This window comes from Mobula hypostoma, chromosome 8 (genome assembly GCF_963921235.1).
Source record: "Mobula hypostoma chromosome 8, sMobHyp1.1, whole genome shotgun sequence".
Lineage (NCBI taxonomy): Eukaryota > Metazoa > Chordata > Chondrichthyes > Myliobatiformes > Myliobatidae > Mobula > Mobula hypostoma.
In genome coordinates this window covers 38144505-38387650 of record NC_086104.1, presented here as the reverse complement: position 1 = coordinate 38387650, position 243146 = coordinate 38144505, and the positions used below count along the sequence as shown (strand labels likewise).

The 243146-nt window shown below is 40.2% G+C and overlaps 1 protein-coding gene across 5 annotated transcripts; it reads left to right on the top strand.

The window, feature by feature from the left end:
* Positions 1-10127: 10127 nt before the first annotated feature.
* Positions 10128-226697, top strand: LOC134350477 (metastasis-associated protein MTA3-like). 5 transcript variants are annotated; one of them, XM_063055688.1, is made up of 22 exons: positions 10128-10380; positions 12665-12732; positions 26315-26408; positions 60098-60224; positions 88794-88857; positions 96573-96690; positions 121738-121840; positions 134680-134779; positions 147554-147742; positions 149189-149263; positions 150476-150534; positions 152017-152144; positions 158611-158762; positions 159490-159712; positions 166251-166340; positions 173199-173357; positions 177951-177986; positions 181476-181507; positions 185958-186112; positions 197614-197649; positions 203342-203369; positions 216377-216476. In XM_063055688.1, exons 1-22 carry the CDS (start codon positions 10353-10355, stop codon positions 216386-216388), a joined length of 2076 nt encoding a protein of 691 aa, XP_062911758.1. In that variant the 5' UTR covers positions 10128-10352; the 3' UTR covers positions 216389-216476. The 5 variants fall into 5 exon arrangements, with proteins under 5 accessions (XP_062911758.1, XP_062911759.1, XP_062911757.1 ...); XM_063055689.1 differs by lacking the exons at positions 203342-203369; positions 216377-216476 and adding an exon at positions 199220-199271; XM_063055687.1 differs by lacking the exons at positions 197614-197649; positions 203342-203369 and having other exon boundaries at positions 173199-173348; positions 216377-226697.
* Positions 226698-243146: the final 16449 nt, after the last annotated feature.

Genomic DNA, 243146 nt, shown 5'->3' with positions numbered 1-243146 from the left:
TGTTTGCATGATTTTTTTCTCTCTCTGCACATTGGGTGTTTGTAGGTCTTCTGTTTTTAATGGGTTGTTTTAAGTTTCTTGTTTTGTGATTGCCTGTAAGGAGACAAATCTCAAGGTTGTATAACGTATACATACTTTGATAATAAATGTACTTTGAACTTGCCACAGTCTTACACACTCACTTAAAATGTCTCTTCACTGCCCATGCTGTCATATAACTTGGATACGTTGCATCTGATCCCTTCATTGATATAAATTGTGAACAATTGGACCTCACTTCCAATCCCTGCAGTACTCTCTAATGACAGCCATCCTGCCCCAAAATTGATCTGTTTATTTATACTCTTTATTTCAGAATCAGAATCGGACTTATTACCACTGATTTATATGATGTGCAGTTCGTTGTTTTCCAGCAGCAGGACAATGGAAAGACTTAACGTTAATATAAATTACAAAAGTTAATAAAGAGTAAAAAAAAAGATAGCATTCATGGGTTCATGAATCATTGAAAGAGGCAATTTTGGCGGAGGGAAAGTAGCTGCTCCTGAATCATAGGGCATGGGTCTTCGGGCTCCTTTACCTCCTCTTCAATGGCAGTAATGAAAAGAGGGCATGTCCCAGACAGTGAGAGTCCTTACTCATGGATGTCGGCTTCTTGAAGGTGGTGGGAAGTGTTGTACCTGTGATGCACCTGGCTGTGCCTACAACCCTCTGCAGCCCCTTGTGATTCTGCATACCAGACTGTGATGCAACCAGTCAAAATGCTTTCATTTCGCTATCTATAGAAATTTGCCCGTCTTTGCTGGCATACTGAATCTCCTCAAGCATCAAATAAGGTAGAGCCCTGCTGTCCATGATTGCACTAAAGTGTTGGGCCCAAGATACAGAAAGATCCTCTGAGACATTGATGCCCATGATCTTGAAGTTGCTCATCCTTTCCACTGTTGACCTCTCAATGAGGACTAGTATGTGTTCTCCCGACTTCCCCTTCCTAACATCCACATTCAATTCCTTGGTCTGGCTGATTATTCATTTACCAGTCCTCGATCCATGCCAGTATATTAGTGGTCTCTTCACTATGTGTGTCATATTTTAAATAATCTCCTGCATGACACCTCATCAAAGGCAATTTGCAAGACCTCCTAGGCAAACTGTAATTAGCATGTTACAGTAGCATTTCAGCATAATGCCCAGTCAGGATCTCAAATATGCTTGATTATAGTAGTTATTAACTTTGAACAGTTAAATAAAAAATAAAGTTCAAAATACAAAATAATTATTTATTATAGCATTAATGTACCATAATTTTCGATAGTCTTGCAAATGTCACTCCATGCATTAAGAAGGGAGGAAGGCAAAAGAAAGGAAATTATAGGTCAGTTAGCCTGACTTCAGTGGTTGGGAAGATGTTGGAATCTATTATTTAGGATGAGGTTTCAAGGTATTTTGAGGCACAGGATAAAATAGGCCAAAGTCAGCATGATTTCCTTATGGGGAAATCTTACCTAACAAATCTGTTGGAATTTTTTGAGGAAATAACAGTTAGGATGGACAAAGGAGAGTCAGTGACCTTTTTTCTTGGATTTTCAGAACACCTTTGACAAGGTGCCACACGTGACGCTGCTAAGCAAGATAAGATCCCGCGGTATTATAGGAAAGATCCTAGCATGGATAGAAGATTGGCTGACTGGCGGGAGGCAAGAAGTGGGAATAAAGAGAACACTTCTAGTTGTCGTCCAGTGACTAGCGGTGTTCCACGGGGTCTGTGTTGGAAATGCTTCTTTTCACATTATATGGCAATGATTTAGATAACAGAATTGATAGCTTTGTAGCCAAGTTTGCAGATGATATGAAAACAGGTGGAGGGGCAAGTAGAGTTGAGGAAGCAGGGAGTCTGCTAAAGGACCTAGACAGATTACGGGAAGGGGAAAATAAATAGTAGGTGGAAGTGTACAGTCATGCACTTTGGTGGAAGGAGTAAAGGCATGGACTATTTTCTAAATGGGGAGAAAATTCAGATGTCAGAAGTGCAAATGGAGCTGGGAGTCCTCATGCAGGATTCCCTCAAGGTTAACTTGCAGGATGAGTCAGTGCAATGTCCATTGCAGGAAAGCAAATACAATGTTAACATTCATTTTGAGATGACAAAAATATGAAAGCAAAGATGTAGCACTGAGGCTTTCAGATTGCACTTGGAGTGTTGTAAGCAGTTCTGGGCCTTTATCTAAGAAAAGGCATGGTAGCATTGGAGAGGCTCCAGAAGAAATTCATGAGAATGCTTTCAGGAATGAGAAGATTAACGTATGAGGCGTGTTTGATGGCTCTGGGCCTGTATTCACTGGAGTCCGGAAGAATGAAGGGGGATCTCATAGAGACCTACAGAATATTGAAAGGCCGAGACAGAGTGGGTGTGTAGAGGATGTTTCCTATAGTGGGGAAGTCTAGGATCAGAGGATACAGCTTCAGAATAGAGTGGTGCCCCTTTTAAACAGAGATGAGGAGGAATTTCTTTACTAAGATTGTAGGTTCTTGATTAGTAAGGACATCAAAGGTTACAGGGAGAAGTCAGGAGAATCAGGTTGAGAGAGAATGTAAATCAGCAATGGTGGAATGGCAGAGCATAATTGATGGGCTGAATGGCCTTATTCTGCTCCAATGTCTTATGGTCATTTCTGTCGCAAACCTAATTTTAACATAGAGTCTTTCCTGATTTTGAGCAACGCATACAATATGCTGGAACTCAGCAACTCAGGCAGCATGGATGGAGAAGAATAAATAGTCCATGTTTTAGGCATCAGGAAAGGAATGGGGCATAAACCAGAATAAAGAAGGTGGGGGGGAGGGGAAAGAGTACAAACTGGCAGATGATAGGTGAGACCAAGTGAGAAGGAAGATGAGGGAGTGTGAGGAGGAAGTCAGAAGCCTGGAGATGATAGGTATTGGAGGTAAAGGGCTGAAGAAGTAGGAATCTGATAGAGGAGGACAGTGAACCTTGGAAGAAAGGGAAAGGAGGAGGAAGACGATGAGCGAGTGAGAAGATGTGGTGGGGGGGGGGGACCAGAATGGGAAATGCAAAAAGAGAGGAGGGGAGGGGAGGGGAGGACTCGATAGGAATCTGAGTTTGGATGTCAGCCAAATCTAAGATGGGGTGCTGCTCCTTCAACTAGAAAGTGGCCTCATCATGGCAGTACCGGAGGCCATGGACCGACATTAGCAAAATGTTTTGTGTTTATGCTTTCCTGATAGTGGTCAGTTAGTGTTTTTGCAGAACCATTAGAATCCTGCTGGCTTTGATCAAAGGATAAGGTGGGGGCATTTTGTTTTTTAAAAAAAAAATGCTTTTTGAGTTTTCAATTGCGTTATTTGCAGCTGATTGTTTCTATATATAGATCGCTTCTCCATCTGTGGATTGTCTTATTATCTTGGTGACTAATGTGGAGTTGGAGGGTTTGTATCCCATTGCTCGTTATTTAATGGTTATTGCACATCGTTCAGCAAATAAAAATTATTTATTTTCTATCGATAAAACAAAACTGGTTGTTTATACTCATGCGCACGAAACAGGCAGAAAGTAACTGCTGCCGTCTTTTAACTTGTATTTATTGGTTTCGTTGTCCATTAATAGCCTGTTTTGAGGAAAGCGTCTTTGCTTCTGTAAACCGAGCACGGTATCAGCACTCAATAGCGCACCTCATGATTTCTGGGTCAAAGTTCACCCATCGTTCGGGTATTTCCTGCCACATAACGACGTCAAATTAACCCCTTAATTGTTTTTCTGCAACATGTATTTGTGCCCGTACAGCAACATCCTGCGTGCAAGGAAGGGCGAATATACAGTTAAATGATGCCACAATTCCAAAATGATACAGCAAACATTCTAGAGAGGCAAAAATGTGAAATCATTTGTTAGATTGCATGTTATTATCTTAGTAGAAACGTGTGAACTAACCTCTGAGCAATGTGTGGATATAAAATATACCTTACGGGAAGATATATCTGTAATGTGTAGTTCCCAATTTATTGAAAAATTGACAATATTAAGTGCCAGGTATACGAGGAGCCCGTCATAAATAATATTCCTAATGAATGGTTTAAAATAGCAATGTGTATAATTTTTCAACAAACCTACAAAGTTTATCTCACATCCTATGGCAAAAAAAATCAAAAGCATTATTAACGTAAACTGGCTGATCCATAACCAATTCAAGGCTGTTGGATTAATTTGAAGACGATTTGATTTTATAAAGAGGAAGTTAGTTTACTGCCCGTTACGCTGCTGGTGTTTAGAACAGCATTTTGCTGTTCCCGTAACTTTTTTTTGACCAACCAGTGTTGTTAGCCCTGAGGTGAACCCCCGAACCTGGAAGACTGGTGGACCACTCTTAGACTAGCCTCTCCCCTTTGACTTGATTGGCTTGACTGACCCTACCTAGAGACAAAACACAAGGCCCTGACTCTAGCCAACACAGTGCTCCGGGTCAATGAGGCATGCAAACTTTCAAACCCTACGACAAAGTTGTGGTCCTCTGGGAGGATAAAGAGGAAGGTTACGTTTATATCATACTTTCTTTGGAGAAAGCACACCAAAAGAAATTTGCAAAGTTAACACCGGAGCAGAGAAACCGACAAGAAATGTGGAGCAAATGGGGACTTATTATTTGCTATCGGAAGACTGAGTGGTGTCTTACTGTTCTGCAAGTGTTCAAAAGGATGAATGTGAAGAAGCTTTTCTAACACGTGGTCACGTCGGGAGTGGATGGGGGGGGAAGTAACATAAATATAAGTTTGCTTCTATCAGATTGCATTAAGAATTTCTGAGGCGTTTCCTTACACTTTGGTCAGACAAATATAAAACCTCCTGCCATATTGTTGGCGTTAATACATTTAGATGGGAGGCTAAGTGAGAGGGAAAGGGTAAAGTACGTGTGCGCTGTAAAGAGAGGCAAGCGCCAGCCAACCTAAGTAACTAGTTTCTCTTCTGGTGTTTCTCTGCGATAATTGATTGATTTCAGTACTAGAATTAACCGAAACATTTTAACGTATTTGAACACGAGAACTTACTCAAGATAATATATTTGATACCACTTTGGGCGCAGGGCCGCATTCCAATGCTCAGTGCGAATGTTTTCAGTATTGGAATTAAAGCAATTTGAATAATTAAAAAAACGTCTTTTGTTGTTCTAAACGTTATAATTAGCCACGTGATTTGACAAAAATACTTGAAACAAACAAACAAGGGAAAGTAACTACAACTCTTCCAAGGCCGTGACTTTTGTGTAAGGTTTTGTGCTAATTCTAGGGGTAAATAGTCACCGTTAGAAATAGTTATGAATTAGGTAAGAATCTTCCTGTAATGACACATTAAACAATAGATCAACTGGCCCAGAATTATTGTGAAAATGACACTTTCCCTATGGAAAAAAATTATAATTTGTTTATAAAACAATATTGAACGAATACATCCGTAAGGAATATAAATTACTTTTTGGAAATAGACTCATAGGACTGTACAAGGGTAAGTCTCGAATTTCTCCGGTAGTTGGTAGTTTAAAGACACATATAGTGGTCTATTTCATTGTCCGTATTTGACGCATGAACGATGTGTTTTAAGAGAAATCGCGATTATTTAGAACGCGTTTGTCTGACAATGTTGTACAGAATGGGACTGCTTTCAAAATTCATGAGAATACTGAAAAATCACATCATAGAAAGGTCGTCACTACAAACAGATGCCTTTATATTTACAACTGAAATCAAGAATTGCTTCAACTACCCAAATTTTCTTCAAAACTTTAAGAAAATATACCTTTTCAGCATTTCCAATTTTCTTCGTTTCACAACGTGTATGCAAACCATTTTTTGTCAATAAAATGAACATATAATCATCTTTTTTTAAACTCTAAGTTTACGTTCTCTTTATACCACAATCTGATCTACTGATATGCTGTGCACGTTGAACATAAAACTCCTTTTTTACTGCTGTGGTGCCGCCTATAACTTGGCAGGGTCAAAGAAAGGCCCGAAAATTATTTCCACCGAGTTAACAGAATTAACACGTCAATCCTCATATCTTTGAAATCAATTTCTGGTGAAACAAAGTTTATAAACCGAGAATGTTCAAGTTAGTGGGCTTTGCAAATATTATTCAGATCTTGTACATCGGAGTCTCTAGTTAAGAGTGTTCACGATTATCAACCAACCAATTTGACAACCCAGTCCAGGACTCCCGATTTACGTTGCAAGAACCGGTGAGTGAGACAATTTTTCATTGCACTGTACACCTGGCAATTCATTGTTAATGAATTTCCAATAACAGACGACAGGGATTTTCATTAACTACTGAATCAACAGTCAGTCCCGATACTATTTGCGAATTTCCCATTTTTCTTCTAACCCGGGTCCAGAAATGCGATCCTATTCCGGTATGAGTTAATTTACTGAAGACTTGACCGAGATATAAAACCTACAGTAATTACCAAAGGGCGACCCCCAAAGTCACACTAACCCCCAGCCTTCCGCCTCATATTAAAGCAAATTGACTGCATTGCCGCTATATCATTCAAGTGAAACAGCCCGTCTATAATTGGAAGGATTCTCTATATTTCCACGATTTCAGTAGGTATTCATCAACAAGTGAAATAGCATAATTCATTCAGAACTAGGGCAGATTTAATCATACATACACACACACACACAGCTCTCTGCAATCAGAGCCCGTTGAATAATTATCAATGCTGATTATTCTTTCCATCCTTTCCTACTTCAGTATCTTGATGATTTAGACCTCGTGAAATTGGTGCCCTATCTTGTTGGATTATGGCCTAATCCAAATGTGTATTCTTAAAACAACACTGCTGCACATCTGCTTCTTCAATATATCATAAATTTCCAGTGAAAACGGAATGTGATCGTGCTACTTTAATTTGGTGGCAGGGACAGGTACCAACTAGTATAAGGAAACCGCTGACCATTCTCTTGGATATGCTGTTGTTTTAAAACATTTTCTCATACTTTGTTGGTTTATTAGATGGAAAGCCATGAATTTATCATCAATTAAGTAACTTTGTATCTTACCAGTGGCATTCTAATTCGATAAATTAGGTTTTGATGCGAATTTTATCTCGCCAGATGTCAAATTCAACATTCTTAAGACATTTGGCCATATTTTCAGATAGCACCAACTAAAGTGATGGAAAATACTGGAAATTCTGTGTCAGTTTGGCAAGATCCGTGGAAGAAGAAACAGGAATGAGAATACATTTCTATGGCCTTTCTTCAGATTATAGATCAGAGTTCTGATACTGAATTTAGATTTTCAGCCAGATTAAAGTGTGATTAAAATAAGATTTTAGGCTTTTAGTAATAAATTAAATCCTGTTCAAATGTTTTATTATATAAATAATCCTAAAATTTCTAGACATTGTGAAACCCAACTTCAGTATCTACTCACATTGTAAATATATGCAAAATATTGAAACTGGATGCCAGTCCACATACAATGATCTTAATGATAACTTGCAAGATATCATTCATTATTATTTTTATTAATAATGTATCATTCTCTTTGTTTTCTAAAAGTACATTTTGCATCTAATTACAACATGGGCATTCTCTGGAAAATGAGGAATCGTGTCAGAAGTCTACTTTCAAGGAAACTATTAAAATAATTTATTGGATCATTAGAACTTCCAATTCTTGCATTTCAGTTTACTTGTGTGTCATATCTTTTGTGACAGATTACAGAAATATTTTTAATGTAATATTTAAACACTATGCACAATATGCCAAAATGTAATCTGTATTTTAAACAAATCCCGATGGTGAAACTTGGGTGTAATGGAATGGTGTTTTTGTTTCGCCAGATGTTCTTTTTTTATGTCCTGAAGAAAAGTTTCAGCCCAAAACATCAACTGTTTATTCTTTTCCATTGATGCTGCCTGGCCTGTCGACCTCCCCCAGCATTTTGTGCATTTTGCTTTGGATTCCCAGCATCTGCAGATTTTCTCATGTTGGTTCTTTTTTTTAATGTGGGGAAATTGAATGTCAGTTTTTTCTGCAATTCACATGGTTTTGTTGGTCTGTATCCACCCAATGCTAATTTCCAGATAAGCAGTGAATCTAATAGTAGATTTATCAATAGTTTCCCAGTAAAGTTTTTAAGACTTTAGAATGGAGCTGTTGTTTGTGTTCTATGCATTGACAATACAGTATTAAGCAAATCAAGTTCTTGCACTCTGCTGAAGGATCCAATGCAATGCTTTCACAAAACTGTCAGCATGGACCTGCATCCTATTTGCACTGGCCATTGCCAGTGACAGGAAGTTCCAGAGCATTAGGCCGACTCTGGAAGGGGGTGCGAGGAAGGGACTGTGGAGAAGGCAGGGCTGGACTGACATTAAAGATAAGGGCAAGAAAGAGGAAGGGAAAGTGAATGAAGAAGGCAGCAGTGGGAAACAGACAGTGGGTAGGAGGAAGGAGCAAGAGAAAGGGAGCAGAAGTAGAAGAGGATCAAGAGGACAAGAGGGATTTGGAAAGGAAGGAGGAATGAGAGAAATAGATTGAGAGGGAGGAGAATAGAAATAGATGGTGATAAAGGGGAACAGAGTCAGACAAGTGGTAGAAAAAGGGTATAAATATACAGAGCATTTCAGACTTATTAGTAGTCATTGAAGAATATCAAGAAGAATGACATGGGGAGAATAGAATCCATTCCTCTGGCTTTAGTTTCTGCAATGCACGACTCGCACATCTGCATCATGGTATGTATTTCAGTTTATAGGAATTGTATGTGTTTTAAGAACGTGTGGATTCAAACGTGCACTGCTGTAAATAAATGAACTGTGTTTTAAACTACTTTATTAGCTGGAAGTATATTCCCCTCCTTAGGGAGGGGGGGTGCGGGTACGGGGACCCACTGCTCATATAGTTGGTATTGGCAGCTAAAATCCTCCGCAGAGAATAAACAGGGAAGTAAACCAGTCTTTGAAGATTGGGTAGTTACAGTATAATCTCCCTTTAGTGAGAGTATTTGTGGCTATTTATATGTGATACAGCTTAAGATCTTTGTTTGAATTTATAACATTTGTGGTCAGTGGACCCAATACCATCACAAAGGGAGAAAGGAATAGGAGAAAGGAGGAGGAAAGAAGCATATTAAAAAATAAGTCAGTAAAGGGAAAGGCAAGGGAGGGAAGGGAAGGAGCAGAAGAGGGAGGCAGATGCTTACGACAGAAGGGAAGAGAAGTGAAAATAGAAAGGCAAGGATAAAAAGAAGGGATAAAGAAAAAGAGTGGAGAGGAATGCAGGCATGAGAAGCTAAATGTAGCAACGAAGTGGGATTGAGGGAATGAAGGAAAACGCTGCAGTTAGGAAGAAATGGACGAGCAATGTGCAGGAAAAAAAGGTTGGAAAAGGAAAGATGATATGGGGGGAGTTGGAAGGAAGGAATGCAGGGAAGCAATGGGGATAGAAGTAGAGAGGGATTGCTGGAGAGTAGGGATGTGTGGGAGAGCCAAGGGAGGGAAAGATGTTATAGTGGAAATGACAGAAGGGTAGAAGGGTAAGAGATGAGATAAAATCAGTGAAGAGGCGAAGAAATGGGTATTGGGAATAGAGGGGTGAAGTTGAGTGGGAACCAGAGAGTTGGGAATTTGGGTTAAAGATTGTGAGATGATAGATTGGAGATGGGGAAAAGATGATGGAGTGAAAGGATTGGTGATCTGTAGAGTAGATGGAAAATTGTGGTGTGAATGAAGTCTGGGGCTAGGATCAGGGTGGTTTGTTGGGGTAAGGGCTTAAGGAGCCTGGGAGTGCATGGGGTTTTAAGGTGGAGTGGCAGTTGAATTAGGTGCAAATGCAGGTGATGAATTAAGGTTTAAGGTTGGGAGTGAGTGGATGCGAATTGCTGTTGATGGGGCAAGGGTTTGTGCCTGTTAGTTGTTGGGTTTGGCTGTGGAGGGGGATTGGGTGGTACAGAATTGAGTCTGCTGGTAGGGGAAAGTGGGCTTGGGTCACTGTTTTGAGGGCGCTGAGTTGCTGAGGGTTGCACGGGTGAACGACATTTTGGGATAAGTATGGGGTAAGGGTGAGGCGGAGGAGGAGGAGGAGGGGCGAGTGCAGCCAGGAAGCGAGGGGGAGGGAAGCGAGGCCGGTTTGGCCGCGGCGCCGCCACAACATCAGCAGGAGGCGACGGCAGGCGCGGAGCGGCGAGCTCCCCGGGCGGGCACTCGGGTAGCCCTGTGTCCATCGGCAGCACCCAGGAGCAGGGGAGAGCAGGAGTCACCGCCCCCTTGACCTCCCCTCGCTCCGACACCAGCCTCTCAACCGGCATAAAACATAATAAAAGGGGCGGAATGGCGGCAAATATGTACAGGGTCGGAGGTAGGTGGCTGCCTGGCTGTGCTTGTTTATTGATGGAACGGGGTCGAGTCGATCAGTTGGGGAACTGATCAAAGAGTCGGAGGCTGCCCGCCCGGGCCTCACCGGCCTTATTGTTTATTAATCTGCTTCTCGAGGCGAAACTGCAGCTTTAAATAATAACCAGGAGGCGTTTAAACAACAAAACACCCACAAAAAAAACTGGGAAAGTTCACGGGGCTGGGCAGGACTCAGTTGGTGAAAATATCAATTATTGGCTCCTCCCCTTCCAAATGATATATATATGAGGAGAAACTCCTGTTTAATATTTTTTCAAAGTTATTTGAAGTGTTGGAGTTTTTAGTTGGAGTGTGAGGTGGTGGGGTTGGTGATTGAACACAGTTATCAGTGGAGTCAGTGGAAAAATGGCGAAGTGACACTCAGTTCAGTGGCTCCCTCCCTCCCCCTCGGAGCGAGGCCTGTACCTTCAAACCCGGGGTGCGCTGCCACTGTTTCTCTCCCTCTCCAGGTAGAACAAAAGATATTCACTGTTGAATAACCTCCCTCTGCAATCTCCGGTCTGAAAAGATGTATACCCTAATAAAAGGCACGTGTATGTTTGTTGGACCAGTTCACCTTTTTAAATGTACAATTTATTTTTTTTCATTACAAGAAGGAACCGGCATGGCTGCAGCATCACTGGACAGATAATCTGCGTTAGCTGCCACCAGTTTTTGTTAACCTATAAAATGCCGGCCATTTATTAACAGCTCCAATTTTGGAGAGGGAGAGTTGCAGGAAATTAGAAAACAAGCGGGCGCCCGAGTGTGTGTGGAGTGCTAGCTGTCAAATTAATTTTCAGCCATCTTTTAAATGTTTTACAGTTAATAATAAAATGCTAAATATTTAGTATCAAAAGGCAGAAAACCCCACAGATGACGGAAATCTGAAATAAAACAGAATGCTGGAACTGCTCAGGAGGTCAGCTTGCATTTTGGAGCTAGAAACAGTGTTAATATTTTAGGTTCATTTGGAACTTTTGAAATATTTTGACAAATGTTGTCTTGGCTTCTCTCTCTGATACTGCCTGACTGTTAATTATTTCCAGTATTTTTGGCTTGCAAATGATTAATAATTTGTTGATTGGCTTGATTCTAAATTGGGGTGGTTAGTTTGGCGTCTTTGATAAGTGAATGCTCTGTGTGTGAGCATCATTAAGGAGTATAAGACACAGGAGCATGCTGTTCAATTAGATCATGGTTGGTCTGTAACCAACTCCTCTAATCTGCCTTTACTCCAGATCTCTTGTGGTTTTTGTACTGAGTATTGTCGGTCCTTAAATATAGAAGTTTTGGCGATAATTCCAAAGATGCATAACTTACTGAACAAAGAAATTTCTCTCCAGCTTAGATCTAAACTTTTTTGACACTTGGTCTTGAAATTGCCCTCTTGATCTACTTGTGTTGGAGAAAGTAACCTTACAGCATATATTGTGTCAAACCCTGCAGAATGTTGTAATCTTTCACTGAGACAGCCTTTTAATCTCTGAGGAGTACTGTATGTGGATATTCTACTCAATCTTTGCTTATGGTTTTGTGAATTCCTTTATAAATTCAACAAGTTCTCTTGTAGTCAGAACTCCTGTAGTAAATGTTAATGCAACACTTGTCTTAACTGCTTGCAATATTTGTGTTATTTATGTTTTGCCCAAAGGTTTCTATTTAAATCAGATAGGTTGCACTTTGACCCTTTGTTTATTTATAAATATAGCTTCTAAATTACCGAGAACCTGAGTACAAATTATGGTGGCACTGAATTCAGCCTGGTAACTGGAAAATGATCTGTATTTTATGTACTGTAACAAATAACTATACCTTCTAACATACCATTTCCCATATTTGAGCACTTAAGTGCCTTTTGGAAGATCTTCTTACACTACCTCCAGTGGTTCAGCCTTATCAACCTTGGTTGTACATTCTTGGAAAAAACCTAGATACTATCTTCCCACCATAAAACTAAGTTGACTGTACTTAGTCTTATTATGACTCTCTGTCTTTGCTATTAGCAAAGACATTTCATGGTGGACTGCAGCATTGATTTCAGATCAAGTAATCTGCGGTTCCTTTATTTTTCTCTTACCTTTGTTATTGCATGTTAGATTTGTTACCTTTCAATCCATTGTAACCGTTTCAGAATCAAGGCAAGTTTGGAAGATCATGTTTGTATCTTTGAGCCATAAGAATGTATGAATAAGAAATGTTGGAAACGTTTATGTAACTTGATTGCATTTTTCTTTCTTTTATTTCAGACTATGTTTACTTTGAAAATTCTTCCAGTAATCCTTACTTAATAAGAAGAATAGAAGAACTCAATAAGGTATTTTAAATGTGTATGTACACTTAGTTACTTTTCTGTGTTATTTCCAGCTCCAGACTTAACTGTTCTAATGCTGTTCGGCCAGTTGCCAACTTTCTTGAAATTTTACTTAATCCAAACTCTGCTTCATTATTAAATTCTGAAGCATTCTTTATAGTCACCTCATCTGTTTTTGATAGATTGCTTTGCCAATTTCCCAATGCTTCAAATTAAATTATTCTTCCTTGTTTCTGTTTCAGCATATTGTTTTACATTTTCATACTCTATGATTATCTTTCCACATTTTTCTGGTCATGACATGGTGCATTGAACACTCTGTATCCCACTGTTGGGATATGTGCCTTCAGCCACATTGGGACATGCACTAGACTCAAATAAAACTCAGCAATTTTTTTTAAATTTACCTCATTTGTTTATCTCAGTAAAAAAAACCATAGCTTACTATTTCCCATATTTGATACTAGACTATTTTTCTCATGCCTCAGTGATGTTCTATACAATGTTTTTTTTCCGCAGAGGTTATATGTAATTGCAAATTACATCAGGATTCTAAATATATGGTAATATGTGATTTAGACTGAAGACCTAACCTTTATAGATTCTGGTGCCCCAACTGTATACATCAAATCCTTGAAGGTTTTATCCCATACTTGCTGATCCTCATAGATGGATCAGAAGTGGAGAGAGTGAGCAGCTTCAAGTTCCTGGGTGTCAAGGTCTCTGAGGAGCTAACCTGGTCCCAACATATCTATGTAGTTATAAAGAAGGCAAGACGGCGGCTATACTTTTATTAGGATATTGAAGAGATTTGGCATGTCGACAAATACACTCAAAAACTTTTATAGTTGTACTGTGGAGAGCATTCTGACAGGCTGCATCACTGTCTGGTATGGAGGGGCAATTGCACAGGACCAAAAGAAGCTGCAGAAGGTTGTAAATCTAATCAGCTCCAACTTGGGTACTAGCCTACAAAGTAGCCAGGACAGCTTTAGGGAACGGTGTCTCAGAAAGGCAGCATCCATTATTAAAGACCCCCAGCACCCATGGCATGCCCCTTTCGCACTGTTACCATCAGGTAGGAGATACAGAAGCCTGAAGGCACACACTCAGCGATTCAGGAACTGCTTCTTCCCCTCTGCCATCCGATTCCTAAATGGACATTGAACCTTTGGACACTACCTCACTTTTTTTTAATATACAGTATTTCTGTCTTTGCATGTTTTTAAAAATCTATTCAATATACATAATTTACTTGTTTATTATTATTATTTTTTTCTCTGCTAGATTATATATTGCATTGAACTGTTGTTGCTAAGTTAACAAATTTCCCGTCACATGCTAGTGATAATAAGCCTGATTCTGATTTGTTGATTAAGAGTATGGGTATTCAAAGCTGTTAGTAATTGATTGAGTCTTGTTTGAGTTTATGTGGCACGGAGGCAGAGGGATTTGTCATCCCTGATAAGAATACTTTTCAGTAGTAAATATGAGCATATGGTGGGGGAGAAGGAAGTGGCATTTTTGGTTTTAATAGCAGAAGATTCTGGAAATGTTCAGCGTATTAGAAAATATTAAAATGAGGAATAGATTAACAAATCAACTGAACTTTCTTTTAGGCAGTCCTTTGGGTCTGGGAATGATTTTTGTCTCACAGATTTTGAGGCAGTTGGCAAGGACAATAGGTGACCTGCAGACTTTACCTTTTGTTGAGGGTAGGAGCAGCTTCACAGGGCAAATGGATGGTTAGTCTGCCTCCCGCCATTCTCGCCGGGCTTCTGCGTGCTATTGATGGAGGGAGTTGAGCTTGTCAATGCCATCTCGGATGCTCTTTCCTCATTTTCCATGGTTATTGGTCAGGGTTTCTCATGAGGGTGAAAAAGCCTTTGCTTTTTCATGGAGGCTTTGAAAGCATTCTTGAATTGTTTCCTCACCATAGTGTCTATGAACTTGGAACAGAGAATCTATTGTTAGATATGTGAATAATGTAACCCACTGATTGGAGCTGATTAAATATAACTTAGTGCTGAGGACGTTGCTCAGAGAGGATGCTGATACTGGTTTGTTTATTCTGGTTGAAGATCTGGAGGATTTTTTCAGAATCAAAGTTGAGTTTATTGTCACTGACAAGTTGTTATGTAGCAACAGTACAGTGCCCTTGACACAACCCTCGGAAGCCCCTTGCGATTGTGTGCATTAGCACCTCCATACCCAGTGATGATGCAACCAGTCAGAATGCTCTCCAGTGTACATAATGTAGAACGTACTTGAGACTTTGGTGACACACTAAATGTCCTCAAACTTTGAATGAAATATAGCTGCTCGTGTGTCTCTGCTGTGAGAGTGGAAGTCACTGCTGCCCAATTAGTTCATGGGCTTTGAGCCAGATTTGAGGTCTTGTATTTCAGTCATTTCCCTGGATATTCAAAGATTCTGCTGATTAGCAAAGGCTTTGAAGGAGTTTGCCTTCAGTATCTACCTTTGCAGAAAGGTTATTCTTTGGGTACATGAAGTGGTCCATGTTTTCCAGGGTTTCATTGATAAATGTTTTTGTACAGTGGAGATAAGTTGCTAGTTGAAATCAGATCTTTGTTTTGTTTGGTGTAAGATTCATGCTTTACTGATTTAATGATTGGACACAGAAGTTCAGCATCCACAACTATAAACACGCATGAGTTGACCGTGTATTACCACTTGAACTTGGTTTTGAAATGTAATTGTCAAAGGTTGAGCAGTTGTCCAATTTAGTTGCAGGTTAACTCCACTCCAGTGGGAAGTTTGTTGGAGGTGAAGCTCCATTGCGACAGGAAACATTCAGAAATGCTTTGAGCAATTATCTAATAAATATAGCTTACCAAGAATACATTTTTTTAGATATCTCCAAGTTAGAATTTTCCTAAGTACTATACTTTCTTCCTTTCCAATGCTCCCTCCTACATATATTTTAGATAGTGTAATTAACCTTAATCCATGTCAGAAAGTTACAACGGCTGTTATTTATAATATTATTATGAAACTTAGGAAAGCTCCATTTGATAAGATTAGGTCAGATTGGGAACAGGAATTGGGTTTTATTATTTCGGCAGATGACTGGGTGCAGATTTTACAACTAGTCAATACTTCCTCTATCTGTGCTAAACATTCCCTAATTCAATTTAAAGTTGTCCATAGAGCACATATGTCCAAAGATAAATTAGCTCGTTTCTATTCTCATATTAATCCTTTTTGTGATAGATGTCAGGGGCAGATAGCCTCTTTAACTCATATGTTTTGGTCCTGTCCTACTCTGGAAACTTTTTGGACGGACATTGTTAATATTATCTCAAAGGTATTGAATATAGATATCTCTCCCCATCCTATTACTGCTATCTTTGGATTACCTAAAATTTCCAGTAACTTTCTCCTTCAGCCTGTAGAATGATTGCATTTCTTACTTTAATGGTGAAAAGATGTATTTTACTACATTGGAAAGAGACTAAAGCTCCAACTACGTTTTTTTGGTTTTCCCAGACGATATTATGCTTAAATTTGGAGAAAATTAGAAGTAATCTTTATGATTCTTCAGTTAAATTCGAACAGACCTGGAGAGCTTTTATTCAACATTTTCATTTAATGTAATTTTTTTTTCTCTCAGTCCATATTTATATTCCCTTCTTGTTTTTTTTAAAACTTTTTAATGGAGGTCAGGTTTGAGGACGTGATTTTAAGTTCTTTAACTCTACTTGTTTCCTAGTTAGCCCACTGCTTTGCTTTTTAGTTTAGTTGCACGGTGGGGTTTTTTTGGGGTTTTTTTTTGGGGTTTTTTATTTCTTTCTTTATTGATATATATAAAAATTAGTATACTATTATATTACCTTGTTATTTTATGTTTAAATTGCACTGTTTGTATTAATTTTTTTCTGTATTAATATTTCCTGTAATATATTATATTCTAACAGTGTATTAGTGCCTATATGGTTTACCTTCTGTGTACTTATTCAATAAAAAGATTTAAAAAGAAAAGGAAACATTCAGAAATGGTTTTGGGTGATGGGGCAGCCTTGCTTACCGGTCTACACTCAGACTGAGACTGTTGTGGACCCATTGGTTAAGATCACGTTTGTGTACCATCGTGTAAGTAACCAGACAGTGAAGAAAGAGGCTGATTTTGATAAGGGTGCTTCACAGTCCCTCTCAATTGGCAAGTTTATTTTTTTCCCTGGATTTCTCTTGAAGTTATCAAGCAGTAAAGATCACGTTCACTTGGCTTCTAAGCCACCGGTAGAGGTATTTGGGTAGGACCCCTTTGATAACTTTACCGATAGTAGCCAGCTGGAAGACCCATCTGTAATTACTGCAATTAGATTTGTCTCCTTCCTTGAAGATGATCATGATTCTAGTGTCTCTAGTGCTTCCTTTGCTTCCAATATGGGAGATATGAGACTTGAATTTGTGACTGATATTCATCACTTGAGCAGGGATGCCGACACCTTTTGAGGTCATATTATTTTACAGTTGACGTTTGGAAATGGACTGAAATATGCTTATGAGTTGTTTGATGTCTTTTCATTATGGGTTTTAGTGAGACTGGATCTAGTGACTTGCTATGAGATTGAATCACAGATACACTTGTGCCATATCCATAGCAATTGTTGAGTTCTTAGCACTTTTTCTTCCAGTGGGTTGACGGCCTCTTTGATGCACTGTCCTTTGTGTTGCCTCATAATGGAGGATGCATGGGCCCTTGGCTGTGTGGGTGTGGCTGGTGTTGACAGCAGGATATAGTCAGCAGTGGTTTCTGGATTTCCTACAGTCTCTTCACCCAGCATTTGTCTGTGAGTTAATTAATCGTTCCTTAGAATTGGAAATGTCGGCAGTTAAGCAAATTTTAAAATGAGAGAAATGGGAGAGGCAGAAGGAATGAACAAAAGGAAGTTCTCTGAAAAGATGAACTTGCCTGAGGCTAAGTGTCAAAGAAGGAAGGTAATAGCTCAGGCATTGAAACAAGAGAAGTTTCTAGAAAATGAAAATAAATTGTTTTATTATTGCCACGTGTACTGAAGTGCAGAGAAAAACCTTGTTTTACAGGTATCGAAACAGACCATTTACTCACATCAGTCCTTTCAGTATATTGAGGTAGTACAAGAGAGAAGCAATACTACAAAGCAGGGCATTGGAGGAGCAGACGTCAGAGTAGAGGGAGACAGAGTAGGAGGGCTTTGATTCAGTGGGGCTTTGGTGATAACAGGTCGAGGCGAGGTAGGTTGCCTGTGTAGAATACAGACAGGAAGTATGTGTGTGAGGCCGGTGTTCTGTGCTCGGTGTCAGATGTGGGAAGTCCAGGAGACTCCCGGCCTCTCTGATGGAAATGTCTGCGCTAGGTGCGTCGAGCTGCAGCTCCTTCGGGGCCGTGTTAGGGAACTGGAGATGCAGCTTGATGACCTTCGTCTGGTCAGGGAAAGTGAGAACATAGAACATAGAATAGTACAGCACAGTACAGGCCCTTCGGCCTACAATGTTGTGCCGACCCTTACACCCTGCCTCCCATATAAGCCCCCACCTTAAATTCCTCCATATACCTGTCTCGTAGTCTCTTAAACTTCACTAGAGTATCTTCCTCCACCACTGACTTAGGCAGTGCATTCCATGCACCAACCACTCTCTGAGTAAAAAAACCTTCCTCAAGTATCCCCCTTGAACTTCCCACCCCATACTTTAAAGCCATGTCCTCTTGTACTGAGCAGTGGTGCCCTGGGGAAGAGGCGCTGGCTATCCACTCTATCTATTCCTCTTATTATCTTGTACACCTCTATCATGTCTCCTCTCATCCTCTTTCTCTCCAAAGAGTAAAGCCCTAGCTCCCTTAATCTCTGATCATAATGCATACTCTCTGAACCAGGCAGCATCCTGGTAAATCTCCTCTGTACCCTTTCCAATGCTTCCACATCCTTCCTATAGTGAGGCGACCAGAACTGGACACAGTACTCCAAGTGTGGCCTAACCAGAGTTTTATAGAGCTGCATCATTACATCAGGACTCTTAAACTCTATCCCTTGACTTATGAAAGCTAACACCCCATAAGCTTTCTTAACTACCCTATCCACCTGTGAGGCAACTTTCAGGGATCTGTGGACATGTACCCCCAGATCCCTCTGCTCCTCCACACTACCAAGTATCCTGTCATTTATTTTGTACTCTGCCTTGGAGTTTGTCCTCCCAAAGTGTACCACCTCACACTTCTCGGGGTTGAACTCCATCTGCCACTTCTCAGCCCACTTCTGCATCCTATCAATGTCTCTCTGCAATCTTTGTCAATCCTCTCTACACTATCTACAACGCCACCAACCTTTGTGTCGTCTGCAAACTTGCCAACCCACCCTTCTACTCCCACATCCTGGTTGTTAATAAAAATCATGAAAAGTAGAGGTCCCAGAACAGATCCTTGTGGGACACCACTAGTCACAATCCTCCAATCTGAATGTACTCCCTCCACCACGACCCTCTGCCTTCTGCAAGCAAGCCAGTTCTGAATCCACCTGGCCAAACTTCCCTGGATCCCATGCCTTCTGACTTTCTGAATAAGCCTACCGTGTGGAACCTTGTCAAATGCCTTACTAAAATCCATATAGATCACATTCACTGCACTACCCTCATCTATATGCGTGGTCACCTCCTCAAAGAACTCTATCAGGCTTGTTAGACATGATCTGCCCTTCATAAAGCCACGCTGACTGTCCCTGATGAGACCATGATTCTCTAAATGCCTATAGATCCTATCTCTAAGAATCTTTTCCAACAGTTTTCCCACCACAGACGTAAGGCTCACGGGTCTATAATTACCCGGACTATCCCTACTACCTTTTTTGAACAAGGGGACAACATTCGCCTCCCTCCAATCCTCCGGTACCAGTTCCGTGGACAACGAGGACATAAAGATCCTAGCCAGGTGCTCAGCAATCTCTTCCCTCGCCTCGTGGAGCAACCTGGGGAATATTCCATCAGGCCCCGGGGACTTCTACGTCCTAATGTATTTTAACAACTCCAACACCTCCTCTCCCTTAATATCAACATGCTCCAGAACATCAACCTCACTCATATTGTCTTCACCATCATCAAGTTCCCTCTCATTTGTGAATACCGGAGAGAAGTATTCATTGAGGACCTCGCTCACTTCCACAGCCTCCAGGCACATCTTCCCACCTTTATCTCTAATCAGTCCTACCTTCACTCTTGTCATCCTTTTTTTCTTCACATAATTGAAGAATGCCTTGGGGTTTTCCTTTACCCTACACGCCAAGGCCTTCTCATGCCCCGTTCTTGCTCTTCTCAGCCCCTTCTTAACCTCCTTTCTTGCTTCCCTATATTCCTCAATAGACCCATCTGATCCCTGCTTCCTCAACCTCATGTATGCTGCCTTCTTCCACCTGACTAGATTTTCCACCTCACTTGTCACCCATGGTTCCTTCACCCTACCATTCTTTATCTTCCTCACCGGGACAAATTTATCCCTAACATCCTGCAAGAGATCTCTAAACATCGACTACATGTCCATAGTACATTTCAAAACATCATCCCAATTCACACCCGCAAGTTCTAACCTTATATTGTCCTCTCTGATTCTGTCCTTTTCCATGGTAATGCTAAAGGCCAGGGAGCTATAGGCAGGTAGTCACACCAGAGCCTTGGGAGATAGATAAGTGGGTAACAGTCAGGAGAGGGAAAGGCAGGAGTCAGATGCTTGAGAGTACCCCTGCAGCTTTCTCCCTTAACAATAAGTACTCCTGCTTGAGTACTGCTGTCAGGGGGGGGGGGCGGTTTGGCCTACCTGGGGGAAGCAACAGTGAAGGAATGTGGCTCAGAAGGGTAGGGAAAGGAAGAGGATGGCAGCAGTGATAGGGGTCAGACAGGCGATTCTGTGGACGCAGGAAAGAAACGCAGATGGTAGTTTGCCTCGGGATGTTTCTGATCGTGTCCACGATATCCTGAAGTGGGAAGGAGAACAGCCAGAGGTTGTGGTACATATTGGTACCAACGACAGGTAGGAAAAGGGAGGGGGTCCTGAAAGCAGACTGCAGGGAGTTAGGAAGGAAGTTGAGAAGCAGGACCACAAAGGTAGTAATCTTGGGATTACTGCCTGTGCCATGTGACAGTAAGTATAGGAATGGATTGAGGTGGAGGATATATGTGTGGCTGAGGGATTAGAGCAGGTGGCAGGGATTCAGATTTCTGGATCATTGGGACCTCTTTTAGGGCAGGTGTGACCTGCACAAAAAGACTGGATTGCACTTGAATCCCAGGGGGCCCAGTATCCTGGCGGGGAGGTTTGCAAAGGTTATTGGAGAGGGTTTAAACTAAGATTGCTGGGGGGTGGGAACCGAACTGAAGAGACGGAGGAAGAGGTGGTTGGGTCACAAATAGAGAAAGCTTGGAGACTGTGCAAGAGGGAGGATAGGCAGGTGATAGAGAAGGGACGTGCTCAGACCGATGGTTTGAGATGTGTCTATTTTAATACAAGGAATATTATAAAGTGGATGAGCTCAGCGTGGATCAGTACTTGGAGCTATGATGTTGTGGCCATTACAGAGACTTGGATGGCTCAGGGGTAGAAATGGTTACTTAGAGTGCCAGGCTTTAGATGTTTCAGAAAGGACAGGGAGGGGGGCAAAAGAGGTGGGGGGGTGGCACTGCTGATCTGAGATAGTGTCATAGCTGCAGCAATGGAGGAGGTCATGGAGGGATTGTCTATGGAGTCTCTGTGGGTGAGAGTTAGGAAAAGAAAGGGGTCAATAACTCTACTGGGTGTTTTTTATAGACCACTCAATAGTAACAGGGAAGAGCAGACAGGGAGACAGATTCTGGAAAGGTGTAATAATAACACGGTTGTCGTGGTGGGATATTGATTGGCATCTCCCTTGAGTGAGGGGTTTAGATGGGGCGGAGTTTGTTAGGTGTGTTCAGAAAGGTTTCTTGACACAATATGTAGATAAACCTACAAGAGGAGAGGCTGTAGTTGATTTAGTATTGGAAAATGAATCTGGTCAGGTGTCAGATCTGTCAGTTGGAGAAAATTTTGGAGATAGTGATCACAATTCTATCTCTTTTACCATAGCATTGGAGAGGGATAGGAACAGACAAGATGGGAAACTGTTTAATTGGAGTAAGGGATAATATGAAGCTATCAGGCAGGAACTTGGAAGCATTAATTGGGAACAGATGTACTCAGGGAAATGTATGTATGGCAGAAATGTGGCAAATCTTCAGGGGATATTTGTGTGGCGTTCTGCATAGGTATGATGGTAGGGTACAGGAACCGTGGTGTACAAAGGCTGTTGTAAATCTAGTCAAGGAGAAAAGAAAAGCTTATGAAAGGTTCAAAAAACTAGGTATTGATGGGGATCTAGAAGATTATAAGCCTAGCAGGAAGAAGCTTAAGAATGAAATTAGGAGAGCCAGAAGGGGCCGTGAGAAGGCCTTGGCGGACAGGATTGGGGAGCGTGCCTTATGAGAATAGGTTGAGTGAACTTGGCCTTATCTCCTTGGAGAGATGGAGTATGAGAGGTGACCAGATAGGGGTGTATAAGATGATGAGAGGCAATGAGTGTGGATAGTCAGAGGCTTTTTCCCAGGGCTGAAATGACTAGCATGAGAGGGCACAGTTTTAAGGTGCTTGGAAGTAGATACGGAGGAGATGTCAGGGGTAAGTTTTTTACACAGCGAGTGATGAGGGCATGCAATGGGCTGCCAGCGTCAGTGGTGGAGGCAGATACGATAGAGTCTTTTAAGGGACTACTGGACAGTAGTAGTCCATATGGAGCTCATATGGTATATGGAGCTCAGCAAAATAGAGGGCTATGGGTAACCCTAGGTAATTTCTCAGTTAAGGACATGTTTCGTACAGCTTTGTGGGCCGAAGGGCCTGTATTGTGCTGTACGTTTTCTATGTTTCTAATAAAGTATTACGGTTATAGAGAAAGTGAAGTGCAGGCAGGCAAGATGCAAAGCCACGAGAAGGTAGATTGTGAAGTCAGGGGTCCATCTTATTGTACGAGAGATCCATTCAATAGTCTTATAACAGAGGGATAGAAGTTGTTCTTACTTTTAGTTTTTGATCTCTACTGCCCAATGGAGAAAGAAGAGGAGAGAATGTTTAGGCTGGGTGGGTTGGGGTCTTTGGCTGGGCTTGGCTGCAGCAAGGTCAGCAAGTGTTTGAGTACTCTGCCTCCTGCAAGTTCCACTCAGACTGGAACATCTTGATTTGGATTTATTTTGTTATTCCTTCATTGTTGTCGGGTGAAAATCTTAATCAGGAAAACGGATTATTGGTCTGACTGCTCTGTCCTGATAATATCTTTGTGGTGGGTGCAGTTCCGGTGTTTACAATGGAGGGGAAAAGTGATGAACACTGAGTTAAATATGGACTAACAGGTAGAGTCAGCACAGAATTCTGAAAATAGATCAGACTTTACTAATTGGTTATGGCTCTTATAAAATAATTCACTATATAGATGATAGAGGATGCAGTGAGTATTGTATATACTGTCTTATAATTGATAAAGAAGCCAGGAAGATATTGTAAACATGAGAAAATTAGCAGATGCCGGAAACCCAGAGCAACACACACGAAATGCTGGAAGAACTCAGCAGCTCGGGCAGCATCTATTGTTCCTTTTTGCACCTCGTGGCGCATCAGGCACCATTTTTGCCATTTCTGTAGCATGTGACTTTCGTAAAAAAGTTGCTAGTTTGACTTTCAACCCAGCATGGGTAGTGTACAAGGAGCTGGCTGGATTTGATTTCAGAACTACAGCCCTAGGTAAATTGCCCTGATGAAGGGTCTTGGATTGAAATATCGACTGTTTACTCTTTTCTATAAATGCTGTCTGACCTGCTGAGTTCCTCCAACATTTTGTGTGTGGTTTTGGAAGAAATTGCAGAAGCTTTCCTTACGTGCTTTCAGTTCTCCCTGCTTACATATGATAGGAAGGAAGACCGTATTGTACTGTTGTTTAAACATGTTTGAAAAGGGAGGGAGGTACAACTAAGTAATTTAAACCAAGTTGCTTATTATGGTAGTGGGGAAATTGTTGGAATCATTCAAAGGGAGATAAGATTACTTAGTCCCAGTCAGCATGAATTTATTAAGCCAAGGTCATGTCTGACAAATTTGAATGTATTTTTGCGGAGGTAATAAGGATGTATAATGGCAATAAAGTAGTCAGCATAGATTTCAGCAAGGCCTTTGAAAAGGTTCAATATGACAGGCTGATCAAACCAGTAAAAGCAAATGCCATCACCACTTGGTCTTTCCTGCAAATATTTAATGATTTAGAGTTGAACGTAGAAAACATAACAACAGCATTTGCAGATGATACAGAAATTGGCTGTGGAGTTGACAGTGAGGAGGAAGCCGAAGTTTGCTAGATGTAGATAGTCTGATTAATTGGGTAGGAATGTGGCAAGTGGACAGAGAAGAACACTGATGTGAGTTTGGGGAAATCAAACAAGACAAGGAAATATACAGTAAACGGGAGGATATTGAGCGGTGTGGAGCAACGGAAGGACCTTGTGTACATTTAGTGATCCTGAAAGTTGTTTAAAAAGTTGTATGAGATGTTTTCCTTTGCAGCTTAGGCATGAAATGAATACATGAGCGGGGATGCTATCTTTGAACTGTATGCAATGCTAGTTCGATCTTGCCCTGAGTATTACACTACAAGTTCTGGTCACTTTACAGGAAATCTGTGGTTGCACGTGAGTTAGCACAGAGAGAAATTTATGAGGATGTTGCTTTGGAGAACAATTGCAGCTGATTGTTTTTTTTTGAAACAAAGGAAGATGAGGGGAAACTTAATTGACCTGTATCTAATTATGAGAAGCCTAGACGGTATGGAAAATGTAGAATCTATTTCCCTTTGCATAGGGGTTAAACGCAAAAGGCATGGATTTCAAGAAATTTGTAGAATAATGAGAAGAGGGATAAGGAACCATTTTTATTTCACCTTGAGGTGATGTCTGGAACTGGCTGCCAGGAAAAATGAAAGAGGTAGAAACCATCATTAGAATTTGAAAGAAATAGCCAAATGTGAGTTCATGGCACTAGCTTGGCAAAGATCATCATTGGTATGGGCAGGTTGGGCTGGATAGCTTTTTTTGATGCAGAAGTCGTCCATGGCCCGAAACAATATCAGGATAGGTGCTTGAATCCCATGACCTGCAGAGCAGTGAGAAGCTGGGATTAGATTGGGTTACTTCTCTTAAATGAACACTACATTAAAGGGTCAAATATCTTTCTGCATCATAAAATCTCATTGATTCTATGTAGCATATGGGTGGATGATGTTGTGATGGAATTTGTGGTGAAAAGCAAGGTTGGGCTGATTGTTAACTTTTAAAATTGTGAACAAAGGCTGGGTAATGTTGCCTGAGAAGGAGTTGGGGTCAACTTGCTAAAGTTCTCTGAAATCCAAGAGCAAATGAAACAAAAACAAAGGAATCTGACATTGTGTTAAATTTGGAACAAAGAAAACATAAGGCTGAAAATATCGAGTTACTGTTGATTTTTGTTTTGCATGTACCATGTGCTTTTTGAAGAGCTAAGAGTAGAATAATTGCAGATAGCATTGGACTCCTGTGTGTAATAAGATTAATCAATTAGGATCATTATTTGGAAATAACAATTATGAGGTAATTCTTCAACCCAAGAAAAACTTGAACCTGATAAATTTATTGTGCAGGTGGATTGCTACTCTCATTCTTGCTTTGATAGGACAGATCTCCATTGAATCACAGAGCAATTGTTTCAGGGAGTTATACCAGAAATTAAGTTAACTTACTACAGTAAAACATATTGTATGTTGTTAGGAATGTGTGCCCTGATGTTGATGTATGAATATTTAGTAATAATCAGAGTATGTCTAAGTCTGGATTTTTGCCTCTTGATTCTACACCAACTTTCCTTGTTCTGGTTATCTTCTATTAATGTGAGCAGAAACCAGCTTTGACTGAGGAACATAGAACAGTGCAGCACAGGAACAAGCCATTCGGCCCACAAGCTGAAAAGCAAATCAAGAACACCCAAACATTAATCCCTCCTATTTACACCATGTCCATATCCCTCCATCTTTGACACATACATGTGCCTATCCAATGTCTCTTCAAAGTCATTATGAAGAAAGCACGGCAGTGCCTCTACTTTCTTAGAACAGATAGAAAATGAAATACATATTGTCAGCTCCAAAAACAAGGCCTGAATTATCTTAATTTTGTCCCAGTTTCATCCCTTTAGTTGCATTTATGCTCATAAATAGAAGAGTAGGAACGGTAGAAAATAATATAACCTGAGAATGCTGGTTGATTGTTAACTTTTCACTGTTAAGTACCTATGTGTAATGAACAAGTGTAAGACAAAGACTCCTTACCGGTAGCAAATAAATTCAAAGTCGGGAATGATGGCGATCCCAAGCTATCTCTTTATATATACGAAAACCTGTCGGCCCCAAACATTTCTGATTAGGGTTACTCAACCTGTATTAATAAAATTAGTACATCCTACAGTGGTCTATTTCCTAAAAGAACCCTGATTTGATATTTTGAATATTTTTTCCAGACTGCAAGTGGTAACGTGGAAGCAAAGGTGGTCTGCTTTTATCGGCGCAGGGATATATCAAACAGTCTAATAGTACTCGCAGATAAACATGCAAGTAAGTACAGATTAAATTATTTTCAGATTTAAAATACTAAATTCGAAGCTGTTGATTAACTTTCTGATTTATGGGAGTACTTTTATATCATGATAAGACAAAGTAGCTGTTTAAAATTTGTTTATTCAGCAGAGGAAATGGACAGTTCTTCCATGGTTCTATAAACATCTGTGTAACAATAAAAATTGGTTTGTTTTTCCTTGTACACAAGTATTGCCTTTTCAAATCTTTTATTTTTTTAATATTGTGCTTTTGTGAGATAAATTTAAATGTATATTAATGTACATATAGTGCATTAAAAATGTACTTAGCACTCAACCTTTTATTCACTTAAATGAACATTACAACCAGGGATTTTGATCAATTTAACTGAGAATTTTTATTTGTGAATCACATGCTCCTTTCATCATATTGGATCCTAAAAAAACAGGGAAAATTGTAAAGCATGAAAAATTAAAAATTCATGAATTAAAATGTTAGCATTCAAAAGTAAACAAGAGAAAATCTGCAGATACTGGAAATCCGAGCAACACACACAAAATGCCGGAGGAACTCAGCAGGCCAGGCAGCATCTATGGAAAAGATTTTGGGCCAAGACCTTTTATCAGGACTGGAAAAAAAAGATGAGTTGAGTAAGAAGGTGGGGGGTGGGGAGGAAGAACCAAAAGGTGATGGGTGAAACTGGGGGTGGGTGAAGTAAAGAGCTGGGAAGCTGATTGATGAAAGAGGTACAGGGCTGGAATAGGGGAAATCTGACAGAAAGCCATGGAAGAAAGTAAAGGGGGCGGAGCACCAGAGGGAGGTTATAGATAGGTAAGGTGATAAGGTGAGAGATGGAAATGGGGAATGGTAAGAGTGGGGGGGGGGCAGGGTTTATTACTGGAAGTTTGAGAAATCGATGTTCATGCCATCAGGTTGGAGGCTACCCAGACAGAATATAAATGTTGCTCCTCCATTCTGAATGTGGCCTCATTGCGACAGTAGAGGGGACCATGGACTGACATGTCGGAATGGGATGTAGAATCAAAATGGGTTGCCGCTGGAAAACCCCGCTCTTTCTGGCAGACTGAGCGTAGGTGCTCTGCAAAGCAGTCTCCCAATCTACGTCAGGTCTCACCAACATAAGCAGGCCTCACCGGAGTACCGGATACAGTAGATGACCCCAGCAGGCTCACAGGTGAAGTGTTGCCTCACCTGGAAGGACTGAATGGTAGAGATGGCGAAGGTGTAGAGACAGGCATAGCATTTGTTCTGCTTACAAAGGTAAGTGCCAGGAGGGAGATCAGTGGGGAGGGATGAATGGACAAGGGAGTCGTATAGGGAGCGATCCATGCAGAAACGGGAGGGGGAGGGAAAGATGCGTTTGGTGGTGGGATCTTGTTGGAGGTGGTGGAAGTTTTGGAGAATTATGTGCTGGATGTGGGGGCTGGTTGGGTGGTAGGCGAGGACAAGAGGAACCCTATCCCTGGAGGGGTGGCGGGAGGATGGAGTGAGGGCAGATGTGCACGAAATAGAAGAGATGTGGTTGAGAGCAACGTTGATTGTGGAGGGAGGGAAACCCCTTTCTTTGAAGAAGGACATTTCCATAGTTCTGGAAAGAAAAGCCTCAACCTGAGAGCAGATGCGGCAGAAACAGAAGAATTGAGCGAAGGGGATGTCATTTTTACAAGTGGCAGGGTGGGAGGAGATATAGTCCAGGTAGCTGTGAGAGTCAGTGGGTTTATAATAGACTTCAGTAGATAAACTGTCTCCAGAAATGGAGACAGAGGGATCGAGAAAGGGGAGGGAGATGTCAGAAATGGATCAAGTAAATTTGAGGGTTGGGTAGAAGTATTCATCCCCCATTGTTCAGTACTTAGTTGAGCTGCCTCTCGCAGCTATTATAGCCAGTAGTCTTTTAGGATAAGACTCTTATTAGCTTTGCACAACATGATGGAACAAGACTTGACCATTCCCCTTGCAAAATTGCTCGAGCTGTGCCAGGTTAGTTGGGGAGAGGCAGATCTTGAGGCCTAGCCGGGGATGTCCGATCTCCTGAGATGGTGTTACCTGGCTGATGCACGGTATTAGGTTTACGTCAACTAACCTGGCACAGCTTGAGCAATTTTACCTGGAGGAATGGGCAAATCTTGCTCCATCACATTGTGCAAAGTTAATAGAGACCTATCTAAAAAGACTTCTGGCTGTAATAGTTGGAAGATGTGGTTCAACGAAGTTCTGAGCAAAGTAGGTTTGAATACTTCTTAACTGCTAACATTCCATTTTTGAATTTTTAGTTTTTCTGCTTTACAATTTTCTGTTTTTTGGGCTCTACTGTGAGAAAAGGATTCACAGATAAAAGTTCTCAGTTAAATTGATCAAAATCCCTTATTGTAATGCTCATTTAAATGTAATGCTCATTTATCTGCACAGAATACTTCTTGAAGGCAATGTATGTACATATGGAAAATGTTGAAAAATATATCTCAGGTTGCCTGAGATATTATTCTTATTGTACACTCCTTCATGAAGAAAAAAGAGAGCCAATACTGTGTTCCACTTTTTGTTTTTAAATATTGAATTCTTAGGTGGTTTGAGGAATGCAAATTCTCTTTGTGCTTACAATAGAAACATGGTGGTTCTGACTATGTTTTCCTTCCCAGTGGCTCAATTTTCTACATCATACAGTCTAATTGTTAAGGAATTTCAGTAATCTGAGTTGACTGCATGAAATATTATTTTGAATTTATTAGCTCATCTGTTATGTAAGCATAATCTTTTGTGTTTCCCTTTGTCTGTGTCATGGTAGAATCTGTTGAGGAAGAATTTGAGAAAACCTGGAAACTTTATTTATTCATGATTATTTGGGTATTGTTGACCCTATCTTTTAAGTGTTTCACCATTTGAAGTTATTACACTAAGAATTGTTACTAAGTTATTAATGTTAGGTGTAGCCACTTATTAGTCTAAGTGTCTTTGTTTATCAATTAAACTTAATTTCTTCTTTTTGCCATTGAATTCTAGAAATTTTTTTCTAATGACTCTTTTAATTGAAGAAAATCTGATTTGTTAGATGGGTCAGAAGGAAAATCTGATTTGTATTTTGTTAGATGTTGCATAATTTCAAGTGCTGAGAGAAAAGTTGTTTCTCCTTTTGAGAATTTCATATGTACCATTTCATAGAAAAAATCCATGTGTAAGCTTATTAAGTGTTATTTGAAGACAGTAAAATATAAACAGAAAATGCCAAAAATATTCAGCAGGACAGACAATTTTTTTTCAGTTATATAAAGAGTAAAAGGAGGTGAGAGTTGATATTGGACCACTGGAAAATGATGCTGGTGCGGTAGTAATGGGGGAGAAAGAAATGGCAGATGAATTTAATGGGTACTTTGCATCAATCTTCAATGTGGAAGATGTCACTCGCAACATGCCAGAGGTCCGTGAGTGCCAGCAGGAGTGAGTGCCATTACTATTACAAACGAAAAAGTGCTAAGCAAAATCAAAGGTCCTCGGGTGGATAAGTCAACTGGACTAGATGGACTGCATCCCAGAGTCCTGAGAGAAGTTGCTGAAGAGATAGTGGTTGTATTGGTTATGATCTTTCAAGAGCCACCTGATTCTGACATGGTCCGGGGAGTAACATGCAAATGTTACTTCACTCTTTAAGAAGGCAGCAAGGCAAAAGAAAGGCAATTAGCCTAACTTCAGTGGTTGGGTAAGTGTTGGAGTCTTATTTATAAGGATGAGGTTTCAGGGTACTTGGAGACTAATGGTAAAATAAGTCACAGTCAGTGTGGTTTCTGTGAGGGACAAACTTGCCTGACAAATCTGTTAAAGTTCATCGAGAAATTAACAAGCAGGGTGGACAAAGGAGAGGCAGTGGATGTCAGTTACTTGAATTTTCAGAAGGCATTTGATAAGATGCACACACGAGGCTGTTTAACTAGATTAAACCTTTGTATGGCATTACAGGAAAGATACTAATATGGATAGCAGAATGGCTGACAGGCAGGAGGCAGTGAGTGGGAATAAAAGGAGCCTTTTCTGGTTGGCTGCCAGTGACTATTGCTGTTCCCGAGGGGTCAGTATTGGGACTGCTACTTGCCAATGATTTGTATAGTGGAATTGATGGCTTTATGGCAAAGTTTGTGGATGATACAAAGATAGGTGGAGGGTTAGATAGTGTTGAGGATGCCATGAGATTGCAGCAGGACTAAGACAAATTGGAAGAATGGGCAAAAATGTGGCAGATGGAATACAGTGTTGGGAAATGTATGATAATGCATTTTGGTTAAAGGAACAATAGTATGGACTATTATCTAATTGGGGAGAAGGTTCAAACATCAGAGGTGCGGAGAGACATGAGGGTCCTCGTACAAGGCTCCCAGAAGGTTAATTTACAGGTCAAGTCTATGGTAAAGAAGGCAAATGCAATGTTGGCATTTATTTCAGGGGGAATAGAATATAAAGCCAAGGAGATGATGCTGAGCCTTTATAACACTAGTCAGGCCGCACTTGGAGTATTACTAACAGTTTTGGGACCCGTCACTCAGAAAAGATGTATTATCTGTGGAGAGAGATCAGAAGAAGTTCCGGAGGATGGTTCTGGGAATGTACGGGTTAATATATGAGGTGTGTTTGGCAGCTTTGGGCCTGTACTCACTGGGATTTAGAAGAATGTGAGGGGATCTCAATGAAAACTACCATATGTTGAAAGGACTAGATAGAGTGGATGTGGAGAGGATGTTTCCTATGTTGGGGGTATGCAGAACCAGAGAGCACAGCCTTAAAATTGAGAGCGACCTTTTAGAAAAGAGGTAAGGAGGAATTTTTTAGTCAGAGAGTAGTGAATCTGTGGAATGCTTTGCCAAAGACTGCAGTGGGAGCCAAGTCAGTGGGTATATTTAAGGCAGAAGTTGATGGTTTCCTGATTGGTCAGGCCATCAAAGGATATGGCAAGAAGGCAGGTATATTGGGTTGAATGGGATTCAGGATCAGCCTTGATGGAATGGCAGAACAGACTCAATGGGCTGAATAGCCTAATCTTGCTCCCATGTGTTGTGGTGTTATATGAAATCCTTCGATCTGAAAAGTTGTTTTTTATTTGTTCATATAATTTCTTTTTTTTTAATTTTATTTTTATTTGGGTAAGGAATTCACAAATATCATGTACTTTTTTCACACATATAACCTTTTCCATTTTTTTATATGTATAAAACTATAATTATTTATACATTCTTAAGTACACATTGAGATGATATAAAAGGACATTAGACACTTAAATAGATAATTATGTACTGTGGTAATTCTAATCTATTAGGCTAAGTAATGGTATTAGTTGTTAAGAAAAATGGTAATAATAATTTCCATATAACTCTTCTGGACCATTTCCACTGGTCCAAAATGTTGTATATAAGCCTATGTAACAACCATTGTAGGTGTTTATATCCTAATTTGTTCATGCTTGCTCCTGCCCACAGACATAATTATCCAATCCCTATGTACTTATTTACTTAATTTTTTCATTTTTTATCCCTTTCCCAAATCTTTCGATCTGAAAAGTTAACCGTTTCTTTACCCACACAGCTGCAGTATTTTCTGTTTTTATTTTAGATTTCCAGAATCATCAAGTTTTTTATTTATTTTAGAGGAAGTTGATGTATTCTGATTTTTGAAGTCTGATCAAATTTGCTGTCTCATGTTCTTAAAATAACAGAACTTTGTTTAAGTAGTTAATGGCCTTCACTTTTATTGATTCTAATTTCTATTGCACCCATTCCTTGGATTAATAATTCTGAGCCAGCAAATGTACAACAATGCCTTAATCGTGAAATGAACTTTTTAGATAGTTAATATGTACTTTGGTATTATGATTATATTAGGGTGATGTACAAATTCAATACCTGCTCTATCTTTAATGCTTGTTCTTGTATGCAGTTTGGAATTACTTAATTCTGCACAAAATAACACTTTTGTTTTTGCACTGTTACACATTTGAGCACTGCTTGCAGAATGCTCGTGCAAATTAATATTAAATAACATGAAATTGCTGAACCTGTCTAAGCGTTTATAGACATTAATTTTGCTTTATTTTGTGATTAGATGTATGTTCCTTGACTTTTAGGATAGTCTTACATCAGTTAAAACAATGCACAAAATCTGGAAGACCAGGGCCTTTACAGGAGCAATTGGGGATTTAATGTAGTAGAACAGTTGTATCTCTAATTTCAGAAATAGCTCAATAATTTAATCAGTTGATATGTCATCATTATTTTGGGTTCATCTGCACTCTTAATGATGATAAGACAAAGCTGGGACTCTTTTGCTTTACCATATAGTAATCATAAGCATTCCTCCTTGAACTTTCATTATAGTGGAAACGTCAGGAGTAAAATGTCAGGTAAAGTGGAATATTACTAAAGTGAATGAGTGTTGTTATGCTTATTTTTAGCCATGCTATGTATGAAATAATGATACTTTACAACCAAGGCATAATGCTTTGCCCTAGTTGGTTCTCACCTGGCTTTTTAGGTATAATTTCATCTCTCCAAGTACAGTTGTAATAATTGCTGTTAGGTATTTCTACCTGGTTCTAGACTGTGAGGCTATTAACTATGCAAAAGTGAATTTCTACTTTGTGGCTGGAGTTATTAGATTCAAAGTATCAAAAACTACTTCTGATGTCCAAACCTGCCTTCAATAGGATCAGCTGAAATTGCAGTTTCAAAACTGGTTCGGCCATATAGTGAAGTCACTGTCAATAAAGTTATAAAGTTTTAATAAAACAGTCACCAGGTTTGAGCATTGGTCAAGTGACCCGTTTGGGATTGACTGACTGCACACTGGCTGTCATTCGGCATTGGACCACCTGGCCAACAGCAGTTCCTACGTCAGGCTGCTGTTTATTGACTACAGCTCAACTTTCAACACTATCATCCCCTCAGTACTATACAGTAAGCTTCAAAACCTGGGCCTCTGTACCTCACTCTGCAATCTGATCCTTGACTTCCTCATCTGGAGACCATAGTCAGTGTGAATAGAAAATAATATTTCCTTCTCTAGGTCAGTCAGCACCAGCTCACCTTATTGGTGCATGCATTGCCTGCTACTCTACTTTCTACACCCATGACAGTGTAGCTAGGCACAGCTCAGACATCAGCAATGAATTTGCCGATGAAACAATTGTTGGCAGAATTTCAGACGATTGGAAGGAGGCATGTAGAAATGAAATAGACTGGCTGGTTAAGTGGTATCACAACAGCAACCTTGAACCTTGCACTCAATGTCAGTAAGACCAAGGGATTGATTGTGTTTTCAGGAAGGGGAAATTTAGGGAACACACTGACAGCTCAGTAGTGGAAAGCATGAGGAGTTTCAAGATCCTGGGTGTCAACATCTCTGAAGATCCAGCCTGGGCCCGACATATTGATGCAATTATGAAGAAGGCATGCCAGTAGCTATATATCATTAAGAGTTTGAGGAGAGTTTGTATGTCATCAAGGATTTCAAGTTTCTACAGAAGTAGCATGGAGAGCAGTCTAACGTTGCATCACCATCTGGTATGGAGGGGCAACTACACAGGACTGGAAAAACCTGCAGAGGGTTGTAAACTCAGTCAGCTCCATCATGGACACCAGCCTCCCACTATTGAGGACATGGTCGTAAAGCGATGCCTCAAAAAGATGTCATGCATTATTAATTACCTCCACCAGGACAAGCCCTCTTCTTATTACTGTCATCAGAGAGGAGATACAGGAGCCTGAAGACACACACACAACACTTTAGGATCAGCTTCTACCCCTCCACCATCAGATTTATGAATGGACAGTGAATCCAACTCACCAACTTTGCTTTCTTTTTGCTCTACTTATTTAATTTTTATATATGTATTTCTTGTCATTTATAATCTATTTTATGCATTGCAGTATATTGTTGCTGCAAAAACAGTAAGTTTCATGACATAGTTGTGTCATAAATCTGATTCTGATTATAAAGTGATAGTAAATCTGATTCTGATTATAACAGCAGGGTAGAAGCTGTCCTTGAACCTGGTGGTACATGCTTTCAGGCTTTCGTATGTTTTGCCTGATTGGAGAGGGGCGAAGAGGGAATGTCTGGTGGGGTGGTGTCTTTGATTGTGCTGATTGCTTTACTGAGATAGCAAGAAGTATAGACAGTCTCCATGGAGAGGAGGCATTGTCGAGCTTTCTTGGCTGTGGTTGGACCAGGGCAGCCTGTTGCTGATTCGCTCAGAAGACTGGGGCTTTTGGATGGTGGGGAGGGATAAATAAAGATTGCAAGTGTTCCACCTTCAGATTTTGCATTATGAGAAGGGGAAGGGATATTGCTGGGGATGGAAGAGTGAACTGGAATGTCAAGGAAGAATGCTGTGGGAGGAAAAACTGTGACTGATTCTGACATTATGTGTTTGTCTAATGTAGAGGATATGGAGTTGTGACTGAAACAAAGACCATTCTAGGTTGGAAGAAATGCTGTTTGAGTTTTGATTTGAATGTAATGCATGATTAACAGATTTCCAACTAAACAAAAGATTCCTCTCGAAAAAGTAATGCTGTTACAAAAATAGGCTGATAATCAGTTGCAAAGTCGTTATTTATTATTGCCCCATTTGCAAAATGGAAGAAAGCCAAAGAAATAAGCAGGTGTAAAGATTCAGCAGAGTTTAATTACAGAGTAAAACAAAAGCATGTTTGCAATTCTGTGATACAGTAGGACTGTAACTAAATAGATTCCTATTTTCCGTTGTATATTTTACCTTTTCTATTCTGGCTTGGTAGGGGTCACTGAAGTCACTTTAATGGTGCATTGCAAACTAACCAAATTTAACTTCAACTTGTATTCAGTATTGTTAACAGCCCAATTGTGTTAAACATAAAGTATTTTTAAAATTAGCTACTCTATTGATTTGTCGACAAACATTTGAAAATAGCACAATTTCTAAGCACTTTTTAACCCAGTGTAGATAAGGAGATCCTTAAATCATGTGACCAATAAATCTACATAACAGTGAGATGACGGTATCAAATTGTGCTTCCTGTGCCCTTCCCTTCTCTCCCACCACCCCTCCTTCAACATCACCAGCCAGTTTGATCTAGGCGAGCAGCCATTTTGGGATTAAAACAACAGCTTGAAAGTACTTAACCCATTCATTGCCTGCTGGTGTATCTTGATCACCGCTAAAATCAAAAAAGAAATTGTCAAATACTTTATAAAAACTATAATATGAGCAAGATAATTGGACTAATATTAAACTGTTAGAAAAGTAGTTCTGCACAATACAAGGTACTTTAATAATAGTACTACTACTATGACGTCGACTCAGACCTAGGGGGCCGGCGTCGGGCAATAATAGTACTGCTTGAATTCTATTGAGTCATGTATTTAAACTTTTAAAACCATGATGAAAGGGTTATCATGGCTCCTCCCACTTCCTTCAAACAAAAGGTGAAGCCATGGGTTCTCACATTGGTCCCAGCTATGCTTGACTTTTTGTTGGCTACGTGGAACAGTCTATGTTCCAAGCCTACACTGGTGTCACTCCCCAACTTTTCCTACGCTGCATGAACAACTGCATTGGTGCTGATTCCTGCACCCATGCAGAGCTCGTCGACTTCCCAACTTTGCCTTCATCTTCACCCTGTCATCAAATTTACCTGGTCCGTTTCTGACACCATCCCTTCCCCCACCCCTTTCTTAATCTCTCTTTCTCTATCTCTCTTTCTCTGTCTCTGGAGACAGCTTATCTACAGATGTCTATTATAAACCCAATGACTCTCACAACTACCTAGACTATACCTCTTCCTACCCTGTTACTTGTAGAAATGCCACCCCCCCTTTGCTCAATTCCTCTGTCTCTGCTGCATCTGCGCTCAGGATAAAGCTTTTCATTCTAGAATGAAGGAGATGTCCCCTTTCTTCAAAGAAATGGGTTTCCCTTCCTCCACCATCAGCGTTGCTCTCAACCACATCTCTTCCATTTCGTGCATATCTGCCCTCACTCCATCCTCCCACGACCCCTCCAGGGATAGGGTTCCTCTTGTCCTCAGCTACCACCCCAGTAACCCCTGTGTGCAGCACATAATTGCAGACATCCCACCCTGCAAAAACTCATTTCAGGGAGGTAGCACCGTCAATTTGCGGGAGACTTCCGGGAGAGGTGGGATATCTGCAATAGAGTAGCTCCTTAGCAGCTGGCCAGCTAGTTTAAATAACATTAGCTATGCTAATGAACGAATGACACCTGTTAAACTCACCTCAACATGTCTTTTACAGTCTTAACCCACCATAGGCAATAGAAAAGTCACTGTTGGAAACAGTGCAGCGAGCAACACTGTCATTATTTAGGCAGGGGTACACTTTAGTGTGGTCTGGGGTGACGTACGTTTTATTTTTTTTGGAACACTGCAATGGTGTGCGCGCTCTCTCTCTCTCTCTCTCTCTCTCTCACTTTTGCTCGCACTCTCTCTTGCTGTTCTCTCACTTGCTCTCAAAAAAAATTGATTTCTGTGATATGGTGTATAATTTGCGGGCATCAGGGAGCCACTATTAATAGGCGGAAGACTCCCGGAAGTTCCGGGAGAGGTGGGATGTCTGTAATTGTCTGTAACTTCCGCTATTTCCAACAGGACCCCACCACCACGCCACCTTTCCCTCCCCCTCACTTCCTGCTTTCCGCAGGGATCATTCCCTATGCAACTCCCTTGTCCATTCATCACTCCACTGATCTCCCTCCTGGCACTTATCCTTGCAAGCGGAACCTGCCCCTACACCTCCTCCCTCGCTACCATTCAGGACCTTAAACAGTCCTTCCAGGGCACACTTCATCCGTGAGTCTGTTGGGGTCATCTACTGTATCCGGTGTTCTCTGTGTGATCTCAGTGAGTCCAAACATAGATTGGGAGACCGCTTTGCCGAACACCTATGTTCCCTCCGCCAGCAAAAGCGGGATCTTCCAGTGGCCACCCATTTTAATTCTACTTCCCATTCTCATTCCAACATACCAGTTCATGGCCTCCTCTACTGCCATGATGAGGCCACACTCAGGTTGGAGGAGCAACACCTCATATTCTGTCTGGGTAGCTTGCAACCTGATGGTATGAACATCGATTTCTCGAATTTCCGGTAATGCCCTCCACCCCGTCCTTCACCCCATTCCCTTTTCCCTTCTCCCACCTTATCTCCTAACCTTCCCATCACCTCCCTCTGGTGCTCCTCCTCCTTTTCTTTCTTCCATAACCTTTCCCCTCCCATCAGACCTCCTCCTTCTCTAGCCCTGTATATTTTTCAACAATCAACTTCCCAGCTCTTTGCTTCAGACTTTCTCTCCTCCCAGTTTCACCTATCATCTTGTGTTTCTTTCTCCCCTCCTCCCACCTTCTAACTCTGAGTCCTTATCTCTTTTTTTCCTCCAGTCCTGATGAAGGGTCTTGGCCCATAACATCGACTGTACTCTTTTCCATGGATGATACCTGGCTTGCTGAGTTCCTTCAGCATTTTAAAAGGGACAAAATGTAGTTCACACAAATGCAAACATCGCGTGTGGATTTGATTAGTGGTTGGATAGAGATAGCGCTTGTGACAGATTTGAGGAGGGTAAATCGAGAGAAGTTGTTCTGATCATTGGATGCTTCAAGGGCTAGAGGAAACAGATTTGAAGTGATGTGCCCAAAATCAACGTTAGTCAATAAGGATTTTCACAAAAGAATTCATAGGAAATTGAGGAAAAATTATTGGCAGGACTCGAGAGAGATCAGTAGAATAGGACTGCCTTGCTCTACAAATAATTGGCATGGATTCAGACGACCAAATGGCCTCCTGTGTCCTTGCATTTCAAGATTGTTTAATGTTATCAGTACACACATGTAAAGGAGAACAAAATATTTGTTACTTTAGATCCCAGGCAGCACAAAAAAACACAACAAGATCAGCAACACAATAAATGTAAATTTGTCAGATAGCATAAATAGTCCATAAAGTGATGCTCGGCACAAAACTATCTGTTCATACAGTGACAGTATTGTTTCAGTAAGGCTGATAGGCATCCATGTAAATTAAATCTGTCTGCTTTGCATATATTAATGTAAATGTGACAAGATAGTACCTGCCTATATGAAACAAAAGTCAGTGTCACTGTTTACTAACTTAGGCAGCAAGTGGATATAATAGAACTAGTAATTTTATGAGCTGCTCTAGAACAAAAGATGGGCTTTTTAAACAGTATTGTGTTATTGATTAACCCAATAATTAATTAGCAGTCTCCTTAGAAGTTTCAGGATTGAAACTAGAAAAAGTTAATTAACAGTAAAATGCTGAGACAGCTTCTTAATCATATAATTTGTGTAACAGATAAAATGTAGATTTATCTTAAGAAAGTACAGGTATAACCTTTCTCAATTAAAATCTTTAAAATTCAGCAACAACTAGCGGCATTAATTTGTGTCAGTAATTACAATGTTTTGAGTAAAGGTAAAACTATCACACATTTCATTAAATGATTAGCTAATTAATCCTCTCCCTGCTTACTTCCAGGCTTTTAGGCACAGTGTTTGGGTAGCTGCAGTATAAGATCCTACTCTCAGAAACTACTGTAAATGCCTTGGTATGAACCAGCAATAAGGTGCACTTACCTAGCATATATCCAGTTTTCAAATTAATGAACTATGTGACCTTGACTTGGCTTTATACGCAACACCTTTAAATGACATTGAGAGCATATCAAGTATTTCTGAAGTGCACCTTTATAACTGCTTTCATGGGAATAGCATTTCAGCAGTCCAGCCTGCGATGCCCTGAACTACATACCAGTTTTAAATAGATCTAAGAATGCAATGTCAAATTCTTGCGGGTGAGGGCAGGAAAGTTTTAAAGGATTGAAAAGCTACAGAAGGTTGTAGATGAGACCATCTCCATCATGGGTACTTGTCTTCCTATCATCCTGACTCTTCAAAACAGAGGTGATGCTCTCTTTTTACACTTTATTTATTTTTATATAATCTTGCAATTTGAGTGAGGACATTGTGGAAATAGTGAGAGAGATTTAACCATAAAGCAGTATGAATGCAAGGATGAGAATTTCTAAATTGAGGTAATGTCTAACTGAGAGCCAATAAAAGTGAGTTGTGGTGAATCCAGCAAAATTGGATATCCTCCATTTTATGAAGAATGAGAGAAAGAATACATTGGAATAATCAAGTCTCAAATTGTCAGGAATGGATGAAGCTTTTAGCAGCAGAGTTGGACAGTTTTAAAGGAATAGAAATAGTGATGGTATAGTTATATGTCAGAAGCTTATCTCAGGCATGGTATTTTCTGATAATGTTGCAAAAGGTTATATGTTCATGAGAAATAAAGGTGTTAAAGATAGATCCTTACACTGAGGGTGATTCTCTGACATTGAAAATATATTCCAGAATAGAACGAGGCAAGGCAATTGAGGGCCCACTCAGCTGGACAGTGCAAGAGAAGCACTGGAGGAGGATAGCATTGTCAATGATATCAAAGCTTTCAGAATAATGCAGAAAGACAGGGAAAGACATAGTACTTATCAAAATGTAGTATATTGATACTCCAACAAGGCCAAACCCTAACTTGAAGGATTGGGTCCAATTGAAATTTGACTTTAAATTCATTTATTAAATTGTCCTTACATAAAATAAAGGCTAAAGGGGGAATTTGTTTCTTCATTATTGACACTGATGTAAAAGTGATACTGTGTTCATTAAGATTGTGTAATAGATGAAAATGAAATTGGGCAATAAAGGGTGAAGTATAATATGTATAAAGTCTCATTAAGCTTAAAATATTGGCAGAACAAATTAAAGGCAAGGGATTAAGTATGAAAAATCATAAATTATCAGTTTCATTATTACATAGGTGGGTGTTTGAACACAAATTGCAAATTTTGTTTGCTGATATTAACCTTTCAATGCTGATGGCAAAAGTACACTGCTTTTTGAATACAGATTTCATAGTCTGAATATCAGAAGTGTTTACGTAGTCCAGTTGCTTTAATATTTCTATTCAGCTTTGTGCATTATTTGCTTAATTATATTCAAATTTATTTAAAGAAATGCCTGAAGCCAAAATTCAAAAGCTGTAGTCAGGCAATGTTTATATTTGTTTTATTCTAAACTCTTCGGAGGAAAATAATAAGAAATTAACCTTTCTCAATAATACAGCTATTGCTTTTGTTGCATTGCTTTAGGTTCACATTTGAATTCTAGTTTTAAAATAAATGGTGGAAGTTATCAGTTTGAATTAAAAAATCACAAACAAGAGCTGCAGATGCTGGAAATCAAAGTAATATGCACAAAATGCTGGAGGAACTCAGCAGGCCAGGCAGTATTTATGGAAAAGAGTTAACAGTCGACGTATTGGGCTGAGATCTTTCAGGATGTCCCAATGAAGGGTCTCGACCTGAAATGTAGACTGTTTACTCTTTTCCATAGATACTGCCTGGCCTGCTGTGTTCCTCCAGCACTTTGTGAGAATTGAAAAAGTTCTTTGAATAGGTAAATATAAGTTTATGAGTTTCAACAGAATTTTTATATAAAGGTGATTATATTTCCTATTTAGATATTCTAAACGCAGAGGACAAAATGCGAACTCACCTCCTTAATTGTTAATGAAATCAACTTTTGTGTAGTTGTTTGAAATCTCTTCAAACAGTACATTCCCAGGGGAGTAAGTTGGACAAGATGTAACACTAGTATTGTACTCTGCGTGTCAGTTACCTTACTGATGGTTTAGGTTTAAATTGTCAGCATCAGGCTGATATTCTAATTTGTGTTTTTCTGTTCTCACAGGCAAGGACCAATTAGAATGAATATGAAAACCTCTTGGGTAAACAAAAATAGTCTAGTCATCCTCACATCTCCTGTACTATTGACTAAGAAATGTAATTTCAAGGAAAGTTAGGCAGATATTCACATCAACAGACTAAATCAATTTTACTCTCGCTATCTTTGAATTCGGTTCTTACAGTTTCCACAAACAGTGTAAAAATTGGACCCTTATTACCCATTGTTATTAGGACTGAATTCTTGCGTGACTAATCATTCCCTGACAAGGCTCCAGAAATTAATCAGTAACTTACCATACGTGCCCTATCCTATTTCTAAAAAATCTCTGCTAATTTACTTACGGTTTTACACATCTTGAGTTTCAATTCTTTAACTCATTTATTTGAAAGCATTGAATAGATTAAAGGATTGAACCTTGACATTATGCAAAACCATAAAGAAATTAGCAGAGATTATTGAATGCTACATACATCAAAGTCACTTGACGCTATAATATTAAAAAAAACAATATTGTGGAAATAATTATATTAATTAACTATTGAACCATTTTTGTAGAATGTCAAGAATTTATTTTATATATAAAAGACACATCTAATTTTTTTTCTCATTTCCAGAAATTCTCCATGGGATCTGGATCCTACTTTGTCCCTTTTACTACCTTCCTAAAGCAGATCATTGTTACCATTATTTTAGTAATGTTTGTGGACTTTTGCTATATGTAGAAATCTGACTTGCAACAGTGATTCGACATAAAGCATCCAAATGATTAAGTGACAGCTGAAGTCATGACAGGACATCAAGGAAGTTGAGGATTTCCTAGACTGGCCACATTACAAGAGGTGATTACTGCACAGGTTCAGGGAACTCAGGACAGTGTTTGGCAGTAGAAAGAAAAAAATTTCAGGAAGCTTCTGCGACTCTAAAACCACTCAGTAATAGCGGGTGTGGTGGCACCTTGAAGGAATGCAGTCCAAAGCATGGACTAGCAGCAGGAGTGTACCATCTGCTTCATCATTTCAGCTCCACTATTAACAAGATCATGGCTCATCAGATTTTTGTTTTGTTGTTGTTGTGGCTGCTTGGTGTGTTGTTCTGTTGAACATGTTAGGCATGCTACATTGACACCTGATTATGTGTCAACACTTGCAGGTTTCCCCAGCTCTTCCTTGGGGTTGAGCTGTCAATGTAAAAAATGCTTTTCACTGTATTTTTCAATGCATATGTGATAAGTAAATGAATGTGAATCAGATCCATGGCAACTTCTTGTCGATGAATAGTTTGTGAGGGATGAATTATACTACAATTGCAAGGTTTTGAATTTTCTGCAGCTTTTGTTGCCAGGTATCAACTGGCTGGAGTGTTTACTGAGATCTTTAACCACTTGCTTTGGTTGTCTGAAGTATTCATCCGCTTCAAGCAGGTTTCAATTATACCGGTGCCCAAGAAGACCATGGGAACCTGTTTTAATGGGTATCGTCCAGTAGCTCTCACGGTGATGAATTATTTTGTGAGGTTGGTAATTAAACATATCAACTCCTGCCTGAGAAGTGACTTGGATCTGCTCCAGTTTACCAACTAGCACACCAGGTCCGCAGAAGCTGCCATTTCATGGAATCTTCACTCAACGCTGGAACATCTGGACAGCAAAGATGGATACATCAGGATGCCCTTTATCAACTACAGCTCAGCATTTAATATTATCATCCCCTCAAAACTAATCAATAAGCCTTAAGACCTTGTCCTCAGTACCTCATTGTGCAATCGGATCTTCTTATTTCCTCATTTACAGACTCCAGTCAGTTCAGATTGGCAACATCTCCACAATTTCCATCAGCAGGGGCGCACCCAAGGCTGGGCACTCAGCCCCCAGCTCTTCATGCTTTACATTTATGACTGCATGGCCATGCAGTGCCATATTCAAGTTTGCCAACGACACCACTGTTGTCAGCCGAATCAAAAGTGGTGATGAATCAGCATATAGGAGGAAGATTGAAAATCTACACACAACAACAACCTCTTGCTCAATGTCAGCAAGACCAAGGAGCTGATTATTGACTTCAGGAGGAGGAAACCAGAGAAGATCAGCAACCTTGAATTCCTTGGTGTTATCATTCCAGAGGACCTGTTCTGACCCCAGCACATAAGAGCAATTACAAAGAAAGCACAACAATGCTTCTACTTAGAAGTTTGTTAAGATTCGGCATGACATCTAAAACTTTGACAAACTGCTATAGATGTTTGGACTCACTTTGAATGACTCTTTATCTCATGTTCTTGATATGTATTGCTTGCTTGCTTACTTATTATTATCATTTTTTTTCTTGCTTATTTGCATTTGCACAGTTTGTTCTCTTTTGCACACTGGTTGCCCACCCCGTTGGTGTGGTTGTTCATTGATTTTATTATGGCTATTGAATTTAAGCATGCCTGCAAAAAGATGAGTGTGTGTTGCATATAGTGACACGTTCACTAACCATAGATAGGCATAACAGTGTTGGTAATACAGTTGCAAATACATAAACTGAGTTCAAGATTGTTTAATGTCATTTCCTATACACCAGTGTAAAGGAGAATGCTGCACAAAAAATCTCAATAAGATGAACACCATAATAATAAAAAATACAATCAATACAAGTACATAAGGTAACTTGTATGCAAAGATTGATTGTACGTCCATAAAGTAACGTTTGGCACAGAAGTGTCTGTACATAAGGTGACTGACAGAAAATGATAAAGTATCGGTGGTTGGGGGTGTGGAGGGATGGGATAGTTGGTGCAGGTGTTGGTCAGCCATGCTGCTTAAGGAAAGTAACTGTTTTTGAGTCTGGTGGTCCTGATCTGGAGCCTCCTCCCTGATGGAAGTGAGATAAACACTCCATGAGCAGCTTTGGTGAGGCCCTTCATGATGTTACTGACTCTTTTCTGGCACCTTTCTATGTGTGTATTCCAGGGTTGAATTAAGCTAGCGCGGGGCCTGTAGCATATGCTATAAAGGGGCCCTAAATTTTAAAAATGCACATAAGTATTAGAACATACTTTACTATGCAAGTAGATAATTTATTTCAATTTTTTCATTCGCTGTACAGCCAGATAATACGACAAATGTCTGACACTTCAGTAATAGTATTACCTACATATAGGTATCAATTTCAAATGTCAAAAGTAACAAAACTACAATTTGAAAGTTACATTTTCCAGATTCAGCATGAGCAAATTTGTTGATGATACTGGAAATGTCTATTTCATACAGAAGTTCATGTTCAATGCTCATTAGAAAGAGATTGTTCAATCTGTTTTGACCCATGGTGCTCCTTAGTTCATTTTTAATCCTTTTCAGTTTTGAAAATGAGCGTTCTCCACTGCATTTGGAACCATGAGTGACAAATGGATGCACAAGGCATTTTCTACATTTGGAAAACATGACTCCAAAGAATCCTCAGTTATCAAACAATACAACTGTAACTCTACAAGGTCTTGTTTGGTGCCAATATGAGGAGCAAGATCAGTTTTCAACAGTTCAGTAAACTGCACAAATTCTTCATTAAGACTTTCTTCCAGATCTTCCATCCCTTCTGGATCACCGAATTATAGGAAAGATGTCAATAAATTTGAGGGAGTACAGAGGAGATTTACTAGAATGTTGCCTGGTTTCATCTCCTAAGTTACAGAGTAAGGTTGAACAAGTTGGGTCTTTATTCTTTGTATGGTGGAAGGTTGAGGGGGGAACTTGATAGAGGTATTTAAAATTATGGGGATAGATAGAGTTGACGTGGATAGGCTTTTTCCATTGAGAGTGAGGGAGATTCGAACAAGAGGACATGAGTTGAGAGTTAAAGGGCAAAAGTTTAGGGGTAACATGAGGGGGAACTTCTTTACTCAGAGAGTGGTAGCTGTGTGGAACGAGCTTCCAGCTGAAGTGATTGAGGCAGGTTCGATGTTGTCATTTAAGGTTAAATTGGATAGATATATGGACAGGAAAGGAATGGAGGGTTATGGGCTGAGTGCAGGTCGGTGGGACTAGGTGAGAGTAAGAGTTCAGCATGGACTAGAAGGGCTGAGATGGCCTGTTTCCGTTTTGTAATTGTTATATGGTTGTATGATTTACTAAGATTTGATGACCTCTTTACGATCTCTTCAGGTGTAAACGACTGTAACTGATGAAGGAATCCAAAAACACCATTCACCTTTAGAGCAACACACATAGAAGTTGCTGGTGAACGCAGCAGACCAAGCAGCATCTCTAGGAAGAGGTACAGTCGACGTTTCGGGCCGAGACCCTTCGTCAGGACTAGTAATCCTGACGAAGGGTCTTGGCCGGAAACATCGACTGTACCTCTTCCTAGCAATGCTGCCTGGCCTGCTGTGTTCACCAGCAACTTCTATGTGTGTTGCTTGAAATTCCAGTATCTGCAGATTTCTTCGTATTCACTCTTAGATAAGCTTTCTGCCTTTTTGACAGGGTAGAAAGCAAGCTGTCAAAAATGGCAAGAAATGTTTGGCTTTTAAACTCCTGAGAAGGCATTTGAGATTCAACAAGTGGATCAAGAGTGCTGGAACCACTGAAATCATCATACGTGCGATTTTGCTTGTGTTTTCTTTGAGTTTGCTGTTGATAATTTTCACACTTAGTCAAATCCTTGGCTTTTTGCTCAATGCCTGAAAAAGTAGACTGCATAGCTTGAATAGATCCATGCAAGAATTCATAGAGTGCACAAGCTGTGTTCAAGTCTTGTCCAGAAGATTGCAAAGAAGCACTGGTCATTTGAAAAGGCTGTAATACTTGATCCCACAATATGACCATTGTTCCTGTTTCCAACTTCATGGTCGAAAGTAGTCCATGAGCCTGTTGTCGACACTCTGCCTTCTGATCATTGTTATTTGAAATGTCATCCAAGACTTGTTTTATTGCAGAAAAGCTGTGTAAAAGTGCTTTTGTAGCATCTGCACGAGCTGACCACCTGGTATCTGACGTTCTTTTCACAATGGACAAATGAGCACCACCATCAGATAATGCAGCAGAAAGGAGATCCCACCGATAAGCAGAAGCAGAAAAAAATGTGTACAGACTTTCTACAAATTGAAAGAAAATTAATGCTTCTTGACAACATTAAGCTGCACATTTTCCAACCAAATTTAGTGAATGTGCAAAACATGGAATGTAATCCACAAATTCATTCAGCTCTTTAATTCGTGCTTGTAAGCCACTATACTTGCCACTCATGTTGCTGGCATTGTCATAACTTTGACCACGACAGTCTTTTATATTAGTGTCATTTTCCTTCAAAAAAAGACAAGTAAACTTTGAACGAGCTGTTCAGCACTATGACCTTCCATATCCAAAAACTTCACAAATCTTTCAACTGGTCCAGACAGCAAAACATTGCGCACAAAGTCAGCTGGTCCACTTTAGATATATCTGGAGTAGAATCCAATGATGCAGAATAATACTTGTATTTCTTCACTTCACTGATAATGTGATCCAGTATTCTGGATCCAATCAGATTGATGAATTCCTCACATGTTGTTTTAGATAGGTAGATTTATGTCCCCTTCCTTGGTTTGCATGAGCATTAATACTATGACACAGCAAGGAGCCAACACACGCCTGCACACACATACTGTACCATGCAGCATGCAGCTTTCACCGACATGAAAACAACAGCGTTGCTAGATCGTCATTTTGTGGCATGGATGAAATCACAGAGCGTTGCGTTACCGGTAGGTACAAGGCAGTTTCTTTTTTCGACAAAACAAGGTACAGCAGGCAGAGACCCCTGGCAGAACAGGTATAACCGCCTTGTGCTTGAGGCTCTATTTATTTGCTAAACACAAAGGACAGTTCATAGTTACAAGTACAGACAATTCTTTGAAGTTTTCCTATCTTTTGATTAAATTCATTCTACCAGTGCCAGTATGCCTAAATTGGCATTCATGGCCTTTAGGAATGCAAGTTAAAATCCATAATACATTATTTGGTATGTTATGTGCTAACATAGAGGACAATTCATATTCAAAAAGCATAGATATGGTGTCTTCGTAACTACCTGTAAACTTAGCATTCTTGTCTCAGAGGCGCCAGAGATGCATTGTTACAAATGAAACTGAGTTCACAGCTTTTAGGAAATGCATTGTTATGAACTCAATCCACAGTACTTTGTCAAAGAACAGAAGCCTGATGGCTGAAGTCATTTATTTAAGTGTAAATGAATCATCTACCCAAAACTCACTGTAATAGTCGTGAGAATACGGTGAGATGCCGATTTCACCAGACTGCAGCTTGCAAGCATTTAGTGCGGGCGGGGCCCTTGAAAATGCGGGGCCAGTAGCATATGCTACTTTTGCTACTAGGTTAATCCATCCCTGATGTATGCCTGTGATGGCGGGTAGGCTGATGTCGGTGATGCGTTAGGCAGTTTTGGCTGCCATCGTAGAGCTTTCCTGTCTGCCGCAGTACAGCTTCCATACCATACAGTGTATACAACTTGTTTGGATGCTCTCCACTACACATCTGTAGAATGACATGACTATAAATGTGCATAGTCCAGCTTTCTTCAGCCTCCTCATAATGTAGAATTGTTAGTGAGCTTTCCTAATTGTGTAGAATGTGTTCTGGGATCATGAGTGGTTGTGCAAGATATGCATTCCCAGGAGTTTGAAGCTGTTTTGGGCTAAACTGGAAATGAAATTGCAGATTTTCAATAATTCATTTTGTTAAAATTTTGTTTCCTCAATATGATGCAGAACTGATATCAGTGAAAATCTTTTCTGATGCTTTAATTTCCATGGTTCCTAACTTTGGCCTATTTTGTCATTTGCCTCTAAGTACCCCAAAACCTCATAATTAATAACAGACTCCAATATCTTTCCAACCACTGAAGTCAGTCAGAATTATAATTTCCTTTCTTCTGCCTCTCTCCTTTCTTAAAGAGTGGAATGACATTTGCAATTTTCCAGTCCTTGGGAACCATTCCCGAATCTAGTGAATCTTGAAAGATCATTACTAATGCCTCCACCATTTATTCAGTTACCTCTTTCAGAACCCTGCTGTGTAGTCCATCTGGTTCACTTGACATAACTATATTCATACTTTCCAGCTTCCAAGCACCTTTTCCTTAGTAATATCAATGACACTCACTCCTGCTTCTGACGCTCCTTACTTCTGGCATTCTGCTAGTGACCTCTGCAGTGAAGACTAACATAAATACTTACTCTTTATCTCCCATTATGATCTCTGCATTGTTATTTTTCAGCAGTACAATATCCACTCTTGTCTCTTTTACTGTATATATCTGAAAAAAAATTTTGCATCCTTTTTTATATTAATGGCTAGCTTGCTTTCATATTTCAATTTTTTTCTTTTGATGGCGTTTTCATTTGACTTCTGTTGGTTTTTAAAAGCTTCCCAATTCTCTCTCTTCCCACTAATTTTTGCTACATTATATGCCTTTTGTTTTGCTTTTATGCTGTCTTTGACTTCTCTTGTCAGCCACAGTTGCTTAGTCCACTCTTTAGAATACTACTTCATATTTGGGATGTACCTTTCCTGCACCTGCTGAATTGCTCCCAGAAACTCCAGCCATTGCTGTTCTGACATCATCTTTGTTAATGTTCCCTTCTGATCAATGTTGGCCAGCTCCTCTCTTATGCCTCTGTAATTCCCTTTGCTTCATTGTAATACTGATGCATCTGACTTTGTCTTTTCCTCAAACTGCAGGGGTGAATTCTATCAAATTATGATCACCAGCTCCTAAGGGTTCCTTTGCCTTAAGCTTCCTAATCAAATCTGGTTTATTACTCAACACCCAATCCAGAATTGCTATTCTGATATGTCTATCCACGGCCTCCTCTACTGTCAAGATGAAGCCACACTCAGGTTGGAGGAACAACACCTTATATTCCATCTGGGTAGCCTCCAACCTGGTGGCATGAACATCGACTTCTCTAACTTCAGTTAATGCCCCACCTCCCCTTCGTACCGCATCCATAATTTTTTTTAATCTTTATCCCCCTCTCCCCTCTCCCCTCTCCCCTCTCCCCTCTCCCCTCTCCCCAGGCCTCCTTTTCTATGATCCTCACATATCCCTTTTGCCAATCCTTTCCGGCTCTTAGCTACATCCCTTCCCCCCCGTCTTCTCCTATCATTTTGGATCTCCCCCTTCCCCTCCCACTTTCAAATCTCTCACTATCTCTTCCTTCAGTTAGTCCTGACGAAGGGTCTCGGCCGGAAACGTCGACTGTACCTCTTCCTAGAGATGCTGCCTGGCCTGCTGCGTTCACCAGCAATTTTTATGTATATTGCTGTTCCCCTAGTGGTCTCAACCACTGGCTGCTCTAAAAACCAATCTCGTAGGCATTCTATAAATTCCCTCTCTTGGGTTCCAGCTCCAATCAGATTTTCCCAATCTACCTGCATATTGATAATCCCCCATAATTATTGCAACATTGTTCTTTTTACATGCATTTTCTATCTCCCATTGTAATTTGTAGCCCACAACCTGGCTACTGTTTGGAGGCCTGTTTATAACTCTCTCCAGGGTTGTGTTTTTTTTTGCCCTTGCAGTTTCTCAACTCTACCCACAAGGATTCTACATCTTCAGGCCCTATGTTACTCCTTTCTAAAGGTTTGATTTCATTTTTTAAACCACCAGAGCCACCCCAGCCCCCCCTGCTTACCTGCCTGTCCTTTTGATACAATGTGTATACTTGGATGTTAAACTCCCAAATATGATCTTACTTCTGCCATAACTTAGTAAAGCCTGCAGCATCATACCTGTCCATCTCTGTGCTACAAGATCATTTCTCTTATTCTGTATACAGTATGCATTCAATTATAACACCTTCAGTCCTGTGTTCATCACCCTTTTTGGATTTGGCCTTCTGTTACATTTTAATATTCCCCTGACTGCAGCTTTGCCCTATATTTACATGTCCTTCCTCAGTCTCACCACACACTACATCAGGTTGTATCCCAACTGCCCCATCTTCAACCCTATCACTCTGTTTCTCAACCCATTGCCAAATTTGTTTAAACTTTCCCAATGGCTCTAGCAAACCTGCCCACGAGGATATTGGTCCTCTCAGGTTCAGGTTTGTACTGGTCATACCTTCCCTTTCATTTCAAACATCATATCACCTCCAGAAGAGACGGTAGATCCCACATCTTACACAAGGAACATACCACTAGCTATGTATTAACAGAGAAAAAAACTTAAGAGAAATTTACTTAGAACCTGCACCTACACATGCCCAAGTCTGTTCTTTCTAAACCTGTTGAGCCAAAGCCTGACCTCCCTAACACTGTCCCCTCACACAGTGGCTGCTTCACTTACACCTCAGTTCTTTTTATTGACCCCTGCCGTGCCTAATAGATTGTTATGATTGCAGCACACTAACGTCCCAAATGCACCTAAGCTCATTTTAAACCTTACGCTGTTTAATCAACAAATGACCTCTCACAATGATTGCAGCCCACCAAAAAGCCCGAATATATACCTGACGCTTCCTTACCAACGAGCACCAGCTCTCGTGCTGATAGCAGCCCACTGCAGATGGTTTATACCTTGACAGCATTGCCTGTTTAGAGGCACGAGAGGAAGTGTGAAGGATTCCAACTACATTCCCCTGTGGGTGGTTTTGCTGATCCGGGAGGCCACAGCCGCTACGCTAGAGGTCACGTATTTCTGTATAAGAGCTTTGTGTCAGTCTTGTCGTAGTCTGTGGTTTCTAGTGAAGGGAGCTGTAGAGGTACAACTGGAGCCATCCAGTGACTCTTTTGGTTCTATTCGTTTTCAGAGGTCTGGTTACAGTGAGCAGCTAGCTGTTTTTCTTGAGCTGAGTGATTCTGCACATGACCAGGCTGCATGAGCTGAAGAATTCCATGAGTCAATCGATTGCTTTTCTGCTTGAGCAGGGATGTGGTGTGAGTGAACTTGCCTTTGCTCTTGCAGATGGAAGGTATGCCTCTGCACCAATCAGTATCACCTCGTCACGAGTGGACATCTACTGAGCTTTCAGAGAGAGAAGTCAAGACGGCAAGGGTCAGACAGCTGTGGCTTGGAGTGTGTCAGCTGCCTCTGCTTTGGGCCTGTAGGTTAAGATGATGGATGGTAGTGCATTTAGGATATCAGCAAATCACTGCTCCTGTAATGATCTCTTCGGGCTTGTGCGGGGAGCCGGAGAGTGTTGGGCTCACAGGTTTTTAAGAGAACTGGATGAATTGTTTAATGAGAATCGTTAATTGTTGATAGTTCCTTGTGTTTTTCTCGAGCGACTTACTCTTTGTAATGTAATTTCCTGAAGCTTTCTGTTTGAACTTGTTAAGTTTACTTTGAGAGGCTTGGGGTTTCTGTGTTACTTGTATTTAAGCAGATGCTCGATTAGCTTTAATTGTGGGGATCCTAGTTTTTAGAATGTTACTTTTACCGGTGTTGCTCTGCTGAGCTACTGATGTTCTGTTGGCATTCTTATGAATAAACTCTGGTAGCCATCTCTATAGTAGAGTTTGTCTTTCCTCCGCACTTTGGTTCCAACATTGCCAGCATACATCGCGACAGCTCTGTGGTCTGCCAAGTCTCCTAAGAGGATTTGGGTGTGCAGGTTCAGAACGATCACTTCCCCTCTACTATGACCACCAATGATCTCCCACCATGTCCTATCCACCAGCTGCCATTTCTATGACCAACAAAAAACTCCCAGACACGTGCTTCATTTGACCAGGGATAATAGTCTAGAGCCACCCCTTCAAGAGCGAGAACAACTTGCAGGTGCCACAGACACAGAGTCAAATGTCAAAGAGTGCAACCTTGTAGTAGCCAGAACCCAGGATACTGCAACATTAGTGCTAGGATGTCAGAACCCAACAAGATTATCAAAGGGGAAAGGCACCAATTGTCCATTTTTGTGAAGTGATTGAAATGTGGTTTTCTGCTACTGAGACTTGGTTCTTACCCATTGAGTATCGTGAAAAATAGCTTACACTGGAGCACCTCAAGGGATTCCTCTTTTTTGAATGAGTATGCACTTCATTGCCATAAAATCTGTGTTCATTAATACATCTCCGTACCCATGCCCTACTATTCTGATCACAATATTGAGAAATATCTTACACTGAACTTGCATTGTCCTCAATGTTGTATAGCCCTCTTTACTGTTATTTAGCTTTTGAAATGCCTAGCCACCATTAGTGAAGAGCTAGAGATCCCACAAGTAAAGAGTATTTTATGTAGTAGTGATTTCTTTAAGTGAGGGCTAGAAACAGTGATTTTGTAGCAAGCCATTTAGTTATTTAGTTGAAAGATTTATTTATTCATTCATAGTTAGATTTGGTTGGTCATGCAAAGCAGGAAGAGAGGGAACATTTAGGCTCAACTAGCTGATTGGTGGTGTACTATGGTAATAATTGAAGTGTGGAGAAGATCAGTTAGTTTTCAATGGGGAATACATTATTGCCCAACTGAAAAAGGCCTTGTTACTCTGGTTATCTGGGAGTGAGTCTGGTGATGCTGGCAGGCATATCCTTTCCTGATGTTCTTTCATTGTCCTCTTGCTCCTCTGGCTCCCCTTGCTCTATTGGTCTTCAGTGAGTACCTTATGACCCGCAAGATCTATCTTCCAGGTGTAGCAGCAGTGTGAAATAGCTTAGGATGAAGGAGTCATGGGAGCTTCATCATTAAGAATGTCTGCTCAAGATCCAGAAATTGGGAACCCTTTCTTTTGATGAAATACAAAATATTCTCATTTTTAAATAAAACTGTTATGGACACATGAGTGCAGTGAACACTTTCTGCACCAATGGAAGCCAACTATGCTAGCAAATTCCAAGCCTCCGCATGCTACTTTTTCATTAAAATCAAAAACGTGCTTTTGTGGATAGAGAGCCTTGTTGATCTCTCAAAGATCTGTCCAAGATAGCAGTGTAGATCAACTGCATTTGTCTGGAAGCTTGAACTGTAGAAGTCAGATTCTTTTTCTTTTTAAATCTTTTTATTAAGTAAGTATACAAAAAAGGTAAGCCATATAAACATTAATACAATGTTAAAGTATAATAAAATTCCAAAAGATATCAATACCAAAAAAAATACTACAAACAATGTAATTTAAACATAAGAAACCAAGATAACATAATAGTATACTAAATTTTATATATATCAATGGAAAAAAAAAGAAAAAAAAACCCCAAAAAAAAACCCACCGTGCAGCTAACTAAAAGCAAGGCAAAGCAATGGGCTAACTTGAAACCAAACAGAGTTAAACTTAAAATCACGTCCTCAATCCCGACCTCCATTAAAAACAGTGAAAAAAAAACAAGAAGGGTAAATATTACATTAAATGAAAATATCGAATAAAAGGTCCCCAAATCTGTTCAAATTTAAATGAAGAATCATAAAGGTTACTTCTAATTTTCTCCAAATTCAAACATAAAATCGTCTGAGAAAACCAAAAAAAGGTAGTTGGAGCATTAAGCTCTTTCCAATGTTGTAAAATACATCTTTTCGCCATTAAAGTAAGAAATGCAATCATTCTACGGGCTGAAGGGGAAAGATTACTAGAAATTTTAGGTAGTCCAAAGATAGCAGTAATAGGGTGAGGAGAGATATCTATATTTAATACCTTAGAAATAATATTGAAAATATCTCTCCAAAAAGTTTCCAAAGTAGGGCAAGACCAAAACATATGAGTTAAAGAGGCTATCTGCCCCGAACATCTATCACAGAAAGGATTAATATGCGAGTAAAAACGCGCTAACTTATCTTTGGACATATGTGCTCTATGAACCACTTTAAATTGAATTAGGGAATGTTTAGCACAAATAGAGGAAGTATTAACTAATTGTAAAATCTGCCCCCAATCATCCACAGAAATGGTAAGCCACAATTCCTGTTCCCAATCTACCCTAATCTTATCAAATGGAGCTTTCCTAAGTTTCATAATAATATTATAAATCATAGCCGATGCACCTTTCTGACATGGATTAAGGTTAATTATCGAATCTAAAATATATGTAGGAGGAAGCATTGGAAAGGAAGAAAGTATAGTACTTAGGAAATTTCTAACTTGTAAATATCTAAAAAAATGTATTCTTGATAAGTTATATTTATTAGATAATTGTTCAAAAGACATAAGGGAACCATCTAAAAATAAATCCAAAAACCGTAAAATACCCTTAGTCTTCCAAGTTTGAAAAGCGCGGTCCGTAAAAGAGGGAGGAAAAAATATGTTACCTAAAATAGGAATCGCTAACCTGAATTGATTAAGATCAAAAAATTTTCTGAATTGAAACCAAATGCGCAAAGCATATTTAACTATCGGGTTAGAGACCTGCTTAAGACGTTTCGAATCAAAAGGGAGAGAGGAGCCTAAAATAGAACCAAGTGTATAACCCTGAACAGATTGTAATTCCAATGCTACCCATTTAGGAATAGATAGTATGTCCTGGTCAAGTAACCAAAATTTCATATGTCGAATATTAATAGCCCAATAATAGAATCTAAAGTTAGGTAATGCTAAACCTCCATCTCTCTTAGCTTTCTGTAAATGTATTTTACCCAGTCTCGGATTCTTATTCTGCCAAATAAATGAAGAAATTTTAGAGTCAACTTTATCAAAAAAAGATTTTGGAACGAAAATTGGTAATGCCTGAAACACATATAAAAATTTTGGCAAAAAAAACATCTTAACTGCATTAATACGACCAATCAAAGTTAAATATAAGGGAAACCATTTAGATGAAAGTTGAGTAATATGGTCTATTAATGGTAAAAAGTTAGTCTTAAATAAATCTTTGTATTTACAAGTAATTTTAATCCCAAGATATGAAAAGTAATTATTAATCAATTTAAATGGAAATTTATAATATAAGGGAAGATGTTTATTAATCGGAAAAAGTTCACTCTTACTAAGATTTAATTTATAACCTGAGAAAAGACCAAATTGTGCTAATAACTCTAAAACAGCAGGAATGGATTTCTCAGGATTAGAAATATATAAAAGTAAATCATCAGCATAGAGTGATAATTTATGGGACTTTAATCCCCGAGTTATCCCAGTAATATTTGAAGATTCTCGAATAGCAATTGCAAGAGGTTCTAATGCAATATCAAATAATAGGGGACTAAGAGGACAGCCTTGTCGAGTACCACGAAAGAGAGGAAAAAAAGGTGAGTTTAAAGAGTTAGTACGAACCGAGGCTACAGGGGAATGATATAACAGTTTAATCCAGGATATAAATTTCAAGCTAAAATTAAACATTTCAAGCACCTTAAATAAATAAGGCCATTCTACTCTATCAAAAGCTTTCTCGGCATCTAAAGAAATAACACACTCAGGAACATTTTGTGAGGGAGTATAAACGATATTTAACAATGTACGAATATTATAAAAAGAGTAACGACCTTTAATAAAACCCGTTTGGTCTTCCGAAATAATAGAAGGAAGTACTTTTTCTAGTCTATTTGCTAATAACTTAGAAAAAACTTTAGAATCAACATTTAATAAAGATATTGGTCTATAAGATGCACATTGAGCAGGGTCTTTATCCTTCTTTAGTATTAGAGAAATTGATGCTCTATTAAAAGATTCAGGAAGTTTACCAAGTTTCAAAGAAGCCTCAAAAACCCTACAGAGCCAAGGAATCAATAAAGAAGCAAAACATTTATAAAATTCAACGGTAAACCCATCAGGGCCAGGAGCTTTCCCCAGATTCATAGAAAAAATAACATTCTTAATCTCATCCATTGTAATGGAAGTATCTAATAAAGAAGACATATCCTGTGAAATCTGAGGGAAGTCTAACTTATCTAAAAAATCATTCATATATTTAGAATCTCGAGGAGACTCTGATTGATATAAAGAAGAATAAAAATCACAAAAGGTTTGATTAATCCCCACATGATCCAGTATCAATCGATCATTTTGGTTATAAATCTGATTGATTTGAGATTTAACATAATTAGATTTCAATTGATTAGCCAGCAGCTTGCCAATTTTGTCACTGTGAACATAAAAGTCACTTCTTGTTTTCTTTAATTGGTTTACAATCGAGGACGAGAGTAGTAAACTGTGTTCCATTTGAAGTTCAGTTCTTTGTTTGTATAACTCCTCAGAAGGAGCCATAACATATTTCTTATCAATTTCTTTAATCTTGTCCACAATTGCCATCTCCTCCTGCTTCTGTTTCTTCCTCAAAGCAACAGAATACGAAATAATCTGACCCCGAATATAGGCTTTAAAAGTGTCCCAAAGAGTGTTAACCGAAATATCTTCTGTATGGTTAATTGTAAAAAAAAGCTCAATCTGTTCATTCATAAAATTAACAAAGTCCGAGTCCTGAAGCAACAGCGAATTAAAACGCCATTGTCTATTATTTGGTATATTGGCCATAATTTTAATAGAAAGCTTAAGTGGAGCATGATCCGAAATGGTTATAGAATCATAATCACATTTAATCACTGAAGGAATAAGACGAGAATCAATGAAAAAATAATCAATTCTTGAATAGGAATGATGAACATGTGAAAAGAAGGAAAAATCTTTTTCCTGAGGATGCAGAAAACGCCAAATGTCCGTCGACCCAGAATCAGAAAGGAAAAAATTAATCAGATTTGCAGATTTATTAGGTAAAGTCCGTAAAGGAGCCGAACGGTCCAAAGCTGGAGACAAACAGGTATTAAGATCTCCGCCCCAGATCAATGAAAACTCGTTCAAATTCGGAAACTGATCAAACAATGATTTATAAAATTCCGGACAATCCATATTAGGAGCATAAACATTAACCAAAACTACTTTTTTATTAAATAGTAAACCACTAACCAATAAAAATCTACCATTCGGATCAGAGATAATATCCTGTTGTATAAAAGTAACTAAGGAATCTATAAAAATAGAGACGCCTCGAATCTTAGCATTGGAGTTCGAATGAAATTGTTATTTGAAAAAACGTAGTCTGTCCCCCCTCCGTACATGGGTCTCTTGTAAAAATAAAATTTCTGCTTTAAGTCTCCGGAACACTTTAAAAACTTTTTTCCTTTTAATAGGATAGAAACATAGAAACATAGAAAATAGGTGCAGGAGTAGGCCATTCGGCCCTTCGAGCCTGCACCGTCATTTATTATGATCATGGCTGATCGTCCAACTCAGAACCCAGCCTTCCCTCCATACCCCCTGACCCCTGTAGCCACAAGGGCCATATCTAACTTCCTTTTAAACATAGCTAATGAACTGGCCTCAACAGTTTGCTGTGGCAGAGAATTCCACAGATTCACCACTCTCTGTGTGAAGAAGTTTTTCCTAACCTCGGTCCTAAAAGGCTTCCCCTCTATCCTCAAACTGTGACCCCTCGTTCTAGACCTCCCCAACATCGGGAACAATCTTCCCGCATCTAGCCTGTCCAATCCCTTTAGGATCTTATACGTTTCAATCAGATCCCCCCTCAATCTTCTAAATTCCAACGAGTACAAGCCCAGTTCATCCAGTCTTTCTTCATATGAAAGACCTGCCATCCCAGGAATCAATCTGGTGAACCTTCTTTGTACTCCCTCTATGGCAAAGATGTCTTTCCTCAGATTAGGGGACCAAAACTGCACACAATACTCCAGGTGTGGTCTCACCAAGGCCTTGTACAACTGCAGTAGTACCTCCTTGCTCCTGTACTCGAATCCTCTCGCTATAAATGCCAGCATACCGTTCGCCTTTTTCACCGCCTGCTGTACCTGCATGCCCACTTTCAATGACTGGTGTATAATGACACCCAGGTCTCGTTGCACCTCCCCTTTTCCTAATCGGCCACCATTCAGATAATAATCTGTTTTCCTATTTTTGCCACCAAAGTGGATAACTTCACATTTATCCACATTAAATTGCATCTGCCATGAGTTTGCCCACTCACCCAACCTATCCAAGTCACCCTGCATCCTCTTAGCATCCTCCTCACTGCTAACACTGCCACCCAGCTTTGTGTCATCCGCAAACTTGGAGATGCTGCATTTAATTCCCTCATCCAAGTCATTAATATATATTGTAAACAACTGGGGTCCCAGCACTGAGCCTTGCGGTACCCCACTAGTCACCGCCTGCCATTCTGAAAAGGTCCCGTTTATTCCCACTCTTTGCTTCCTGTCTGCTAACCAATTCTCCACCCACACCAATACCTTACCCCCAATACAGTGTGCTTTAAGTTTGCACACTAATCTCCTATGTGGGACCTTGTCAAAAGCCTTTTGAAAATCCAAATATACCACATCCACTGGTTCTCCCCTATCCACTCTACTAGTTACATCCTCAAAAAATTCTATGAGATTCGTCAGACATGATTTTCCTTTCACAAATCCATGCTGACTTTGTCCGATCATTTCACCGCTTTCCAAATGTGCTGTTATCACATCCTTGATAACTGACTCCAGCAGTTTCCCCACCACCGACGTTAGGCTAACCGGCCTATAATTCCCCGGTTTCTCTCTCCCTCCTTTTTTAAAAAGTGGGGTTACATTAGCCACCCTCCAATCCTCAGGAACTAGTCCAGAATCTAACGAGTTTTGAAAAATTATCACTAATGCATCCACTATTTCTTGGGCCACTTCCTTAAGCACTCTGGGATGCAGACCGATGATTAAGACCGTTAGTATTCCAGGAGACAAAATTAATAATAGACTCCATAAATCCTAAAGTCAACCCACAACAAGGAGGATTGACGATAGGCGCGACCCACAAACCCGGAGAGGAAACAGAACATACAAAAGATACCGGGAAAAAGGACGCAACCAGTACTTCAATAATGTATATAGCCCAAAGAGAAACAAACTAAAATGTGAAGCCCCTCCCACCACCCACCGCCCCAAGACCCCAAGGCAAAATCTAAAGCAGACCCGCCAGAAAGAAGCAAGCGCGTAGAAGTCAGATTCAAGGTGTCACTCAAGTACGAGAGCTTGGCTGGAGATCATTCTGCAGAGTTTTGCATTCCTCAGCGTTTACAGTCTTTGAAATGCTGTGCATATGAATACATTGCTGATCAACCAATTCTAGGTGTAATGGTGTCTTTGAAGATTGTCTAGGACTTGTGTTGTTAGGACATGTATTTGCAACCTTTCTTGGACATATCAACCCTCTCTGAGTGCACTGTAGTGCCTTTCAGAAAATCTTCGGCAACTGTGTTACAACTGAGATGTGCCTTGAATGTGGAGTCAAATATTGCAGAAGAGTTGAGTTTCAGCTGTCTGTGGACTTTGGGAAGTGCTTGGACAACTTGCAGTCAGTTCTGAAATTACATAGTCATTCCTCCTCATGACAGCACAGTATTGCTTAAATCTTGTTTAGGGAGAGAATATAGCGTATTGTCCTTATGCTCTCTCTCCTTGTCAGAGGTGTTTCCTTTGTTCATTCCATCACTCCTCCACCTTTGTGTACTTTCTCTCTTTCCCAATTCTGATAACTGGTTTTGGACTTAAATCATTAACTGTTTCTCTTCTGCATTTGCTGCTTGGCCTTCTGAATGTCCTTAGCTTTTCCTGTTTTTAATCTCTGATTTTTAGCTGCTAATTTTTAAAAAATTTCATTTATTGAATCAAGATTGCTGACAAGCACAATGCCAAGGCCAGGTCTAAGCTTTGTCAAGTTTATTTCTAGTAAATCGCTAGGAACACTTTCAAGAGCTATCTGCCTTTGTTGTAACTGCTTTCTGGTGCTCCTCTTTATAGTAACTAATTACCGGATCAGAATTAACTTATGAATAATTGTAACATCATGAAGCTTCTTTAGTCCAACTGTATAGAATATAGTAAGCAACTGTAATCTACTATTCAGAGATAATTTTCCCATACAATCAAATTTAATTGCTGTAAACTTTTCAAGAAGTTAGTTCCTTATTAATACCTTTATTTTTTTTATTTTATGCAGAGGAAATGGAAGAAGAACTGGAGACTACAAGTATTTTAGACTTGACAGAAAAGCAAAGACATCAGCTTAAACACAGGGAGATATTTCTATCACGCCAATATGAGTCACTTCCTGCCACTCATATCAGGTATGAAATTGCAATTCATTGAAAAAAAGTTCATTTATACTGCATTAAATTTATTTTATTTATATAGAAATAATAAAGAAAACTTTTCAATTTAAGAACCCGAATGCTCATTTTGTCATTCTGATGTGTAATAAGCACAATGGAGTGTAAATGAAGCAGAAAAGATTGGAAGTATTCATCAGATGAAGCAGCAATATGGAGAGAGAAACTGTTAACTTTTCAGCTTAATGACCCTTCGGAATAACTTTACAAAATTAGTAAACAAGTATATTTTAGGTGGAAGAGGAAGGGAAAGTGTAGAGGCAACTAAGGGAAAGAGTGGCTGAATTTTGCAAATAGTGGTAGTGTCAGGTAAGTGAGGATGGTAAAACCTTGTTAATTACTGATGTGAATGGGTGAGATGTAAATAGAATTAGATAAATGAGGAATGCGAGAGAGAGAAAAAGTCCTCGGTGTGATGCAGAACACAACACACGCAAAATACTGAAAAACTCAGTAAGTCCGGCATCATTTATGGAGGGAATAAATAATTCTGACTTCTGCACCATTCCTTTCCAGTCTTGGTGCCCTTCTACCAGCATTTGTGTGTGTTGCTCAAGATTTCCAGAATCTCGTGTTGATGATACAGAACAGTTCTATTCTTTTTCCCGTAGTCACGGCCTAACCCTGCTGAATATTTTCAACATTTTCTGTTATTATTTTGTATATTTCTGTATTTATTTGCTCTCTCTCCCCTTTTTGCCCATCTCATTCCATTTGCATTTCCTCTACATCAATAATTTATTATTAATTAGCTTTTAGCCTCTATCAACTGACTTTTGGGATCATTCAGTCTCCCTTGATCTCTACCTTATCATATACATTCCTTCCATCTTCTCTATTGCCTGTCTTCCTCTGCAACTTGCAGCATATGAAAGGAGTTTGTATGTCCTCCCTGCGCTGCACGTAGGTTTCCTCCCACATTCCAAAAACTTACCGGTTAATAGGTTCATTGGTCATGGGAAATTCTCCTGTGATTAGGCTAGGGTTAAATAGGTGGGTTGTTGGGCAGTGTGGCTTGTTGGTCCGGATGAGACTGGTCTGTGCTGTATCTTTAAATAAGATCAAATCAAATGAGATAAAAACATACAATTACAGCCTATGATACAGAAACAGATCATTTAGTCCATGAATGTTTTATAATGCTGCATGAAGTCCTTAGGGACATATTACTATTTTTAAAGATGCTGTGCGTGTGCTGTTGACAACAAGCTGATTTGCTTTAATACCTTATTATTAAGTTGCATGCAGTTCCTATATATTTTGAACAACACAGATGCTCCTAACTTCTCACTCTTCAAGTTGTCCAAGTCAAAGTGTAGCTCTTCTACTTACTCCTAGTGTTTATTTGCCTGTGATCTCCTATGATCCAGTGTTTAAAGCGACATTGTACTATTTGATTGTGAGCTGTGTTTTGAATCCAACATCCAATGAGATTTACATTCATGTAAGGAAGATTGACGCTGTGCTTCCTCACTATGTACTGAAACCACAAGCCATATATTTGGGCCTGAAGCTTAAATCTTTCCAATATTTTCCTTGTCTTTCCACTTTATATTAAATAAAAAAGCTATTTTAAAGCCTTTGCCATGCATTTCCCTGAACAAAGCTACCTTTCTCAGTTATACTAAGTAAATGTTTTGTAAGTTTCTTACTCATTTTTTTGACGATTGTTGGAACTGAAAGAGAATACATATAAATAATGATTTGGCTCTTCATGGGATAAGCACAGAAAGAGACCCTTCAACCCACTGGGTCCATACCAACCATCACTATGCATTCATATGAATCCTGCGTTAATCCCAATTGCACGCTGGGGGCAATTTACCCATTTAACTTAACCAGAATGAATATCTATGAAATGTCAAAGGAAAACTGGATGAAACTAATCACACGGAAAATGTGCAAAGTCCACACGGACATTACTTGTAGCATCAGAAATTGCACTCTGGTCTCTGATGCTACAAGTCATGTTATATCTGTTTAAACTGCTTTGCTGGTGTTCATCATATATTTAAAAAAATCACCAATTGTCCCATTAAAAAAATTCTAATTACAGTTAAAGGTGCATGAATTTGGTAGATCTCACATTAAGTTGTAAAGAATAAGTAAAGATCATCCGCTATTAAAATAACCTAATGACATCCAGCCTTTGTCCTGCACCTATTAGACCTGGTAAATGCAATACCTTTTTTTCCACTCTTTGTAACATTTCTAAGTTATTCCAGTGATGTTAATCAATTCATTAAGAAGTGCTTCAACACGATGAAAGAAAGCAAAAGGCAGTTAATTGGTGCTCATATTTGCCGTCCAATAGAATGTAATACCCTTTTGTAAAAATTACAACTGGAACATTTCAATGTATTCTGTCAACTCTTAGGACCGTTTTTTCAACAGGAACTTGTGTTGTTGCCAGTGTACAACAAATCTGTGCAGAAGTTATTTGTGGAAATTAATGGCAGAAGTTTGCGTGGTTCTAGTAACTGTCTTTAAATATTAGTCTCTAAATAGTATCTAGAAATACAAAAATAATTTTCCAACAACTATGGAAGCATTTTGTCTTGTCTTTTGGTACACCTGTACAGTTTCTCTAACTTTGCTTCCATTGAGTACAAAAGATTCACTTAATCTTGCATCCTTGTGGTTACACCTGTACTTGTCAATGCCATTGAATTATCATCATTGCAGTTTTCCTTTGTCCTCAGAAGCTTTCAATAAATATTCTCAAAACTTAAAGTAACACATAGAAAATGCTGGAGGAACTCCGCAGGTCAGGCAGCATCTGTGGAATTGAATAAAAAGTCGACATTTCGGGCCGAGACCCTTTTTCAGGATGCTGTCAATTAATATAGGTATATCAGTCAATATAAATATTTTATTAGATGCAGTGAAGGGAATTGCCTTTATCGTCATTGGCTTGCCTGCAGAAGGCAGAGGTTGTGGTGTAGGGAGTACATTTGGATTGGAGGGCTGTGACTAGTGGTATCCCACAAGGATCGGTTCTGGGACCTCTACTTTTTGTGATTTTTATTAATGACCTGGATATGGGGGTAGAAGGGTGGGTTGGCAAGTTTGCAGATGACACAAAGGTTGGTGGTGTTGTAGATAGTGTAGAAGATTGTCGAAGATCGCAGAGAGACATTGATAGGTTGCAGAAGTGGGCTGAGAAGTGGCAAATGGAGTTCAACCCGGAGAAGTGTGAGGTGGTACAAGGCAGAGTACAAAGTAAATGGCAGGATACTTGGTAGTGTGGAGGAGCAGAGGGATCTCAGGGTACATGTCCACAGATCCCTGAAAGTTGCCTCACAGGTGGATAGGGTAGTTAAGAAAGCTTATGGGGTGTTAGCTTTCATAAGTCGAGGAATAGAGTTTGAGTTGCGAGGTAATGATGCAGCTCTATAAAACTCTGGTTAGGCCACACTTGGAGTACTATGTCTAGTTCTGGTCGCCTCACTATAGGAAGGATGTGGAAGCATTGGGAAAGGTACAGAGGAGATTTACCAGGATGCTGCCTGGTTTAGATAGTATAGATTATGATCAGAGATTAAGGGAGCTAGGGCTTTACTCTTTGGAGAGGAGGAGAATGAGAGGAGACATGATAGAGGTATATAAGATATTAAGAGGAATAGATAGAGTGGATAGCCAGCGCCTCTTCCCCAGGGCACCACTGCTCAATACAAGGGGACATGTCTTTAAGGTAAGGGATGGGAAGTTCAAGGGGGATATTAGAGGAAGGTTTTTTACTCAGAGAGTGGTTGGTGCGTGGAATACACTGACTGAGTCAGTGGTGGAGGCAGATACACAAGCGAAATTTAAGAGACTACTAGGCAGGTATATGGAGGAATTTAAGGTGGGGGGGTTACATGGGAGGCAGGGTTTGAGGGTCGGCACAACAAGGTGGGCCGAAGGGCCTGTACTGTGCTGTACTATTCTATGTTCCATCAGTGACATTTAATTGGCCTTTGGAAAGTGTACCCTTCAGCCATTAGAACATAATAAATGAGAAGTTGTTTTCTCTGAACAGAGTAAACTGGGTATCCTTCAAACTCTATTTTTGTTTTAATAGGAAAATAATTCACATTTGAATATCCATATCTCCATTGAAATCAATAATGACGGATATTCTTAACATTGCAGGCAATGTGCAGAAGATAGAATTTGTAAAGTTTAAGAAGTTACTTACCTGGAAGTTGAGCCCATTTTTGCATATTCGGATTAGTTTTCCAAAACAGTGAAGCCTTTAAGTTACAGCTTACCACAAATCATAAATAGCTTAATAGTTAACATAGCTGTACTGTATTTCTTAAACAGTTCTGATAGATGTTTGCAATGAGGCCTTGTGCTGTTAACCCAAGATGGTAAATTTAGTATCATAGTGTACATTCTTGCTTTGTGCAAGTGTCTTAAAATAATTTTTGATGAATGCAGCCACTATACTCATAATTATTAGTCATCTAAAATGTACAGAATTGCAGTGTTGATCAAATATTTCTGACCCCAGAGGATAACATGACTTCTGGCAATCTCACATTTATATTGAAGTTGTATGATAGATTTCATTGAAGACGTGGTTAATTTGTGACCATGTAATAAACTTAAAGGGGGATATTAGGAAATTTAGCATAAATTTCACAAGTTATACTGAATTATTTTCTTTTCAATATTTGGTAATGTGAAATTACTCTTGAACAAAATAAGATTTTTTTTCTTATAACATACATCAAAGTTGCTGGTGAACGCAGCAGGCCAAGCAGCATCTATAGGAAGAGGTGCAGTCGACGTTTCAGGCCGAGACCCTTCGTCAGGACTAACTGAAGGAAGAGTGAGTAAGGGATTTGAAAGTTGGAGGGGGAGGGGGAGATCCAAAATGATAGGAGAAGACAGGAGGGGGAGGGATAGAGCCGAGAGCTGGACAGGTGATAGGCAAAAGGGGATACGAGAGGATCATGGGACAGGAGGTCCGGGAAAAAAGACAAGGGGGGGGTGACCCAGAGGATGGGCAAGAGGTATATTCAGAGGGACAGAAGGAGAAAAAGGAGAGTGAGAGAAAGAATGTGTGCATAAAAATGAGTAACAAATGGGGTACGAGGGGGAGGTGGGGCCTTAGCGGAAGTTAGAGAAGTTGATGTTCATGCCATCAGGTTGGAGGCTACCCAGACGGAATATAAGGTGTTGTTCCTCCAACCTGAGTGTGGCTTCATCTCCACAGTAGAGTAGGCCGTGGACAGACATGTCAGAATGGGAATGGGATGTGGAATTAAAATGTGTGGCCACTGGGAGATCCTGCTTTCTCTGGCGGACAGAGCGTAGATGTTCAGCAAAGCGGTCTCCCAGTCTGTGTCGGGTCTCACCAATATATAAAAGGCCACATCGGGAACACCGGATGCAGTATATCACCCCAGTCGACTCACAGGTGAAGTGATGCCTCACCTGGAAGGACTGTTTGGGGCCCTGAATGGTGGTAAGGGAGGAAGTGTAAGGGCATGTGTAGCACTTGTTCCGCTTACACGGATAAGTGCCAGGAGGGAGATCAGTGGGGAGGGATGGGGGGGACGAATGGACAAGGGAGTTGTGTAGGGAGCGATCCCTGCGGAATGCAGAGAGAGGGGGGAAGGGAAAGATGTGCTTAGTGGTGGGATCCCGTTGGAGGTGGCGGAAGTTACGGAAAATAATATGTTGGACCCGGAGGCTGGTGGGGTGGTAGGTGAGGACCAGGGGAACCCTATTCCTAGTGGGGTGGTGGGAGGATGGAGTGAAAGCAGATGTACGTGAAATGGGGGAGATACGTTTAAGAGCAGAGTTGATAGTGGAGGAAGGGAAGCCCCTTTCTTTAAAAAATGAAGACATCTCCCTCGTCCTAGAATGAAAAGCCTCATCCTGAGAGCAGATGCGGCGGAGACGGAGGAATTGCGAGAAGGGGATGGCGTTTTTGCAAGAGACAGGGTGAGAAGAGGAATAGTCCAGATAGCTGTGAGAGTCAGTAGGCTTATAGTAGACATCAGTGGATAAGCTGTCTCCAGAGACAGAGACAGAAAGATCTAGAAAGGGGAGGGAGGTGTCGGAAATGGACCAGGTAAACTTGAGGGCAGGGTGAGAGTTGGAGGCAAAGTTAATAAAGTCAACGAGTTCTGCATGCGTGCAGGAAGCAGCGCCAATGCAGTCGTCGATGTAGCGAAGGAAAAGTGGGGGACAGATACCAGAATAGGCACGGAACATAGATTGTTCCACAAACCCAAGAAAAAGGCAGGCATAGCTAGGACCCATACGGGTGCCCATAGCTACACCTTTAGTTTGGAGGAAATGGGAGGAGCCAAAGGAGAAATTATTAAGAGTAAGGACTAATTCCGCTAAGTAAGGACTTATCCGTGTAAGCGGAACAAGTGCTACACATGCCCTTACACTTCCTCCCTTACCACCATTCAGGGCCCCAAACAGTCCTTCCAGGTGAGGCATCACTTCACCTGTGAGTCGACTGGGGTGATATACTGCGTCCGGTGCTCCCGATGTGGCCTTTTATATATTGGTGAGACCCGACACAGACTGGGAGACCGCTTTGCTGAACATCTACGCTCTGTACGCCAGAGAAAGCAGGATCTCCCAGTGGCCACACATTTTATTTTACATCCCATTCCCATTCTGACATGTCTGTCCACGGCCTCCTCTACTGTGGAGATGAAGCCACACTCAGGTTAGAGGAACAACACCTTATATTCCGTCTGGGTAGCCTCCAACCTGACGGCATGAACATCGACTTCTCTAACTTCCGCTAAGGCCCCACCTCCCCCTCGTACCCCATTTGTTACTCATTTTTATGCACACATTCTTTCTCTCACTCTCCTTTTTCTCCCTCTGTCCCTCTGAATATACCTCTTGCCCATCCTCTGGGTCACCCCCCCCCCTGTCTTTCTTCCCGGACCTCCTGTCCCATGATCCTCTCATATCCCCTTTTGCCTATCACCTGTCCAGCTCTCGGCTCTATCCCTCCCCCTCCTGTCTTCTCCTATCATTTTGGATCTCCCCCTCCCCCTCCCCCTCCAACTTTCAAATCCCTTACTCACTCTTCCTTCAGTTAGTCCTGACGAAGGGTCTCGGCCTGAAACGTCGACTGCACCTCTTCCTATAGATGCTGCTTGGCCTGCTGCGTTCACCAGCAACTTTGATGTATGTTGCTTGAATTTCCAGCATCTACAGAATTCCTGTTGTTTTTTTTCTTATAGGCTGTTTTTACATTTAATATGCAATTTGTTGCCTCTCTGAATCTGTGTAGCTCTTACACATTAGAGAATCATAAAAAAATTACAGTACAGAAAGGAGATTATTTGGTCTAATGTTTCTTCTTGGTCTAAGTAATGGGCAAGTTGAAGTAATTCTGCATCCCATATCAAGATGCATTGTTTGGTAGATTATGGTTCTTCAAGTGCATGTCTGAGTACTGAAATTTGATAAGATTTTTGGCTCCACCACATTTTTTAGCTATTAAGTTTGTTTGCCACAGATCTTTAGGGTGAATCATGATGAATGGTCTCTGCCTGAAATGTCAACTGTTTATTCCCCCTCCACAGTTGCTGCCTTACCTGCTGAGTTCCTCCAGTATTTTGTGTGCGTTGCCCAAATTTGTCTAACCTGTCCTTGTAGCCCATGCCCCTTAATCCAGAAAACATCCTGGTAAACATCTTTTGTACCTTTTTCACAGACTCCACATCCTGCCTATAATGGGGCAACCGGAACTGCGCACAATACTTCCAAATGTGGTCTGTCCAAAGTTTTATACAGCTGCAGCAATACTTGCTTACTCTTAATCTCAACACCTCTATTGATAAGGCAAGCATTCCATACCCTTTCGTTACTACTTTATTCACTTGTATAGCCACTTGCTGTGAAATACAGAGCTGTACCCTAAGAATTATCTGTATCAATGTGCATTAATTATCAAAGTATGTATGCAGTGTACTCTGTGGGGAAGACAGCTCTCAGGGTTGTATACTGCATACATACTTTGAATCTTTGAATCTCAATGCTGTTAAGGATCTACCATTAACTGTATCCTTTCTCCTTTCATTTTACCTCCCGAAGTACAACACCTCATCCTTACCCAATTAAACTTCATATGCCACTCCTTTGCCCGTATCTGTAACTGATCTGCTGTATATCCAGCTGTACTCTCTGATAGTCCTTTATATTGTCTGCCTTTCCACCAGTCTTGGGGTCATCTGCGACCTTGCTAATCGACCCATCACCACAAACAACGTAATTCCCAACACTGATCCTCGTATCCACTGGTCACGAACCTCCAACTAGAATAACAGCCTTCTACCCTTACTCTATGGCAAGCTAGTTCTGAATCCAAGCTTGCATTTCACCCTGGATTCCATACATCTTTAGCTTCTGAATCAATCTACCATGAGAGACTTTGTCAAATATCTTACTAAAGCTATATAGGACCATGATCAGACCCCACTTGGAGTACTGCGTTCAATTCTGGTTGCGTCACTACAGGAAAGACATGGAAACCATAGCAAGGGTGCAGAGAAGATTTACAAGGATGTTGCCTGGATTGGGGAGCATGCCTTATGAGAATAGGTTGAGTGAACTCAGCCTTTTCTCCTTGGAGCGATGGAGGATGAGAGGTGACCTGACAGAGGTGTATAAGATGATGAGAGGCTTTGATCGTGTGGATAGTCAGAGGCTTATTCCCAGGGCTGAAAGGGCTAGCACAAGAGGGCATAGTTTTAAGGTGCTTGGAAGTAGGTGGAGAGGAGATGTCAGGGGTAATTTTTTTTACGCAGAGAGTGGTGAGTGTGTGGAATGGACTGCCGGCAGCGGTGGTGGAGCAGAAACGATAGGGCCTTTTAAGAGACTCCTAAATGGGTACATGGAGCTTAGAAAAATAGAGGGCTATGGGTAAGCCTAGATAGTTCTAAGGTAAGAACATGTTCGGCACAGCTTTGTGGGCCGAAGGGCCTGTATTGTGCTGTAGGTTTTCTATGTTTCTAAAGCCCATGTGAATATACTGACTGTCCCTAAACAGGCCATGCCTTTCCAAATATTCGTTAAATCATATCATTTAGTATCCTCTCCAATAACTTAGCCATCACTGACATGAGCCTCACTGGTGTAAAATTACCTATTTCCCTTCTTTAAAGAAAGGCACAATATTTGCTATTCTCCAGTGCGCTGGGACCTGGCCTATTGACAGTGAGGACACAAAGATGTTTGTCAAAGCCCCATTAATCATCTCATTTGTTTCTTTCAAGAATCTGGGATATATACTTTTAGACCGTGGAGACATATCCACATTAATGTTTTCAGAAGACCTAGCTCTGTCTCCTCCTGAATTTCAAAATATTCCAGCATATGCCCCACTCTGTTTTCACTGTCCTCCAATTCCTTCTCCTCGGTAAATAGCAAAACAATGTACTCATTTAGTACCTCAACCACTTGCTCTGACTCCAAGCACAAATTCTCTCCTTTATCTTTGAGTGAACTTGCCATCTCCATAGTTATCCTTTTTTAAATACAAGTAGAAAATACCTTGGAATTTTTCTTAACACTGCTAACTAAAGACATGTAATGGCCTCTTTTGGCCTTCCTAATTGTCAGCTTGTGCACTTTCCTGCTATCTTCATATTCCACAAGGGCTCAGCCTGATTTTAGTTTCCTAAACTTTATAGATCTGGCTTTTTTAAAAAAAAAAAGTCTCATTGCTTCTTCTCCATGCACAGCCTTTTTTCTTGACAAAATTTAGGACATCTCAGGTGCTCCAAGTTTCCCTTAGACCACGCCATCATTGTCCTTGTTCCTTTTCGGAACATGCCAATTTCTATGCCAAATCCAATTTCATTTTTGTCAAAATGTATTCTGAGCTTACCTGAAATAATTTTGTTGCGGTTATAGCTGGGTATAAAAATCTTATTTATTTGGGAAAAGAGTAAGAGCTTTTAGTAGTAAACAACAGGAATTCTGCAGATGCTGGAAATTCAAGCAACATACATCAAAGTTGCTGGTGAACGCAGCAGGCCAAGCAGCATCTATAGGAAGAGGCGCAGTCGACGTTTCAGGCCGAGACCCTTCGTCAGGACTAACTTCGTCAGGAGCTTTTAGTAGTGATCATTTGGCCACTAATGTGTTTTCAGTTTTATGAATTCTGCCCATCAGTCCTAATGCTCACATCAAATTTTCCTTTGTTTCTATCCAGTATTGACTCATACTGTAACATCATTGGTTCTTGTCTGGTAGAATTGGCTTTTAGACCCTAAGTCTTGATACTGGTGTCTTTAGCAAAAACAAAATCTTATCAAGTTTTATTCTAAAAGATTATTTTTTGTACATGCTGAGTTATAGATTTGGCTTAAAAATCATAGTGCTTCTTTCCCACGCACTTAAGTCTATCATTAGGCCTTTTCAGGCTCTTTATATTTTCTCCACTTGCTAATCCATATATCTTTGCATCATCAGCAAATTTGTCTACAGTACAGATGGCACCTTAAACCAAGTCCTTAACATAGATTTTGAACATTACCTGTACCCAGTGAGACTTTACAAGTTAATGTTTGTCAATCTAAAACCGATCCATTTATATTGACTGCTTTCTATTCGATAGCCATTACTCCTAACATTATGCGTTCTTATTTTGTGCAACTATCTTTTATGTGACATATTTTTAAATGCTCCTTGGAAATCTACATAGGAAATTCCTTTGTATTACATCATCAGGGATTACTAACAAATTTGTCAAATGAAATTTCATATTTTAAAATCATTTTGACTTTGCTTGTTTGACTAGTGTTTTTCTGTCGAAGCGAAGGCCGCAGGGATCACAGAAGGGGAGCAGTGAGAGAGGGTTTTACTGAACTCCCATCGAAGGCGATAGACACAAAATGCTGGAGGAACTCAGCAGGCCAGGCAGCATCTATGGAAAAGAGTATAGTCAAGGTTTCAGGCAGAGACCCTTCAGTGTGTGTTGCTTAGTGGTTTTCTGAATGTTCTGCTGTTGCCTCCTTAATAATAGATAGCAGTGTTTTCCTACTGACAGATGTTGGGCCAACTGGCTTATCATTTATGCTTTCTGTCTCCTTCTCTACTGTCACAAAACTTCATCTTTTACCTGGATACACTGTAGACTTCCAGACTTGGTACTAATTTCTACAACTTCTGGTTATCACTCACTGCATGTATCAGAACTTTTCAGTTGTAAGTCATCCATCTGTGATACTGGTTTAGCTTAGTGGTTGCGTGCCATTTTATGTCATTTCCCATACCAACATGTCTGTCTTTTGCCTTCTCCACTCCTGTGGTGAGGCTAAATAAAACTTGAAAAGTAATACCTCAAATTATGCCTACAACTCAGTGCTATGGTTATTTAATCTTCCAACTTTTTAAACTTGCACCCAAACTTTTTCCCCTTCTCCGCCTCCCCATCCCCAAAAAACTTGGGCCCACACCCTCTTATCTATCTGCATCGTGTAATTTTGTTCTAATTCCACCCCCTGGGTTTCAGTCACCTATTACCCACACATGTATTTTCAACAGGGTCTCCCCATCTCCTCTGTCATCTGGTTCGTGCCTCCCATCATCCCTCTCTTATCGGGTTGCACTTATTATTTTCCTTATTAGAGCCCAGTATTTGCAACTTTTGTTCTTCCACTAATCATCCTCCTGTTTTTATGTTGACCCTGCCTTTGACTGTCTTCTTCTGCCCTTTCTTTGCCTTCTCTATTTCTACCTATTTTGTCTATCTTTAGTCTCCCAATTTGTCATCTGTCATCTTTAAGGTTCAAAGTACTTTTATTATCGAAGTATGTGTGCAGTATACAACCCTAAGATTTATCTTTCCTGCAGTCAGCCACAAAACAAGGAAACACCATGGAACTCATTCAAAAAAAAACATCAAGCACCCAATGCGCGAAGGAAAAGAACAATTGTGCAAACAGCAAAACATGAGCAAGTAACATACAGAATATTAAACATCAAACCACAGAGTCCTTTAAGCAGTCTCGGAATGTTCAGTTCAGTTAAATTTAGCGCTGTGCATGTGGATCATTGACTGTAAACCACAGAGCCAGTCTGCCTGATCAAAATTACGCAAATAGCAATAAAAAAGAGTAACTAGAAACACACATAACATGAACTGCAGAGTCACCTAAAAATGAATCCAATCCACAAAGTGAGCCAATCAAACCTTGCCCAAGTCCCAAGATCCCTGTACCTTCTTCAAGCAGAAGTGAGTGAGAGAAAGGGAGACCGGTTAAAAGCAGGTAGACAGCGCTGAACACCTGTTCGCCTTCTGCTCTCGTCCTTTTCTGATTTCGATCTTGCTCAACACTTTAATTGGCGAGTTGGTCCAGATTTGGAGCTGATCATGGGTTTGCGTTTCAGCTTACTATCAACTACACTGAATTTCCTCAGAAATAATAAAAGCGGCAGATTGTTCAGTTGGCCCGAAAGCTCATTATCAAAATGTAAGTTACAGGCTCTAGTCGCACACAGATTAGTAGTAGAAGTATATTTTAAAAAAGTAATAATTTCATGAATTGTCCAGGACATCACCATTAGTCACATTGGTCGCCGGCACCATCTTGCCTTGATAACATGCTCCAACTGCTCTCCATCCCTCATGCCACCTAGTTCTGCCTATCTCTACAAGCTCCTGCCTCCCTTCATCTCTTAATACTGTCTATCCTTCCTCTGCACTCTGTCCTGACGCAAAGTTTCAGCCCAAAATATCGACCTTCGCAAATGCTTTCTGACCTGCTGAGTTCCTCCAATAGTTTGTTTTCTGCTCCAACAGCAACTTTATTTGTGGTCTTTCCAATACATTAGATTGGGTTATTGGTTAATTGGAGCAGCCACTTATTTGGGACAACTCAAAGAACAAAAGGGAATCGAGGAAGTAATCAGGCTTTTCTTTGTTTATTTTAGACACCATGCTGCTTAATTGGGGCGGGTGACTGTTGCAGGTTTCTAGCGTTAGTCACATATGCATCATGTGGCCATTAGACAAAGCATCGCACTTAGAGCAACCAGTTTTAAAATATCATCAGTTGCTTGTGTTTGTGTTCAAAAAGTGGTGGTTTTTGTCACTGACAGTTTGCAAGAAATAAGCAGTAAGACAATTCAGAACTGTTTGCTCACAGTGGTTCAAGAATTTGGGCTTGGAGATGCCAGAAACAGCCTGGAGTGAAAATGAAATTAGTTTACTACTTCAAATTAGAAACTATAAAGAAGTTGAAGGTATTGGCAATCATCTTGAATGATACAATGGAAATGAAGATTTGGAGGACGCAGTCAGCAAAATCATTGTATGAAGGCAGCCCATTATCTGCACTAGGTATCTGTGCTGATTTGTTCATTTACAGTCAATCAAAAGAACACAACAGTGTTCCCTGGGTGAATTCCTCTGTTAACAACTATCAGTAACTAAAACATAGTTTTACAGTACTGTAGTAGTATTGGTACAGTAGTGTTCTAACTTCTGTAATTCACATAAATACATAATTTGTTACTCAGTTAAGCAGGAGTTTGTCTTTTTTATACGTATTGAACTATTTACATGAAACTTTGGCAAATTGGAGCAGCCATTTAATTGAGCCAAAATGTATTGTTCCAATGTGTCCCATTTAACTGGAAGTACTGTATTCTCTCAAGCTAATCTTGTGTCATTTCTTCTCAAACTTATTTTGAGTCCGTATTTTTCAATGTGCATCATTCTTCACTGATGAAGAAGTTCCAGATGTCAATGGTCCTGAAGTTTGTGGAGTTACCATTACTAGAGTCAAGGTTCTTGGGAATCTGGAAGGTCTGAAAGTAGATAAGTCACCTGGACCAAATGGTGTACACTCTAGGATTCTGAAAGAGGTGGCTGAGGAGATTGTGGAGGCATTAGTAAAGATCTTTCAAGAATCACTAGATTCTGGAATGTTTTCGGAGGACTGGAAATTTGCAGATGTCTTTCCACTCTTCAAAAGAGAGAGGCAGAAGAAAGGAAGCTATAAGGAAGATGTTGGAGTTAATTGTTGAGGATGAGTTCTCAGGATACTTGGAAGCAGTTGGTAAAATAGGCCGTAGTCAGCAAGGGAAAATTTTGCCTGACAAATTTGTTGGAATTCTTTAAAGAAATAAGCAGCACAGACAAAGGAGAATCAGTTGGTGTTGTGTACTTGGATTTTCAGAAGGCCATTGACAAGGTGCCACAGATAACAAGCTGCAAGCCCATGGTATTAAAGGAAAGATTCTAGCATGCATAAAGCAGTGGCTGATTGTCAGGAGGCAAAGAGTGGGAATAAAAGGGGCCTTTTCTGGTTGGCTTCTGATGACTAGTGGCATTCCACGAGTCTGTGTTGGGACTGATTCTTTTTATGTTGTATGTCATTGATTTGGATGATGTGAAAATAGGTGGAGGGGCAGATAGTTTTAAGGAAGTAGAGAGGTTACCAAAGGACTTGGACTGATTAAGAGAATGGGCAAAGAAATCTGTCAAAGGAATGGCAGATTGAATAGAGTGTCAGGAAGTGTATGGTCCTGCAACTTGGTAGATAAGAGGGATTTAGGAGCCCTTGTGCAGGATGCCTTAAAGGTTAATTTTGCAGGTTGGGTCTGTGGTGAAGAAAGCAAATTCAATGTTGCCATTAATATCAAGAGGATTAGAATATAAAAGCAAGGATGTAATGTTGAGACTTTATAAAGCACTGGTGAAGCCTCAATTGGAGTATTGGTGAGCAGTTTTGGGCTCCTTACCTTCGAAAGTATGTGCTGAACCTGGATAGAATTTAAAGGATGCTCACAAAAATGATTCTAGCTTGTCATATGAAGAGTGTTCAATGGCTCTGGGCCTGCACTCAGTAGAATTCAGAAGAATGAAATGTGACCCCATTGAAACCTATGGTGAGAGGGTTTTAAGACCAGAGGGCACAGCCTCAAAATAGAGGGGTGTCCTCTTAAAATGGAGGTGAGGAGGAATTTCTTTAGCCAGAGAGTGGTGAATCTGTGGAATTCTTTGCCACAATCTGCTGCGGAGGCCAAATCTTTATGTATATTTAAGGCGGAGATTGATAGATTCCTGATTGGTCAGTGTATGAAGGGATATGGGGAGAAGGCCCGGGATTGAGAGGAAAATTGGCTCAGCCATGATGAAATGGCAGAGCAGACTTGATGGGCCAGATGGTCTAATTCTGCTCCTATATCTTATGGTCTTATTTGGTACCTGTCCTTGTCTCCAGTACCTCTTAAAGACATGTGATATTATGCTTCTGGCTTATTATTTATCCACCTTGCTGCCACTCTTTAACATATTTGACCTACTCTGAAGAGTTCTGTTACTTTCCTGCTTTAAAAACTTCCTTAGAATATAACTTCTTGACCTTGCATATGGCCAAGTCTTTTGCTATTATAGTCTGTTTTCTCTACATGATCTATCTTCTCATTGTTACCGTCAGGAAGGAGGTACAACAGCCTGATTTTTATTTTATATATATATAAAATTACACATTGTACTCTTGCCGCAAAGTTAACAATTTTCATGACATATACTGGTGATATTAATTCTGATTCTTGGGCATTTATTCAATTAAGCAGAAGTTTGTCAAGATGGGGGGAAAAAAAAGCAGCTTTTAACAGAATTCTGCAAAGTTTGCTGTTGACTCTTTTTCAAGGTTTTCACAGCTAGCTGCAGGACAGGGTAGATTTGGAAGAAGCCCTGTTCTAGGATGATCCTGTGTTATATGGCAATAGTTGAAAGTAACAGAAGCTCACAGAAAATAGTAAAAAATAAAAGACAAGCAGCAACAGGAGTGAGAAACTTTAAAAAAAAGTTGTGTAAGCATAAACACTTAATCTGTATAGATTTCTCACAAGAATATGCAAGAGCTATGAAAGAAATGAGCTAAGAAGCAACTCTTGCACAAGTAAACTTTAGGAGAAAATGCATGGTTCTGTTGCAAAAAATATGTTTAAATCCAATATAAATAAGTAAAATTTAAACTGGTCAGCATTGGATTATATCCACCATGATTATGTTTCAAAGTACAGAAGGATAATGTTTGGAACTAAAGGCCAGTTCAAACTGATTTGAATTGTAAAATTATAGGCTTTAAAAATGTAACAAATGGATAAGTGCTACAAATGGCCAAAATTCTAATATGCCACTGCCTACTGCTGACACTGATTTGAAATTTTAGTGCAATGTTTAAGATTAATAAGACGTGCCACTTTTAATGTCAAATTGTTATGTTTTAAGATGCAGTTTCTGGTTGCTCAATGTGGCACAAAACTGTAATTAACAATTGAGGTCATTTCAAAGCACAATTTCACAAAGGGTTTCATGAATTATAAAGCACTGACTAGAACTCACAGTTGCAATGTTCATGCACAGAACAATAAATTTGTGTAGGGTTTCATTACAGCAATGAAATAATCTGTTTTTCATGTATTACTCGAAGCACAAATATTGGTTAGGGATCTGGAGGAGAGACTTGTCCTTGAATAGCTTTATCTGTAGAGCTTGCATCTCTATCATTTAGTTTTTCATCCCAAATGTGTCACATAATTTGAAGATAGAACACGGAACATTACAACATAGTACAAGGTATTTGGCCCACGATATTTTGCCAACCTTTTAATCTATTCTAAGATCAATCTAATCATTCTGTTCTGCATAATCTTCCAATTTTCTATCATCCATGTGTCTAAGAGTTTCATAAATGCCCCTAATGTATTTGCCTTTACCATCACCACTGGCAAAGTGTTTCACACACTCATCACTGTCTGTGTAAAGAACCTTAACTCTGACATCTCCCGTATACTTTCTTCCAGTCGCCTTAACACTATGCCCCTTTGTATTAGCCATTTCTGCCTTGGGGAAAAGTCTCTGGCTCCCCACTATATCCATACCTCTCATTATCCTTACACCGCCTATCCGGTCACCTCTCATCCTCTCTTGCTCCAAAAAGAAAAGCCCTAGTTTGTTCAACCTGCATGCTCTCTAGTCCATGCAGCATCTTCATAAGTCTCCTCTGAGCTCTCTAAAGCTTCCCCATCCTTCCTATTATGAGACAACCAGAAATGATCACACTATTCCAAGTCTGGTCTAACCGTGGTTTTATAGAGCTGCAGCATTACTCGTGGCTCTTGAACTCAATCCCCCACCTAATGAAGACCAACACACCATATGACTTATTAACAATCTCATCATCTTATGTGGCACTTTGATGGATCTGTGGCCATGGACTCCAAGATCCCTCTGTTCTTTCTCTTTGCCAAGAATCCTGACATTAACTTTGAATTCAATCTTCAAAATTAATCCTTCAAAATTAACCACTTCACAGTTTTCTAGGTTGAACTCTATCTGTTACTTCTCAGGCCAGCTCTGCATCCTGTTAATAACCTACAACAACCCTCCACACTATTCACAACTCCACCAACGTTTGTATAATATGCAAGCTTACTAACCCACCCTTCCACATCCTCATCCAAGCCATTTAGAAAAATCACAAAGACCAGGGGTCCAGCATTTTGTGTGTTATCCAGTGCAGACCTTTGTGAAACAGGCACTGGTCACTGATCTCCAGGCAGAATACTCTCCATCTACTACCACCCTCAGCTTTCTGTGGGCTAGAACTTGTATATCCACACAGCTAAGGTTCCCTGCCTCCTAATTTTCTAAATAGGCTTGCCATAGGGAACCTTATCAAATGCCTTATTAAAATCTATATACACCACATCCATTACTCTATCTTCATCAATATGCTTTGTCACATTCTCAAAGAACTCAATCAAGCTTGTGAAGCATGTCCTGCCCCTCACAAAAGCCATACCTACTATCCCTAATCAAACTATGCTTTCCAATTCTTGTAAATCATGTCTGTAAGAATCCTCTCCAATAATTTGCTCACCACTGAAGTAGGACTCACTGGTCTATAATTCCTAGGACTATTCCTACTCACTTTCTTAAACAAATCTGGAACTACTGTAGCCTATGAGGACGCAAAGATCCTTGCCAAAGGCATGGCAATTTTTTCCTTCGCTTTCCTTTGTCACCTGGGGCATATCCCATCTGGCCCTGGGGATTTATCTATCCTAATGTTTTTCAAAGATTCAAGCACATCCTCTGGCTTAACATCAACATGTTCTAGCTTATTAGCTTGTTTTATGCTATCCTCAAACTTCAGTGTTTCTCTCACTGGTGGATACTGAAGCATGTTATCCATGAAGGATCTCTCCTACTACCTCCAACTCCAGAATCATGTTTCCTCTTCTATCCCGGATTAGTTATATCCTTACCCTGGCCATTCTTCTGTTCTTCGCATATGTGTGGAACACCTTGGAATTTTCCTTAATCATACATAGAAAATAGAAACATAGAAAATAGGTGCAGGAGTAGGCCATTCGGCCCTTTGAGCCTGCACCACCATTCAGTATGATCATGGCTGATCATCCAACTCAGAACCCTGTACCTGCCTTCTCTCCATACCCCCTGATCCCTTTAGCCACAAGGGCCATATCTAACTCCCTCTTAAATATAGCCAATGAACTGGCCTCAACTGTTTTCTGTGGCAGAGAATTCCACAGATTCACCATTCTCGGTGTGAAGAAGTTTTTCCTCATCTCGGTCCTAAAAGGCTTCCCCTTTATCCTCAAACTGTGACCCCTTGTTCTGGACTTCCCCAACATCCGGAACAATCTTCCTGCATTTAGCCTATCCAATCCCTTTAGAATTTTATACGTTTCAATAAGATCCCCCCTCAATCTTCTAAATTCCAGTGAGTATAAGCCTAGTCGATCCAATCTTTCATCATATGAAAGTCCTGCTATCCCAGGAATCAATCTGGTGAACCGTCTTTGTACTCCCTCTATGGCAAGGATGTCTTTCCTCAGATTAGGGGACCAAAACTGCACACAATACTCCAGGTGTGGTTTCACCAAGGCCTTGTACAATTGCAGTAGTACCTCCCGGCTCCTGTTCTCGAATCCTCTTGCTATGAATGCCAGCATACCATTTGCCTTTTTCACCACCTGCTGTACCTGCATGCCCACTTTCAATGACCGGTGTATAACGACACCCAGGTCTCGTTGCACCTCCCCTTTTCCTAATCAGCCACCATTCAGATAATAATCTGTTTTCACCGAGGCCTTCTAGCTCTCCTAAGTCCATTCTTCAGCTTCTCCCAAACTACCTTGTAACTCTCTAGAGCCCTCCGTGATCCTTGCTTTTTAAACCTTAAATAAACTTCTTTCTTCCTTTGATGAGATGTTTCACATCTTGTATTATTTATGGATCCTTCACCTTCATCCATCCTTTCCCTGCTTCAATGGGACAAACCTATCCAGAAACTCCAGCTTATTTACAACCTCCAGTTCTGTGGTGCAGTATTCCAATGCTACTGCTCTGAAGTGTCACCTTGGATTATTGCTTGAATTGTGCAGTGGAGTTTGAATAAAGAATTATTTGACTGAGGAGAAAGTGCTTCATTGAGCCAAAGCTTATGAATCACTGGTTCTGCTTTTGATCTTGGTTGGTTTTGTTCCCTTCACCAGTCAGACATAATACTGAGTCCGGCATTCTAGAGCTAGGGGAAGAGCTGGACAAGAGTTTTGGTCTGCTATCCAGTAAGGATTGCATGAGAAAGTACTGTACATATGTGACTGAAGACAGATTATTCTGAGTTATGTTAACTTTGCTTTTTTTTTAAAGCTTGAAAATAGTTAAACCTGGGGAATAATCACTTGATTTTTTTGTGTGTACTATCAGGCAAGTGAAGAGAAAGTTGTTGGAAATTGAGGTTAAATAGAAACTCTGGAACCAAGCTAACAGTTTATTAAACATAGGCAAACCATGGCAGATGCTGAAAATTTGAAATATAAACAGAATATGCTGCAAACTCTAATATGATCACATTGTGTCTGTGGAAAGAGAAACTTGTAACTCTTCAGGTCAACATAAGAAAGAGCAGCAGGAGAAGGCCATCTGGCTTATCAAGCCTGCTCCACCATTCCATAAGATCATGACTGATCTGACCATGGACTCAGCTCCACCAACCTGCTTTTTCCCAGAATCCTGAATTCAGCATAGAGAGTTCAGGGAGTTGGGTAACACACAACTCAGCAGGCCAGGCAGAATCTATGGAAAAGAGTAAACAGTTGACATTTCAGGTCAAGACCCTTCTTCAGGACTGGAGAGAAAAGATGAAATCAGGGTAAGAAGATGGGGTAGGAAGAAATACAAGATAGTAGGTGATAGGTGAAACTGGGGGGGGGGTGTTGAAGTAAAGAGCTGGAAAGTTGATTGGTGAAAGAAATAAAGGACTGGAGAAGGGGAAATCTGATAGGAGAGGACAGAAGGCCATGGAAGAAAAGAAAGGAGAGGGAGGTGATGGGCAGGTAAAGAGATAAGGTGAGAGAGGGAAATGGGAATGGGAATATGGTGGGGTAGGCATTACCAGAAGTTTGAGAAATCTATGTTTATGCCATCAGGTTGCAGGCTACCCTGGCAGAATGTAAAGTTTTGCTCCTCCACCCTGAGTGTGACCTCATTGTGGCAGTAGAGGAGCCCACAGACTGACATGTTGGAATGGAAATAGGAAGTGGAATTAAGATGGGTGGCCACTGGGAGATCCTGCTGGGACAGAGTGTAGGTGCTCGGCGAAGAGGTCTCCTACGTCAGGTCTCACCAATATACAGGTGGCCTCAGTAGGAACACTGGAAGCAGCAGATGACCCCAACAGACTTGCAGATGAAGTGTCGCCTCACCTGGAAGGACTGTTTGGGGGTGCTGAATGGTAGTGAGGGAGGAGGTTTAGGGATAGGTGTAGCACTTGTTCCGCTTGCGAGGATTAATGCCAGGAGGGAGATCAGTGGGGAAGGATGAGTGGACAAGGGAGTCACATAGGGAGCGATCCCTGCAGAGAGCAGAAAGTGGGGGAGAAGGAAAGATGTGCATGGTAGTGGGATCCTGTTGGAGATGGTGGAATTTACATAGAATTATGTACTGGATGCAGCAGCTGGTGGGGTGTATGGTGAGGACAAGAGGAAGCCTATCCCTGATGGGGTGACGTTAGACGTGTGTGAAATGGAAGAGATGCGGTTGAGCACAATGTTGATGGTGGAGGAAGGGATGCTCTCTCCTTTGAGGAGGGAGGGTATCTCCTTCGTTCTGGAGTGAAAAGCCTAATCCTGGGAGCAGATGCAGTGGAAACAGAGAAATTGAGAGAAGGGGATTTTTACAAGTGCTAAGTTAAAGGGCAGGACCTCCAGGATTATGATCTCGGGATTGCTACCCACGCCACAGGCTAGTGAGGCCAGAATTAGGAAGATTATACAGTTTAACACGTGGCTAAGAAGTTGCTGCTGGAGAACATAAGATTTTTGAATCATTGGGCTCTCTTCCAGAGAAGGTGGGACCTATATAGAAGGAATGGTTTGTACCTGAACTGGAAGGGGGCTAATATCCTAGAGGGAAGACTTACACGGTGGGGGTTAAACTAGAGTTGCAGGGGAAAGGGAACCAGAGCGCCAGAACAGTTAGTAGAGAGGTTGTAGAGACAGATGTTGGTAAGACCTCAGACAAAGTTAGGAATCGAAAGGTTTAACGTGGTGCAACTAGAGTCCTGAGCTGCATATATTTCAATGCAACAAGTACCATAGGAAAGGCAGATAATAGTACTGAAGATGAGGTAGCTGGTTTACGATCAGAGGCAATGTGTAGTGAGGAGAGGCTGTTGATGGAGAAAAATTGCAATCAAAGGTAGACAAAATTGAAAAGCTTGAATACAGGACTGAAGGTGTTGTATTTGAATGCACGTGCTATACGGAATAAGGTAGATGAACTTGTAGCACAGTTACAGACTGACAAGTATGATGTTGTAGGCATCACTGAATCATGGCAGAAAGAAGTTTATAGCTGGGAGCTTAATGTCCAAGGATACACATTGTATCAAAAGGACGGGCAGGAAGGCAGAGGAGGCGGTGTTGATCTGCTGGTTAAAAATGAAATCAAATTGTTAGAAAGAGGTGACATAGGGTCAGAAGGTGTTGAATCTTTGTGGATAAAGCTAAGGAACTGCTGATGGGAGTTGTATTCAGACCCGCAAACAGTAGTAAGGATATGGTCTACAAGTTACAACAGGAGATAGAGAATGCATACCACAGGGGCAACACTACAATAGTCATGTGGGATTTCAATATGCAGATAGATGGGTAAAACCAGGTTGGTACTGGATTACAGGAGGGGCAATTTCTAGAGTGCCTATGAGATGGCTTTTCAGAGCAGCTTGTGGTTGAGCCCCCTAGGGATTAGCTATTTTGGATTGGGTGTTGTGTAATGAACCAGAATTGATTGGAGAGGTGAAGGTAAAAGAACCTTTGGGGGCAAGTGATCATAATATGATGGAGTTCACCCTGAAATTTGACAAGGAGAAGCTAAAGTCAGATATATCAGTATTATAGTGGAGAAAAGAGAATAACAGAAGCTTGAGAGAGGAGCTGGCCAGAATTGATTGGAAAAGAACACCGGCAGGGATGAGGGTAGAGCAAAAATGGCTGGAATTTTTGGGAGCAATTCAGAAGGCACAGGATATATACATCCCAAAGAGGAAGAAGTATTCCAAAGGAAAGATGGCACACTGTGGCTAACAAGAGAAGTTAAAGCCAGCACAAAAACCAGAGTGCATATCATAGAGTAAAAATTAGAGCAAAACTAGAGGATTGGAAGGCTTTTAAAACAAAACAACAGAAGATAACTAAAAAAACTCATTAAGGAGGTAAAGATGGAATACGAAAGTAAGCTAGGCACTAGCATTAAAAGGGATGCCAAAAGTTTCACCAGATTCTTAAAGTGTAAAAGAGAGAGTAGATAATGGACTACTGAAAAACACTGCTGGAGAGATAGTAATGGGGGAGAACAAAATGGCAGGTGAACTGAAGAAGTATTTTGCTTCAGTCTTCAGTGTGGAAGGCACTGGGGGAATTTCCAGGGGTCATGAAGTGTTGGAAATTATCATTACTAGAGGGAAGGTTCTTGGGAAATTGAAAGGTCTGAAAGTAGATAAATCACCCGGACCAGAGGCTATACACCCAGGGTTCTGAAAAAGATGTTTGAAGATATTGTGAGGCATTAGTAATGATCTTTCAAGAATCACTAGATTCTGGAATGGTTCTGGAAGACTGGAAATTTGCAAATGTCACTCCACTTTTCAAAAAGGGAGAGAGGGCTGAAGAAAGGAAACGGTAGGCCTCAGTGGTTGGGAAGAAGATGGAGTTGATTATTAAGCACGAGTTCTCAGGGAACACATGATAAAATAGGCCTCAAGCAAACCTTGCCTGACAAATCTGTTGGAATTCTTTGAAGAAGCAACATGCAGGATGGACAAAGGAGAATCGGTTGATATTGTGTATTTGTATTTTCAGAAGGCCTTTGACAAGGTGTCGGACATGAGGCTACTTAACAAGCTTCGAGCCAGTGGTATTACAGGAAAGATTCTGGCATGGGTAAAGCTGTCACAAACAAGGGAAAATCTGCAGATGCTGGAAATCCAAAAGTCACACACAAAAAGTTGGAGAAACTCAGCAGGCCAGGCAGCATCTATTGAAAAAAGTACAGTTGATGCTTTGGGACGTAACATTGATGTTTGGGCCCAAAACATGGATAAAGCTGTGTTGATTGGTAGGAGGCAAAGGGTGGGAATGAAGGGAGCCTTTTCTGGTTGGAGCTCAGTGACTAGTGGTGTTCAACAGGGGTCTGTGTTGGGACCAATTCTTTTTACGTTGTATGTCAATGATTTGCATGATGGAATTGATGGCTTTGTTGCACAGTTTGCAGATGATATGAAGATGGGTGGAGTGGCAGGTAGTTTTGAGGAAGTAGAGAGGCTACAGAAGGACTTAGGCAGATTAGGAGAATTGGTAAAGAAATGGCAGATAGAATACAGTGTCAGGAAGTGTATGGTCTTGCACTTTAGAGAAAATGAAAAAGTTGACTAATTTCTAAATGGAGAAAACATACAAAAACTTCAGGTGCAAAGGGACTTGGGAGTCTGTGTGCAGGATTCCCTAAGGTCAATTTGTAGGCTGAGTCTGTGGTAAGGAAGGCACATGTGATGCTAGCATTCATTTCAAGAGAACTAGAATTTAAAAGCAAGGATATGGAGTTGAGACTTTATAGAGTTTATATCACTGGTGAGGCCTCACGATAGATAGGTATACTTTATTGATCCCGAGGGAAATTGGGTTTCCTTACAGTTGCACCAACCAAGAACAGAGTACAAACATAGCAATATAAAACCACAGACAATCAAATAATAATATGTAAACCATGACAGACGGCAATAAGTCCAGGACCAGCCCCTGGGCCCAGGGTATCTGACCCTCCAAGGAAGGAGCTGCAAAGTTTGATGGCCACAGGCAGGAATGACTTCCCATGACTTTCAGTGCTGCATCCCGGTGGAATGAGTCTCTGGCTGAATGTACTCCTGTGCCCAACGGTGTAAATGATGTTACAGGCCGACGTCGGGTTGGCAGAGGGGGGGAATGTACACAACAACCACAATTGCATGTGGGATTTCCCTTGGCAAATAATATGGCCGGAGTCCAACAGCAAAAAGTTCAATATCCGGGCTACGAACACATTCCTTGATTGTAATATGACCAGGATTGCACCATCTGTTGTTAAGCAGAACAGCAAGCCCCCCTCCTTTATGCTTACTGCTCTCAATGCACTTCCGGTCAGCCCGAATGGTCTGGAAGCCCTTTATAGAAACGTCTTGGTTGGGTATGTCCTCATGCAGCCACGTTTCAGTAAAACACATAACACTGCACTCCCGAAATGTCACTTGGAGTATTGTGTGCAGTTTTGGTCTCCTTATCTTAAAAGGATGTGCTGAAAATGGAGAGGGTTCAAAGGAGGTTCACGAAAATGATTCCAAGATTGAACGGCTTGTCATATGAAAAACGTTTGATGGCTCTGGACCTGTATTCTCTAGAATTCAGAAGAATGAGGGGTAACCTAATTGAAACCCATCAAATGGTGAAAGGCCTTAAAAGAGTGGATGTGGAGAGGATGTGTCCTATGGTGGACAAGTCTAAGACCTGAGGACACAGCCTCAGAACAGATGGTTGTCTTTTTAGAATGGAGATGAGGAATTTCTTTAGCCAGAGAGTGGTGAATCTGTGGAATTTGTTGCCACAAGCAGCTCTGGAGGCTAAGTCTTTGTGTATTTAAGACAGAGGTTGATAAAATCTTGATTGGTCAGGGCATGGGGGGGGGATACGAGGAGAAGGTAGGAGATTGAGGATGAGAGGAAAATTCCATCAGCTATGATGAAATGGCAGAGCAGACTCGATGGGCCAAATGGCTTAATTCTGCTCCTATATCTTATGGCAGTGGTCCCCCAACCACCGGGCCACGGACTAGTACCGGGCCGCAAAGCATGTGCTACCGGGACACGAGGAAATGATACGAGTCAGCTGCACCTTTCCTCATTCCCTGTCACGCACTGTTGAACTTGAACATGGGTTGTCAACTGTCCTGTATTTGCCGGGACATCCTGTATATTGGGCTAAATTGGTTTGTTCCGTATTTCCCCTGCTAAGGTAGAGTGTTCCTATGAAACCTTTCATGCTGAAATGGCGTGAAGCGAAGAAGCAATTACCATTACAAAATTTTTGAGTGTCCCCAGACCCAAAAAATAACCTACCAAATAACACATAAAACCGAAAATAAATAATACGAACATATAGTAAAAGCAGGAATGATATGATAAATACACAGTCTATATAAAGTAGAAATAATGTATGTACAGTGTAGTCAGGAAGATGAAGACAAAACCGATTTGTGGGGGGAAGAAATCGGCACGTACGTGCATGCGCACATCACATGCGTGCACAGATGCCTGTGCAAGGCTTCATGGTCATGGTAGTCTTTCCTGGGTAAAGTGTCCCGGGATTTGACTTTTGTCCCTTATTTGGGAGTGAGAAAGTTGGCAACCCTAACTGTAAAAGACACGTTGAGATGAGCTTAACCCTACTTGAACACCGCCCCCCCCACCCCCCGGTCAGCCGGTCCGCAAGAATATTGACAATATTAAACCGGTCCATGGTGCAAAAAAGGTTGGGGACCCCTGTCTTATGGTCTTTAATTCCCCAGCTGTGCTAAAATCTGTCAAACTTCCTCTTAGATATATTTATTGAGGTAGCGTCTACTGCTTTCCTGGGCAGAGAATTCAACAGATTCACTACTCTTGGAAAAGCAGTTACTCCTCATCTCTATCCTAAATCTATTCCCCTGTTTCTTGAGGCTTTGTTGTCTAGTTCTAGTGTCATTTATTAGAGAAAACAACTTTACTGCCTCTATTATATCTATCCCTTTCATAATTTTCTGTTTCTGTAAGATCTTCTCATTCTTCTGAATTCCAGTTACTATAGTCCCCGGAGACGCAATCTCCCATCACAAGTTAACCCCCTCATCTCTAAAATCAACATAGTGAACCTTAACTGCCCTGCCTCCAAAGCCATGATGTCTTTCCACGAGTAAGGAGACCAGAACTGCATGCAGTTCTCCAGAGGGGGCCTCACCAACAGTTGCAGCATAATTCCCCTGCTCTTAAATTCAATCCCTTGAACAATGAAATACACCAGCGGTCCCCAACCACCGGGCCGCAGAGCATGCGCTACCGGGCTGCGAGGAAGCGATATGAGTCAGCTGCACCTTTCCTCATTCCCTGTCACGGCCACTGATCAGCCGTTACGCATGCGAGGTCGTGACCCGCGCGTCATCCGTGTCAGGGTGGGAAGGAGATCAACTCCTCGAGCTTGCAAATGACGACGGGCTGAAAAAGTATGTTTGACATAACATCTCTGTCGGCATTTTGGATCAAAGTCAAGGCTAAATATCCTAAGATAGCCACGAAAGCACTGAAAACGTTGCTTTCATTTCCAACATTTTTCTGCAAAGCGGAGTTTTCTGCAATGAATGCAACTAAAACTAAATTGCGGAATAGACTAGACATAAGGAACCCCCTTCGAGTATGGCTGTCTCCCATCACCCCTCGATAGGACTGTGTTGTTGCAGGGAAACAAGCCCAGGGCTCCCACTGATTCAGTGATATTGGTGTGTTGCAATGATTTTATATGTTCATACAGGGGAAATATGTGCTGTGTGTTTAATATTCAAATGTTACTTAAAATGTCATGATGCTATTGACTTATAAGTGACCCTATAACAATTACAGCACGGAAACAGGCCTTCTCGGCCCTTCTAGTCCGTGCTGAACGCTACTCTCACCTAGTCCTGCTGACCTGCACACAGCCCATAACCTTCCATTCCTTTGTCGTCCATATACCTATACAATTTTTCTTTAAATGATAATATCGAACCTGCCTCTACCACTTCTACTGGAAGTTCGTTCAACACCTCAAGCTCCCTGTCCTCCCCTGATAATTGTCTTATTGCTATATTCATGCGAGGAAAATATGCGCTGTGTGTTTAATATTAAATTCGTTAGATAAACCCTTTTAGAAACAAAATTGAGTGTATTACCCACTTATCACCTATATTCCAGTAGTGATTAACACCCACCCCCACAAACAGAATCGCCAAAAAGGATTTGCTAGGGGCGGTGCGGGGGGGAGGAGGTGGCGGGAATCGGCAGGTCATGACGCGCATGCGCACTGGTGCCCACGCAAGGCTTCATGGCCATTGTAGTCTTTCAGGGTAAACAACGCATTTGACTGCTACTCTTGTCCGTTGGCAACCCTACCCACCCCGCCCCCCCCGCACCGGGTCGGCCGGGCCACAAGGATATTGTCAATATTAAACCTGACGGCAATGCAAAAAAGGGTTGGGGACCCCTGAAATACACCATTCCATTTGCTTACTTGATATTCAGTTGCACTTGCAAACCAACCGTATATGATAAATGCATAAGCTTTTCCAAGTCCCTCTGCGCAACAGTTTACTGCACTTTTTCACCTTTTAAGTAATAATATGATCTTCTATTTTTTCCTTCTGAAATATACGACTTTGCATTTACCAACAATCTCTCAAAAGGATATAATACTTATCCTACTATTAAGGATGCTTTTCAGTTAAAGGAAAAGTATGAACTGTAATGAGCAAGACCGACTAAAAAGTGTTTTTCAACAGACATTTAGTAATCACTGATATTGTAAATGGATTATTTAACATTCAGTAGTAATGTAGCAGTTCACAAGGGATTAAAATTGTACAGGATTTTGATTGCAATGTGCATCTTTATTTAGCACTATCTTTAGTCTAACTTTGAGAAGGGCATGTCAGTGCTTATCCTTTGTCTAGCTTTGGATGGATGGGTCAGGAATTTAAGTAGAAAGAGGCATGTAGGTTGTCCATGAGGAGCAACCTAATGTCAAGTTATATAGCATCTGCTGACTAAAGAAACAATGGCAGATTAGGTATCATGAATACTCACCAGATTATAGAAGCATTTTGTGTATGTCTTTGGATTTAGATTGCTTATTTGATTTAAAAAAATTGAATATTTGCTGAACTGAATATATTTCTCCCCTTAGGGGCAAATGTGGTGTTACACTTTTGAACGAAACAGAATCAGTGACCAGCTATTTGGAAAAGGAGGTAATGTATAGATCAGTGTTTTTGGTATTGGTATGACTGATGTTTTGTTAAACAAAAGTCTTCCAGGAATTTCCTGTATGGTGAGGTTTGACCTGCATTATTTGCTGTCTGCTTCATATAAAATATAATACCTTTGCATCTGGAAAATTTGAGACAGCCAAAGCAAATGGTGCAGTACTTATCCCACTGTGAGGCAATAATTAGTAAAGCTGTAATTAAGGACCCTGAAATTTTTCATAATAACACATGTGATAGACTTTATGTGTAAAGGCCAAAATTGAGGGGTAGTAGATTTTGCCTAGAAGAACTGCTGAGATATTTAATGCACGTATACAGAAGATTTTGCAAAATTTGTTTTTGTAAATTCCATTACAGAAACTTTAAACCCAGAGAGACTATCAGTAAAATGATGCCCAGGATTAAAAATGTATATAGTTAAAATAAGGTACTTTGGAACTAGTTCTACTGGAGTGGAAATAGTTAAAAGGTACATCAATATTTTCAAAATTCCTTCAGTAAAAGAAGTTTTAATTAAATAACACTGAGTGCTTGGGAGAATTATTTTTACTATGTTTTGATAAAAAATTAAACAGATTTGAGGCAAAGGAAGAAGGTGCGGGGTATGGAGAGAGCATGATACTTTGGAATTTTTGCTGGCCCAAATGTGATGGACCAGATGACTTACTCCAATCCACCAAGTGGCTGTTAAGAAAACTAAAGTGTGGGCAAAGAAATAATTTCTCTACTTTTGTGTCCTATGCCTTAATTATAAAATCTTAAAGAACGTTACCAATTTTTGTTAATCTCTCTGCACTTTTCTTGCCTGTCTCTGTAATTGTTTTAGTCAGCTTCCTTATTTATCTTTCTATATTAAATTATATCCATCACCTATCTGTTAATTTCGCTCATCTTTTTTATGTATCTCTGCACTCTTTCAATCTTACTGATATCTTTTCTGGAAGTAGGTAACCAGAATAATACTCCAAACTTGGCATCAGTGATATCTTGTACAACTTCAATATATATCATACCAGCACCTGTACACATACTCTGGTTTATGAAGGTCAATGTGCCAAACGCTCTCTTCATGACCCTATCTACTGGTAATGCCAATTTCAAGGAATTGTGGATTTTTATTCCCAGATTCCTTTGTTCTATCGCACTCCACAGTGACCTACCAGCTGTTCACTGTGTATGTCCTACCTTGATTTATCCTCCAAAAGTGTAACACCTCACACTTGTCTACATTAAATTCCATCTGCTATTTTACAGCACATTTTTTTCCAGCTGTCCAGATTCCACTGCAAGATTTGATAGTTTTTCTCACTGTTCACTATTCCTTCTATCTTGGTTGCACCTGCAAATTTATTGATCCTGTTTACTACTTTATCATCTAGATTATTCATGTAGATGACAAACAACAGTAACCCAGAACTGATCTCTATTGCATCCCACTAGTCTAAGGCCTCCGTTCAGAGAGGCAACCATCTGCTATCAGTCTGGCTTCTCTCACTGAGCCAATGTTGAATCCCATTTACTATTTCATTCTGAATCCCAAGCAACTGAAACTTCCTGACCAGCCTGCCGTGTAGGACTTCGTTTAAGAAAAAAGTGAACAATGTCAACTGCCTTTCAATCATCAATTTTCCTAGTAATCTCCTCAAAAAGCTCCATAAGATCGCTCAAACATGACCTACCACACCCAATGCATATTAATCAGACTTAGCCACCCTAATTCAATAGGTACATTTAATGTCAGAGGAACGTATACAATATACATTCTGATATTCTTTTTGCAGACATCCATGAAAACAGAGGAGTGCCAAAAAGAATGAACAACAGTTAAATGTTAGAACCCCAAAGCCCCCTCCCCAACTTCCCCTCGCACGCACAAGCAACAGCAAGGCAACGACACCCCCTTCACCCCCACCAGCAAAATCATCAGCACACTTCCACTGAGCACTCAAGCGTGCAGCAAAGCATCAATAAGAGACACAGACTTGCAATACCCCAAAGAGTACTCGTTCACCGGATAATTCAACATATCACAGACTCTCTCTCTCTCCCTCAGAGAAAAAGAGGTGTCCCTGTTTCACAGTGAGAAGGGAGACATAACATCAACTCACTGATTTACGATGTTAAAAGTCTGTTGCGTCGCTTTTTCTGAGCTCTGTATCCGAAGAGTCGGTACTAAAGAGGCGCAGTTCTCCGGACACACAACCCCCAGCAGCTAACCGGCTGCTCCCGATGTTCCGTGTTTTCGCACCATGCTTCAATCAGGGGCGCCGGCCTAGAATCAGCACGTCCCCAGAGCCACAAAATCCCGGAACCCTGAAGGCTCTCTCATCTTTCAGGCCACGTCCTTAGGGTATCAAAAAGCGGCCAGGCTTGAGGCCCTAGGAGCAGATCCCATTCCCACAAAGAACCAAAGTGAGAGGGTCTTCAAGAGAACTGCTCCCCCCCACCCCCCCAATCACCCTGTAAAGGGAAAAAGAAATATCAAAGATGGAAATAAAGCTGTTTCTAAAATTGCAAGCAAAGGAGTCGCCGTATAGCACCATCTTAACTTTACCCCGCCTCTTGAAATTCGCTTCAAAACAGCAAACACCTCCTCTTCTGTAATCCGTATATGGTCCATGGCCTCATTACGGTTTTGGCTCAGTTCTAGGGACTCTGTCTATTTCACAAGTAAATACAGATGCAAAAAATCCATTTAACATCTCCCCCATCTTTTGTGTTGAAAGACCTGGATGTGGAGAGGATGTTTCCTCTAGTGGGGGGATCTAAGACCAAGGGACACAGGGAGGAGCAGAGGTTGATAGCTTCTTGATTGATCAGGGTATGAAGGGATATGGGGAGAAGGCAGGAGATTGGGGCTGAGAGGGAAAATGGAGCAGCCATGATGAAATGGTGGAGTAGACACGATAGGCTAAATGGCCTAATTCTGCTCCTATATCATATGGTCTTGTGGTCTAAGCCTTGAGATTTTTCAGTATCTTTTCTTCCAGAGCAACTCATGCCTTCTTTTAGCCTTCCTGATTTCTCTCAAGTCTTTGCTTGTATTTCAGATACTCATTTGTTCGTTTCTCCCTTTAACTGCTATGCACCCCCTTCTTTTTGACTAGGGCCTCAGTACCCCTCAAAAACAATGGGCCTGTTAGCTCTCCCTTTTATTCTAACAGGAATATACAAACTCTGTATTCTCTATATTTCACTATTGAAGGCCTTTCACTTGCCATGCATCCCTTTGCCAGAAAGCAACCTATATACCAATCCACATCTCCCAGATCCATCTAAAAATAGACCTGTCTGCAATTTAAAATCTCAAGAAGCAGTTTTTTTTTCATAATTATCTTGACACTAACAACATTATAATCACTAGATCCAAAGTGTTTCCATCACACACTTCTGTTATCCATCCTGTTTCATTCCATAATAGGGGATCCAGTATTGCACTCTCTCTAGTTGGGACCTCTATATACAGAGTAAGGAAAGTTTTGTGAACTCATGTGACATTTGACTCCTTGAAGTCCCAGTCAATATGTGGAATGTTAAAATCACCTACTATCACAATCTGATTTTTCTTGCAACTGTCTGCTACCTCTCTACAGATTTGCTCCTCAAAATCCTGCGGACTATTGGGTGATCCTTAATATAATACCATTAACGTGGTCATTGCTTTTATATTTCTCAGTTCCATCCATATGGCTTTAATAGACGAGCCCTCCTGTCTGTCTTGTCTGAGCCCTGCTATGACATTTTCCCTGACTAGTAATGCCACTCCTCCTCCTTCAAACCTACCTGCTCTATCACACCTAAAACAATGGAACCCCAGAACATTGAGCTGCCAGTCCTGCCCCTCCTGCAACCAAGTCTTACTAATGGCTACAATACCTTAATTCCACATGCTGAGCCATGCTCTAAACTCATCTACCTTATCTACTATAGTTGAAATAGATGCAACTCAGAACTCAGATCAAACAGAACTTCTAAAATGTCATTGATAGGGTGGATGAATGCAGTTAACAACTGTGTAATGACTGTGTGACAGGTGCAAATGTGAGAAGGCAATAATCTGACAAAGGAGAGATTGTCTAAAATTTTTCCTAATGTAAATAGTCAGTGTGATAGATGCAAAACTGAGATAGCTACACTGACACACATGTTTTGGTCGTGTTCTGTATTGAAACAATTTTGGAAATCTATTTTTTCTACAATTTCTAAAGCTTTAAAAATCAATTTACAACCTAATAAATTTGACAGTTTTGTTTGGTATAATTCCTCAACATATTCACGGTATTTCTATATCTGACCAATACGTAATTGCATTTGTCACATTATTGGCTAGAAGAGCTATTTTATTGAAATGGAAAGATGCCTCTGCTCCCTCTTTGATACAATGGTTCTCTCAGGTGATGTTATATCTTAGTTTGGAAAAAATTAGAAGTCGAACTTTTGATCCTAGATTTGACTTCGAGAAAAGGTGGGGTTCTTTTGCCCGTTATTATCATTTGACTTGAGTTAATAAAGATGGTCCTTTTCTGATGCTTGGGTATATAAATTTGGTTGGCGGTTTGATGTCTTTTTTTATGGAAGCTTGTCTGGCGCATAGCTCCGGATTTGTGCTCTGAGTGCCGGGTCTTTACCATCCCCTCCGACCTTCAACTGTCGGAGGCAGAACGCTCTGTTCTCAGTAAGGGCCTCACCTTTGTCCCCCTTCGCCCACACCTCAGCGAGTTCCGTGTTCGCCACAATGCGGAACTTTTCTTCCGCCGTCTCCGTCTCCGAGCCTACTTCTTCGGCAAGGACTCTTTCACCCCCACCGATGACCCCTTCTCCCGTCTTCAACCCTCCTCTTCTTCATGGACACCCCGCTCTGGTCTTCTGCCTGCTCTGGATCTCTGTATTGCTAACTGCCAACGGGACATCAACCGTCTCGACTTCACTGCACCTTGTTCCCATTCCAACCTCACTCCTTCGGAACGCTCTGCTCTCCACTCCCTCCGCACTAATCCTAACCTTATTATTAAACCCGCCGATAAGGGGGGTGCTGTTGTAGTCTGGCGTACTGACCTCTACCTTGCCGAGGCACAGCGACAACTCGCGGATACCTCCTCTTATTTACCCCTCGATCGTGACCCCACTAAGGAGCACCAGGCCATTGTCTCTCACACCATCACCGACTTTATCCGCTCAGGGGATCTCCCATCCACTGCTACCAACCTTATAGTTCCCACACCCCACACTTCCCGTTTCTACCTCCTACCCAAGATCCACAAACCTGCCTGTCCTGGCCGACCTATTGTCTCAGCTTGCTCCTGCCCCACCGAACTCATTTCTGCATACCTCGACACTGTTTTATCGCCCCTTGTTCAATCCCTTCCGACCTACGTTCGTGACACTTCTCACGCTCTTAAACTTTTCGATGATTTTAAGTTCCCTGGCCCCCACTGCTTTATTTTCACCATGGATGTCCAGTCCTTATATACTTCCATCCCCCATCAGGAAGGTCTCAAAGCTCTATGCTTCTTTTTGGATTCCAGACCTAATCAGTTCCCCTCTACCACCACTCTGCTCCGTCTAGCGGAATTAGTCCTTACTCTTAATAATTTCTCCTTTGGCTCCTCCCACTTCCTCCAAACTAAAGGTGTAGCTATGGGCACCCGTATGGGTCCTAGCTATGCCTGCCTTTTTGTTGGGTTTGTGGAACAATCTATGTTCCGTGCCTATTCTGGTATCTGTCCCCCACTTTTCCTTCGCTGCATCGACGACTGCATTGGCACTGCTTCCTGCACGCATGCAGAACTCGTTGACTTTATTAACTTTGCCTCCAACTTTCACCCTGCCCTCAAGTTTACCTGGTCCATTTCCGACACCTCCCTCCCCTTTCTAGATCTTTCTGTCTCTGTCTCTGGAGACAGCTTATCCACTGATGTCTACTATAAGCCTACTGACTCTCACAGCTATCTGGACTATTCCTCTTCTCACCCTGTCTCTTGCAAAAACGCCATCCCCTTCTCGCAATTCCTTCGTCTCCGCCGCATCTGCTCTCAGGAGACGATTCTAGGACGAGGGAGATGTCTTCCTTTTTTAAAGAAAGGGGCTTCCCTTCCTCCACTATCAACTCTGCTCTTAAACGCATCTCCCCCATTTCACGTACATCTGCTCTCACTCCATCCTCCCGCCACCCTACTAGGAATAGGGTTCCCCTGGTCCTCACCTACCACCCCACCAGCCTCCAGGTCCAACATATTATTCTCCGTAACTTCCGCCACCTCCAACGGGATCCCACCACTAAGCACATCTTTCCCTCCCCCCCCCCCCGCATTCTGCAGGGATCGCTCCCTACACAACTCCCTTGTCCATTCGTCCCCCCCATCCCTCCCCACTGATCTCCCTCCTGGCACTTATCCGTGTAAGCAGAACAAGTGCTACACATGCCCTTACACTTCCTCCCCTACCTCCATTCAGGGCCCCAAACAGTCCTTCCAGGTGAGGCAACACTTCACCTGTGAGTCGACTGGGGTGATATACTGCGTCCGGTGCTCCCGATGTGGCCTTTTATATATTGGCGAGACCCGACGCAGACTGGGAGACCGCTTTGCTGAACATCTACGCTCTGTCCGCCAGAGAAAGCAGGATCTCCCAGTGGCCACACATATTAATTCCACATCCCATTCCCATTCTGACATGTCTATCCACGGCCTCCTCTACTGAAAAGATGAAGCCACACTCAGGTTGGAGGAACAACACCTTATATTCCGTCTGGGTAGCCTCCAACCTGATGGCATGAATATCGGCTTCTCTAACTTCCGCTTAAGGCCCCACCTCTCCCTCGTACCCCATCTGTTACTCATTTTTATGTACATATTCTTTCTCTCACTCTCCTTTTTCTCCCTCTGTCCCTCTGAATATACCTCTTGCCCATCCTCTGGGTCACTCCCCCCTTGTCTTTCTTCCCGGACCTCCTGTCCCATGATCCTCTCGTATCCCCTTTTGCCTATCACCTGTCCAGCTCTCGGCTCCATCCCTCCCCCTCCTGTCTTCTATCATTTTGGATCTCCCCCTCCCCCTCCAACTTTCAAATCCCTTACTCACTCTTCCTTCAGTTAGTCCTGACGAAGGGTCTCGGCCTGAAACGTCGACTGCACCTCTTCCTACAGATGCTGCCTGGCCTGCTGCGTTCACCAGCAACTTTGATGTATGTTGCTTGAATTTCCAGCATCTGCAGAATTCCTGTTGTTTGTGCTCCAAGTGGTTTTCTTCCCCACTTTCTTTTAGTTATTAGGGTTTTTTTCTGTTTCAGTTAGTAGGGGCTCTTTTTTCTTTCTTTTTTCCATTTAAAAAAAAGCTTTAACACTTTGTTTTTTGATTATTATTGATATACTGTTCAGCCTGGTTGATAGTTTAACTCTTATTCTACATATAGATATGTTGTCTTGATTATTTTGATGTATTTTTCTCTGTTGTTGATTTTCAATAATAACTAATAAAAAGATTTAAAAAGAAAAAGAAAAGGCAATAGCATGGAGCATTGCATTCTGCCTGAGCCTGAGTTTTAACTTTTAGGATATCCATTGCTAATGTACTGTACAGCCTGTGGGAAATGGATTTGGTCAAAATTTTGATCCCCTTTTAGGAAGGTGTTCCTTGATGAGCTTGGCTAATAATTTTCATATGATTTGTTTAAAGAACAAGCATTTCCTATTGTGCAGGATAGTTTTTTCTACTCGTTGGTGTATGATCCTTCACAGAAGACACTCTTAGCAGACAAAGGGGAAATACGTGTAGGTACTCGATACCAAGCTGATATTTCAGACATGCTGAATGAAGGTAAGGTTGTTGTTTCATTTTACTACATGAATCATTGCCCTGTGTTTGCACAGAGATTGTATTTACTCTATCTGTAAACTTAGTTTGTGTAATAGTATCAATATTTTATAAAGTCAGAAAAGTGTGATAATACATTTTGTGAATTAATGTATTTAAAAGAACATGGAACAGTACAGTTTAAGGATATCATTTTGGAACCGCTTTAAACTAATCCTATATTCTGTGCTGGATTGGAGCCTGGCTCTTCATGTTGGGGCTGCCCTCCAGTGTTCGCTTGATGGGAGACGAGCTGGATTGCATTGGTCTGTGGCTGCACTAATGATATGAGAAACTGCTGTAGGGTGTTCTTGCAGAAACATGGCTCTAAGACAACATCCATGCACCATTAATCTATAGGCCATGGTACTCAGGGACTTGCTTTATGTTATTATTATAATACAATATATTATTTTTAATACTACTTTGTAACTATGTTTTTCTGCAATTGTGATTATATGTAGTCTGTGCAAAGTGTGTGACTGGTTCTGTGTTTTGTACCTTGGTCACAGAGGAATGCTATTTCATTTGGCTGAAGATTTAGTATAAGGATATGCTCTGTCTGGTTGGGATGATGTGAATTTGTATCTGGAGTGCTATTACAACAGGTGTCCAATTTTTAGTGGTATTGAGCAGATGCCATATATTTTCCCACTGGAAACATTGTAACTGAAAGCTAAGATTTACATTTTTATATTGACATATGTATGGGAACAATTGAGCAATATTGGGTGACTATTAAATAATTCATTTGCATGTACAGTGGATAATTAATTGGGCCATTGGTTAATTGGGGCAGCTGCTTATTTTGGACAACTCTTAAAGAACAAAAACTAATAGTGCAAACAGCCAGGATTCTCTTTATATGGGACATTGCCACTTATTTGGGGCAGGAGATGGTCGGTCATGTGTACTAGTTGTGGCCATTACACATTACACTGTGGTTAGAGTAAACAGAAGTGGCAGCTGAGTGTGCTTGTGCAAGATTGAGGACAAGCAACACTGTGGTTGGCCAGGGAAACTGAGTGCAGCAGACAAGAGATACATCAAACTGCTGTCCCTTCTAAATCAGAAGTCCAGCATGGCTATCAGCTCTGAACTCATGGAAACCATTGGAACTCCAGTACACCCCTCCACCGTCTGGAGAAGTCTTGTCAGAACTGGTCTTCATAGAAAAGTTGCTGCCAAAAAATATTTTTCCATAACTCACCGCTGCACAAAAATGCAAGGACTGGGGTGCTGAACAATGGCAGCAAGTGCTCTGGACTGATGAGACAAAATTTGAAATTTTTGACTCAGGCAGGAGGCGGTTTGTCCGGAGAAGAGCTAGATGGATGAGTGTCTGCAGCCAACAGTGAATCACAACGGAGGTTCCCTATGGGTTTGGGGCTGCATTTCTGCAAATGGAATGGTGATCTGCTCAGAATTAAGTCATTAAATATGAAGGCCAAATATGATGTAGATATTTTTGGCTTGAATGCCAAGGAATTTGTAAGTTGATCTGACGCCTAAAGGGAGGTAATTTTGACCAATTACTCTAGGGATTTTTCATATGGAAAAATAAACAGCCTACTAAGTACCCAGGACATCTTTAGGGAGCAGTGTCTGAGAAAGGCAGCGTCCATTATTAAGAACCTCCAGCACTTTTCTCATTGTAACCATCAGGTAGAAGATACAGAAGCCTGAAGACACACACTTGGCGATTCAGAAACAGCTTCTTCCCCTCTGCCATCTGATTCCTAAATGGACATTGAAGCTTTGGACACTACCTCACTTTTTTTTAATATACAGTATTTCTGTTTTTGCACATTTTAAAAGATCTATTCAATATACGTAAGTGATTTACTTGTATTATGTTTATTTTTTCTCTCTCTGCTAGATTATGCATTGCATTGAACGGCTGCTGCTAAGTTAACAAATTTCACATCACATGCCAGTGATAATAAACCTGATTCTGATATTGAGAAGTACAGTGGGATAGATGGTCATTAGAATTAGTATCACATTTATTGTCACTGACCTATGTTGTGATGTTTGTTGTTTTGTGGCAACAGTACCATACAAGACATAAAAAATACTATAATTAACAAGAAATGGTTAGATAGGGAAAAGTGAGGTAGTCTGCATGGATTCATGGACCATTAACAAATCTGGTGATGGATGGGAAGAAGCTGTTCCTAAAGCATCCATTTTGGGTCTTCAACCTCCCCTACCTTCTCCCTCATGATAGTAAACGGAAGAGGGCATGTTCTGAATGGTGAGAATACTTAATGATGAATGCCACCTTCCTTAGGTGTTGTCTTTTGGAGATGTTCTCGATGGTAGTGGCTGTGGTGGAACTGGCCGAGTCTACAAACGCTTGCAGCTTTTCTCGATCCTATGCATTGGAGCCTCCAAACCAAGTACTGATTCCACCAGTCGAAGTGCTCTCCACAATACATCTATTGAAATTTGCCAAAGTCTTTGGTGACACACTAAATCTCTTGAAACTCTTAACGAAATATAGCTGCTTGTGTGCTGCCTTCTTAATTGCATCAATATATTGGGGTCAAGATAAATCTTCAGAGATGCTGATGCCCAGGAACTTGAAACTGCTCATCCTTTCCACTCCTGAATGCACAATGAGGATTAGTATGTATTCTCTCACCTTCCCCTTCCTGAAGTCTTTGATCTTGCTGATATTGCATGTGTGGTTGTTGTGATACCACCTCATCGGCATCTAAAAGTCTGTCAACAACAAATAGCGTCATCGGTAGATTTATAGATGACACTTAAGCTGTGCCTAGCTACATATTTCATGGATGTAAAGAGAGTAGAGCAGTTGGCTAAGTACACAACTTTGTGGTACGCCTGTGTTGATTGTCAGCAAGGCGCAGATGTCATTACCATTCTGCACTGATTGATCTCCTGATGAAGAAGTCAAGTATCCAGATGCAGAGGAAGGCACAGAGACCCAGGTTTTGAAGCTTATTAATTAGTAGTCAATGAATGATGGTGTTGAATGCAGAACTGTAATCAATGCAGAGCAGCCTGGTATATGTATTGCATTAGGTACATATTCTAATTCCTGCTAGGTGAATGTTAGGAATATACCAGTTGATACAAGACAAGAACTGAGCATGAGCAAAGTTGTACCATATTTGATTAATCCTCCCAGGCCCCAGCTCACAAACTGTCAATGATTTAAAGGTCTTATAGAGACAGCAGCTACACAGTGAGTCGTTGGCATGAGTGGTCTGCAGTCAGGGCAGGGAAAATGGATGGCATATTTATAGAAGTCAAAGCTGCTTATACATTCTGTCTGGTGAATTCAAATTACTACTTTAATTGGATATGGTACAAAAGGTGGAGACATGAAAGACTGCCGATGCTGGAGGAGCTCAGCGAGACAGACAGCATCTATGGAGGGAAATTGTCAGAAGACAATTTAGATCGAAATTTTTCAAGTGGGGAGATGGCCTCAAGTTCTTCCACCTCCTCTCTGTAGGCTGTCTCATCGTTGATGGTGCTTAAAGCTTGTTCTAACTTGCCTTCTCATAAGACTATCCCTTGGGATTGGGGATGGTTAGCTTTAGTGCCAATTCTGTAGATTCTAAATTGGCTGATTTATGTAATCTGTCTTGAGCACATTTTTAGATCTCAATTTAGACTTACCACATGATGAAACTTGACAAAAAACAAAAAAGAAGTGTGAGGAGAAAAATACCTGCCATATGAAACAACAAAGCTGATATTTTTTATTAAATAACGTTGCTGAAATGTCCTTTCTGTTGCTTGTATTTGATCCTGTCTGTGAATTAATGCCTAGTGTTAGCAATAACATTGAATTCCAGTTTGGCAGTGCTGGCATCAATCAGAATTATATGCTTACTCTACATTTTTCAACTTAGTGTTGATGCAATTTGCAATGTAGTGCAACTGCATGGTGATCGCCATTTTGGAATCTTGTGTGATGTAAAGAAAGAAAATATTGCATGGGCAGAGACACCATTCCAGCAACTGATTTTGTGGTTAGTTTATTTCTATTTTTGTTAGTAATTGAGAAATAGGTAGAGAATTGGGGAAAACAAACACACAGATAATGCAGAGCTAGGGGCGAAGAGCATTTGCTCCTGAGAGAAATTTAGGAACATACATGAGTTGCTGTGTTACAGCTGGAATAAGGAAATGAGTTTAGAAATGACAGAAAAGTGATGTGCAGAAACAGACCAACAGTTAAATTCAAGATTGGTAAACGTCAAGGAAAACAATTGTAAAGGAGAACAAAATAATTGTTACACCGGATCTGATGTAGCATATAAAAACAGACCAAGATAACATAATAAAATACTCAATAAAATATAAATACATAAGATAACTTGTATACATTGGTTGTGTGTTCATAAAGTGATGCTAGGTACAGGAATGTTGTATATCAGATGGCTCTAAGAGGAAATGATAAAGTAGTGGTGGAGGGGTGGGTTAGTGGGTGGAGGTGTTGATCAACCTAACTACTAGGGGAAAGTAACTGTTTTTGAGTCTGGTGTTCCTGACATGGATGCTACATAGCATCCTCCCTGAGAGTGGGACAAACAGCCAATGAGCAGGGTGGGTGGGATCCTTCATGATATTACTGCCTTTTTCCCCCTGCACCTTTCTGTAGATATATCTTTGATGGTGGGTAAGCTGGTGCTAGTGTTAAATTGGTAGTTGGACTACCGATTATAAAGCTTTCCTGTCCACTGCACTGCACTATCCATCCCAAGCAGTGATGCAGCCTGTTAGAACGCTCTTTACTGCACATCCGTAGAGGGTCGTAAGTAGCGATGTGCACAGTCCAATTCTCTACAGCCTCCACAGAAAGTAGAAGCATTCGTGTGCTTTCTTGATTGCGTGATGTGTTTTGGGACCATGAGAAGTTGTGTGTGAAGTGTACTCCCAGTGGTTTGAAATTGCTTGCAATTTCCGCTGTGGTGCTGCCGATGTAAAGAGGGTTCTGAAGATAATAACCATCTTCTTTGCTTTATTGATATTGATGAAGAAGCTCTTTGCCTGGCATTAGGCCTTCGGTTCTTCCACCTCCTCTCTGTAGGCCATCTCATTGTTGATAGTGATTATACTACAATACAGTTAGGATCTAACATTGTAGATTTAAAAGTGGCCATATCTAATCATCAGATTTGACCCTCAAAAAAAATGTAAGTTGTTCAAATAAGCTATATCAATGATTAAAGCTTGATCTAAATTGCCTTCTCCTTAGACAGTCTCTTAGGATTGGGGATGGTTAGCTTTAGCACCATTTCTATAGATCCTTAGTTGGCTGATTTATGTAATCTGTCTTGAGCACATTTTTATATCTCAATTTATACTTACCACATGATGTTTGATTCATAGTTTGATTTGTGATATGTTCCTGCTTATTATAATTAATGAAAAATGCTTTATCAATTACTAATGATGCTGTAGACATTGTAAGGAGAGAACTTTCATGTTTTCCGTCTGTTCTGTGAACTCCTGATTTGACTTCAGTGCATCTCTGCACAAGATGCTTCAAGATGACGCTAACAAACAGTACGATCAATGGTGACACCCTGCAGACAGTTCATGAAGCTGCTTCTTTTAATTCTTTCAAATATGATTCTACGACTAAGCTGCGTGTGATTGGAACCTGTGATTTACATTTTGGTGGTGTGATTTTTGGCTGATTGAGTGGTCTGGCACTTTGCTCTTTGAGGAAGGTTGGGAGTGGAGTGTGCGGCCTGGAGGATAGGTGTCCAGGAGACTGGGTGTGAGCCCATGATCAACTCCATTGCTTCTCTCTGACTGAGGTTTCAAGCAAGTTTGAAGTCAATGAAAACGAGAGTGGAGTCTTCGTTGCCATCTGCTGATGTATGACTGCCCTTCCTTTCCTGCTAGCTGCTGTCAGAAGGAAGTGCAGGAGTCTTGGGTTCCATATTGCAAGGATTGATCAGTGAGGCTCATGGCTGTGGGCTAATTTGGGGGGAATTTGAGATTAATGTTGTATGCATTACTGGATTCTGGTTACTCTTTTTTTTTGCTGATTTTTGAGTGGTTTGACCTGGGGAATCGGTGAGGACTGGGGTGCTTCAGTGAAGGTCGGCTCTGCAGCCTGCAATCAGCTTGCAGCGCTGCGCTGATCTAAATGGAATACCCCTGGACACCTGGTTTGATGTTGATATTCTATGTGTTCATTTGCTTTTACTCTCCGCATTTTGTTCTCTTTTCGTGCATTGGATGTTTGACATTTTTCTAGAGATGGGTTCCCTGGTGTTTCGTTGTTTTGGGGCTGCCTGCAGAAGGACGAATCTCAGTTGTATTCTGCTTGTGTACTTTGATAATTGTACTCTGAACTTTAACTTTATTCTGAGATTTATGGTAATGAAGTTTTCATTTGTAATTTTGTCACTGCATGTTAAAATAAATGGAAGCTTTACTTTGTTACATGTATTACAGTGAAGTGTATTATGGTTTAAATACTGTTGTCACCTTTAATATACGAAGCATTAAACCATAATTAAAAATGCACTAAAATTTAAGTTAATTGTTCAGTTTGGTTTCTTAACTTCATTTATTTTTTACTTGTAGAATTTTTTTGATATCAAAGCTGTGGCAATTTGTTAATGTGTGTTATACATTTTCCAATCAATAAATGTCAACTCATGTAAGCAGGTAGAAAATTGAAAAGCTGTTCAGCCTTTTATTTGTGGCGCTAACGAAGTTTAAACTTGATCCTTTTAATACTTGTAGGGTTCTCAGTAATATTAACTGTAATATTAACTGCTAAGTGCTAAAAATGAAATGGCTTCTCTGTAGTGTTAAAATGAAATGGCTTCTCTGTAATGTTAACTGATGAGGTAAGGTTCTCTGTAGCAGCATGTTTGGGTTATAATTGGTGATAACGGGCCTTGTATTCATTTGTTTACCAATGGAAGAGATGTTATTCTTCCTGTCTGTGTGAAAACTGTTAGTTGGCGCGGGCTTGGGGGTTTTCAGCGAGGAAGAACGAAGAGGAAGGACGTGCTGGACACGCTCTGGTAGACCACCATGGTTGGTCCCAGTCGGAGGGTCGAGGAGTTCGGAGGAGATCGAATAGTGGAGGGAGGACTCCATTAATTGAGCTCCAACGGTTGTGCACGAATTGGTTGAACTCTGATAAGTTTGGCGCCTTTTTCTTTTCCTATTGTATTTGTATCTCTATTAACCACATAGTCACATTAAGAATTGTAAAGTGTAATCAGTTAATCGTACCTTGTGTGCTGTCTGCTATTTTATGTGTGAGTTTGTACCAGGGTGCATTACACAGCATCTACACAAACGTGAGACACGGTTTGGCAGGCGGACGGGGTTTCCCCTAGACAAACGTGAGTCGATAGCCCTAAGTGTTACATACTTTTTAAAGGATTATGGTTTAATCAATAAAAAGATGAGTTCTTTGCTATTTCCAGTGGAAACGGATGCAGCTTAAAACTCCTGAAATAAGAATGAAAAAACTTTATCTCAATAAAATTGCAGTATTCAGAATTTGGTGCTCTCTCAACTAAATCCCTGTTGCTTTGGATACACAGAAAATGCTGGAGGAACTCAAAAGGCCAGACAGCATCTATGGAAAAGAGTATAGACAAAGCTTTGGGCTGAGACTCTTCAGGACTGGAGCAAAAAAAAAATGAGTCAGAGATAGAATCAGAGTTCTAATTGTGTGTGTTGTTTGGATCTCCAGTATCTGCAGATTTTTTGTTTGCTTTAGATACAGCCACTGAGTGGAATTGCTATTAACTTTTTGGAAAGCTTTTATTCTTGTAATCATTTTTAAAGCACATAAATTCAAATAAAGCGAATAATTTTAAAGAAAATAAATTTAATCCTTTTATGGTCATCACTAGACATTAAAATAATAAAAGTACAAGAAAATGATACTGAGCCCAAAAATTTTTAACATTAGATGTTTTCATTGAACTTAGTCATTGGGGAAAATACTGGAATTTCCCTTCATAACCCAAAGGAAGAATGTGGGTATGAACTGCATGAGAATTTTCTTTCTACTGAATGTTTGTCAAGAACATTCCACCTGTAAGTGGGAACACATTGGGATTCCCCGCAAACAATTGAAATCTGAGATAGCTGTAGCCACTGCAGGAATGGATTCTAATAGTTTGTGAAAGATTCTGAATATCTGTAGTGTGGGTGGCTTATTCTTGGCAACAAGCTCCTGGACCTTAATATTTTGTCAGTGGTAGAATTCTAAAACTGTTTGCAAAGTTGACCCATTGTTTTATGGTGTGACTTCCAGCTTTTTTCCCATTAACATTTTTTTTAAAGTTTATACACAAAATAGACTTCTGTGGACCTTTGAAGTTCACAGCAGTCAGGATGAGGAGAAAGAAACAGCAGCTGCTCTTGCACTTTCGTAAGATATAGTGAAGGCTATTCAGCCCATCAAGGTTGTACCAGCTCTCAGAGTAATCCCATCAGTCCACTTCCTCTCACATATTTATTTGTAACCCACACTCTCTCACATGGTCATCAAGACCTAACCACCCCCCACCCCAACCTCCTGATTCTCCCACCAGCCACCTACAGTGGGTATAATTTGCGGTGGGCAATTTATTTACCATCTGACAAATCGTTGCGATGTGGGAGGAAACTGGAGTGCCCAGAGAAATCTATGGAGTCACAGGGAGGATGTGCAGCTGCACATGGACAACACTGGAGATCAGAATTGAGCCTGGGTTTCTGGAGCTATGGAGGCAGTGGTGCTGCCATTGGTACTACTGTGCTGACAGTTCACATGTCAGTTTGGTGATCTCAGTGATTGATCTGAAATGCCAAACCTGTTGTTTCTCCTCAAGTATAGCCTAACCTGCTGAACAGGTCTTCAAACCACTGTTTACAGTTTTGATCTTTTAATGATTGCTACTAATTCTTACTTTAATTTTGTCTTTCAATAAAAAACAAATGAGCACAAGAAGATAGGAACATGAATAGGCCATCTGGCTATTCATGCTTGCTCTGCCATCTGATATGATCATGGCTGGTCTATGCTAGCCTGAACTCCCCTTCTGTGCCAGTGGCCCACAACCTTCAGTACCTCGGATCACCACTTTAAGGATATCTGATGATCTGGTCTCCACCATCTTCATGGGCAGAGAAGTTATTTCTATGTACCTCAATGATGGACAAAAGTTGTCATCTTATAGTGCACTTCACATTAATCTTGAAACATGCTTCCATTTAAAATAACAGGCATCTATTTTGTGCAACTGTGTCATTGTTTCTCTTCTCTCAAAGTGCCAGTTCTTGGAATGTACCTCCTATAATTTAATTTTAAATATTGTAACCATTTGCCAGTTAATGTCATTGTTATATTGTAGTTGAAATACTAATACTATTCAAATTACAAGAAATGTAACTGGTGTTCGAACTATTTTCTTCAATATTAGCAGAACATTCAGTATATTTTGTGCTATTAATTGGTAAGGGATGTGTGTGTTAGAGATCTGCAACGTTCAATCATTTAGAAAACTATTCATGTTTACAGGAATAAACGTTGGTAGAAGTTATTCTTTCTAACTTGGACACACAAGACTGCAAATGCTGGAATCTGTAGCAACAAACAAACAGTTAGAGGAACCCAGTGGGTCAAACAGCATTTGTGTGTGGGTGTGTGTTTGTGTGTCTGTGTGTATGTGGGTGATGTGAGGGGAGGGGAAGGGATTATTGATGTTTTTGGGCCAAAACCCTGCACCAGGACTGAGCATGGAAAAGGGGATAGCCATTATAAACAGAGTAGGAGAGTTATGAGATGGGAACCTGAAGTGATTGATGAACTGAGAAAGGGTGGATCATGGCAGGTAGGTAGAGGAGCTGGGAGACACAAGCAGATGGGTAATAGATGGAGAGATTCAGAGGAGTGAGATGTGGGAGGGCCGAGTGAAAGTGGAAACAACTGCTCGAAGGGAATGAGCAAGGACACAGACTACTAGTGATGGAATCTGATAAGTAAGGGAGGTGATAATGGAAACTTAAATTCAACATGGTGCACAGGTTCAGGAAAAGTTACTATTCCTCAACCATGAACCTCTTGAATAAAGGGGATAACTTCACTCACCCCAGCACTGAACTGTTCCCAGAACTCATGAACTCACTTTCAAGATTTCTTCATCACTTGTTCTTGATATTTAATGCTTGTTTATTAATATTATTATATTTTTTGTTTCTATGTGTTTACTGTGAATGGCCATTAGAAAATAAATCTCAGGGTTGTATATGACAACATATTTGTACTTAGATAATACATTTTACTTTATCTCTGCCCATTGAAATACAGAGAATTCTGCAGGACATGTTAATTTACCATTTATTTCAAGAACCCTTTGGCAGAATTGTATCTTCTTGCAGAATATGTTACAGTGCTCAATGTACCATTGTAGCTTGTATAAAAAATAGTAGCTATCTTATTTCACAGCACCTATATTGTAAAAGTAGAGCCTCGCACAAGATACCTTAATTATATTTCAAGGAGTAGTTTGATATTTCCTGACTGCACAATTATTTTACATAGATCACAAAGGTGAAGGCAGAAGTTGCTGCTGAGATTTGAGAGTATTTGATTAACTTGGCTTAGTTGGTACATAACTTACTCGTCAAAGGTTTGTTAGTTTAAGCTGCAGTGAGCATTTGCTCGTGCAAAGCTAAATGAATGCTGCATTGTTGCATATATTACTTTTGGTATCATGTTAAAGCAATACCCTGTTTGCTCTTCTAGGCAAATACATACAATTCCATGGCATTCCCCAATGAAGAACAGAGACCTCTTGGAGTAGCTCATCTGTAGAATTTGCAACCTTAAGGAATGACTAAGTTGAACACTATCGATAGATTTAATGGGAAATCAGATAAATATGTGGGAGAAAGGAATATAAGGATTTACTGGCTGGATTAGCCGGAGGAGTGGGAGGAACCATCTGTAGAGAGTAAACAGCAATTGAGATCATTTAGGTCTACAGGCCTGCTTCTGTGATGCGGAGAATATGGAATTTTTAAAAAAGTCATATTAGTTAAAGAAAATAGATTTTTTACATGATCTATATTATTTGATCAACCTTAACAAAAAGTAAACAAATGAACCTTTTCAAATCCAGGTTTCTCTGTGTATAATCTATACTTTCATGTCATTTTAGCTGCTCAATTATATGTCTAAACTTAAAAAAGTCAAACCAGTTCATGCCCTTGCATCATAATGTAATTATTTTTTATTGATAAATTATGCCTTAGTAGATTAAATGTCAAAACATTTAAATTACAACCAACCTTTATAAGAAAATAATTCTAGGATAAAAACTCTGTTTACAATGTATTTTTTAAAATAATATTAAAAATTAGCTTTTTGTGCAAACATTGGCAGAGGAACATTACATCATAAGATTTATCTTCACTATAGAATTTGAGAAGTGGTAATCCACTTAAAAAAATAATAAATATGGAAAGCCAGTGTCAATTGGAAGAGAGTAGATCTGGCCCAGGTAAATAGGAACTGAAAGTTGACAAGCAAAGCCTTGGGTCATTTTAAAAGAATAGATAGTTTGGATACAGTTGAAGTTTATTCCCGTTGGGGGCAAAAGAACAACAACTCTTGAACACATTGGAACACAAAACAGATATAGGGATGATCAACCAGATAGAAAGCTGCTTATGATAGTGGGTTGTAGATACCAACAAGAACTAGACTTATTAGAAAAAAATCAGAAAATTGTAGAAGAATTTAAATTAAAATAGGTGAGGCAATGCGAGCCTCGGAAAAGCCTGATTCTTCCCACAAGATGGCATGCACGGTTGCAGCAGCCTCTCTGGTTCCAACCAAAGGTGCAATAGTTCGTCCTTTAAGTTGTTTTTTTTATGATCTCAAGTCACCGTTGGATATTAAGAACATCAAGGATTGCATATCTCAGACATCCCACCCTGCAAAAACTCATTTCAGGGAGGTAGCACCATCAATTTGCAGGAGACTCCCGGAACTTGCAGAAGACTCCCAGAATTTCCGGGAGAGGTGGGTTGTCTGCAATAGAGTAACTCCTTAGCAGCTAGTCAGCTAGTTTAAATAACGTTAGCTATGCTAATAAACGAATGACACCTGTTAAACTCACCTCAACATGTCTTTTACGGTCTTAACCCACCATGGGCAATAGAAAAGTCACTGTTGCAAATAGTGCAGCGAGCAACACTGTCATTATTTTTGACCCCTATTAGGCAGGGGTACACTTCAGTGTAGTCTGGGGTGATGTACATTTTATTTTTTTTTGGAACACTCTGCCATCGCACACACGCTCGCTCTCTCTCTCTCTCTCTCTCTCTCTCTCTCTTTTTCTCTCTCTCTCTCTCTCTCTCTCTCGCTCTCTGTCGCTCTCTTACTTTCTCTCTTGTGCTCTCTCTCTTGCTCTCTCTTGCTCTCTGTCGCTCTCTCTTACTTTCTCTCTTGTGCTCTCTCTCGCTCTCTCTCTCTGTCTTGTGCTCTCTCTCTCTCTCGCTCTTACTTTCTCTCTTGTGCTCTCTCTCGCGCTCTCTCTTGCTTTCTCTCGCTCACTTGCTCTCAAAAAAAATTGATTTCTGTGATATTGTATATCATTTGTGGGCATCAGGGAGCCACTATTCATATGCGGGAGACTCCCAGAACTTGCAGGAGAGGTGGGATGTCTGATATCTACCCCACTAGCGATAGAACTGGACTTGTTGCTCACCATGTTGTCACCTGGACTTGTTATGTAAAATTGTTGTGTGGAGGCGGTGTGCAGTCTAAGAAATGGTGCAAATAATTGTCTTGGATGTTTTTATTGTGATTGGACATTGGTCATGTAGAATAATGCAAGGCTTGTTCACTGGTTCATTGGAAAGACCAATGGCGGGGAGCTGCATTGCCTCAGTTGTTGTGTCAACCAGGCCCTCATGCCATGATGTCACCTGTTGCAGCTGCCCAGAAAATTCACTAACATCTTTGTAACAACAGGGGTAGGTGGCGCATGTGGAGGGTATTCAAACTGTAACAGACTACAGTTCCGCTTTGCTTGTCAATGACAGCGACACCTCCCTTCCTGATAGGCTGAATGCCTTCAATCATAATTTATACATTGAACGATGTCACATTGAGGAAAACCCTCTTCCCCTGAGGAACAGGCACCCTCTCTGGCCACAGCCGAGGTGAGGAGAATCATAGCCAGGGTAAACCCAAGCAAAGTTGTGGGGCTGGACAACATACCTGGTTGGGTGCTGAGGGACTCTGCTGATCAGCTAATAAAGGTCTTAATGGACATCTTTAACATCTCCTTGAAATAATTCACTGTCCCTGCAGGCTTTAAGGCAGTCACCATCATTCCAGTGTCCAAGAGAATAGCAGTAAATGGCCTAAATGATTCCCACCCAACGGCACTGACTTCATCAATCATGAAGTGCTTTGAGCAGCTGGTAATGGATCATATAAAATGCCACCTTCCAGCTACAAAGAACCCTTCCAGTTTGTGTAATGTTCAATCTGGTGCATTGATGATGCAATAACCGGGCCTCCACACTCTCCTGTCCCTCCTGGAAAATGATGCTTCATATGCCAGGATGTTGTTCATCAACTTCAGCTTGGTATTTAACACAATCATCCCTCAGAGCCTGGTGGTTAAACTATCTTCATTGGGACCCAACACCCTCTCTGTAACTGGAGCTTGGACTTCTTGATGGAAAGACTCTAGTCAGTCCAAGTTGGCAGTATTGTCTCAAATTCCAATACGTTGAGCACTGATGCCCCCAGGGCTGTGTGCTCAACCTGCTGCTGTGCATGCTACTTGACTCACGATTGCACTGTCAGATTCAGCTCAAATCACATCACCACGTTCACTGATGATGCAACAGTGTTTTGGCCTCATCAGCAACAACGATGAGTCAGCATACAGTGAGGAGCTAGAGAGACTTGTCAAGTGGTGTGAGAACAGCAAGCTGAGTGTCAATGTGGACAAGGCAAAAGAGCTGATTTATGGACTTTGGGAGGGGACAGGTGGACCTCTCTCCCTTGCACATCATTGGCTCTGCTGCAGGGAGAGTGAAGAGCACAAAGTTGGTGTGCATATAACAGATGATCCAACCTGGACTCTCAACTTCCTCACGAGTCAAGAAGGCACAGTAGTGTCTACACTTTCTGAGGAGATTGAGGCATTTAAGTCTCCCCACCCCCATTCTAACAACTTTCTACAGGAGCACCAATGAGAATACTGTTGGGCTGCACCATTGTGCGGTACAGAACCTGAGCAAGGCATCAGACTGCAGGACACTTCTGAGAATAGTAAAAACTGCTAAGAGGATCTCTGAGGTCTCATTTCCATCTGTTTATGACATTTACTAGGAACGTTACAGACAAAAGGCCCAAAGCATTGTTTAGGGTCCCCACAACACATCCCACAATCTCTGTCATCCACTACTATCAGGAAGTAGGTACAGAAGCATCAGGACTAGGACTGCCAGACTTGGTAACAGCCTTTTCCCTCAGGCTGTGAGACTAATGAATACCCTGCCACCATTGAGGTCTCATCACTAGGTCAGCCTGTCATTTACTGTATTGTTTTCTGTTTATCTGTGTTGCGTGCATTTTGACTTTTATTAATTTATGGTAGTATTTTGGTTTATGAGCTGTGTGCGTTTTATATAATATAGTGTGTGCACCAGTGTCCAGAGGAACATTGTTTCGTGTGTCAGACGACGATAAACTTGAACTTGAGTGGAGATGCCAGAGGTAGTGTGGGAGAGAGGAGAGACCTCTGTGAGTGCACTGGAATCCATGTTGGGTTGGGTTTGGTCCCTTCCATCGTGCCGCCCTCCAGTGTTTTCTTGATGTAAGACGAGCTGGATTGCGTTCATCTGCGGCTGCCCTAGCGAGTCATGAAGAACTGCTGCATGAACAAGAGAAAGTCTGCAGATGCTGGAAATCCGAAACACAGCCAAAATACTGGAGGAACTCAGCAGGCCAGGCAGCATCTAGGGGAAAAAAAAATATATAGTTGACATTTTGGGCTGAAACCCTTCAGCAGGACTGGAGAAAAAAAGCTGAGGAGTAGATTTTAAAAAGATGGGGGGAGGGGAGAGAGAAACGCCAGGCAATAGATGAAACTAGGAGGGGGAGGGATGAAGCAAAGAGCCAGGAAGTTGATTAGTAAAAGAGACAGAAGGCCATGGAAGAAAGAAGAAAGGGGAGAGGAGGAGGAGGAGGAGGAACACCAGAGGGAGGCAATGGGCAGGCAAGGAGATAACATGAGAGAAGGTCAAGGGGATGGGAAATGGTGAAGGGAGGAGGGTGTGGAGGCATTACTGGAAGTTTGAGAAATTGGTGTTCATGCCATCAGGTTGGTGGCTATTCAAATAGAAAAGCCTGACCACTTCGCCGAGCATCTACGCTCTATCCGCCAGAACAAGCGGGATCTCCCAGTGGCCACCCATTTTAATTCCACTTCCCATTCCGATATGTCCATCCACTGTCAGAATAAGCCCACACTTAGGTTGGAGGAACAACACCTTGTATTCCATTTGGGTACCCTTATTCTTGCAGAAATGTGGCTCCAGGACAAGACTCCATGCAATATCAATCTACAGGCCATGCCATTCAGGTGACTTCAGCTATATTGTTTTGTGACTGCATGCTATTTCTGTTATTGTAGCCATATTTGATGTGTACTGTGTCTGACTGTTGATTCTGTGTTTTGCACCTTGGCCCTGAAGGAACACTGTTTCATTTGGCTGTGTTGATGTCATTCAATCTGTTGTGTATGTGGCCTGGTTACACAAAAATGCTATTAATAAAAACGCTGGAGATGGGAGCTAAGGCTACGTCCACACTAGACCAGATACATACGTAACCGAAACTTTTTCTCTTCGTACTGACCCTCCATCCACACTGAAATGGCGTTTTCCTCCCCCGAAAACGGAGCTTTTCAGAAACGCTGTCCAGAGTGAATAAATCTGAAAACGCCTAATATCCGGCGTAGTGTGTTCGGGGTAACCGGCTATTTTTTAAAACGCTGTCATGACGTGCCGGAACAAATGATAGCAGCAGCGCAGCATTTCATTGTTTTCTTGAACACACCCTCCAACACCACAACAATAATGGCGGATGGCATCAATCGTGTGTTGTTTACTGTTGTCTACGTTAATAGCTTGTTTGGAGTTAAACATAGCTATCTACCACATACAGACAGCATATCTACGTACAAAAAGGCGTCATTTGTGCTCACAGTTGCTGTGCAATGGATCTGCACAACGTCAACACCGTTATCAACCGTACAAAGACCAGCGGTTTTGGAGATGACCCAGCCGAACCAGTGCGTGGTGGGACAATTTTGCAAATGAAGTTGTGGTTCCTGAAGAATGGTGTGATAACTTTAGAATGTCCAGGAGCTCCTTGCTTTGTCTAAGCGAACTGTAAACATCATCGCATTGAAGGCCAGACAACACGAATGAGATCACCGGTGGATGTGGTTAAAAAGGTCGCTTGCACTTTGTGCTACCTAAGCGATGAAGGAAGGCTCAGGAAAACAGCTAACGTGTTTGGATTATCAAGGCAGGTGGTGTCCAAGGTAATTAGAGAAGTATGAAAGGCTATAACTGTACATCTGGGCCCTGCATATATCAAGATTCCACTCACAGAGTCTGAAGTGAAGCACCTTGTAACCAACTTCCACCATGCTCACGGCATGCCACAGTGTTTGGGGGCGGTTGATTGCACACACATCGAAGTTAACAGCCTACAGCAAACCCCACAGATTTCCTGAACAGAAAGGGCAGATTTTCTTTGAACTGTTACGTACCCCGTAACTGGGTTGCCAAACCAGCAGAAATGGATCACTCAGTTGGAGTCTGGATTACTAGAACTAAGAAAGTTTTATTAAAGAAACAAGCAACACAGTAATCGAAAGGATAATAAATGCAACAGTTCAGCAATGATAAACACACATGTGCACAGAATTAAGATAACAGGATCAATCAAGCTCTATCGTTGTCTAGGGGTAAATGACCAATTTCAAAGTGACACAAAGTTCAGTCCAATTTAGTTCAGTTCGCAGTAATCGTTGCCATGGCGATGGACAACGTGGGGGGAGGGAGAGAGAGAACGAGAACGACTGATCATTCAGAACGGCTTCCACTCACAGACCGGCAATATTGCTCACAAGCAGCTTTCGGGCGAGTCCTTTGTGATGTCACCTGGGGTCACCGACTGTGACCCCTCCTCCAGATGCGGTTGATCCTCTGCAGTGAACCCAGCACCCAAGCAAGGGCGGACACACACCGGGTTCCCGCTGATCGTACCTTTCCACCCTGTGCGTTTAAGGCTGATCCCCCGATCAGCCGTCCAAGAGCTTCCCACCAACTTGTGAGAGGTGCACCGCTTCCAGGGTCTCCTTACCTCGGGGTGTCGTGTGTGTCGCCTTAGCGAACCTGTCCCTTTTTATCCCCCTGCTGGGGTATCGCCTGTCCATCACTTCAAACAGTTCAGGGTTCAAAGGGGGAGCCGCTCTAGACAGCTCTTTCTTCCGTCCCTTCATTACACATCTCCAGATCGCCTGTCCATCACTTCAAACAGTTCAGGGATCAAAGGGGGAGCCGATCTTGACAATACCCAGACTGATGGCTCCTTCATTAACATGTCCAAATGCTGCTTCATTGTTCCTTATCTCTCCCTCCCCTGAGGACAGGTGGCAGACCACTGCTGATGCCACTGGTGCAAGCCCAGGCCAGCAAACATCTTAATTTATGTGTATTCTCGTCACAGAACGTACAGGCTACATGTGATTGCAAATTCTGCTTTATGGATGTTGTTGTGAAATGGCCAGGCAGTGTCCATGATGCTCGTATATTTGCAAATTCAAAAATTAATGACTACTTGAAAAACGAGAGGATCCCCTCTTATAGACTAGTTGTGGTGGAGAGTGCCATTCCTGTTTTTTGCTGGGAGACCCTGCATACCCCCGATGCCTTATGTTATGAAGGTGTACACTAATGGTGGTGTGACCCCACAGGAACAGTACTTTGGCATGTCCTTCTGCAAGTCAAGAATGGTAATTGAATGCTCTTTTGGATGTTTGAAGGCAAGATTTGGTGCTCTGCACAGAGCAATGGACATAAATATGGAGGACCTTTCCTTTGTTATTTATGCATGCTTTGTGCTGCATAATTTCTGTGAGACAAACAAAGAGACTGTTCCTGAGCAGAATGTTACTGCAGCTTTGCAGTATGACAGAAAATTTCAACCCCCCCACATAACCGAACAATCTCAGAACAGATGGCAACGAGACTAAAGCCAGAAGAGTTAGAAATGTACTCACCAAATACTTTGACTCATAACTTACTGAATAAATAAGTATACTCACTTTGCCCTGTTTTCTGTCCTTGCTTGTATGAAGGTGGTTTACCTATTTATTCAAGTACTTCTCTGACAATAGATGTGTAACAGCCTAATGTAACATAGTATGGAAATACAAGATAACACTGATGCAGACATGTTTTATACATTTAACAAAGTGCTTTATTATTGTATTGCTTGTGCAAACATTCAATAGATGCAATTGTCACTACTTCCAAAAATGTCATTTTAAGTACTAGCTTATGTTTGGCATAGATGTGAAAATGTTAAGGCCACAAAAGGAAAATCGTAAGTTTCACTTTTACACAGGTAAAAAGAAAATCACTTTTGCCCAGTAACTCGTTTCATTGCACATGTTAACTACAGCAAAGTAATACAGAAAGACATGGCAAAAGTAAAGGCAAACAGATGGGGTAACAGCAAATTTCACTTTTGCCCAGTAACAAGCCTTATTACATTTCGTTGTAGCTGTTGTCCCTTTCAGCAGTGAAGAGACTGTGGCTATAGGAACTGTTTCCTGGGTGACCCCTCTGTGGAAGTGGGGAAGATGGTGGTGGGGCCACCTGGGGGTCTGTGTGTCCGTATGTGTAGCTATTGTGGCTGTGAGGCTGGAATTGTGGCGGTGAAAAGTACTGGGGGGAAGCCATCATTTTCCTCATCTTTGCAAATCCCCCTGCAACACAATTAGTCAGTTTTTCAGTGTTCGTCGTCATTCGAGTCACACTATCCGTGAACTCCCTGTCAGTTGCCTCCATACACTCCAGTATTTGCTGCTTTAGTTTTAACTCCTCCTGCGCAAGAGCCAACAGCTGTCCGTCTTTTGGCAATTTCTTTTTTAAGTTTTTCCAGTCTGTAACTGGACAAACGCGCAGCTAGTCTTTCGCGGCGAGATTTGACACCAAACATGTTGCAGCCATCACCTGTTGCTTGGTCCAAACTGTCGGAGTCAGGTGTACTGGTCGAAGTGGGTGAAGATCGGTTGCTGTGATATGCGTCGACCCTATCCTCCAAATCGCAGGTTTCAATGCCGCCTTGAATTGCCATTGTGACTGGTGAGACCCCCCAGATCTGCTCACACAACTGAAGGTACAGTAGAACTACTCTACCGTGTCCACTGCCTGCCGGTATTTGTGGCGAATTGCCTTAAGTTTGGTTACAATAATTGTCTTGGTTATATTGTCCAATTTGTGCAGGTAGTCCTTACCCAGAGATTCCGACTGCTCTGCCGCGAGGTACTGTTCTTTATAGCGGTCGAGGATGTCGTTGTATTTGGTTTGGCATGACTCCCAGTCCACGTTCTCTACTGCTTTGCTGACTTTGTAGTCGTTGATAACTCGCAGAAGCAGCTTGACTTCATCGTCTGTCCAAACGAAGAAGTTTGGCCTGCTTTTTCCAGCAGAGGTTTTCTTTGTATCCCTTGCAGGCATTGTTGAAAACTTCCCTGCACTGTTGTTGTAGATACTCCAGTTCTTGACCAACTGAAATAGCACAAGGCTGCAGCGGAAACGGAAATAGAATGCCGCCTTCTCTTCAGTTGTTTTCTGTAGATGTGTCCTGTGTATGCCCAGTAGGAGGAGATTTGCTCAAATACCTGTTTTAATGTGGACAGAGGTATTTTCAAAAATGCCTGGTGTGGATACCTATCGTTTTTACGTGAAACTGGCGTTTTCAAAATTATCCGGTCTTGTGTGGACGTAGCCTAAGGTTCATGGTTTTTTACTGGCAGACACCAAACTCAGCACATACGTACAGATCAATACGTGCCTAATAGCACATTCAACGACGTGTTACTAAAACATAAAGTAGTCCCTTATTATACTGTAGGCTATACGGTACACTCCTCCCCTTTTATTTTAGTGTATCAACTTTTTTTTACTGGGGCACTATGCTAAACAAATAATGTTTACCCTTAATATACCCTTAACATACAAACGTCTACCATTTGTTTACTTAGTTACTTAATAATATCAAATTATAACAAGGTAAAGTAATAATAACAAATTACAACAAGCCTTTTTTTTCACTTTTGGTCTAAGACCCATTTATAACTCAAGTCTCTTGGGGGGGGAGGGTCTTCTCTGCCTCTCGGGGTAACGTCTGTCAATAAACTTGTTTAGTTTAATACAGATTTCCATATAAAAGTCATGAAAAGTTGACCTCTGAGCATTGGGAGTTAAGAAGATGTGCGCCTCCAACTTGCTAAGAGTTCTAGGCAGCAGATCGCCTCTGTATAATGAAGACTCCTCTGTGCAGCTGTCCTAGATATATACACATCTTTGTGCTATCACTTGTCTTCCTATCACGTTACAAAGCTCTCCATAGTACGTCTGCAGAAATTTGTGAGAGTCTTTGGTGACATAGTAAATTGCCTCAAACTCCTAATAAAATATAGCTGCTGTTGTGCCTTTGTTGTATTTGCAACAATACCTTCGGCCCAGGATAGATCTTCAGAGATGTTGACAGCCAGGAACTTGAAACTGCTCACCCTTTCCACTGCTGATCCCGCAGTGAGGGCTGACGTGTGTTCCTTTGACTTCCCCTTCCTGAAGTTCACCATCAATTCCTTGGTCTTACTGATGTTGAGTGCAAGGTTGTTGCAACACCGGTTAATCTATCTCAATTCTGTACGCCTCCTCATCACTACCTGAAATTCTGCAAACGATAGATATGCCATTGGCAAGTCATAGATGGTGTTTGAGCTGTGCCTAGCCATACAGTCATGAGCCTAGAGAGAGTAGAGCAGTGGGCTAAGCATACATCCTTGAGATGTGCTATGTTGATTGTCAGAGAGATGATGTTATTTCTGAGCTGCACTGACTGGTCTCCAAATAAGGAAGTCAAGGATCTAGTTGCAGAGGGAGGTACAGAGGTCCCGGATTTGGATCTTGTTGATTAGTACTGAGGGTATGATGTTGTTGAACAGTGATTTGTAATCTATAACCAGCATACTGAACTAGGTATTGCTTTTGTCCCAAGGTTGGCATCAGAATAGCTTTCATGAGGGGAAACCCTTACAAGGCTTCAGGCCTTTATGGTGTACCTAGTACAGCACTGAAAATCTGTGCCAACTAACTGGCTGGAGTGTTCAAGGACATCTTTAATCTCTCACTACTGCATTTGGAATTTCCCATCTACTTAGATGGGTGACAATCATACCAGTGCCAAAAAAGAACACAGTGAGCTGCCTCAATGACTCTTGCCCAGTGTACTCACATCTACTGTGATGAAGTGCTTTGGGAGGATAGTCATGGCCAGAATCAACTCCTGCCTAAGCAAGGACCTGGACTCGCTGCAATTTGTCTGTTGCCACAGTGGGTCTATGGTAGATAAAATTTCAGTGGCTCCTCTCGGTACTGTACTTACTCTGAAATTGTAACATTTTATTCCGCATTCTGTTATAATTTTATATTCTATATCTCAATGGCCTGTTGTCATGAATTGATCTTTATGAATGATTTGCAATACAAGTTTTTCACCATATTTCAGTACATGTGGCAATAACAAACCAATTTCCCAGATCACAAAGTCAGCAGTCTTTGTATTGCCTGAAAATTTACTCACCAATCCCACCACATTTCATCAAAAACATTTAGATAAATGGCAAACAACAGAGGGCCCAGTATAGAAACCTGCCAAACACAACTTATTCAGAACAGGACATACTACCACAACCCTCTGTCTTTTTGTAGTCATGCTAAGTTTGGATCTAGTCAGTCATCATAAATCCGATGCTTACTAATTATCTGGATGAGCCTGTCATGGACTCCCTTGTTGAATGCCTTACTAAATCCACATGTACAACATCCACAGCTCTACCTTCATCAATCACCTTTATCACCTTCTTGAGAAACCCAATCAGATTAATCAAATGTGACCTGCCCCCCCCCGCAAAACCAAGCTGACTGTTCCTAATTAGACCATGCTTCTCTAAGTGCTCATAAATCCTGCCCCTAAAGATCTTGTCCATTAATGTAGATGTAAGACTCATCAGTCTATAATTTGTTAGATTACACCTAATTTCCTTTTTGAGCAAAAGAACAACATTCCTTAACCACCAATCTTCTGGCACCATACTTGTACCTAATGAAAATACAACGATCTTGGTCAGAGCTCCAACAATCTCTTGCCTCTTAATAATGTGGGGACTTATCCATCTTAATGCTAGACAATTTTTGATAAGTTGCCTTGTAACAGGATTTGTCAGCAAAGGTAAAACACATGCATAAAAGGGACATCAATGGCATGGATTTGAAGTTGGCTAAGTAACAGTCTACAAAGCATAATGGTTATTAGTTGCTTCTTAGACTGGACGAAATTGAAAAGTGATTATCTTTGGGATTGATGCAGTGCCATTGCTTTTATATATACATTAGTGACCTATGCTCGGAGATGCAAGCCACAATTTTTAAATTTGTGGATGACTCAAAACTTGGCTGTATTGTGAACCATGAAAAGGATAAGGATAAATTGTTGGAACATGTAAGCAGGCTGTGAGAAAGGGCAGGTGAGGTTTAACAATGCTTTTAGTCCTCAGAAATGCCTGTAGTTACCTTCCTATTGATGAAGCTTAATGAGAAGAAGTTTTATATAGAGAATTGTGAGATGATTTTGCAAGGAAGAACAAAGGGAGACAATGTAGAATAAATGGTGTCAATCCAAAAGGGGTGTGGGGCAAGAGGGACCGGGGGTTGGGGATTTTGAAAGTAGCAACGTGGATAGAGAAAGTGGTTAATAAAGCATACCCATCTGTATTTTATTAATAGATGCTGGACTATGAAAGTAGGGAAGTCATGTTGAACTTTCATCAAATATTGAGCTGGTCTCAGCTGCATTATAATGTTAATTTCTGCTTGTCATATTACAAGAAGGACGTGAAGGTACTGGAGAGGGTACAAAAAGAACTTATGTGAATAGTTCCTAGGATGAAGGACTACGAGGATAGATTATGAAGGCTGTAACTACTTTCATGAGAGAAGTCCAAGGGGCCATTTGAGAGAAATACATAAAACGATGATGCCCTGTACAGAGTGGATTGTGGGAGACTGTTTCAGTCAGTGGAGGCAACAAAGGTGTAAAATAAAGAGAAAGAAGAAAAAGTCATGTGAGGAAAAGCTTTTTAATGTAATGTTGTTGAACCCTGGAATGCCCTGCCTTCAGGTGTGGTAGAAGCAGCTTCCTTTGTGGTCTTCAGGAGAGAATTGGGTTAAATATATGGTAAGAAAAAAATTGCAAGGATGTACCGAAGAGGCTAGGGTGTGGAACTCACATCAAAGTTGCTGGTGAACGCAGCAGGCCAGGCAGCATCTCTAGGAAGAGGTACAGTCGACGTTTCAGGCTGAGACCCTTCGTCGACTGTACCTTTTCCTAGAGATGCTGCCTGGCCTGCTGCGTTCACCAGCAACTTTGATTTTTTTTTGCTTGAATTTCCAGCATCTGCAGAATTCCTGTTGTTTAGGGTGTGGAACTAGTGAGTTGCTCTGGTACATAGTCATTACAGACTCTGTATGGAGACTGAATGGCCATCTCCAGCTTTAACCTTGCTATAATTCTGAGGCATAGAACGAATGATGGTCGTCTGTAATACATGATTGTTGACTTCACCTCAGCCACCACCATTGGTGGAATGAATTAAGGACTGACGAGTCAAAGTTCAAAGTACATTTATTATCAAAGTATGTATAAATTATAGAATTTTGAGATGCGTCTGCTTAAAGGCAGCCAAAAAGCAAGAAATTGTAAAGAACCTAATTTAAAAGAAAGACCAACATCCAAAATGCAGAGAGAGGGAAAAAAAAACACACACAAATTGTGCAAGCAATAAAAGCAAGCAACAGCATTCAGAATGAAAATAAGTCCATAGCCCCAAAGCACATAGCCTCAACCTCAGTTCATCACCCAGTGGAGCAAATCGTAGCGAAGCTCCCCGACACAAGGTCTGGAGCAACTGTAGCAGGGCATAGCCTCAACCTTAGCGCTGCGAAGAGCACAGTAAATGTCGTGGGGCAGCGAGTAAACCTGGCACGACCCCCCACCTCCAGTTCCGACACCTAGCCTTTTCAGTCCACCTAGCCCGGCATTTAAATATTTAAATTGTTCAAGCACCGGGTTGCACCTCCTGCACCCCCCCCCCGCACTAGGACCTGGGCCCCACCGCATCAATAAGTTCTGGAACTGGACCCTGCCACCTCGTTCTGGCCCATGTCCAACCTTTCCAAACATGGCCAGTGCTTAGATCAATCCAACCTCACGCTCGGTTTAGCTATATTAGTGAAATTAAATGAAAAAATATATATATCTTGCTTTTATTTTTAAGTTACCCAGATTTGTTCTAAATAATAAAACCTATTCTAATATACAGTATGTTTAGTTTTACTTTACAATCTATGCAAAGACCAAATAAAATGCAAAGATTGGCAGAAAAGTTCATTCAGTTTTGATTTTTCTGAAAACATTTGAATGTAAGCAGTTTATTGTAACTTTTATGGTAATTTTCCATCTCGATATATTGCTTTTGAATTTGCTGAAAATGCTGTGCACTGCAGGTTCTGTGCAGCAATGCCGTTAGCCCAAACTGAGAAACCCTCCTACACTGGTGAAGATATATTGATTATATTCTTTCATTATGTTGGTAGGTGAATCAGATTCCAGAGATCAATCGAAGATGGAAGTTAAGGTTTGGGATCCTGACAACCCATTGAGTGATCGACAAATAGATCAGTTCCTGGTAGTTGCACGGTGAGTTCAGGAAATAAAGTGTGTTGTATTTGTACTGTTCATTAATAAAGCACTTAAATATGCTCTTTGATTCAATACAAACACAAATGAATTAGACTAGAATGAATTTATACAACATGGATAAATGCAAAGGAGAGCACATTAGGAAAGTGGTTATATGGCTTCTGGAAATAACAATTAGACTGAAAGAGATCCAAAGCACTTGTACACATGAAGTTCAACGTGTACAGTCACTAAAGCATAACAATAGCAAGGCAGATAGTGATATTTTAGTAAGTCTGTCCCCAAGCAGAGAGAAATTATGATACACTTTGTTGCGGAACTTTGGTGATTTGTTTTTGTGGTATAATGACTCAGAGTAAACTGTTAACAAGGATTAGTTAGAAGAGAGGATCTACATTTTCCATTAGGTTTATCTTGCAATAAAGGATATTACATGTGATTTCATGAAATATACAGCACAACTACACTCCATTTGGCTCAATCAATTTGATAGTATTTGACTCTCCTCCCATGCTAGCCAATCAAAATCTATCAGTTTTGTTCTCTTGTGCTTATCATTTCATTCCATTAACTGCATTAGTTTTCTTATTTTGACTACATAATTTAATCAGAGTTGTCACTCAGTGGCTTGGCATTAAATTCCCTATTTTTTTAAGATAGAACATAGAATAGTACAGCACAATACAGGCCCTTCGGCCCACAATGTTGTGCCGACCCTCAAACCCTGCCTCCCATGTAAACTCCCCAACTTAAATTCCTCCATATACCTGCCTAGTAGTCTCTTAAATTTCACTAGTGTATCTGCCTCCACCACTGACTCAGGCGGTGCATTCCATGTACCAACAACCCTCTGAGTAAAAAACCTTCCTCTAATATCCCCCTTGAACTTCCCACCCCTTACCTTAAAGCAATGTCCTCTTGTATTGAGCAGTGGTGCTCTGGGGAAGAGGTGCTGGCTATCCACTCTATCTATTCCTCTTATTATCTTGTACACCTCTATTATGTCTCCTCTCATCCTCCTCCTCTCCAAAAAGTAAAGCCCTAGCTCCCTTAATCTCTGATCATAATTCATGTTCTCTAAACCAGGCAGCATCCTGGTAAATCTCCTCTGTACCCTTTCCAATGCTTCCACATCCTTCCTATATTGAGGCGACCAGAACTGGACATAGTACTCCAATTGTGGCCTGACCAGAGTTTTATAGAGCTGCATCATTACATTGCGACTCTTAAACTCTATCCCTCGACTTATGAAAGCTAACATCCCATAAGCTTTCTTAACTACCCTATCCACCTGTGAGGCAACTTTCAGGGATCTATGGACATGTACCCCCAGATCCCTCTGCTCCTCCACACTACCAAGTATCCTGCCATTTACTTTGTACTCTGCCTTGGAGATGGTCCTTCCAAAGTGTACCACCTCACACTTCTCAGGGTTGAACTCCATCTGCTACTTCTCAGCCCACTTCTGCATCCTATCAATGTCTCTCTGCAATCTTTGACAATCCTCTACACTATATCTACAACACCACCAACCTTTGTGTCGTCTGCAAACTTGCCAACGCACCCTTCTACTTCCACATTCAGGTCATTAATAAAATTCACGAAAAGTAGAGGTCCCAGAACAGATCCCTGTGGGACACCGCTAGTCGCAATCCTCCAATCTGAATGTACTCCCTCCACTGCCTTCTGCAGGCAAGCCAGTTCTGAATCCACCTGGCCAAACTCCCCTGGATCCCATGCCTTCTAACTTTCTGAATAAGCCTACCGCGTGGAACCTTGTCAAATGCCTTACTAAAATCCATATAGATCACATCCACTGCACTACCCTCATCTATATGCCTGGTCACCTCCTCAGAGAACTCTCTCAGGCTTGTTAGACACGATCTGCCCTTCACAAAGCCATGCTGACTGTCCCTGATCAGACCATGATTCTCTAAATGCCTATAGATCCTATCTCTAAGAATTCCTACCACAGACGTAAGACTCACTGGTCTACAGGGTTCTATTTTTTATAAATGACCTGGGTGAAGAAGTGGTAAGGTGAGTTAGTATGTTTGCTGATGACGCAAAGGTCATGGGGTGTTGTGGATAGTCTGGAGGGTTGTCAGAGGTTACAGCGGGACACCGATAGGATGCAGAACTGGGCTGAGAAGTGGCAGATGGAGTTCAACCCAGATAAGTGTGAAGCGATTCATTTTGGTAAGTCAAATTTGGTGGTACTCTTGCCATTGTAGAGGATCAGAGAGATCTTGGGGTCAGTGTCCTTAAGACACTCAAAGGTGCTACACTGGTTGACAGTATTGTTAAAAAGGCATATGGTGTGTTGGCATTCAACAACCATGGAATTGAGTTCAAGAGCCGTGAGATAATGTTACAGCTATATAAGACCTTGGTCGGGCACTACTTGCAGTACTGTGTTCAGTTTTGGTAACTCACTACAGGAAGGATGCAGAGAGGATATAGAGAGAGTGCAGAGGAGATTTACAAGGATGTTGCCTGGATTGGAGAGCGTGCCTTGTGAGAATAGGTTGAGTGAACTTGGCTTTTTCTCCTTGGAGCAAGGAAGGATGAGACCTGATAGAGGGTGTATAAGATGGTGAGAGGGATTGATCGTGTGGATAGCCAGAAGCTTTTTCTCAGGCTGATTTGGCTAACACGAGGGGATGTAGCTTTAAGGCGCTTGGAAGAAGGTGCAGGGGGGATGTCAGGAGTAAGTTTTTCACACAGAGAGTGGTGGGTGCATGGAATGCACTGCCAGCGATGGTGGTGGAGGCAGATACAATAGGCTCTTTTAAGAGACTCTTAGTTAGGTATATGGAGCTTAGGAAAATTTAGGGCTTAGTGGTAGGGTAATTCTAGGCATTTTCCAGAGTAGGCTACATGGTCAGTACAGAATTGTGGGCCAAAGGGCCTGTAATGTATTGTAGATTTCTATATTCTATGAACCTTCACCACCCCACTCTTATTGTCCCAATCCCAATATTTCTGTCTAATCTTTTGACAAGTTAGTGATGATGTTATTTGGCCAACTGATCTCTTATTTTCCATTTGGGACACCTGAGTCAGCTTTGCATGAGGGAGACCTCTTCAGATCTTCTTTTGGACCACGATCCCTACACTGAACATCAAGCCATTGTCTTCCTGACCGTATTCCCTCAGGAGATCTTCCCAACACAGCTTCCAGCCTCTGCTCTGTTGTATCTATTCCTATGATAAGACTTCCCTTACCAGCATTGCTGAGAGATGTTCCGTTCTTCTCAACCTGTGGCTTCTCTGTACCATTAACAGATTTCTGAGCCATGTCAGTTCCATTTCCTGCACCACTGCTGTTGCTGAATCTCAGCACAACCAGAGCAAGGACAAGGTTCCCTATGACCTCATTTTCCACCCATTAGACCTCACATTTAATGGATCATACTCTATAAATGTTCATTGAATTTCCACCACCACTTATGTCTTCCCCTTCACTTTTATCATTTGGACGGGACTGTTAACTGCACTATTCCCTGGTTCCTCCATCTATGTCAAATACATTCTTGCTGTGGCACTTTACCATGCAACTGCAAAGCTGCAATATCTTCCATTTTACACTTTCCCTCTTTACAAGAACCTAAACAGTCCATCCATGTGAAGGGGCAATTCACCCACCACTTTTTCTACTCAGATTTCATTCAGTGCTCTTGATCTGATCAGTCCCTGGGTGACCTCTTTGCAAAACACCTCTGCTTAGTCTGTATAGGTGTACCTGAGCTTGTAGTCATCTGTTATTTTAATTCTTCATCCTATTCTCATGTTGACCTTTCTGCAGTTTTCCATTGAAGCTTGATATGAGGAGAAGCACCTCATCTTTAGTTCAACTCAAATTCCCCGAAACTTTAATGAATCAGGGTTGAAGGGAGAAGAAGCCTCAATATAAAAAGCAGCCAATATATTTACAGCATCTTCTACTGAGACTTGAAGGTGCTAATTAACTATGACTTTGGTATAAGATGGAAATATAAGAAGCGTTTTTACTCATGTTACAACAGATAGTTTGTGGTGTCTTTCTGTAGCCATAGCCTTCCAATAATCAGGGTGGTATTGGAAGTAAGGCGTAATGTAACAGGAAATAAATTGCATGAATGAACCAAATGTGTTGCTCCTTCTTCTGTCCAATTATGCTGGATTAAAATGAGTACACGTTCACATGGTCCTTATGCAATAAAATGGTCGTGTGATGGTGGATGTGATTGAAGCCACTTTCAATTCATGCCCATCTGTTCACTCTGCTGCCTGGAGTATTTTTCTGACCTGATTACACTCTGGCTTAACTGCTCTGAGAAATTATTTGTGTCATTTTCTAAGTTGATTTGATGTCATCATTGCCATCCTTGGTGTTTGCTTGGAAAAACGTGAAAGGTCACCTCTAGTTGGTGTTTGAAATAATGGGTGATTTATTAAAACTGGTGAGCACAAAGTGACCAGTTCAGCTGATCAGCCTGAGAACAAATTTGGTACAGCTTTTACATTCTCAGTTGATGAGACTACACAGAAATTGATTAACATTAAATTTAGGTTTTGATATTAGAATTTTAGGTACAGAAAGTCTTATTTAAGTAACAGACTAGGTCTCGATCACAGAATAAAATGATTATCCATTGTTCTAACAGTAAATCCAGTTTTCTGTTACAACAATGGGTGTACGCTATAACATAGTTAATGAAGTTCCTGAAACTTGGCGTCACCACTGCTGTATTCCATATCTCTATGTTTAGGTTTTGTTTGTGTTTCCCTGTTACCACATTAGCACAATCCCCATCTTTATTTGCTAGTTACTAGCTTTCACCATTCTTTCCTTATAACACCCAGGATATCCTTCAAAGTTCAAAGTAAATTTATTATCAAAGTGGGAGTGCCCAATGATGGATTCCACCCAATGTTCATAGAATTAATGCTTCAACATTCCAGCAACATTCTAGCACCAGGTTCAGTCCTAAACCCATTTCCTCACTCTCTCCCCATGCCAAGTCTGGCCCTATCAGCTCACTCTTCCCATATCATGGTACAGATTTTATCCTGGCCTTGACTCAATAAGTCAGATGCTGTTACCTACCATTCTTTGAGTGCGCTTACTATCCACAATGTTACTCACTATTTTCTTGCAGTCTTCTTTGGAGAAAAATCAGGGCAGAGACTGAACAAGTCATCAAAAGAAAAAAGAATTCTGGAGATGTTTGAAAGGAAGGGAGGCAGAGTGGAAAAATGCTCAAAACCTACACTTTGTGAGCAAGCGGTGTATGCAAGAGAAAGGAATAAAAGCCACAGAAACATGTACTGAATCAAGACTTCTTTACAAGTGATTTTTTTGATCACTGCAAAGATTTCTTTGTGAAACTCAGGAATAAATTAACTTGTGTAATTAAATAAGCTTTTGGTAGAGAAGGAGCAAAATGTGGATGCTTGATGTAACTAATACTGCCCTCTACAGTTGGCTAGTATCACAGGTGTCATACTTCAGACATTGTTCTGAATCTTGGCAGATGGAAGATTAACAAATACACCATCAGACATCTAAATCTTGTCCGCAAAATCATATACCAATTTAAAACATGTTAACAAATTGTAACAATAACATTCCTAATTAACTGAGTAAGTGTTTATAGAGAAATAAAACTTCTTCAGAATCCATAATATTTTTAAGAACCTAAAAAGAATTTTTTGAATAAGCTACTTCTGTGATGCCAAAATAGGGCATGATATTGAGCATGGAAAAAAACAAGTTACTTAGCTGCATCAAAAAAGTTAAAATAAAGCAGGCAGTTTATGTAAAATATCCATGTAGCAATGGACCTTGCAGAACGGTAGAGGACACTCTGAATGATAAAGTTCTTAACCTATACGCAAATGTCATTGCAATGCACAAGAAACAGAAGGCAAGTCAGTGACAAATGGCAATATATTCCCTGCATAAACAATTAATTCAGTTAAAGGTTGTATATACTTTTGACCTTGCTCTTGGCTGGCTGATTTATTTAAACCTTGCTGTGCAAGCAGAGTGCGATGTACATTTCTTATAGTGTTTCCTTCTCTTACTTAACTAACCAGCAAAAGCATACAACATGAATTTAAATATGGGTAGTTTAAAAATAGTTCTCTTATTAATTCATACTTGATGGAAAATTGAATATGTCCTGAAATTCAATTTCAAAACATGCAGTAGATGCACCTTACATTGGTCCTATTAAAGATTTATTCTGCATCATGTGACACTCACATTATAAAAAAAAGTGTATTTGATTTATAATGAACAGTGAGAAATTATTAAAAAACACTTATATTTTACCGTAACTTAGTTTATAGTTTTGATGCTTCGCACCAGTGGGAAATCAACCAAAGCTACAAACTTGAACAACTGCTTGTCTTCTCTGGTCCCTTTGTAGCAGAGCTAACCCAGGTATACTGGCTATAAGTTTACATGTTTTATGCATTTATAGTTATTTGTTGCAAGAACCGCCAAAACATGTACTCCTGATGTAGCCAGAGGGGAAAGTAGTTAAAATGACAGTGATTTTGAGAGGTAGTATTGACTTTCACCAAGTCTATTGCACTGAAAGACTTTATCCAGCAGGCTGTAAATTTCCACCGTTTTTGATATGTGACTCTGAGCTTTCTGAGATGGTGGTCAAATGTAATCTGGGGATGGAACTGGACTCTCTGACGGTGGTGTCTGAAAAGAGGATGCTGTCCAAGTTGCATGCCATCTTGGACAATGTCTCCCATCCACTACATAATGTACTGGTCGGGCACAGGAGTACATTCAGCCAGAGACTCATTCCACCGAGATGCAACACTGAGCATCATAGGAAGTCATTCCTGCCTGTGGCCATCAAACTTTATAACTCCTCCCTTGGAGGGTCAGACACCCTGAGACAATAGGCTGGTCCTGGACTTATTTCCATCTGGCATAATTTAAATATTATTTAATTATTTATGGTTTTATATTGTTCTATTTATACTCTATTCTTGGTTGGTGCAACTGTAACGAAACCCAATTTCCCTTGGGATCAATAAAGTATGACAATGACTATGACTAAGAAAATCATCTTCTGTCCAGGATACCAACATCCAGCAACTTGATTGCAAGCCACTAACTTCAAGCCCCCTTACTTGCCCTGCTGTCCTCCCACCACCCCCTCCTTCAGATAATCCATTCCACCTCTTTAATCCCTGCAAATTCACAATAGAAGTGTATTAATAGTCAAGTGACTTAACTGTGCTACTCAGCTTCTCATTGCAGATCTGGTATGTCTGCACAACTGGGGGCACCAAATGTGCATAACCTACCATGATGATTTAAGAATTTAGTGTATCGCATTTTAACTCTGTCTCCTTTCTGAACAATTTTTAAAAAGGGATTGATTAAGTGCAATGAAAAATTATTTGTTGCCTGCAGTTGAATGTCAAAGTGTGCTATAGAGTACAAATACAGGGAGTATGTTGGACTTCTACAAGCACTCTTAAAGGCCACAGCTGACATATTGCATTCAGTTTTGGTCACCACAATTTAGGAAGGGTGTGGAAGTGCAGGAGAGCATACAGCGAGGATTCACTAGAATAGTCCCCAGGATGAGGGATTTCAGCAATAAAGTTAAGTTAGAGAAGTCAGTGTCCTTTGGCCTGAAGCACTGAGGAATGACAGGTGGTTTAATGGAACTGTATAAGTGGTTTAGGTAGGGTAAAAAGAGGAAAGATATTTCCCTTACCAGTATATTACTCTAAGAACCAGAACACAAATTCAGAATTTTGGGTGATTGATTCAAGAAGATGTAGAGAAAATCAGGGTCTGCAATTCACTGACCATTAGGGTAGCAGAAATAGAATCAATTAATGCCACAAAAAGACATTGGATAAAGACCCGAGAATAGTTTCTAGATCTGCAGGATAAAAGCTATGGAATAAGATCTTCAGATAGACTCAAACAACAGGAATTCTGCAGATGCTGGAAATTCAAGCAACATACATCAAAGTTGCTGGTGAACGCAGCAGGCCAGGCAGCATCTAGGAAGAGGCGCAGTCGACGTTTCAGGCCAAGACCCTTCGTCAGGACTAACTGAAGGAAGAGTGAGTAAGGGATTTGAAAGCTGGAGGGGGAGGGGGAGATGCAAAATGATAGGAGAAGACAGGAGGGGGAGGGATAGAGCCGAGAGCTGGACAGGTGATAGGCAGAAGGGGATCCGAGAGGATCATGGGACAGGAGGTCCGGGAAGAAAGACAAGGGGGGGGGGTGACCCAGAGGATGGGCAAGAGGTATATTCAGAGGGACAGAGGGAGAAAAAGGAGAGTGAGAGAAAGAATGTGTGCATAAAAATGAGTAACAGGTGGGGTACGAGGGGGAGGTGGGGCCTTAGCGGAAGTTAGAGAAGTCGATGTTCATGCCATCAGGTTGGAGGCTACCCAGACGGAATATAAGGTGTTGTTCCTCTAACCTGAGTGTGGCTTCATCTTTACAGTAGAGGAGGCCATGGATAGACATGTCAGAATGGGAATGGGATGTGGAATTAAAATGTGTGGCCACTGGGAGATCCTGCTTTCTCTGGCGGACAGAGCGTAGATGTTCAGCAAAGCGGTCTCCCAGTCTGCGTCGGGTCTCACCAATATATAAAAGGCCACATCGGGAGCACCGGACGCAGTATATCACCCCAGTCGACTCACAGGTGAAGTGATGCCTCACCTGGAAGGACTGTTTGGGGCCCTGAATGGTGGTAAGGGAGAAAGTGTAAGGGCATGTGTAGCACTTGTTCCGCTTACACGGATAAGTGCCAGGAGGGAGATCAGTGGGGAGGGATGGGGGGGACGAATGGACAAGGGAGTTGTGTAGGGAGCGATCCCTGCGGAATGCGGGGGGGGGGAGGGAAAGATGTGCTTAGTGGTGGGATCCCGTTGGAGGTGGCGGAAGTTACGGAGAATAATATGTTGGACCCGGAGGCTGGTGGGGTGGTAGGTGAGGACCAGGGGAACCCTATTCCTAGTGGGGTGGTGGGAGGATGGAGTGAAGCAGATGTACGTGAAATGGGGGAGATGCGTTTAAGAGCAGAGTTGATAGTGGAGGAAGGGAAGCCCCTTTCTTTAAAAAATGAAGACATCTCCCTTGTCCTAGAATGAAAAGCCTCATCCTGAGAGCAGATGCGGCGGAGACGGAGGAATTGCGAGAAGGGGATGGCGTTTTTGCAAGAGACAGGGTGAGAAGAGGAATAGTCCAGATAGCTGTGAGAGTCAGTGGGCTTCCCAATTTATGTTATCAATTTATGCTCCCACGTTGCTACCGCATAGGGTCAAATTTCACCCTCCCCCAATTATATACTTTTTCATACAATCTGCTCCTATTCCTGTCAAAGGCTATAGTAAACATCAGGATGTTGTGGTCACTGTCTCCAAGATGCTTATTCTCTGAGAGATCTGTCACCTGACCGGGTTTGTTGCCTAGCAACAGATCCAGTACGACCTTTCCTCGTCACTTGTCTATATATTTTGCCAGGAGTCTTTCCTGGGCACGCCTAACAAATTTCACTCCATCTTCACCTTTTACACTAAGTAAGTGCCGATCAATATTGGGGAAGTTGAAATCACCCAAGACATCTGCCCTTTTAGTTTTTTTTTAACCTGTCTGATTAAAAACTAGAGGATATAGCCAGTCCATCATGGGTAAATCCCTCCCCACCTTTGAGCACATCCACAGGAGTAGGAAAGCAGCATCCATCATCAAGGACCCCCACCATCAAGGCCATGCACTCTTCTCGCTGCTGCCATCAGGAAGGAGGTACAAGAGATTTGAGACTCACACCACCAGATTCAGGAACTGTTAAAACCCCTCATCCATCAGACTCTCGAACCACAGAGGATAACTTCACTCGCCCCAATGCCTATGGACTTCCCACAATCTGTGGACTCATTTTCAAGGACTCTTTATCTCATGTTCTTAATATTTATTGCTTATTTATTTTATTTTTTCTTTTTGTATATGCTCTTTGGCTTTCGCACATTGGTTGTTTTTTCCATCTTGTCTGTGGTTTTTCATTGATCCTGTTGTGTCTCTTTGTATTTACTGTGAATGACTGCAAGAAAAAGAATCTTAAATTAGTGACTATGAACTTCGAACTTGTCCAAATCTGCCCCCTGAACTGCTCCTCAATACTGTGTGTGTTGTTTACCTCTCCACATTATAGCTCAAAGTACATATACCATATGTTGCCATATACAATCCTGAGATTCATTTTCTTGCAGGCAAACTCAGTAATCCAAGAAATATAATAGAATCAATGAAGGCCGCCCCCAACACAATGGACAAACAACCAATGTGCAAAAAACAACAAGCTGGGCAAATACAAAGGAGAAAAGTAATAATACAAGTGCACATTCCTTTATCTGAAATCCAAAAATTCCGAAAACCGAAGTTTATTTCACCAACAGCTGACGCCACTCAGGTGTGACGTGGCAGCACTAGCAGAGGCTGCCAGACGTCAGTTGTGGCTTGGCGCTCGTACTGGTTACACGTGCATTTGCTGTTCGCTGATATTTTGTGTTCACTGTTGACTTCGTGTTTAATTTCACTGTGAAAATGTCAAAAAAAGCTGTAGATACCCCTATGGGTAACAATGAGAAAAAGAGAAGGAATCTTCTCTATCAATAATGCAGAAAGTGGAGTTATTGCAGAAGCTTGATCATGGTGTGTCTGTGCGGCATCTTACTGAAGAAAATAGTGTCGGAACTACCACTGTATATGATTTAAATAAACAGAAAGACAAGTTACTGAAGTTTTATAGTGACAGTGACGTTCTACATTTATTCCAGTAAGTCATTTACCATGTGTTTGATTGGGTTCGTTTGATGTTGTATATTTTTATGTTTTATTGAATGTTTTTGTTGGAAATAAAATTTCTTCTTGTCATTATTCCCTAAACAATACAGTATAACAATTATTTACATAGCATTTACATTGTATTAGGTATTATAAGTAATCTAGAGATGATTTAAAGTATACGGGAGGATGTGCATAGGTTTGGTGCGCTGCTGGGTCCTAAAGTCCACCACAGTGAAACAGGTTAAATAAGGGACTTGGGCATAAGTGTTTTTTGGTATTGGTGGGGTAGGAGGGGGTCTGAAATCCGAAAAATTCTGACTGCTGAAATGCAACTGGCTTAAGAAGTTCAATAAGGGATTGTGGACCTGTAATACTAATAAATAAATAAGCAATAAATATCAAGAACATGAGATGAAGGGTCCTTGAAAGTAAGTCCATAGCTTGTGGGAACAGTTCAATGATGGGGTGAATGAAGTTGAATAAAATTATCCCCACTGGTTCAAGAGCCTGATGCTTGAAGAGTAATAACTGTTCCTGAACCTGATGGTGTGGGTCTTGAGGCTGCTGTACTTTCTTCTTGATGGCACAACGAGAGGAGAGCATGGCCTGGGTGGTGGGGATCCTTGATGATAGATGCTGCTTTGCTGCGACAGCACTCCATCTAGAAGTGCCCAGTGATTTACTGGGCTATATTCACTACGTTTTGTAGCATATTCTATTCAAAAGCCTTGCTGTTTCCATACCAGGCCGTGATGCAACCAGTCATAATACTCTCCACTACACTTTGATAGAAGTTTGTCAAAGATTAGAATGTCATGCTGAATCTTCACAAACTTCTCAGGTAGTAGAGGCACTACCATGCTTTCCTCATTATCGCACTTGTGTTCTGGGCCCAGTTAGGCCCTCTGAAATGATAACAGAGGAATTTAAAGTTGCTGACCTTCTCCACCTCTGATCCCCCAGTGGACCTCCGATTTCCTCCTCCTGAAGTCAATAATCAGCTTTTTGGTCTTGCTGACATTGAGTGAGAGGTTGTTATTGTGGCACCACTCAGCCAAATTTTCAATCTCCCTCCGTTATGCTGGTTTGTCACCACCTTTGATTTGGCCAATGGCAGTGGTGTAATCAGCAGACTTGGACATGGCGTTGGAGCAATGCTTAGCCTCACAGTCATGAGTATAAAGCAACTAGAACAGGGGTTTAAGCACGCAGCCTTGTGGTGCGGCTATGCTGGTGGAGATTCTGGAAATCTTGTTGCCAATTCAAACTGGCTGGGGTCTGCAAGTGCAGAAATGGAGGATCCTATTGCACAAGGAGCCATCCAAGCAAAAAAAAATCTTTTTGTGAAGGCATTTCTATGTTTGAGAAGATTTAAATCTTAAATATCAATCGATTGACCCATCTTATTTTTCAATTCAGCACCATAAACATTGGTAGTGGACATTATTGTTTTTGTGTTCAGTTTACAGCTGCAATTTGTAAGACATTTAGCTAGAAGAGTAAGAATATAGAACTTTTTCTGTATTTTCAGATAGAAGTAAATTTAGTCTGTCGTCATAATGGACCATGGAACTGGAGTGCATAAATTCCTGCACCTTCAAAAATGATTTTAGTCTGTCACCACTGAGCTGCAGAGAACCTGGAACATGAGAACTGTACAAAGGAGGCCTGAAAAATATTCATTATGCTGCCCTGATAATATCGGCAAGAATGATTAAATAATATGGAGACATTTAAGGGGAAGGTGACCAAATTCATGAGAGAGAAGGGAATAGGTGTTTAGGCTGACAGGTTTTAAATAAGGAAAGACAGGAAGAGACTCAGATTGGTTGGGCTGAATGGCATGTTTTCTATGCGTAAACTGAATGCTTTTAAGTGCCACGCCTCAGATACAAAATGAAATCTCTTTCCAATGTACCTATTATTAAATTTTAGTACTTATGTGGCATATGAATAATGAAGCTCTTTGACTATTTCCCTTGTCTCTTTCCCACGACAGTGCTGTGGGTACATTTGCTAGAGCTCTGGATTGTAGCAGTTCTGTCAGACAGCCAAGTTTACATATGAGTGCAGCAGCTGCTTCAAGGGACATTACTCTGGTAAGTTCAACTTTGTTTTTCCTTTGCTAGCCAGAGTTTTATAGACAACAGGAAAATTAGCTTGGCCCTGATGCTGTCATTCTGCATGCATGTGTGCCTACATACCTGACCTTTGGTATTACATGTTGCCATGAGAAATCAAGTATTTTAATGTCAAAATGAGTTTGCAGTTGTCAGAGCAGATGGCAAAAGTAAGATATCTAGATACTAATGATTGACAAATGTCTCCTGCCAATTGATGAACGCTTTTAAAATCCCTTTATGTTGGTTGAACTCCTTCTGGAATAGTGGCATTTTGTTTTTCATTATGTTATTGCAGATACACATTGGGAATAAATTGCCTGGTATCAGAAGCACTTTTATTATCACTCATATAACGTGACCTTTGTTGTTTTGCAGCAGCAGTACAGTGCACAAGCATAATATTACTATAAAATACAAAATCAATAAATGGGTAAAAATATGGAATGATGTGATGTTCATGGACTGTTCAGAAATCTGATGACGGAGGGTTAAAAACTGTTCCTGATACATTGAGTGTGGGTCTTCAGGCTCCTGTACCCCTCCCCGGTGGTAGCAACAAGAAGAGGGCATGTCCTGGTTGATGTGGGTCCTTGAGGGTGGATGCCGCCTTCTTGAGGCAGCACCTCTTGAAGTTGTGTTTGATGCTCCTGCAATGGAGTTGGCTGAATCTACAACTCTCTGCAGGGTCTTGCATTTTTATGTATTGTAATGCCCACAACAGGCTGTGATGCAACCGGTCAGAGTGCTCTCCACCACACACCTATAGAAGTGGTGACAGACTAAATCTCCTTAAACTCCTAATGAAGTAGGGCCTCTGGTGTGTCTTCATGATTGCATCAATGTGTTGTGTGGATGTTTAGGACTCATAGGTATGTGGTCTGCCTTTAGTTTATTATGATCTGTCTAGATCCTGACTCTAAACATGTTGAACTATCGGTCAGCCATAGAGTATAATCACATAATTAATTCAACTACTACCATGTAAATAGCATGTGTAATCATCATGTTGTTCTTCTCAGCAGTAGTTCTACTGTGCACACAGTGCAATCACAGCAGATGCAATTACATTTAACCATCAACGTGCAATTAGGCAAACACTGGCAGCAAACCGAGCATCAATATAGTAGGATTAGTGAATTAAAAACTGAATTTAACAGAATCCAAAGGGTAAAGGAGGAGAAGGAGATGAATATATTTATGTAAGGAATAAAAAGACTGAGTATACACTAGAAACTACCGTTGGAGGAATGTGAAGTTGAGGATTACTCTTGTGCTACAGAGGTAAGTAGAAGAAGTGAGGTGGACATTGAAAGCAGTGATGTCAGATCAATTATAACCTAGCATTCAAGAGGCTGGGATTTGCTGGAGACCCCAGGGTTTATAATCCTGTGGGTTGAGCTCTGTAGAAAGCATAATGTAATAAATAGAGCAGGAGTTCCCAGCCTTTTTAAATCCATGGACCCCAACCATTAACCGCGGGTTCTGTGGACCCCAAGTTGGGAGCCGTTGATGAAGCAGTCAAGGTTTCAATATTTAATGATGAATAGAGAGCTAAGTTTTGATCCTTGAGGAATTCTCAGAAATCTCAAACTTTGTCACTTTCAGCTCCTAAAATGTAATTAAGTTTAGAACCAAACAAGGGCAGTCCCAGTGGAAGCGGCTTTAGAGAAAGTTTGGGTCACTGACAATGTTTAAATGTGAAAAAGGACATGGTGTGAAGCATTGCAAGAAGTTGTAGACTTTTTCTGGATGGAATCATGTCAAGATGGTGTCAGGAAGGTGCTTGCATAATGAAACATTTATGTGGCAGGGCTAGGTGGCAGAACAAAGAGGTAAGAGAGAGGGGGTTGAGCCTAATGTGACTTGACAGAGACAGGTCCAAAGTGCAAGATGAAATGTGATTCGGATGTCATAAGCACAGCAAATGCCGAGCCTGTCTGTAAAAAGATTAAATGGAGAAGATTAATTAGACAGAAGGTGAAGAGGTGAAGGGCTAAAGGAATGGCAGTTAGTTCATGTGACTCAAAAGTAAGATAAATCATGCCTAGGAATTACAGATCAGTTGGTTAAAATGGATATTAGAAAACGTATCACTGAATATTTGCTGATGGAGAAATTGAAAAGTATTGAGAAACCAGAAATATAAATCTTACATTTTCAAATGAGTTGAACGAGCAAAATTAAAACAGAAAATGCTGGAAATACTTTTCAATTTTCTGGATCTGCTCAGGTCACAGAACGTATTATCAGAATTTTGATGAAAAGCCATTGACTGGAAGCATTAGCTTATTTTCTCTGATTTTACATGTTATCTGATGTGAGTATTTTCAGCATTTCTGTTCTGTTTTCAGATGTTCAGCATCTTTGGATTTTAAAAAAATTGTGAGTGAAATCTTGCTTGAAGATGATGAGAGGCATTGATCGTGTGGATAGTCAGAGGCTTTTTCCTAAGGCTGAAATGGCTAGCACGAGAGGGCACAGTTTTAAGGTGCTTGGAAGTAGGTACAGAGGAGATGTCAGGGGTAAGATTTTTACGCAGAGAGTGGTGAGTGCGTAGAATGGGCTTTCAGCGACAGTGGTGGAGGCGGAAACGATAGGGTCTTTTAAGAGACTTCTGGATAAGTACATGGAGCTCAGAAAAATAGAGCGCCATGGGTAACTCTAGGTAGTTCTAAGGTAAGGATATGTTCGGCACAGCTTTGTGGGCTGAAGGGCCTGTATTGTGCTGTAGGTTTTCTATGTTTTTATGACTGAATTGAATTTGGAAATATTGGGAAAATTTAAAGTTTTGTTTTAAAAACCTTTAATGCTCTGTAGATTGTTTTGAGCATTTCTCAGGATCAAATAACTCATAACCTGGGAGAAGCTGTGCAAAAACCAAAAGATTAGAGCAAATGAAAAGACTTTATAACCATATAACAAGTACAGCACGGAAACAGGCCATCTCGGCCCTTCTAGTCCATGCCAAACTCTTAGTCTCATCTAGTCCCACCGACCTGCACTCAGCCCATAACCCTCCATTCCTTTCCTGTCCATATAGCTGTCCAATTTAGGGCCTCCCTGAAGAAATCTTAGTGAGTTCGTTGCTGAACATGCAGATCAGAATATCAAAAATTATTGAGTCAGAATGATAGACTGCTATGGAGAAACTTGTGCCAATCTGAATGTTTGTTTCTAGTTGCTAAAACATAGGTGAGTGGGGACATTCAAATGCTGGTGTAGAGAAAAAAAATCAAGAGATGTACCTCTTAGTTTTTCAGATCAATAGCAAGTAGCTTTCATTCAGATTAGAATAACAGTACAGATCCTCCCCAGCTAACAAGAACTTGACTTGTGTATAGACTATGCATGTAAACAAGTTTTTAGGCGATAAGTAGAATGGTGGTTGTGGGTTTGCTGTTTGGTGACAAGCATTTCTTTGGAGCCAGTCCTATTTGAATTCATCACACAAACCACGAAGCAGAGCATTTCTCAAGTGTATGTCTATAAATGTACAGTTAATGGTAGACCTAGCTGGCCCTTACACAAGTTCCAAATACCTTTTGTTCATTTGGCCTCTCAGAAATATGATCAATTTGACTATAACATTTCCCCAGATGGGACTTCAGATTCAATAACAAATTCTGATGGTGCAGTAACTACTGAACAATAAGTAAAACAACCAGTGTTGCTCAAGATAAAATATATTTCTTCGTAGATTTGTTTTTTTAATATTTTCTGGAGTGATTATGATATCATTTGTGTGTTGTTTGTGAGATCTTTGGTTTGCATGCTTAAAAGGAAGCTATTTAACTTCGATGTACAAATCTGAAACACTTTTTGTTCCTCTGCTGAGTGTTCATATGCTCGTTAAATGGTATTTTAAAGTGAAGTCCGAACAGGAGGGCTGCAAAAATTTAAAAAGTAAATGAGAGGTGTGCTGAGCATAATTCTCTAATCTTAGAATGTCATGATATTGCAGATGTTTAAACTGGAGTATTTAGTAATTAGCCCTTTTTACTTAGCCCTATACTTGCCTTCATAGGCCACGACATAAACTATTGTTGCGCTGTTATATTATTTTATATTTTTAAAAAATACTTGGTCAGATCGCATTTGGAATACGTTGTAAAGTTCTTGTTGCCATGGTAGGAAGGATGTGATTGTGCTGGAGAGAGTGCAGAGGAGGATCACCGGGATGTTATTTAGATGTAAATTAAGGGGGAGAGATGGAGGTTAAAGAGATTTAATATTGGTATATAAAATTATAAAAGACTGATATAGGATAGACAGAATATTTTTCCCATGGTAGAGAAACAAGAGAGTACAAACTTAAAGTGAGCCAATAGGATTAGGACAGCATGTATATAGAAACATAGAAAACCTACAGCACAATACAGGCCCTTCGGCCCTCAAAGTTGTGCCAAATGTGTCCTTACCTTAGAAATTACTAGTCTTACCTATAGCCCTCTATTTTTCTAAGCTCCATGTACCTATCCAAAAGTCTCTTAAAAGACCCTATCCTATCCGCCTCCACCGCCGTTGCCCATTCCACGCACTCACCACACTCTGAGTAAAAAAAAACTTACCCCTGACATCTCCTCTGTACCTACTCCCCAGCACCTTCAACCTGTGTCCTCTTACGGCAATCATTTCAGCCCTGGGAAAAAGCCTCTGACTATCCACACAATTAGTGCCCCTCACCATCTTATACACCTCTGTCATGTCCCCTCTTATCCTTCGTCACTCCAAGGAGAAAAGGCTGAGTTCACTCAACCTATTCTCGTAAGGCATGCTCCCCAATCCAGGCAACATCCTTGTAAATCTCCTCTGCACCCTTTCTATGGCTTCCACATCCTTCCTGTAGTGAGGCGACCAGAACTGAGCACAGTACTCCAAGTGGGATCTGATAGAGCGTCCTATATAGCTGCAACATTACTTCTCGGCTCCTAAATTCAATTCCACAATTGATGAAGGCCAGTGCACCATACACAGAGTCAACCTGCGCAGCTGCTTTGAGCGTCCTATGCGCTCGGACCCCAAGATCCCTCTGATCCTCCACACTGCCAAGAGTCTTACCATTAATACTATATTCTGCCATCATATTTGACCTACCAAAATGAACCGCTTCACACTTATCTGGGTTGAACTCCATCTGCCACTTCTGAGCCCAGGTTTGCATCCTATCAATGTCCAGCTGTAACCTCTGACAGCCCTCCACACTATCCACAACACCTCCAACCTTCAAGTCATCAGCAAACTTACTAACCGATCCCTCCACTTCCTTATCCAGGTCATTAATAAAATTCACAAAGAGTAAGGGTCCCAGAACAGGGATGCATCTCACCCTAACCATGGACTTTTTACTCTCCTCTCATCCGGTAGGCGCTACAGGAGCCTCCGTTCCCGCACCAGCAGGCACAGGAAGAGCTTCTTCCCTGAGGCTGTGACACTACTAAACCTCTTGTCGCAGCGCTAAGCAGTATTGCACCCATATTGTACTGTCTCAGTACTTGTATATTTGTGTGCTGTAGCACTTTTTTTTATTCGCAGTTATTTTGTAATTATCACTTCTTTGCATTTCTGGTCAGATGCTAAATGCATTTCATTGGCTTTGTATCTGTACTCGGCACAATGACAATAAAGTTGAATCTAATCTAATCTAATCTAAAGCAGATCCCTGAGGTACTCCACTGGTGACCGACCTCCATACAGAATATGACCCATCTACAACCACTCTTTGCCTTCTGTGGGCAAGCCAGTTCTGGATCCACAAAGCAATGTCCCCTTGGATCCCATGCCTCCTTACTTTCTCAATAAGCCTTGCATGGGGGTACCTTATCAAATGTCTTGCTGAAATCCATATACTCTACATCTACTGCTGGTCCTTCATCAATGTGTTTAGTCACATCCTCAAAAAATTCAATCAGGCTCGTAAGGCACAACCTGCCCTTGACAAATATATGCTGACTATTCCTAATCATATTATACCTCTCCAAATGTTCATAAATCCTGCCTCTCAGGATCTTCTCCGTTAACTTACCAACCACTGAAGTAGTACTCACTCGTCTGTAATTTCCTGGGCTATCTCTGCTCCCTTACCTGGAAAGGGAGCAACATCTGCAACCCTCCAATTCTCTCGAACCTTTACTGTTCCCATTGATGATGCAAAGTTCATTGCCAGAGGCTCGCAATCTCCTCCCTCACCTCCCACAGTAGCCTGGGGTACATCTGATCCGGTCCCAGTGACTTATCCAACTTGATGCTTTCCAAAAGCTCCAGCACATCCTCTTTCTTAATATCTACATGCTCAAGCTTTTCAGTCTGCTGCAAGTCATCACTACAATCACCAAGATCCTTTTCCATAGTGAATACTGAAGTAAAGTACAGTCAGCCCTCTGTATCCGTGGGGGATTGGTTCCAGGACCCCCCGCAGATACCAAAATTCGCAGATGCTCAAGTCCCTTATATAAAAACCTAAGAGAGCTCGTAATGGTGTTACGAAAAGTGAAAATAGCGTTCAGCATTTGTTTTGCAGTGAGCCATTATAAAGGCAGCACGCACCCCGAGCAGTGAGAGTGCTTTATCTCGATTTAGTTTGTGCATCCTTTTGCAAGAAGTGTCCTAAGGTATCAGAAAAGCCCAAGAGAGCTTGTAGGGGCATAACGCTTAGCGTAAAACTGGACATAATTAAGTGGTTTGATCGTGGTGAACGAAATAAAGACGTAGTGCGTGCGTTGAACTTGCCTGTGTCCACCATTCGTACTACTGTATTTATTCGCAGACAGAAAGAATCTTGAAAGCTGCCGATGTTACTACTGGTTCTGCTAGTAGCATATCATTCCTGCTTTTATTGTATGTTAGTGTTATTTTAGGTTTTATGTGTTATTTGGTATGATTTGGTAGTTTATTTTTTGGGTCTGGGAATGCTGAAAAATTTTTCCCATATAAATTAATGGTAATGGCTTCTTCACAACCGAACGAGACGCGATGCAAACGATGCTCAAACAATGAGTGCTGGAGAGAGAACTTCTGGGTTTTTCTGATCTGCAGTTGAATCCACGGATGCGGAGGGCTGACTGTATTTACTAAGTACCTCCGCTATTTCCTCCGGTTCCATACATACTTTCCCACTGTCACACTTGATAGGTCCTATTCTTTCATGTCTTATCCCCTTGCTCTTCACATACTTGTAGAGTGCCTTGGGGTTTTTCTTAATCCTGCCCGCCAAGGCCTTCTCATGGCCCCTTCTAGCTCTCCTAATTTCTTTCTTAAGCTCCTTCCTATTAGCCTTATAATCTTATACATCTCTAACATTACCTAACTCTGAACCTTTTGTAAGCTTTTCTTTTCTTCTCGACTAGATTTATTACAGCCTTTGTACACCACGGTGCTTGTACCCTACCATAACTTCCCTGTCTCATTGGAACGTACCTATGCAGAACTCCACACAAATATCAAATATTGAACATTTGCCCCATTTCTTCCGTACTTTTCCCTGAGAATAGCTGTTTCCAATTTAAGCCAAAAGGCCCAATTCAATACTGTACCACTCTGTGCTGGAATATGGCAGTATCCTTAATAGTTGTTGCTTTAAAAGTAAGCAAAATAAATTGATGAACAAGATCTGATTTTAACACACTGAGAAAGAGACCAATGTGGGAAAGAGGTAATGTGCATCTACAACATGCACAGAAGAATCATCATCTTCTGAGGTAGATATCTTGAGGATATTAATTGAGAAGTGCTGTGATTGAAATTCGTATATTTCAGAAGAAAAGCATATCTTTACAACATCTATTCTCACTTCTCGTGTAGTTTCGAAGCTTTGAAATCTTTGGCTGACTTCATGGTCACTGCCGATTGTACAGCTGTAGAGCAATGCTGTTTAACTAGCTATTGAATACAATATTAGAGTACAAAGGAATTCCATATCGCAGAGACTAGTAAACTTGCTTTTCAGTGACTTCCTCGAGAATGCCAAGTGAAGTTCAAAGTCCTGACATCATTCGGTGCAGAAATGTGCTGACTGGGATGCTTGATTTTGGTGGTAATAATTGGGATCTGCCTCTTAGTACACCATTGGATATTCCAGACACGTCTTGATGTTTGCACAGGTATTAAGATTGAAAGTTGATCAGCACACATCAGCATGAATAAATAAGGGTTAACCATTTAGAAAGATTAATTCAGAGAAGAGAAAAGGAGCAAATTTATTTTTGCAAATAGAATCCTATTAGTTGAATCCACTATTCTCACCCTTTGTTAAGTGCTTGTGCTGTCTTCAATAACTGGAAGAGAAAGACTTAACATTTGTTCAAAATAGCTATCACTTCAAAAAATTGTTATAGGGAAGAAATTGTATTATTTTTGAAGAGCTTCTTAGGTATTTAAATTTAATTACGTGAGTCCTTCAGTGTACAACTATTTTACATTCTCAGTTTCTGCAGAATATATTGCACTTAGCCTGTTTGTACATTTTATTTTACAAGCCAAATGAATTTCTAAAAGGTGTTGTTGATTTAAACTGAAGAAAGCTTTCTTTCTTCATGCTCTGATGTGTTAGTCTTGCTTTCAGTAAATAAAAAAAGAAAGAGCCAAAAATCCTCTCTACCTCCAGCTTCATCTATAGAGAAACAGAAATTGGTCAATTGTATTGCAAGTCAAAAATACTTCTTCAGGATTGGATCTTATCAAAAAGCATCAAAATGAGAAGGGATAAAAACAATTTTAATACCCTGCAGAAAAAGAAATCGAATGGCATGAATTTCTTCTGTGGGTTATCAAAGTGGTTAAAAGGTTCACTAAAGACAAAAAGAGATATTGATAAGAAATGTTACTGAAATAAGCAAGAGTGCAAGAATCAAACATGTAGTCTCTGAATAGTCTAAGAATAGATTTGTATATAAAACTGCTGAGTTCTAGCATTTTGTTTGTGTTGCTTTAGATTTGTACAAGCTGGATAGAGAGATACAAATGATGGGAAGGTGGAAAAGACCAATGGATATGTTAGGAGAAATAAAGCATTGGTATAGAAGATATTGTTGATAGGATTCTGACAGTAGGGTCCTGTCTCATATATCAATATGTTTCAATGTCAATATCAATTGGTTTTGTTCTTAAAATTAAATGCAAAGGGTAGAAGTTACTTTGTACTTACATTGAGATTCTTTGGAGCCACATCAAGGCCAGGGAGAGCATAAGTTATATAATTAGGCCATCCTATATAGTTATTTTTGTGTATTTGAGCTTTCTCTGACACTTTCTGTTAGAAAGTTTTAGAAGTCTGAAGTTTGAATCCTTTTCAGTTTCCTGAACACTGAGCAAAGTTTCAACAAATGTGTATTGGTAGATGCAGTACAAAGTACACACATTGTGCAGGGCAATCTGGTAGAAAGTTTTCCTCAAATTCAGTGTTAATAGCACCTTTTCAGTTTGATTTAACAAAATACTGTAGTTGGCCTTCAAACAAGAGATCCTGTTCACTCTAAATGCCCAGCCTTGCTGCTGGCTTAGAAATAAAATTGACATAAATACCTTTTTATTTGGTTACGCAACTAAGTTTTCATATACAAGAAAACATTGAATTGTTTACGATTTTCTTTGAGCTTAATTCTAGTAGTGTGAAGACACTAGTGTATCCAACAGCCCTTTCCTGCTTTCTCCTCTGCAAAGCTTTCCAATACTTCAATGTCCCATCAAAGTCAAAGTCAAGTTTCTCATGTGCAGAAGTACGTTTCCACAGGTACAATGAAAATTTTACTTGTAGCAGCATCATGGGCACATAGCATCATATAAACAGCATTCACTTGAAAAATATAAATTTTACATAATTTTACACTAATTTTTACAAGAAAACATAATTAAAACCAAAGTTCATTTTAGTGCAAAGCTGTCAAAGTGGCCCTAGTATTGCTAAACTTTAGTGATTAGGATTTTGCCCGTCTGTTCAAAAGAAGAATGGTTAAAGGACAGTAGTTGTTCTTGAACCTGGAGGTGTGGGACTTACGGGTTCTGTACCTCCTACCCGACAGTAGCTGGTGACGAAAGGGCATACAGGAGTGAGATATACCAGTTATTTGAATGGCATCACAGCAACAACCTTGCGCTCAACGTCAGCAAGACCAAAGGGCTGATTGTGGACTTCAGGAAGGGTAAGACTAGGGAACACAAACTAATCCTCATAGGGGGATCAGAAGTGGAGGGAGTGAGCAATTTCAGTTCCTGCTTGCCAATATCTCTGAGGACCTAGCCTGAATGCAACATATTGATGCAGCTATAAAGAAGACAAGACAGCAGCTGTATTTCATTTGGAGTTTGAGGAGATTTTACTTGTCGACTAAAACATTCATAAACTTCGACAAGTGTACCATGGAGAGCATTCTGACTGGCCGCAATACTATCTGGTATGGTGGGGCTTCTGTACAAGATCGAAATAAGATCCAAAACTTGTAAAATTAATCAGCTCTATTAGGGTACCAGCCTCCGTAGTATCCAAGACATCTTCAAGGAGAGTTGACTTAGGAAGGCAGCATCCTTCGTTAAGGATCCGCAACACCCAGGACACGCCCTCTTCACAATGTTACCACAGGAATGAGGTACAGAAGCCTGAAGGGACACACTCAGCGATACAGGAATAACTTCCTCCCTTTTGCCATCCAGTTTCTAAATGTTCATTTAACCCATGAACACCAGTGTTTTATTGCACTACTTATTTTAATTAACTTTAATGGACATATATACTTAATGTAACTCAGATTTTTATGTCTATATTTATTTATCATGTATTTCATTGTATTGCTGCCATAAAGTTAACATATTTCACAACATACGCCAGTCATATTAAATCAGATTCTCTTTCTGATCCTGCTTATGTTCCTGCGTATTTGAATTGCTGTCTGAAACCATAATGCAACCAGTCAGGATATTGCAGCAGTACATATATAGAAGTTTATAGAAACATAGAAAACCTACACCACAATACAGGCCCTTCGGCCCACAATGCTGTGTGGAACATGTATTTACTTAGAAATTACCTAACGTTACCCATAGCCCTTTATTTTTCTAAACTCCATGTCCCTATCCAGGAGTCTCTTACAAGTCCCTGTCGTACCAGCCTCCACCACCATCGCCAGCTGCCCATTCCACGCACTCACCCCTCTCTGCGTAAGAAAAAAAAACCACCTTACCTCTGACATTTCCTCTGTACCTACTTCCAAGCACCTTAAAACTGTGTCCTCTCGTATTAGCCACTTCAGCCCTGGGAAAAAGCCTCTGACTATCCACACGATCAATGCCTCTCATCGTCTTATACACCTCTATCAGGTCACCTCTCATCCTCCGTCGCTCCAAGGAGAAAAGGCCGAGTTCACTCAACCTATTCTTATAAGGCATGCTCCCCAATCCAGGCAACATCCTTGTAAATCTCCTCTGCACCCTTTCTATAGTTTCCACATCCTTCCTGTAGTGAGGTGACCAGAACTGAGCACAGTACTCCAAGTGGGGCCTGACCAGTGTCTTATATAGCTGTAACATTACCTCTCGGCTCTCAATCCCATGGTTGATGAAGGCCAATGCACTGTATGCCTTCTTAACCACAGTCAATCTGCGTAGAGGGATCGGACTCCAAGATCCCTCTGATCCTCTGCTCTGCCAGAGTCTTACCATTGATACTATATTCTGCCATCATATTTGGCCTACAAACTGAACCACCTCCACTTACCTGGGTTGAACTCCATCTGCCACTTCTCAGCCCAGTTTTGCAACCTATCAATGTCCTCTGACAGCCCTCCACACTATCCATAACACTCCCAACCTTTGTGTCATCAGCAGATTTACTAACCCACCCCTCCACTTCCTCATCCAGGTCATTTATAAAAATCACGAAGAGAAGGGGGTCCAAGAACAGATCCCTGAGGCACACCACTGGTGACCGACCTCCATGCAGAATATGACCCGTCTACAACCACTCTTTGCCTTTTGTAAGCAAGCCGATACTGGATTCACAAAGCAATGTCCCCTTGGATCCCATGACTCCTTACTTTCTCAATAGGCCTTGCATGGGGTACCTTATCAAATGCCTTGCTGAAATCCATATACACTACATCTATTGCTCTACCTTCATCAATGTGTTTAGTCACATCCTCAAAAAATTTAATCAGGCTCGTAAGGCATAACCTGCCTTTGACAAAGCCATGCTGTCTATTCCTAAACATGTTATGCCTCTCCAAATGTTCATAAATCCTGCCTCTCAGGATATTTTCCATTAATTTACCAACCACTGAAGTAAGACTCATTTTATGTTGAAGTTTTCAATGACAAGCTGAACTTCCTTAACTTCCTAAGAAAGTAAAGACGCTGGCGCACTTTCCTTATGGACAGGTCATCCGATATATTAATGCCCAGGAGTTTAAAGCTATTGACTCTCTCCACCAGGGTGTAGTATCATCAGAGAATTCAGAGAATTTGAAGGTGGCATTGGAGCCCAGTGTTACCCCATCGTTTGCCATTGTTAGCTGTGGATGCGTTTACCTCTATGCTTTGCACTTCATTTATCCTCAATTCCATGCTTTATCCCTTGAGGTGTACTCTCCCTGGTTTAGGATATGATCTTTCTAATTTATAGTATCTATTTGTAAACAATGCCATGAGATGTCAGACAGGATAATTGCATAATTTTGTTTTATTTTTCAAGTTTCATCATTACAGATATTTCTTGTTTCCTTTTTTGCATCACTTACGGTATCTACTGATTTTATTTTCTTCAATTAGTTTCACGCAATGGACACTTTACACAAGCACAACTATGACTTGACAAATGCAATCAGCATCTTAGTACCACAGGGTGGTCCGGTTCTGTGCAGAGATGAAATGGAAGAGTGGTCAGCGTCTGAAGCTAGCCTGTTTGAAGAGGCATTGGAAAAGTATGGCAAGGATTTCAATGACATCCGGCAAGACTTTGTAAGAACAGCAGAACATTTATTCTGATCTCATTAATCCATTGATTAGATAAAACTGCGGGAATAAAGTTAATTTATTAAAAGGACAACTTATGATCCATTTGATCTGATGCAATAATATTTCATTCTGTGAGCTGTAAGGAATTAACATGATAACACTGATGTGTTCTTTAGAGGTCATTGCATACCTCTGAAAGAAAATGAGATGTAAAGGAAAATAGAAAAAGTGAAATAATCTGGATTATTTTGGGAAAGAAAGATTCTTTTGAAGGAGGAGGAGAATAGATCAGGATCAGAAATATAAGAATCTGTGGATTCCTTCCCTTGGATTTGCCACACCTTCTGAACTTGCAACATTCTACTACTGCTGATTTCTTTTCTGATAACGCTTTGTATAATTTTTAATTCACCGTCCTTTCCTGCAGCCCAGTCATGTACATGTTCACCAGTGTGACTTTCCAGAAAGTGCTTTCAGATTTTTGCCACTAATTTTTGGATCATTCTTTCATTTCCCTTCTCATTGTGTGCCCTCACTCCAAGTACCAGCATTCGCTTTGAGGATTCAGGTGAATAGATAGTTGCTGTGAAATTTGACTCCATAAACTGTTTTTCAGCATTATGGAGTGATTTATTCCCCGTCTTCCAGTTCAGCACGAATTGTATATGGTTTATATCGCTGTGAAAATTTAAGTGGATGCTTTGTGATAAAATTTTTGCTTCAAAGATGCACAAAAATGATGTAATTCCTCATGCTGTGTTGATTTTGGACAAGATCATAGGCCACATTATCCTGGGGTCAGCTGTTATTGGGCACTCTAGGGATTAAGTTTTTCCCAACTGCAATAAGCCTGTTGTCATCAACCACAACCCTAAAGCCACCCTCTCCAATTATTGTCCACTCTTTTTTCTTGCTTTTGAAAGTTCTTAAAGACATTATCATTTGCAATAAAATGTCTGCCTCCTGAGGCCTTACAATTTCACTTATACCGTACAAACTGCAATATTGCTTCTTGTGAAAGTATTCATGACCATCACTACTGTTTAGTGACTTCATTTAATTACCTTTGACCTTTTTGTGTCTCTGTAATATTATTCCTCAATGGTCCACCTTCATGAGTATATTCAAAGCATTTGTTCCGCAAACAACACTGCCTATTGAACTTCAATTTACTGATTTTTTGTTTTTTTTTGCACTACATGTTGTCTCTAATGCTGCCAGCATGCAGAAAACTTAGATTATCTGTGTCTAATTTTAATTCATTCTTGTTCACCATAAACCACCTTTTTCTCCATTGCAGTTATCAATAGTTCCTAACACACACACTTTATTTTTATAAATATGTATATTCTCAACTTTGAAAGCTTAATTAATCTTCAAAAACATTTAATTAAAATAAATTGTGCGTTGACCTGTAACTGAGTGCAATTATCACTATCTTTTTAATAGCTGCCATGGAAATCACTGACCAGTATCATAGAATACTATTATATGTGGAAAACAACAGACAGATATGTCCAACAGGTAAGCTAAAACAGTGCTTATCTTATTGACAATTTGTTATTGAATTGGTAATTAGTTTACAGACTAATGCACATTAAACTCATTGTTTTTGGGCTAAACAAAATTGCTTCATACAGATTGAAATCTTCAGAAGCAGCAATTAGACTCATTCTAAAGTTATTTTCTATTTACAAATAGCGTTAATAGCTTCCCATTATTCTACGAGCTTTGTGAACTTTAGAACTTTAACAACATCTTCTGTGCAAAGTTAATACATGTTCTTTTTATGATATATTCTGATAATAAAAGCATTGTTTATTTTCTTCAGACAGTTCAATCTAAATAAATCTTTATGATTTATCGCTATATACACTGCTATATATGTTATGGCGGTTCTGTGTTGATTTATTTAAGGTCTCATTCATGCAGGAAATCACTTTAGGGCCAAGTTTTATGGTTCCATCTATTTTAATGGACAAAACATCACTGGGATAATGCTCACAATTTGCTGATATTAAAACTGCCAGCTCTGGTGAAATTGGTCTTTACGAACCCTTACAACATTATGTGTATCTATATCGGTGGTATTCCAGTGATGTTGTGTTTGAAATTAAGCATTCATTTTTCAGAAGACTTCATTGAGAATGTTGATATTGGATGAATTTGATTTTACCATTTACTGCAGTGAACTATACTGCCATAACAAAAATATTATTCTAAGGAATCTCTCAGCAGGATAGGCAGTATCTGAGGATAGAGAATTTTTCTGTGCATTTGCAGCATCATCTGTTTTGTTTTGCTTCAAATTATCAGCATCTGCACTTTTTTTTTAAACTTTTCAATGCCACGGCATGAAGTTTTCAGTAAGGAGCATATCTTACTTTTTTAGAACTGATGGTTATTAAACATAACTTACAAAGTTTTGTAGCAAATGTGGCTTTTGAACAGAAAATCAGTGAATGATAGGCTAGAAGTATTATTAAATTAAAGAATATTGTAAAATAATGGCAAAATTAAAGCCCAGCTAAGTGAGGCAAGAGCAATGCGGATGAAAAATTGCTTTTCGAGCTGCAGTAAATAACTCTGTTTGGCATGGAGAAATACATATATGCAGTGCTATTTCTGAGAACTCAGTAACAGGGCCATTGTTGTTTTTGACATACATTGCTTTCTTGAAATTCTGTGTACAGTTTTCAATTGACTTCTATAATTCTATTTTTTTTTAATTTTTAGAAACGCCTCAAGGCAGCTGAGGCAGAGAGCAAACTGAAACAGGTGTACATTCCAACATAGTAAGTTTTTGTAAACGAGAGTACATTTGTAATGAATGTGAAATGTTGTGCAGTTTTAGATCTAATTTCTAAACATTGTTTATAACATTTACAGTGATGTAAACTGGTAGTTGACTGCGATCTGCCCAATTGGTTCCATGCCAACATCCCAAAAAGCTGAATAGAAGAGCTGCAATTTGAGATTAAGCTAAAATATTTTATTATCTTGATTTGTTTGATCAAACAAATTCTGTATTATTAAGTTGATTGTAAATTTATGGTTTACTTGAAATACAAGCTAAATTTATTTCTATCTTTTCCCATGGCTGCTACTTTGACAAATTATTTTAAAGGTCATTTGACCCTGGAAAACTAATGTTTCAGACTGAAGGATAGTCTGAACAATTTCAATCAGTGTTGATTGAAATGAATGAGCTCTCTCTGGCATAGGTTCAACAGGCAAGTAATGGGAATGCAGCAGGTCTGTGCTGTTGTACTGGATTGGAGCCCAGGGTGAGTGTGCAACCAGGAAACTGTATGTGGAGCCTGGCCGGCAGGTTTGAGACTGATGCTTTCATGTGGATGTCCCAAATGTTCATTTACAAGGAACTGTCAACATTTTATTGCAAACCTCTGCCTTAATATTTTCCGGTCTTAATTTCTATATTCCAAATGAGTGCAACATAAAAATTAGTCGCAAATAGGAAGTTGCTGTGTTTGTTACTATTGATACTAACTTTGCCAGATTGCTGGTGCATTATTTAGTAAAAAGATTGGAGACATCTCCACATCCCTCCCCCTCCAGTCTCCTATCATTTCGGATCTCCCCCTCCCCCTCCCACTGTCAAATCTCTTACTATCTCTTCTTTCAGTTAGTCCCGTCGAAGGGTCCCGGCCCGAAATGTTGACTGTACCCCTTCCTAGAGATGCTGCCTGGCCTGCTGCGTTCACCAACAACTTTTATGTGTGTTGCTTGAAATTCCAGCATCTGCAGATTTCCTCGTGTCCACATCTATTCATTCTCTGTTCAGGCATAGAGCAGCCGTGAAGCTCAGCACCTTAAAATTCCAATTTTAAAACTCAAATCAAATCGAGTACATTGTCATGTGCATAAGTATGGTAAGATAAAGGTACAATGCAAAATTTCCTTGCAGCAGCATCACAGACAATGCACAAATTATAAATTATACAATCAGTGAAGAGAAATAGAAGACTGTGTGCAAAACTAGACATTAGTGCATAAAGAAAGGTGGTCCATAGTGTTCCGTTGCTGAGGTAGGGTTAGGGTTTGCAGGTCAGTTTAAGAGCCCGATGGACTGATAACATAATTGTAAAACAGAGCTGAATCTTATAACAGGAACTTTATTGCTGGGCATTAGTTCAACAGATACTGCTGCATGTTCACCCAAGAAAATTATATACTGGTGAGTGATTTATTTTGCAATATTTGATATCTTTTTTGTTAATAAATAAATGTTTTCTTTTTTTTATTCTGTTATAAAGCAATAAACCTAATCCCAATCAGATATTGAATGTTAATGGAAAGCCTGCTGTGGCGAATGGTCCAGTTGGAGCGATGGTTTATCAAAACCAAAACTCAAGTTTAGGCCGACCATGTGAGAGTTGTTACAGTGAGTACCATCCAACTAATTTATTTTAGCATGAGATCTGAGCATAATCTATAAGAGGATTCTCTACAGAAATGAACTTTGTAATTCATATAAGTATATTTGGGAGTAATGACGAAGGGTGATTGATAAGTTCGTGGCCTAAGATAGAAGGAGTCAATCTTAGAAAACCTAGCACATTTATTTTTCAACATAGTCCCCTCCTACATTTACACACTTAGTCCAGCGGTCGTGGAGCATACGGATCCCTTCTTTGTAGAAGTCGGCGTCTTGGACCTCCAGAGAGTGGGCCACAGCAGGGGTGATTAATAAGTTCGTGGCCTAAGGTAGAAGGTGATGAGTTACTTGCACGTGCAGTTCTACGCTTTGAGTGATTGTACAGAAAGTTTGAAGTTAATAACTCATCTCCTTCTACCTTAGGCCACGAACTTATCAATCACCCCTGCTGTGGACCATTTTCTGGAGGTCCAAGACGCTGACTTCTACAAAGAAGGGATCTGTATGCTCCACGACTGCTGGACTAAGTGTGTAAATGTAGGAGGGGACTATGTTGAAAAATAAATGTGCTAGGTTTTCTAAAATGGACTCCTTGTACCTTAGGCCACAAACTTATCAATCACCCCTTGTAGAAACTTTTAGTTTAGTAATGCAGTTGCATTTTACTTTAGCATCTTCATTCAGTTTCATTTTTTTTATTAGGCAGCGGTACAAGCTTTCATAAGTTTTAAAAAAAAAGTTAGTATTCATATTTTAACCCTGACATACTGTTCGGGTCAAATTTGACCCGTTTTGACATTCGACAGCAGTAAAAACACCCTAAATGCCATTTTTTAAGCCAACATTTGATGACTTTTCCTAAAGTGACCCAAAATGCGCAAAAATGAAGAAAAATCGGCTTTAAAAAATGGCATTTAGCATGTTTTTACTGCTGTCAAATGTCAAAACGGGTCAAATTTGACCGGAACAGTATGTAAGGGTTAAGTTACTTTTCAGGGTTACATAGGTTGCAGTAGTGTGCCTCTGCAGTGTATTGGAAAAGAAGCAGTACAAGATACTAATAACTTGCAACTGATATCAACAGTTGGCTGGACGGGAACATGAAGGTGCAGGAGATGGATACAAAAGGGAAATGCAAGAGTTCACCTAAGTATCAAGAAGTTAAAGGGGAAATCTTCCTTTGAACAGTGAAGCTACCTTAGCTTGCTGCTGCCTTGCCCCCAGGACACAGACTTCCTCTGGGGGAAGTCATCTGCCACCTGATTGGCCAGTAGAAGTTGGCATTCTCCTTCTAGATAATTTGAAGCATTCAGTAGTACAGTCTAGGTGTTCTGACATTATTAACTGGCTGAACTTCTGCCTGTGCTCAGGAGCCGTGAACTTTTGCTCAGTTAATTAAGTGAAAGCGAGATTATAAAATAGCATTCCCGATTTAGATGATTTCTCTTGTGCGTGTTGGGTTTTTAAAGTAAGTTTGACATTTTCAGCATTACCTTGGGGTTTCTGATTTATGTAATCCATAACTCCAAGCAGATGGAAGCCTGTTGTTGTAATGTATCTGTACCCCATTTGTCTTTTCTGTAAAAATATGCCAGATGAACCACAAGAGCATAAGTAATAGGAAGAAAAACAGGCCATTTGTGCCTACTCACACATTCAGTTATGTCACATTTAATCAATCTCAGTCCCACTTTTTACAAGCTATCATTTTCCTGGATTCCTTTGTAGTCCAAAAGTCCATCAGCAGTAACAGCTTTCATTTATGCAGGTCATTTAAAAGAGAAAGCAGTACAAAAAACAACAGGAGGATTATCAATTTACAACTGATATCCTGCCAGACAACTTTAGGCAGGTGACTAAAAGTATTAGAAACATAGAAATCTACAGTACATTACAGGCCATTCAGCCCACAATGTTGTGCCAACCATGTAACCTACTCTATAAACTGCCTAGAATTTCCCTACCGCATAGCGGTAGGAAACTTATTTTTCTGAGTTCCATGTACCTGTCTTAGAGTCTCTTAAAAGACCCTATTGTATCTGCCTCTACCACCTTCGTTGGCAGTGCATTCCACGCACCCACCACTCTGTGTGGAAAAACTTACCCCTGACATCCCCTCTGTACCTACTTACAAGCACCTAAAAACTATACCACCTCATGTTAGCCATTTCAGCACTGGATAAGAGCCTCTAGCTAACTACACGATCAGTGCCTCTGGCTATCCACACAATCAATGCCTCTCATCACCTTACACACCTCTATCAAGTCACCTCTCATCCTCCGTCGCTCCAAGGAAAAAAGGCCAAGTTCACTCAACCTTTTACATAAGGCACGTTCTCCATTCCAGGCAACATTCTTGTAGACCTCTGCACTCTCTCTATATTATCCACATCCTTCCTAATTTGATGACCAGAACTGAGCACAGTACTCCAAGTGGGGTCTAACCAAGGTCTTATATAACTGTAACATTACCTCACGGCTTTTGAATTCAGTCCCACGGTTGATGAATACCAACACACCATACAGTTTCTGAACAGCGCCGTCAACCTGCGCAGCAGCTTTGAGTGTCCTATTGACATGGACCCCAAGATCTCTCTGATCCTCCACACTACCAAGAGTCTTACCATTAGTATTATACTCTGCCTTCAAATTTGACCTTCCAAAATGAACCACTTCCCATTTAAACTCCATCTGCCACTTCTCAGCGCAGTTCTGCATCCTATCGATGTCCCGCTGTAACCTCTGACACCCCTTCAGACTATCCACAACACCACCAACCTTTGTGTCATAAGCAAACTAACTAACCCACCCTTCTACTTCTTCATCCAGGTAATTTATAAAAATCACAAAGAGGACAGGACCCATATCGGATCCCTATGGAACACCGCTGGTCTCTGACCTCCATGCAGAATGCAAACTATCTACAACTGCCCTAACCTTTTGTGGTCAAGCCAATTCTGGATCCACGAAGCACGGTCTCCTTGGATCCCATGCCTCTTTACTTTCTGAATGAGCCTTGCATGGGGAATCTTATCAAATGCCTTACTGAAATCCATTTACACTACATCCACTGCTCTACCTTCATCAATATGTTTTGTTACATCCTCAAAGTATTCACTCAGACTTACAAGGCACAACCTGCCCTTGACAAGGCCATGCTGACTGTCCTAATCAAAATATGTCTGTCCACATGTTCATAAATCCTGCCTGTCAGGATCTTCTCCAACAACTTGCCCACCACTGAAGTAAAACTCACTGGTCTATAATTTCCTGGGTTATCCCTAAGCTCTCTTCTTAAACAAGGGAACAGCATTTGCAACCCAAAATCCTCCAGTACTTCTTCTGTCCCTATTGATGATGCAAAGATCATCCCCAGAGGCTCAGCAATCTCATTTTTCACCTCCTTCAGTAGTCTGGGGTACATCTCATCCGGTCCCAGCAAATTATCTAACTTAATGCTTTTCAAGAGCTCCAGCACATCCTCTTTCTTAATGTCTATATGCTCAAGAGTTTCAGTCTACTGTAAATCATCCCTATAATTACCAAGGTCCTTTTCCCTGGTGAATACTGAAGCAAAGTATTCATTAAGTACCTCCACTACCTCCTCTGACTCCATGCACACGTTTCCACTGTTTCACCTGATTGGTCCTGTTCTCACACAGCTTATCCTCTTGCTCTTCATATACTTGTAGATTGCCTTGGGGTTTTCCTTAACCCTGCTCGCCAAGGCCTTCTCATGGCCCCTTCTAGCTCTCCTAATTTCCTTCTTAAGCTCCTTCCTGGCAACCCTATAATTTTCTAGAGCTCCATCAGTACTTAGTTTCTTAACCTTTTCGTAAGCTTTTCTTTTCTTCCTAACTAGATTTTCTACATCCTTTGTACACCATGGTTCTTTTATGCTATCATCCTTTCCTGCCTCAGTGGAACATACCAGTGCAGAACGCCATGCAAATGTTCCCTGACCGTTTGCCACATTTCTGCTACGCAATTTCCCTGAGAACATCTGCTCCTCATTTATGCTCCCAAGTTCCTGGCTAATAGCATCATATTTCCCCTACCCCAATTAAATGTTTTCCCAAATTGTCTGCTCCTATCCCTCTCCAGCACTATGGTAAAGGAGATAGAGTTGAGATTATTGAAGATGATTAGCCTTATTTGTCACGTGTACATTGAAATATGCAGTGAAATACATCATTTATATCAAATTAACTCAGTGAAGATTGTGCTGGGTTTTAACTAACCTCTTAATGAATGAAAGGGAAGTGGCAACATTCAGGAAGGGATGTCTAGAAGAGAATTTAAAAATTGAGGTATTACTTAATTGGGATTCAATGCAGAAAGTATTGAATCCCAATTTGGTGAGTAGAGGCACCAAACAGAATTTGAACTACGTGTTTGGGGCTTTATGGAATTTGGAGTGCAGAGTTTTAGTTGACCTCAGCTTTATAGTGCAGAGAGTAGGATGTCAGCCAAAAGTGCTTTCAAATTAGCTGTAGAAGTAACAACAGTATTGGTGATGATTTCAACAGCACATACAAAAATGAGCAACTGAGTAGTGTAGTGACAGTAGAAATCAACCGACTTAATAATGGCGTAGAGTATGATTCAAAGCTCATCTGCAGTCAGATATGCTGAGGTTGATAATATTTCTTATTTCATCAGTAAGCATTAACAGTACTATGGGGGTAAAGAATCACAAAGATTCAAAATCTTTTGAAGAGAATTCTTGCCATCGTTGTCGTAAATGGGTATCCCATGAGACTATGACTCCTTTCTGAGTATTTGTTGTAAATGTCATTTTAGATACCCCTAATGTATTTTCAGTATTCAATAAGGTTGTTTACTATTGACAGATGAGTTACTTTAGTGATCCTAAAACAGAGTAATTTTAGAACACTGCATCTCTTTTGTGTAGACCGTATGCAGTATTCTTTGTATTTATACTTTTACATTTGGCTGCCATATTCCCATGGTGATTGGGTTTAGAACTCTTGCTCAGCCTTTAAAATTTCCGGCTATTTTTGTGACTCTGGGATGCACTCCAGCATGCACAACCTCTATATTCTGGGAATGACAGTGGAAAGTGTGCATTCTTATAAAAGGTAAGTGCATTGTGCTGTGATGACAATCCAGGAAATGTGCTCTGTTCTGCATTTCTTGTTGTTCCTGACTACCAAATTGGTAAATTCATTTATTATTGTCACATTACAGCAGTGCATTCAGGTGGTACATATGAAAACAATAACAGAATGCAAATTAAATGGTTACAGAAAAAGTGCCGTACAGGTATACGAGAAGGTTCACGGTCATAATGAAGTATATTTTGGGGTCATGAATCATATTAGGGGACTATTGAAAGTCTAATAACAGCTGGATAGAGCACTCCTTGAGCCTAGTGGTACGTACTTCTAAGCTTTTGTGTCTTCTGCCCAATTGGGGCGGGGGGAGGTAGAAGAGAAAATGTTGGAAGTCTGACCATAATTTGTCCAAGTTTCTGGTATCCCTGCCTGTGGAGATATTCAGACAATTAATTTGTACATGTCAAAAGCACAGGCACTAAAATTCGAATGTTGTTGGTAGCATAATGGCTGATTAGCATCCTTTGCTGCACCATTCCTCAGAGAATTACAATGAGAATTTCTGCTCCCACTCATTCTGCAATAAACCTGTGTTTTACTCAATCCAGTTTTGCAAGTTGGCAAAGTCTCTACGTGGCAGCTGGAGGTCTTATCTTGCTGGTCCTATATTCTCATCTCACAGGCCAGAAAAGTCTTGGCTTGGATTCCGACACTGGATTATTTTCCAGATGTATTGAAATAGGAAAGATTTGGCAGACTTTTAAGTGAGTTCTTATTAAAAGTAACCTTCACACAAGGTGCATTAATATAGTTATTATTTGTACCATGCAGCTCAGTATTAAACAGGTGCTCAAATATCATGTTGCTAAAACAAGGGTTCATATAGAGTATGTGCTGAGAAATTAGAAATTGCAAACAAAATACTAAAGAAGTAGTAAGCTGAAACATATAATAATTTCCTCACAATGGTGATGATAACAAAGCCAAAATTAGGTCTACTAGGTTCAAATCCGTCAAGACCCAATGATGTACAGATAGCATTTTGATTCCATGTGATCATTGATTATTTCAGGAGCAAAATCTGGCAAAAAGAAAACCATGAAGGAATTTTATCAACTTAAAATGTTGATCAGATTTACGAATGTTGGTGGAAACTGTGCCATTAGGTTTACCTGTAACGGGGATGCTTACACATTATTGATTTTAGTTACTGATTTTCTGTTTTAAGTTGAAGCAATCTGACAGGAAATAATTCAGTAAGCCACAGGTATTGGAATGGTCACAAAATTAGAAAGATGTTAAGTTAGTGCAATTTCTTCCAAATTTCTGCAATTATGTTCAAAACATTCATAATTGGAATAATTGACTTTTTTCCCCAATCTGTACTGTTTCAGCCACACAGTCTCAACAGTGGTTTTCCTGGGGACCTCCAAATATGCAATGTAGACTTTGTGCTTCATGTTGGACATACTGGAAGAAATATGGTGGTCTAAAGATGCCTACTCGAACAGAAGCAGAAAAAATGTCGCCACCACATGATGTTTCGGTAACAAGCTAAAAGCTCTGAATTTCCTAAATTATGCTGATATTTTTGATTAGCTGTCAACACTGTCAATGGACCAGTTTATTCTGGACTTTATTTCTATCATCAAGTTTTTATTATTGTTCATATCACCTGTAAGTTTAATAAAGCAATATTTGCTCTAATACAAAAGTTAAACCATAATCATAGTACTTTGAGCTACCTTTGGCCTTGGAATGCAAAGCCACTTAATTTTTCTCTCACTTGCTTAAAAGGAAAATATTGGATATAAGATGGCCCAATAGTTCATTGCAAAATTACCTTGTAATCTTTCAGTTGCTTAAAGAACACTGTCTTCAAAGTATACTAGGGTTGACAAAGTTAATGTTCAGCTTCGTTTTAAATATGAATATGATATTACATCATAGTAAAATTGTCATTACCAATATGTAACAAATATGCACATATATGTTACAACATTGACACATGCTATTTAAAAATATAAACTGATCAAGTTCATCAAGGATGAATTTTGAAAGCAGAGTGAAATCCATTATAAAAGGATTTTTGACATCAGTCCATGGAGTGGCTAATGTGTATCATCTCTGTTGCCTCAAAAAGGATACTTTTGTGTAAATTCAGGTGTTAACAGATCCAACTTTACCAGTTTGATTTAATTTGTAACCATCTTATTTTTCAAAATGTAATGAATTCACTTACTGAATGCTTTCCTTCTCTATATTTTCAAAAGGAACCACGTGTAAGAGGCATCTTTCGTCATGGTCAACCAGGGCATGGTGTGCCAATGCATATCGATAGTCCAAAGTCTACGTTGAAGACACGACAGTCTTTCTTTCTGCAGACAACACGTCTTACAAAACTTGCCAGACATGTTTGCAGAGATATTTTGCAGCTGAAACAGGCAGCAAGGAGACCATTTGTTCCAATTAACTGTGCTGCCATTAAGGCAGAATGTAAGAACTTTTTAAATTCTTAGCTTTGATTTTTCCATGCTTTCCATCATTCCCTGTCCCACTGTTTGCAATAAATGAACTTATGACTTTACATTATTTATTTGTGTGGATTTTTTTTTTGAATTTGCTCAAAAGCCTTCTGTAGCTGTTTGTGTTATTGTGTAAGCAACTTCAAGGAAGACTGTCTGCTTCAAAATTCTAAAAATATTTGTCAAAGTGTGTAATTTATATTGCAATTAAAATAAAAACTGTGCAGTCATTTTTATTTTATAATGCTTTTATAATAATGTAAATAAGTGATTTGAATATTCCAAAAGTTAATTGGTACTTTTAAGCCCCATAATATGTAAACAAATACATAAAGTTTTAATGTGTCTATAATATAGGTGGCATTCAAGTAGTCATTGCCTTAAGATAAAACATGAATTATTAAAAATATATTTTGACTTACAACTGGTGTACATTCCCCTAAATTATACTGTTTTCTCTAGATCTAGTTCTGATTTGATCATAAAGCTTTTGATTAAGTATAAAATTTACTCATCGACCAGGATGATTGCAAAGTAGATATATTAGCAGACGTTCTTTCTTTAAGTTGGCTGTGTTGTGCTTCACATCTGCTGCTTTAGATGCAATCAAACTATCCTGGGCAATATATGAGATTTTAGAAATGCAATTTGATTCCATAAAGCCAAAGGATAAAATTCAAACCAGTGACATGAATTAGAAGCCTGGTAAATATGTAGCTGTAAGCAGAAAAAAAAAATCATTTTCAAAACGCTTGTCATGCTTTTACGTCATTTTTTCCACAAATAGTGCTGAATATTCAGCAATTAATATTCAGCATACTTTGCAAGATGAAAATTATGATAGAAGCCTTAAGTAAAGAGTTTACTGCAGTAGAGCTTCCTACAAAACGCTTTCAGTTTCCATTCTCAATCATAAATGCAAGTTACTTCAATGTTGCAAGCCATGTGTAAATGGCATCTGGGTGATAACCCATTATGTTATTGATATGATTGGCACCTTTTGCAGCTGCACTTTTGTTTATTGTTCTTCATTTGTGCCTGTAGTAAATCATGTGATTCTTTTAAAATGGTGCATGCAATTTCTAATAATACATAATCACAATCATCTTTGTAAATGTTCCACATTGTGTAAAACCTCTGATTGACAGCATACCGTTATTCCAATGCAGAGATTGCTTGATTGGCAATTTATGAAATATAGGAAGAACTGGAAGATGGGACATGCAAGTAATTATTCTGAACAAGCTGACATTTTGTAATATCACAACTGAATACAAATTAATTCAGCAGTACATGAATGTCTGAAATATGCTTTTCGTACTAGAGGAAAGCTGAAGACAGATTTCCTGAATACGATGAACTCTTCAGGAGTTAGAGTATCACTGAAAATGTGTTGATGCATGTAAATGAATGGTTTAATTGGACTTTGAAAGTGCAAGATGTCAGCAGTTATCCAGTATATTTTGTTTAAAAAATGGTAATGGTGTAACTTATCCGTTATCTTACTTTTTCCAATTTAACAAGGTAAGTAAAATTTGAATATATAAAAGAGTCAACTTCTTGTGAGATTTATTAAGATCAAACTTTGTTGCCAAATTTGTTTGAGAAATGTTAGTTTCCTAATGCCCAGAAAGGATCAGAAAGAGATGTTAAAACAGAATAGTTCCATTTTCCACTCCATTTTGGGCAAATCCTCATATTGAAGTGCAGTTAGTGTTAGAGGTAGATGAGTCAACCCTCTGGCGAAGACTCTTAGAGGGATTACCATCTAGATGTACTGGTTTGTCACTCAGCTGTAAGACGGTGCCAACAAATGCAATTATTATTTGATTTGTAGCCTGCAATGGACATTAGACTTGAAGAAATACACATCTGATGTTAGAATGGATGCATTTTCCTTTCATCCTGGTCTTTACATTTCAAACAACACGCATTATTAGATTTATAGTATTTTCAAGCGTTTAATATATAATTGAAGAACATATATGGCAGCCCAGGAAAACTATTTGGTAACATAATTTTGAGTTATAAAATTAAAGTGTGCATTGTGTAAGAAAAACTTTTGTTTATTTAGCAGTGATGTACAATGTTGGAATACGCTGAATGTTTTCTGCTGACAGCGACCTCTTTGAATGAATTGTGCCTGTTGTTCCTTGCATACATCTCAGGAATGGCTGTCTTGCTGAAATAATGCATTTACCAACCTATTTTTTTAATAAATGCAAGATAATAAGATGGTGTATTGCTGCTGGAGAATAATACCCTGAAAATAAATATAGCAATATTTTGTTTGGATAGCAAGTAAGAACACACAGAATTTATGTGTTCAGAGCAAAATAACCAAGGGGCTATTTTATATTAAGGTTTTTTGTTTTAAAATAAAATAATCTGTCAAAATTGCAGAGTTGATTAAATAGCTAATTATTCTTGCTATGTTTCACCATTTTTTGCCTAAGAAGTGAATTATATGCCAGACCTTTTGCCTTGTTTGTCCAGATAATAGAATAGTTACTTTGAAATAGCTAACACACATTGATAAAATTTCCACCTAGCACCTTCTCATTTAGCCATTCATTTTCTCTACTCCTGTTGTATGTTATAAAAAGGAAATCATAGATACTTTGAGAAACGTTTAGGAATTTTTCTTTTGGTCTTACACAGATGTGATACTTTCCCTATTAGAAAGATACTGTGACATTGTTCTCCGTGAAACATTTGTTGCTTGAAAATATAAGTTCAGATTGCTCGAAAGCGCAAAAGTTGGAGACCTTGTTCCAATCTGGTTTGAATGGCAATGTTTGTATTGCAGCTTGATTATTCAAGGAGGCCACCACTTTTAGGATTTATGCTCACCTTTTTAATTTACTTGCTCTCTTTCAAGTACTCTGTTTTCGACTATTCAGCTCTCGTACTTACCCCACAAGAAACATTTGAGTCCTCTCACTCATTAATTGTCTGATCCAACATACTACATCCGTCCAACAATCAGCATTCTTCTTCAACTGCCTTACACTTGCTAACATTTACCAGCATCTGATCCTCATTCTGATCTTCCTTCTTCATCATAGTCCTCTCCCCCATTGCATTTCCCAGACCCAGCCTCAAATATTTCCTTCATCAGCTCCACACCTGTACACATGCAAATGGTTTTTCTATGCACAAGTTCTTGGCAGTCTAGTGCTAATGAATTTGCAAACCTAAATGGCAGTTGACGTGGCGTACAGCAACTGATTATTTCGCTTCTTTAGGGTTTTGTGAATTTTCTAACTTAATATTCGTGTTTGTATTTTGACTGATACTGCAAGAACATGAAGAGGGCATATTTTCAAATTTGCACAGATTTGTTAGTTGTTTGTGCCCTAAGCACACTAAAATATGATGGTCTACATTTTGCTACTGATTTTGAATAAACACCAGTCACTCTCCTTTAGTCTCCTCTTAAATCCCTCCTTTGGAGAATATATTTGTGTGATCAGGGTAGTAAATGTTTCTCATTAACCAGTGTGGTTAAGTGGTCATTGATGCCTGGCAGGAAACTCATCCCTATTAACGGAAATTGATTTTCAAGACAGAACAGTGAACTGACAGTGATGTAACATGTTTCGTGTTGCCATCCAGGGATGAATTTCAAGGCAATATAGTTTAAATTCTTGAATACAAGTGAGAATATTACATGTCACATCAAGGACAGAGTGAAAGGAAACAATGGTCTGAATGGACAAAGAAAAAAGATAATAGGAACTTTACGTTAGGACAAAGATACTGCGTTAAGTTTTAAGTTTCAATATCAAAGGAATTGATTCTCAGTAATTAAAACTTATTGTACTAATCTCCACCTGTGGTAAAATGGAAAGATCTGAAACTTTTTCTGGCACGTTGAGTGACAACGTACAGGTCCTCCCCAGGCCACTAACCTCTGACTTCTGTGCAGCCCGTACACATAAGCAAGCATTTAGGAGACCAGCAAGATGGAATTCCCGGCGGCTGCAGGGCTGCATTGCATCTTCTATCGTGTGGGATCAGTTTATGGCAATACAGTATCTGAGTGGTTGAATTAAATACTCTGGGTTTACTACATGTTGTCTTTGGTTGTCCTGTGTTTTTTAAAAATATATTGCTGGGTGGCATTTCTGACTTTGGAGCTTCTCAGGTTACGGACAGTTCCTAGGAATGGAACCCTACTGTAACCTGTGGAGAACTTGTACTATGTAAGTACTGCAACTTCATACGCACTGTTCATCTCACTCCGCAATGACACAGGGAAGTGCTACAGTAGAGTGAGCAATTGGAAGAACATGCCAATTCAGATCACTAATTTGCGATGACAGCATTTAACCACGGAAGTTCCTGCTAGCATTATGTTACTGTAATTGTCTCCCAAAATATTGAATACTATAGATAATTCTGAAGGAAGCATTCATGGGGTAGACAAAATGGAATATTCCCCCCCCCCCAGTGTTATGACTACTTTCGCTTCTCCTTCAGTATTTGGTTCACTTGAGGAATTTTAATGTAATTCATATTTTAAGGCACTATTGCTGTCTGCAGTGGAAAGAGAGCTTAGAATGAGGTAAAGAGTGTTAAAATGCTGCAGATGTCCTGTATATCCTATAGAACTCTTGAAAGCTACTGTTCTACAGTTGCTGGTTACATAGTTATTAAATAATGGCAGCATATTTACCTAAAATGATATTATAATAATAGTTCCAAGATTTTGGTGTGAAGAATTCTAATACTTCTGATGAACCATTTGAATGTTAAAAATAAGTGCAACTTACTTAGATTATGTACATTGAAAAAACTAGGTATTGATTGAATTGAAATAAGATGCAGTTTTGGAGAAGGATTTATTGTAAAGGAGAGAAGAAAATTCAGAATTAGTTATAGTAACCTGGGTAATTAAAGATTTAACTCTAGTATAGTTAGCATTATGCAAAGAAAAAAATGTGCCTTTTTTTGGAGTGAAGTATAATAACCTCCATTTCTGGATAGTGTTGCATCAATCATAAAATTTGGAGAAGTGATGAATGTCTCCAGTCACTTTGTAACCTTAATGTGATTTCCTCATGAGGGCTGCATGAGGTGTTTTGATCCACACCTGATACTGTTAGCAGATCTAATGATGATCAGGGCCATGGCACCATACACTGAATGAACAAGACTGGATAGAGAGAGAAGGCATCTCTAATTGGGAAGATTTCTGACACCTGTCAATAGAAATGGCCATTCTATTTATCTCCTTGTGATTATTGTAAGAATTCATGCATGTGGAGAATTTGCAATTAAGTTGAATCTTGCAATTACATTGTGAATGTATCAGGTAAAATCTGAAAAGGAAGATGTTTTTGACAGATTTACATGCAGGCTTATGTAAAGTTTTGGTGTCTTCATTAGTAATGTACGTAATGCTTGAAGAATCATGTCCACAGAGAAGAACTTAAAAAAACAACTAGCAATGTGGTGAATTTGCCATGCTATTTAAGGGACTACTTGGACCAAAGGGTACTGCAGCCTATAAGAGCTGTAAGAAATATTAGAGCAGGTTAATAGTGCTTAGGACCCCTAAAGCAGTAAGTTATGTATCTGGCAGAAGATGTCATCTGATGAACGTCCTTGATTTGTTTCTGGACATTACAGATTAATTATTTGATTTAGACCCTCCATAAGTGTGAACTTCCACGTAAAGGAATTTCCAATTATTACAAGAAATGGTGTTTCAAACGTTGGACATGCCAAAGTGTTAAGACAAGTTTCAAGTCATCAATTTTATCATCATAGGTAGATGTATGGTTAGGTACAGGTACAACAAAAGAATTTGCCAAGTGTATCCCAGTTTCATTAAGCCTGTTTGGTGTCACGGGAATACTTCCGTCCAGGTGAAAATGTTGAGATTCTTCTGCCTAAAATCAAAAGCATTCTTTAGATTGCATTAAAGGTACTAGTAATAACAATGACCTGGGCACTGGATTTAAAAAAAAACGCATATCCATTTGAACGGATGGGCAGGGCACTTAAATAAAAACTGACTGCGTGTTCATAGAAATAGAAAATAAAATGCTTTTTTTGACAAATCTGTATTCCTTCCTGGTAATAATTTGTTGCAACAACATTCATTCTTATGCAGGTTGGATTTGTAAGCACATGTTGGACCTTCCTTTATTGCCTTTGATAGTAATTTTACCACTGGTTAAAAATGCTATATTTGAAAAAGGCCTTTATTCTTACCCTGAATCTATTACCACAATATGCAGGTAACAAAGGTGGTAACAAACTTGATTTTTTCAGTGTTAGTTAAATATCACCAATTGCTGCAGGTTGAATGTTTTTCAGAATTTTTAGCTTGGAGTTTTTAGATTTTGCAATTGATATCACTTTTTTGGTTAAGTATTTGATTGTACAGGAAATGGGAAGTTTATGTTATTAAATAATTCTACTTGAAAAACGCTGTCATCATGTCTGTTACTGGCAGCTGTTACATGCGCATTAGATGTTTCCTGTTCTGTCTACAGGTGCTGCTAGGTTTCCAGATGCAGCGAAAAGGCCACTGAATATCAAAGAGCCATTGAGGAAGCCTCTGGCAAGTGTTATCAAGTATCTAGGTGGGTGTTAATGATTTTGGGAAAATACTAAGAAATGCTGCTTCATTGATATGTAATAAAATATATCTGAATTGAGTATGTATATTAATGAATAAACAGAGCACAGGAGGTATATAGCATTGACTTCGACAGCTGTGCCACACTAATGGCTTTTGGGACCACCTGGTAAAGGAAGCTATTGAAATAAAAGTAGAGGAAAAGAATTTTAACTAAGACAAAAGATTCGCTCTAAGTAGGAACTGGAATTTGATTGTAAACAAGGTGGGACAGCAGAAACCTGATTGGATGAGGATTAACCAATCAAGAGGGATGGACGACAGGAGTATATATATACCACCAGGCTAGACATGCCTAGGCATCATGCCTGATGAAGATCGCAGAGTTTGGCCTTGAAACGTTGGTTAAAATCAATACCTGTACCCAGCTGGAAGCCCAAGAAGAGTTCATTTGTCACATACTAGGTCCTTTCTCATATATATTCATTCTTGTATTTTCTCATTTTACAAATGGGAAAATGATAATGTACTAGTCAATAGAGTACTTAGACATTTAAAACAGAATTTCCAGCACAACAGGTTTAGGGATACAACAAATCTGGTATTATTTTCCACTTCCTTTGAAGTACATATGTGTTACCATATGGGACCTTGAGATTCTTTTTCTTTGCAGGTATTTATCGGAAGAAAAGAAAAAAAATAGAATTTGCAAAGAAAAACTACACTTAAATGGACAAAGTCTGACAAATAACTAATGTGCAAAAGAAAACAAGCTATGTAAATAACAAATACTGCAAACATAAGTTGTAAAGAGTCCTTGAGAGTGAATCTGTTAATCATAGAATTCTTAATAGTGTTGATTGAAGTTATGCACACCAGTTCAGGAGCCTGATGGTTGAAGGGTAATAACTGTTCCTCAACTTGGTAGATCCTAAGGCTTCTGAACCTCCTGCTAATTTGTAGTAGCAAGAAAAGGGCAATTGGCCCCACTTCACCCTCTCCCAAAGAGTTAAAGATTTTCATGTATTCATTCTCTGTGGGGTAATTTTTGTTTTATGAAATTTTTTTGCACGACATGTAACAAATATGACTGGATATACATTATATTAAAAGGATAGGCAAGTAGGCAGAGAGGATGGAGTAGCTCTGTTGGTAAAAAGATATTTAAATCAAATCCTTAGAAAGAGGTGACATTTGAGCAGAAGATGTAAAATCTTTATTGGTAAAGTTTAAAAAACTACTAGGGTAAACAGACCCTAATGGGAGTTGTATACAGTCCTCCAGATAGTAGCCATAATGTGGGGTACAGATTACAACAGGAGATAAAAAAGGCTGTAAAAAGGGCAATGTTACAATAACCCTGTGGGATTTCAATATGCAGGTAGATTGGGAAAATTAGTTCGGTGCTGGATCCCAAGAGGGAATTTGAAGAATGTCTACCAGATGGCTTTTTAGAGCAGCTTGTGGTCAAGCCCACTAGGGAATCAGCTATTCTGGATTGGGTGTTGTGTAATGAGCCAGACTTGATTAGAGAGCTTAAGGTAAAGGAACTCTTAGGAGATAGTGATAATAATATGATAGAATTCACCCTGCAGTTTGAGAGGGAGAAGCTAAAGTCAAATGTATCAGTATTACAATGGAGTAAAGAGAATTACAGAGGCATGAAAGGGGAGCTGGCCAAAGTTGATTGGAAGGGGACATTAGTGGGGATGACAGCAGAATAGCAGTGGCTGGAGTTTCTTGGAGGAATTTGGAAGGTGTAAGATAGATGCATCACAAAAATGAAGAACTATTTTAAAGGCAGGATGATGCAATCGTGGCTGGCAAGGGAAGTCGAATACAGCATAAGGGAAAAGAGAAGGTCTATAATATTACAAAAACTAGTGGGAAATTAGAGGATTGACTTTTATGAACCAATAGAAGGCAAATAAAAAGCCATAAGAAGAGAAAAGATGAAATATGAAGGTTTTCTAGCCAAGAATGTAAAATAGAATATCAAAAGTTTCTTAGATATATAAGTAGCAAAAGAGAGGTGAGAGTGGATATTGGACTGATAGGGAACAACCCTGGAAAAGTAGTAATGGGGATGAAGATATGGCATATGAACTTAATACGTATTTTGCATCCGTGTTCACTGTGGAAGACACTAGCAGTGTGCCAGAAATGTGTGTGTAGTTGCTATTACTAAGGAGAAGGTGCTTGGAAGGATGAAAAAACATCTGGACCAGATGAACAATGCCCCAGGGTTCTGAAAAGAGGTTGCTGAAGGCATTAGGAGTGATCTTTCTAGAATCACTAGATTCTGCAATGGTTCTGGAGAACTGAAAAATTGCAAATGTCACTCCACTCTTTAAGAAGGGAAGGAGGTAGATGAAAGGAAATTATAGGCCAATTAGCTTGACTTCAGTGATTAGGAAGATGTTAAGAATCTATTATTCAGGATGAGATTTCAGGTACTTGGAGTCACCTGATAATATAGGACAAAGTCAGCTTAGCTTCCAAAATGGGAAATCTCTTGGAATTCTTTTAGGAAATAACAAGCAATGTAGACAAAGGAGAGTTGGTGAATGTTGTTTATTTCAGTTTTCAGAGGGCCTTTGACAAGGTGACATACGTAATGCTGCTAAACAACATAAGAGCCCATGGTTTTACAGGAAGTATACTGGCATTGGTAGAAGATTGGCTGACTGGCAGGAGGCAAAGAGTGGGAATAAAGGAAGCCTTTTCTGGTTGGCTGTTGGTGACTATTGGTGGTTTGCAGGGGTCGGTGTTAGAAACATTTCTTTTCACGTTATATGTCACGGATTTGGATGATGGAATTGATGGCTTTGTGGTCCAGTTTGCGGACAATATGAAAATAGGTGGAGATGCAGGTAGAGTTGAGGAAGCAGGGAGACTGCAGAAGGACTGAGACAGATTAGAAGAATAGGCAAAGAAGTGGTTGATGGAATAATGTAGAGGGAAGTGTATGATCATGCATTCTGGTAGAAGGAATAAAGGCATAGACTATTTTCAAAACTGGGAGAAAATTCAGTAATCAGAGGTGCAAAAGGACTTGGGCTTTCTTGTGCAGAGTTCCCTAAAGGTTAACTTGCCAGATGAGTGAGTGGTAAGGAAGGCACATGCAATGTTAGCATTCATCTTGAGGGGACTAGAATATAAAATAAGGATGTAATGTTGGGGATTTATAAGGCTTTGGTCAGACCACATTTGGAGTATTGAGAGCAGTTTTGGGCCATTTATCCATAAAAGGTGTACTAGTTTTGGAGGGGTTCCATTGTCATTCCATGACAATGATTCCAGGAATGAAATAGTTAACATATAAGGACTATTTGATAACTCTAGGCCTGAACTTACTGGAGTTTAGAAGAATGAGGGATATCACCTTTAAACCTATTAAATATTGAAAACCCTAGATAGAATGGATGTGGAGAGGATGTTTCCTATAGTGGGGTGTCTAGGAACAGAGGGCAGAGCTTCACAATAGAGGGACATCTGTTTAGAACAGAGGTGGGGAGGAATTTCTTTTGCTAGAGGGTGGTGAAACTGTGGAATTCATTGCCACTGACACTATGCAGGGGAAGTCATTGGTTACATTTAAACCAGAGTTTGATTCTTGATTAATCAGAGTGTCAAAGGTTACAGGAGAATGGGTTGAGAGCGATAATAAATCAGCCATGATGGAATGGTGGGCAGACTCAATGAGCCGAATGGCCTAATTCTGGTCCAATGTCTTATGGACTGCAATGCCAAAAATAGAAACCTTTAGAAATAAAGAATACTGTATTGACGTTCATCCTCAAGCCAAAAATATATTTGTCATTTGGTTCTGCTTACTATATCTTTATCATTCATTCAGGAATTTCACAATTTACAAGTTCAAAAAAGAGTTCCCTTTGACAGGGTACAAGCAATAGAAATGTTTCTATTATCCATTACCTTATAAGAGATGAAGTAAGTTGAGTTTATTTTATTTGGAAAGAGTTTTGGTATTTAAATTGAAGTTTTCATGTCTAGTGAATACAAATGAAGAGAACTTAGTTGCCAAAGGCATGTCAAAAATCTATAATTGTGTAATAGTTGAGGGTAAGTGAGTTTGGCATAACCTATATGGGTTTATGGTAGACATTAAGAATGATCTCTGACTCAAACTATCCACTGGTCTCCCCTCCCACAGACATTGTCTGACTGACCAAGTTTCTCCAGCATTTATTTTCTTTCCTCTTTTCAATATTTATTTGTTATCTCTTTTTCTCTCTTTTTCTTTTCCCCTCTCCCTTCCCTCTTCTTTCATTCTCACTCTGGCCTCTCTTCTCCTCAACTGCTTACATTCAATCCCTAGTGTATGCCCCTCCTCTTTCCTTTCTCTCACGGTCCACTCTCCTCTCATGACAGATTCATTCTTCCGTCCTTTAACTTTCCTACCCACATGACTTCACCTATCACTTCTACCTTGTCCTCCTTCCCATCCTCCCCTCAACTTTTTATTCTGACATCTTCCCCCTTTCTTTCCAGTATGCATTTAAAGATCCTTAAAATCTTCAATCTTTAGTTAAGGGTAAATGAATTTGGTGTAATCTAAATGTGCTCATGGTGGACATTAAGAGCACGTTCAACTTACACCAGCAGTACTTCATTTAGGGTAACAATAAATCTACAGAAAAATCCACCATGGTGAACAGTAACAAATGGTAAGTTAGATGTAACAACTTAGACGTAAAGAAGAATTTTGAATTAAGGGAGAGAGTTAGCAAGGTGGAGAGGTATATAGGGAAGTGTTTGAATGTAGGGTCCTGGAAGAGTGAACAATCTACAACTGTGGAGAGGTGGGGTGGTGGTATGGGTGTGTGACTGGACAAAGCAAACAAAGTAAGTGCTCTGCAATACCAGCAATGTCAGTGCTGGGTCATTTTTTTTCATGGGAGGGTGGGTTTATAGATGCATCCAACTGATATGTAAAATAATTTTTGTGTCGAATACACAGACTGGATTGAACAAAAATCCCCAAATTAAATTGAACTCTCAGAAGCACATTCCATGTGCAGCATATCAATATGATCTGTGCAATTACTTAGGAGAGTAGGAAATTGTGATGGGGACAAAATTGATAGTAGGAATAATCACAGTTGCCATGAGGTGTTAGAGTAACAGCAGTATGAGATCAGGAGCTTAATAATGTCAATAGACATTGGAAGTTGAAAACACACTATTTTTATCCATTTTGTGATAATCCTCCTTTGCAGCAGTTTTCCTAATCCTTATTGCTTGTTGTTCCCAAAACCATTCATTCCACTTTCCTTTAATTGCTTATTGATAAATGCAACATGATTTCCACCTCAATTATAACCTTTGACAATGCACTCAATAACTCGCTTCTCCTGTTCTCCCTGCTTGTAGGTCTCGTCACCCCTGTAAATATTCTGGATCTTCTGCTAACAGCCTCAGCTCACGAGACACTTACCCTTGGAACATGCTTTTCTGCCCCCAGTGTGATCCTGGGTTGCATTGGGAAGCCAATTTCAGCTGATCAGAAAAGACCAGAAAAGTCTCTCTTAGTGTATTGGGTCAACTCTGCCTCCACCATGGCTTTGACAGCCAGTGAGCCTTTGCCACCAAGCTGTCACTGAATGACTGGAAGGTGGGGAGAAAGATCATTAGGAAGTTGAAGAAAGATATATCAATACTAAATTATAATGTGCGTGTGCACACTTAAAAGGTTAAGTGCATTTATATAAACTGAATTAAATCTTACTGATTTCAGTGGGTCACTGAGTTTGCTTGAGGTCTACCTGGTGTAGGCTGAACAGGTAGATCTCCCAGCCTCAAAGCTTGGAAATCTGGGCCACTGAACTCCAAACTGTTGGACAGTGGAGCTGGCTCCAGGCCATGCCCAGGAATCTTGAGATTATGCTCCGTTAAATATATATAAGTCAACTGACCCCAACAGATCTGCTAAATTATCAATGAAAGATCAGGCTGAAATATTCCTACCTATGCAGTATAAATTCTTTAATTTTAATCACCTCTCTCAAATGCCCCACTTTAATCAAGACAATTTTGGTATTATCTTTATATTTGAACCTTTCCCAACCAGGCAAGGTGAATGGTAATCTTTCTCTTTATCCTGTATTGTATTGATTAATCCCTATGGTATTCTACCAGTTTTATTTTGCATAGATTCCCCTGTCTTCTCTTTGCTTAAACTTGTAAAGACCTTGTTTATTCTCAAAATATATATTTTTGGAACAAAATACTATCAGTCGAATCTGATATTTGTAAAGAACAAGAGTTGAGGATGGTGTTAAAACAAGAGCTAAATGTTAAATTTTGTTTCCATGGGTTACAGAAAGCTTGAAGCATGTGAGGTGCCTTTGATCTGAAGAAAAATGGAAATTATTATAACTGACATTGTTTCAGATAGAAAAGTCAGCAAAGTTGAAGTTGACTTGCAAAGTGTTTGAGAGTTTGTACAAATATGATCATATGTGTAAAGGTCTTTGCAGTAGCCTAAACTAAATATATCATAGGTATTTGAATGCATTATTTTGGAAGAGATCTAGTTTATGCACAGACATTCATTACAGTGCTAAAATTTTCTGCTGTGCATCCTTTGAGGGAGATAATGCAACTCAAACTGAGATTGAGACAGAACAATACTTGGAAAAAAAAAATGGGCATGGGGCCAATGTGGACTTAATAAGTTGGAAAAAGTTACTCCTGTGTTAATTGTGCTGTTTTTAGAACCAACCAACCAGGAATCAAAAGCAGTTTATAAAATATGTTTCTATTCATTGGACTTTTTGTTGCTCTTTCAATTCTTCTTGTTGCCTGATAATATTTTACATTGTCTTTTAACTTGCAGAAGTTCACCCTGCTGTAAAGCCAAAGGTGTTCAGAACTGTACCAAGCATCACCTCTGGGAACTCCAGTCAATCTCCAAAACGGCTATTTACAATTCAAAACCACGGCTCTCCGACTATTCTAGGAAAACGAAGCTACAGCCAGCACAATGGTGTGGATGGTTAGTTTAATGACACAGTTTAATATGATATTGTAAAATGATGTAGATTAACAAGTGACAAATACAATATCTTATTTCTGAATTGTTGTTGGCTCCCATTTCCTCTATTTTATGGAGGATTTTATCATTTTTGATTATTTATTATTTGTACATACAGCATGGTAATAGGCCCTTCCAATCTAATACAGACTCTTTCAGCCCAATGAGCTAATTAAACCTATGTAATCAATTAGCCAAGTATCCCACGTCTTTGGAATGTGGGAGGAAACCGGAGCACCCAGAGGAAATCCTTGTGGCCATGAGGAAATTATTATAAGAACATAAACATTTACAATTCTAACTGTAGTTACAGCAGGATTGTGCAGTACCTCAAGCCTACTGCATCATTATGCTGATCCTTTACTCTGTCATGTCCCCTTAGAGCCTTGTGTGATCACTTGTCACTCTCCTAAACTCAAAGATGGGTCCAAATGAGTAATAGGCTACAGTCCTGGACATCATTTTAATGTTATGGTTCGGGAATTCCATTGTGAAGTACTTTGAACTACATTGTTTGTATGAAAAGTGCTCTATAAATATTATTATTATTAGTAGTAGTAATCAAATTATAGTAATTAGCCTGCTGGATTTCTTTGAATGAGATTTAGTCTGAATAAATTTCTTGTAATTATCATATTATAATTAAATGGAAATCCATCCACTTCTACTAGAATAGCAGACCCATGGTTCATTAAAGCACATGGAACAACTTGTGTGCTTTCAAAGTTGCCTTTTTAATACTGATAATAGAATAAACTGAAACTCATCACCTTAACAAGTTTTGTAGGACAAACTGCAATTTAGAGTTCTTACTCCAGCACGATGGTCTCTGAGATCATAATGTTATTTCATTGCAATTTCCATGCAGCATACATTTGAAAGACTGGTGAACATAAGAACATAAGAACTAGGAACAGGAGTAGGCCATCTGGCCCGTCAAGCCTGCTCTGCCATTCAATAAGATCATGGCTGATCTCGCCTTGGATTCATCTCCACCTACCTACCTTTTACCCATAACCTTTAATCGCCCAACTATGCAAAAACTTATTCAACCTTGTCTTAAATATATTTACTGAGGTTGACTCCACTGTTTCATTGGGCACAAAATTCCACAGATTCACCACCCTCTGGGAAAAGCAGTTTCTCCTCATCTCTGTCCTAAAACTACTCCCCCAAATCTTGAGGCTATGTCCCTTAGTTTTCATCTCACCTACCAGTGGAAACAGCTTTCCTGCCTCTATCTTATCTATTCCTCTCATAATTTTATATGTTTCTATAAGATCTCCTCTGAATTCCAGCGAGTACAGTCCCAGGTGACTCAATCTCTCCTCATTGTCTAACCCCCAATCTCTGGAATCAACCTGGTGAACCTCCTCTGCACCACTTCCAAAGCTAGTATACCCTTCCTCAAGTAAGGAGACCAGAACTGCATGCAGTACTCCAGGTGCGACCTCACCAGTACCCTGTACAGTTGCAGCATAACCTCTCTGCTCTTAAATTCAATCCTTTTAGCAATGAAGGCCAACATTCCATTTGCCTTCTTGATAGCATGCTGCATCTGCAAACCAACCTTTTGTGATTCAAGCACAAGCACTCCCAGGTCCTTCTGAACTGCAGCATGCTGCAGTTTTTTTACCATTTAAATAATAATGTAATCTGCCATTTTTCCTTACTAAGTGGATGACCTCACAATTACCAACATCGTACTCCATCTGTCTGACCGTTGCCCACCTACTTAACCTATCTATATCTCTCTGCAGACTCTCCGTATCTTCTGCACAATTTGCTTTCCCACTCAATTTAGTGTCATCAGCAAACTTTGATACACTACACTCAGTCCCCTCTTCCCGATCGTTAATGTATATCATGAACAGTTGCGGGCCCAGGACTGACCCCTGTGGCACACTACTCACCACTAATTGCCTACCAGAGAAACACGCATGTATCCCAACTCTCTGCTTTCTATTAGTTAACCAATCCTCTACCCATACTAATATATCACTCCCAACTCTGTGCATCCTTATCTTATGGATCAGTCTTTTATGTGGCACCTTATCGGACACCTTCTGGCAATCCAAGTAAAGTAACGTCCCTCTGTTCCCCTCTGTCCACTGTGCTTGTTATAGCTTCAAAGGACTCCAGTATGTTTGTCAAACAGGACCTGCCTATAATGGTATTTTTTGAATGGATAAATGCACCACCAGAAGTGACCTGCTGGAATGATCTGAAGTTTGATTCCTGAATGAGTTATTTGGTGTCTAGGGTAATCTTGGAGTTTGGCTGTGTGTTTCTGTCCAAGGATTATAGTGTTTAGAGATTCATCCAGTTCCACTGGAAAGTGTGCATGTTGAATGAGGAGAAACTGAGTTGATTTGGTAAGGTAAAATATGTTAAAATAATATTCTATCACTATTGGAATATTTGTATATGTTTTCTTCATATATCTGGGATGACACCTTCTATTAGATATCATAGTATTTGATCCTGTACATAGTACTTGCTCCTGTAGAAGCAAGACTAAGCATTGAATTTGGAAGTGGTAGCTTCTCTAGCCTACTACAGATCACTGGCTTCTTTCCAGGGAAGGGCAAGTTTCTAGGGCCTAGGTATGTTGTTCATGTAGATCTACATAAGTTAGCCTTAGAAATTTTTTGAGTTAAAAATTGATGAGTTTTTGAATAAAATGTGCACCACTAAAAATGTAATGTGGTGCTCATGTCTAACAATGGACTTTTGATGGAAATGTTAAGCAAGTTTCTCTTACCGCACATCTCTAGTTTGTGCATTTTCTTTTTCTGTGGCTAGCTGAAAGTCGGTCACTCTACAACCACACTCATTCATCTGGCCAAACTTGTCCTCATATTGAACAACTTCCTTAAATGTAATTCATTTTACCCAGATTGTGACAATGGGAATTTTTGTAGGTACAATCTGTGCTTCTCAATTCTTGAAAAGTATAGATTGGACTGTGTTTCAGTCCTACTCAATACCTTCCTCAACCCATTTGCTGCTGCACTGATGACTGTGCTGGTGATGTTTCCTGTACATATGCAAAACTTGAAATTGCTCTTATTCTGAAATTTCTCTTCCCTTTCTGGACTTCTCTGTCTGTATCTCAGGGGATGGGTTAATAACCAATATCCATTGCAGGCCCACTGACTAATGGAACTGTCTCAGATATTAATTCCATGCGCACAATTTCCTTTAAAGACTTTATTTCATTCTACATGTTCTTCCACATCTGGTCTGCTGACAAGAACTTCCAATTTCCTTTCCTCATCAATCATAGTTGACAGAATTTGTATCAGAGCTAGTCAGTTTTGTTGAAAAATAAATATTCCTTCTGCTTTCTTTCTCCACAAATACTGCTTTTTCACATCCTTACTTGACATTTTTCACTTTCCCTAACCCATTGACAAAATTCCTTACTGAACAGGCAAACTCCAGCCTTACTCAACCAGTGATGCTTCCTTTATCCTATCCACTTCTTCCCTCGTTGTCTCTGTAACGTAAAACAAACATGTTTACTCATTTCCCAGTTCTGATGAAGGATGTTCAGGTTAAATGATGACCTGTGTTTCTCTTTCCATAGATCATACCTAACCTGCAGAGTCTATCTAACATCTTCTGTCTTTGTCTCGGGAATATTTGTTCATCTCCAGCCAAAAGAGCTTTGATTAAGTGTCTGGTTTTAAATGTATTTGTTTCTGTTTTGATATATGTAAGTAGACCATACTTCCACCATGGAACTGACCAGGGTACCTGTTTTCTCTAAACCTATAAGCTTCATTATAGATTGAGAACATGTGAACTCCTATTCTCCATTTAAAGTTTAAAATCCTTTATGGTATCAAAGAAAGTCCCATCCAGAACTCTCTCTGTGGGGTTTGATCCTGGCTACTGATTACTATGCGTTACGCTAACTATAGTTACAGCAGTATCTGCAACAATATTGTTTTACCATCATTTCATCAGATCTGAATTTATGACTGGATTTAAAATGATCACTTAAAATTAGCCTTAATTTATCTAGTGGAGATTTTTGTGTAGTCAATGTATACTTATTCAGATCGATTTAATTCCCGTGCTCATTTAATCAATCTTGGCCATCATGACAAATTTTCCATGTCCCCCCTAGGTTACAGATGGACGAAATTACCTCAGAATCGGTTTATTATCACTGACGTATGTCGTGAAATTTGTTTTTTTGTGGCAGCAATACAGTGCAATATATTAAAGAATCTATAAATTACAATAAGAATATGTAAAAAAAATAAATAGTACAAAAAGAGTACTGTTCATGGGTTCTTTGACTGTTCAGAAATCTGATGACAGAAGGGAAGTTTTGACCACCCAAGCTAATTTTGTGTGATTTAGTGCTGGCAAAAGGAACGTGTGCTTTCTCATTGGGGCTAAGGGTTCATGAGTCTTTGCTGATTAAGTCAGAATGAAATATTGATGTATTAAATGTGCAATTTTTGTTGAATTCTGAAGCTGTAACTAACAGCAAATAATGTGAAGTTCTTATAAATGATTTTTATTTGTTATTATCAGGGAATGTGAAAAAGCGACTTTTGACACCTTATAGGGGTAAGATGCCACAATGTTAATGTATTTCTAGTTGGTGTTAGTGACACAATTATTTACAAATAGAGGGATTATTTCTATATGTGTGCTTTTTCCACCAATACTGTTATGAATTCCAAACAAATTGAATAATATTGCATGCCTGAGCATGCAAGTGATGCCTGGGTTATTCATGAAGTGGTCTAGAAACAGATTTCTTCCTCTTACAACATGAATATTCACACTTACTCTCTTTTACCCATAGCTCTTTCAAAGGAAACATCAAAATTTACATATTCACTAAAACGAATTGATTAAATGTTTCAAAGTTGCCCCACTGATATTGAATATGAAAGAGAAACATCCCATCTGCTGCCTATTTAAGTAAAAGAACTGCACTACATCTATAACATCTAATACTTTGGTGTAAGAGATCTTTATTAATCTTTAAATAGGATTTATTGCAAACAATTCATTAAAATCATACCTATTCTAGAAAGATGGTCATTTTGCAAAGACAAATATCAAAAGCAAACAGTAATGATCAAATAAAGTGGTCACAAAACAAGACTAGAGCAGTAAAACCTTAAATATCCTACTGATAAACCCATGCAATCGCATAAACAATCCATGTTTACGTATAAATGCTGTAGTTCTGTAACTTGTGTTGCTTCAGCCAGATTTTCTGATAGAAAACGGCTGTATTCTCTACTCTGGTAATTTCTTTTATTTCAATTTCAATTTTTTTTTCAAATGGGCCAAGAAATGACAGATGAAACTTAAGTCACAAGTGTATTTCGGTCAGTTAAAACAGGACAGGAGTTGAACATGAATTGTAGAGTTGGGGAATGTTGTAGAACAGAGAGGCCTGGGGTTGGAGGTACATAGTTCCCTAAAAGTAGTGACACAGACAGACAGAACAGTGAAGAAGGCAATTGTCATGCTTGCCTTCGTTGAGTACAGCAAGTCAACAGAAGTCAATTGTTACTCAGACAAACCAGCTTGGCAGTGATGGTTGGCTCCCAGATTTAAGATTGCAAAGATTTTTGGAGACTATTTTTTGCACGGAACTATCAACATTGAGAATGTCATAAACATGATTTAAGGCAGCTAATATTTAATCCATAATATAAAGGAACCTGCCTAGGCTTGACAGTTATAACACCAAGAATTTTTGGAATCTGCATGCTTTCTTTGAATTTGAGGGGCAGTTTTTAAATCTGATAGATTATTCACCAGATGGTGAATATTTGAATGCATTGTACCAGTGAGGTCAATATACATTGCAAAATATTTTTTGCCAGGCATGGTGTTGAAAAGGCATTCCATAAGGTACCATGTTAAGGGGTAGAGCACAAGAGGCCAACACAAGGCTGGGGGTCACATATTGGCATGGAATAGGGATCAGCTAACTGACAGAATAATGCAACTGGATAAACAGATCCTATTTAAGGCTAGTTATCCGTAACTATTGGAATACAGGAGGAATCAGTAACTATCAGGATATAGGAGAGATTTATTTAAATGAACTACAGAACAAAGTAGAGCACTACCCATACTACTGGTGGTTGTCCATCATATCCAACATTGACAGGAAACCTGTGTGGGAAAGTTTTTAAAGTGGAAAAGCCATTACACTGGGGCAGTTCCACTCTCTTGACCTCAGAAGTTCAATCCAGTGGTACAAGTAGTCGTCACGACTGGGGTCTTCCTTGGTTGTAGTGGACCATGTCTGCTTCTGTGCTTCGTAATGCTGTTCGCTCTCCACAGAGCGTTGCAGAACTGCCTTCCTGGCTGGTGGATCTCACGGTTGATCTCATCAGCCCAGTCCACTGGAGTTGGCTTCATATGCTAGGATAGGCATCTCCCTATCTTCCTGGGGTATAAGACCCTCTAGCTACCTGGTTTAGCCCACCTGTCAAAGTGGTGTACCGGGGTGTGGCCGCTGTCACATTCAAATAGCTACTTGGAGCCACAGCTGTATATTATAGGGTATGAGAGTGTAGAACTAGACCACATAGATATAAAGTGACTGGGGAAAGGTTTAAAGGGACTTGAGTAGTGAGATTTTCTAAGAGGCGGTGGTGATATGGAACAAGCTGCCAGAGGAAGCTGTGGATACAAGTACAAAGACAGTTAGATAAGTACATCAATAGAAAGGGTTTAGGGCAGATATTTCCGACCTGGAGTCCACACACCCTCTCAGTTACTGGCATAAAATGGTTGGGAAGCCCTGGTTTAGAAGGATGTGGGGCCAGCATAGCAGATGTGACTAGCTCAGACTGACATCTTGGTCAGTATTTATGAGTTGGGCCGAAGGCTCCTGATTACATGTTGAATAGTTTGATGACTCAGTAAATCTATGGCTCTACCATTGTCAAAAAGGAAAAGCCCAGAGTTTTTAAGGTAATCAAACTAAAGTCAGAAATGTGAGGGGCTGCACATTGGTTAGTGCCTTGTAAGTAAAACAACCATCAAGAATGAATGTTATATGATAGCACTTTCAAACAAATAGCAGCTTTTTAAAATGAATTCAATAGTAATAGGGCTCTGTTGAATTCATGTAAGCCATTCTGGGCTAATTTTAAATGAACCTCAGTGCTTAAAGATGGAAAAACATCAGCAAGGTTTTCTGCTTCCACTGCCATGTCAGTGAGGGTAAAAATGTTCTGCTGTGATTCACCCGTAGCAAAATTAATTGTTAAACTTATTGTCCAAGTTCAACCTAATGGTTGAGGTATAACTTTATAATCATACTATGTTATCTTCTGTTGACCAAGTTAATCCCGTAGAGCTACAGTTAATAAGCAACACTGCCACAACTAATGCTTCAGTTTAAGTGTAATCATGCATTAATAGCCTATACACAATCCTTCGGATATGCGAAAACAGTAAGACTCGAAGAAATGTCTGTAAAATTCACAGTCTGTGTAAAATTGCATAAAAGAATCTACATTATTAACCTATATTAAAGGAAAGGATCACACCGAGATTAAATAAGTCTTGCTCTTTTGCCTATGTACTTTCAGATAACTAATGACTTCTTTGGCAAAGTTGTTGTACTTTCAATCCCAGATTTCCTAGTTATATAACAAGTGGTAATTGAATCCAAGAGATAACAATTATTTTGTCTGAATATTTCTTACAGTAGCTTAACAGGAATTAGGTTCTATATTTGATACACAATTTTAAAAAAGTGATTCAGGGTTCTTTTTAGACTTAACTTGATTCTGATTTGTAGATGAGGGCAGGAATCCACAGTGCATGGGAAAGACGAGTATGCATTTGTCAGTATCAGAAACAGTAAGTTGTGTTTCATTGTCAGTTTGAACACTTGAGAAAACAATGGGCTAGTTAAATGTTGTGAAATTAACTTTCCGTTTAGTAAACCTGGCACAGACTTTTGTTAAGATTTAACTGGAATGTGATGAAAATTGTCACAACTGTTGCAACTGTTATTAAAATTTTGCATGATTAGAGCATAAACTTAATTTGAACATATTCATTTTTCAGATATTGCAAGTCATACACAAGGAACTTTAATAGTAAGTTTCCTTTTTTCTTTCCAATGCTGAAAATAGTTTTAATCAAAGCTTGTTTTAATCTAAGAAAATGGTTGTTCTAATTCATTTAATTATAATGAATGCAACTAAAATTTTAAGAATATAGATTGAATACCACTTATCTAAAATGCTCGGGATCAGAAGTGTTTCGGATTTCAGATATTAGACTACTTGCATCTAGATGATGACATACCCTGGGGATGGGACCCAAGTCTAAACTCGAAATCCATTTACATTACATAGCCAGCTTATACGTATACCCTGATGGTAGTTTTACATAATACTTTTAATAATTTTGTGAATGAAACAATACTGTGTACATTGAATCATCAGAAAGGTAAGCTATTACCACATCAGCCGCCCAGGTGGACAATCAGTTGCTGTTTGGGATCGCCATCATTCCAGACTCTGAGTTTATGTGCTACCAGTAAGCAGCCTTTGTCTTGCACTAATTCATTACACATGTGCGGATGCTGCCATTCAGCATGTTAGATTTCCATCAGTGACGATCTTGGCAAATGCTTAAATGAATTTCTCTGCTCCTTCATGATCAGCTGACACTTTATCACCACAAATCTTGAAAAATTTAATGTCATCCCTTTTCTTAAATTTCTGCAACCAGCCTACTAAATATTCATACTTGTCTTCAAATTTCAGTTTGTCTTGATAGATCTTTGCTTGTTTCATGATCAACAATCCATTAAGCGGCATATGTTCCCTCTGACACTGACGAATCCACTCTTTCAATGCATGGTGGAAATCTTCATTTTTCACTTTATCCAGTGCGTTTCTATTTTTCATTAACTTCTGTTCATTATATATGTGAGGTTACTTCTCAGAACCGTCTGTGGAGCGCAGAAATTTGTGCATCACCTAGTAAAGTTTCCGGCACCTTGTGGAATTCTCCATTTACCATGTTATGTCAGTGCTCAAAAAAAATTAATATTTTGGATTTTGGTATTTCAGATAAGGGGTGCTTAACCCACATAATTTATCACAGTAGGTCTGCCAGAAGGGTGAAAAGCATCTGGTGATTTGCCATGATAAGCACCTTCCAGGTGTGCCCTACTTTTTTCTTTAATTTAGAGAATGCACCAGATTCCAGATGGTTAACTTCCTAATGTTTGTTTCCATAATTTCATGAGCTAAATTTAGAAGCACATTCACGTTCAGCTGAAGTCAAGTTAAGCTCTGAAGGAAAGGGCCTTCTTGCCTTCTGATGGGGGTAAGATGGTTTAAAATGCACAGAATATAATTTAATTATAGGCAAATCCTACATTAAAAGAAACTAAAAATGATACCATTAGTTGATTCACCTATTCACCTATCTTCTCATTCAGATGAATAATGTATACAATCTTATTGTTCTTATTACACCTGGGTGAAGGAAAGGATTTAAGTTTGTGCTGATGAAACACAGCAACGCCTTTCTGGAAGCAAACAAATCTACTAACTATTCTATTAATCACACTTTTTCCAAAAAATGATCACTGCAATCATTAGCCTGGAGCTTCCCTATCAGAGTTGTGCTTTTGACCTGGCATTTTTGCAGTGTCAACTTGTGTCTTGAAGGTGTAGTTGGGTGGTGGGTACTAGTCAAATCAAGGTGGTGGGACCACAGCCTGACAGCGAGGAATGAACCAATGTTTGGCCATGGCTGAGCTGAATTGGAGCCAAATCGAAGCGGCAGAGCCTGGGCCTGAGAGCAAGGAGCAAGCCAATATTTAGTCAACTCACGCGCGGACTAGATTGAAAAGGTTGGGTTATGGACCAAATCCAGTTGGCAGGGCTTGAGCCTGAATACAAGGAATGGTCTGAAGGTTGGCCATTGCTGGAGCGAATTTGGGGCTGAATCAAAGTGGCAGAGCACAGGTTCAAGAGTGGGGAATGAGCTGATTTAAATATTGGGACAGGTTGAAAAAGTTGTCTTGTCGGGGTGGGAGACAAGGGACAGGCTGGTGTTCAGCTTGCTGCTCCATGAGGTTTATTCATCTTTGCACTGAACTGAAGTTGTGACCTGCAACTAACGGGCTCCTAGACTGGCTGCAGCAATGAACTGGCTTCGTGGCTGTAGACTCACTTTCATGAGCTTTAGTTTTAAATGTTACTTGTTTGCCTTTTATTGTATGCATGAGTTGTTCTTTTTTCGCACATTGGGTGTTTGACTGTCTTCTTTTAATGGGTTCTGTTTGGTTTCTTTGTTTTGTGGCTGCCAAGAAGAAGATGAATCTCAAGGTTGTATATAGTATACATACTTTGATCATAAATGTGCTTTGAACTTTAGGATTATAATGTGAAGGGAACAAGTAAGTTGAGTTAAAGGCAGTGAATTTGGCATTTTCAATTTTAAATTATATCATGCTTGTCTTTAATGGGAATGTTTGAATAAATAAACTGTTGGTTGAATAAACCTTTTGTACTATGAAAAATTCTGACAGTTTCCCCCCTCCATCATAGACATTAGCTAAATGATTATTTAATTTGATTACAAATTAATGAAGCAAATGCTTTGCTTCTGGCATAATTAACTTAATGATTTTTTTTTGGGATGGTCTGGATGAAATAACGTGACCTTATGTACCTGCACATTTTAATAGCAAATATTATTTTATAAAATGCACTTACCATTTGTTTTTTTTTTGCTTCTACTCAGCTAAGAGTAAGCATGTTTCTCAGTACAAAGTCCTGTTAAAAAGCACACGCACAGCTAAGAAACCAACCTTATGATGTTTTCTATTTTCAGTGGGGAGTTCAGTGGAACCCAGGGGAGTAAAGTTAAACTGAAATAAATCTTATTATTACTGCTACACTAATTACACCATTAACACAAGAGATTCTGCGAATGCTGGAAATCTTAAACAACACCCACAAAATGCTGGAGGAACTCAGCAGGTCAGACAGCATCAACGGAGGGGAATAAACACATGATATTTCATCAGGACTGGGAAGGAAGGGGGCAGAAATTATTCCCCAACATTTTGTATGTGTACCAGTTTGTAATTGACACACGTGTTTAGAATATGCTTGAGTTAAGTCCTGAAGTTAAATGGATGAAATGATCTTTGCGATAGGCTAATCACAAACAAGAGAAAATTTTCAGATGCTCGAAATCTAAGCTAAACATTCAAAATGCTGGAGAACCTCAGCAGGCCAGGCAGCGTCCATGGAAAAGGTTCAGTCGATGTTTCGAACTGAGACCCTTCGTCAAGACTGAAGAAAAAATGATGGGAGCCAGAGTTAGAAGGTGGGGAAAGGGAACCTTCTAATTCTGACTCCTCATCATTTTTTCTCCAGTCCTGATGAAAGGTCTCAGCCTGAAACGTCAACTGTACTCTCTGCCGTAAATGCTGCCTGGCCTGCTGAGTTCCTCCAGCATTTTGTGTGTGTTCTTTGCAATAGACTGTCATTTTCTCCCATTTTTTAATACCTCAACCACTCAACCACTCTCAACACCATCCAGTTCTAGAGGTTAAATCTTCTTTATCTAAAATCGAAGAAGCAGGAATTTTTCTTTCACAATATTTTCTACTATTTAAATTTAAGGTTGATATAGTTCCCCCAATGGGCTGAAAAATGGCAAATGAAATTTAATGCGGACAAGTGTGAGGTATTGTACTTTGGGAGGATAAACCATAGTAGGATGTGCACAGTGAATAGTAGAGCACTGAGGAGTGTGATAGAACAAAGGGATTTGGGAATACAGATCTATAGTTCATTATAAATGGTATCTCAAATAGATAGGATCATACAGAGAGCATTTGTCACATTGTACTTCATAAATTGAAGTATTGAGTGCAGGAGTTGGAATGTTATGCTGAAGTTGTATAAAGACATTGGTGTACTCTGTGCAGTTCTGGTCACCTACCGACAGGATAAATAACAATAAGATTGAAAGAATACAGAGACAATTTACAAGGATGTTGCCAGAACTTGACAACCTGAGTATTTATAGTGAAAGGTTGAATAGATTAAAACTCCATTCCCTGGAACATAGAAGAATGAGAGGAGAGGACTACAAAATTAAGAGGGGTATAGATTGAGTAAATGCAAGCAGGCTTTTTCCATTGAAGTTAAGTGAGACTAGCACTAGAGGTCATAGGATAAGCGTGAAAGGTGAACTGTTTAATGGGACCTGAGGGGGAAACCACTTTACTCAGAGGGAGGTGCCAGTGTTGAACGATGAAAGGTCTCAGCCCAACACTGGACCCTTTACTCTTTTCCATATATGCTGCTGACCTGCTGAATTCCTCCACCAAATTGTGTGTTTCATTCTTTGAAATAAAATGTTGTCTAGTGTATACCCAGTAAAGATCCAGCTAGATTTTGCAGAAGTAATGCTGATTAAGGGTCCTGATAAATTATAACCAACAACAAGCTATCAAAGGACAGATATCTTTAGTTCAGCCTGCTCTCTTTTATTTCTTTCTTTCAGAACACTGATCATTTCCCATACTTGGCTAATGGAAAAGGAATTTCGACTGGAATCAATGTACTCCAGCCTGGTACTGTTCCAGTGATCAAGAGACAACGGCCAAACTGGATTGATGCACCTGATGATGGTTTTTTTAAAGTTACCGAGAAAACAAGGTGGAATTTCTTTTTTTCAGTATTAGAACTTAATGAAATTTAGTTTAAAATGTCATGTCGTATATCATTTTAAAGTACAGATAATTCTTACAGTGACTTGGTTATGCAAAAAAAAATTCATGTTACATTAGTTTTGTTTGTGATATAGCACGAGTAATTAATGTGCAACACGGTTCAACATTATATTATTATTCAGTTTTAATCAGCTTGAAAGTTTGCGCACATAACTACTGGCATCGTGATTACTTGGGATTTTCCTGTTTCATCAAGCTGTCCAGTTCCACTGAGTATGGTGTCAGTTTACAGACTTTGATCAGGTAAAGGCTGTAGGGCTGCTTTTTAGTTTTAGAAAATCATTTGAGGCAGGCAGGTAATGTGTTGAGAAAGCAATTGCATAGTAACTTAGCAATAATAGTAGGGTTGGTAGGAGACAAACGTGGATTAATAAAAGAGAAATTATATTAAATCTGTTGGAGTTTTGGAAACTACTGAGAGAAAAGTTGAGCTGTATTTGGACTTTCAGAAAGATGCTGTCAAGAGCTTACTAAAACGATTCTAGCCGATGGGTCAGTAGTTAATATTTTAGCAGGAGTGAAAGGTTGGTCACTTTCAGATTTCGAGACAGTTTTTATTAGGATATTCTAGTACCAGTGCCTAGCTGTTTGCATTATGTATTCATGATTTGGATGAGCGCATCAAGAGTAATATATCTAAGTGTGCTGATGAAATTAAATTTGGATGGTAGTGGCATATTTAGGGCTGGAGACAGGTCAGCTGAATGGTAATGCTCTGGAGAAACGTTTGGATGGGATAATGCAGGCACATTATGGAAGGAATGAATGTTTAAGTTGGTGGATAAGGTATCAATAAAATAGACTGCTCGATCTGGAATGATATCAAGACTCTTGAGTGCTTTTAGATATATATTCTTCTAGGCAAATGGAAAGGCATCGTAGAGTTGTTGGAACAAGTCAGCTGCTGTGAATTACCTAGCCCTTCCCCATCGTGGCACTGTGTTTGGTTTATTAAACTTCTGACCCACATTGGCCCACAGGATGTAGATGAGGGAATAGACGATGGCAGTAGTTTTAAATGTAAAATGGAGGTATTTTGGCTCGCTCAGATTAGAAATATTAACTACCTGTCAATGTTTCTAGCCATTCATCAGGCCAGGCCTCATTTTGACTGGGCATACAGGCATGAGTTGACACATTATCTGTAAAACTGTGGGTGAAATTGACCCCTCTGCAGTCATCAGCCAACACCTTCACTTATTACATAGTGAATGGGAAATCACCAATGAAGCAGCTTAAGATGGCCTACTGTAATCACCTAAGGATTTCCTGCAGCAATTTCCTGATTTCATGACTTCCTTGCCTATATCTGACCTGATGCCATGAGGATCTATAAGAGTCCAGAATCAATTAAAGACCACAAGACATACAAGCAGCAATAGGCCATTGGGCCCATCGTGTCTGCTCCGCCATTCCATCATGGCTGATATATTAGCCCTCTCAATCCCATTCTCCTGCCTTCTCTCTGATGCCCCAACTAATCCCAATGATTTGGCCTCCATAGCTGTCTGCAGCAATGAATTCCACAGATTCACTACCCTCTGGCTAAAGAATTCCTTATCTCTGTAATAAATGATGTCCTTCTATACTGAGATTGTGCACTCTGCTCCTAGACGCCCCCACTTTTGGAAATATTCTCTCCACATCTATTCTGTCTAAGCCTTTCAATATTCAATGGGATTCAATGAGATCCTTCCTCGTTCTTCTAAACTCCAGCAAGTACAGGCCTAGAGCTATCAAACACTACTCGTACCTTAACCCTTTCATTCCCAGAATAATTCTCATGAACCTCCTCTGGATCCTCTCCAATGCCAGCACATCTTTTCTTTGATAAGGAGCTCACAATACTGCAAGTGCAGTCTGGCCAATGCTTTATAAAGCCTCAGCATTGCATCCTTATGGTATATTGTAGCCCTCCCAAAATGAATGCTAACATTGCATTTGCCTTCTTTACCACTGATTCCTCCTACGGGTTAACCTGTAGGCTAACTGGACTATAATTTCCTTTCTACTGCCTGCCTCCCTTCTTAAAGAGTGGAATGACATTTGCAGTTTTCCAGTCCTCCAGAACTATTCCAAAGTCTATTGATTCTTGGAAGATCATTACTAATGCCTTCACAGTCTCATTAGCTACCTCTTTCACAACCCTTGGATGCAATCCATCTGGTCCAGGTGATTTACTACTTTCAGACCTTTTATCTTCCCAAGCACCCTCTCCCTGGTAATAGCAACTGCACCTACTCCTGTCCCCTGACGTACTTGAATTTCTGGTATACTGCTAGAGGCTTCCACATGAAAACTGATGCAAAATATTTATTAAGTTTGTCTGCCATTTCTTTGTCCCCTATTGCTACCTCTGCAGCATTATTTTCCAGCAGTCTGAAATCCCCTCTTGCCTCTCTTTTACTCTATTTCGGAAAAAAATTGGTATCCTCTTTTATATTATTGGCTAGCTTACCTTCAAATCTCTTATTTTTTCTCATGGTTTTTTAATTGCCTTCTGTTGGATTTAAAAATTATTCCCAGTCCTCCAATTTCTCACTAATTTTTGCTATGTTATCTATCCTCTCTTTTCTTTTTGTGTCTTTGGCTTCCCTTGCCAGCCATGTTTGCATTATCCTCGATTTAGATAACTTCTTCATCTTTGGAATGTATCTATCCTACACCTTCTGCATTGCTCCCAGAACCTACAACCACTGCTGTTCTGCCATTTCAATCAACTTTGACCAACTCCTCTCTCATGCCTTTGTAATTTGCTTTACTCCACGATTATACTGATACATCTGACTTTACCTTCTCCCTCTCAAACTGCAGTGTGAATGCTATCATATTATGATCATTGCCTCCTAAAGGTTCCTTTATTTTAAGTTCTCTAATCAAATCTGGGTCATTACAGAACACTCAATCCAGAACTACCTTTCTTCTTGGGCTGAACTACAAGCTGCTTTAAGAATCCATCTTGTAGGCATTCTAAAAAATTCCCTCTTTGGCATCCCGAACCAACCGATTTTCCCAACCTTCCTGCATTTTTAAATCCCACATGATTATTGTCACATTGCCCTTTTTAACATGCCTTCTCTGCCTCCCATTGCTGCTCCTCCAAGTGGCCATGTTCCCTGAGTAACAGTTGATTCTTTGGGATCACAATGGAAAAGTTCAGCATTTTGGGTGAAACTTAAAATTTGGGCAAGTCAGTAAGTCTGATTATGTCAGGCTTCTGTTAACCAAATCAATCAGACAATTAATCTCAAAGAGTGACCACCTTCAATAGATGCTTGAGGGCACTTGGCAGGATTGACTGAGCATGACTTTGTCATGGCTGAATCCAGTGCCAGGGAGGATGCATGATCCAACTTGTTTTGAAATAACAGTTTCAAAAATTAAGTGGCTTCTTCGCCCATGTCAGGATAGATCCCCATTTGCCTGTGTCATATCGGTCAGCTTTATTACATGAATTGCCTTTTTCCTTTATACTTTGTTTAGTGACTTTTAGTAGCTAATGATTTTAAGTTTCAACGCAGGTCCTTGTGAAAACTCTGGGTTAAGTATTATCTCCAGAGGTTTACTAGTAAGAACATTTCAAGATGAAATTTATATCCCTTTTATCTCAAAGTCACCTGTTGTGCTTTGGATGCCTCTGTGCACAGCTTTCAAGTAGTATTAACCCTGCCCGTTATAAAGTACATTTGGAAGACCATAGTTGCAGATTGTATTGTTTTTTTTGTGCTTTCTGCCTTTTCATTGTCATGAGTAATTTGTATCTAACCTGCTCAAAAGGAAATTATTCCCAGGCTGAAACTATCTTTTTGGAATGGCAGACATCTTGAACACAGGTTAAATGTAAAAGCAGGTTTGTATTGCCGCATAAATTTCATTGTTTAAAAAAAAACCTTGTTTTCTGCGTATTCTGCATGCTAAAAGGAAGAGTTTGATTTGATTATTTTGCTGTTTTTTCAAGCAAGTCTATGTTGCAACAATCCAGCATATACAGTACTTACATTGCTGGACCCTCAGTGTCTGACAGTCTACATTCATGACATGACCAAGAAGCACAGGTTCACTGATGATACAATGCTTAGTGGGAAAGGTTGTGACCTTTTCAGCTATTTTTGGCTGGTTAGTAAATCATGGATGCTGTGCGCATTGATGATGTCATCATGAGCGGGAAGTACAGAAGATGAAATAACATGTGCATTGGGGTGACTCATGACAAGGCCAATATCCTCTTTGCTGGAGTTTCAACAAGAAATTCGCTCAAACACACTCAAAGCATGTGACAAACATCTTTTTGTAGGACTTATACATAAGCAGCATGTTCTAATTGTTACGAGAATACACATAAAATTAAGATGTTTGCTGGCCTGGGTTAGCATCAGTGACATCAGCAGTTGGTCTGCCACCTGCCCTCAGGGGAAGGAGAGATAAGGAACAATGGAGCAGCGTCTGGAGATGTGTAATGAAGGGACGTGGGAGAGAGAGAGCTGTCTGGAGCGGCTCCCCCTTTGAACCCTGAACTGTTTGAAGTGATGGACAGGCGATACCCCAGCAGGGGGATAAAAAGGGACAGGTTCGCTAAGACAGACACACGCCACCCGAGGTAACGAGACCCTGGAAGCGGTGCGCCTCTCACGAGTGGGTGAGAAGTACTAGACAACGACCAGGGTGGAAAGGTACGATCAGCGGGAACCCGGTGTGTGTCCGCCCTTGCCTGGGTGCCGGGTTCACTGCAGAGGATCGACCGCATCTGGAGGAGGGGTCACAGTCGGTGACCTCAGGTGACATCACAAAGGACCCGCCCAAAAGTTGCTTGTGAGCAATCTCGCCGGTCTGTGAGTGAAGCCGTTCTGAATGATCAGTTGTTCCTGTTCTATCTCTCTCTTCCCCCCACGTTGTCCATCGCCATGGCAACGATTACTGCGAACTGAACTTTGAGTCACTTTGAAATTTGGTCATTTACCCCTAGACAACGATAGAGCTTGATTGATGCTGTTATCTTAATTCTGTGCACATGTGTGTTTATCATCGCTGAACTGTTGCATTTATTATCCTTTCGATTACTGTGTTGCTTGTTTCTTTAATAAAACTTTCTTAGTTCTAGTACTCCAGACTCCCAACTGAATGATCCATTTCTGCTGGTTTGGCAACCCAGTTACGGGGTACGTAACATAATGAATCCAATTTTTATGCAAATGTATTTGGATGGCTTCAATGAATAGGTGATGGAAGTAAAATACAGACAAGTACGAGGTTATTAATTTTTAGCAGAAAGAGTAGTAAAATTGTTTTTAACATAATGAGAAGCTAGTAAATGCTGAAGTATGCAATATTAAAATGAACATAGAACATGCAACTTAGGAAAATGATGGTCTTGAATTCAAACTGGTGGAGTGAATTGGATGTAGTGCAATGTAAATTTACTAGATTAATTCCTTTTGGGGAAAGGGTGTGTAAGAACTTCCTATAAAAATAATAAATAGTCTCATTGAAATATATAATGTTCCATAAAGTTGATGAATAGATGCTCAGAGAATATTTGTTTTGGCTAGAAAGTCTAAAATTTGTGTCACGATGAGAAGTCAGGTATTTGTTTACTCAGAGGACTATGAATCTTTGAAATTCTGTACCTCGGCAGTGTTGGTGCTCAATTGGGTACATTCAAGGCTGAATTTTGGACAATAAAGTTCTCAAGCCTTTCTGTTTTTTGCATCACTCAAACAGAATGTAGTGTATGGTAAATTGTTTTATAATCAAGAAATCTTTTACTTAATTGAAGAGTACATTTCTTCCTTTTTCTCTAAGGTGCAGGAAAACATTCAATAGACAATGTTATATTGGTGGAAGAATATTAATAAGTCAAGGGAATGATGCTAGCTGAAGCAGTGAAATAGCTTTGAAAAGTAATTGAAAAGTCTGCTGAATATCACTTTGTCTTTTAAATTTTCATGTGCATGCATGATTATTGCTATAGATTCTATAGTGCAGCACTGTGTCTGTCTAAGCTTTATAAACCTCTTTTTGTGATTACATTTGGGCCTAGATTACATTTTTAAATACTCCTCAGCTTAGCATGAAGCATGGCTCAATATTGAGAAGTTTTTTAGTCAGTAATAGCAGAAAGCTTTTCTCTTTAGGCAGTCTGATATGACAGTCCCTAAGTGTAGGCGATGCTATGTTGTACAATACAAGTTCATACACCCAATCAATGTCTTTAGATTTATGTGGCTATATCAAGTTGCCGACATATTTGTGATTAACCATTAAATATTAAGCCTTCAGAATCAGCAAAGGGATTATTCCATGTCTGCCTTGTAAATTATAGAACAAAAATGAGTTAAGTTTGGATGTAGTTATGTTCATCTAAGTCTTTGGGGCATAGGGTTTGAAGGATTGCAGTAATTAACTTCCCTTTCACTGTTTTTAACATATCAGTTACTTGCTCTTTCAATAATAGGTGAGATTTTCAAACCTTATTTATAATTTTTCTATTTGTAATTTAAAAGATATCATTTCAGTGTTCAGACTTTTGTTTAGTTCAACTATGTTATCTAGATTTGAAACCATAATTTGAAAAAGGAGAACAAAAAATTGTGATCTTAGAAGATAGAGCAGTACAGCATAGAAACAGGCCTTGTGGAAATTAAATCTCTTCTCTCTGCATTCTATCGATATACTTCCATTCCATGCATGTGCCTATCTAACAGCTTCTTGAAAGCCATTATCATATCTGTTTCCTCCATCTCCCCCCCACCCCCGGGCCAGCCCATTTCCAGGTACCCACCTACCCCATACAAAACTTTCCCCTTCTTGCCTTAAATACACGTCCTCAAGAATTTGACATTTATCCCCTGGGGGAATAGAGACTCTTGACAACCTATCCTTCTCATAATTTTATGAAGTTCAATCATGTCTCTCTTCAGTCTTCAATGCTCCAAAGAGCACAGCCCAAGTTTGTCGAACCTCTCCTTATGGCTCATTATCTTTAACTCAAACATCATCCTGACAAATCTCTTATGTACCCTTTCCAAAACTTGCTGATCCATTCTGTAATGGTGTGATTAGATTTGCACGTAATACCCGAAAGTGCAGTCTAACCAACGTTTTACGTCACTGTAACATGACTTCCTTACTTTTATACCCAATGTCCAGACCAATGAAGGCAGGCATGCTATTTGTCTTACTTACCACTCTCTGGGTGGTCAACTTCAGGGAGCTATGGACTTGAACCCCAAGATTCCTCTGTATATCAGTGTTGTTAAAAGCCCTGCCATTAATTGTATACTTTTCCCTTATATTTGCCCTCCAGAATGCAACACCTTACATTGCTCAAATTAAATTCCATCTGCCATTTCACCATCCATATCTGTAAGTGATGTATATCCTGGTGTAGCTGTTGACAACCTCCTTCATCTGTCAGCAACTCCGCCACCCTTTGTGCTGTCTGCAAAATTGCTAACACACACAATTACAGTTTAATAAAAATCATAAATACTCAGTGACCACTTAATTAGGTACACCTGTACACCTGCTTGTTAGTGTAAATATCTGATCAGCCAATTGTGTGGCAACAACTCAATACAAAAAAGCATGCAGATACGGCCAAGAGGTTCAGACCAAACGTCAGAATGGGGAAGAAGTGTGATCTAAATGACTTTAACCATAGAATGATTGTTGTTACTAAACGGGGTGGTTTGAGTATCTCAGAAACTGCTGATCTGCTGGGATTTACATGTACATCAGTCTCTAGAGCAGGGTTTCTCAGCTGGTGTTCAATGAGAGGTCACTAGGAGTTCCACGAGCGATCGAGATTAAAAATGAAACATTGTTTTTCGAACTCTGCACGATGTGTGATGCTAGTGGGCAGGGACGAAACAGCCCAGTTAGCAATCCTGTTCGAGGTCTCTCAACACAGTGTGGCGGTGCACAGTAGGACCGTGTTTATTTGGTTGAGTTCATTCTCAGTTTTTGACGTGAGATAGGGGAGGCTGTGGATAATTGGTGAGCGCTGTACTGCACGGAGGGGTGTACAGTAGGCCGATAAAGTGTGAAGTGCATTTTCTGAGCATTGAATGGACTTGTCCAATTTAGGCTGTTAGGTCAGCTTCTTCCTCCCGAGTTGCCTCCCCCAGCTTCCCCTAACACGCCGCCGACTGACCTATGGCGTGAACAAACTCTAGCAGTGTAGTAGAAAATTGGAGGGAAATTTTCATTCTAAATAAGGAATTTTATGCACTGCAACTTAGCTGCTGGCCTGTTGCTTTGCTGTTGTAAAATTTATAAAAGGGAAAGAAAGAGATTAATTTCAAGAAAGGTAAGCTAAGCTTAACTACCTGTTTTTTTTTCAAGAAAGATAGGCTAAAAATTCATTCTATACTCAAAAGTGCATTGACAATTATTTTTTGATTATTATATACACAACTTGTTGATCACGCTAACACACCATGAGCTGCAGATATAATAATTTTCACCCAGGAGTTCCCTGAGACCTGAAAATTATTTCAAGGGTTCCTCCAGGGCGGAAAGGCTGAGAAAGGTTGCTCTCGAGTTTATGGAGAATGGTGTGATAAACAAAAAAAAATCATCCAGTGAGTGGCAGTTCCATGGGCGAAAACACCTTGTTAACGAGAGAGGTCATTGAGTCAGGAAGACAATAGTAACTCAAATAATCACAGGTTACAGCAGTTGTGTGCAGAAGAGCATCTCTGAACACACAACACATGGAGCATTGAAATGGAGGTAACTAATAGAACCAAGTTTATAATCACTGAGTATATATCTCACATGCAGTAGTGGTCCCAGCACTGATTCCTGTGGAGCAGCACTGGTCACTGATGTCCAGCCAGTATAACGTCCTTCCAGCACTATCCTCTGCATTCTATGAACATGTCAATTCTGAATCCAGCTTACCTTCTCACATAGATTTTGATTAAGATCTGCCTCGAATTATGTTTTACTGAAAAAGTTATTTTAATTTTAGCAGTTCATTAGATGTTTTAGACTACGAATTCAGCCACTTTAGCAGCAAAATTATTGCTGTTTCCTTTTGTTATTACCTGTCAGCAAAAACGCTGGTTGACGATAGTTACAGTAATGTGAATGAAACCAAGTTTATAATCAGTGACATATAATGTGACATTTGTTGCTTTGTGGTAGCAGTGTAATACATAATGATAACTATAAATTGCAATAAGAATACACAATTAAATATTGCGAAAAGACAGCAAAATAGTGAGGTGGTGCAGGTGGGCCCTTGGATCATTCAGAAGTCTGATGATGGAGGGGAAGAAGCTGTTGTGTGTGAGTCTTCGGGCTCCAGTACCTCCGCCCCGATGGTAGTAATGAGAGGAGAACATGCCCTGCATGGTGAGTGGCCTTCATGGATGGATGCCATTGTCTCGTGGATTTGCCTATTGAAGATGTCCTTCGATGATGGGGAGACTAGAGCCCGCGATGGAGCATGCTGTGTATACAGCGCTCTGCAGCTTTTTTCAATCATATGCATTAGCCATACCAGATAATGATGTAACCAGTCAGAGCACTGTCCACAGAACATTGCTGAAGTTTGCTAGAATCTTCTCAAACTCCTAAGGAAGGCTGCTTCTGTGCCTTCTTTCTAATTGTGTCAATATGTTGGACCCAGGAGCTCGAAACTGCTCAGCCTTTCCTCTGCTGATCCCTTTGCTGAGAACTGCTGTGTGTTCTCCTGATTTCCCCTTCCACAATCAATTCCATGGTCTTGCTGATACTGAGTGCAAGATTTTTGTTGCGAACCATGCAACTAGCCAATCTATCTCACTCCTGTACTTTTCTTTGTCACTGTCTGAGATTCTGCCTGCGACAGTTGTATCATTGGTGAATTTTTGATGGTGTTTGTGCTGTGTTTAGCCACACAATCATGTGTAGAGAGCAAAGCAATGGGATAACCATGCATCCTTGAGCTGCATCTGTGTTGGTTGTCAGTGAGGAGAAAATAATGTTACCGTTCTGCATATTCTCCAGGTAAGGAAGTCAAGGATCCAGTTCCAGAGCAAGGCACAGAGCCCCGGTTTTGAAGCATAGTGATGAGTACTGAGGGGATAATGGTGTTGATCACTGAATGCTTCACATAATTCTGTTAATCTTACTTAAAGGTTTAATAATAAAATTTAATTATTTTACTTCTATACTTTACATTCTTCTTATTGTCACTAATCCAGTCAAAGTGCAACATAATTAATGCAAAAAAAACTCTTTGTAACTTGCAGAAAAGGACTATGTATTTGTGATTTTATGAGTTTTTTTATATAATGAGAAATTAGTGGAGTCCATTCTCATATTTTTGGGGTTTATATTTTACAAACTAATTTAAAGCATTTTGTTTAAATCCCCCATTTGAAACAGCACACAACACCATCTACTGAAAAGGATTGTCTAGTTGATGCTGTTTAATTCTTATATTAAAACTGCATTGCTTTTCCTTGCTGTACTGTAAGTTAGTGTTTCATTTTGTTAACCGTTTTGGTCTTTTACTTTGATCACTTTCCTTTAGAAAAGTTCTGATTGTTCTTGTCACTGTTCTAACTGTATACAGAGACTACATGTTTGTATTTTGATTTTTGAAATATTTCAGAATTGGCATGTAGATGTTGAAGAAAGGACACAATGGATTAAAATGAGAAATAAAAGCAAAAGCTTGAAAGCAGATTAAATCCTCACGTGAAACTCATCTTGCTTCACTAATCTCTTGGATGATCAACTTGCTGGTTTTCAATTAATGATTTTCCAGCCGATATTATATGTTAATCCTAGTTACCACATGAGCACAAGAATTATTTAAGGATTTAAGGAAATCTCTTCAGACTGAGTGTCAGTGCCCCCTGCTGCTTAATAAGGAGTCAATACAACTTTGTTAAAATAGTTGCAGTTGCTTTGGCTATGTCAAGTTGCTGAAATCCAAAATTTAGTGTCCCTGGCTACTCAGATTGAAATTAGAAATGGATTTTCCTTTATAAATAAAAAAAAGACTTCTATAAACTTAGGTTTTAAAAACACAGCACACTTAAAAATGTCAGAGGAAAGGTCTTTTGACGTGTATTTAATTCAAATTTGTTTGTGCTATTATCGTGACAATTTGGAAAATTATTTACAAGTCTTTCTATTAATCCACCTACCTTTTCACATGTACATTTATTATTGATTAAATTACTGCTGTTTCTGAAGAACCAGGATTGTTTGCACATTTATAAAGCAAGTGAAGCTGTTGAGTTTGCAAATTGACCTTTCCTCATGCATTGCTTTAAATATTCGTGTAATTGACATATTCCAATCCAAACTATTGCACTTAAAGCAGGTTTAGGGTGTCACTTATTTTTTTTAATTATAGTAGTATGTTTTGGGTGAGATCCACAATTTTATTATGAGCAGATCATGTATAATATTTTTGTTTTGCAGATGGATGCAGAGTTCCAGTTTCCCCAAAGTCAGGAAGTAAGTTGTTTGTGGTAATGGCACATAATGTTGCCTTCATATTTGTACATGTATGTGTGAACAGGCAATCATATTGCAAGGACTTGCATTTCTAAAGTGACTTTCAAGTCCCCATGGCATGTAAAGTCACTTCTAGGCTGAATACATACAGTAGCAGTATTGTCAATTTGGCAAGTAGTGTGCAGAGTGGCAGGAAATTTATACACATCAAGATCCCATAAATGTCAATGAGATAATACTGTCAATAATAATGTGAATGGGCTGATAGTATGATTTTTTTAGTGATCTATTGATGAAATGAAGCAGAGATAACAATTCCCTTCTAAATTTTTCCCTTCTTGAATTTGCCTTCACCTAAAGGCTAGGCCTTCAAGGGGTGACTACTTGTACGTGTAGTGAATGTTAGAAGTTTGGACCTGTTTTTCCTCATGGTATTTTAGCTAGGTCAGTTTTGAATGTTAAATCTAGGATTTTAATCTATCAGAATTGCTGCAGTTGCTCTGGGCTAGTACAAAGATTACATAGATGTGCCTTTATCTTTTGGAATGGCAATTCAGGATGAACAGGCAGGACAGCCTGCTCCCATTTCATAATTATGAATTTGGTTTTCTTTTGGTTCATCTAATTTCTAATGGGCCCTGACTATGCGATAGAACTAATTCTCATTCGCCACTGCAATAGTAGTTGAAAAAAGCTGCAAAGTTACTGGTGTGAGAGGTGCAACTTTCTCACGCTGGAAAAAAGTTGTTTGGGACTGAGTAACCTTTTATTCACGGAGAGAGCTTCCTTCTGCAACAACCTTGCTTGGATGTATGTCACTCTTTCTTAAAGCAACAGATCTCAGATTAGAAAGCCTAAATAGTAAGAAAGAATATTGTGATAGATGGAAATAGCAAAGGTATGAAGAAAATTGAATCTGATAGGAGGGGATAGTGGGACATAGAATAAACGGAAGGACAAGGGGAGGGGAACCAAAGGGAGAAGTGTGTGGGTCATATTTGGATCGAGAGAATGGGGGAAGGGAAAGAAATGGGTTGATGTTTGGGGGGGGGGAAGGGTCAGATAAGGAAGTCAAAAGAGGATAGAGGGGAGTGGTAACCGGAAATTAGAAAAATTGGCGTTCACTCCATCAGGTTGGGAGCTACTCGGGTGTTCTTCTAATCTGTGCCTTGCTTCGACTTGGCAATAGAGGAGACCATGGACAGTCATATCAGTGTAGGAATGGGAAGTGGAATTAAAGTGACTGACCATTGGGTGATCTGGATGGTACAGTGGTCATGTATCACCCCCACCTTCTTACTTCATTCCCAATCTTCCTTTCAATTTTGGCCCATGCTTGGTTTCAACTACTCCTCAATCCTCATGCATTTCCTGGCAGTGTTATAAACTTCTTGTTTAATTTAGTAATGTATCCTCTGGCAAAGAGTGATCATAACAGGAAGAACCAAAGTAAACAGTGACTTAATAAATCCATTTACAGAGGTATGAGGAACCAGTTGATCAAATAATATTTAAATGTTTGACTGCAGATAAATAAACTGTAATTTTCATGAATACACATTCCATCAAGATATAGAGATGCTACGGGATATATGCTCCAAGCATAGCTACCTAGAGAAGACAAGACTTCGTTAGTCCTGACGAAGGGTCTCGGCCTAAAACGTCGACTGCGCCTCTTCCTATAGATGCTGCTTGGCCTGCTGCGTTCACCAGCAACTTTGATGTATGTTGCTTGAATTTCCAGCATCTGCAGAATTCCTGTTGTTTGCGAATATATAAAACAAAACTTGTTTGTATAAAATATTAAATCATTCTCGATAAAGCTAGAGGTGATCCAAGTTTTTTAAAAATTATTTTCTGTAAGCAGATGTGTTCCGGTAATGAGATGCAAAATGTGAAGCCTCAGGGATAAGGTTTAAATTTATGTTCCTCTTGTATATATCAGGCAACCAAATATAGAATTTATCCATCACTAAGGCAATTAAGCTGAACTCAATAGTTTGAAAGAGATCACAGAGGAGAATCCAATAATACTTAACAGTTCTGATCTACCTGGGACGGTGTCATTGCCACACCTGGCATTGATTTTAGAAAGCTGCTAAAATAGTATGTTTCCAAAACAGATTTTTTTTTTAACTTTGCGCAATTTCCAGAGCAATATTTGGAATAAATGTATTTGTAATTAGTTATTCACTAATAAAATTAGCCACAAATTTTGAAAATGTCATTATCATTTGAATTTAACACTTTTCAAAAGGATGCCAAACCTTGTAGACTTAAATATTAGTATTTCTAAAGCTCACTATGTTATGGTGAACATAAATATGTGCACTTTAACTTCAAAAGATATTATAATTTGGTTGTTTAGCCCCCCAATTTCTTGTCTAGTTGCTCTAGTTCCTTTGCTGTAACACTTTAGCTCAATCATAACACAAAACCATGACAATGCCTGCACGGAATTGGCCAGTGAATTGAATCTCTTGGAGTTATTGACTTAAGCAAGCTTTTTAACCATTCTGTTTCTTGCTGTCACTGATCAGTTAGGCTTGTCATTCTTAGGTATTTGAAGGAGAAAAACTCAATGTTGTGGTTTTACATAAGAAATAGGAGCAGGAGTAGGCCATCTGGCCCATCAAGCCTGCCCCATCATTCAATAAGATCATGGCTGATCTGTCCGTAAACTCAGCTCCATCTACCTGCCTTTTCCCCATAACCCTTAATTCCCTTACTATGTTAAAACCTATCTAACTGTTTCTTAAATATGTTCAGCGGGGAAGCCTGAACTACTTCCCTGGGCAGAGAATTCCTCAGATTCACTACTCTCTGGGAGAAACAGTTTCTCCTCACCTCCGTCCTAAATCTTCTCCCCTGAATCTTGAGGCAATGTCCCCTAGTTCTAGTCTCACCTACCAATGGAAACATCTTTCCTACTTCTATCTTATCTGTCCCTTTCAAAATTTTGTATGTTTCTATAAGATCCCCTCTCATTCTTCTGAATTCCAGACAGTATAGTCCCAGGCGACTCAATCTCTCCCCATAAGTTAACCCCTTCATCCCTGGAATCAACCTGATGATATTGGGTGATAAGGAAATGGCTGAGGCATTGAACGACTATTTTGTGTCGGTCTTCACGGTGGAGGACACCAAAGCCAGTATATCCTTCCTCAAGTATGGAGACCAGAACTGCACACAGTACTCCAGGTGCGGCCTCACCAGTATCCTGTATAGTTGCAGCATGACCTCCCTGCTCTTTAATTCAGTCGCTCTAGCAATGAAAGCCAACATTCCATTTGCCTTCTTAATGACCTAATGACCTGTTGTACCTGCAAGCCAACTTTTTGCGATTCATGAACAAGCATTCCCAAGTCCCTCTGTACAACAACATGCTGCAATCTTTCACCGTATAAATAATAATCTGCTCTTCTATTATTCCTTCCAAAGTGGATGATCTTGCATTTACCATTGTTGTATTCTATCTGTCAGACCTCGGCCCACTTACTTAACCTATCTATATCCCTCTGCAGACACTCCATATCCTCTATACAATTTGCTTTTCCACTCAGTTTAGTGTAATCAGCAAATTTTGCTACGCTACACTCAGTCCCCTCTTCCAAATCATCAATGTAAATGGTAAACAGCTGCAGGCCCAGCACCAACCCCTGCGGCACCCCACTCACCACAGACTGCCAACCGGAGAAACACCCATTTATACCAACTCTCTGCCTTCTATTAGTTAACCAATCCACTATCCATGCCAATACACTTCCTCCGACTCCATGCATCCGTATCTTATTTATAAGTCTCTTGTGTGGCACCTTATCGAACGCCTTCTGGAAATCTGAGTATACGACATCCACCTGTTCCCCTCTATCCACTGCACTAATTATGCCCTCAAAGAACTCCGGTAAGTTTGTCAAACAGGACCTGCCCTTTCTGAATCCATGCTGCATCTGTCTAATGGAACCACTCCTTTCTAAATGTTTCGCTATTTCTTCCTTAATGACAGCTTCAACCATTTTCTTGACTACAGATGTTAAGCTAACTGGCCTGTAGTTGCCCATCTTTTGCCTACATCCTTTTTAAAAAAACTGGTGTGACATTTGCTGTCTTTTAGTCTGCCGGGACCGGCCCAGAGTCTGGAGAGTTTTGATAAATGATTACCAACACGGCTACTATAACCTCTGCCAATTCCTTCAGAACCTTGGGATGCATCCCATCAGGACCAGGGGACTTATTTACCTTCAGGCCTTCTAGTTTGCTCATCACTATCTCTTTAGTGACAGTGATTTTATCGAGGTCCTCGCCTCCCATTTCATCCATAACATCCTTCTTTGGCATATTAGATGTGTCCTCCACCGTGAAGACCGGCACAAAATTGTCGTTCAATGCCTCAGCCATTTCCTTATCACCCAATATCAATTTCCCCTTCTCGTTTTCCAAGGGACCTATGTTGACCTTAGCCACCCTCTTCCGCTTTATATATTTATAAAAACTTTTGCTATCTGTTTTTATATTTCGTGCTAATTTACTTTCATACTCTATCTTCCCTTTCCTTATTTCTTGGTCAGTTGTTCTCTGTTGCTTTTTAAGGTTTTCCCAGTCCTCCAGTCTCCCACTACTCTTTGCGACTTTGTACACGCGAGCTTTTATTTTGATACTATCTTTTATTTCCTTAGCTATCCAAGGCTGGCTCTCCCCACACTTACTATCCTTACTTTTGACTGGAATGAAAGAAAGAAAAAATGGGTAGATCAGATGGATTTGGAGGAAGAGTGAGAAATTGTTTGTGATAAGGAAGGTTAGATTTGACGGTACCTTCATCTCCTCTGCTGGTCACTGATTGATTCCTGGCATTTTCACACTGCAGAGCAGTTTCTCCTCCTAATGATGTAGCTGTACTGTTGCTGGTTAGTTCTGCCTGTCTGAGATCTTGTGTAACTCTATGTCATTCAGCATATGGGAGATGTGCATGTCATGTTTGACAGTCCAAGCTGTGAGTTGTGGGTGTAAGACTTATAACAGTGGTAGGTAAATACAGAGTCAGATTTAGATTAATTTTAGTTCTATGTCCTGATTGATAGATTGATAAAGCATGTGGTGCTTTGAGCAGTTGTGAGATTGGCAGTCAATTGATAGGACATGGCATTTGAGGATACCTTCACTGGCTTTTGATCACCTTTACTGTCCACGATCACTTCTGAAGTCCTTGAACTTACTGCAGCATGCTTCCATGCTTTCTAGTTTACTGCATAGCTTCATCCACACACATCCTTCAGAATGTGTATGGAAGACCTCCTCTCAAACTAAAACAATTCCTTTCCTCCCTGTCGCCTACATTGACTAGTACAAACCATGGAACCAATTGTAATCCCAGTTGTCTATCTTGCTTGCTGTCATCACGTGCGTCTCCCTTTTAAGAGGAGCAAGCTAGCTTTAGGTGATGTCTGCCAGCTTGCTAAGGCAGTAAGCCTGTACTGTTATTGGTGTCAATCATGTGAATGAGCAGGTGGCATGCATTTGGTGAGGGGGGCAGCACTGAAAACAGCAGCCATAGCTTAATCATGTGTGGCAAACTCTTCATCCATTTTCAGGAGCTATCCCACTTAACCACCACTTTCAGCAAATTAAGAGAAAAGTACAGTATATGTTTGTAAATCCATTTTTAAATGTATGAATGCTTATCTCATTTCAGTGCTGAAGCAATTGAACACCTTTTCACAGTAAGTATAGATCTTCCCATGACTTAATGCTCACTTAAAAGCCATTCACAGCCAGACCTTAAATGAGGCTGTTTGTCATTTCATAAAGGAGGGATTGTTGACAGTTAGAACTGCATGCTAATTTATGTGACACAACCAAAACTGTGATTTTGTGTTTTTTTTAATTCCTTAAGATGAATTGTATAATTTTAGGGATATTTAGAAAACTATGCCTATTATTTTGTAGCATTTGTCATGCTCCTCTAAAGCTGTCAGTTTTTAAATTGCTTTTAAATTCATGTTCTTTATTATTCTAAATGGTGTAATAAAGGATGTGCTTAATTATTTGTGCACTTCTGTTGTGAATATTCTTCATGTGGAGATTCAGAATCCTTTTGTTAGCTTGGATCTTGTGCTCAGCGGATTACTGTAACAACTTCAAAACTATTCACCCATCTATTATCAGTGTGCAAACAAAGTTCAAAACTCTAAACATTACAACACCAAAATACTCACCAAAAAAGAAATACAAAGTTTAAAGCCATTAAGTCTTTTGATGCACCATACCCTTACAAGTGACTTTTTCTAAAGGCTCTGTCAGTCTGGTCAATGGTAACCCTGGTTGTCTGTCTCTTTCCCATCACTTTAATAGAAAGAAGTCTGAGACCACCTGCAACAAGTTGCAGTCTAATCTCAGCCTTGGACAAATTATTATTTTTGTTACTCAATGCTTTTAAATAAAAACACATAATTTCTTTTTTACTTTTCATTGCATATCATTTTGTGATTCTTTTGGAGATGTATGTTTGCACACAAGGGACCTGTTTCCCTCTTCGTTTTAAAATCATAAGTTTCCTTTCCATATCGTATTTATAATACTTGATCTAAAGCTGGTCCTTTATCTACTTTCTAACAGCATCCTTTCTATAGTCATGCATTATTCTTAAGATTTATAAACATTTCATATAAAAAATGAAGACAATTTTTAAAAGACAGGGACATAGACTTTTTTCATCCACACCAGTTTCTTTCTGAGTTTTGTTTTCCATCCCGAACCCCATCACTTCTTTCCTCTCTCTAAAACTCAGATTTTAAAAATTTAAACCTGCTTCTTTGATCAAGCTTTTGCTTGTGCTTGTCTCCCGATTTTCTTTTGTGTGGTTCAATGAGAAGCTGTGTTACTTTATTCTACTGTGAAGTACTTTAATTGCATTGTATTAACTGCAATTTGTTGCAGTTTAAGCCAAGAGATGCAAACAAGATTGCAATGTGACATGTTGTGGTTAGAGGAACTGTGGTGGAGTAGGGAAGAACTGCATTACACTGCGATGAGCTTACAGAAAGTTAATTTATAAATACGGACATGGGAACTTCTAAGGAAGAATGTTGAGATGGACTGGATGTTTCTGTTTCTGTTTGAAGCAAAGATCTCCTACAAGCTGGAGGTACTGAGTCAGAGTAGCTGATGTCTACTCTTTCTCTACCGTGCCCCTTGTTTGTCTTCCTGCACTGCACTTCCTCTGTAATGGTAACTGACAGTATATTCTGCATTATGTTATTGCTGTTCTACTTGCACTACCTCACTGTATGGTTGTTTTGGAATGATATTTATGGATGGTATGAACAAAGTTTTACATTGTGACAGTGATAAAGCAATACCAATTATTAATTAGCGTTGGAATCCAGACTCTTCCAAACTTGTTTCTACTTTACATGTTTTATAAAGTCTTCCAGCTCTCATAAAAGTCAATGGAATGTATGCAGGTGAATATAATTCATGGACAAATATCAATCTACCTATCTCCCTCTCTTCCCCACTCCCTGTCCCTCTCTCTCTATCACTCTCTCACTCACTCTCTCTCATGCTCTCACTCTCTCTCATTCTCTCACTCTCCCCCTCCTCGCCCCCTCCACGCCCCCATTCTACTTCCCTCTCTCTACCATCTCTCTCTCTCTACACCCCCTTTCTCTCACCCTCTCTACCCCCCTCTCTAACCACCCCACTCTAACCACCCCCCAACCCCACACCTCTAACCCCCCTCTCTCCCCCCTCATTCTCTCTTTCACCCTCCCTCTCATCTTCCAATCTCTTTGTTCACCAGAGGCATCAGACAAATGCTTTTGTACGCTGTAGGTACGGCGTAACCGCGAGCCTTATGCTGTATCTACACCAACACTACGCCGAAGCCTAAAGCGCACCTCTCCCAAAATGTAACTACATGTCGCGGTGTCGCAGACCGCAACAACTGTGATTGGTCCGCTTGGTCGCATCGCATTTCCTCCAACGCTGCAATAGCTTGCCACTGGGCGACTGAAGGGCAGGGAAGGAACTCTGGCTGCAATGCTTTCCATAAAGCTTTACAGACCTCCAAAATTATGGAGGACCCTGTGCTTGATGCCAGTTTGTAGCTAGCTGCTGCAACCTGTTGAGTTCCACCTGAAGCTAAAACTCAAATGGTGATTGCCGGTCTCTGAGTATACTGTGCGTACACTGGTGCGAAATAAATGGTTGGAGTCAATAAACCAAATCGTCAAACCTACCTGCCGACATCCGAAAATATTTGAAATGCATTTCCTCGTCAATGTCTCTCAGTGGCCGGACAAGCACAGGAGATTCACCCTCCTTCAGTTTCAGTCGCCATTGTTTGAAGTTTGAGTTTCCTCGTGTTGAAACTCAACACGAAGAAATTCAACACAGTGGCATAGAAACCCCACCGCCAACTAGCGTTTTGGTGGTGAAATGCAGAGCAACGCAGACACACCAACGCACAAGTATAAATGCTCACAACGGCGTAGCCCACTTGCGTAGGCTGCGGCGTAGGCTAGTACGCACAAGTAAAATCAACCTTAAATCAGGAATGCAGATTCTCTAGAAAAACAGCTTAATCAGGAAATCAGAATGTACTACCTATATTGATGACTTTGTAAAGGGTGATTATTTTCATCAAATCAAGCCACAGGTTTTAGAGAATCTGCATTGATTTTTACTTACACACTTCATCATCTTCATCATGAATACTGTCACTTCCTTACTCAGTGATCATTGTCACTTTTTTATTGTACCCCTGCTTACTTTTGCAACTATATATTATGACATTCGATAATCATTGCAAAATTTTGTCAGGAATGTTACATTTATTACCGAAGAATGTTTGAGCATCCTCTGTAAGATTGACAAGGCATTTATTTTCCATCGTGTAGAACGATGCTATCTTTAAAATGTTCTCATCACGCTGTAAATTTTACGCATTCATAATGTAATTCTTTTCAATGGGCTTTCACATAGCATCTTTTTGCAGGCCGACTTGAAGAGGGGTGTAAAAATTTATTTCAGTCATTGTGTATATGTGTGTCGGAGGCAGGAAATGGGTTTTTCCCACATTTTGTGCCGGGCCTGTCTTTTCTGAATTAATATTTGGAATATCTGAAAGAAATATATCTGCGGAAGTTTGAAATAATTGGTTTTGGCTGTGAACTATTGTCTGCCTTGAACAGATAACTCTATTTATACATCTCCCATTGTTTTCATCAACCTTCCATAATTTTTTTCAGGTTACAATGATATGGAATTGAACTGTTTAAAGGAAAGCATGTTTTGCAGAGCTCTGAATGTTAATTGCAAAATCTGATCACTTCATTCTATTTTCATTTGTGGTTGATAGTTCAGTAGTTACCCGATATTGAAGCAGATCAGAGAAATCTTGGACAGTTTCTCTTTTACTTCTTTGACCAAATACTTCGTTTTGTCTGAAAAAAGCCTAATTATAAACATGATTCCAATTTTTGAGAGATATTTTGATATTTAGATTATTCCCTGTGATTTATATTTCACTAAGTTTACAATGAATCTACATGAACAGAAATAGATTTTAACCTGTACTGCTTTTTCTCTGATGGTAGGAATGAGATGAATTGAAAATGCTGCCTTTCATTGGCTCTACCATTTATTGTCCGGATGACAAGGGAGCAATATTATTTGCTGTCACACACTTGTTAAGTCATTTATATAATTTGGTGATCAGATGTGAGTGAATGCACACTTTTGTATTGCGTTATTACAGGTTTTTGAAGTAATTATTGACAATGTTTATGGTTGCATGACCTTTTTATTCTAAATTCTGAAGTACTCAACAAAATGAAATTGTTTTGCAATGTCACAAGAGTTAATGAAATAATATATCTGTGCAATGTTGCACATGTGGTAATGGCCCTCAGTTACAGTGCTGGATCAGGAACATGAGAGAGGGCAACGTGTATGGAAAGGTCACTTTGTCCCAGCCTTCATTTGCCATACAACAAATCTTCTACAAAGTTTGGTTTTAATTCATGCAAGCCAGTAAATTGACCTCTATATTTCTTAATAATAAACTTTACTCTTTGAGGCTAAACTCCTTTCCCAAATGTCCTTATAGGAAGCATTTATTTCAAAGGAAATGATAGATACACCCTGATATAATAACCTTTAAAACCTTCTTTTATAATGTTGCACAGAAACTGAAGAAGCCAAATTAATTAGCTGCATCTACTACACCCCCATCATTCTTGATAAGGCCTAAATATTTCCATATAATGACCAAATTCTACTCTCTGTTCCTTTCTCCATCGTATATTTATCTAATTCCCTGATGGCCATAATGAATCTACCTTCATTACATCCATGGACAATGCATTTCAAATTCCAAACACATCCTGTACCTTTTGCGAGGCAGGGGGCAGGAAGTGAATAATCTGTTGTAAAAGTAAAATGTTGGAAATGCTCAGTAGGTCAGGGCGCCCATGTGAAGTGAGAAACAGGTTTGAGGTTTCAGACCGTTAGCCTTTTTGTCAGAATCAAAATCTGTACCTCATAGACTTATTTATTATTGTGCTTCTTCCTTGGTAGGATGGATAACTTAAGAGTATTTCAGGTTTTTTGCACCTGAAATATATTTGAATTACTGTTAAATGACTTGTTTCTTGAGTAAGGAAACCATTAGGAAAATAGTTATTTTTTTTTACATTGAGTAATTAATCTATTTTATATTCTATAAAGACAGTAATCAGTGTTGTTAGGGTAGCAGCTTTGTTAGAGTTATAGGGCATTTTTAGAACATTTTGCATATTTACAGAAGACTCAAGTGTAGCTTAATGTACAGAAAAGAAAAAAAATGAATTGTGTGTGTTTTTTTAGCCATTTTGTTGTATTACGCTATGAACAGAGAACAGATAATTGCTTGCATGTCATATCTTGCAAATGGTATCCAAATAGTTATTGCTGTATTGATTAATCGCCGGCTTGGATCTGTGTCCAGGAATTATATGGCTAACTAGTTGAATATATCTATTTTAGATCGTTGCACTATGTGTTCAAGCAGGCAATGAATAGAATGAATGAATTAATTAATAATTGAAGTCCAAGTCGCATCTTTGGATACAATTGATGAGAACTGTGAAACGATATAGTGGATCTGGAAGCAGTGACAGGAATATTGATTGTTTTACTTAATTATATCGTAACGAATGAATTGCTTTTGTTTCAGTTGCTCACATTGCGGCACTAATTTAAGTCATTAAGTATTTTGTCTGAACGATATGTTGTTCTCAACAGTAAGGTTCATTGTTTATAAGTAATTATTCTTGAGTTTTAAACCAAAGCTATTTATGCAACTGTAAACTTAGACTGAGTGCATTAAAAGTAAAATATAATAAGATATAAAATGTTACATTGGTTAGTTTTTGTAATAAATATTTTGTATTTATAAGCTTGCTTCTGATGTTAACTAAAAATGTATTAATGATTTTCATGTATTGCCCATAAATTTGTATTGGTTTATTACCTAACCTTGATTTATGTTCTCCTTATCCATATTGTTGCATTGGTGGCATTTACTATCCACGTTGCCTGAAAGAACTGTATTGCCATCATAGTTATTTCACAGAAGGAGACTATTCAACCCATCATGTCAGAACCAGCACTCTGCCAGATAAATTCTTTAGTCCCTTTCTTCATCATGTATTTATCCAATTCCCTGTTAGCTGTAAAAAAAAATCTGCCTTCACCACATTCACAGTCAATGCATTTTAGCTTCCAAATGCATCCTGCATGAAAACGTTTTCTCCCTTGTCTCGCTCTTAATTCTCTTTTCCTTTATCTTGTATCCATGACCTGCCATCATTGACTCCTCCACCAAAGGGAACAGGCCCTCCCTCTGCACCCTATCCATACCCTTCAGCAATTTATCTGTCTGTCTAGGTACCATATCCGATGCAGACTTTGGTGACTATGGTTTTCCATATAGATTTATCCTTCGTTTTTTGGATGACTTCCATTTCCTCGATGTGTAGCCCCCTGGCTATGCTTTTGTTGTACATAAGCCGAGATCTTCCTCTAGGTTTTCTCCCCTCAATCTTTCCAGAGAGTATGAGTTTTTCTAGTTCATCTTTCCGCATGATGTGTCCTAGGAATCTGAGTTGTCTTTCTCTTATTGTTGGTATGAGTGATCGAACTGCTTGGGCTCTTCTGAGAACTTCTTCATTTGATGTGTGTGTGGTCCATGATATTTTTAATATTCTCCTGTAGAACCATAATTCAGCTGCTTCTAGTCTCTTTTCCATTGCTGGAGAAATGGTCCAGTATTCACTTCCATCAGTCAGGATAGAATAAATGTAGCACTGCAGTATTCTGTTTTTAGTGTACGTGCTCATCTTTCTGTCTGTTAATATGGTCTTCATTTTTTGGAAAGCTTCTTTCGCCATTGCTATTCTGTATTTGATATCTGTGTCGCACCTGCCATTACTTGTTATTAGGCTGCCAAGATATTTGAATTTGTTGACTTGTTTGATGTTTATACTTTATAATGTATACTTTGATTAAGTATCCACTTAGCTTTCTCTCAGAGCAAACAACAGCTCGCTCTCCAATCTGTCCTTGTAACTGAACTCCCTACTCCCTCTCTACACCCTCAAATCCTCCTTATGATGCAGTAACCAGAAATGAACACACCAGTTGAGGCCAGATTAATGCTTTTTAGAGGTTTAATAAAACCTGGCACCTTTTTATACTCTCTTTATGCCTCTGTTGATAAAACACAGAATTATGTATGCTTCATTAACATCTTCACCAATCTCTCCTATCGCATACAGTTATTTGGCCCTCTGCTCTTGCACCTTTTCTTCAATTTTATTTGTTATTCTATATTGCCTCTTCTCAAACTTCCTACCACAAATTCACTACCAAGATTTTAAAATTACCAAGAGTTTTGAATGGCAGTGAGCCAACCTATGAGCAATGTCTCACTATTTTTGCTCTTTTTTGCACTACAGTATTTATTTAATTTCTTATTTAACTTAGTAGTTTTTTTTAAATTTAATGCACTGTACTGCTGCTGCAGAACAATGAATTTCATGATGTATGCCAGTGATATTAAACCTGATTCTGCTTCCTTATCTTTCCCTGCACTAAACTTCATCTGTCATGTGTCTGCCCATTTCTCCAAACTGCCTATATGTCAACTGCATTCTAACACTATGCTCTTTGCATTTCACAATACTGCCAAGTTTTGTGTAATCCATAAATTTGGAAACTGTGACTTTCACCCAATTCTCTCATGAATAGATTGTAATTTAAGGCATTGCCCATTTCATTAATGCCTGAAGAACATCACTATTCAAATTCCTACAAACTAAAAAACAATATACAACATTCCCCTAAAAATCATGTAATATAATGTGATTTGGTTGTGCGCTAAAATTTATAGTCGATCTGTAATTTTCAAGCTTTATTTGTCAATGCATTGGATTCCATTTAATTGGTCCATCAGTTAATCAGAGCAGCCACTTATGTGGGGCAACTCTTAAGAACAAAAGCAAATTGAGAAAATAGCCGGGATTCCCTTTGTTGATTTGGGACACTATGCAGCTTAGTTGGGGCAAAAGAAGGTCAGTCATGTGAACTTGTGTGGCTGTTAGACACTACACCATGCTTAGAATGAACAGTTGTATCAGATGAGTATTATTGTGTTATGTTATCCATTTGGCTGATTCAAAAAGCAGTGATTTTTGGTCATTTAGTTTTATTATTTTGACTTTAAAAATTTTTGAGACCCTCGCCATGAAAAGATTTGAAACTAGAAATTAACTTATTGGACCAAGTTAGAAGCCATCTGCCTGACACTACTCATCGTCAGCTGGCAGAGATAACTGGAGTGCTGAAATCTGCAATTGCGCACTTAATACATCAGCAAGAAGATAAAATAAATTGGCAATAAATGAGGGACAACAGGGAACATCCCAAAAATGAAAGCATGAAAGTAAGGATCCGGATGTTGAGGAAGCCCTCAATCAGTGGTTTTCCTCTGTAACTGGATGAGTTATGTGTGTCAGTGAACTGATGTTAAAAACAAGTCAGAAGAGCTAGCTAAGAAGCTGGGTCACGAAGATTTAAAGAAACAGACAGTTGGTTGTCTCAATGGAAATGTAGGCACCACTTTAAATTCAAAGTTCAAATTTCAAAAGTTCCAAGAAAATTTATTGTAGTACATATACTGTATACAACCCTGAGATTCATTTTCTTGCAGGCATACTCAATAAATCCATAACAGAATAATAACCGTAATAGAATCAATGAAAGATCACTCCAGCTTGGGCGTTCAACCAGTGGACAAAAGGCAATAAACTATGAAAGTACATATAAAAATGAACAACAAGAACAAGATATGAAGAGTCGTTCAAAATGAACTCATAGTTTGTGGAAACATTTCGGTGATGGGGCAAGTGAAATTGCCCCCTCTGGTTCAAGAGCCTAATGGTTGAGGGGTAATAACTGTTCCTGATCTGGTGATGTGGGTCCTGAGGCTACTGTACCCTATTCCTGATGGCTGTAGCAAGAAGAGAGCATGACCTGGATGTTGGGGGTGCCTGATGATGGACACAGCATTCCTGTGACAGCGCTCTGTGTAGATGTTGGGAAGGGCTTTGCCCGTGACAGACTGGGCCAGATCCACTATTTTATGTAGGCTTTTTTGTTCAAGGACATTGGTGCTTCCATATCAGGTTGTGATGCAGCCAATCGATAATACTCTCCACCACATGTCTATAGAAGATTGTCAAAGTTTTAGATGCCGTGCCAAACTTTGGCAAACACATGAGGAAGTAGAGTCGCTGCCACGTTTTCTTCGCAATTGAACTTGCGTGCTGGGCCCAGGATGAAAGTGTTCTGAAATAATAACACCAGAGAATTTAAATTTGCTGACCCTCTTCACCTCTGATCCATCAATGAGGACTCGCTCATGGACCTCTGGTTTCCTCCTGAAGTCAATAATCAGCTCCTGGGTCTTTCTGGCATTGTTATGGCACCACTCAGCCAGATTTTCAATCTCCCTCCTATATACTAATTCATCACCATCCTTGATTCAGCCTACGACAGTGGTGTCATCAGCAAACTTGAATACAGCATTGGAGCTGTGCTTAGCCACAGTCATAAGCGTAAAGCGAGAAGAGCAGGGGACTAAGCACACAACCTTGTGGTGCACCTGTGCTAATGGAGATCATGAAGGAGGTATTGTTGCTAATCCGAACTGACAGTGACACATGAGGAAATCGAGGATCCAATTACACAAGAAAGTATTGAGGCCAAGGTCTTGAAACTTATTGATTAGTTTTGAAGAGATGATGGTATTGAATGCTGAGCCAGAGTCGATAAAGAGCATCCTGATTTATGCATCTTTGCAGTCCAGATATTCCAGGGTTAAGTGAAGAGCCAATGAGATGTCATTTGTTCTGGACCTGTTGCACCGGTAGATAAATTGGAGTGGATCCAAGTTACTTCATCTCCAACCTCTCAAAACACTTCACCGCTGTGAATATAAATGCCACTAGACGATAGTCATTGAGGCAAGTTACCAAGTTCTTCTAAGGCACCGATATAATCGAAGCCTACTTGAAGCAGGTGGGTATTTCATACTGCTGAAGCAAGAGGTTAAAGATCTCAGTGAACACTCTAGCCAGTTGATTAGTACAATTTTTTTAGTACTCAAGAAAGCACACAGCGAGAAAGGTAGTGCTCATGTTGTAAGTACAGAAACTTGGAAATCTACAAAACTTCCCAACTTGTTTCAAAAATTTTGTGCATATGATATCTACAATGAGGATAGTAAAACAGGCCTTTTTAATTGTGCTGTGCCATATGGTTCTCTTTGCTGCAAACAGGGAACACTCAAGCGCAAAGAAAGCAATGAATTGCATTACCGTGTTGTTCAAAAATGTCAGGAACTGATAAAAAGATTAACCAGAATCCACCGTATTTTCAGCCTGGCTGATATCTTATGCAAATAGTTATTTGTTGATTGGCTTAAACAGTACACTTATTTTAACAAACTCCTGTTCTAGTTGCAAACAAGAGAATATCTGCAGATACTAGAAATACAGGCAACACACACAAAATGCTGGAGGAACTCAGCAGGCCAGGCAGCATCTATGGAAAAAAAGTACAGTCAATGTTTCGGGCCAAGACCCTTCAGCAGGACTAGAGGAGAAAAGATCCTGTTCTAGTTGATATTATTGTATGATAGTAGATATCCTGGGAACAAGTAGGTGTAGAAATTCAGACTGACTCCACACTCCTTCCCAAATCTGTTACCGTCCTAGTCTAGGGAATCAGGCCAGTTGTAAAATCCAGTTAGTTGTGACTGGACATTGAACTAGAAATACTTTCTGACTTGCATTGCAACACTGCTAATATTCGCTACTAGGTCTGAACATTAAGGATAAACCATTACAACTTGTTTCTGTTCAAAGAAGATCATAAGGCTAGAGGTTCCAGCAACACATCCTTTATTAAGGGTGATCAACAGCACACAGCGATCAGAAACAATTTTGTGCCACATTCGTCTGGGATTGAGTACCTCAAACTCCTTGCACCCAATGATCTCAGCTAGATCAGAACCCATACAGCACAATGCAAGATCTGAAATGAATTCACAACCACAGCTTCATATTTAATAATAAAGAAACTGAGCTTGTATCCAAAAGGCAAAATATGAGGATGTGCTGCATTAAGAACAAAGTAACTGGTATTTATCATGCTAATGAAAAATTTTCATGTTTTCCATCATCAGTCTTCTCAAAGAAAACACTATTGATCCACTGCCTTGAAAATTACCACCCTATCTTAATCATTCCTTTCCTAGTTAGCATCCCTAAATATACATATATTGTAGGCTTCCAAGTTCATGCTTATCTGTCCCTCAATTTTACATTTGATTACTTCTAATCTACAATGCTACCCGAACAAAGTCACAAATGGTATTCATTTTGACTTTGTCTGTTCTAAACCATCTCCCCTCAATCTTTATGGCACATTAACATCCTCCCAGCATCTGGCCTCCGTTGTCCATTTGGGTTTTTGGTTTCATTATCAAATTCTAGCTGGAGAATCACACAGGTGTTTATTTTCTGTTATCTGCACTAATATCTCTGATGTCTGTCCTTCACTGCTTCTATTTGTTATCTCATCCAATCCCTCAGTGATTTCTTTTGAATACACGCATTCCAAAGGTTCCAAAGGTCAGTCCTGCCTTACCACTTTCTCCCTTGATCACTCCACTGTCTCAGGTTTGCTATGCAGTGTCTGATTACATTTAATGTGAGAAGACTGAAATCACTGTATTTTGTGACTGTCACAGACTTGGCTTCATGGTCACTGTTATAATTTCTGAAAAAAAGCTAAGTCAGGCTACACACTCGTAAGAACGCAAACACGAGGAATTCTGCAGATGCTGGAAATTCAAGCAACACACATCAAAGTTGCTGGTGAACGCAGCAGGCCAGGCAGCATCTGTAGGAAGAGGTACAGACGACGTTTCAGGTCGAGACCCTTCGTCCGGACTAACTGAAGGAAGAGTGAGTAAGAGATTTGAAAGTAGGAGGGGGAGGGGGAGATCCAAAATGATAGGAGAAGACAGGAGGGGGAGGGATGGAGCCAAGAGCTGGACAGGTGATTGACAAAAAGGATGGGAGAGGAGCATGGGACAGGAAGCCCAGGGAGAAGGAAAAGGGGGCCATCCTCTGGGTTTCCCCCCCTCCCCCTTTTCCTTCTCCCCGGGCCTCCTGTCCTATGATCCTCTCATATCCTTTTTGCCAATCACCTGTCCAGCTCTTGGCTCCATCCCTCCCCCTCCTGTCTTCTCCTATCATTTCGGATCTCCCCCTCCCCCTTTCAAATCTCTTACTAGCTCTTCCTTCAGTTAGTCCTGACGAAGGGTCTCAGCCGGAAACGTCGACTGTACCTCTTCCTAGAGATGCTGCCTTGCCTGCTGCGTTCACTAGCAACTTTGATGTGTGTTGCTACACACTCTTAACACAGCTCTGAGCTTGCATTCACAAATCTATTCTGTTACTAATTCTGCCTAACTACCATCTTTGTAATGTTTCTGATCTCAAAACTGCCTTCGCTTGCCTTCTGCTGAAAACCTCATCCTTACCATTGTTGAAAGCAGTCCTGACTACGCTGACAGGCTCCCGGATAACTCACCGTCATCTACTTTACATTGACGTGATAGTCTAAGATTCTGATGGCTTATCATCACTCACTTCAAGTTCACCTGTTACATTGTGATGGTTAAATTATACACTAACAAAGCCTGAATTTTAAAATTCTTATCCTCATTTTCTATTACTTCTGTGATCTTACTACCCAGCATTTCCATACCTCCTGCTCTTTTAATCATCCCCCCCAATTCACTTTTTTTTTCTCCCTATCTTACAAGTCTTTCAAATGTCAATGGTTCACCAATTGCAGGCAACAGGGAACCCTTGATCTTAATTATTCCAACATTGGTGGCCATGATTTCGTTTCCCTTGAAGCTAACTCTGGAATTCGCTCCTTAAAATTCTGCTTTCCCTTTCTGTTGTTCACTGTCAGTATTTTATCTGGCAATATTTGTATAAACCTTCATTCAAGTAAAGATTTTGATGGCTGTAAGTTGTTCCTGTTTTATAAATGTGAGCTTGTGAATCTCTAACAAACAAAATATTTTGTTTTCTTCATACAGGAAGATTCGTAAACTTCTGTCGCCTTCTGAGATGAGGAGAGCTTCTAGGAGACCTTGCCTCCCACTAATCATGCCATCCCCTCAGCTGCCTTTGACTTCTAATCAATGCAAACAATCCAACATTGCAGAAGCAATTGTCATTACGGACTGAGAACATGAAATTGGTGGATTTAGTCAGTCAAGCTTATCAAGAATAGAGTATTGAAGCTATAGATCACATGGATTTCCTATCAGGCCTTTACAACTTTGTTAGTTGTTGTTAAGACGAATAAGGAAATAGTATGAATATTTTATTGGCAATGTTGTTTTGCCACTCTCTCCAGCAGATGAATATTCTTATTGTTACATTTGTATTATTTTCTAGTGCTTTCAGAACAATGGTGAGACATTTTGCTGTCTTATATATTTTATTTGTGCATTAGATTGATTATACAAGTAGCACTGAAGTACTTTAATATGTTTGTTAATATGCTTTTTAGAAGTACTTACCAGTGTATATATCGATCAGGGATGTCCAACCTTGTCTCAAGGCTTTTAAACCCAAACAATCCAATCCTCCTTTTGTTTATATTCCGTAATTCCTAGGTTGCCCTTCTTGAATTAATCAACACTGAGTTTTAAAAAGGGCTGTCTTAATATTATGGAAACACAAGAGACTGCAGATGCTGGAAATCTGGAGCACGAAGGAGCTGGAGGAACTCAACGAGTCGGGCAGCATTTGTGGAGGGAAATAAACAGTCGCCTTTTCGGAACTGGTCAGTTTTGATGAATGGTCTTGAAAATCTAATGTTCATTTCCTGACCTGCTGCGTTCCTCTAGCTCCTTTGTGTGGCATAATATTGTTTTGTCATCGATGGGCGATCCTAAACCATATTTGGGTATTGGCAACTGCAGGCAGATACAAATTTCTGAATTGTATATAAAATGTATATCCAGATGCCAGTGCAAATCACCTATGCAGTCTACACAGATAAAACCTTAAGCAGCAACAATTCAGGCCTTATCCTTGTTTACAGTTCATTGAGGCTCAAAACCCAAAGTGTGTGTGTATAGGTCCCTCTCAATCATCTCATCTTTAGCACCAAGAAAAAAAAGCCCCAAGGAAGAAGGGCTTCAGCATGAGCTCTACCTGCTGTGTATTTGCGGTGTTCTTCCAGACAAAAAAGAAAATAGCATTTTGTGCTTCACTGTAGCACAAATGACAGCTAAGCTAATTAAGTGATATATTGGGAAACAGCTGGTTTGTAATTAGCATCTGTTCTGTGGTTTATCTGATTAATCTGTGTACAATGGTAATTATTGAGATATAGCTGGAGCTGTAGTTATAGTTTTGTCCATGTGCATGGACTTCAGTAGACAAATATTAAAAATCGGGGGAAAATGACAAATGGAGGAACCTAATAATACTTACATCCAGTGACTAATGGTAAAATGGAGTTTGTGGCTATGGTTTTAGAGATACTTTTATATATTTTTGATAGGAAATATAACCAGGTCCAATATTGAACCCAGAATATCAGGTACTGAAATTCAATGAAGTATTTATTGTTAACAATGTGCTTAAAAGTTTTACCATCTTGTCTCTTGGTCCATGCCCACATCAGACCTGAACAGCTTATACCAATATTCCTTTGATAGAGCGATGGTTTAGAAGATTCTGTGTTGTCTAGCAGTTAGAAGATAAACAATACCAATTCCCTCATCCTGTTGGGTGTGTTTTGGCTGAGCAACACATGGACTTTCATGTCGCCATCTGCATGATGCTGCAGAGGAGCCTAACTTCCTTCAATGTGAACCTGTTCCACAGATTCACTATGCCATTTTTAATGCAGATACACCTCAAAATTCAGACTTTAACAATCTAAATTAAAACAATGGTAACTTAATGATTAAACATACTAATCCAGCATCATGCAGCCAAATCAAATCACTATCTCTCCAGGTTGCTCTGGTAATGATACCGTCAGGAAAGAGCTGCACGTATTTTGGGGTTCCATTTACTTTGTTGCTGTCAGCCTAAATATCTCACTTACAATATCTCAAGCCCTTAGCATCCATGCTTGAAACTTCCTTTAAATTTTCTTTAAACATGACTTCATCTTATGAATTTAGTGGAAAGCTGAAACTCTGTAAGGGCAGCATAACATCAGTAAATCTCAAGGACTGGTGGAATTGTTGGGGAGCAATAGGAAAGCAATCTTTAAGTCATACTTAAATGTGACGTACATCAAAGTTGCTGGTGAACGCAGCAGGCCAGGCAGCATCTATAGGAAGAGGCCTTAAATGTGACGCCTTGTGCACCTTCTGGAGGTGAGTTTGGGTGCATGTGAGTAACCTGCTTGTGAGGCCAGGGTGATAAATTTTCTCTGTTGATGGGGCATTTGAAAAAAACTTCAACAGACATCTCTTGAGACTTGGGGAAACTCATCAGTAAGAATAAGTGCTTTTTGATTCCATGCTGTTTTCTTAGTTTCCACTAGCAAATATTTTGTAATGGCTTCTTGTGATTATAAACATTTGGGAGCTTTCAGTTAGCCACCTTTGGAATAGGCCTGAAAAAAGTTAGGGAACAAATATCATGGATGCTTTTGATCACACATTGAACATAAATGTAGTAATAGGGTGCACAACAAAGAAAACCATAACTGGCCTGGTGTATTAGGAGTCCAAAGCGAGTAGAGGAGAGGGGGCACTGGAGGTATTGTATATGTGAGACATCTATGCACAGGTATTTGGCTACCTTAAAGTGTATGCAATAGTGCTTATCTACACTAGGATTGACAGGGTATAGGTGATCACAGACATCTATTGCCGTGTTCAAGAAGAGCTGCCCACTACTGAGCCTGATTTCTCTATCTGTCATTTTCTAAATCATCATTCAATTTCTTTGCCTCCAATCCACTGTGGATCCTCAAGGACCTCTTTTGGTAGCACTTAAATGCACAGAGTAGGTTACAAGTGAGTTGTCTGCTGAATGCCCATTTGCCGTGCAGGTGGTCAGATTAGCATCTCTGGTTGGCTTCCCCCAGCGCAGAGTACCATTGATTAAAACATTCAGGAGGTTTGACCTTCTGCAAGTAGTTTCCTTCCAGCAGTGCACAAATTGTGTGCAATCACAAGAAAAGGTCCACGCAGATCCATGTGTGCCTGCTTCCCTGGCACACATCATCCAGCACTGCATTTTGCTTTGCAGTAAGGAGTTGATTGAGGACAGGCTCACTGAATGCTTTGGGCGAGATGTGACTACCAGCTAAGTCACTGAGCAAGTCTTGTTGAAGATGTACCTCTAGTACTTGAATTGTGCTCAAAATGTTCTTCAGTGCTCACGGGTAAGTGTAACGAGAATGATAGTGTTGTGCTGCATTAGCACCACATTGCACTGCACTGTGTATTACAGTTAGAGGATAGCTCAGTGCTCATCACCGATGGTGTACATGTTAGATGGGGAAAACTTCAAACAAATGCTTCCCAGGTACTTTAATACCTTGAAAGTTCTGCTAATGATTTCCGCCAGGAAAAAATTAAAATTAAATTCTTCAACCCCCAACATCTCCTATAAACTAGTCCATCAAGCAAGTGTATTATGTTGCTCATTCCCCAGTGTGTCATATCATGGGAACCATTTGGCTTCATCCTAGGATCTTTGCATGATTTAGAAAATGCTGGCAAAACAAATAGAACAATGCAGATGTTCTAAATAAAGACCTGATTCAAGATTGAAACATTGCATTTTCTGGCCTTGATATGCCCTTAAATACTGACAGTAACTACATCAGGATCTCCTCCGTGAGTGGGAAATTAAAAACAATGTGATAAAGGCTATGCATCGCACATTATCAGCCAGTGAATAAGCCACAGTGACCTGCACTTCTTCAACTGAGGAATCACAAAACTCAGCAAACTCTTCTGAAATTCTGTGGCATACTGAATTCATCACTAGTGTTTAGCTCTTGAACGCATTATCAAATTGATGTTACAAATGATCTTTCATGATGTAAAATGATCCAGGTCAGCTAGCACTGAACACAATATTGGTTAAAAAAGAGAAGTGGAACTATCAATTCATGTAATTTTAGTAGTTTTCTACACACTCCTGTAGCATGTATTTCTATGGCTTCATTTTTCAGGGAGGCAGATCCCTGCTAATGTTTCCTTGGTCTGCACTCTCTGTTTCGGTCATAGTTTGTATCCCACCTGCTCCTGTATTGGGGGAACACTCACTCAACAGAAGCTCACGAGCACATTGAGTACGGGCAGGTTAGAGAACAGCCCATGAAAAGTGAGCATTTTTCACTTCTGTCTTCCCATTACCATCATCTTGGTTTTGGACTGACTGCAAGTGAACAACTTGGTAGAGTTCATTGATGTTAAAGCAATCCTGTTGATATGTCTAGCATATCTGTGTTCATAGCATGTGTCTTCACTTTTGAGACCCATGCTTGAAGCTTCGTATAGGCAACAACTTTGCCCATATTTAGCTGCACAGCCATTCCAGTGGTTTTGGCACCAGACAGTCCTTTATTATGGGGACTGTGCAAGACCTTGCAAGTTGCCACTGGACTTCATCATTCCATTTCTTCAAATGGCACTGTGTTTATCTGAGATGAGCTGGTAGAGGCTTGTGTTACCCAACAAAGCCAATTCCTCACATACCCTCACCAATTATCAAGTGAAAGTCACAGCCCGCTGAAATGCTGGTAATTATATGGGCTTGTGGTTGTGCATCCTTTCATATTCAAAGGTGGGAGATTGAAAGGTGTAGGAATTCAAAGAGATCTGAATGTCCTTGTACATAAATTGCAAAAAAAAAGGAAAAAGTAGGTACAGCAAGTAATTAGAAAGAAACATTCTGCTTCTCTTTATTGCAAGAGAAATTGAGTTCAAGAGTGCAGGGAGCTTGTTCCAATTGTCAGAGCACTAAAGAGACTGCATCTAACATATTACATAGATATCGGGTCTCTCTACCCTTGAAGGTTGTACTTGCAATTAAGGGAGTGCAGCAAAGGTTCTGTATATTGATTCCTGGAATGATGGGTTTCTCATATGTTAAGTTTACTTGACTGGGCCTAGGCTCTCCTGGATTTAGAAGGGTGAAAGTTGATATCATAATTTTTTTTTGGCATTGGACTGAGTAGAATAGAGACTCCAAAGGTTATAGATACAGAGATGATGTTTTCTTTGGCTGGAATATCTGGAACAGGGGGTGACAGTCTGAAAACTTAAAAAAAAAAGGTCATTCAGGACAGAGAGGTGAGGAAAATTTGTACCAGAGGTTAGTAAATCTGCAATGCTCCACCTAACAGGGCTATGGAGGCTTGCCAACTTGCAGAGCATTTAGATAAATATTTAGATATTAAGATAATCAAGGGCTATTTAGGATCATTGCTGGAATATAACATTGAAGTGAAAGAGCAGGCATAATTTTAGTGAATGACCAAATACTTACGGGGGCATGGGGGGGTTGGGGTGGAGATTTGTTGGTCAAATAACTTACAGTTGCGATCTGTAGAAGGAATATAGAATTATTGTGCGTAATTACGAATTATTGCTGTACGTTTGAAGAGTCTGATAGAAAAGTGATTTGAAATGAGTCATGATGAAGTAGCTGTGATGTTTATCACTACACTTGAGTTTCTTATTGTTCAGTCACTGAACAAATAACCTCGTTGTGTGTTAGATATGCTTAAGGCTGAACATAGTTCCAAATGGACAGAGAGCAAAAGATAGAGTTCAACAGAGCTTGAGCCCTCTATTCAAGCATGGGGTTGAACATGACTGAGTTGTAAGTGACTGAGATTGATTCACTGCATTTCATGTATTTGCAATGATTCATGACTATTCCACATTTCTTTATACTGAGAGATGCTACTGTGGTTCCAATTTCCTTCGTCTTATTTTCCGAATGCTGTTTGATGTACAATTTGCGAGGTACCACACAGCTCACCCCATCCAATAGACGATCTAGTATTGTGAATAAGTACTTTTAATGTTGTTGTAAAGCACCCATGGGATCCCAGTTTCTTCACACTTGAAGAACTGGGTAAACTATGTCACTGTTGTCCAGAATCTCTCCTGTATCAGGAGTTTTACGTAAGCTGTGGCAGAAAATCCCTTTCCCCCAACAACCTTATTCAATCCTCTACAGGATGGTATAAGAACAGACCTGTGTACATTTCACAAAGTTTTTGCAACGTTTTTAAGGAGGTGACTATCTTGCAGTGGCATCTCAATACACAAGCAGTAGGACAAGTGCAACTGTAAATAGATGGGAAGATGAAATCCATTGAAAGTTAAGTCCCAAGGTGGATGAGATGGATTATGCTTAAACAGTGGGATAAGCCTTCTATGAGCATTGTTTTGACATGGTTAAATTATGAAACAACTTTTTGCACTGTTTCCATTACCCTAACATAATATTTCTGCTGCTTACCCCTTCTGCCATCCTGGTTAGACATGTAGATTTCTTTCTTGTATTGCTGTGGGGAATTGTGCTCCCTCTTCACGACTTCATCCAGCAGCAAACATGGGAGAGTATCATTAAGATCTTGCTAATCATGACTGTGTTAAACATGTCTTGCTGAAATTGGATTGCATAGAGCTGTGCTGTTCATTGCTTGTCATTGAAACTGTAGTGTTTCAGTCCATAGTAAGTGCAATGACTAACTCTAGGTCATTTTGCTTTGCTTTAAAAATTTGACCAGGCACTTGCAAACCAGAAGTGATTTTTTTTTATTGTCAGACACGCATCAAATTAAATGATTCTCTGGACAGCAATCTGGAGGATGTTTGTGGAAGTTAAGTTCACTGTCCCAGATCATAGGGTTCCAAACCCTGTGCTGGTTTGGAACCCTACTAAATAGGTAGCATGCTTCAATTTCTCTTTTGGTCCTGTTTTTTTTTTAGCTTTTCCTTCAATTCTTCCCAAGGCCTTATTTCTTCAGACGAACTCACCACCCTTTTGCTTGATCACTAGCCTAACAATTAATGGACGTTGGAAGAGCATGGCAATGCTTCCATAATTTCCAAGCACACCCCCCTTCTTCACACCTCCCCCCCCCAAAATACTGCTGATCCCATTTTGTCCCACTCCATCCAGCCTACTTTTTCTTCTGCCACTGGTGATCTCTGTCGGTTCATGTTTTGTAACTTTAAGCTAGAAATATTCGGAATCAGAATCAGATTTATTATCACTGATATATGACATGACATTTGTTGTTTTGTGACAACAGTACAGTGCAAGGACATAAAATGTATACATTGCAGATGAGGAATAACGAGGTAGTGCAGAGATCTGATGGCAGAGGGGAAGAAGCTGTTCCTAATTCCTTGAATATTGGTTTTCATGCTTCCTTACCTCCTCCCTGACAGTAGTATTGAGGAGAGTGCATATCCTGGAAGGTAAGGGTCCTTGATCATGGATGCAGCCTTTTGAGGTGCTGCCTCTTGAATATGTCCATTAATTATCTGAAGCTAATTGCAATATTATAAACACGTCAGGCAAATGTTTCCAATCATTGCTGTATTAAATGGTTAAGTTTGTGAATAAGTACAAAAAAAATGTTAAGTCAGGTGTACTTGGTAGTGTAGTAAAAATTATAATAACATATTGAAGAACTACCTGGGTAGAAATCAGGTGAGCAGTGCCACATACTAGAATGGCAGCCAGTGGCATGCTGGAAACACTGCTTCCACATGACACAAAGTGCCTACCTGTTAGAGGTATTCCACATCCACCCATCCACCCCCCACTTCTACCACGAGCCTTTACCATTCATTTCTAATCAAATTGTGGTATTCTTTGTAAATGGATATGATTATCTGCAATAATTGGGCTCAGTGCTGATCATAAGCTGACTGTTTGCACAGTTGGTAAACTGCGTTGTTTTAACATTAAAATGCACAATCTCCCTAACTCTATAAATAGTTGAAAGTGCGAAATAAGAGGTTTATATTTTCCTGTGCCCTTTGATCATGGTAATCTATAAATTCATCTTGTTCTTTCGTTGTATACAGAATATGTACGTGACTTAAAAGTTTCTGTATAATACAAGCTTGAGTACATTGTGGCCTTAAATATATATTCATGCAGATGCAAGTACTATTCATCCTAAACACTCAGATTCCTGAAAGCAAATTCATCTGTTGATTAACGTAGCATACTTAACTTTGTTGGCATAAAGGAAATGCTTCCAGTTGGAAAAATGAAATAAAGGCAGCAAATACTGGGAATACTGGGCAGATGAGGGAAAGCAATTAAAGCTTCTTTGTTTATACCTGAGATTACATAGAAAATTGTGATCGAGAACCTGAACTTTAGTTAAATTTACCTAAGGTGCAGTGTATGGGGGCTGGTGCCATTGACTCATTGATCATGCCCTTGCCAACTGTTACAGCATCTGTGCCTGTAACAAGGCAGCTGCTCCCTGGGTTCAAGACTGAGACCCTGTGCAGCCTCCTGTGCTCAGCTGTTGTTAGGAAAGAATATGAAATTATGCTATTACCCATGTGAGCTGGAAGCATCTTGCACTCAAACCACAGGAATTGATCCTCTAATGTGGCGGTGTTCAACACCATGATAGACTGGGCAATGGTAGAGACATCAAGATCTGGCAGGTTTCAGTGAGATGCTGAAAGCTGTGACTCGTTGCACACTTCATTCTGAAGTGTGAGTCCACAAACAATTCTTCTGCTTCACTTCCCTGGGTATGAGACCCACTGTTTGTCCTAAGGCTACCTATGGGAATCTGGGAGCTGCAGTATTGCTGTTGGACAATGTTACAAGAAGATCAGGCGAGCAAGGAATTTCCTTTCATCATCAATGGAGCCCAGCTTCCCTATTCCCTTTTAAAATGCAAACAACTGCATAGCTAGAAGCTGCCATGTCACACTTCACTGACTCTCCAGTCCAGTCAGTCATCTGGGAGTGACAAATGCTCAGCATCTCTGACTTTCTCCTGTGTCAATATTGGCAGCAAGTGCCTATGAGCTAACCCAGTACTCGATTATTCCCTCACACAGTTATCTGCCTGCTCCAGCATCCAGTTGTAGAGAATTATATCTGTGAGCAGTGTCTAATGGTTGGGGTGATATAGCCTTCCCTGGGAGGAGAGTACTTCTGCTTGCTTTTTAGTTCCCATCTCAATGACCATGAGCTGCTTGCCAATGACAAACACCTCTTTTTTCCATCTCCTTCCAAAGATAATCAGTCTCCCTCCTCCAGCACAATGTTCTTCACTGGACTATATCCCTCTTCATCTAACTATTGCTTCTCTACCATGTTGGGAATGCATAGAAGGTTAGAGCATTTTCCCTTAGCAATGGTACACTACCCTGGTTGAGTGGGACTGCAGTGCAAATGTTGTGCCAATGTCATAGACCGCATTGTAGGCAGAATATGAAGGGCATCTTCAGCAAAATTGGAGACTTTCCCATGTACACTAATGACAGAATAAAGGCAGAGAGGGTTTGAAACCTTAACATTTAAGTTAAGTAATATCAAAGTTTTTAAGCCATAGATAAGTGCTGCATTTCTTGGAGTTTCCAGCTTCATTTTGAAGGAAAATTTTCTCTCCCTCAGATTATATCATTGCAACAAGGCACCTAAAAACCCCATAGCCTCACCTCCAGATTCCTTTCAATTACGCTAATTCGCTTGCATTGCAATTTCTGATAATGAGCTTATCGCAATCAAAATGTGCAGTTTCAGTTGAAGTTACATGTCTGTCACTTAGAAATAAGCGGCTGTTTACTTTGAATACATTGTGAATTAAAACCTATCACATTACTGCAAAATCTAACCAAGTCCATGTGTCAATGACTCCCAGTAAATACCGAACTGTTGGCGTGAGAAAAAACACGAGAGAACCAAACATAATAAAATAACAGAGAACAAAATAAAACATCTGTTATTCTATAACTTTAAATTTATAGCATAATCTATGTTATTTATGATTACTTTGTGGTCTTGTGAAATAAACCTGTGCTCTGTATTGAATATTATGAAAAGTTCATCATTTAGTCTTCTGTGAATAATTTTTATTTACAGCTGCTGTATGCAAACATGTTTAAGCTGATATATTGCAAAAAACTGCAGGTTACTAATGAATTAGATTTTTGTTCTGCTGCCCATTTCTGTGATGTTAAAAATAACAAAGAGTTGCCTTTTCCCACAGGTTTAGCTTTGGCAATGGTAAATATGGGCCTAATTTTTTCTATTTAAAAAATCTTTGTTGATGCTGTAAGGGAGAAATTAACGAGTCTTCTGTTATTGTTTTTAATGGGTGGCAAATGCTTTGTATACAACTGGTAAAAAAAAATAAAGTTGAAGACATCTTTGTATTTTTATCTGGTTAAATATTAGACCATAAGACATAAGAAATATTGCAGAATTAGGCCATTCTACTCATTGAGCCTGCCCTGTCATTCCCTCATTGCTGATTTATTATCCCTCTCAAAAACATTCCCTGTCTCTTGCAAAAACGCCATCCCCTTCTCGCAATTCCTCCGTCTCCGCCGCATCTGCTCTCAGGATGAGGCTTTTCATTCTAGAACGAGGGAGATGTCTTCCTTTTTTAAAGAAAGGGGCTTCCCTTCCTCCACTATCAACTCTGCTCTTAAATGCATCTCCCCCATTTCACGTACATCTGCTCTCACTCCATCCTCCCGCCACCCCACTAGGAATAGGGTTCCCCTGGTCCTCACCTACCACCCCACCAGCCTCCGGGTCCAACATATTATTCTCCGTAACTTCTGCCACCCCCAACGGGATCCCACCACTAAGCACATCTTTCCCTCTCCCCGCTCTCTGCATTCCGCAGGGATCGCTCCCTACGCAACTCCCTTGTCCATTCGTCCCCCCCATCCCTCCCCACTGATCTCCCTCCTGGCACTTATCCGTGTAAGCGGAACAAGTGCTACACATGCCCTTACACTTCCTCCCTTACCACCATTCAGGGCCCCAAACAGTCCTTCCAGGTGAGGCAACACTTCACCTGTGAGTCGACTGGGGGATATACTGCATCTGGTGCTCCCGATGTGGCCTTTTATATATTGGCGAGACCCGACGCAAACTGGGAGACCGCTTTGCTGAACATCTACGCTCTGTCCGCCAGAGAAAGCAGGATCTCCCAGTGGCCACACATTTTAATTCCACATCCCATTCCCATTCTGACATGTCTATCCACAGCCTCCTCTACTGTAAAGATGAAGCCACACTCAGGTTGGAGGAACAACACCCTATATTCCGTCTGGGTAGCCTCCAACCTGATGGCATGAACATCGACTTCTCTAACTTCCGCTAATGCCCCACCTCCCCCTCGTACCCCATCTGTTACTTATTTTTATACACACATTCTTTCTCTCACTCTCCTTTTTCTCCCTCTGAATATACCCCTTGCCCATCCTCTGGGTCCCCCCCCCCCCCGTCTCCCTGGACCTCCTGTCCCATGATCCTCTCGTATCCCTTTTGCCTATCACCTGCCCAGCTCTTGGCTCTATCCCTGCCCCTCCTGTCTTCTCCTATCATTTTGGATCTCCCCCTCCCCCTCCAACTTTCAAATCTCTTACTAGCTCTTCCTTCAGTTAGTCCTGACGAAGGGTCTCGGCCTGAAACGTCGATTGCACCTCTTCCTACAGATGCTGCCTGGCCTGCTGCGTTCACCAGCAACTTTGATGTGTGTTGCGTTAATCACTACTCTTTGTTTTCTGTCAGCCAGCCAATTTTCAATCCATGTCAGTACTCTGCCGTCAATACCATGTGCCCTAATTTTGCCCACTAATCTCCTATGTGGGACTTTATCAAAGGCTTTCTGAAAGTCCAGGTACACTACATCCACTGGCTCTCCTTTGTCCATTTTTATAGTTACATCCTCAAAAAAATTCCAGAAGATTAGTCAAGCACGATTTCCCCTTCGTAAATCCATGCTGACTCGGACCAATCCTGTTACTGCTATCCAGATGTATCCTAATTTCATCTTTTGTAATTGACTCCAGCATCTTTCCCACCACCGACGTCAGGCTAACCGGTCTATAATTCCCTGTTTTCTCTCTTCCTCCCTTCCTAACAAGAGGGACAACATTAGCCATCCTCCAATCCACAGGAACTGATCCTGAATCGATAGAACATTGGAAAATGATTACCAATGTGTCCACAATTTCTAAACCCACCTCCTTAAGTACCCTGGGATGCAGACCATCAGGTCCTGGGGACTTAGCTGCCTTCAGACCCAACAGCCTATCCAACACCATTTCCTGCCTAATATAAATTTCCTTCAATTCATCCATTACCCTAGGTCCTTTGGCCACTATTACATCTGGGAGATTGTGTCTTCCCTAGTGAAGACAGATCCAAAGTACCTGTTCAACTCGTCTGCCATTTCCTTGTTCCCCATAATAAATTCACCGGCTTCTGTCTTCAAGGGCCCAATTTTGGCCTTAACTATTTTTTTCCTTTTCACATACCTAAAGAAGCTTTTACTATCCTCCTTTATATTCTAGGCTAGTAATACAAGTGGTGATGGATGGATGGCCAGATAATAAGCATGACTGTACCTCAGAAGTACAAGAATATTGGAACTTTCTGTTGTGGATGGGATATTGTACAAGGGTAGAAGAATTGTGATTCTTAAAAGTCTCTGAAAAGAAATGCTTGGGAAAATTCATGAAGGCCACCTAGGTATTGAAAAATGTAAGAGAAGGGTGTGGGAAATGATGTTTTAGCCCAGGATGAATCAAGAAATTGCAGAATTAGTGTCTTCCCGTCAAATATGCCTTAGATACCAACCTAGCAGCCCTAAGGAGCCACTGCATCTCCAGCCTAGTCCTCAGACACCTTATCAAAAGGTAAGCATTGATCTTTCTGTAACTGACAACAAAGATTATCTATTAATAACATATTACTACTCATTGTATCCTGAAGTGTGTGGTCTGAGCAGAACAACAGCAGAGAATGTAATTACATGCATGAAATCAGTTTTTTCCAGACATGGTGTACCTGATGAAATTTTCACAGACAATGGTCCATAATTCAATGGTGAATGCATGAGTCATTTTGCATATGAATGGGGTTTTGTTCATACAACATCTAGTCCATTTTTCCCTCAGTCCAATGGATTAGTTGAGAAGTCAGTAGGAATTATCAAGAAACTGATGCACAAAGCAAAAGATGGTGGAGGTGATATTTAAAAATGCAAACATGAGGAAATCTGCAGATACTGGAATTTCAAGCAACACACATAAAAGTTGCTGGTGAACACAGCAGGCCAGGCAGCATCTCTAGGAAGAGGTACAGTCGACGTTTCGGGCCGAGACCCTTCGTCAGAACTAACTGAAAGAAGAGCTAGTAAGAGATTTGAAAGTGGGAGGGGGAGGGGGAGATCCGAAATGATAGGAGAAGACAGGAGGGGGAGGGATAGAGCCAAGAGCTGGACAGGTGATTGGCAAAAGGGATATGAGAGTATCATGGAACAGGAGGCCCAGGAAGAAAGAAAAAGGGGGAGGGGAGGAAGCCCGGAGGATGGGCAAGGGGTATAGTGAGAGGCACAGAGGGAGAAAAAGGAGAGAGAGAAAAAGAATGTGTGTATATAAATAAGAAGTAGGGCATTAGCAGAAGTTAGAGAAGTCAATGTTCATGCCATCAGGTTTGGAGGCTACCCAGACGGAATATAAGGTGTTGTTCCTCCAACCTGAGTGTGGCTTCATCTTTACAGTAGAGGAGGCCGTGGATAGACATACCAGAATGGGAATGAGACGTGGAATTAAAATGTGTGGCCACTGGGAGATCCTGCTTTCTCTGGCAGACAGAGCCCGATCTCCCTCCTGGCACCTATCCTTGTAAGCGGAACAAGTGCTACACATGCCCTTACACTTCCTCCCTCACCACCATTCAGGGCCCTAGACAGTCCTTCCAGGTGAGGCGACACTTCACCTGTGAGTCGGCTGGGGTGATATACTGCATCCGGTGCTCCCGATGCGGCCTTCTATACATTGGCGAGACCCGACGCAGACTGGGAGATCGTTTTGTTGAACACCTATGGGCTGTCTGCCAGAGAAAGCAGGATCTCCCAGTGGCCACACATTTAATTCCACGTTCCATTCCCATTCTGATATGTCTATCCACAGCCTCCTCTACTGTAAAGATGAAGCCACACTCAGGTTGGAGGAACAACACCTTATATTCCGTCTGGGTAGCTACCAACCTGATGGCATGAACATTGACTTCTCTAACTTCCGCTAATGCCCTACTTCTTATTTATATACACACATTCTTTTTCTCTCTCTCCTTTTTCTCCCTCTGTCCCTCTGACTATACCCCTTGCCCATCCTCTGGGCTTCCCCCCTCCCCCTTTTCTTTCTCCCTGGGCCTCCTGTCCCATGATCCTCTCATATCCCTTTTGCCAATCACCTGTCCAGCTCTTGGCTCCATCCCTCCCCCTCCTGTCTTCTCCTATCATTTCAGATCTTCCACCCCCCACCCACTTTCAAATCTCTTACTAGCTCTTCTTTCAGTTAGTCCTGACGAAGGGTCTTGGCCCGAAACGCCGACTGTACCTCTTCCTAGAGATGCTGCCTGGCCTGCTGCGTTCACCAGCAGCTTTTATATAAGAAGGTGAGTTTCATAAAGCTTTGTTAGCCTGTTGCAGTACTTCACTTGAATATGGATTGTCACCTGCTCAGCTCTTGATGGGACGCCGTTTGAGATCCAATCTGCCAATAGATGAGAGCCTCTGAGAACAGAGGGAGGTGAACAAGTGAAAAGGTGGAAAGATGAACACAAAGTAAAGCAGAAAACATACCTTGACAGATGTTCCCATCCATTACCTGAACTGCACCAAGGAGATGAAGTAAGAATACAAGACAAAATGAACACATGGACACAGAAAGCTACAGTACTTGAAGAAGTCCAATCCAGATCATACATGGTCCAAACAGAAGAAGGAACAGTGTTAAGAAGAAATCGCAAAGACCTAAAGAAAGAGCCAACTTCAGAGTTTCAGTTAACTGATGCAGACCAGACACAACATGGAAATAACAACGAAACACAAGAACTGTGTAATCCACTTAGAAGGTATACTTGTTTTCATAAGCCCCCAGAGAGACTGATAGAGACATGTTAAATTATGCATTTGCTCTGGTCAATGTTGCTAATTGTTTTTCTTTTTAAGGAAAGGAAGATGTGGTGATATCACGTGTAATGACGTGTCAGAACGTGATTGGCGAGAGTTCTGAGCATGCGCAGGAATGATAGAATGATCGAGAACATGCCTTGGTAAAATGTGGTTTTGTTGCTGTAAATAAAATTTCTAGCTCTTCCAGAATATGATTCTTTATTAATAACCCACAGTATGTATAAAGAACACAACACAAAGTATATTCTTTGGAAGCATTGTCCGTTTTTTTCTGCATTTTTGATTGGACTTTGGACTATACACTCTTTTTACTCGGTCTTATAGTTTTTATATTCTGTTTTATCGCCCAATCATCTTGGTTTTTTTTGGGTAGGGGGAAGGTTTTGGGGTTCGATGTGCCTGTTCCATTTCATTTGCTTTTTCGTACAGGAGGAGGGATTTGGTGGGTTGATGTGCCCGATCCAGTTTTTTCAATTTTTTTGTGTGTGGGAGGAAGGAGTTGGGGTCAATGTGCCTGTTCTATTTTTGTTAGTTTTTTACGGGGAGGTGGGATTTTGGGGTTGATAATTGTGCTGCCTTTCTTTTCTTTCTTGATTTCATGGCTACCCGGAAAATTGAAGAATTTCAGAGTTGTATGTTTTGATAATAATTGAACCTTTGAACTCTTTCCCAAAATACATCAGAATATAATTGTAAGCAAAAATACAATTATTGATGTTGAAGCTGATCATAAGCCTCTGATTACATTGTTTCGCAAACCTTTAAGTGGGTACTCAGAGAACTGGACATGCAGGTAAGTGGATTAATTATGCATGTGATATGTTCTATGTCTGGACGGCTGTAGTGGTGAAACTTGTCTGAACCAACAAAGATCTATGGTTACATATTTTCTGTCACTCTGTCTGGAATCTTTAAAAAGCTGTATTTTTTAAAGTGCTTTTTATTTCTCTCCCTCTTTTAAAGTTCAAAATTATTAAACCATTTTCCCTAATTTTCTCTAATTGCTCACCACCATGAACCAACTCAGTATGTTGTTTTCAGTATGTATGTACAGTTAATGGAAAAATGGAATTATTGTTGCTATTGTTTTATGTTGTCGTTCAGTAAGAATTTGAAGTGTTTTCTTGGAGCAAGAACAAATTCAATTTTATTTCTTGAATCTAGTTAATTATTAAAACAAAAACACTTACCATTCTAGACCAAATTCAGATGCGTACCATGCTGCAGATTCCTTAACCTACAATATGGGCAATATTGAAACCACCTGTTATAAATAGGAAACAAATTTGTTTTGCAAGTGAACAGATTAAGTTGGTGTAGGGAATGCAATAAATGTTGACTAAGCATTATTGTTTTTCAGATGAGAAGGTGATGGATAATGACACTCTCAGGTGTTAGTTCTGGCATTGCTGCTTAGAAATGGGTGTGCTCAGATTTTTAAAAAATTTATATATGATACAGAATGGAGGTTTGACAAACAGAAGAAAAGCGACAGAATCTCCAGGTAAGGAAGTTAAGAGGACATAAATAGTTAGCAGAATCGGCTAACAAACAGCAGGCAATGTTGGCAGAATAAAGGCGATGACCGTGTAAATTTAAGTAGCATGATTCCAAAGGATGGGCGGGAACAGAGAAGCCAATGCACAAAATCCTTGAAAGAGGCAGGACATATTGGCCAGTAAAGCACATGATATCCTATGATTCATAAATAAAGGCATCTAGTATAAATATATGGAGTAATGCTGAAACTTTTACAAAACATTGGTTAATCACAATGGTATCAATTCTAGCCCCTGTATTTATGGAAGGATGTTTGAGTTCTAGAAAGAGGGTAGAGAAACAATTACTAGATTGGTTAAAAAGATGGACAATACAGCCAGAAGGTTTGACTAGAGAAGGTGGGAGTGTTCAAAGTTTGAAGGAAGTTTATTATCAATGTACATATATGACACCATATACAACCCTGAGATTCATTTTCTAGTAGGCATACTTAATAAATCCATAGAATAATAACAATAATAGAATCAATGAAAGACCACATCAACATGGACATTCAACAAGTGTGCAAAGGACAGCAAACTGTGCAAATACAAAAGAAAGAATGAAATAGTAATAAATAAATAAGCAATAAATATCGAGAACATGAGATGAATGTCCCTGAAAGTGAGTCCATTGGTTGTGGGAACATTTCAATGATGGGGCAAGTGAAGTTGAGTGAAGGCATCCCCTCAACCATCAGGCTCCTGAACCAAAGGTACTGCCATGCCTTCTTCGTAATTGCACTTACATGCTGGGTCCCAAGATCACAACACTGAGGAATTTAAAGTTGCCGATCCTGTCCACCTCTGATTCTCCAATGAGGACTGGCTCATGGGCCCCTGGTTTCCTTCTCCTGAAGTCAACAATCAGCTCCTTGGTCTTACTGACAACGTTGAGTGGAGTTCTCATGGAGAAGTTTAAGATGGCATGTGTTTAGATGATTTGAGTAAATTTGCTTCCATTGGTGGGTAGTTCAAGGACAAAGGAATGTAGTTTAAAAGTAAAGGACAAAACACTAAAGAGGCAATTGAAAAGCAACACTCACAACACGCTGGAGGAACTCAGCAGGTCGGGCAGCATCCGTGGAAAAGATCAGTCGACGTTTCGGGCCAGAACCCTTCGTCAGGACCGAAACGTCGACCGATCTCTTCCACTGATGCTGCCCGACCTGCTGAGTTCCTCCAGCGTGTTGTGAGTGTTGCTTTGACCCCAGCATCTGCAGATTATTTTGTGTTTACAATTGAAAAGCAGTTATTTACCTCAGAGACTGGCTGTGATCTGAATTCAGGGCCTGCAAAACGGTTGGATCATTGGACTGAGACATTCAATAGGGAACTTAAAGGAGAGTAATTTACAGTGTTATGCAGGAAAGGAGCAGAGCAATGGAACTGATTGCATCATTCATCAAAGGGTTGGCACAGACTTGAAGGACTGAATGGCTAATTTATTTCATGAACAAATTCCTTACTCCTTTAAAGGCTGGAAAGTAAGATTACTAAACCACAGATCTGCCACTCCTTTTGGATCCATTTTCCAGAAGGCTGCTAGGTAAAATGGGACAAATGAGTCAGGGGATGTATAATCAATTTTAGAAATAGTATATAACTACTTGATAGCCTAACATAATGGACTGAGATTAAAAAGCTCAGGTTTTGTTGAAGAGCCAACTTTTCCATATTAATTTTTTGCCCACAAAGTTTTTTTGGATCACAAATGAGGGCGATAAGACATCTGTGACTTTGACAAACAATAAAAAAATAGGGCCAAGGGCTCAAACAATAAATAGGAAAGAACAGTTTGAGAAGATGAATTATACACTGGGCCAGTTTAATGTAAAAGCAAGTGCAGACAGAGAAATAAATTAGACTAAGAGAAATAAGACAGAATGAAACATTAAGAAATATCTAAGATTTGACATATTTAAAACATTCAATGAGAATTCACAGGCTGGGGGAATGACACTGTAATTCTTATTTCTCCTTTTCTGTGCAAGAGATGTTTGGAAACAGTAACAATTAGGCTATTAAACTGTATCTACCCTGCTAATTACTAAACCTTTGAAAACAGATCATTTCTAATTTGTATAGCAAATAACCAATGAGCATATGTTCTTTCCCCATATTGATACAAATTTGTTTTGAAGTATACTGTGTTTCCTTAAGCCTTCATATTTTATTCCCAAATAATGACATTGGAATAATGGAGGTATTAAATACTATTTTGACTACTACTTTTTTTCTCTGCAGTATTTCCAACTCCTCATTTTGCTATTTCTCTTGCTGCCCTTAAAAGTTGTTTAATCCTGTCTGTTGGGCCATGTTCTTTGTCACCTCTGTAATCTCTTCTCTGATTCCCCGGTATCTGTCTCATTCCTGTGAAGCAAGCTGGAATACATTATTGCATTAAAGTGAAATGTGGCTGTTGATTCCACAAGTAAACAAGCACCATAATTATCCTTCCACAATTATTCATTCATGACTGGTATTACAGCATTTGTTGTCCTACTGGCAATAGCACAATAGCAGCCTCCAAAATGCATTTATTATCAAAGTATGTATACTGTATTCAACCTTGAGATTCGTCTTCTTGAAGGCGGCCACAAAACAAAGAGACACAATTGAATTCATGAAAAGCCCCACACCACAAAGACAAATCAAATATCTAAGGTGTGAAAGAAGAACAAATCATACAAACAATAAAAATGTAAACTAATAACACATAGATCATGAACCACAGAGTCACCGAAAGTGAGTCTTCAGCCATGTAGCCAGCTCAGTGATGCAGCCGGACCAGGAGCCCGGTGACTGCAGATCACAGCTGTAGAGTCAGTTCAGCACCGAGCCGGACCAGGAGCCCGGTGACTGCAGATCACAGCTGTAGAGTCAGTTCAGCACCGAGCCGGACCAGGAGCCCGGTGACTGCAGATCACAGCTGTAGAGTCAGTTCAGCACCGAGCCGGACCAGGAGCCCGGTGACTGCAGATCACAGCTGTAGAGTCAGTTCAGCACCGAGCCGGACCAGGAGCCCGGTGACTGCAGATCACAGCTGTAGAGTCAGTTCAGCACCGAGCCGGACCAGGAGCCCGGTGACTGCAGATCACAGCTGTAGAGTCAGTTCAGCACCGAGCCGGACCAGGAGCCCGGTGACTGCAGATCACAGCTGTAGAGTCAGTTCAGCACCGAGCCGGACCAAGAGCCCGGTGACTGCAGGTCACAGCTGTAGAGTCAGTTCAGCACCAGCCGGACCAGGAGCCCGGTGACTGCAGGTCACAGCTGTAGAGTCAGTTCAGCACCGAGCCGGACCAGGAGCCCGGTGACTGCAGGTCACAGCTGTAGAGTCAGTTCAGCACCGAGCCGGACCAGGAGCCCGGTGACTGCAGGTCACAGCTGTAGAGTCAGTTCAGCACCGAGCCGGACCAGGAGCCCGGTGACTGCAGGTCACAGCTGTAGAGTCAGTTCAGCACCGAGCCGGACCAGGAGCCCGGTGACTGCAGGTCACAGCTGTAGAGTCAGTTCAGCACCGAGCCGGACCAGGAGCCCGGTGACTGCAGATCACAGCTGTAGAGTCAGTTCAGCACTGAGCCGTATGGAATATAAGAGCTGGGATGTGATGTTGAGGCTCTATAAGGCACTTGTGAAAACACATTTGGAGTATTGTGTGCGGATTGGGGATCCTTATTTTAGAAAGGATATACTGACATTGGAGAGGGTTCAGAGAAGTTTCACGAGAATGATTCCAGGAATGAAAGGGAATACCTTATGGGGAATGTCTGGCAGCTCTTGGGCTGCATTTGCTGGAGTTCAGGAGAATTTGAATTGATTTGACTTTATTTCTTACATCCTTCCCACACGAGGAGCAAAAATCTTTACGTTACATCTCCAACTAAATATACAATGTGCAATTATAGTAATTTATAATAAATAGAACATCAAAGTAATATAGAGTACATTCAAGTCAGAGTGAGTTCATCAGTCTGATGGCCTGGTGGAAGAAGCTGTCCCGGAGCCTGTTGATTCTGGCTTTTAAGCTGCGGTACTGCATTCCAGATGGTAGCAGCTGGAATAGATTGTGGTTGGGATGACTTGGGTCCCCAATGATCCTATGGACCCCTTTTTACACACCTGTTCTTGTATATGTCCTGAATCATGGGAAGTTCACAACTACAGCTGCTCTGGGCTAACCACACTCTGCAGAATCCTGCGATTAAGGGAAGTACAGTTCCCACACCAGGCAGTGAAGTAGCCAGTCAGGATGCTCTCAATTATGCCCCTGTAGAAAGTTCTTAGGATCTGGGGGCCCATGCCAAACCTCCTCAACCGTCTGAAGTGAAAGAGGCGCTGTTATGCCTTTTTCACCACACAGCTGGTGTGTACAGACCACGTGAGGTCCTCAGTGATGTGGATGCCAAGGAACTTGAAGCTGTTTTCAACCCTCTCAACCCCAGATCCATTGATATCAATAGGGGTTAGCCCGTCTCCATTCCTCCTGTAATCCACAACCAGCTCCTTTTTTTTTATGACATTGAAGGTGGGGTTGTTTTCTTGACACCTTCTTCCCTATAGGCTGCCTCGTTATTGTTTGAGATAAGGCCAATCAATGTAGTGTTGTTGGCAAATTAAATTAGCAGATTAGAGCTGTGGGTGGCGATACAGTCATGGGTATACAGGGAGTAAAGGAGGGGACTCAGTACACAGCCCTGTATTGAGAGTCAAAGGGGCAGAGGTGAGGGAGCCCACTCTTACCACCTGCTGGTGATCTGACAGGAAGTCCAGGATCCAGCTGCACAAGGCAGGGTGAAGGCTGAGGTCTCTGAGCTTCTTGTTGAGCCTGGATGGAACTATGGTGTTGAATGCTGAACTGTAGTCCAAGAACAGCATTCTCACATAAGTATTCTTCTTCTCCAGATGTGTAAGGACAGTATGTAGAGCAGTGGATATCACATCATCTGTTGATCGGTTGTGTCGGTAGTCGAATTGTAGGCGGTCCAGTTTGGGTGGTAGCAAGCTGCAGATGTAATCCTTGACCAGCCTCTCAAAGCATTTGCTTATTATTGAGGTGAGTGCGACAGGACACCAGTTGTTCGGGCATGTTACCTTGGTCTTTTTTGGTACAGGGAAAATGGTGGATAATTTGAAGCAGTAGGGCACTCTACACTGGGAGAGGGAGAGATTAAAATTGTCTGTAAACACACCTGCCAGTTGTGCTGAGCACATCCTGAGTTCTCACACTGTGATATCATCTGGTCCTGCAGCTTTGCGACTGTCCACTCATTGGAAACATCTGCGTTCCTCAGCCTCAGAGATGACCGGGTTGCAGGTTGTAGCGGTGGCTTTCCTCGGAGGCTCAGAGTTAGCGACATCGAACCGAGCGTAAAAGCGATTGAGCTCATCTGGGAGAGAGGCCACGATCTTGGCGGCACCACAACGTTTGGCTTTGAAGTCTGTGATGGTATGCAGCCCTCGCCACAAGTCACGTGTGCTATTCATTGTGAATCTTGACTCAATCTTCTCCTATTGTGTTTCGCAGCCTTGATAGCTTTGCGTAGATCATAGCTGCTTTTCTTGAGCTCTAGTTGATCTCCAACGATGTAAGCTTGATGTCATGCTGTAAGTGATGCTCACACAGAGCTATTGATCCAGGGTTTCTGGTTCGGAAAGACCTTGATCGACTTCTGGGGGACGACATCATCAATGCACTTCCGGATGAAGCACGTGACTCCATCAGTGAACTTGGAGACTTCCTCACCAGTCGACGTCAACAAAGTAGTCCTGCAGCATGGAGACCGATTGATCGGACCAACAATGGACGGTTTTAACTATGGCCGCCTCTTGTTTCAGCTTCTGCTTGTGTGTTGGCAAAAGCAGGATTGAAGAGTGATCTGATTTTCCAGAAGCATTGCAGAAGGGAGTGTAGCAGTGGTCAAGTGTGCTATCTCCATGAGTGCTCGCCTGGACGTGCTGACAAAACTTCAGAGAGACTTTCGTCAGCGATGCTTGATTAATGTCACTGGCGACGATGAAGGCAGCCTCTGGGTGTGCAGTCTCCAGCGTGTTGATGGTCTCGTACAGCTCCTTGAGAGCCAGGTCGATATTAGCCTGTGGTGGAATGTACACCGCTGTGATGATAACAGCCGTGAACTCCCGAGGCAGCCAGTAGGATCTGCACAGCAGCACCAGGTATTCCAGGTCTGGGGAACAGAAGGATTTGAGTGCATGCGCATTCTGGGGGTTGCACCAAGCAACCGGGAGAACCCAGAGGGCTTGATGGCATGATTTGGTATCTCCTCCATCAGCCAGGTCTCCACCAAGCACAAAACATTGCATTCCTTTCTCTCCTACTGATGGGAGATTCTAGCTCTCATTTTCACAACGCTTGTCATCCAAGGACTGAATGTTAGCCAGGAGTATGCCAGGGAGTGGCGGTCGATTTGCACGCCGTCTCAGCCGCCCCAGGACACCGGCTCTTCTCCCTCACCTCCAGTGCTTCTTCCGAGGAAGTGGCGGTGTAAGAGATGAGTCTCCCATGGATTGCGCAAGCAGGGTTCGCAGTGTAGGAAGGGCAGCACATAGTGGGTAAATGCCATCTTTCCGATGTTCGGAAGAGTCAGTCTATTGTATCTGATGTGACTATCAGCTACTTGAACAGAAAATGCTAAGAACATCGTAGAAATCGTATGCTGTAAATTTGGAATGGAGCTCACAACACAGCCACGGTACATGGCGCCATCTTGGTGAGTGAGGGGGGATCTTGTAGAAACATTGCAAATGTTAAAAGGCTTGAACAGATTGGATATGGCAAAGTTATTTCCCATGGTAGGGGAGTCTAGGACAAGAGGGCACGACTTCAGGATTGAAGGACATCCACTTAGAACAGAGATGCGGGGAAATTACTTTAGTCAGAGGATGGGAAATCTATGGAATTTGTTGCAATGAGCAGCTGTGGAGGCTAAATCATTGGGTACATTAAGGCAGAGATAGATAGGTTCTTGATTAACCAGGGCATCAAAGGGTATGGAGAGAAGGCAGGGGAGTGGAGATGACTAGAAGAATTGGATCAGCCCATGATTAAATGGCAGAGCAGACTCAATGGGCCGAATGGCCTACTTCTCCTATATCTTATGGTCCTATGGACTGCAGATCACAGCTGTAGAGTCAGTTCAACACTGAGCTGGTCCAGGAGCCCGGTGACTGCAGGTCACAGCTGTAGATTCAATGGGTGGCGGGCAGAGCTTAGATGCTCGGTGAAGCGGTCTCCCAATCTACGTCTGGTCTCACCTATACATAAGAGGCCACAGTGGGAGCACTGGACTCAGTATATGACCCCAACAGACAAACAGGTGAAGTATTGCCTCACGTGGAAGGTCTGTTTGGGGCCCTGAATGGTAGTGAGGGAGGAGGTGTAGAGGGAAGTGTATCACTTGTTCCGCTTGTAAGAGTAAGTCCCAAGATGCAGATCAGTGGGGAGAGATGAATGGACAAGGGAGTTGCATAGGGAGCGAACCCTGTGGAAAGCAGAAAGTTGGGGTGTGGGAAGGTCGCATTGGAGATGGAGAAAGTGAAAGTTCCAGAAAATTATGTGCTGGTCGCAGAGGCTGGTGGAGTGATAGATGAGGACAAGAAGAGCCCTATCCCTGGTGGGTAGCTGGGGGATGGGGTGAGAGCAAGTATGCGTGTAATGGAAGAGATGCAGTTGAGGGCAGCATGATAGTGGAGGAAGGGAAGCCACTTTCTTGGAAGAAGGAGGACATCTCCTTTGTTCTGGAATGAAAAGCTTCATCCTGAGAGCAGATCTCCTTCGCAGTCCTTTCTCACCTTTTTCCAAACTCTCCCACTTTCTAGACACTGACATTCCCAATTTCCCTGATTGTTGGTCATCAATATTTCCTGATTGCTCAATATCACTGCTGCAGCCCCTTTCTAGGGTCTAGTGCTCACCTACCTGAGGACTGCTGAAGCATTATTGATGGCCCACTCTAATTATGTTTCACCTTTGACCTTCAGTTGGCCAACTTAATGAAGTGAGCTTCTCAAGTGCGGTGTCTATTGGTCACAGAATAATAATATCACAGTGACGCAGGAAATATTAGATCCATGTAAGAATGGAATGGCAATCGTCATGGGTAGTTAAACTTTTACAAAGACGAGACAGATCAAGTTGGTCCATTCTTGAGGAGGTCTTCATGGAATGTATCGGCAATAGCTTTCTTGAACAGCATGTTACTGAACCTACAAGGTAAAATGTTATATTAGATCTGGTCCTGTGAAATGTACCAGGAAAAATTAATGATCTTGCTGTTGGAGATTCTCTTGGAAGAAGTGGTCACAGTATGATTGAATTTCTCATACAAATGGGGGGTGCAATGATTTGATCTAAAACCAATGTATAATGCCTAAACAAGGGAGACTACAATGGGACGAGAGAGGAACTGGATTGTGTACACTGGTGGGACAGTTAAGGAACACTGGAAGACTTTGAAAGAGATTTTTCATTGTGCTCAATGAAAGTGTACCTCAGTTAAAAGCAATGACAGCAAGGCTGGCAAGTGCCAGTCTTAGATAACTAAGAAAATAAAAAAAAGGCATCAAGTTAAATATTCATGCATACAAACTTCACATGAGTAGTGAGAAATAGGAAGATTAGAAAAGCTTTAAAAAGCACCAAGGAATCACTAAGCAATCAATAAGGAAAGGGAAGATGGATGATGAAAGTAAACTTACACAAAGTATAAAAGCAGGTATTAAAAGTTTTTGTAACTATATAAAGTGGGAAAAGGTGGCTAAAGTCAATGTAGGTCCCTTAGAAACTGAAAAGGGGAACTAATATTGGGCAATGTGGAAAAGGCTGGGGCTTTGAATATTTTGTGTTGGTCTTTGCAGTGGAGGACATGTCTTAACATGCCAAAGAGAGAGATTATGGAAATAAGTTAAGAGTGATGGGAGGAAAGGACCTCGAAGCAATCATTGTCTCTAAAAAGGCAGTGATGAATAAACTAGTGGGCCCAAAGGTAGGCAAGTCCCCTGGTCCTAATGAATGCATCCCATATATTGAAAGAAATAGCAGAAGTTATACGTAGAAGAACTTGTAATAATTTACCAAGATCTTCTGGACACTCGGAATATCCTAGCAGATTGGAAGACGGTAATGTCATTCACTGTATCCAAAAGGATGTGGGCCAATAACTATAGACCAGTTAGCTTAACGTTTATAGTCAGGAAATTGCTTGAAATTATCATTCAGGAACAAATAGTGAGGTATCTGGGTGGATGTGGGTCCATCAGGCAGACACAGCATACATTAGCACAAACAAGAGAAAATCTGCAGATGCTGGAAGTCCAAGCAACACACACAAAATGCTGGAGGAACTCAGCAGCCAGGCAGCGACTGTGGAAAAGAGTATAGTCAGCGTTCCAGGTCGAGATCCTTCAGCAGGACTGGAGAAAAATATATGAGGAGTAGAGCTAAAAGGAGGGGAGGGGGAGGGAAGAGGAGGGAGAAGCACAAGGTGATAGGTGAAATAGGGAGGGGAAGGGGTGAACCATAGAACATAGAACACTACAGCCATTCGGCCCTTGTCTGTGCCGAAACATTATTCCGCTAGTCCCATAGACCTGCGTCCAGTCCATAACCCTCCAGACCTCTCCCATCCATGTATCTATCCAATTTATTCTTAAAACTTAAGAGTGAGCCTGCATTTACCACATCAGATGGCAGCTCATTCCACATTCCCACCACTCTCTGAGTGAAGAAGTTCCCCCTAATGTTCCCCCTAAACCTTTCCCCTTTCACCCTAAAGCCATGTCTTCTCGTATTTATCTCTCCTAGTCTAAGTGGAAAGAGCCTATTCACATTTACTCTTGTCTCTACCCCTTATAATTTTGTAAACCTCTATCAAATCTTCCCTCATTCTTCTACACTCCAAGGAATAAAGTCCTAACCTGTTCAATCTTTCCCTGTAACTCAACTCCTGAAGACCCAGCAACATCCTAGTAAATCTTCTCTGCACTTTTTCAATCTTATTGATATCCTTCCTATAGTTAAGTGACCAGAACTGAACACAATACTCCAAATTTGGCCTCATCAATGTTTTATATAACCTCTCCATAACA

Excerpts from the sequence above, each read along its gene's own strand:
- LOC134350477 (XM_063055686.1), top strand. The coding sequence starts at position 10,353 with ATGGCGGCAAATATGTACAGGGTCGGAG. Across the intron at positions 88,858-96,572 it reads CCAGCTATTTGGAAAAGGAG|GATAGTTTTTTCTACTCGTT; the intron begins GTAATGTATAGA and ends CCTATTGTGCAG. Across the intron at positions 159,713-166,250 it reads TGCTGCCATTAAGGCAGAAT|GTGCTGCTAGGTTTCCAGAT; the intron begins GTAAGAACTTTT and ends TTCTGTCTACAG.